This window comes from Passer montanus, unplaced genomic scaffold, assembly GCF_014805655.1.
Source record: "Passer montanus isolate IOZ18808 unplaced genomic scaffold, ASM1480565v1 scaffold12, whole genome shotgun sequence".
NCBI classification, from domain to species: domain Eukaryota; kingdom Metazoa; phylum Chordata; class Aves; order Passeriformes; family Passeridae; genus Passer; species Passer montanus.
In genome coordinates, this window is record NW_024358722.1 from 6,659,031 (window position 1) to 6,902,823 (window position 243,793).

General features: G+C 41.8%; 5 protein-coding genes across 11 annotated transcripts in view; 4 read left to right on the forward strand and 1 right to left on the reverse strand.

Annotated features, from left to right (window-relative positions):
* BABAM2 (BRISC and BRCA1 A complex member 2) overlaps positions 1–33,416 on the forward strand; it is a 161,748-nt gene extending 128,332 nt beyond the window's left edge. For both annotated transcript variants that reach the window (XM_039697666.1, XM_039697664.1), the window contains exons 11-12: positions 13,689–13,842; positions 32,132–33,416. In XM_039697666.1, the coding sequence (XP_039553600.1) occupies positions 13,689–13,842; positions 32,132–32,195 (218 nt within the window). In that variant the 3' untranslated portion in view covers positions 32,196–33,416. The remainder of the gene's footprint in view (positions 1–13,688; positions 13,843–32,131) is intronic.
* Positions 33,417–61,177: 27,761 nt separating this feature from the next.
* FOSL2 (FOS like 2, AP-1 transcription factor subunit) lies at positions 61,178–77,500 on the forward strand. The gene is made up of 4 exons (XM_039697884.1): positions 61,178–61,984; positions 67,924–68,178; positions 71,848–71,955; positions 73,416–77,500. The coding sequence occupies exons 1-4, from the start codon at positions 61,886–61,888 to the stop codon at positions 73,923–73,925; spliced, it is 972 nt and encodes a 323-aa protein (XP_039553818.1). The 5' UTR covers positions 61,178–61,885; the 3' UTR covers positions 73,926–77,500.
* MISP3 (MISP family member 3) lies at positions 62,002–67,551 on the reverse strand. Its single transcript, XM_039697885.1, has one exon. It carries the CDS (start codon positions 62,595–62,597, stop codon positions 62,055–62,057), a length of 543 nt encoding a protein of 180 aa, XP_039553819.1. The 5' UTR covers positions 62,598–67,551; the 3' UTR covers positions 62,002–62,054.
* A 17,993-nt stretch (positions 77,501–95,493) lies between the features above and the next one.
* Positions 95,494–214,414, forward strand: PLB1 (phospholipase B1). Of its 5 annotated transcripts, XM_039697805.1 has the most exons (59): positions 95,494–95,598; positions 95,685–95,787; positions 99,567–99,604; positions 100,705–100,768; positions 101,245–101,303; positions 102,728–102,759; positions 103,633–103,676; positions 104,640–104,724; positions 105,211–105,262; positions 106,409–106,495; positions 107,020–107,082; positions 108,361–108,443; positions 110,820–110,883; positions 111,522–111,626; positions 113,085–113,174; positions 116,928–116,990; positions 117,786–117,866; positions 119,315–119,381; positions 120,081–120,139; positions 121,223–121,296; positions 122,800–122,843; positions 123,675–123,783; positions 124,689–124,740; positions 126,697–126,777; positions 128,288–128,353; positions 129,044–129,144; positions 131,938–132,019; positions 132,628–132,732; positions 133,395–133,490; positions 133,955–134,026; positions 134,653–134,712; positions 135,116–135,176; positions 135,982–136,040; positions 137,906–137,973; positions 138,941–138,984; positions 140,200–140,308; positions 144,060–144,111; positions 144,256–144,336; positions 145,432–145,497; positions 145,905–146,005; positions 146,822–146,903; positions 147,326–147,430; positions 149,090–149,185; positions 150,274–150,345; positions 151,926–151,997; positions 154,191–154,251; positions 154,935–154,993; positions 157,505–157,563; positions 158,727–158,770; positions 159,994–160,093; positions 161,478–161,529; positions 163,274–163,354; positions 164,388–164,453; positions 165,009–165,103; positions 166,262–166,343; positions 167,612–167,716; positions 168,797–168,892; positions 172,374–172,448; positions 172,932–173,245. In XM_039697805.1, exons 2-59 carry the CDS (start codon positions 95,739–95,741, stop codon positions 173,151–173,153), a joined length of 4,392 nt encoding a protein of 1,463 aa, XP_039553739.1. In that variant the 5' UTR covers positions 95,494–95,598; positions 95,685–95,738; the 3' UTR covers positions 173,154–173,245. The 5 variants fall into 5 exon arrangements, with proteins under 5 accessions (XP_039553739.1, XP_039553743.1, XP_039553742.1 ...); XM_039697809.1 differs by lacking the exons at positions 172,374–172,448; positions 172,932–173,245 and adding exons at positions 189,508–189,573; positions 212,464–214,414 and having other exon boundaries at positions 95,500–95,787; XM_039697808.1 differs by lacking the exons at positions 172,374–172,448; positions 172,932–173,245 and adding exons at positions 189,508–189,573; positions 190,053–193,371 and having other exon boundaries at positions 95,500–95,787.
* A 48-nt stretch (positions 214,415–214,462) lies between these two features.
* Positions 214,463–243,508, forward strand: PPP1CB (protein phosphatase 1 catalytic subunit beta). 2 transcript variants are annotated; one of them, XM_039697810.1, is made up of 8 exons: positions 214,463–214,766; positions 226,640–226,771; positions 230,083–230,313; positions 230,664–230,768; positions 235,541–235,612; positions 238,705–238,856; positions 240,398–240,532; positions 241,160–243,508. In XM_039697810.1, exons 1-8 carry the CDS (start codon positions 214,715–214,717, stop codon positions 241,262–241,264), a joined length of 984 nt encoding a protein of 327 aa, XP_039553744.1. In that variant the 5' UTR covers positions 214,463–214,714; the 3' UTR covers positions 241,265–243,508. The 2 variants fall into 2 exon arrangements, with proteins under 2 accessions (XP_039553744.1, XP_039553745.1); XM_039697811.1 differs by lacking the exon at positions 214,463–214,766 and adding an exon at positions 215,382–215,418.
* The last annotated feature ends 285 nt before the right edge of the window (positions 243,509–243,793 follow it).

Consider the following 243,793-nt stretch of genomic DNA (forward strand, 5'->3'; position numbering starts at 1 on the left):
TTAAAAAAATTTAAAATTATTACACTGGAATGTGGGCAGCTGCAGCACTGGTGTTTGATAGCATTCTAGCACTGGAGTCTTTCATATTACATCATTTTTATTGTGGATTAGCTTTTCATGTGGAAGAGTCATGCTGTCTTGATGACATCATAGAAACTTGTCCCAGAGTTCTTAATGCAGGAAGTCAGGATTGCCATTGTTCAGAGAAGTCCTTCACTCTGTGTTATACTGCAGATCATAAAAAATGGTCTTACTAACCCCTTTCCTTCTATGCCTTAAGATTAACTTACCACACACTAATGATACTAAGAATCATTAATGATCTTAGAAAACTCAAACCTGAAATTAAAGCTCTTCCATCATGTTATTATAATTTATGTTGGGGGAAAAAATAGAATTGAAGTGGTATCTTTGGGAAAATTATCCTCATTAAGTCTTTACTTACATTTCAACTACAATGGAGAACTGGTCCCTGGACAATTGTCTTCCATGAGACAACACTTCTTTATGTACAGCCTTCCTGAACATTTCCCACCTTTCTTACTCCCCAACATATTTGGGTTAATTTAATCAATGTTAAAATTCCTGTGGATTTGATTTGTGCTGTGAGACAATATACCTTAATATATGTTGAATGTCTTAGATTTCAGGGGAATCAAAATTCAAATTTCTGCTAAATAACAGAGCGAGTTGTAACTGTGTAATATTCATGGTATTCAATTAAACTGGCATGAAAGCTACAATTATAACCGAATAGTTTATCACTATGTATTAACCCTGTGGCCTTAGAAATCATACAGTGGCTTAGCTGTGTAAGCCATTGCATCACTCACTTGTTGAACAATTCAGTGCAAAAGCATTTCTGGTCCATGCACTGAAGGATATTGCAATGAAAGGACTGAAACCTGCACTTCATTTCCTGAGTGAAGTAATGTAGGCTTTCATCTCTTAACCACTGACATAACTATGTATGTTATGGTTGAATATTTAGCAAGCGTCTAATAAAATGTCTGGGAGAGATAGCAATAAGTTGAAAACTGTTCTACTTTATATATTTACTATAGTATGTAGATAAAGTATTTAGAGGAAAGTAAATAGGTCAGTATACAGCAAGCACTGTGGCACATTAAATGAAAGGCACTGTAGTACATTTTATTGGAATCTAAATTTTGGCATCTAAATTTTAGGTTTGAGATTGCAATTTAGGTGAGATTTATAAACACTAACATGAGTCATATTTCCTTTAGAAGATGGATTCAGAGGTTGCCAAAATAACTTTGGAATTGTTTTGCAACTGTTTGCATTGAGAGTTACAGACTTGTTTGGACACTAGGAAACAAAAAACATTAAAAGTAAGTTGAAATTATTCAGAATAGTTTTACTGAGTAAAGTGTGTTAAAGAGGAGAGAAATAGAAAAATAGTTCTGAATTGCTGAAGCCAAATGACCTCAGAACAACATCATATGCTAAAAAAAAAAAAAGACTGATGCTGTAGTTATAGGATGAAGATTAGAGTCTACACATTCTATCTTAAAATACCAAGGAGCTACCTAGTTGCAAACTTAATCATTAGACTAATGAAGCTGCTGGAGTTATTATATTAGATCAAAGACTAGTCAAAGGAACTGTTTCTTTAGTGGTTTAGTTTTAAGAATTAATCAAGTGCTTTCAAATATAAGACAGAAGAAATAAACATTTAGAGAAGTTCATGCATCCACGTGGGAAAGGAAATCGTTAATCAGACTTACTGCTTTTGATACTGATAATGTTTATGAGTAAGTCCCACTATGAAGCTTTGTAAGTAAACTTCAATAGACTGCTCACTTTTCAATAGACTTTCTCTTCTTGTTTATAAATCAGCTATGATTAGATTTTGGAGACAGATATTTCCTTGTATTCTTGTTCTTGTATACAGTTTATGTATTTATACCATATATAAATTATGGTATCATTTAGGTTGGAGAAGACCTTTAAGATCAAGTCCAGCCATTGATGCAATAACCAATCAACATTAGATGAAAACACAAGTTACATTATCTGCGTATAATTAAGAATTAAGTAGCATTATTGTTATAAACACAAGAATAGAACTCTGAAGCAACCTGTATTTGGGATTTTCAAATCTTAATTTTTATCTTGCAAGATCTTCAGGTTATCAGCACTAAAGACATGGACAGAAGCTGGACCAGTATGCAGTAGCTTGTGTTAGTGGCTGTTTAAGATGTATTGAAGAGGACAAACATTAAACTAAAAAGTGTTTGTTTCACTGAACAGTATTTTAGGGGGTGGAGAATCTTGAAGGCTGCCAGCATTTATATTTCTAGTTTGTTTGGGATCTCAGTCAAGGTGAAGTTGGTTGGGAACATTTGCTGAAAATGACCTTGTCTGACTGTAAGGGGTTTCAGTTTCTGTGTGGAAAATGCCACTGACCCAGGAGTTCCAAAGTGCTGGTCATGTAAAAGCTCGAATTTCATGATGATCATTTGATGATCATTCTTGCTATGTGAATTCCACTGTAGTAGCTTTTTGTCTACCCTTTTACTTGTCTGTGCACTTAGGTGGTTGTCTCTGGTAGAGGATAGATCAGAAACAGAGAGCATCCCAGCAAGAACAAAGTTTTGAAACAAGAGGGAAGCAAGCAAGCAAGGGACCTAAAGCATTAGTTGGCTGAAAGGATACTATACCTTATGAGTGTCAGGCTTTGGGTAGGGACCTGCTTCTGGATTCAGGGTTTTTGGTGGACGTTACCAAGACCAGCTTCTAATGCGTTCTTGGTTGAATATTGCTGTCTGCACACATTTGTCAGTCTTTTCAAGAAAAGTTATGAGAAAAAAACCTTGTCCGCCTGAGTCGTGTCCTAAAAAAATAGGCCAAGTATTGAGTGGAATATTCACGTTAGATTATTTCTGTGTGTTTTTATCTAATGAGGTGTTTTAACTTTCTTATATAATGCTGTTATTTTATTCTTCTCATTGTTCCCTAAATGAAAGCAGGAATTTGTGACTCTGAAAACTAAAGGTAAAAAGAGAACATGACCATGTGAATAACAAGGTGGTATCTGGTCCTGTGAGGAAAGCAGGATAGTTCAGCAGAAATGCCAAGCATAACAAAATAAATGTTTCCAGAATCTAGAATGAGAAGTTCAGTGCTGACCAAACAATCTGTAAATATTGTATAAGACTGTCATTTCATTCTTAAATGAGAAACTGTAGATTAACAAAGCCACAGTGATGTAAAAGTGTCTATAGAAAATCAAATTTATATCTTATGCTTGGGAATAAGTGTCTTTCTTTTTGGCGGTCTTCTCCTCTGACTCAGTACTTTTAGTTGGTTCCATATATTTCTTTGAATTTGGTCTTGAGAGTTTCTGAAAGCATGTTCTGCCTACAGCAAAATACACCCTGAACTAACCAGGTTTCTTCAAAATTTTGTTCATTGTTTCAATCACTCAGAACAAAGCATTCTCTCGGCCATCTCCTGTGTAGTGAAGTGTCTCTTGCTTGCTGAAGTCAATGAAAACTGCAAATACACTGCAGTGCTGAGGGTCAGGCAGTGTGATGGAAAAGTAGCCTGAGTCACAAGCACACAGGCCTGAAACTAGGCATGGGCTTAGGCAGGGACTAATCACAGGACTGAATAGTAGCATTTGGAAAATTAATGAGTCTTTTGCTGATCATTTTTCTCCATGGTGTATTTTTTTCCTTTTTTTCTAAGGGATACTGCCAAGTAGATTTAGTTTGAAATTTTTATTGAAAGCTGGTAATTTTATTTTTGACATTAAGAGTGCTTTAAACATTTTGTTCCTTTGATTCCACCTTGGCTCTTTACATGTATGTGAGCTAAATGAGACTTTTTTTTATATAGGTATTCATAATGGATGCAAGTGAATCTGAACAGTGGTTTTCTTTTCCTCTTTTTCTGTTTCTCTAGGTTCATTTTGTTTTCATGTCACTCAGGATAAGCTAGTTGTTGGTTCATATTTGTAATTGCAGAAAAAGGAAGAATGGATAGCAGAAACCTCATAAAACTTGGTATGGACAGCAACAAACAGGAAGCAACAGCTGTGATACTAATTAGGCTTTATAAGACTCTTATAGATGGCCTGATGTGGGTGGACTGGCAAGGTATTTTAAAATGTCATTTTGGTGTGGATATTACTTTTTTAATTTCTGAGAAACACGTGTGTTTGCCACACTTTTAAAACAGTAGTGTATTGCTGCAGACATTAATTGATGTTCTTCCAGCAACTACAAGCACTTTAACAAATGGACTGAAAGGTTTTGTAATAACTTCTTACAAAATTGCACTTTTCAGAAAAGTGAACTGTTGATTTTTTTTTTTTGTTTTGTTTTATATATATATATATCTAGAGTATAACTACTATGTGCCCAAGTATATGACAGGTAACTAAAATTCTCAGAAAAGGTACCCAACATGGAAAAAGGATATAATCATATTTTATCCACTCAGTTTTTGAAAATAAATAATTAGGTCACAAAAAGTAATTGACAGGGGCAGAACTTGAGTACAGGTTGTGGTGTATTATTCTTCTTAGTCCCTGTCTGGTTTGTGTTTACATGCTTTGGTAACTCACAGATAGTTTTTTTCTAAGATGAGAACTGCTTTAAAGGTGTGAAATACTCCAAGTTTGAAATTGCTCATAATAGCATGTAGAAAGCAAATATCTTGTTTTCAGTCCAGAAAGAGTTGATGAGCAGGGGTTTCATGGATGAGTCCTGGGTTCAATACCAGGTAATGCTTTCAGAAAAGAAACAGGATGATACACAGCACCACAGGATTATTAGAGATATGAAATTTCTATAAATAAGAGCTGCATCAAGATCAGAAACATTTTCTGAAACATTTTTCACTCCCTTTCCTCCTTCTATGCAATGACACCAAAATAATTTTTTTCTAAGAATCTGTATGAGACAGCAATAGTACATAGAGGCAAGTGCTGAATACCTTTTATGAAATAGATAAATATAATTCATTTTGGAATAATAAGGAATACACCTTCATTTAGAGATGGAACTGGTCACAAAGATGCATAAATTTCAACATGGGAGAAGGAGGGAGTGCTTAAGCTGCTTTTCTGTCTCCTTTGTCAGCAGTCCCCCTGCCTCGTTCAGCAGCAGTCCTATCTTTTCCCAAGTCATACTTTTGCAGTTCCTGTAGCACCTCATCTTGTTGTCCTTAACTCACATTGCCAGATTCAATTCTAGGTCAGTTTTGATGTTCCCAGTCCTGTCTCTGCATGCTCAGGGAGTGTCCACATCTCCCGTGATCCCTTTTTATGCTTGAGTTTTATCAGTTCCTTGCTCATCCATGTAGGCCTCCTGCTGGTAGTGTTTGCCTTCCTGCTCAGTAGGATGGACTGTTCTTGAGCTTGGAGGAGGTCATCATGGACCCATCTTCTCACTAGAACCATTATCCCATGGGAGGAGCAAGATTCCCTGAACAGCCTGAAGTCTGATCCCTGAAGCTTAGGGGTATGATCCTAATGTTTATCTTGCGTCATCCTCAAATGGTGATTCACAAAATGCACCAAAAATGGCTGGTGGTCTAGAAAGCATGTCATAAAAGAGTATGTTCCACGAAGTAGTTCTTTAGTTCAAAAAGCAATAGAGGGATAAGCTTTTAGTACTGTGTAAGGTGGTAATTGTGATGTTCAGGAGTGGGAAGATACAGTGGGCCTGTACTGCAGTTAAAAGTACCTGGAGTGGCTTAGTTGGCTGTGTGGGCCAGAAGGGATTACACTGGATTGGGTTTTGAAAGCTGCAAGCCTGCAAGAAGCAAAGGTTGGAAGAACAGAATAGCAGGTGTGGCAGCACAGGGTCCTCTTGACCTGCAGGATAATGTCACACTGACCACAGATGAGAGTGAAGTAAAATAATTTTCTTTCAAATCCCAGGAAGCATTTAAAACAGAAAAAACCAACTTATTTGCAAGCCTCATAATCTTAATAAAATATTTGTGAGAGAAGACAATGGTTTTGCAATCTACTTTTCAAGTAAAAACATGGCTTAGAAGTCTTCCTGTCCAGTTGGAAAGTAACATAAGCATCTATCAATGTATCTCTGCTCAAAAAGCAGAGGGGTATTTTTTGCAGTGATCGATGCCTGTGCCAAGAAAGGGCATGGCTTGCTTTTTGCACCCATAACAACTGCAACTGTGTTTATGTTTCAAGCTTCAAACAATTCAGATGGAGAAGAGACAGCTTTTAGTCACATCAATCTCATCAGCACTTCAAGAAGTTACTATAGAAACTGTAACAGCAGAAACAATAAAAGGAAATAAAAACGGAAGGAGAAGGGAATGAAGATCTTTGAGAATTTGAAGTAAAAATAAAACAAACTACAAGTAAGTAGCTGAAGCTGGTAATAAGCCCTTTTCTTAATTAAGATAAATATGATTACAGAAATTAGAGAAGGAAAAGACCTGTATGGACCATTATGCCATTTCTTTGGGGTCAATACAGGATTGTGAGATATTCCACAGGATATTTTTAGGAGGTAGTCCAGACTTGCTGTCCAATTAGAGAAGTCCAATAAGAGTATGACGTAGGTGGGGCGGGCGATGACACTCAAAAGCAAGAAGATCTTATAAAGCTGTTTTCAGATTAAGTTATAGCTCTATAGCATAGTCTTGGACCACATAGCTGGAAACTGTTTGAAGAATATCTTGATTTGATCTGTTACTTAGTTCCTCTGTAAAACTAAACCAATAGTTAGGTACTCTGTCTGCAACACTGTAACTTCAGTCATTCAAAATATTTTTATCACTTTTTAAAAAAATACTGGTTTGTATGATGGATGGAGTACTTAAAGTTGCAGGCTACAATAAAGACATGGGATATTTTTACAACCATATAACATGCCTATGTTGAAAGAAAATCAAAACAACTGTAATTGTAAATCAAGTTGCCACTGGTGCCTAGATTGTATTATTGTTCCCATTGTCAGTGGAAGGAGAACCACAAGGTGGATACACAAATGTCATGCAGCCCTCCTCAAATAAAAAAGGGTTACATTATATTTAAAGAGACCCAAACAGACAAAACCAACTTACAAACCAAAACAAAGAAAGCTAATTAAACAAATCTACTCTGTAATGTGTCAGAATAGTTTAATCCATCACAATTCATTGTTTCCATTTTGCCTACAGTGGTTTGTCTTTTATTGTTTAGTATTGTATATTCTGTTAATAAAATAGTAATTATCTTTTTTTGGAATATTTACTTGTATTTCTATATTATTTATTTGAAATTACTTTGTACATAAGTCATCTTACTCATTTACTATACGAGGGTTGACTTTGCCAGTGGGGTGGATATTTCCCGTAGCAAAGGCAGACCTAATTATTTCAAAACCAGCTGTGATTACCAACACACCCAGAATGCCATAAGTGTCTCAGCTAAAATTCCATAAACAGCTTTTCCTTTCAGATTTGAAATTTTGAAATGTTGATTTCAAAATAGCATCTTCCTGCAAAAAACCTGTTTTTCTCCAGAAGGGATGTCAACCCTAATAATATTTAACAAATTCATATTCCTGTGACTGCACTCTATTAACCTAAAGTCCCACACTAATGCCATTGATATGTTATTTGTCATCCTTGCTTTCTCATTCCTGCAAGAATAAATCATCACACACCAAAGGAGGATAGCTGTGGCATTCAGTAATTTTTGTGTATTTTAAGCCAAGTTTCCCCTTTCATTTTTTGCCAGTAGAATGTAGGCCAAAGGTCTTCAGCACACACGAGTCCAGGAAAGATTCACTCGCAAAGTAGCCTGAAATCCTGCCCTGAGGACCTTTGTGCTAGACAGTACAGCCCTCAAAATGCTTGTGGCTAAATCTATTCAGGCTTCTCTGTAGGAGCCATGATCAATATTAATCCTGAAAGGCCTTCTGCATTGGAATTTTTATCTAAAAACTGAAGAAAGCTCTTTTTCCCAGAAGTTAGGTAAAGATTTTTCACCTATTGTACAGTCTGTCTGAATCACCTGTCTCATAGGAGAAGTCATGTCAAAAAAATCTAGTATAAATTTTCTTTTAAAATAGGGCTTGGGAGATGTGTATGGAGAAGTGATATGGTATATGTATTGCCATGGAATTGCACTGAAAATTCACATGGGTCTCATCCACATCCTCACTACTGCAGAGCTTCAAATCCAAGGAGCTTTTCAGTTTGAGGCCATGCATTCAAATCCACTGTTTTTCCCGGCAGTGTGAGTTTAAGCTCTGCAAGTAAGGCAGAGAGAATGTGAAATTCAGTGAACCAAAAAAAGAACATGCAGAAAGATGATGAATATGTACTAATAAGAGACAGAAATGCAGTTCTGGAGCCTGGAATATGTGTTTCCTGTTTCCATTACTTACTTCATCAGAAGTACTTAGTGCAGAGGCAGTCTCTCGCCAAAGCTGGATGTAAGTAAGGAGTGAGTCAGGGAAGTTTGGGAAGAGAACAGCTAGTATCAGGCTCAGATTCTTCAGTGTTCTCTGGAGATTTGAGTTTGGCATATTCTTCTTGGTTTTCTGGTGAAATAATTGTAACAAAACACCTCACGTGTCCACTAATCATGGATTCTGAAGTATGTACTATGACAGTCAGCATTGGAAAGATTTGTGTTTGGCTATCTAAAGTATTTTCTATTAGTCTCAGAAGAATTGCATCCCACAGGCTGGTACTTAGCATCAGCAGGCAGGTTGACTGTTCTTTCCTTGTTCCTTCATTCCTGATCTGGAATCACTAAAGAACCTCTCAACTCATGAATGTTCTGTGAAACCATTTTTAAACTATTTTACGTAGCTAACATTATTCTTATGATTGTTAGAACCATCACATTGAAAAGCTCATGCATAAATGAACACATTTAATTGGAACAAGATTCAGTGTTGTGCAGTAAATAAATGCAGAGGGGGAGGGTCTGTCAGGTGGAAGCAGCCAGAACAGTGTCTCCTTTGGCCAACTCTGTGCAGCCTAGGACCATTCAGAACTGCAAACAACACTGTGTTGTCCTCTGATTGAAGGCAGCTCCATAACGCAAGTATGGATTGAACTAAGGTTGTGCAGGCCATAAAATCTTGTCAAAGTAGAAATCTCAACAGTAAAATATCCAGATCACTCAGTGTTCATGAGTGCAAAACAAATTTCAGGTGCAATAAATTGCTGCAGAAACAAGCATCCCAAAGGTTAGTAAGATAACTAGTATGGCAGCATCCAAGGATTCAAATGATGAATTCAGTGAGTAAATGTTGGCTTTTGTGGAAACAACTATGTGGATTTATCCAGTGCTATACAAAGGATAAATAAACCTTTTATGTAGAACAGGTGAATGGTATATCTGGAAAAATTTTTATGTTACCATCTAAGTACTTTGAAATATATTTATGGTCACCATGCATTTCAAGCATGGTTTTGTTTTCCCATCTCTTTTCTCCAGTGTTTAAAGGTGGAAAGGAGGGCACTGTGGTAAACCCTTTCTTCTGTCCTTTTCTTCTGAGCATTTTTCCTTCAGAAAACCTGTAGCAGCACTGGTACATGCTTTTTCTGAGACATTCCTTCCGTATTTCATATCCTGTTGAACGAGTCATAAAATTAGATGCTAAAGATACTATGTTAAAGCTAATAGGATAGTCAAAATCCACTCTGTAGTTGTTGACATAAGCTTAACAAACTAGGTAACCTGTTGAGGCCTCAGATTGCTGTTTTTTAAGAAAATAAACAATTCAACCTTACAGATGCATTGCTCAGTTTGTTAGTTATTAATAAACCAAGATTTTGGCTTTAAGATAACTATGTTTTGAATATATGTACGCATTAAATACTAAGTCAAGAGAAGCAAATTTGCGTGCTACTTCTAGATAGTTTCTTACGTTTCAAAAAGAGAGCAACTTCAACTATTTATAAACTGTAATTAAGTTTCTTTACAACATGACTCATTCTCAACAAGCAAGTCCTTTTTCTTTTGCTTTCTTATGAACTGTGTGGGAAAATTAGGGTTCAATCAGTGAAGAATTTACTCAATGCTTAATTACCCATAAACAGCCCTCCAAGTTCTGTTCATGTAGTGCCTCCATAAAGACATTATTTTCCCCACTCTGTGGCTGTCTAAAAGTTGACTTTTAAAAAATGATCTGTAAATTGTAATGTAGGAGAAAGCAACATTTTACTGGATTCCTTCTGCAGTCTGCTTCTTTAAGTTCCTCTTACATTAACAGTATGATGCTTAGGAGAGCCAAAGTAAGAAATCATCAGATTTAAATGACTTTGAGCATGGAACTAAATTAGAAAGCTTTACTTTCCTGAATGAGCTAATTGTTTAAATTTTCCAAAGGAAATGTTTCTATTTCTGCGAGAGAAGGGGTAAATGGGACTTCCTCTGACATAATTTTCATTTTAAATCTTGAGTTTGACAGCAGCATTTTTACCTTCATAACCAAATATTACTGCTTAACTGCATGACTTGTATAAGCTTGCTAGTTGAAGTGACTCACTTACGCAGATGAAGTTATTTTTAGGGAGATAATTTGCACTGTTTAGAAGAGAGGAAAAAAGGGAGAGAGAGTCCTACTAAGAGCTAGATCTCTCATTATAGTTTACAGAGCTCATGAACCCAGCATCCAAGCAAAAGATGACTAAGCAAGGGGTCTATTGGTACTTTCAGGAATTTACAGACATGAGTCATCTGCTTATTTTCTGCAGACATATCACCAGGGTACTTTGTGAGTCAGCTGTTATTTGGGAATAGTACTTGTATTCAACATGAATACGTTTTTGTAGTTCTTAGGTAACTAGCATGCCAAACCAACACAGGCTTTTACAGTTTGCCTAGTTCAGGTGTTAATTTACAAAACCAATCTGTTGTTCTTAACTGTGATGCATTTTTCATGGCAAAGTGTGAATGTTGTCTTGCATGTAATTACAGTAACACCTTTGTCATCTCAGATATTGCATGAAGGCAAATCTGATTTTGTTTTAATGTACAGATTGAGAGTCAGACTGCCTACACATGACCAGGTAAAAAGAAAAATTTTCTTTAGCAAGCCATGTGTGATTATGAGCAGAATTTGACCTTTCATGTCCAACACACCTTGCCAGCATTAATTACCAGTGGTATTTGCTTATTTTTTTCATTCTGTGTGCCAACAGTGTCAATGCATGGGCATCCACTGGGACGGAAGCAAGTTCTTGCCTTCCTTTCCTATTGCTGAAATAATAGCTGGCTACCTTGAGATATGTATAACACTTTAAACTCAAGGCTATTTCCTGTTTACTGGCCTTTTAGGTGTGGTTGTGTTCCAGAATTAGGGACAGGTTTTTTTACTTGGTCTGGACTCATCCACACCTTGTATTAAGGAAACACTTGGGTTAGAAAACTGGAGGTTTGGCAATTTCAGGTGAAGGCTATTATTATAAATCAAAGGCAGTTTAAATTTTTCAAAACTCTACTTGCAGTTCAGGGTAACACTGCTGCTGTCCAGATGTGGGATGCACAATTTTGAATCTAGTTTGATTATCTTATTTATGTGATCAGTTTATAATGTAAGTAATTCCTGAAAATTCTTTTACAAATTTTGCTTAATAGAATATATTTTTGTGGTACCTTCTCATAACAAATGTAGGTGTCACTGTAGTGAGAGCACTGCCTCAATTATCCATTTTAAACAGCATTTCCAGTGCTAGGTACTTTGTCCTGAGAGCCCACCTTTAGTTGTAGGTAACTGGAAAAAAACCATTGCTGCTTGTGTGTGTTATGTAGATGGCAGTTTTGAAGGGAAAATTAATGGAAGTTAGAAATTCTCAGCTAAAAAGTTGAGTACAAGGACTAAATTATTATTTGAATGCTTTGCTAAAGTTTGTTATTCCTCTCACACAAATAAAATAAGTGATAAAATACAGAAGTATACAGACTTGGTTTCTCTTAAGGAGTTGGTACTTAAGAATGAAAAAGATACACTAGAGAAACAGTTTAAGCACTCAGAGCTGAAGTATTATATTTATAAGATTAAAACAGAGAATCAGTCTTCTTGATTTTTTACCCTTTTCCATGGTGGAGTCCTTCAGAGACCGAGGTGCACACATTATTTGTGAGGGGAGGAGACAGCGTGCTGATAAATGGCCAGGTTACACCAAAGTTTTTCAGGGTTGTTATTTAGTAATCACATTATAAAGAGGAATTTGGCAGAGCAATCTTTGAATCTAACCTTTGTTAAAGCAGTGATCTGCCCTCAAATTAGCAGAACTCTGCCCATGTCATTAGTGCTTAAATATCTGCTGGAAGCTGCTGTGTGGGCTGAGTCACCCGGACTGCGGGAGCTGTCACGTGTGGCTCAGACACTGGGTCATGAACTGAGCCAGTGCTGTCCTCCATGGCAGGATTTGTTGTATTTTGGGACTGTGGCTGGAATAGCACATTTGATTTAGTGTGCTTCATGGCTATAAATGCTTCTACTCCTAGAGCTTGGAGTCCCTTTAGAGCAAAGGGAGATACGGTGTAGCTGATGCACATCTCAGTACTTAGATGTGCTTAGATAAACTGAAAAATGAAGGAACTAGCAGCATGATAGAATGGAATTTGGAAAATAAAACTTGTCTTACACTGATTCCTCAGTCTGTTAGCAGAGATTTCACAGGAAGTGCTGGAATCTCTGGAAGTATTTAAAATACAATTCCATTGCAGTGTTCTTTCACTGTACAGAATTTTAAAAATGTGATTTGGAGAATATCAAAAAGTATGGGTTTAGGTACTTTATAAATGAAGCCTACACCTTTAAAAGAAATTACAATTTTTCTGTTAATTTGGGTGTTAGATTAGACATTTAATATTAGTAATTCAAGTCTGTTGTCATAATTCAGTTTAACTACAGATTTCTGAAGCCTCCTGAAATAAGAAGTAGACCAAGAAAATACAAACTATAATTCTAGCAATGAAAAAGTTAAAAACTAGTTCTGACCATGAAAGCATACACAGTTTCTAACTGTTGTAGATTATTTTATTGTTCACCAGACCTAGCTGATCATGAGACAGTGATAAGCAAAGGGAACTAAGAGGTTCTGATTTTTATTTTTAGTGGGATATTTTGGGTAATAATGGCTTTTCGGTGTGTTTTTAGTTTTGTGGGTGTTTTCTTGTCTAGCAAATGACAGCAAGTTGAAATCTTTTCCAGCTGATATGACTGAATCTTTCTACATTCTATATCAACTCATTTGGCTGCTTTAGGACACAGACAGCTGTAAAATGAGGATGATAAAGCTTTTGATGCCCATGAGGACACTAAAATATATTGGTTAAAACAGATAAAGATAAATTGGTTTTTTAATGTAAAGCAAAACAGAATGTATTTTGTGAATTTTTGAAAGGGAAGATTTCACTATAAAAGTAATTTTTTTAATAACTAAATAATCCTGGTGGAGATTTTATGATTAACATAGTTATACACTAGCTAAATTATTTTTAAAATCGTGTACTTTACAAAAGTTTTTGGTAAAGCAAAGTGTCCCATAGAAGTAAGTTGGAATCATTACTTATAATAAATGCAGAACGATGTTTTTGAACTAGCCATCACTTTCTCCTTTTCTGACACTTCTAACCAATAGAATGATCTGATATATTCCCAATAAGAAAAAAGGAAAAAATACATTGGCATATTTTTATAACTCTTTTTTTTCCTTTTGAATTGCAGTTGACCTACCCCTCTACTTTCCTCGAGACCAACCAACCCTAACATTTCAGTCTGTCTACCACTTCACTAACAGTGGCCAGCTGTACTCCCAGGCCCAGAAGAATTACCCATACAGCCCCCGATGGGATGGCAATGAAATGGCCAAGAGAGCAAAGTAAGTCAGATTGCTGTTTCCTACTAAGCATTCCATTTGTTTCATGGTCTTTGGTGGGTAGAAATTTCATGGATATAGGTATACATTTTCATCGTTACAAAAGCTGAACCTGTTCTTATTCTTATACAGTCCTGGTGTTCTTATAGATGAATGTAGACAGATACTTACTAATCATGCTTATTGCATTAGTGCCGAAGGACTGAACAAAAGAAGGCTCTTTCTGCTAGGCTTTGTATGGCATGGAGTGGTGACAGTCTCTGCTTCAGAGAACTTCCAGCCTAAGTAGATGAGATAGCTCCCAGCAGGAGTAACCTGCATGGTAGCAGTCAGTCAAGGTAACTCCCTGGGGTTGTGTGAGTGTTGAGGGGACCCTGAAGGGAAGCATGTGAGATGGAGAGAGCAAAGAAGAAAAACCTGAAAGATCTGGAATTAGGCTGTAATGAAAAGGCAGAGAAGAACAGGAGGAGGTAGAGCAAACCACCATTCCAGCACAGGAGGCAGCCCTATCAGATCTTGAGAAAGTTATCTGAAAATCTGAATATCTCTTGCTTTATTGCTTTTTTGTTGGATGGAAACAGAGAATCCCTGTCTCCTTCCTCTGCATTTTTTTCTGCAAGCCCTTGTTTTGGGCTGAGGAGAGATCACTTCAGTCTGTGTATCCTTTTAGTTCATGATGACATGGCAGCCACACAGAGAGGTTCTGTTGGAAGGGCAAGCTGCCATAGGCAGTGGTGTCCCCAAAGCTAGCTATTGTCCCTGTCTTCTCATGAAGCAGAGCAGATTTTACCTGAATGGGGAGAGTCAGGCAGCAGGCTTGCTGCAGTGTTTTAATTTTGCAAAGTGTAAAAATGTTAGAACAGCGAGAGATTTAAGCAGGCTGATTATCAGTTGTTCAGCAAGTAAAAGCATCAAACTGCATAAATCACAAAGCATATTGGGATGAACATTTTGAATGACAGTCAGAAGATTAAATTAAATCAGCAAATATGCATAAATAAGAGTTGAAACAAAAATAGTTCAAGCTGAGTAAATCAAATGAGTGGCATGGTCAGAGAATATAATTTGGAAATAATGGAAGCAAACAACAATTGACTGATGCGTTTGTAGATTTTTGTACTAATTTAAATTCTATTGAAAGCATCAAGTAACATTTGATTTGGGATTTTAATATGCATTTTAATAAAAAAGTTTTGGGTAGCATTTGGTTTTGCCACCATACTGTTTATAGGAGCACCATTTCTCAATCAGCTACGATTTTTTTGTGTGTATGGACTTTCTTCTTTTCTCTAGAAGGATATTATGGGTATTTTGTTTACTAAAAAAACAAAACAAAACAATCAAGAAGAACAATAACTGGAAGCATTACTGTGGCTTTTTTATGACCATACTACAAAATGCATTTCTTTTGTAGCTGAAAGCTTACAAGTACCTATGTGCTGTCTGCTAAGTGCATTTGCTTATGAGTGGGTGTATACAAATGGACTTCACTGCCCTGCACTTGAAATTTAGAAGTATTACAACAGTTTTCTTTAAAAGCACTAAATGTGTACACTTACTATCACATGTACGTTTGCTGAGGTTATTCACTCTTACGTTCGAGCCTGTGCATTGAAGTTTTGCACTGGTACGTAATATGAGAAGGATGATGAGAAGCGGGGGAAGACAGTGTGCTGAGATGTCTGAAATAGCAATCACTGAGCTGCAGAGAGACAGAAACTGCTCCAGTTAAAAGCGCTTCGCTTGCAGGAACAGCTAGTGATTCCTGAGTAGGTACCATAAATAAATCTGGATCAAGAAAAAATATGATGTTATGATACATGTGAGCATATTTTAAGAAAGATTTTTAACACAATGGAGCATCTTATATAAACAGTGTTTAAAATATTTGCTAGGGCTTCTTAGAATAGGTTAGTGTGTTTTAACATAACCAAATAACTTCTTATTCTACTTAATTTTTACCACAGACATGTTATGGACCAAGTTATGGGAATATATGTTGATATGTGGGAGAGCATTCTAATGAGACGTATTAGTTCAAACAACACATGAAAACTTCTGAAAAAAAACCCAGAAAAAAAGTGAATACATTATTTACCCTCTAGAAACAATGTCATTCTACTCTGCTGAAGTAAATTTAGCCCTAGTTAAATCAGAGACAATTTGTTTGTGTTTCTAAATACTGTCAATTAGGTTTTGCTTATATATAGTCTTTTTCCCTCTTAGCAAAATTTTCTCCCAAGTGCTCAGCATTCTTTGAGACAAAACATCTCTGTTTATCTTCCTGGCCATTGCTCTAGGGCCACAGGATCTCCCACTTGACATTCCAGTATCTGACCAAGTTCTCCATCCTTCTCGTGTCAGACTTCAGGGATCAGTGTACTATATCTTCCTCAGTGGGGCTAAAAACACCATCAAGGATAGTTTTTACTTGCTCTTGAACCAACTGTTAGAAGCATCATCAAGTTTGAAATGGCATCAGTCACAGCTTTCCTCATCCTCAAGTTTGGCAAGCCCTGCCTCTGTTTTCAGCAAATCAACACAGCCTGTTTATTCATGGGCAGAGCTGTCATAAGTTCATTCCAAAGGGACTTTGATTCTGTGCCCAGCCTTCTCCCAAAGTTGTTTTGGTGTGGGTTGTTGGTTTTTTTCCCAAACAGATGAGCCCATCCAGTTCCTTCAGTGTAGGGACTAAACCTGAAAGTCTTGGTATCCTTGCTTATCTTTGTGGCCCCCAGCAGAAGAAGGCATCTCTTTGAAGTTAGGACTTAACCCTTTGCTGTAGCCTTGAGACAATCAGTAGTAACTATAGGCAGGAGCAAAATTAGTTCCCTAAGATGCATACATATGAAAGTAGATTGTATGCATTCACACCTAGAGACATATCACTTAAATCTAAAAGGCAAATTCTCATACCAGAATATTACTTTAGCTGGATCTTTTTTATTCAGAGAGAAAAACTGCCCATGTTCTTCCTGAAGTTATTGGACCAATTTATATCTGTCTGATAAAGTCCATGAAGTCAAGCCTCTTTTCTGTGTCCTCTTAGGCAGATTTTAAAATCACTGGTCTCCATTGCAGCCCACTGATTTAGATTCCTCACTGAGAGATAGCATCTGGTAACTGAAGCTTGCTATTGTCTTAGCCCAGGGGTTGCCCTCTGGCTTTGTTTAATTCTGAAGGATGAATCAAGTCCTGATTTAATAATGTGATTTCAATTGCCTCCAGACTGCTTGTTTCTCAGCTAACACAAAAATTTAACCTGTTCCTCCAGCTAGAAACAGGGAAACCAACAACATTCCAATTTTTTACAAGCTGCTGAGATGCCATTTCCTCTCAGTTGGTATCTCAGGCTTTGCCTCTTGTAGGTCATTTATTTATATGTCTGTGGCCTCCTGCGTAAGCAGCTTCTCCAAAAGTTTTGGTCCTAAAATACAATGGCAAGCCTAAGAAAATACAGTAAATTATGGAAAGTTAGCAGCCTTGTTTGTGGTGTACGTGTGAAGTAAAACATCTCTGTGCAGTTTCCATGGGAAAGCTTTCTTGTCTTTTTGCTTAAATAGGCATTCAAGTGTACATAAATGGAGTCTTTAAAGAACATGCTGACTTGAAGCCTGGGATTTTATGAAGGAATACTGTAAATAAAGCTTGTTTGTTTATACAAATGAAATCAGTTCTTAGATGCACTCTGGCCCAATTTCTCTCTGACCCATTGCTGCTCTGTAGACTTAGATTATACTTCAGGGGAGAGCAAGTTAAAACTCAGTTTATTCTTTTATCCTACATAAATCCACCTACTCATCATTAAAAATAGCAGGAGCATGGAAAACTGGTATCACAATAAGAAATTGTTCCAAGGCTTCATATTCCCTTTTTTTTCCCCAAGTTGGCTGACAAAACAGGTTTCTGAATGACAATGTTATCCCTGACCATTCATGGTGTTTGCTGAATGTGGTGTAAATGTTATATATCCCTCAGGACACTCAGAGGGTGAAAGCTTCAAAGGGCTTGAGTGCTCTCAACTTTATATTGGCTGTTGCTCTGCCATGGGGTCAAGTGCATCTTGTGCAAGCCACAGCTGCAGCTTCAGTCTGTGCTCACCACAAGAGAGCCATGGTTAGGAAGTGCCAGGCTGGTGACCTGGGCTGTAGCATTTTCAGCCTCAGCCATACCTTCACCTTGAGTATCAGCAATTTGGATGTCTGTCATGTGTATAATTGAGGCCCCCATACAAGAAAGACCTTGAGGTGCTGGAGCATGTGCAGAGAAGGACAATGGAGCTGGTGAAGGGTCTGGAGCACAAGTGCTATGAGGCACGCCTGAGGGAGCTGGGAGTGTTAGGTTGGAGAAAAGGAGGCTGAAGGGTGACATTTTCACTCTCTACCGCTGCCTGAAAGGAGGGTGTAGCCAGGTGGGGATTGGCCTCTTCTCCCAGATAACAAGTGATAGGACAAGAGGAAATGGCTGCAAATTGCACCAGGAGGGGTCTAGTTTGGATATTTAGAAAAATTTCTTCCCCAAAAGGGTTGTCAAGCCAGGCTGCCCAGGAGGTAATGAAGTCACCACCCCTACAGGTATTTCAAAGGCACGTGGGTGTGGCACTTAGGACATGGTTAGTGGTGGGCTTGGCAGTGATGGGTTAATGCTTGGACTCAATGGACTTAGAGGTCTTTTCCAACCTTATCAGTTCTGTGATTCTATGATTACATTTACAGATTAAAATATTGCATTTCTTATTCTAATAAAAGAATATTTGAACAAAAAAGGGACAGTTGTGTTGCTGTTTAGACATATCAATTGTACTATGTCAAAGACTTGGTGTTCTATTCAGGAAATTTTGTGTGCCCTAATGATTCTCTTTTTTGGTTATTTTGACATTAGCCAGTTTCAACTCACCCATTTTGTTATTATTATTCAGATTTCTTTCACATTTTAGGCAGAATATCTATTACTATATTTCAAATTATTTAACAACTTTCACAATTTTCATGAAACTTTTGAGTTCCAGCTATGCTACCATGAATCTCATTATAAAATTTACGTGTAAATGTTGCACCCTTTTTATATATTTTCTTCTTGGTATGTATAATTAAGGTAATAATTTTTTTTATTCTTTGGGTTGTATTTAAGTATTTTTTGCTTATTTGTAAAAGTATCAAGTTGTATTTGCCTATATTATATGATTTTTCATGCACATTAGTAATCTTAAAAGAGCAGTTTTCCAAAAACTAACTTATTTGCATTACATATACTCACCTCACAAAGCTTTTTGCATAACTGTCTTTGTCCCTGTCACATGTTATCTTAAATTTGAAATTAAATTCATAAAAATGAACAGGAAAAACATAAAAAGGAACAGAAGTATAAATGCCAGGGACATCATTCTTCTCTAGGTGTGTGTGCATGTGTTCAGACATTTGCAAGGCTCAGAGGATTCTTTCTGAGGAGGAACGTCAGCATAGGTACAACTAAAGGCTGAGGTGGTGAGCTGGGTCGCTTGTTTAGCTCTGGTTTTTAATAGTTTTGCATCAGAAACTGAACAGAAGTGATTTCCTTGCCTGAAATGGAGTAAAGCTGACATTTTGTTGCCGCTGGTGGGCTGCTCCTCAGAACAGAAAAGAGGCAATACGCTGTGACAGCTGTAACGAGAAGAGATGTGGCGACCCAGACGTGTGAAGCTTACGAAGAAGTTAATTTGATTTTATACACCATTAAATCAAAACTGATTTTCTGTGGGAGTGTCAGCTGATCAGAATTATATGGGAACAATAGAAAGGAAAATGGAAAAAGCTACATTTTGTTAAAGTGCTTAGTGATTGCACTTGTCCTTGTAGTGTGTTCTGCAGTTGATTTACCAGCAAAACTTAATAACAAAATTATTTTGATTGTAAGATATAACAGGTGAAGTAGATAGGACTTTTAATTAGACTTTTCCCAGTACATTCCTTTATTTTTACATAGTTTTTCTGCATGCAGTGCAGAATACAGTACATATCATGATAGTTGCACTTCTTAAGTCATATTTTTCACATAGTTTTCTTTAAATGTCTCCCTGGATAATTAAGTCTGACTCTTAAGTTATGGTATGTTAGTTTCTGACAGGTGCCTGCCAGGGATCTTCAGTGCTGTCATGCATTATGTGGATTTCAGCCAAGACAGAAGGGCCTGGGTATTTGTTTCTGGTCACTTCTCATTAAAGCTTTGACTGTAGGAAAGAAAAACAACTATTTAAAGATGAGGAGTATAGGTGCTATAGGAAGTGCATAGAAATAAAATCTGTTAGGCAATTAGTTTTTCTGTGATTTTGTATAGATACTCTGTGTATGTGTGAACTGTACATATGTGCGTTTTGATATATAGTAAATATTCTTTCTGCAAAAAGTATTATCATATATTGACAGGAGAAATGCACAGAAGAGATTGGAGAAGTTGGCTTGGTATAAACGGAGTATAATAGCACTTTTCTGGAAGACAACTGCTTTGTAGGAATGAAAGGTTAGAATTTAATGTAGGTGGTTCTTGGATAACTGGGATTAAGTGATGTTCTAGAAATACTATGAAACACAGTCACTGTCTGATTTGGCTTTATTAGAGAACTCCATTATACATTTATGAAAGCTGCTAGCTCTATATTAGCGCATGAAATTACAGTTAGGAACTTGAGCAAAAAAAATATCCTGCCTTTCTCAAGAGAAAAAAGTAGAGAGAAATACATGGGTTTGGAAGGAGCTGAGATTTAATCGACCAGATAAATACTATTGCTGGCTCAGTTACAAAATAAACAGTTAAATAATAATAATAAGTGAGCTCCAGAGTCTTGTCTTTTGAGTAATACTCATAATTGTTCCATTAAGCTAGGTAAAACTATGCATTCATTTAGCCCACTGTCATGTCTGTATCAATAGGTAGTAGTGGATGCCTGTAGAAAAGCATGGCAGACCATGTAGTCATATTTCCATTGTATGTTCCACCATCCTCAAGAATTTCTTTATCCAGCACTGGTACATTTCTGTTAAGTAATCTTACCTGGCTTTCCTTCTATTCACTTGCTTTTTGAACCAACAGCATAACATCATAAAATTCTGTGGCAAGGGATCACACAGGTGTGGTATGAATAACAAACTCTGTTGGCTTTTTGCATTCCTGCCTCCTCACAGCTCAAGTTGTTGTTACCTTCTACCACTTGTATGAAGAGAGGCAGCGAATAGTTAATCTACTGATCCTCTCCATAACCTTTGTTTTATGAGCCTCTTCATGTCTCCTTTGTCAGCTGTTCTCTTGCTCTGCTCACTCCTTCCTTCTCCAGAACCTCTCCATCTTTCTGATCAGCCTTGTCCCGCTTCTTTCTCCCTTTACTGTTTCTGTGATTGTCCTTCTGTTTCCTTTTCTATTACTCATGATGCATTCACTGTGAATTTATATGGTGGTGTAGTGATATTGTCTGATTTATTCTGCTTCTAACAGCATCTGATTTTGTTTTTTGCATACTGATGAAGGCTAGTTTCAGTGTCATTTTAGCACCAACATCTCCTTTCTATCTGTTTTTCAGTACCTGTGTTTTCTGTCGTAGTAAAATTATGTCTTTTTCCTCACATATTTCTCCTTTCATATTTGTCAATACTGACTTTTCACATGGTATATTATTTCCCAATCTCGTAGCACTGTAAGAACTATCTGCAGTTCCTCATAATTGTGCCTTATTTTTCCTTTCCTGACTAAATTGTTAACATTAACACACATTTCCATCTTCCTTTGCTCACTTTCACATGTCACGTAGGCATATGAACAACACAGATCAGAACACCCATTTCTGTGCACTTCTCAGTGCACTTCTCCCTAATGATATTCATAATTTATTCCTGTTCTTTTCTTTGTATCTTGGCCTGCTGTTTATCCACTCCCGGATCTTTTCTCCTTCTGTGGTAATTCAGGGGGTTTTCTGCCTTTGAAAAACCTTCCCAAATACCTGTAGGCAAGTTGAGCGGTGTGTGTCACTTGAATTTTTCTTGTCGATATGGTTTTGATACCTTAAGAAAATAGAAGACTTGAGGAACACAAGTTTGCCTCCTACCCAGTATACCATATTTACTCAAATCCACTAATTTTGGACTATATATGAATTTTTATAATAATTTCTATGAACAGTTTCTACCAATTTGTAATGTATGGACATGAGATTCATTGAGTCATAGCTCCTTCTATCCTCCCAGACCTCCAGACCTTTTTTTAATTGCCATCACACTTCTCTAGTACCAAGCTGTTTTAAGCAGGAGGTTACAAGCTATTTAAGAGTTTAACTTTCTCACACTTGAGTTTCTCTGGAACTTGGGTGTCAGTGTAATCTGGGGCTGCTGATTTGGTTGTGTTTTGTTCATTTGTTCATTTCCTTTTTGGCTGACGTATATGCATGAGTTGAATCTCTTGGAAGGCCGGATTCTGGTATGGCAACATCTTTAAGCACCTCCATTTCATTTATTCTTTGTAACTTTATTTCTTCTGAGTATTCTTTTTACTTTTTGATCATATTTTGCATTGTTTGACAAGTGTTTATTTCAGGGGTCACAGCTAATTTGTTCCTCAAATTAATTTTGTATTTGTTTTATTCAGTTTTTATCTGTTAGTATTAAGGTTTATTTCTGTCTGGTTTTCCCCTTTGGATGAATCTCCAGTCTTTTGAACATTCACTTTTACTTCTGGTAGCAAATATATATTCCTTGAATAGCAAGGAGAAACATCTGCTTTAATATGTTTTATATAATCACAGATGCGCGGCGTCTCATCCATTTCCTTCTGACTGGTTTGTCCTAATGAATATCCAGGGAGGTTTCTTTTATGGTTTGGTATGTTGCCTTTGGCCTGTTGATAAGCAATCTGGCAAAGCAAAGCGGATGGCATGATGAAATCAGTACCTTCACCTGCAAGCAAACTTTATTTTCAGGGATGCTGGTTGTCAGAGTGGTTATGGATGCATCTGTGGTGTAACTCTTCACTTCTGCCTCTGAACTACAATTAAGGGATTCAATAATCTCTTAAAGATCATTCAAATTCTATTATTCCTGTGAGCTCCTCTCTTCTTGAATCACTACACTTGTCTTTTCTTACAAGCTTCACTCCTGAACATATGCTTGCCCAGTCTTTTCTGCTTTCTCTTGCTATTTATCCCATCACTACTTTCACACGTTCTTTACCCTGCCTTTTAAGCTTTGAAGAGGTTCCTAGCTGCATCTCATGTCACATTGACTCTCTCCTTCAAATCTAATAAAAAGTTTGTTAAATAATTGCTCTCCAACAGCAGAGCTCATTGAGCATTTACATAGCCTAGATAAGAGGAAATAATACGTGCCTTGAATAAATACTATCTCTTTAAGAAGTTGACCTTTACCTGGAGTGGGAAAATATGGCTGTGGCACTTCAGCAGCTAGGAAAAATAGAGCAGACTTGTCATGCTGTAGCTCACAGGACTGGAAATTTCCTGCAAGTTAACAATGTATTTAAAAAGACTCTATGAAGATTGACTTTTTCCATGATGGCCTTGGAATATCATTCTCATGATCCACTGATAAGGAAACAGAGTGGCCGTGCTGTGACCGAGATATTCCAATGCACCCTTCAGAGACACCCACTACCCTGTGGGGAAAATGGAAGTTAAGAAAGCAGAAGCAAAATTTGCTATGATCTAAGACCACAAACCTTCATCTGACTGAAGTACATCTATTTATGTACATTGTGGAGAAGGTGAAGGAAGTGAAGTGTTTTATCTCTTGAACTGACTGACAAGCAGAAGGCATTGATGAAACTGTTTCAAAATGAGAAGTTAATTTTCTGTGTATGCTTTGGAACACTTAGATTCACTGTGTCTGTGCAATACACCTTTGTAAATTTTTAAATATCTGTATCAGGAATCTGTGAGATATTAAATACCAGTCTTGAGTTCTAGATGGTTTTTAAAAGTTGCTTTCATAGTTTCTGGCCTTGGTCTGTATAAATTGATTAGATCCAGTAGCTGTAATTTTATCTGTTATTGTCAGTAAAGGTCCATGCATTTGGGAGGACATACATTCTTGGAATCAAAATTAGCATTTTTACAAAGTGATAACCCTACTTATGCTGCTGCTTTAAAATAAACATTAATTGCCAGCCTACATGATGATCTGCAATCTTGGCTCCACAGCAGTTCCCTAGAACTCCCTTCCTTTATATTTTGCTTTTAGTCGGGTTGTTATATTTATGGTTGTTTCGTGCTTTGAACAGATTGTCAAAATTCATTTTGCTTTATGGTAAGTTGGGCAGCAAAGTCATCTTAATTTTTACAGGAGAACAATGTTGAATTCTTCAGTTTATTTATAAAATCAGTTGATACCACAGGTTTTTGGAAATGAAATGAAAATTTAATTTTTATTTCTGTTTGCTTCATATGGATTAAAGCTACCTCTTAATTCTGCAATCAGCAAACTGTTGAAAAACATGTCTAAATATAACAATTATTTGTACCTTTCTGTGTGACTTGAATCAGAAATGACAGTAACTCCAGAAAGAACTTCTGGAGGAAAAAGATATTGTTAGTAAAATACAGAAAACAGCTTTTGGAAGTGAGTGAATATTAATGTTTGAACTTCTGATAGGTACTTGGTTTCACTAGTTCTGCCACTTCTATTTCCTGTTATATTTTTGGTTTGTTTGTGATTTTGGAGACAGGTTTCTGTAGTGCAGTATAATAAACTGAGCTGAAAACAACTGTATTTCTTAGAAATTTGCCATTGATGGCTGCCCACTGCAGATCTCCAGATCTCTTGATGCTTGATTACTGTTCTGTCTGTCCATCAGCCTGGCTGCACAGTCAGTGCCTTGCATGGACTGGCAGGTAGAAACAGGCAAAAAAAGTTTACTAATCTCCTTGTGGGTAATTCACAATAAAAGGAGGTAGAGAGAGAAATATTAGAAGAGGAAGAGGGATTGTGATGCTTTTTTTTTTTTGACACACAGGAAAAAAAAATTGCTAGCAGCTTAATGGCATTGTGCACTTCCTCCTTAGTACATTTGTGTGTTTAGCCAGTTACAGTAGCAGTAATTTAAGAACTATTGTCTTGATGTTGTATAAACACTTCAGATGTTTCTTGGCATCACCAGTTCTGGAGATGCATAAAATGGAGAACTGTGTAGACATTGTGTTTCACATAAAAGCAAAATATTTGCTATAGATAAAGCTGCCTAGTAAGGAAATTCTAAACCACATCTCGAAGAGCATACCATCAAGAAGCTTAGTTTAGAATCATGACTACATGCCAAGTATCGTTATGTATATTTGAAGTGAGAAAGAAATCCTGGAAGGTACCTATTTCATTCTGCTGCTGTGCTTGGATAAGTTGTTGTGATGTTGAGATTTAAATGGTGATTTAGAAATGCTGCTGTCTCCTGAGTGCCTTGTGCATTCCATAATAGTCCTGATTTTCATTAGCTCCTGAGCCTTTGCCACTTGGCACCTGGCCCTGTTGTGGGCCTGTGTGCTACAGCCCAGTTCCAGCTAGGCAATCAAAAGTTAGAGTGCTGAGAACTATTTATCACTTCAGCTTTTGTAGCATCTTAGATGTGGAGACAATGATACAACCATCATTTCTGCTAACAGAGGTGTTGCAAAATGTCTGCTGTGGAGTTACACTCCTCTTACCCCATAGTTATGCCAAAGCAGGAGATGGGCTGATCCAGCTTTGCTGTGAGTGCTCATGTATCTTTAGCCTGGTGAGGAATGCTGTGGAAGTGCCTATGAATAAATAGACAACATGGTTCACCCAATGGAAATATGTTTTTAATGTATTATATATGGTAAAAATAGCAAAGAGGTTCAAATGTCTCGTGTCTGTGTTTAAAAGGAAAAAGCTATGCCTCAAACGTTGGCATGAGGCCTCTTAAAAGAATGGGCTCTCAGTCAGTAGATATCCACACTTTGGTATTCAGCCCTTGTTCAGTGCAAGGCAGAGAGATGCTGGAGGAGGGCATGAGCATGGGTTAAGGAGATAATCAGCAGTCATATGGAACATGACCTAAATACATACCCACTATTGGAATTAATGCACCAATTTATTAATTTAAGTTCCTTTTGTTAATTAATGGTAATCATGTTGAATTAGGTAGCTCCTGACAAAAGGAATCTAGAAAGAAAACTTATATCTGTAAAAAGAGACTGATTTTGTTCTGTCAGAAACAAACAGGAAATCTTAGAAAGTTTTGAAAGTTGTGGTAAATACCTTCTGTACAGGAGATGAATTTTTAGGGATTACATGAACCAAATCAGCTGGATGTGCCTGTGTGGTCACGGGAGGACAAATCCTCTCCTCTGGCATCCAGAAGGTATTGTTGTAGGTGTTCAGTATTTTCAAAACAAGTTTTGACAAAACAAGTTTCAACAGGAACACAAAAATACAAAGGCACACTACATATGTATGTATGATCCATGCAAAAATACTTTGTACTTCAGAAAGTGAGTAATCAGGTGACGTTGATAAAGCCTGGAGAAGCTCTTTTATAATTCTAATATGTCTATAGTGTTGAAATAGTTTGTATAACAAGATTTTATTGCAAAGTGTCAGCATAATACTACTAGTCTGGAAGGAATAGATCAAAAACCTCAAGAAGCCTCAGTCTGTCCTTCACTCTGACCTACACCCTTCTTAATTCCTGTTTTCACCAAATTTAATTGAAAGAGGGGAGAACATTGCTGTTCTAGCTAATTTATGAAGATCAGTCATCTATAGAGTTGATGTTTTTCTATCAGGATTCAGTGGATTTGAAGAAACTTGTAGATGTCTTGAACCAGTTCTTCTAGGGTACAGCAGGAGAGAAATATGGGATGCAAAATGATGTAAATCCTAGAGGTACAGTTCCTTTAAAAAAGTGGACAGCAGTTGGAACAAATGTCTGGGATTCTTGGTTGTATCTCATACAGGTGGACACGATACAATTCAGTCCTTACCTCAGTACTAGGATTATTCAAACAAATTCAATTTACCTGCTGGACAATTCAGACAATAGAGAACTACTGAGGAGAATGGGCTACTAAATACAGACCTTACTCCAGAACACTTGGAAGGATTAAGTAGGACTATTCAGAGATGACCATGACTACAGGTGTGCCTGCCCAAGTCAGATGTATGAACTTGAAAAAGTTTTAGAAAAGAACTCATACTCATATTATGTATGCCTTGCCTAGAATAGGAGAAAATTTATGTATTTGTTAAATACACTGGCTGCTATGCTTTTGAATACACTAAGGATCTATAATTAGAGCCATATATTTACAGAATTAAGTATCTGTTGCAGTACTTACTAAAATATTTTACAAGAATTAGCTAAAATATTGAAATAATGGGTACTATTTACAAATAAAGTTCGCTCTCAAAGCCAGTAGTAGGAAAAAAACCCAAATGCAAGTCTGCCTTCAGATGAGAAGGAACACAATATGTGTGCCTGATGCAGTGAGAGAAGGTCTCTATGTCTTTGTGAAAAGAAGAAGATTGTGGCTCAAGGGCTTTAATTTGCCAATAAGGACACTGCTGGTAGTAGAAATGTTGCTGTACTACTAAGTCTGTTCTTCATGTGGACCATCATGATGATTTCATCCCCTTTATTTTCCTCAAATCGTCTCCTGATGGAAAAAGTCCCACATGTTGAGCTGAAACAAAACATGAGTGCAAATAGGGCTAGCATGGGTGAATTTAAGATCAGCATGCTGGAAATCTTGGCAGTTATAAACTGAGGAGTTTAAGGGGCATATGTTTTGTGAATGACTTGGGAAGGTGATTCATCACCCCATGATGATTCCTTGTCCCAGACATAAAAAGCAGAAATCTCATTGATACAACATGTTGCATGCTTTTTTACTTACAGAATTTGAGTCTTGATCCTCTGCTCTGAATTTACCACATGAAGATTTTAAGAGAAACAGAAATACCTAAACAACCCTTTTAACTTTATTACACCAGCAGCAGTAACTAGAACACAATTGTATAACTGGCTATAGTACCAGTCCAGCAAAAGCAACAGCAGAAACTGAGTGTATTGGTGTTGGAATGCTATCACCATAAATAAATGGGAAGTGTTGTTTGATGAGAGATTGCAGCTACATTTAAAATCTTTGCAGATTTTCAGCATAGATATGTAAAGGCAAAAGGTATTATCAAGTGGTCAATGCAGATTTTCTACCAACTGCATTTTAAAAACCCAGCACTAAGTTACCCTGGGGAAAAAACAGTACAATTAGAATGAAATTTCACAAAACCATGTGAATTCTCAGTCAAGTATGTTTTAAGCACGGCAAACTGACTCCCTGGGATTTAGACATGTATGGGCTTCTGGGGACCTTGTACCACACTCAGTGTTTCATATCACTGGAAAATATGTAAACAGCAGGTGAGCCAATTCTACCTCCTTTTAGATACTTACACTTGCAATTATAGCAAGACTTTCTTTCCACTGGATAATAAAGTGAAGGAAGGAGAAGTGCTTTACTCTCAACAGACGTCCTTGAGTGTAGCACCTGGAATTTATTGTACTGTGTCAAGTATATATAGTGGTTAACTGCAGCAAAATGTGTTGTTTTGTGGAGTGATGAAGAAACATTTCCATAGAAACCTCATAACTTACTACCTTGAACTTGGAAAATGACCATTTGAGAGAAGAAAAATGAATAGACAAAAAACAATGGAGTCTTATAAGAAGCTCAGCAAAGTATTAGACATGTGCCATTAAGCGTATGGAGATTGGCACCCACTCTAGGCTGAAAAGAAAGCAACTTTTTAAACACTGTTTAAGCTGGAATTTAAACCATTGTGAGAAGGATGCAACACTCAACATGTGTTTTACTTTCTTTACATGAGTGTTGATTGTACTCAACACTCACATGAAGAATATCTGTGTACTTTGTACAAATGAGTTTCGCTGTACTTACAGGAGAATTTATGCAGGACTTCTGAGCTTGGTATAAGGTCTGTGTGATACAGACCCACCAAGAACATGGTAGATGAAAGCTGGAGAAAGGAGGACCTCCATCTCTCCCAGAAAGGAGAAAAGGCATTGATCAAAAGCTGATTTCTGCCATTTGACAGAACCCTGAGAGACTATAGGTCAAGTTAACTTTCTTCATTTTCAGTGCAATTCAGCAAGGACCTAAATTACTGTTGTTGGGGTTCTTTTAATAACAGTTCTCCAGAGCTGAAAAACATATCTAGTGTATATAAAAGTAATAATTTCAAAATAGTTTGGAGATAACTTGAAAATATCATGTGGCAAAGTTTCTGAAAAAAAACCTTTCAGGTACTTTTATATTAATCTCTATGGTATAGCACAGATCATAGTTATTGACGGTGTAAATAACACATTCATGTGAATGGAAAAAAAAACCTTTCATGTACTTTTATATTAATATCTATGGTATAGCACAGATCATAGTTATTGACGGAACACATTCATGTGAATGTGTTAATATGAATAGAGTATGAAGAATGTATCTTTTTCCAAAATTCATGTTTATATTCACTGTTTCTCTATGCCTGTATGTAGAGGATGCTGGAGCATGAGTGTTGTTTCTTGATTTAAAATCTTTCTATATGGAATAGCATTCATGTGAAAGATGCCTTTACCATCCAGTCTATAGCAGAGTATTGTCCTTCAAAAAATCTTATATTTCTCTCAAAATTATTTCATGTCATCTGTCGTGACCCAATATTTTGTGTCATGGTTCTATTTGGGCAGAAATGTGTACTTTCACTTCAATGCCAGATGGTCAATAGATGAAACTTACTCAGAAGGTGATTGCTGCTTCTTTTCCTCCTTACTGGTGACCTCTGCAGAGATTGTTGTAATTAAAATGTTGTCATTTCCATTTCACAGGAAATTCAGGTATTTTAACACATGGTTTTGTCCCAAACCTTGGATGAAAAGAAAAAATTTAGAAAAAATTTTCCAGTGTTCATTAAGGAGTTTCACTTACCTTCTTCTACTTCCCATCTTTCCTCCTCAATGTACTAAATGTGCTGTAGCTGAGACAGTCCTATCAGGCATACTGGGCTTTTGGATCTCTTAGCAGGACCTATTTTGGTTTGGTTTGGGGGGGCTTAAGGGCAGTGTTAATTTGTTTGTTTTTTTTTTTGGTATGTGTGATGAACCATCATTATCTCTGTTTTATCTGAGATACTTAAGGTATACAGGAGAGGGACAGAAATGGAGGAACATAACCTGAGTACACTTGTGGTACTGCATTTGCTTCAGTCTGGAGAAGACCAAAATGATAAGGGCAACTTTAAGCATGTACTTTAAGGTATAAAAGGAAAAAAAACAGACATTTAAAATTATGAAGTACTGAAGGAATTTCTGTAGAGTAGGGAACATAGCCAAGAGGTTCATATGAACTACCAGTGAAATAAACTCCTCTTTGAAACAGCACATCTGATCAGAATGTAGGGAAGTGTTAGACTTAGTTTTGCAGCAAAGGATACAAGCTATCCTGCAGGAATCAGTGAAAAGAAAGGATGCAAATGTAGATAAAGGTGGTGTGGGAGGGTGTTTGTGGTATCATAAGCATTCATTCTGGAATTTACCTAACAGAAAAGGCATATATAATTACTGCATATAATGCACTAAGTGTGGGTTTAATACAAAGCACAGAAATGCTATAAAGAAAAAGAAATAAAATGTAGGAAAAATGACTCTGATTGTATCCCATTTAATGATTAAGAATTTCTACAGTTTTGGAAGAGGGAAGTTTTAAGTAATATTTATCAAGTCAATTCAGATCACATGCATGGAAGAGAGTCTGCTGAGAAGCTGTCAAAGAGGATGAGGGAAGCTATTTAAAATAAGCAAGCAGAGAAGCATAATTAAATGTTAGGACAGATAAAGCAAGGACAAGTAAAAGGGATAGATCCTGACACTCACAACAAGCAAGTGGTACTCCATGAGCTAGCAAAACATGTCGAATTAAACACAACTTACAGAAGCTACAATTTCAAAGGTATGGTAGAAAAAACACAGATACAGAAATGGCACTCAGCTGTTGAGATCAGGAGACCTTCTCAGCTGGTTTATGTTCGTGTGTGTGCCAGCGTGAACAATCGCTTTTGCAGGCATGATTGTGAGGGTTGTTTTCTGAACTTTGCTTCAATAAACCAAAGTGTGTTCTGTAAATACACAGCACAATCTGTATATGCTATAAAATGTGTGTGCTGGTTGTCCTCTTTATTACAGTTGTTTCCATTTCTGGGATCAGCTCCTCAGTCCAGAAATGCTTTTACTTTCCATTGCTCTTTTAACCTTTGGACAGCACCTCATATGTATTTACATCTTGTGCACAAAAGCTGACTGCAGCTATCTGTTAATTAATTTGCCAGGAACAACCTCACAAAGAGAGAGGAGCATTCTCTTTGTGGTCTTGCAACGTTTTTAGGTGTGAGGAAGTATGGTTCCTGTCCAGTGATTGCCAAAGCTTCTACTGCAGTTATGAAACACATCATGATTGTGAAGCTGATCAGTGTGTGTTTGCTTCAGGAGGTAAACCAGCAGAGAGATCAGGAATATAATAAATGACATTGCAGCCATTCTCACTTTATATTTCTTCTTGGTAAGAACAGGAGAGAAATTTATAGAGACCAGTGAAAAAAATAGAAAACAAAATTTAAAAAAAATAGAGAAATTTAAAGTTAGGTGCAAAACACTGTAGGCAGAAACCAAAGGCAGAATGATAAAGCAACTTCTAATATAACTGGCAAGTAAAGGGCATCCCTGGGACATGTAAAATACCATTATTACATGGTTGATTATCTCAGCAAAAAAATCTCAAAGGTACAGTTCTAACTCAATTTTGGATATGTAGGGTTAGCTCATTTTATGGATTTGTGAGTCACTTGATCCTTTGCAAAGAAGATACACTAAGATCCAAAATATACAAAGCACACTTTAAAAAAGAGCATTATCCTATAAATTTTCAAGTCGAATAAAAGGACATATGGTTCATACAATGTTGTTAGTATTTATTTGCTGCATTTTATGTAAACTGCTGCCATCAGCAGTGACAGTAATGTGTCAAGGTTTCTGAGACAGATAAAGAGCTTATCTCCTACACGTATTCTGACTTCTCTTCACTGTTTTCCTGCTCCATTGCTTTGTCTGTTTTTGGGCCTTTTGTAACATATGTGAAGCCTTATCCGCATAGGGGAAATAGGAAACATGGGAAACATCAAGTGCTTCAATTCATGCTTTTAAGATTACTCTTTCTTAATCATATATTTTCTGTTCTTTTCACTAGGACATATTTCAAGACATTTGTCCCTCAGTTCCAGGAGGCAGCATTTGCTAATGGGAAGCTCTAGACAGCTTTGGGCATGGAAACTATACTGGAGAGATCCTTCAGTCTGCACATGTCAGCCCAGAAGAAGGATGCCTGGAAATGGGTTGGACTGTCTTGATAGGTGCTTTCTTGCCTCTGAACTGGTTTTGGTAGCTTCAGTTTTGAAACAAAGACCTCACTAGCATGCTTAGAACTGAATATTTGATATTAGTCCTGCCCCTTTGCCTCTGCCACCACCAATCCTTTATATATCTATTGGATTAAATTTAAAAGGGCGTGCATTGATATGATAACACTTTCTTGTGCCAACAATGTCCTGTATGTTATGCCTTGCTTCCTTGTCTTCAGATGGTCTAAACTGGATTGTTCTTCCCTATGGAAATATGATGTAATGTGTACATTTAGTTAACATTTTCAGCTTATCCTAAGAAAACATAAATCTGCCGTGTGTACCAGGAATGCCTAATGGACTGTACAGTGCCATATTCTGCCTTGGAGGTTTGCGTCTCACTGTGCTCGTTACTCTCACAGGTATGGATATGAGTTGCACACTGCAATTCTCAGTGCCTTTCCAGTTGGTCTGGAGTTAGTATGGCAACGTGTTTGAGGTTTGGTGGTTTTTCTAATACTTCTGTTGAAAGCTCATCTTATGTGAAATGTTAGGCCTTTATGCTTTGTTTTCATTTCCAACAATTTCAAATTGTTGTACAATTTTGTTGTTTTCCTAATGAGTGCCCCTTGCCATTACAAAAAAGTTCTACCAACATGCAAGTAAATAGTTGTATTGACCAGTATAACAAAATAAAGCCCTTTCATAGACCTGTAATTTTTCCAAGTAAGATAAATACTGCTAAGAAGCAAACTTTCAATAAAGGAATTAATGATGTCTTGGAAAATAGCTGATGAAATAATGTAGGGCTGTAGGTATTTAGCTTAGTGCTTAAGTTCAGCATATCTTCTCAGAAAATATTTTTAAGTGTATATAACTGGAAACATTACCTCCCCTAATTCTGAAATGCCAAGTGCAAAATCCTGCCTATTCATCCTTTCTTTCCTGCTTTTGTCAGGCACACCAGTTGGGACTAATGGTCACAATGTCACTTCCCCAATTAATTTGTGACTAGACCAAGGTACTTTCCAGTAAGGAATAAAATTAACAGAGTATGTTGCCTATAAATGGTATCTGGAAAATATGCCCTACTTCTGCTAAATACATGGAACTAAATGAATAGTATGCAGATGATACAGTGGAACTGGAAAACATTTTATTTTAAATTATGCACTATGGCATCACAGGCAAGGAAGTCTCGTCAAGTTACTTGATTGGCAGTATTCTCCTACCCTTTCTACAACTTGTTATTTCACATGAAAAGTAGTGCTTTTCAGGGTTTATATTCACCTAGGAAATACAGATGGGTTTTGCGTAGTGAAGCTTAATAATTAAGAATTATGCAAATAATTCGCCTCTAGAAACTACAAGTATTTTTAGCTAGTTTGTGGGCAAAATTTAATTTATGTTTAATACTGAAGTTCTTGGCTGAAAATTAAGCTGCAAATAAAATCTTTACTGTAAGAATAAATATAATAAGAAGAAGTTTTATTGTAAGTCTGCAGAGAAGGTATATTCTGTCCTGTGACCCACCCCTTTGTGATTCTCAGTGCATTATCTGAGGACTGTCAACAGTTTCAAAGGTCTGAGCCTGAACTCCCTCTGTGGTGACATAGCATGAGGCTTTTGCATGCTAAGAGCAGATGTGAAAGGTGATGGTTTTATGTGAATAGCAAAATCATAACTGAACAACCTCAAGTGACTAAGAAAATATTGTTTAGTATACTGGGATGATCTCACGTCCACATGTCTCAGGTAAAAGCCACAGACACAGACACAAGCTCAAGAATAAGCCAACCTTGTGAATGGGGTGGGAGAGGAAGGGCAGCTAATGGAAAACATTTGTTCTCATAGTGTTCAAAATCTGATAGAAACAATCTCTAGACATCTTCAAAAGGTATAAACCAAACCCTTAGGTTGCATCAGTACATTCCTGGAATCTTACATTTTACAGCTTTGTCTTTGATTCAATGTTGTATGATTGCTCCACGAACACAGTGTGTGCTTTATATACCTGATTGCCCAAGCGGTGCCAGTTATTTATTTTTTTATCTTTTCAGAAGTTACCATACTTCAAGGCTACCAATTGCAAAACAGTTTGAAAAGAGGTTCACTCTTCAGAATTTAGATTTATTCTCAACCAAAAATGCATCCTTCACCTCAGTCCTAGTCATTTTGGACAATGAACTGCTTTATTATTAAAGAGCTTTACAAGCCACATAAGAAAATATTTTGAGGGTACAAAAAGCCTAAAACAGTAATTCATTATGTTGCATTCAACAGTTTCACCAACTTTTCACAACATACGTAGAAACAAACCAATAGATTCAGTCTAATTTTAATGTCATGCTACAATTGCTAGTATTTTGAGGAAAAAAGGTAGAAAGGACAAAAAACTACTGTTTGCATTTAAGGTAAGCCTATCAAATTTCAGATTAGAAGGAAAGGCATTTTGTTACACTAAATGAACATTTTCTTTATTTCAAGGTCACCCTTCATTCTTTGACTTACATGGATCCCTTTCTAATAGTTGTCAGATGTAGAGCTATTTTATGGATATTTTGTTTTCTTTCTAATAGTTCTCAGGAGTATTGGGAGGGTTAGCTCTCCGAATGAGGTATTGAGAGGAGACACACTGAAATGGATAGAAGCTTCTCTCCAGGAGAATTACCATATAAATACTATACCAGAAGAGAGGGTTCATTTAAATAATTTTATATCAAACGAGGTGTCCATTGAAAGCATTTAAGTTAGCCACAAAACTTGGGTTCTGATGAATTGGAGTTATTCCTGTTATCTCCTGTTTTATTATAATTTCCATTGTGGCCAGTTTAACGGCGCTGAGACTCTCAGCGCTTCCTTCCCTATTACGTGATATGTGCAGTTGAAGGGAGCACTCCTGGGCTATTTTTCTTGGCTTGTGAGAACCACAAAACATAGGGGAAAAATAGAAATGTTGCAAATGTATTGAAAAGCCTAAACGCTACACTGTCCTAGTTTTGACTGAAAGAATGCAGTAAGTCTTGAGTTACTAAGCCCTGCTAATGCATGGTTTTCCAAAGGTCCTTAAATCACAAACTTAGAGTCAAGCCTTCATTCATCTGCATAAATAATCTGCTGTCCTAGAAGTAATACCAAATCTTATGCATTCAAACTCAGACTTTTTGTGAACTTGCTGGAAAGACTGGACAAACAGCTGGAAGAATAAATTAAAGGTAACTATACCATTTTGGCCTTCATTGATCTTTCCATTGTGATGGCCACTGCTTTGCTGACTGACACTTTTCATTTGCTGAATCAGCACATTTTGGTATTGTCATTGTCCTTGAACATCCTCCCATTCACAGAGAGAGTAGACTTGAGTCAGTTCTTGAGAAGAGATCATTGCTGAAGTTAGCACGTATCTCCTGTGCACTGTTAAACCATCCCTAGGGATATTTCTCTGTAGGTTCCCTTTCTCTCATCCTGTCTGGAACCTACAGCAATAATTCCTCTTCGGTGAATCAGTCGGTGGATGAGATTTAGCCATGAAGTGCAGTATTTTAAGTCTCACTTCAGGTGGTTTTACACAGAGACTTCTTACCTAGGAAAGAGAATATTAGATCTAGAGTACTCTCCATTGAGCAGTGCCCCCTAATACAAGGCTGGGGGTTTAGCAGAACTCAGAAACCTGTGCAAGTGATGAGTAGGCACTGCAGCTTAGACATCCTTCTGGTCAGTACCCTTAACCAGGGAAGCAGCAGGCAATAGAAACCTGTAGCAGCACGAGAGGGTCACCAGGGCAGGTCTGAAACATTTCTAGTGCCGAGTCTGTGCAGCAGTGACATGGAGATGAAGGGGAGAGTCCTTTGTCAGTGCAGAAGGGGAGTTTCTCACCTTTCCAGCTTTGTGAGAAGATGTGCTGCAAGGAGTTAGCAAACTTTGGACACAACTTATGGCCACAATTGTTAATTATGGGGTGCTGTTCCTTGCCCTGCAAAGCAAATGAAGTCTGTGACCAAGCTGAACTGCTAGGGAACACTCTTCCCTTAAATTATTTATTTCTCTGTAATTGATGTATTGTAACTCTCATTGAACCTAAAAGTTACTCTTACATCTTAAATGTTACTGAAAATCCCTTATCTTCCTCTCAGTTTTTATTTTCAGGTCTCTGTCCTCTTCTTGGACAATTTTGCTTCATCCTTACTAGTTACTGCTATTTTTAGCAAGCTTGAGTTCTTTCTTTTAACAAGGCAACAAGGTGTATGCCAACATGTTGTGGGCCTACATTAAATATAGAATTATTTGCTGTAAAAATAAGTAGAAGCTGGTGTTTATTTACCAAGCCAAGTCTTGTGTTCTCCACAACAGAAGAATTCTGAGGAAAGGCTATTACCAGATCAGAGAGAATAATCATGCTGATGGCACTGGGTATATTTTTTTACCAACTCTTCATTTAATTTCCATGTTAGCAAATTAGCAGAGGCAAAGTGAATTGTCCTTTCCTGAAAGAAGCCTGCACTAAATAAAGCATTGATCAGACACTATCTTTTCCTGTTTATACTTTGCATCAATAGGTTTACCCCTACAGGGAAAGCCAGTAAGTCTGAAAAATGTCTATAAACAGTGCAGGGTTTTTTTAATATTTTAATTTACTGATTTCTGTAGATTCAGAGAATAATTTCAATCTTTGTTCTGGGGGATGGTGAACAACACAAATATCAGAAACATGCAAGTAATTTTAGCTATGTAGGAAATAAAAATCTAGCAGTCAAATTATTATTCTGCAAGAACTCAAGGGTTCTGCCATATATTTCTAAGCATGTGTCTTGAAAGGCACATGGTATACAGGTGATTTTAGTCCTGCTTTTCTTATTCTGTTCACTGTCTGATGTTACAAAGCTCAATTCTTCATTCCAAGGCACTGCACAAACACCATTTTGTTGAAGTGGTAGTTACCAAGCAAAAAGGCAAGAGGGGAAACTAGTATCAGCTGCTGAAAATGGGTCTTAAATCATCAAGAAATCAGAAAGGAAGCAAGGTTTCCATCTGCCCTGCCACTTGCTGAGTTACAATGTATGGACCTTTAAATGTGCACCAAGTACAAAATACAGGAGGTTTTTCTTGCAGTGCTAAAGAATAAATGCAGTTCTAAACAACAGGAAGTAAAGCAAGCATTTCATTGCAAAATACATATTACAAGTCTAACATTATTTGTGTCTACAGCTCCCCACGTTTCTCCTGTCACCAGAAAGGGTGAAGAATTAATGCTTCGTGCTGCAGCTGCCCACTGTGAAAATTGATCCTTGGGGTACTCCATGTTTTCATCCAACTCTAGTTAAACCCTAATGATGCTTTTTCTGTCCCTGAGGATGGCAAATCAGTACTAGGGAGCAGCAAATCTTACACTGTCAGGGGTTTCTGTTCCACTGCTGCTCCATTTCAAGCCCTTGATTTGGGTGGGGCGAGTACTTTGTAAGCCTTCAAGCCTGCCAGCAATCAGGGTACATTTTATTTCCTCGTTGTTTATTTGACATGGTTCAAGCTGATCCTAATTTGGCATCCTGTTTCCCTTATTCCACTGTCCCTTTCAGCAAAATTTTTTCAGTACTTGTTTAAAAACCAGAGCCGTCGAGGTTATATGTGTCTTTCGAAGGGGATGTAGCAGTGGTGCCAGAGTAGCAGCTCGAGGTTGGAGCCGTGCAATTCTTCTCTGAACTGCAGCGTCAGCAGCAGCCCAAGCGTCGCACACCCCTCCAGCAACCCTCGCCTGAACTGCGTGTGACAGGCTGGCAACCTGCGGTGACAAGAGGCCAGACCCGCTCTTTGCTTTTCCTCAGGGAACCAGCAAAAGGGCCTCTGCTGGCTCAGGCGCTGTGTGTAGCCTGGGGGGTGCTGGCTGCAGGAGGTAGCGGGCTTTGGTTGCTCCTCAGCAGGGACAAGGTTTGTTTTTGTGGGAGCATCCCCCCCATCACAGGGGGGATGCCACCCTGCTGATGCTGCTGAAGCCGGGCGTTTCCTCTTACTGCCTCGATAGGAAAGGGCAGCTGCAAAATCCAGCTGCAATTCAAGTACAGCCCTGCCAGCTGGGGGTGATTTCTTGTGTGTTTTGGCCAACTGAGCCTGCTCTCTGATGAAATAGACACTATTGGCATGCTGTGTTTCCTAGACTTCCTGCACTCATCTCCCTGTGCCTCGTATCCAGTGGTTGCTGTGTCTCAAGGCACCCATTTTCCGCTTGCCTATAGGGGAGCTCTCAGGCAGCTCACAGGTGAACCAGGAAAGAGAATGGCATCTGCTGGTTTCAGCAAGAAAGAGGTGAGTTTGGGTGAATGAGTTTGAACTGTGAGAATTTGGCTTGAGTTCCTCGGAGCTCCCACAGCCCTGGTAGCCAAGAAGAAATGACAGCTTCTGTCTAATGGGGTCAGATAGTAAATGGAGCCGTTTCCACACGGTGGTGGCTGGTGTATAATTATACACTGGGCCATGGCGTGTCTGGTCCTAATAGCACCCAGGACTCTTGGAGTGACTCAGCCACTGCTTGGGGCTAATTATGGGCAGGTTGCACGAAAAACCCCCGCAAATTGATCCTGCCTTCCTCTCCTTCAGTGGATGGGCGTTCAGCAACAACCTGGATTGCTCATACAAAGCTCATACAAAAAGGGTAAATGCCTGCTTGTGAGGAAAAGGCTTTTCAAAGCAAGGCTGCAAAGAGCACTCAGAGGTGCCTGTTTGAAGAGGAGGTGGTGTCTGTCAGGACATTGCTCGGGCAAATCCAATTCCCTCTCTGGCATTACCCATTGCTGGAATACTTTAGAAGAGGGATTCAAAAATACCCTAATCACTCAGTTTGTCATGCTTGTGGGTGGCAGGACTATTTCTTCTGCATTTGTCATGGCCATTTTGTTGAATTGGGCATTATTTTTATTGTGGTGCTTTAGAAATGGATCATGGGTCATGGCTCTTTTCAGAAATGAACCGTGTATTCATGTGGCATTCCCTCCTGTGACACACTGTTGCAAAAGGGTCCCCACATCAGCTATACCGTGTGAAGTGTTTGTTATGTTCTCTGCTCCTGAGATACTCTGGAGCAGGCTCAAGAATCAGGGAATTTAATTCAGGGCAAACACTTGGAAGATGATGGAGGTTACCAGCATAACTTTGTATAGACCCCCATGTTTGCTAAGACCTTGTACTGATTTTAAAGCATATACCTTAAAGAAACATCAGAAGTATCTCCCTGTGACTAGTGTTACATACACAAAATTAGGGAAGTTACAAGAAGCTGTTGAAATGGATTTGCAGGCAGTTTCATGACTGCTTCCTGCCAGGTCTGTTGGATTGTGTTTATGGGGAAGAGTTACCAAAAATTCTGCCTCAAGAAGTGACACCATCAAATGCACAAATCTCCAGGACACCAAGCCGTCTGCAGAGAGCATTTCCACAAGAACTTGCAGTCCCACAGTGGAAGTGGTGCCCCTCAGAGGCTGGGGCTTTTTCCTGGAGACTGGTGAGCCAGAAGTAGGCAAAGCCACGGTGGTCCTATCCAGCAACTGGAGATAGTCCTGCTTCAAGCAAAATGTGGGACTAAAGGACCTGAAGACAAACCTTTCACGCAACTTGGATGTGATTTTATTAATATTTTAATGTCTGAATTATACAGATCTAAGCACAAACTATCTCTTTAAAGATTGTTCAGAGGCAATAGCACTTGGAAAAAAATGACGAGCGTAAGTGGTGAGATTTCATAAGTTTATTGTTTCTAACCATTTTTAGATCTTAGAAGGGCAAACCATAAAATTTAAATTAATTCAGTACTTTTTCAATCATTCACTTGTGTTAGTAGGCAGGGCTGCAAAAATGTGGCTGATATTTGTCCAACACAATGCTCTTAAGTAACTGCCTAAGCTAATTCTGAGCAGAGCAGCTCAGGTACTTGTTGATGCACTGTATATGTATTGCATCATCCCTTCGTTTTTATGAAAGGTACCTTGATGTTGCTTTGAAGAAAAACTGTGTTTGGATTGAAAGTAGGCTGGGCTCTGATGCCAGCTCTGGTGCCAGTGCTCCGTGTGTACAAACAAGATGCTTCTTCAGGGAGGAGCTAGTGCTGGAAACTGGTCCAACCTGCGTTGAATTCTGGTTGTTTAGACCACTTAAAGAGCAGTTCACAAACAGGAAAGAGTTAAAACCGAGTGAAATGAGCTGCTCTGTGGGCAAGGGTATCCGGCCGACTGGCAATTGTGGCAAGAAGCCCTGTGCATGCCAACTGAGGGGCCTGTTTGCAGGGTAGTTAGCTTTTACATACTGACATCTTGCTATAGAAAAATAAGAATTGTTTTGAGGTTTGTCTTTGCACCTTGTCCTGCCACTCAAGATTAAATCTCTCAGACAAAACAAGCTGTTTGGGAGGCGGACCAAGAATGCCTTTACAGTGAAGAAAAATAAAAACACTCAGCCAACTGTGATTAACTATTGAATGCAAAACACTCCCTGGGTTTTGTTTATTTGTAGACTGTAGAAAAAGCTCACAAACTATGCCATGCTTTCAGTGTGAAAACACTTCAGCCTCTGCGTCCCTCTGTTGCTGGGGGAAGGAAAGGATTTTGCCCAAGCCGGTTCAGGAGGGAGCTTTTTTTTTTTTTTATTTCTCTAAGTGTTGTTTATTTGTTTTTGCAAAGGCGATGTACCCAGCTTCCTCCCATTGTGCATATTCCTGCCTCCAGCTGTTCGAACCTGAGCTGGACTTTGGCTCCCTCCCCTCTCACTCCACTGGGCAGGACAGGCTGAGAGCACCCAGCTCAGGCACAGTGCTGCCAGACACACAGAATCCCTCTGTCTTCCAAATGCTGTCCACATGAGCAGAGGGAGAAGTTGTCATTAAAATAAATTTAAAAAAAAAAAGCCAAGAAAGTGCCTGTGAGCAATTGCTTATTGCTTGCAGGCAGCTGTGAGCATCCACAAACTTTGAGGCAATCTCTGGAAATGACAGTGAAGGAGCCCAAGCCCTTTGCAAAGTCCTTCGTGTGTGTATTTACCTGTTCATCTTAGCAAATGACAACGTGCAGGTGTACAGCCAAGTTTTAGGTTTCAGGGAAGGGACAGAAAGTGGGTGCTGGCAGCCAGAGAGGGAGGGAGCAGAGGCTTACTGGCACTGTGCTGCTGTGGGCCTGAACAGCACTGCTGGGAATTGTGTTTTTGCTGGAAGGGCTGAAGGTGGAGGTGAGTACGTGGAATTGTGCAGGATTGCTCTTCAAGGTCAAGGAAATGCAGAAAGTAAACAGTGTTAATTGGGAAAGAAAAACAGGATTATTAAGACTCCTTTGGCTCCAGTTTTCTAAATTGCAGGAGTCAAGGCGTTTGTATTTTGTCATTAACTTATTAGTGCATCTTTAAATGCAGTGCAGGACAGGTCTGTTGGGAATTTTAACACTTAAAGCTGCACTTTCATCCCTCCACTGTACACAGACATAACTGAGCTCTCTAAGGGAAGGACCATACTGTGCAGATTCTTAACATTGGTTATCAATGGCAGATTAAAGCACAAGCTCTGCAGTGGTGCCTTCTGCCATCCCAGTACCACGCATTTCATGATGAAAGCAGAATCAGGGCTCCTCAGTCCCAGCTGCCCAGGCTGAGCCCCCATCACTTAAGTAGCAAAACTGTAAAGGGGACTGTCTTAACAGCAGAACAGTCAGAAAGAGGCAATGAGATTTGGCCCAAACAGACTCTGACTTGGAAGCCAGCTGCCTTCTATGAAAGGTGAGCAGTATGCAGTTTTTCAATGCAGGATAAGGTGCTCCTCGGTACAGCTTTTTTCTCAGGCTTGGGCTAGAAAGCCTTTTGGTCCAGTTACTGCAGGTGTGATCAAGTGATCAGGACACACTTGCATGCACAGATATGTCAGAGTTTGGCAGTCTTTTTGTTTTGTTTTGGGGTTTTGGGGTTTTTTTTCTTTTTTTACTTCTAGGGCTATTTAGCTTATTTTGTTGTCAGAAAATATAAAGCCAGTTCTGGCCACTCCCTGAAGTCCCAGGGAACAGACTGCCAAATTAACTCTTCCCATCATTTTACAGTGTGACTCTTTAAAGACAAACCAGGATCCAAACCCCACTGCAGCAGTTTCTGTGTATGTGAGCAGCAGAACTGATAACATCTAATCAGCCTCTTTGCCAAGGCAAGACAGCAAGAAGTTCTTGCTTTATAACATTAAAAATGCTTTGTAGTTATATAGGACTTTTCATGTGAGGACATCAAAGTGCAGTACAGGTATTAATTAATTAATTAGGTTTCACAACACCCTTGTGAAGTATTTGTGTCCATTTTACAAACAAGGGACTGAGGCAGAAAGCAAGGATGTGATTTGTCCAGGGTGCTCCGTGGCAGGACAGGAGCCAGGCCCAGCTGTGGTTCAGCCAGCAGCACTGCTCCCACCCTGTCTGGAGCAGGGGGAAGCTGTGTCCAGTCTCACTGTGAGAGTGGGAAATGGCTCCATCCTCAGCCTGAGCCTCTCCTGCCAGGTCCCACTGGCATTGCCTGGGAGCAGAGTGCCGAGAAGGGCACTGCAGAGGCTCCTGCAGCCCCCTGGCCTGTGCAGCCCGAGCTGCACATCCCGTCCCGCAGCCCAGCACCACGGGCCCAGGAGGGCAGAGTGGGAATGGCACAAGGCTGAAGGCAGTGCCCTCCCTGAGAGACTCAGGGCTCTTCATCCTGCTCCATCACCAGCAAAGCCATGCCCGGAGTCACCAGGTATGAGATTTCAGTCCTTTAGATTATTGCTGAGAGCTGGAAGGCTCTTGACACTGGTTGGGAACAGGCAGGGTTTTCCCCTGGAGCTCACTGCCAACATGCAGGCATCACCCACCTTGGCGGGCATCACCCAGGGCCAGGATGCTTCTTCACCTGCCTCTTGGGAGGCTCCAGCTGGTGCCAGTTGTGCTCAGCCCCCATCCCTTGTTCACCTGCAGGAACGGGCCCTGCAGGAGGAGGCAGTCCATGCCAGTCTTGTCAAAAACAAGGAAGCAAAGAAGAAGCTGCTACCATGACTCTCACATGGCTGAGAGGAGCCACCATGCAGACAGAACTCCTAAATATTCCCTTCAGCTCCAAGCAAGGTGCCCAAACCCAGTGGGAAAAGGACAGTGCTCAATAGCCCTACCTCCTACAAAACCTCTTGGTGGGCAGCACAAGCATGCCTGGGAGAAACAGGTTTGGGCAAGGGCAGCACATGGGGCTGGGGCTGAGGGCAAGTGGCCAGACTGGAGGCCTCTCTCCCAATAGGAGCAAGGTGGGGGAGAACTTGCATGCTGCTGCTCAGCCGGCCTGCTCCAGCAGCAAGGTATTCTGGCCTCTCAGGAAATGGCCCAGAGCTCTTTGATCATCAGAGAGAATAATGGAAAAAATTTGATTTAATAGAGGTCAAATTAACATAGATTCCATTGGCTAAATGGGAAAAATCTTAAAATAGAAGATGTTCCTTAAAAAAAATTAAGACCAGATGAGCCTTGTCCAACTGAGAAGCATAAAATGTTCTTTGTAGCATGTTGTGGTTATTTTGTAATAACCATGCATTACACTGATATGTAATTGCATGCAGGGAGAACAGGAGTAGTGTGTAATGTAGAATTGCCAGACACCATCAGCTACTATGAAGTAAAGCCTACTCACAGTAGTCCATGTTTTTTTGATACATCAGTAATTCCCTTCCTTGTGTCATTTTCTGAGCAAGACCCCTTTTTTCCTCCCTCCAAATTTTGAGCCCATAACTTTGAAGGCATCTCATTTTTCATTCACTCTGCTTGAATCCTTAGTGAATAAGGGACTACAGTTTGTAAATGAACTATGCCAGAAGACAACATAGTATCAACTTTCAGCTCTCCTTAACCTCATCCAAATTTTTGATGTTTTGACTGAACTGAAATGTGGAAAATCCTCTAAAAGCATCTAGAAAAAAAAAAAAAAGACAACAAATCCAGTTGGCCAAGGTATGGTCTTCAGGCCCCAGATGAAATACAGCATTTAAGCACTTGCTTAACTTACTAATTGAAGTCAATGAGATTTCAAGCACTTTGCTGAAATAGGAGATTCCATGGACAAGGTTTGTGCCAGTACATTTGTAATACAGAAATAAAGTGGTGCCGGGTTTATTTTGGCTCTGGGTTTCTTTGTGGTGGTGATTGACAAATCCACAGAATTGGACTAACACCAGAAAGGTTATGACTATAAGAGAAGTGATGACAAGAAATAATAAATTTTGAACTGGCAAACACTTTAACTTGGGCAGAGTGTAAACCTCTACGTAAGGAAAGAAACAGGTCAGTTTATGCTGATAAATGCACTCTTTTCAGGAAGACCTCCAGTTAACCAGCAACTAATGTGCTGGGACAGCTAAAAATTTTGAAGCAAATCCTGTTGTAAGTGGTGTAACTACACAAAGCTTTTGGAAACAGACAGGTTTACATCACACGATAGTCTAGTCATATAATCTTATAATCATTTTGAAAAAGAATCATTTCCTGGAGAAAAAGCTTTGTGCCTTTGCAATGCAGGCAATAGGACAGAGCTCAGCATGGTAAGGGATTTCATGTCTGTTGCTGGAGGATGTCCAAACCCACCCCACTAACCAATAAATCACTAGCTAATTGAAAAGATTCACAGAAACAGATTACAACATCAAGGATGGAACCAGTACGGTAGGAATTAGACTGACAGTGTCCATACGTAGGGTGTGGTATCAAAAGATGATCTTACAGCCTGCCCCCACTTGCCCTTCTCCCTCCTCTTCCTCCTCCTGCCACTCCTTGCTGCCTGATCGCTCCCTTCATCGTCCTGCTGGCTCTAGTGCATACCTGGTCACATGGAGTTAGTTCAACTCACTAAACCAGAAAAAAAATTAACAACAAAAAAAGCTCAGCATTTTTGGGTGGGTTCTTTTTTTTCTCATTTTAGTGAGTTGACTCATTATAGCTCCATCAGCCAATTCCAGCAGGGAGAGCGTGGCTGGGGAACCTTGGTCCTACTGTGGATAGAGGCAGTTATTCTGGCTTTGGCCACCTCGTGATACCTTGACTGTGGCATGGCAATTTCCACTTTACTGACACAGGACAACATGGACAAGTTATTGCCGGTACATCAAAGACCTGGAAAAAATTAATCAACAGCACCTCCGAGCTATTAGGCATAGACTGTAGTTAGATAAAATCATAAATAATGAAATCCCATAAAGTTGTTGCATAACAAGTATTGAAGCAAAGCTCATAAAACTCTTTTCCTGCTGCATTTGAGCCTTTTCCTTCCACAGAAGACATCGTTTTCTAAAAGTGATTTTTTGGGTTTTTTTTATTAGCAAACTCCTGCTGGGCAGAGGCGGGAAGGGCCCCAGCCCATGTGATGTCAGGATAAATATGTGGGAAGCCAATGCAGCAGAAAATCCAGCCAGAGGAATGTCTGGTGCAGAGCGAGTGGTGCAGGAGCAGGCTGGCTGCCTCCCCCCGTCCACAGCGCCTGTGAGGTGCTTGGGCTTGGGCTGGCTGGGAGGGCAGCACAGGTGAGCTGCACGGGCTCAACCCCAGCTGTGGCTCCAGCTCTCCCTCCTCTAGGGGAATGCATCCCAAAATGTGTGTTCCCTTCCCACGGGCACACTGAGCAAGGTGAAATGGATGGGCCTGTCTATCTGATGCAGAAGCAATTAGCCTGGGCTTTAATGAAGGATTTTAGCATCTGAGTGTAGGAAACCTTAACAAAAGACCTTTGCATTAGACTCTGCAAATTTGTTGTAAGCAACAAGTAACAAGAGCAGATTTAGAGATAAAGATAATGAAAAACACTGCATTCTCTTGCCCAAAAGCCTATAAATCAAGACCTTGGCTCTTCTCTGCAGAAATGTGCTCAGATGTAATTGGAAACAGGCAACGCTGATCTGAAACACGCGATCGAGCTCAGTTTGCAATGGCTTGGGTGCTGAGGCTTCCAGAAGTAAAGAAGAGGCTCTCCCTTCCTGATTAAGTGGTCAATAACTGTGCCACCATCCTGCCTGGCCATTTTATCTGAGGCTGCCCAGGGATTCCTCAGCAATGGAAGGTGGCCTCGAGTCCTGTGGGTGAGGAGGCCCCTGCAGGGCCTCCACCATTGCACGTGGGACAGGCAAGGGGGCCTGGCAGGGACCTGGGCTGGCAGAGCCACGGGGCAGAGGGCCCTCTGCACGGGGAGGAAGAGGAGGGGCTCCTCCGGCCTGGAGCCTGGAGCAGAGGCTGCGCAGTGCCACCACCATGCTAAGGGTGTTTCCTCCCCACGTGCAGCACACCCACGTCGGCTCCCCTTCTGGGAGACCACCCCCGGCCTTGCTTCTTGGGGGGAGATGTTCCCCTCACCTCCAGCATGGCCATGATGAGGATCCTCCGTGATGAAGAAGAGTCACCCACTCAGTTTCTTCACTCTGGGCAGTGTTCATGGCACAGAGCCTCAGCTGTGGTGGCTCTGTTTGCACTCAGAGGCCAATTGGCTGTCCAAAAGACAATTGCATGGGAAAGTTGTGCCGGCACAAGACAAATCGTCAGTTTACCACCATCACACACCTCGTATAGATATTCTTCAGTTTAACTGCCACTGCTGTGTAAAGTGCTTATTTCAAAGTGAAAAGGCTGTTTTTATCCAGAACTGTCCAGAAGACGTCATAGTGCTGTAATTATATCAGTAATAAACAGTGAAGCTGCCATGGAAAGAGGAGCAAGCACAGCAAGGAGTTCTGCAGGGTGCTGGTGCCAAGCCATATCAAGGCAATAGAATTTATAGCCACTATTATCTGCGTGAGGTATATTTATGACTCCCCTCCCTGTTGCTCTGCTATCTTCAAATCTCACAATATTTGTATATTAATTCCCACAACATTCCTGTAGGTAAAGAAATTACAAACAAGAAGCCCAGTATTGGAGCCTCTTCATGCAACACGAAGTAGGGTTTGGAAGGTGGGGAAACATGAGACATTTTCAGCAGTTACAGGTACATCCATGAAAATTAACCTAATAATGTGATCTAAGTAGTTGGGTTATCTACAAGGTAAACAGCTAAATTCCTCTGGGTTGGGCTGTGCAAGAGTTCAGACTAGATGATGACAGTGAGTCTTTATCACTTTAAAAATATACCTGAACTTGCTACCAACACAACACGCATCTGAGACTGCTTAATACCGGATGGTTGGAGGCATAGGAAAAGGAAAGTGTTCCAAGCACTGAGATTCATAACAGGAAGGGGAAATAATAAGCATATTTTTTAAAATGAAGGTTTGATCATTTGAGGTTTCAAATAGTATTTAAGTTCTGTCCCTAATTCCTCAACATGTGGTTTGTTATGCATTACTTTCAGAAACTACTAGTCTCACACAAAACAGCAGCAGGTACTGCTACAGGACACTGGATAAATGAAACAGCATTCCTTTTCTGGTACTTAGAAAGCCTTCACACTGATACATTGAGTTTATACTTTCATGTCATTTTTGCCTAAATTTTTTGCTGTGATGTAGATTGCATTGTATTCCAAAATAAAAATAACTGTTTTTTTCCCCTGTTCATCAAATGTGATCTTCTAGGGGAGGACACCCTTGAACATAGTCCAGCAGGCTCAGCCAGTGTGCAGTCTGAGGCTGTTCTCTGCAGGAGGATTTGCAGTCTGGCAACTGAGCTGAGAATTCCTCCTTCTGTGCCCGTCCCTGAGTCCTGACACTTGCTCTTGGGCAAGTCTGGCCTCAGTTCTCCACACTGTTCAATGACAATAATTATTCATACTTACTTTGGTGAGTTTAATTAATACTTTAAGATCCTTGGATGAAAGAGTCTGTTGACAGGCAAAATGCTTTTATGGTGACTGTCAAATTAAGGTCCTCTGAGCTTCCTCAGCAATTGAAGAGTTAATTAGCTCATGCCAGGAACCTGCCGGCCTCAGCAGAGACAGGGCGCTGGGTTTGAAGGTGCCCATCCCTGGCCTTTGCTCACTGGGGCAGCTTTGTTGAAGGAACTCCTGCCCTATTCATACTTCTCAGGAGATAATGACCTTGTAATGTACACATGCATGTTGCATCTTCCACCTGGTTGTGTTGTAACCATTTTCCTCTCTGTGGTGTGTATCCCACATCCCAGCTGGTGGGGAGGTTGGTGTCAAGTTCCTGCTGCCAGACTTAGGCCGGGTCACTTTTCCTCCATGCTTGAGGGACACAGCTCATCCCCTAGACAAGTACTTTTATCCACAGGTGAGAACCTTCCCAGAGAAGCCCAAGAGGCTGGTGCTGGAGTGACAGGCAGAGAGACAAGCTGAGCTCTTCAGTGAAGGAGGTGCTGCCCAACTGCCAGCAGGAAACCAGCTGTGTTTCCTGGGCAGGTCCCAGCGTGGCAAGGCACACACGAAGGAGGCACCCATGAGTAAACCCTGCATTCATCAGGCATGGTGTCGAGTCTCTGTGTAAAAGATAAGGGAACTCTGTGCCTCCCTTGGGGACCCCATCCTTGAGCACAACACGGGAAATCAGAAATTATTTTAGCAAAGGGGAACTTAGTCATGGTTTTGGTCAGACACCACAGTTGTACTATCAAAGCTGAGACGAGCAAAAGGCCACGACGTAGTTTCCCTTTGCAACCTTTGCCCTTCCCCACATCATCACAGCTTCAGGTGGGCAGCACTCGGGAGTGATGCCTGCAGACCCCACTCACTGTGGCTCACACAAGGCTGAAAAAGCTCATCATAAGCTGCTGTATGGGCAAAACCTCACACCCAGAGGAGTCACAGCATTGTGCTGGTGCTAGTTCAGCTCAACAAGGGTCTGCAGAGGGAGAAAGTTATTAAAGTCTTGGGATGACTTGTGAGAAAAGAGGAGCTGTCCTTGCCAGGACAACCACAGAGAGGACAAAATCCAGGGTGGGTAGCAGCAGCTGGGCTCCCTGATTTCACAGTTCACCTCCATGTCAGCATCAGCCCTGGCAGCCTGGCTGGACTGCATTGCCCCATTCCCCACCGCCTGTGTGAAGGGGATGAGAGTGGCTGTGTTTGCACAGGTGATGGCAGTTGTTTACCTTCTGCGTCATTCTTTCTCTGGGCTGGTTGCTGGTTTCCTTTCTCTGCTCCTTCAGTGTGCACTAACGCAGCCTTGCACTGCCTGTGTCCGGCACGACCAAGCCTGCCTGCCTCTTGGTTCACGGCTTTCCTGTCACACAGCTTTTGCTGGGCTGGTGTTTGCCATGGCAGAGCATGGTGCCTGCTTTTCCTGCACAGACCATGGATGTCCCCAGCAATGTGTCCTCAGGGACATCTTCCAGCTGAGCACAGAAAGAGGCACTAAAAGACACACCAGATATTTCCTTCCTGTTGCTCTCCAAAAGTATTTAAGAACATAAAGTGCAAATCTGGTACTCAAAGTCCTTCTTTCTGACCAGCCCTCACCTGGGAAAAATCCCCAAACAAAATCAATCGTTCCTTTCCCTGGGTAGGAAATACTGCAGTCTGACTCATGGGATTTTAGACAGCCCTTCAAATGCGTATGTTTACCAAAAGGCAGCATCTTTTGCCCCAGCTCTTTGCCCTTTGAAGCAGCCTGGGGAAGGGAATGTGAAGGTTTCTTAGAACATTAAAAGTAGTAGTGAAAGTCACAGGGCCTTTTTCCTTTATAGAATTGAAGCTGAATTTGAGCAATAACCCTTCTGATGTCTCCAGGGGGAGGAGATGTGACGTCTTGAGGTAAACCACACATCCCGTAACTACCACTGTGCCATTCGTGAGCGCTGCCTCGCTACAGAAGTGGCAGAATTGCTTTTCAGCAAAAGTCACCACGTTTTTTGAGGGGAACAGTTCCAGTCAGAGAAAGACCGGGTGGCGGGGAGAAAGAAAACCCGACCGCAATAAAGCAGCCATTGAACCTGAAAGGAAAAAGACGTCAGCATCTCCGGCAGGGGCTCTCCTTTTTTCCTGGTATATCCGTGAACCATAATTATGTGGAAAGAAGTCGTGGGTGGGATTGGCTTACTTACCGACGATGAACTTTATAACTTAATGCCGTTACGTTGTGAGGGAAGAAGGTTGGGCTCACCCACCTCGTGGGACCTGCAAACTCAAGGAGGTGGCTCAGAGATGAGCACACACCTGCACGTGCTCATTAGCTTTCATCCAAGAGATGGGGTTGAGGCAGAACCGAGAGTGAGGGTGCTGCCTCCCAGCTGGCTGAGCCAAGGCGTGGTGAAAATTCAGGAGCAGATGGTCAAGGAGAGCAGAGGAAAAACCTAGGTGCTGTGTGAGTTGAGCTGCATCCCATTTACTTAAGCAAGAGAGATCATGGAAGGGTGCACAGCTCCGGCAGAGGACAATTTGGAGCTCCTGAGCTCTCAGTGATTCAAAGGTCTGCAAGGACCTAAGGAGGAGAGCCTGAGGGAATGCTGGTGCTGAGGGCTGCAGGTGAAGACTGGAGGACTCTTTCTGTAGAGTTTGTGCTCTGCAGAATTTGAGGTGAACAGTGCAGTTTGTTGAAATCCTAAATCCCTCTGAAGTTACCTGGTTGGAACACACAAGAAGGAAACTGGAGCCAGCAGAATGGAGTTGGAAGATCTTGAGCACCTTGGGGTTGAGCCTGGGGGCAGATGCAGTGCTGCCCCAGACCTCCCAGGTTCAAATGTCAGAAGGTGGCTGCTGGGAGCCCATCTGAGGGATGGACCTTAGGAGGGCTTCTCAACCCCTTGCTAGGTCATCTCCAGCCCCACCAGTCTAAACAAACATTACCATAAAAGTGAGGTGGCCAAGGAATGACTGTAGGCAAGGTCTCAGGTGTGACCTGGTCTCTCTCCAAGTCTGCGACTTAAGTAGAAGTCTTGGTATATCTGCAGCTGAGGACTGAGGTGGGCTGTCCAAGTTAAGGAACAATATACAGCTCTGGAATGGCATGTGTTAGGGCTTTGCTGAGGAAGATTTTATCACCACTGGCTGCACTAGAGGTTGCTTTTTTGTTCTTTAAGGGTTACATTTTGCTGATTATCTCTTCTGATCTACAAGTTTTGGTACGTTGCTGTCCCTTCTCATCACTGTTCTTCAAACAAACTGGCAGGGGAAAAATGTGACCATTCATTACACTGATACAAATCCAATTCTTGTCACTGGTGGAGCATTTACCTGTCTCTAACATCTAGGATAACCATACTTCTAACATTACAGCACTCAGTGGTGTTCCCTGACACTTTTCTCCTGTCTGCAATCACCAAGCACTGCAGGGACATGCCAGGAGGGATACACCATTGGCACTGCCAGATGCTCCTGCTACTTCTTGACCCACAGCCACTCAGCCACCAGCAGTGGGACTGCCTGCTCTGCTGGCAAAACACATCCATGTGTCTGATATGCCCATGTTTACAGGCTCCCTGAGCCAGCAAGTCCAGGGATTTTTAGGTGGCTGAACCTCCTCCTGTTTTTTTCAGTGATTCTGGCAAACAGTCAAGGAACAAAAGCTAAGACAGCCAGTTCCCGTTTGCGGGCACGTCCCTACATTTCAGTGTGGCAAACCTTGTGATTTAGCAAGCAAGAGCCTTCTGCCCCAGGGCTGTTAAAAGCTGTGCTTTTTAAAAGAAAAAAAAATAAAACAAACCTGTCAAGACTTCCAAGAATATTAGAAAAACACCAGCATAGATGGGCTGCAAGACTGGGATCAGGCTTTCATCAAGATGCCTCTACAGAGGCATTTGCAGGCTGTAAGGCTTTTTAAAAAGCTCCCATGAGCTTTCTGCTCAGTCCTTAGACAAGTTTGTCCTTAAGGAGAAAGGAAGAAAACACCAGAGGCTTTTGCTACCCTCCTGAATAATGCTTCTTTCTGATACCATTTGCTGCTTTTCTCCCCAGAAGTGAGTACCCCAGTGTCTGAAGTGGAAAATGTTGGCTCACAGGACAGAGTTCACTGGTGGAAAAGGACACGTTTAATCAATTTAGTGTAATACTTTCCACTCCTGCAAGCAGTGGCCATGGCTGGTGGGAGCCTGAGCCTGATGTGCTGTGCCTCTTAGCCAGGACTGGCTCCTGGCATGGACTAAGCAAATTCTCAAACACCAGGTCCCCGTGGGCTCACAGGTGGGCACATGTGCATGCATATGTGCATGCAGGTGTGCACATGCGTGTGTGTGCATGTGCATGCCCTGCACAGAGTCCCACAAGGTGTTTGTGCCAAGGCAGATCCACTGTTCAGCTGGTTACTTGGTTCCAGGGCTGCACCAGGCTGGCAAGGGGCAGCAATGGGGAAAATTATGGTAGTTCTGCAGTGGTCCCAAGCTGCCTCAGAAGGAAGCAGCTGGTAAGGACCAAACCTCCATGGTTACTACAGTTTCCCACACAGGGTCACAAGCCCAAAGGCAATGTCATGAGTGGTGGCATCCTTGTGTGGACGGAGGGAAACCTACCACTTCTCTGGGGTGCTGGATGCAGCAGAGATGTGGCTGGTGGTGGTCTTGGACACCTGACCCTCACAATGTCACGGTTAGCTGTCCTTGGATACAGCCTGGTGGCCCTTGCACCCACCTGGGAGATCTCTGCCTGTCCTTTTCCTGCAGCTGCTGGGTCTGTCCGCTTCCTCCTGCCAGCCCCAGCCTCGGGCATCGCGGCTTGTCGCAGCCTGTGCCCGCGCTGCTGCTGGCGGCCGAGGGCAGCAGCGACTGAGCACTGAGCAGAGGGGACTGGCCCCTTACACCTCCTTCTTGGCTGACATTTTACGTGCAGCCAACACTGGGGCCAGCTCTGGCAGCGAAGTGAGAGATTGGCGCTGAGTACCCGGTTGTGCGTGTCAAACCAGGCACCTTAAAATAAGAATCCATTTCTAAAAACCCAAACACGGCGTCTCCCTGAATCGGTGCACGATGGTGCTGGTAGGAGAGATCTGTGGCACGGCACCCGCTGCAGGGCTGGTACCCAGAAAGCCAGGGAGCAATCTCCTTCTCTGTTATACAAACAGGTATTGCCTTTGGGAGCAGGATCCGTTTTAACATACTTATTGCGAGAATGAAAGACAAAAAAGCAGAGTCCTCTGCCAAGAGCAAGCGAAATGGGCATGCTTTTTAAAGAACTACCACAAGACTGATTACCTTTCCAAGTAATTAAACGTTGTGAAAGGTTGTTAACGTGCCGATAACAGACAGCTTTGCAAACCGCCGGCACAGCACGATCTGACGGGACAGCAGCGGGCGGAGCGCGGGGCTGCCCCGCCTGCGGGCCCTGCAGGCCGCACGGGCCCGCGGGGACCGGCCTGCACCAGCCAGCCCGGGTCCCCCAGCTTCTGCCTGGGCCTGAAAGGCTGCAGGGCTGATTCTGGCTGCCAGAGGGGCTGCCAGGCCACGGCTGCCCGCCCCAGCTCGGCCGGGGGCACGGGGCCCGTCCCTGGCTGACCCGTGGTGCTTCTCTGGCATCTCGGCAGCACCTCTGCTCCGGAGCTGCTGGTGTTGTAACGCGTGCCATGAGGCCCGCTGGGGAAGCAGGATTACTGAGGGGTGGGATGCCTTTTCCTGAAGCCATATGGGCACGGATGCATCAAAACTGGACCCACCAAGCCCTCAGCCACTGCTGACGCCCACCCTTTTGATGGCTCCTGGGAGTTTCCCCTGTGTGTTTACCCCAGCTTCACCCTACAGCTCTTCTCTTGTATCGCATCCCTCTCTAAACACCCTTTCCCTGCAGCCTGGGACAGCACTTGCTGGTCCCAGCTCCTGAGGAGCTCCTGAATTTCTGTCATGACCCCAGGATCACATCTTAGGCAGAGGGATGGTTGGTGGGCACTTGTTCAGAGCAAGCACCTCCTGGTCCTGCCCTGAGACCTCAGGTGGAACAATTCTGCTTTTTCCTTGTCTTTCTGTACACAGTAGCAGGCGGAAAAATGCACAGGAAAGAAAAGTGCAGGGCATGGTGGAAAGATTCAATAACATCCTGGGTGGGAGCATCCTTGTAATGCTACAACAGCTAGCCCAGCATTAAAAATACTCTGTAGCTTTTCCTGGACGTGGTGTTGATGTAATATCACGCATTGCTTTAAAATAACTTAGAATGCCTTTGACATAGACTGTGTGTAACTCAAGCTTCTGGGTCACTCTTGAGAGGAAAGATGCGTGCTAACGTCCTTAGAAATAATTTGATGGGCGAAGGTGTGGGTGTGAATGTCTTTGAAATGGGTCTTAATGTCTCTACTGACTTTGGGCAGCAGGGTTGTTGCAGAGCCCAGACAGCTTGGCTGGACCCTGAACAAGGGTCTGCACAAGGCTGAACTCCTGAATTTTGGAGTAAAAGAGTAGTTCAAGAGCGCAATAATGGCAGGCAGTTTGGGAAGGCTGTACCTTCCTAGTACCTCGGCCAATGGGGGAAGGAAGAGGGCAACATGCGGCCGGGAGTGAGGGTAAAAGGAGGCTGAGCCCTCCGAAACCTCGAGCGTGTACCCCGGTGGCCTCTCCCTTTATTCGAATAAAGTTGAAGGACTCCTCTGTCTCCTTTTTGGACATAAACCTCTGGCGTTTGTGGACTTTCCTGACATTCTGGTGCTTTCAAAAACCCCATTCTGCATTCCTGATCAAGTCAGGAGTTGATTACAGGAGATGTTTAGACTAGGACTTTAAGGTAACAGTACATAATAGCAATCTCCACCTCACATCACATCACACACTGGCGAGTGCTGCTGTTACTTAAATGTTACTTAAGGCAGCCACTTTCTGCAGCGTGAGCACCGTTTCAGCTTCGTGATGTCAACAACAAAATGTCCAAAGCAGCAAGAAGCTGAAATCCAACCACTCCATGCTCCATAGTGGCTTATAATATTGTAGCTAGTTTGGAATCAACAGGTTCACAGAGACCCGTGACCCCAGGTCTGCAGGGGATGGGGACCTCAGCCAAAAGGAATGCCACCACACTGTTTCCCAGAGTGAGGCTGCACACGTCTGGGTTTGGTGTCATGTACTGGCACAGTGCTGTGCCACCCTTTACAGATGGATTGCTGGAGCAGAGCCTCTCCTGGATGGCAAGAAAAAAAGAAGCCCCTCCCAGGTGATCAGATGCATCCTTGGTCCGTTTTCAGTTCAAAATGCCCACATTCTCAGAAACCATCAGTGCTCCTAACGGATGTTTCTTTTCCAGGCATGCCAGAGGACCAAGTGGCTCAGGAAGATGGAAGGAGGCACTGGATTGCACAGACACCCACGGAATGGAGACGAGCCAGGCCATGCAGGGACACCAGCCAGCTCCAGTGCCGCTGCCCAGACTGGAAAGACTCTCCCTCCTTCCAAGGTTTTCAGCAGTGCACAGGTCGCTATGATAGGAGACAGAAAGGACACTTTGCAGGTTCAGTCAACAAATCATTTTACCTTTGCATTTCAGCTGTCTCTTCTGCTCCCTCCCTGAAACCCCGCCACTGCCTTGAGCCATGTCTGCAGGCGCTGTGCTAATCAATATTACTTGGTGGGGAAAGTAAGTCTCACTTATTGGCCACAAATTCCCCTGAGTGCTTGTGTCAAAGTCTGTCATGTCAGCTGAAGGCAGGCTTACCAGCAGAAAGGTCAAACTGCCTCAGCTAGATCTGAGCTCAGCCATTAACTCCTGTGTGCTTATCTGCCTCCCACTATCAAGAGAACTATCCTTGTGCACTGCACACCTCCCTCCTTCTCCTCCTCATCCTCCTCCTGGGTGCTGTGCTGCCAGGGAGCACTTTGGTGGGGCTGAATCACTCAGGCAGGAACAATGAGCTGTCTGATAAGCCCAGCTGGGTGATCCACTTGGCCTGCACCACGTTTCAGGGAATAACCTCAGAACCCCTCAGAGCATGGATACGGGCTGGAGCCCATCCCACCATCCCAGGCTGCAGTTGCACGGGGCTCGGTGCCCCTCACCAGCATGGCTGTGGTTTGGTCGTGTTTGCCCCTGAGCAGGAGCACTTCAGGTAAGAAGTCCTCAGCATCTGTTCAGCTGAGCTATGGGGGCACTGGCAGGAGTGGGATTTTCTACTCCTAAGGTAGTTTTTCAGTCCTTTCCACTGCTCTGACACGAGAAAATATGATTGTGAAGCCCTGTTCACAAAATACAGCAAGAAAATATTCAAGTCTCTTACCAGACGGGGCAATGGGGAAGGATCCAGGTTCAAGCTCAACAGGGCAGGGCACCCACCCCATAAAAAACTTTCTGCTGGGACTGTGCTGGCAGCACTGCCTGGGATCTTTTGGGGAAGTCCCTGGGCTGCAGAGTGGATGAGCCTCGTTTGGCCGTTTGGCTTCTGATACCAGAGGTGGTGTCTCTGCAGGAGGCAGGAGCGGGGCAAGGCAGGCTCTCACGGTGCTGAAACAGGTTTGGAGCTGGGCAAACAAACACAAGTATCAAGATAAGACTGTTCATCTTGTGCCAAGAGGTGTCTTAGAGGGATCTCTGTTCCCATCTCTCACATCCCGCGTACTCTGGGGCTAGGAGAGAGCTTGTTCGTCCCTAGGCAGGCATCTCCTGAAGCTGTTTTCTGCTTCCCTACACCAGCAAAATGCCTTAAAGTGTGCGTTGTGGTCACCCCTAATAAGCCCTTGTTCCCAATCCATGTCTTGCACCTGCTGCTCTGTGGGTTGGTAGGATCTTTGTCCTGGAATGTGTTAAGAAGGCTGAAGCCATTTCTGCTTTGAAGTAGTTTGGCCTTGTTGGTGTCTGGGATCTCTGCAGAGCTGACCCTGTGGGAGCCAGCAGGACATCTGGCTGCTGCTCCCAGACCATGGCCATGTCACCAGCCTGACTAAGCAGTGCCCATCCTGCTGCAGGACTGCCTTGCTGCTTCCCCACCTGTATCCCAGGCCCTTGGCATCACCCAACCCTGCTTCAGAAAAGGGAAGAGCATCACAGCTTCTGGCTTTGTCCTGGGCTTTTATTTGCACCAGGACTGGAAAAGAGTTAAATTATGTCCACTACATCACCTGGCAGCAGTAAGAGTGGCAGCACTGGTGTCATTACCCTAAACTGGACAGTATGGCAGCACTCATCCTGCTGGGAATGTGGGGCAGAGCCTGCTGTATGCTTGAACACGGGGACAGTGTGGCTGCATTCAGCTGAGAACAATTGAGGGGAGTGCCTCCCTGCCCTAAAGATACACTGTGCTGCTGGAGGGAGGCCCCATGGCCCCATGCCTTGGGGTTATCAGCAGGGGAGAGGACTCCGTGGTCCAAGAGGACATGGGTAGGAAAAGCTCTGTGCTTGACAAAAAGTATCTGAGGAACCACATCCAGAGGCCCTTTGAAGGAGAAAACCTCCGTTCTCCCTTGGATATGCTGGAGTACTTAATAAATAACTGTAATTAAGCGTGAGGTGGTAGCTTAAGAGCTCGTTCCCAGGAGTTAACATCAAAACACTTGCTCTTAGCACTTAAAGAGACAATATGAAAGCAGACTTCACGCACAGATGAAAGCAGAATTGTCAGGAAGGGCTGGAGAGCCCTGGATATGTGTTTCTCCAGAGAGTTCAAGGAAAAGGTCTCAGGAAACAAAAGAGTCACTTGTGTAATAATGAACGGTGACAGAGAAAGCACCAATTTGCAGGGAGGTGGGAGTGAATTTTAAAACAGGACATGAGGAATTGTATGGGGAAGAGTTTGATTTGTCTTGATTGTCCTGCAGCTCCCCACACCCTACCAGCGTGCTTCAGTCTCACCTCTCCTGCAGCCACCCCTTGGTCCAGGAGCTTCCCTGCCCCACTGCAGGAACAGCCACAGCACATCTGAGCTCTCTGACACTGGTGGCAATACACGTTTAAGGTGTTTACTGCAGGCTTCTTCACAGGAGATGTCGGAAGGGTTGCAACAAGAGCAAGGAGAAGGAGAATCATGACTGCAAATATTTTAAATTGAAAATCAATGATCTTGCCCTCAGGCAGGCGGCACGGTGCGGCTGGTGCAGCCCAGCCCTGCTGGGGATGCTGGAGAAGAGGTGCATATGGCCACGTGCTTGCCGAGGGCCAAGCCTAAGCTGCTGCGAAGTGCCCTTATCCACTGTTCCCGTAAAAACACCGTGAAAAGCATTCCCAGGTCTGGGTTTCAGGCTCCTAATTGCTGCCGAAATCGAGAAGCATGAGGAGCCAAAGTCTCATTTGCCTTACAATGATCCTCTCCTGCCCTGGAACCTGGGCTGGTCTTAATTTGTCTTTGGTTCAGGCAAGAATGGACTAGGCAGGCGTACATGTTATCTCTTGTTTTTTTGGAAGCAGGGAGCCTATTGCACAATGCAGCTTGGTCTGGATGACTATTAAAAATGCATGTGTCTGGGGTACTGAGAGCCAGGCTAGTCTGAGTTCCTTCAATCCAAAACAATAAGAAGTATTACGAAGGGACTGATACGGGAATGAGGAGACTCAATCGGACGGAATATTTTTTCCCAATGGGATGTACCAATCCCTTTTGTACGTGTGAGGCTGTCTTAGCCAGCAGGGTTTTGTGCTCCCAGGGCAAAAGGAGCTGCAGTGAAGTCAATGTAAATACACAGTAAAGCTTCAGCATCACGTCTGATGGGTGTGGGTCAGGAGCTGTCGGAGGGCAAGGTGGTGCCGGTCCAGCTGTGGCAGGGAGGTTCCTCACCCCGCAGGAGCTGAGGGCTTGGCCTCAGGTGTGCGTTCAGCTTCCTGCATTTCTTACAGGGCTTTTAACCTGAGGATTTACAAGTGTCAACTAATTGCATCCACATTAGCTGCAGCCAAATATTAAAACAGCCCTCGAATGTAATTTCAAATTAGCTGTTCCCATACTAGGTCTCATGCAAATTCGGCAGGACAGGATAGATGTGCCAAAATTATGTTGGGATAAGGTTTGAAAACAACATTCAAAATGAGCATGAGCTGAAACATGAGGAGGGCAGGTAGTTTAGGTTAATGAACTGCTGAAGATAAAGTATAGAAACAATTCTAGGAGGAGGGATGAAAAACACCTCTCTTTTCCTCTTGCAGAATGCTCCAACACTAATGCTCCAGCACCCCCATCTTGCTTCTCTGTTTCTGGCTGTCACTCTTTCCCTGCATACTTTTTTGCATTTTTCTTGCTGCTCAGCAGACTGGATTGTACAAGCCCACCAGCCTGATGTGAAACAGGACCAGAGCCAGGGTTGATGAGCTCAGGTGATGGCAGTGGTTCCTAACATTTGTATGCCTCGGAGCCAGCGGCATCCTTCACCTGAGGGGGAGGCAGAGCAGGGGGTGGTGACCAGCCAAAACCCAGCCACGACTTTTGTTAAGTTTATTTATTTTGGTGCTTGTTTTACCCTTTCTCTCTTCATTTCTTGACAGCTGCAGCCTGAGTCCTCTCACATCTTGAACTAATTATCTTTCCAGCAGAAAGCAGCATGTGCTGATCACCTGCCACCCAAAGGGAAAAACACATCACGGCCTCACTGTGCCTGCTAGAGCACCTCTCCCCCTCCCACCCCTCACTCCTAGTGCACTTCGAGTTGGAAACATGGGTATATTTTTACAGCCCTTTCCCCACCTCCCCCAAAGTCAGGTGCTGCCTGAAATAAGCCAGCTAACTTGGAGGGAGAATTTCAATTGCGTGAATAATGAAGGTGCTGAAAACTAAACTGCATCAGCAAGAATTTTAGTCCCAAATTCCTGGGTCAGTGCTAAAAAATAACTGAGTTCTGAAGACTTAGCCCCCATGGGTGCCTCATTTCAGAGTTCCCCGAAGGCTCCAGGGTTGAGATGGGTGCTGCTTCTGCCTTCCAAGGAGCTCAGTGTGAGTGGAGGAAAGCCCACTGCTTTCAGATGGGCTCCTGTGGGAAAATACTTTGTCCGTGAGACAGCTTAAATGGGATTTTATAGCTTGAACTTAGATGACTTCTCCCTCCCTACCAGCAAAAAGGACTTGCCCAACGCTGGGCAAATCCTCCAGGGAGGGTGGAAACGAGACACTTGGTGTCTAGGAGCAGGACTGAAACAGTCTGTGAAGCAGCATCGCTGCTGTATTGGCTGCAGATCACCTCGGAGCCCGCGTTCTGTGTGTGCACGGCTCTGCTCTATCTGCTTCTGCCACCTTCCAGCCTGTGCTAGTCAGTGACCTGGCAATGCCAGAGCCTCCCGCGGCGGGCTGGCACACTCCTTGTCCCACGAGTCCCAGGGCTGTCACCTGATGTTCCTGTGACATACTCTGGTTTGGAGACCTAGAGTGGCTCTGCAGATCCCAGGAAGATGGAGGAGTCCACTTAAAAAGTAAAAATAAATGTAAAGATTAAATAATTAAAAATTAAAATAAGGGGGGAAAGTAATAATAGTTTTCCAATTTGAATAAGAATTAAAATAATAAAAAAATTACATGAGAAATAAATAGGAAAAATATTTTAAAATTAAAAAGAAATAATAAGATAATAGCACACAGTATTAGTAAATCAAAGAAAAACGTAGTTAATGAAAATAAATTAAAATTATAGAAGTAATAACCACCAAAATACAAAATAATAGAAATATAAAATAATAAAAATAAAATAAATAAAATAAAACAAATTTAATAATGCTATAAAATCTAGACGAGTCCAACGCTTGGTTTATTGATGTGCTGAAAAACGGACCGAGCCCTGGGGCAACCCTGGTGCCAACCACCCTTCTGCAGGGAGAAGGGCTGGATCAAACCCCCGGGGCCCCGCGGCGGGGCAGGCCGGTCTGCGGGGCCAGATCTGCGCTGTTTCCCGCAGCCCCCGCGCTGCCCCGTGCCGGCGGTGCGCCTGTCCCTTTAAATCCCGGCGGCCGGGCAGGGAATCCCTCTCGCAGCGCGTCATCCGCGGCAAGGAAACCCGCGCTCGCGTCGTGCGACGCAAATGACCATTTTTGGCAACGTGCGACAGCGGACGGCACCAAGCGGGGCGGGGGGAGGCGGGGCCTGCCGGGAACAGGGCGCCGCGCTGCCCCCGCCGCCGCCGGCGGCAGGTGGGAGGCTCCGCACTGCCAAGGTGGGGCCGGTGCGCCGCGGGTTTGACGTGTGCGAGTGCACATGGTGCGGCGGCGGCGGCGGGCGGATAATAAGCGAGCGCGGCCGGGGCGATGCCATTGCTCTGAGTCACCGCGGGCGCGCGGAGCTCCCGCTCGCAGCGCCGCCGAGCCGCGGGGCGCAAGACCCGGCTGAGTCACCCCGCGCGGGGAAAAGGGGCGGCCGGTGTGTGGTGGTGGTGGAGGAGGAGGTTGGGGGGGCGGAGGAGATCCGCTCCGCCTGCAGCCCCCGGGCCCGGAGCCGCTCCGCCGGCGGGGCGAGTTTCGCCGGGCAGCGCGGAGAGAGGACATCGGCGAGCGCCCGCTTGCGCGCACGGCTCTGCTCCCGCCGCGCCGCCGAGTCCCGCCGTCCCGTCCCGTCCCGCAGGCGCTCGGCTGCTAACTGAGCCACTTTTATCATCATTGTTATTATTTTTATTTTTGTTATCCCTTTATTTTTATTTTTTCTTTTTTTAAATTTTTTTTTTACCTTTTTCTCCCCGCTTTCTTCCTCGTCTCCAAAGCCGTTTTTATTTTTTTTTTTTCCCTCTCCGCGGCGAGCGTTGGGAGGCGAAAGGCAAGAGCCGAAGAGGTCGGGAGGAGAAGGGGGCGGGGAGACGACGAGGGAGCGGCGGGTGTCGGTGTGGGAAGGCGGGGACGCGGCTCCCCCGGCCCGACCTCGGACCATGTACCAGGACTACCCCGGGAACTTCGACACCTCCTCCAGAGGCAGCAGCGGCTCCCCGGGACACCCCGAGACCTACTCGAGCGGCGCAGCCCAGCAGGTAGGGCCGGGCGCTGCCCCTCTCCCCCGGTCCCTCCGGGGGCTGCTCCGAGCGCTCCCGGGACGGGAGTTCACCGCCACGCCCGGGGAGCGGCCGGCGCTTCCTCCGCGCTGGAGGCGCGGGCGCCCGGCGGAGAGGCGCCGGTGGCGGGGGCGCAGGCGGTGCCGGGGCGCGGGGCTGTCCGCAGCCGCCGCTCCGTCCCGCCGCCCGCCCTGAGCGGGGCGCCGCCGTTTTCCTTCGCTCGCTGTCCGCCCGCCCCGGAGCGGGTGCCGCGACGCGTCCGGAGGGACGCTGACCGGAGCTCCCCGCCTGTCGGGCCGGGGCTGTTGTGGGAGGCACGGCCTGCCCCGAGCGGGGACAGCGGCGAGGCAGCGCCCGGCGGGCGGTCTCCGCTGGGCCGGCCCCAGGTGGAGCGGGGTGCCGGCTGTCGGTGCCGAGCCCCCGCCTGTCGGCCGGGCAGCCGCCGCAGCGCCGGGCCGGGACCCGCTCGGCAGCCAAAGGGCTCTACGGGCGACTTCTCTGCGAGGCCGGTAACGCGAATATAGGGGCGCACCGAACTCTTCCTCCTTCCTGCTTTTGTTCTCATTGGGAGCTTCTCGCTGTCCACGTTCATCGCGCCTGCCCGGGTGGTGCCCGGGGCTCGCCCGCAGCACTTTGGGCGGCTTCGCTGGGACTTTGGGAGGTGCCGCCCGAGTTATTCACGGAGCTGTCGCAGCCGCCGTGGAACACGGAGGGATGGCTGGAAGCGGGCTCTGGGTCTTTCCAGCGCCTGCGGTTGTCTGCCCGATTCTCCCCCGTTAAACTTCGTCTCCGAGACGCTGACACTCTCTTTGCCTTTGCCTCGGGGCCCACGCTGGCACCCCGGGGCCGGCGGCGTGCCGCTGTGCTCAGCCCCCTGCCCGCCCGCTCCTTGGCTCCGCCGGCCGCTCCCCGGCAGGCCGTGCCTTTTTCCGAGCGGGAGTTCCCTGGGGCTCGCCGGAGCGTTCCCCGCGCTCCCCGGCCCCGCTCCCCGCTCAAGCCCCACTACCGGGCGGCGCTTCGAGAATGGGGAATATTTCCTGTGGAAGCGGCGTGAATTGACGGACCTGAAAGCCCAGTCTTGTGGTTTGTCTTTTTTCCCCTTTCATTTTCCCAAGAAAATACCTCGAAATGACTTATATGCCTAGATCGACTAAATCTACCACTTCTGGGGAAGGCATTACACAATCGGGCCAGTTATACAAACCTGAGTTATTTCATAACTTGTTTACATCAGCTGGCCCAGCCTCACTCTTTTTTTGCCTTTTCAGAGTTGGGCTTCTCACCCCCCCACACCCCCTTTTTCTCACAATATTATTTCTTGTGTGGCTTGTATGAGCGAACTGGCAGTGTGAGCACAGTGTAGCCTTCGCATCAAGGAGTCATAGGATAATTAAAAGATAAAAAAACTTAAAAAGGAAAAAAGTCCAGTCTAAAACTCTGCCAGCCGTACCAGCCCGTGACATTCCTCACATTAAAGAAGTTTTACCAGAAATGACTCGCTGCCGCTCCCCGCCTGCTCCAAACGCATCTCGCTGGTGCCCTCTGCGGGCTGCGGACTGGGGTTTCCAGGGATTCTAGCTCTGATAAAGCTTATTCCCTGCTTTACAGTAAACGCTAGGGCAGGGTGGGGGAGCGGGAAAGGGGGCTGAGAAGCTGGAAACGCCCGGCAAACTGCAAATTCTCACTCTCCCTTTCCTGCTGTGATTTAACAGCTGCTCTGGATTCAAGCACTTGCTGCAGGAGGTCGAGAAACTCCGTCACTGCTTCACATTTGAGCTGTCACAGTCTGAGCAATAACTGGGTTTTCCCCCTTTTCTGGGGCTCCACGTCTTCCCCAGGCAGCTGGTGTGCGTGCCGTCTGATACGGGGACCAGAGCCCAGTTTCTAGGGTTACTATCTGAGACAGGGCTTTGAGCAGGACGTTGGCTTAGTGAGAATATAAATGTTTTCTTTAAGAATCCGGGAGATTTCTCAAGGCCTTGTGCTCTGTCTTTCCCTTGATCCTTACAGATGTTGTAGATTAGGATCAAATGTAAGCGTTGCCTTTACCCTAGCAGTTGGACTGTTCTGCTGATTCTGGTCTATGGAGAGCTGCAGTTTTATCACTACAGAAAATATGCATTGCTGAAATTTTTTCTTTATTGTGTTCTTTTTTTTCCCCCAAAAAGCAAGAAAAGATGCATCAGTCACATATTTAAATGGAAACTGTGTCTCTGAGCCAAAACTTTGATCCTTTTTAATTATTTTTTCCCATACAGCACAGCACTGGAACATTTTTCTTTTAAGTTGCATGTCATGCTATTTTCCTAATCACTGACTTGCCATGTGGTAAACATAGACTTTAATGAGAAGAGTTTGTGTACTCTTTCAGAGTGGTCAAGCTTCCCCTGAGATATTATAGCATTGTGTCCAGTTTTCCTTCAAGGAGATGTTCAACATAGGAGAGCTGTCAAGGGTCTTGTATTTGTTGCAAGATCTATCACATATGCCCTATATTTGGTAACTGAGTAGTGTTGAAGATGCTCTAGGATTTTTCTCAGTCGCTTTGCTGTTGGATTTCATTTTTTTTTCCCCAGCCATTATACTGATTTCTCGCCTGGTGCTCAGCACTTAGTTACAGATGTCAGTGAAGGTCCAGAGTGGACCAAAGATGACAGTGGGGTGCTCTACAGAAACCTTAAGGTGGAGAAAGGAAACACACAGCCAAAGCTTGAAATGTCCCCGTGCTGTCTGTGCTGCTAAGTTGTGAGCTGCTAACGTAGTCTGTTCCTGCTTGTGGCAGGACTCACTGGAGCCTCCCCCGACTGTGGATCTGAGAAGGCTCTCATCCAACCCCATATTTTTAAGGCAGAGCAGAGACTGACCTCAGTTCTTGGCACACTTAATAACAGGACTCTTTCTGTTTGCTGTTTAGTTGTTGGGGTTTTTTAATGATACCTTCATCTGCGTTTGCTTGGGTCAGGAGGAGAGCGGTGGGTTCGTGGCTGAGCGCGTGCTGCGTGTGTAGCCCTGCAATCTGCCTATCGCCTCATCTTTCTGTAGTGCACTGAATTCCTTGCAGAGAGGAAGAACTGAAAGCTGGCGGAGAGCTGCTTCCAGGAGCCTCTCGTGGGTCAGGAGAGGAGAGCTGTGCATGTCCTGCGAGAGGAAAAGGCAGGAAGGGGGTCTGGAAAGAGGAGAAGTGGGTGAGGGTGGGAAGTGCTGTTAGGCTTTCAGGGACATTGAAGCTGTGTGAGAGGAAGAGGGATGAGGAGAGCAAAGATGGGGCTGTAGTTTGGGGGGAAAGTTCTGGCACTTCTATGTGAGGAAGGTGGTGCTCAAAGGGGCTGTGCAGGGGAGGTGACAGGGAATTCAGGACCTGCCACTGCAACCAGCAGCATCCCAGGGGTTAGAGCTGCTGGCCACTGGGCAGAATGTGGTGCCCAGCAGCATTTTGGCACGGCAGAGCTGATCTCGTGCAGCGTCCTAGCAAGAAAAGCAAGGTATGTGGGGAAAGCCTGATCAGTCAGGAAGCAATGCTTGTAAAACCTGGCGTTAGACTGAGCACACTGTGTCTGAAGACTCAGCCTGCCACAGCAGTGTGTCCCTTAATTAGTTATCCAGGAAAAATACTGCCTTTGGAAAGTACAGAATACAGGTTTGGGGGATTTTTATTTTTATTTCTAAGGTATTTTTGAGTTCTTAGAAGGGAAGCTGGTGACAGAGATGGAGCATGGCACAGAGAGGAACTGGTCTCTTCTCCCCAGGTCTGCAAGCAAGCATTGTGGAGCTGCAAGGGATATGCCTGAACTGAGCAACTCCTGTTTGCTGTGCGGGAGACCTCTACTAGTGTTACAAAAGGGTCCTAGGTTGAATACAGGTGTGATTAGAAATGGAGTACTTGCTAAGTCGATACTTGGAGCCTGATTTTTGTGTCAGATGCTGGTATTTTATGTGGTTGATTCAGTGGTGGAACGGACTTTCACAACCTCTATTGGGAGTTTTTAGCGCGTTATTAGCGTGTAGGCAAAGGTTAGCACTGGAATGCCAGTGGTGTCCCTATGGCAAAGCACCAGAAGCTCTCTGGATGTTTTACAGTCATAGCTTTGTAGTGTCCCTGCAGGGAAGACAGGACCTTTCTTCTCTGGTTTTTGGTTGTGAAAGGGAGGGTGGTGGCACAGATAGGTAATGGTCGTGGTAGAAGCCACTTGCGGATCTGGAAGTAGGGCTCACATCCCTTGAGTTGAGCTCGTGGTTCAACTGGTCTCGCACTTCCTCCCTTCTGTGAGGTTAAGGTCCTCTTGTGTTCTGGTTATGGAGGCACCAATGCATCCTCTTCTGTGCCTGTGGTCACAGCCTGCACCATGCAGAGCAAAGGAGGGGATTTGCACCCATAAATTCTGATGCAGCGTTGACAGTTTGTGGCTCAGTGCCTCTTTAACTAATTGGGGGAGGTGACATGGACTCTGAAATGAGCTGAGGCTGTGTTGGACTCAAGCTCCAAGTGAATCTCTGAGGTGCTGTTGGGGGTTTTGCCAAGGTCTTAGTACCAGTGTCATCCTCTCTCTGTAATTTCCCCGCCTGCTTAACTTGACTCACTCCTTCCTTCTCTCATCCTTCCTTGCTCGATTTTGAGCTGTTCAGAGGTGTAAGTCAGCAGCTCTCAGTATTCAGACTGGCTCTCCTGGTCTTCACAGGTGTTGGCAGCTCGCTAATGCTGGCCTGAAGTGCTGTAGCTATCAGCATGTGAAATACTATTTGCAGTAGCCTTGGTTTAACAAAGCTCTTAAGGTGCTTGACTGGGCACACCCTGAAAAGGAAATCTGTGTTGTGTCCCTTATCTGGGACGCTTACCTGAGCTGAGGTCAGGCTGATGCAAGGGCTCTTGCTTCTCTGGGAAGCTAGGTTGTTGACCCTGGAATGTGCATTTTTCATGGAGTCATTTCAAGGCTTACAGACCAGTGTTGGTGACAGCTGTGTGTCTTACAAGCCCTGTCCCTTGCTCAGTGATTGCTGGAGCAAGGCCTGTCTGCGAGTTAATTCCAGTCTAACCATTGAAAGCCTCCTGAAGGAGCTCAGCATAGACAAAAACATTCTTTCTCTCCTGCTTCCCCCTCCGGGGACAAGCGATTGTTTTCCTTGCAATTTAGTGCCAGCATATTATCCAGATGGATTTACCTCTGTCTGAAAGAAGGTGTACATGTATTTTGGAGGCGATCATTACCTGCTGCCTTGGTTTTACTGCTGCCTTGTTTTGTCTAGACAGTGCAGAGAGCTGCAGGGAACTTGTCCGATCTGAATCCTAAGACCTACTTTATAGGCTGCTATTAAAATACATATCCTTGCACGTAACCATCTCAGGGCTGGGTTTCTCAGTGAGCACAGAGCTACTGAAGGAGAAGCAGACTGCTGTTCTTGCCATACCAAGCTCTACGTGGACCAAGCCCAAATTTCAGGGCAATCCTTTGGTGAAAGGAAGCTTTGCTCTGCTTGGTAGTGGCATTTCAGAACTGAAGTTTCTCTTCCTTTTCTTTGGGTTAAAGAGAAGTGTTTCTCTAGAAACTCCTTAATTCCCCTTTTGCTCCATGCCGGAAGGAGTGGTGGGCACTGGCAGGAGGTGGCAGCAGTGGGGACGGTGCCTGGGAGGGGAGGTTGGGTTAGGGTGTGCTGGGGAGCTGTGTGGGGGAAGAGGAAAGGGGTTGGGAGAGGGCAGGGCTGCTCTGGAAGGGAAGTGCCTGAGCCCAGTGCCTTCCTCAGGGCTGTGGCAGGCAGGGGCAGCAGCACCAGCTACTGGTGTTCTTGCTTCAGGTGCTGCTTTGATCCTCACTGGTGCCGCTCCTGAGGGCCTAGCTGGTTTTGGAATAACCACTTATGTTCTGCTCTCATTGATGGTTTCTTCTCTGCTCTCTGTCCCTCTTCTCCTTTGTCTTTCTTCCTAGAAATTTCGAGTAGATATGCCAGGATCAGGCAGTGCTTTTATCCCTACGATCAACGCCATCACAACCAGCCAAGACCTGCAGTGGATGGTCCAGCCCACCGTCATCACCTCCATGTCGAGCCCTTACTCCCGTTCGCACCCCTACAGCCACCCGCTGCCCCCGCTGTCCTCAGTGGCCGGACACACGGCTCTGCAGCGTCCTGGTGTCATCAAAACCATCGGGACCACAGTGGGACGGAGACGGAGAGATGAGCAGGTAACTGCAGAGGGGACAGCAGCTGGGAGTGCCTTGAAAACAGATGTACAGAGATTTTTTTTGCCCCCCCCCATGAGATCTCCCAGCACCACAGGGGAGCACTGAGGTCCATCCCTGGTACTGTTCACGTGCTGGGGCTTCTTAGGGTGGTGTAGGGTGTAAGCTGGAGGGTGACTTTTATTGCTGCCTCCTCATCATATGGTGAGATTTACCCAGTCTTCATCCAACACTTCACACCACCAGCCCGCATTGCGGCTTGGTTTCAAAAGCAGGTGAAACTCTGAAGTTGAGCCTTGGGTTTCAGTTTGAGTGTTTCTGCCGCTCTAGGCAGAAGGAAACCTCCAAGAAAGCAGAGCAGCTTTCATGTAGGTCCTTTACAAATCTGACACCAAATTACATCAGCTTGTGTTTTCTGTCAGCTCTGTAGCTGCTAGCACTGCTCCAAAATCCACTTGTGTGATACCCCTAGTAGCAGCCAGCAGCATGCAGGGAGGAACAGCTTCCCTAGAGCCCCTCAACTCCAGTTGGAAGAGCCTTCTGGAGGACTGGGGTCTAAACCCACCTTCCCACTACAAACCTGTAATTGCTTGATCTTTTTGCAGTAGTTTGGTGGGGATCCCATAAGAGATTTTTCTGCTCCAAACCCAGAGGTATTTTTCTAACTGGCATGAGGTGGCTTGTACCACTGTTGCCCTGTGCTCTCAACCTCCTAATGGGTTTATCAAACTGGGACCCTGGATCTGGTGGACTAGGTGCAGGCATCTTATCTTCTGGAAATCGGCACTGTTCTCCTCTTCGTAAGAATCAGCCTTCTCCAGGGCTGTCTGGTCAACAACTATTCACAATGCTAGGCTGATTTCTCTTTTAACAAAAAAACTAGGTCTGACTAAACTCGATCTCCCCAAGTTGTTCCCAAGCAGCATTTGTGTGGGTCGCTGCAGAGCAGTGCAGTGAGACACGCTGCACACCCTCCAGACACGAGCGCATGCTGTTGCGTGAGGTCTGTTTCTAATAAGACTCACCAGCCCTACTTTTACTTCTACGTCATCTGTTTTGATTCACAGTCCGATTATTTTGTGGGGAGTTGCTGTCTGGTTTAGACCCAAGAGGTTAAAGATAGAGTTTAGCAGTACCTCTGTGTGGGGAGCTGGTATGGCTGCAGTGAGGACTCATTTTTGGGAGGAAGGATGGAGTAGCCGTGGTGGTTCGGGTACGTGCCAGCCTTTTCCACCAGCTGGAGCTACTTCCCTGTTCCCTGCATGCAGGGCTGGTGTCCAAAGGCAAAGAAAGTCTCACAGAGCTGGAGGAATAATTAGCAACAACTAATTTGTTTGACAAATGCTGCCTCTGTGTTCACAAATTGGCCGTGAAGAGATCACCATATTCTCTGCTTTATTTGTTGTTCAGAGTTATTTGCTGAAGGATGCCTGCCAAGCAATTCCTGGCCTGTGGCTTGTTTGCAAGCCGTTCATTGTGGGTCATTCAAAGCCAAGTCCTTTTGATTAGACACGTGCTAAGGCAGTACCCGGGCTCTTTACTGTGGCCCTTTGGCTCAGGCTTCCACGGCTGGTGCTTTGAACGCCACATCGGAGTGCCTTTTTGGAAAACCTTGTGTAACACTTTATGAAAAGAGCCTGTTTTGATGAACGTTCCCGACAGTGAATGCACGTATTGGGCTTGGACAAGCTACGAATAACGCGTACAGCAGGGGCACAAAGAGTGCCAAATCCAACCACTTTCAAACAAATCCAGCAACCACTGATGGAATATTCCTTTTTAGACCTGGTAAAATGTTAAGAACATCCAGATTAGGGGCTTCTGCCCTGTTTCTGCAATTTTTGCAAAGCAGTCTTTGAAACAGATAATTTTTAAATTATTGAAGGCCTTTGGAGCAGAAATTTTACTCCAAACATATTTCAATGAGATCTGTGCTTCCAAAGCATAAAAAGGCTCTCAAACTCTACACAGGGGCCCCAAGTCAGCATAGCTTCTGTGTGCATGCTCAGTGCTTTGCCATACTGTAGATACTTGTGTGCAACTACATTTTTACCCTGCACTCGTATGGGGTGGGAAGAGAGTGGGAGCAGGGAGAGCAGTGCCTGCAGGGGCTCCTTACTGGGGGAAATATGCTGCCCAGCAGAATGGAGGTACACCCTCACCCTAGGATGGACATTGTGAGCTGCTGATGGAAAAAGATTTTGGGCCTAAATTCTATGTCCTGCTGTTCTAGAATTGCTTGTGGTGCTCACTGAGCATCCAGGGGCTCATGTTACATACAGGTGAAATCACAGGCACAGATCAGATCCTGAAAAAAGCAGAAATGAGCGAGCTGAATGCCCAGAGGCTGAAGTTAACTTACTGAAACTGCAAACATCAACATTGGGGAGATAGAGCAAGCCAAAACAAACTAGGCTGAAGTTGGAGTAAAACTAACACTAAAAAGAAAAGATAGTAGAACTGTGAATGGCTCATTTGTGATATTGACAGTCCGTGAAAATATTAAAACTGGGCCTTCTCTGAAGAGAAGTGTTTTTTACCATTCTGTGCTGGCACTCTGTGAGATCTGACATGGGCTTTGCCAGGTGTCAGGGTTTTGCTTTCGTTTACAATCACCAGGCCAGAGTCCCTGCAGCACACGGGCGGGGTGAGGCTGAAGAGTAGGGCACAAGGTTGGAATGAAGGGCTGGGCACGTGTCCTGGATCCCCGTGCTGCTCTGTCTGCTTGGATCCTGCTGGATCCCCGTGCTGCTCTGTCTGGATGGCTCCTGCTGGATCCCCGTGCTGCTCTGTCTGCTTGGATCCTGCTGGATCCCCTAGCTGGGCTGTCTGCAGGGCTCCTGCACCGTGGGTGCCACAGTGGAGAGCGGGGTCACATCTGCCCACTCTGTGCCCTGCTGTACTGCTCCTTGGCTTTGGCCATGGCACAAACCTATCTGCGGCTGCTGCGGTTTGTAAAACTTGTCTCAAACCCCCAAAACTAGGCATAGCTTTGGCCAGGTCTTGTGAGCTCCTGCTCACTTCCTCTGGTTTCGCAAGAGTGTAGCTGGATGGGTTTCTATGGAATTGCTCCTGATTTACATCAGTGAGGATGTCAGCTGGCCTCAGGAAGCCCTTGATATCACTGGAGCCTTGCCCGCTGATGCAAGAAGCAGTGTGTTATCTCGCTGAGTGCTCAAAAATCTGAGGTCAGATTTTTGGGTGGTATAAATCATTGTTGCTTCATGGACTTCATGGGAGCTCTGCTGATTTCCCTGTCTCCCCCTATACACCATCCCGACCTTCAAGAGAACAACTATTTTTGTGTGGGAAGCAGCAGATATTTTCTTTCAAGAAAGAGGCACTTACAACATCGTGCTCTGGTTTTGCTTAACGTACCACCCAAGTTGTGAAACAATCAGAGCATCTTTTATCTGTTTGGCCTTGGTGCAGATTCACTGTCCTCTTACACAATCTTCTCCCTGTGCTCTGCTCCTTCTCTCCCTTCTGCTAAGACCTGGTGCAGGCAGAGATACTGTGTGCTTTCATCTTCTGCTGACATCAGTGACGAGGGGGAGTGCTCAGCATCCTGCTGGATCAGGCTTTTTTCCTTTGCATTGTGGTTAAATCCTCACAAACTTAAAGGAATGCCTTGCTCAGATCTGATTGGATTTTCTTGGCACTTGCCCACAGCTGTCGCCTGAGGAAGAAGAGAAGCGAAGGATCCGGAGAGAGAGGAACAAGCTGGCAGCTGCTAAGTGTCGTAACAGGCGTCGAGAGCTAACAGAGAAACTCCAGGCGGTACGTGCCCTGCATGCATTTCTCCTTCCTTACTGCCCACCCTTCCAACGAGCTCCAAGGGCATTGTTCTTCCTCCACCAGCATGTTCGAGGAAGATGCTTCAAACACTCTCTGCCTTCCTCATCCAATGCTGCCCAAGGGTACTGCTCCTACCTCAACAGTTGCTGATGAGGGGGACTTGGCCCTGGAGCTTAGGACCCTAAAATTCTCTTTGCTGAGTGCCCAAAATGTCCTAGGAGCTCTCTTCCCTTCTTGCCTCTCAAGTAGCACAAGTCTCTCTCTCCTTTCCACTTACGAAAGGTGACTCTGGTCACTGTCCATAAGTGGAAAGACACTGTGTGCCTCAAAGGCAGGTTTTAAGGACAAAAACACTGAAGAGGTAGGATCACCTGAAAGCCATAGAAAGCAAGGGAGACGTACTCCTCCTTTGGAGGTGGGGTGGTAACTGACTTCCTTCAAAAAGGAAGCACCACAGAGATGTGTGCCCTGATGCTGTATGAGTAATAATTAGTAAAGCTGGAGAAGGTAGAGCTGAGCATAAAAACCAAGGGGTGGGTAAGGTTGAAGAGAAGACACGATTGGGTTGTGTGTGAAATAAGCTGAAGGAAAGGCTCCAGTGCTCCTGGTCAAGAACCAGCCTGGTTTTATCTAATGGTCTTGTTAACAAGCACAGCAGCAGTGAAACCACACCTGTGAAACGTGCTGCTGCCTCAAATTAGGAGGTGTTCTCAGTGGAGGGGAGGCAGGACATCATATAGAAATGTTGTGACTGAAGTGATAGAAGTGAGAGGAGTGTGCAAAATGGGAAGTCATACCCCAAAGAGCCGAGTGTGAGTTTTGTGAAGCTACAAGCTCCTTGCATGAAAAAGTACTAACTGCTCTCAGACTGACTGTGATCCATCTGCATGATATGACCACGGGAAGGATAAATGTATTAATCATAGGATGCATCAGGGGTGGTCCAGTGTTGGTCCTTTGGGCAAGAGTTAGACAAGTGTCAGACCTAATCTGGAATATGCTCTACAGAAATAAAATGGAAAGAGTTTAGAGACTGCTATACACTACCTCTGTCAAAGTGAAAAGAATATTACTAGCCTAACATGAAAAAACAATGGGAGGAGATTTGGGTCCTCTGCTAAAGTGTCAGATATAGAGCAAGGGAGAAGACTTGAAGTCACAGGCCAAGACAGAGTGGCAAAAACTAGCCATCAGAAAATTAAGGCAAGTTCACAAGGTTCTTTATAACACTTAGATTGGTGATGTTTGGGAATAGCCTGCAAATAAGCACGTGAAGAACAAGATGCTTGACTGGCAATGACCTGGTGTCTTCTTGGCTCATGAAGAGTCTGGGGTGTATCTGCCTATGCCAGATGGGATCTGGACTTGGTGGCCCTGTTCTAGGTGAGGAGTAGTTCCAGAGCCTTTGCTATTTTATTTATTTATTCCCCTTTTGTCTGCAGGAAACTGAAGTACTGGAGGAGGAGAAGTCTGTGCTCCAAAAGGAGATCGCTGAGCTCCAGAAGGAAAAGGAGAAGCTGGAGTTTATGCTGGTGGCTCACAGCCCTGTGTGCAAAATCAGCCCCGAGGAACGTCGTAGCCCACCATCCAGCAGCCTCCAGAGCATTCGGACTGGAGCGAGTGGAGCAGTGGTGGTGAAGCAGGAGCCCGTGGAGGAAGAGATCCCATCTTCCTCTTTGGTCCTTGACAAAGCCCAGAGGTCTGTCATTAAGCCCATCAGCATTGCTGGAGGTTTTTATGGGGAGGAGGCACTCAACACTCCCATTGTGGTGACCTCAACACCAGCCATCACTCCTGGCTCTTCCAATTTGGTGTTCACCTACCCTAACGTGTTGGATCAGGAGTCTCCTCTCTCCCCTTCTGAGTCCTGCTCCAAAGCTCACCGGAGGAGCAGCAGCAGTGGGGACCAGTCCTCAGATTCCTTGAACTCTCCCACCTTGCTGGCGTTGTAATCCCCCTGCGGCCCCCCATTTTGCCAGTGTGTTACATCCCCCACAGCACCATGGGGGGAGCCCCCTCCGTGGGATTAGAGACAGGCACAGGATCGTTCAAGCACAAGGGCAGCAAGAACAAGGATGGGGAAGTGCTACAGCTCCAGGAAGGAGAGTGAGGACCAACGCCAGCTCCCTGGAGGCAGGAAACGGCAAGGGTGGGACTGACACGCCAGGGTTGTTTGCAGAGGGTGATGTCCCTCTGTAGGGACTGCCTGTGGAAACCTCTTTGTGGCCGTAGTGGACCTGGGGAGCGCTCCTGGCCAGGACTGAAGGCGAGCTGCAAACAGTTGCTAGTCGTCCCTTTCCTTTGTGGATTGACTTGATTGGTTGTGCTCTGTGCTTAAATCCTTCTGGTTAGTTGATCTTACAGCTTCTCTCTTGCGCGCTCACTCTCTCTCTTTGCATATAATTTCCAATGTTGTCAATCCCATTACATTTCACTCAGTTGCTCTGAACTCTAAAGTCTAATTAGGATCTTTCCTCTTGGGAATAGCTGTGGGAAACACGTAGGGTTGCCCAGACAGGAGGATGACAGCTGGGAGGACCAGGAGATAAGGGGGACCAAGAGGAGCCCAAGAGCTCAGCAGCAAGGGCAGAGCTTGTAGTCTCTACCCTGAGGCACAGAGACAGCAGAAGTCTCATGTGGAAGCCTTTCTTTTTAAAAATGTGGATATATTTATCCCCTTGGGCTCCTCGAAAAACGAAGTTAGCATCTCAGGGCCAGAGTAGCATCAGAAAAGCTGCTGGGCTGGCACTTACCAGTCACTGGCAGGGTTTTACCCTGGTTTGCTGGATATCAAGTCTGCTGCTTGTTGTTTACTTTTCCTGGGCTGCCTGCTGTCTAGGGAGTATTACATCTTCCTTCCCATCAGGGCTTCTGACTCAGATGCTGATCTCTTCCTGTTAGTAAATCTTCCCCTCCCCTTGGCCATATTTGCAGAACATGGTACAAAAAAAAAGAGGTGGCACCACATGCCTATAAATCTAGGATGGAGACTGGCAGCAGCTGAGACGGTGAAATTAGCTGGCTGTACCCTTGCTGATATTTTCATTGTTGGGAAACAAAGCAGTACATATCTACCAGCACAGCACAGGCCACAAGGCCCCAGCTCCTGACCAGGCAGGAATGGCATGGATAAAGTTTTGACCTGTTTGAACTAAAACAGAGCTTCTGACAGCTCTGGCAAATGACAGATTGACAGCTGAGGAAAATCAATTAGCATTATTTGCACCTTGGTCTTTTGGCCTCTGGTTTTTCTCTAGGCTTTCTTTGCAGATTGATCTTTTGTTGTGGTTGATTGGCCTGAAGACAAAGAATCAAACCAAAGGGCTCTTTCCCTAGTCTAGAGTCCTTCTCTAGCCTGTGGGCTTGACTGCTACTACTAAGTGCTCAGAGAGGACACAGTGCTCATGTTCACTACTGAAAACAGTAATGTGTGTAATCTATTTCCACTTGGAGCCAAGCTCAATTCCTATTGATGTCAAAGCTCTAGCAAACCATGACCCTGTGCACACTAGGATTGCCCAGCTTGCCAGCTAAACCACTTAGGAGATAGCTCTTTGGTCCTGCCTATTGAAGCTGTGGTGACAGCTATTTATTTTGGTGTGAGTTTGTCTTTTTCTTTCATACACACACTTTTTTTTTTCTTTTTTTTTTTTTTTAATCAGCCGAAACTGTGGTGTTTCTTGTTCAGGCTGGACCTGGAGAAATGCAACATACAATTATAGGGCTAGTCATATGAGATGCAAAACTGCTGCAGTCCCCACCAACTCCACTGGGAATTAATAGGTTTCAGTCTTGTGGAACTGGAACTTTACTCAGCAGGGCTAACTTCCCTCAAACTCTGGCCACTGCCCATTCCTTGAATCCATTCAATGGGACACTATTCTGGCTTAAAGGTGGACTTTGGCTTTTTTATTATAACTATTATTTTTAACCCAAGTATTTACCAAACCTGCCAGAAATATGTGCGGGATCCTTTTGCTTCATAACGCTGATTGGATTCAGGCTTTTTTTATATTGCTTAAACACTTCCATTTTGATATTGGTGCTAGAGGGTTCAAATAGAGCTCACACAGTAAATAAAATTAGTAAAGGAGCTGTACTGTCCTTACATGTACATGAAAACTTGCTTTCTAATAAAGTAGATCTTAAATTTCCCATAGTTAGCACAAAGGATCCACTTTTTGTAGGGTTTTACACAGATGATACCACTTTAGGTGAAACTGCAGTTTCTCTGTTTCCATTTTGCCAAATGCTTGTTTGGGCCACTCTGGACTGAGAATCTGAAACTGTTAATAAAACATCTCTGCATGTCATTTCCACACATTTTTGAGGGGAACAACACTGACGTGTTCTGGGTCAGTGGTGGGTGAGTTTTAAAATGATGCAGCTACTTTTGAGGCTAGCTGACCAGGATTGCTGTCTCCTGTCAGATTAGGAACATCCACCCCTTGTAGGGGTTTCAAGAAGTCAGATGTCTCTGCAGATGTAACTGGTGAAACAACAAAAACCTACCTTTGCTTCTGGTCACTGAATCATTGCCAAAAGGAGCTGCAGCTGGTCCTTGTCCACTGCCCTCCTGCCTGGTCATTGACCTGCTCAGAGACAGAACAAGATGCTTCCCTTTCCTGACCTGTGATACTGATGGGAGCCAAGTGAAACTCCTCAAAAAAGAGGATTATTTTCTACTGTTTGGAAAAAGCCCCAGATACCTTGTGCCTGTTCGTTTTCTCCCTCAAGTCTCTCAAAGAATGTCTGTGTTGGGATTGCTGGTCTCCAGCCTTTTGTGTTTTGTGGATCAGCCTTACTTTTGTTTAGTTTCTGACAGGCAGGTACAACTTCACTCCCATTTTGGTCTGGCCCTACGTCTTTTGATGTTTTCTAATGTGCTCTTTGGAAACTGATTGTCCTTCCAATGCCCAAAATGGTTTTTTTTCCATGAGTACCTTCCCTGCTGATTCCTAAATGTAGTGTCTCCATGTTCTGCATGTAATGGGGATGTGGGAGCTGTTGTACCTACTGCTGACAGAGTTGCTGAAGTCAATAGAAAAAGGCCCAGGGAATTTCAGCTGGTGTTGGGTCAGCCCCCTGGTGACTGTCCCAACAAAGCCTCTCCTAACATCCTAAATTCATCAGTGCCAAACTGGGAGGAGTAGTAACAGCTGCATTGAAGGAAACATTCAGCTTCTAGGTGATGTTTGCCATTCCAGTTTTGCCCTCATTCCTCCTTCTCCTTTCCCAGTTGTGGCATTGCCTTCATATATTCCTTTCTTATAGATGTGGAGACTGGGTAAGTCTCAATCCACTTGTGGTGTGATGGGATTTGGGACCAACATGCTGGGGACAGCAGCTCTCTGTTGTGTTTTTATAATTATTATTTAAATGATCTATTTAGTTCATCTGAACCTTTAATTTTGCTGCTTACTGTATGTAGGATCCACCTGGCCTTCATCCTAAATGAAAAGAAAAAAAAAAGAAAACAAACCTAAGACACCTCCCTTCTCCCTGGTCTCTTATTATTTATTGGCAGGCAGCCGTCTTGTGCCTGCTCCAGCAGATCTGCCCGCCATTAATTTAACATCCACCCAAATCACATTCCTGGTGTTTGGTTGTTGCTTTTTTTTTTTTTTTCCCTTTTGGTTGTTGCTTTTTTCATTTTAAAACAGACTTCTGAAATGTAAGAAATCTTATTATCATGACACAAGATCATTTTCGTTAGGAAGGCCAAGTCAAACATTTTAAGAGGTGGGGGGAACAATATACATTTATTTCTTATTTATTTATCATGTTTACATCTTTTGTTTTTCTGTTCAAGACTTGGATATAATAAAGAAAGCATTAAAAATTCTACAATCTTCTTTTTTTTTTTTAGGCTAATAATTTTTTTGATTCCTTAAATAAAATAATCTGAGTTTTGTTGTTGTCTGTATAAAATGTAAAAAGAGATATGTTTTTAAAGATGCATTATCATTCCTCTGTGAACAGTAGGTGGAGTTCAGGACAAATCTCAGAGTACAAGATAATAATAAAACCCAATCCTGTTTTACTTAATTGTTCCCCTCCTATCCTGTATGATTAAAGGGTTATTCCACTTTCTTGTTTGTGGTTACTTGATGTTAAAACCATATTAAAATGTGTAGGAAATAGGTATCCAATTGTTTTTGCTCAGTGAGAGGATAAACTGTTGTATATATCTTGATATACTGTGTAGTTCAAAGTAACATCAGTAAGGGATAGTGCATCTTTATTAGAGAGATAAGTTACTAGTGTCACTAAAGTCTGCTTTAAGATCCTCAGATACAGAAAGAGCCTGGTTCTGCTTCCATTCACGTGGGACAGATGGAAAGCATCAGTAGCCTTTTGCTGCTGTGAAGCAGGTGTCAGTAGTGAAATGAAGTCTCAGTGACTAATAGGTGACCATGAGGATTGTTGAAGGTTTGGGGGCGCCATTATCTTTTTTTCTCAAAAGTTTAGATCATGGGTTTTCTTTTTTACTGTCTGTCTTCAGTGAAATAGTTTCTGCCGCAGAGGTTCTTAAAGATGACTGCTGAAGTGGGACCTTTCTTTGCTCGTAGTGGTCTTGATGTCGTTCTTGCAGTCCTGGGGAATTTCAGCCCTGAGGCATTCTCTCTGGTGTTGTCTCTTTTCTGTTCTTGTTATTTTACTGAATTACAGGCCTACAGTATTTGCACTAAAACAAAAAGCTTGTTTAGAGAAAGCTTGCTGCTACAAAAGAAAGAACGTATTAAAATGGTTTTGCTTTTACAATTTTAACTGAGTAGCATTTTGTAGAATAAAATCAATCTGGACTGAAAAGAAAAAATGACTTTTCTTTTTTCCTCTGCACCTTCTCCCCCATACTCCTTTCTTTTCATCCAGTTCCTCAGTGGTATGATGTTCCCCCCTTCTCTTTTGGTGCTCAGTTGTAATGATTGGCTGTATTGTTGACTATGCTGCTGAGAGTTATGACACTTGTAAATCTCGTTTTAATGACATTGTGGACACTTTTGTATAGCAAGAACTAACTGGAGTTCTCTCTGTTAACTGAAGTCATTAAAAAGCTCCCTTTGCCATGAACAATTAAAAGCTCGCATGTTCCTTCACTGTGAACAAATGGGTCCAGCGTTGCCAGGTGCCTGTTTCAGCACAGGTCAAGGCTTCTTTCACAGGAGCAGCTGCAGTCCCGGCAGCTGTTACCTGCAGCAATGGCAGATGGGGCACAGGCTACCACAGCAGCCCATCTGGGCTAAAAGGCAAATAAAGCACTAATCCTTTCATCTTAGCTTCAAAAAGGAAAGGGATAGAGGTAAAAAATGTGTGCTGACTTTTTTTGTTGTTTGTTTGTTTTAAATCTCAACCAGAAGGAGTCAAAGCTTCTGCTCTGAAAACTTGGGGTGGGGAGTGTGGTTGCTTCACTGGCAGCAAGGAGGAGGCTAAGATGGAATTCCCTTGCATGCCTAGGGAAAGCTTCAGCCTCTGGAGTGGAATGAACTTAAATACATTAGGTTAGGAGTGGAGGATGTCATATTCAAGTTCAAAATGAAACATCAGTAGGGAGGAGATAGGTGAATCATGGCCTGCCAAGCTGGCACCAGACCAAGCTTCTCCTTACTCATGGACTTCCTTAGGAGTAATGTCTGCTCTGGTTTCCTGCTGGTCCCTTGGTTTTTTACCCTCTTTTTCACTTTTTTTTTTTTTTTTTTAACCCCTGTGTCCTCACAGTACTATGGGGAAGGAGATGAGAGATGTTGGACTAAGTTATAAAGTGTATGGAAACTATTTGTGAAGTTATAGGGAATGCTGGAGGTATCAGTCACCAGAAGAGGGAATACATGCACATGCCTGTGTGAAATGAGCTCAGCTCTCAGGAATCCATACTGTAGGAAAGTTGACATGAAATCAGCGTAGGAGGGTTTGAGCTTTAGACAGGACCCAGCCTTAGGGTTTCTGCAGGGTCAAGGATGACAGAAGGGTGAGGGAGAGCCTATGGGAAGCTTTTTCTAAATGCTCTTGTCCTGGTGTGGCTAAAGGAAAAAGCAGATATTGGTGGGGGGGAATGGCAACTACAAGCAAATATGCCAAAGGAGCATCATCTCTTAATATCTATGTGCATTGGGCCTCGGGCATGGGGGAGTCCCCATTTGATCTCCTACTGCATACAAGCCTTCTCCAACGGGAGTGCTTCCAGGATTTCCTGCCTCTCCAAGGGCTTTCCCATTACGCTGCTGCACAGAGGCATCCAGCCTCGATTCTGTCAGACCAGCTCCTTTGGCAGACCAGACCTCCTCCTCCTCTGCCCCCTCCCAAAAAAAGACTAACAGGAGGATGTGCTCTTGCTCCCTAAGCTGCTGTTTGCTGACAGTGCCCTTCAGAAAGGCCTAATGTTGCTTGGCTGTAAATGTGAGGCCTGGCCTCTCACCTGATTTTCTCCCAGCAGTGGCTGGCTGTGACTGCCTTTGATCATCTTCAGCTGTGGACCCTGGAATGTCCACAGCAGTTGCTGTAACTTGGTTCTGAAGGATGAAATTGCACAGCAGAGCAAACTCTTTTCCACCCCTCTTCTAGCTGTGGGAGGCCAAATTCTACCACCTTGACATGGAAATTATGTTTTTCCCAACATCCTCATCTTGGTTTAGATCACTTTACATAGGGAATTTCCCCTCCTTCTGAAACAGGCTCATCCTCCCTCTGCCCTAACCCTGTGATGAGAGGGAGTGATCTGTATCTTACCACAGGGTAGGGAGAGTTGTACTGGAAGAGAGATCACCCATTTCTTTTGCAGGAAAGGTTGTGAGGGACATCTGCATGAAAAACTCTTCCATCAGGATCAGCATACATCCCAATGATGTCTTCAGTGCATACAAGAATGAAAGGAGGCTCCCTGTTCTCTTTTGCCTTCCCTGTGATCATATTTTTTTTGACCAAAGCACTGGCTTCTGTCTCCAAGCAGCATGTGTGGGTAGCCTGGTCTTTTTACATGGAGTGTTCCCCACCTGGAACAGAGCTTTTGTGGCAAGAGAAAGCCGAGAGGAGTTGCCTGAACATATCATGTCAGAGGATCTCAAGTTGTCAGATGAAGGCTTTTGGTGATTTTTTTTCCTTATTTTCCACTTTAAAAATTTTATCTAGAACCTGCAGGAGCAGCTATAGGAACACAGCAGAAATTCTGCAGCCAATGGAAAGAATAAGCATGTGTTAAGTCTGAAGAAAGCTTAATGGCAAGCAGAGCTGGAGTGGGAGTGTGGGGGAAAGGAGGGCATCCAGAATACTGGTTTGAAGTGATGTTTCCACTGCCATGTGGGAAGGATGTGACAGAGAAAAACGGTGACATGGTTATTACATCAGATACCCCAAAGTGGAAAAAATGATGCATTAAAAAAAAAACCAAAACCAAACCACAACACTATATGGTCCTGTTCTGCTGATGTCTCCATGTCCTGAAATTTCATACCATCATACCAAGTGTTTTCAGCTCAGTCTCACATGGCACTGGTGAGGGCCCCATTCAGCAGTGCCTGGCCAGTGTCAGGACAATGAACAGTGCAGATGGATTATCAGATGGGTGGAAGTTGCTGGCACCCTCTCATAGGGCTGAGGTTTACATGAAAGGTTTTCATGTGTGTTCCAGTGTAGTGAGATCCAGTGCACTTCAGGAGGATACTCCTTGGTGAAGACAGGACAAGGCTGAGAGGAGAGGCCAAGACGGCTGGAAATATTTGGCTATGAAGAAAAGAAGGCTAAGGGAGGATCTTACCAAAGTGAGTCAATACCTGATGGGGGTAGGGAGCACAGGAGATGCAATCACACTCTTCCCAGTAGTGTCAAGTGACAGGATGAGAGGCAGTGGTCACAATTTGTAACAGAGGGCATGAAAGTAACTTTTACTGTGAAGGTGGTCAAACACTGGCATAGGCTGACCAGTGAAGTTTGTGGAGTCTCCATCCTTGGAGACATTCAAAACTAGACTGGACATTGCTCTCAGCAATCAAAGTAACTGACCCTGCTTGAGCAAAAGGGTGGACTGGACACTCCTGTGATGCCTTCTAACCTCAACCATTCTGTGTTTCTGCTTTTCATTCCACGTGGTCCTGAAGTAACATATTGTGAGCATATTTCTTTCCCCTTCACAGTGCTATCTCAGCTGAACCCCAGAATTCCTCTGTACTAAATATCACCCTTTTGATGCTGCCTATGCAAGGTCAAACAGATAAAGACTAAGCTGGGAGGAGGCTATCATGGCAGACAAGAATGTAAACTGTTCAGCTTGTTGCAGTGCGAGTGTCAGATTTCCTTTTTAATTTTGCATGCTCCATTCCACAGACTAGCGTGGGGGAAGAGAGGGAGACAGGCCTTACATGGCTGTGATCTACATCCTGCATCCCACAAATTACTCTCTGCGAGTCCACAGGCAGTGCCAGGAACTGTTGCCTATCTGCCTTTTGCAGGCTCTCCTACTGTTTTTCTCCTCTCAGTCAAAAGTAGTTTTTCAAGTTCCCTGGAAAGGTAAATAAGAATCTACAGCTGATGATCCTAGGTGAGCTCATGGGTCAGGCATAATCCATTTAGTGAGCAAAAAGTTCCTCTGGCCCCCACCCCATTTCTGTAATCCTGGTTGGGGTCCCAGACTCAGAGAAATTCATCAGTGGTTTCTAATGATGAAACACACTCGCCCTGGTGATTACTGATGAGAGCCACCACAGCAGGAGATGCTGAGTTTGGGCAAGGGAGGAAATAGGTCAGTTCTTTTCCTTTGGGCAGCTCAAGCTATTCAAGCACTGGGTGCTCTAATTCACTAATTCCTGTTTGAGTTGTTTATATCATATTACCGCTCTGAAATGTACTTCATTTAGTTTTGAAACTCTTTGTTTCATTTAATGAGGGTAGAACAACAGACACCAGCCTGTGGGCTTTAAAGGCCCACATGCCAGAGGCCCATGAATAATCTAGGGGAAAGGTGAGCTCATGAGCCCTTCACATTCAAGACTGCCCTATGGTCCAGTGAGGCACAGCCCTGCTCTGGCCCCTCAAAGGCAGAGCTTTGGGCAGGCCATCGGGGCCAGCAGTGAGCTGCACCACAGTGCCATGCCTCAGGAACTGGTTGCCACAGCCTTTGTTCTAGGCTGATGCTGACTTGAGAGGCTGCAACCCTTCACTCCTCCTTGGCTGCTACAGGTCACGGGGGTGATGGGAGACGTTGGCTGCCTTTTGTGGCCTCCGATTGAACACGTGTTTGTGAGCCACAGGGACTGAGATTAAATCTCTGCTCTGAGCACTGTTCTGAGGCCATACTGGTATCTAATTACGTTCTCCGCTTCTGGCAGCTGAGGAAATGAAGATCTGCCTGTGACACTGCCTGTGGTAAAAGGGAGGGAATAGGAAAGTAGAGTGATGCCTTCAAAACATCAGCTTCAGGTGTTTCCCTTGACCTCAGGTGTCCTCTTCTGTCAGCACCTGCAGCTGGGATGGGTGCTCATCCTAGAGTGATGATCTTCCCTCACCCTCTTGTTATCCTGGTGGAGGTGAGGGGTTTGCTACAGCTGTATTCACCTGGGCCTGGCTGTTCCCAGGCAGCTACAAGGAGCAAGGTTGTCCCATGGTGGCACAGAGCAGGCGCTGTACAGTCAAGGTCTTGGCTACTCAAGGTCCTCCAAGATGCACCAGGCTGGAGGAGATCCCTGACTGCATAGGGCTGCCTGTCCTAGAGGACTGAAGGAAGGACCTCCTGAGAGTATGGCTGGCTGCTTAGCAGGGTAGGTCTATCCCCCACACCTGGTGACTGGTTCCAGTTCTGGTTTTATTTTGTCACATGGCTACAACTCTTAATTTTTTTGTGCAGCTGTTGCCATTTCTCTGTTCCCCAGGACCAGTGGCAGCTCCACGGGCACGTTTCTGGTGGCAGGGAGGGAGGCAGGCTGTTTCTACTGTGGGGCTGTACAAAGGGCTAAATGCTGTGACCCAGTGCCATGGGGGAAGAAAGCCATTACTAATGCCTACCATATAGCGGCTCCGCCTGCCCAGCAGGATCAATGGCGCCATCTCAGCCCCATTATGTTGACTCTGAATCAGCAAGGAACGCCTAGGAGCCGGGAGGAGAGGGCTCCTCCCTGTGTGGGGTACTGCTGCCTGCCTGTGGGACACTCGGGGCCTCCTTTCCTCCCCCCTGATTTTGGAAGCGGTGATGAAGCGCTCAGTGGTGGCTTATGCCCACAGGCTAGCCCGGACCCCAGCAGGAGGGACGGGCAGGACACAGACCTGCCAGGATCAGGTGTGCCAGGCTCTGGAGCCCCAGGAGCACGGGAGCTGCGCAGCCTTCGGGCTGAGGCCAACCAGTTCTTCTGGCCGGTAGAGGCAGGGCTGGATCTTGGAGCCATTTCCAGGCAGCAGGCTGGCACTGGGAAAAGCAGGGAGCAGCTGCCTCTTTGCCCCCACACTCACACAAGGCTGGGAATCCAGGATTTGGGAAACGGTCGCCCATCTCTCCCCGTGCTGCTTGCGAAAACAAAGGGCGACGGCTTTTCAGACGATACCATTTAAGGAGTTCCCCAGCTTAGTGAACCTCGGCTGACCTCAGGGGATACCGAGTTTCCAGCTGAGCAGAGCAGCGTTTCAGCTGAAAGCACGCAGCCCAGAGCTTCCCTCCTTGCGCTGGGGAAGGGGGGCTGCCGGAGCGCGGGCACAGAACGACAGCACACACAAAAAAGGTGTCACTGACTCTCGGATGCAGCCAGACCCCTTCCTAGGAAGGATGCTGCAGTCCAACAGGATCAGCTTGAATGCGAAGCAGCTTCAGCAGCTTTGGGCAGGCCCTGGGTCAAAGCAGGATGGGAGGGTGCCAGGCCCACAGCGCCACTGGGCGCTGCATGTCGGGGCGCAGGAGCAGCGCCCCAGCAATGCAATGTTTACAGAGGTGAAAAACATTAATAACGTGCAGTATGCTCCTCCTGTTATTTCAACAAGATCAAGGTGTGTACAGGAGAGCAAACGTGTGTATCTACCTGCGCACACACATGCACTCTCTGCGGCTGGTGCGGGATATCGCTCGGTGCAGGATTATTCCAGCCAGGCTGCAGTCAATACTGACAAATACAGAATACGTCCCGTCTTGCCCACAGCAGTGAAGGAGCTGCGGCAGGCTCACTGCTTCCCTCTCTCTTGTGAAAGACCTGGGGTGTTTTCAGCAGCGTGGGGAGCTCGGGTCCCGATCGCCCCGGGTCCCAACAGTGCATGGTCTTGCTGCTGCACCAAGAGAATTGGAGAGGAGTGATTCCCAGCCCGGCGCCTTCCTCACCGCCAATTCACCCCTCTGTGCTCTGCCCGCTCGGCGTGCTGCAGGAGACAGGGGTTCAGGGTAAGAAGAAGAAAAAAAAGAAGAAGAAAAAGGAGAAAAAAAAATAGCATGTGAGATCATATAATTAAAGATGGTATCAGAATGTCTAATTAGGATGACTGAGAGAACTTGGCTGGGAGACGCAGCCAAGAGCTGAGTTAGTGTGTTTGCCAGTCCAAAGCTCCTTAACAGTAATTAATCCTTAAATGTCCAATTGTTCAGAGTTCAAGGAAACACCTCCTACTACTGTACTTTGTGTTCCTGTTAAGCAAGGAGACACAGCAGGGCGTGTGCCCTTATTCTGTAAGAGCGACACGCCTAGGGGTGTTGTTAGGAACTAGACCGAAGGTTGAGTATAATTATTAACTACCTAAGAGTTCCCAGCATTGCACAATTACCCAAGCCGCCTTGCAGCTGTGCACTCGCCCTGTTTGGGTTTTTCTTTTTTTTTTTTTTTTAATTTTTAAAATAGAAATGCTGAGCTTTAGCAGCGATATGTACAAATCCTACTGAAGCGTCATCTGCTTCCCTTCCAGTGTCCATTGTGCCACTGAGTGAGGGGAATGATGGCAGCAGATATACCTATATACACATATACCTATATACATAGTGTATGGCAGTCTGTTTCAGCTCCTCACTGAAACTCAACAGGCTTATTTACATCATTTGCAAATTTAACCCAGAGATTTTCCCTTTGTTTTGATGCTGTCAATGACTCTTGCATTAACATAAAAGCCTTGGCTGTTTACTCTGGGGGTTTTCATTCTGTTTGCATTTTTGAGGTGAGCTGTGTTGGGTTTTTCTCCCTTTGCTAATATTAAGCGAGGGGAAAACCTGGAGGAAAGAAGTAGGTTTGGTGCGGTAGGTGAACTGATCTGTTTGTCCTGCTGCAGGGCTTCTGCTGCTGTGGGACCCTGGCTGGGGCTGTCCCTGGGGTGGTGGAGAAAGGGCGCTGAGGTGTGGGCAGCCGGCAGGTGGGTTTGAGGAGCAGAGGGCACCTCTGCTTCAGGAAAACCCAGCTCAGCAGCGGCATCGCGGCTCGCTGGCAGACAGGAGGGGAGATGTGTCATTTCCTCAGGTGCATCATCATCTTTTAAGTCGTGTTTCTGTGTTTTTATCCTCTCCCATCTTTTCTTAATTGAACCTTTCTGGTGGGCGTGGTGAGGGCCCAGCTGGGAGCCGGCCGGCCAAAGTCGCTTCTGGAGGGGATCATTAACTCGGGCGTCAGCCAAGGCCGTTTAGTGTTTATAAAACGCAGACAATTAAACACAGTGGCAGCCCTGCAATGCTATAATTGGAAAGCAGACTGGGACGATGTCCACCAAGAGGGACCGGCTCCCCGGCACCGAGGAGGGCTGGGCAGGCAGGGCTGTGCCAGCCCCACCAGACTCGGACAGGGCCGCTCCGCAAACGCCCAGCCGGCAGGGTCCCGGCCCTGCCGAGCCTACAAGCCATGGATGTGAAACAAAGGCTTGGGAGGGGAACAAAGGAGAAAAGAAGGGACTTGCCCAAGGCCAGCTGACAGCCAGGAGCTGGCTAGGTGCCTGCCTGGCTCCCTGGGTGCAGACTGCACTGTGTCCCTGTGGGTCCATGGTGGGGATAATAGCATTGCTTCTACTGGCATATGTCAGGACATGAAGGCCCTTCTCCTGCCAGGACACCATATGGACAGGGTGAAGGGACTGGTTGCCCCCTAGGGATTTGGAAATAGCCATGAAGTGAGCCCTGGGCTCCAGGCTGGCTTCAGGGTCACAATCGGTGGGGAGTGGGGTGGTTGGGGCTGTTCCCAGATAATACAGTACTCCTGCAACCCAGCCGCCGCCCTTAGCCAGTCTGGAGCCGCAGCACCAAACGCCACTACTGATGGCTGTTCCCCACCAGTGGCTGAATGGCCACTGGGAGCTGCATCAGGCAGCTGTTGGACTCACTCTCCAAGTCTTCTGTGAAGTCTGGCAAGCGAGGAAGATGCTGAGTACTGAAATGGGATCGCCATAGCCCTGCTCCAAGCTCTGCAACTGACTCACTGTTTCACCATGAGCACATCACTTCACCTTTTTGTGACTCAGAATTTTCATCTATCAATTAGGGATTTATGAGGTTTAATTAAGGTCTGTGAAGCCCTTTGAGATCCTCACTTGAAAGATGCTGTGCAGGCATAAAGTGCTGTACGCAATGAAGAAAACAAGAGAAATTAAAAGCTCCAGACGAGAGAGAAGAGAGGGCAGGTTTCCCACTGCTTGGTCTCCCAATTACATGCTGCTTGTTAGGATGGCAACCTCACTTTAACCTGTGGACAAACGAACTTGTTCACCCCTTCTTGCAGCAGACAGGCGATGACGTGCAGCAGTGCCTTACTCATTGGTTAGCCCTCAGTCATCTTTCCAGAAGTATGAGCAAACAGGGAAGGGGGAAGGGAGCAAGGGCGGGTGAGGAGTATGAATTCCAGAGAAAAGGGAAGTATCAGAAAGCAAGCTAGGATGTGCAAGGGCCTTTATCACTGCTGTTGAGATCTAGCTTTGCACAGTAACAAACAGGAACAGATTTCATCTGTCCCTAGAGGTACGTGCCCTGGAGCAGGGAAGAGCTGGTGAATTACAGCAGAGAGGAAGCAAGGGAGTCTTCTTATGCAAGGCATCTCTTTCAGTGTCAGAGAGGAGGTAGATTCAAGGAGTTTGAGGAAAGCATTTGAGCTTAGCTAAATGAAAAGTTGTTTTATCTATGTTTTTTTAAGGTAGAGGCCTTGTTTGCAGAAGCCATGGAACAAACGCTCTGAAGCTTGTGCTTAAATGTAGGCATAAGCTTAAGGCCTTTGCTGAATGGGGACATGCCCAAATTTATTTAGGTGCTTGGTGGAAACCAGGTGTAAGGGCTGGGAATCTTACAGCAGTGATATCAGCAGGACCTCGAAGGTCCCCAGGAGCCATAGGAAGCAGTAATGTGTGAACAACCTTGCTATGCTATTCATGGGGACAGATTGGCCAGGGCAGGGGTGGGGGGGAGGAATGGGCAAAAAGCAAGCTCCGACTCCAATCTTTATTTTCTCCTTTGCTTGCAGTACAAACAACCCTGTGGCAGCAGGCTCCAGTAGGTGTGGTCTGTGTATGCACTCGTGGGTGTGCCGCTTTGTTGTGTTAAAAGGACCATTCCTCACCTGAAAGCAAGTTTCCAGGTTGTCACTGACAGTCACATCAAAACTCGTGACCCCTCCCATCCCCCACCTGCATGCCTTCCCTCTTATGTAAGAAAAACAGAGATGCCTGTTGAGATGAAACCCAAACTAGTCCCAGGTTTGGTGTCTGCCTTCATTCCACACTGATCTGGGACCACTCTGCCCATCTTTCTCCTGAGCTGCCAGGGAAAACAGATGCATGGTAATTGCTGCTGGCTGGAACAGCGATCAGAGCAGCCATCCTCACTTTCTCTCCCAAGAAAACTTCCCCCAGTCCATCCAGCTCTCCTTAAGGTTTCTTAAGCTCTCTGTTGGGCTGGCTGGTCTGCTCTAATTCCATCTTTCTGAAACTGCTAGTGCCCCAAATTTGGCATAAAGCTTAGCATTAGTGAGCACTGTTTTGGAGTAAAACAGAATAATGACTTTCTGTGGCATACTTATGACACTCCATTAATATTTCCCAAAAGAAATGTTTTTGTTGCAACTGCAGTATACTGTTGACTCATTACATGATCCACTCTAATGCCTCCAGATCCTTTTGTGTAGTACTGCTGCCTAACCAATTATTCCAAGTCATCCATTTGTGCACTTAATTTCTCCTTCCCAATCGTAGTACTTTGCTGTGTTTTTATTGAATTTTATCCAGTTGATTCTGAGCAGCTTTTGCACTTTATTGAGATCACTCGAAACAATAATGTGCACATTAATTGTTCAGAAAATCCTATGGACAGGCCCATGCCTGCACCCATAGGTGGTTCCAGAGCCCAGCCTTTCCATCTTAAAAACAAAGGCCTCTAGCACTTGATGGCATTCTTGCAATATTCTGCTGAAATGTCAGGATGAAGCCTGGCAGAGCTGTGAATTTTGGAAGACTCTTTCAATGGAAATATGGCATAAGAGCATCTGTTCAGCTGGCAGTGGCTTTTGGTCTCCAATCATCTAGCGTTGGTTTGAATCACTGTTATTTTCTGCATTATTTCTGGTCTTCAAAGCATGCAGTCACTGAAAACATGCAAGCTTGGAGTTGGCTTCTGTCTGTGAGGGAGGATGTGGTGGTATACCTGGACAAAGACAGGTCACATCAAGAATCCCTGGCCTGGACTTCTCCTCCTAAGGGCTGGAGGTACAGCTCCTCCCCACTCTCAGCTGAAGGGTCAGGATACTTGTTGTGTTCAGGAATGGAAATGTAGGAATTTGGTGTCCTCTGGTGGCAACTGCGAGAGATGCAGCTGGCTAAAGCAGGCGTGACTCTCCTCACGCAGTTTGGCCATGTGCTCCAGCCGGAGCAGTGATACTCTTTCTGCCCTGCACTGTAAATATTTCTGGTCCAGTCTGGCTCTGGTAGTTTCTGTATGCTCACCCCTCCTATTTATTTTATGCCCATTTACTTGCTTCCCTTTCTGGAGTGCTGAGCTCTGGGTGACTTTGGGTTTAAAATCGACTTGATGGTGTTTGCTTCCTGTTCTCCTGTGATTTCTTTGCCTCACAAAAGGAAATTTAGTTTCTCTTAGCTCCTCTTCACACTTACAGAAGGCTTCAGCTGCTTGGCCTTGCATGGTCCCTTGGTAAAATAAGTGTGTCTGTGTCCAAAGGCCTTTCAGCCCACTTCTCTAAGCACTGACTCTGCTAGCCCCACGCTTGCCTCAACGAAGTTCCACTCATCGGGTGAAAGAAAGACACAGAGCACCTGACAGCCCATGTTTGGCTCTTTTGGCCACAAAACAGGTGAGAGCAGATCAGAGCATTGCACAGATGGTCAACACTATGATGGGAGGACGTGTTTGCCACAATTTGTATTGTGTGAAGTACGTGAAGGGAGCACACCAAGCCATATGCTCCTGGGTCCAGGAGCTGCTCATGGACAAAAACTGAGCAACCCTGAGGGCTGTGCAGTGTAAAAGTCTCTAAGAGTTTGGTGCAAATGCAGTCAGAAAAGTCTAACAGTCTTATCCCATATGAGGAAAAGCAGCCTTACCTCCTCTCCCTGTCTCAATCGCTATGCTACCACTTGACAGTCTTCTCTTTTTCCTTTTCCAAGAGCAGCACAAGTACTAATGATGCAAAAGGAATACAGCACATCTGGGGCTGGCTCACTGGGGTCAAAGTAATATGTTTTTGACACATAAAGACAGGCTGAGAAACAAACTTCTGCGGGGGAGTCAGGTAAACAGAGCATTATGAGCATGTGCATAGATGGACTGGCACGTCTGGGACCCCCTGGCACCTAGACAGGATGACCCCACAGAATCTATATGTTGCAGCTTCATGTGGGAAGAGCTTCAGAGAGCACAGGAGAGTCAGGAGCTTCCCACACTGGCTGCTGCAATTACAGCTCTGGCTGACAACAGAGTCCCTTTGTGGCGTGAATACAAACAGCCAAAAGCTGGCACTGCTTTGGGAATTTTATAGCTTAATGGAAAATAATGGAAGAAAGGGAATACTCATGTTTTCATTTTACAGAGAAACACAGCACTTTGAGACTTCTTCAACTCATAGCAGTGTTTATTTAGGTGCCTGATTTCCATGCAAATGTTTGAGAATTAGGTTCTTTGCATGCGAGCAGCAACAAGCTCACCCAGAGACACGGGAAGGGAGCACATATTTTCTGGTGCCTGCCCTCGAATGCCATCACTGCCTATCAGAGGCAGGCAGACTGCTTCCCTTTTCTATCTGCCTTCCTGCCAGCACTGCTTTCTCAAGGCTGTGGTAGCACTGGTGAACCCTTTCGAGTCTGTGGCTGTAAACAGGGCTCCCCAGAAATGAGCTTTATCTCCTGATTTGATAACCAAGGGGCCAACTGAGGCGGCCACAGGAAGTATCTGGTCCCCAACTTCTTGCTGCTTACAGACTCAAACGAATCTTCACAATACAGAAAAGTCAGTAAAAAGAGTCTTTAGCAGAGGATCTTTAAATCTTGGCTTCTGCTGTTCTTTGGCTGTTCGGAGTCCTCAGCAGCCTTGCAGTTACCATTAGGCTTCAGGGGCTCCTGCCCCAAGGAGCTGGGAGGATTTCAGCATGACCTGCAGCTCGCCTGTATCAAAGGCCCAGCAGCTGCTAGAACAGGCAGTGAGGAGCAGTTCCAGCTTTTGAGGTGGTAGCAGCCTCCTTCAGTGCTGCAGAGGGCACACCGTGTTTTTGTGACAGTGGGTGGGGATTGAGGGACCTGTGGCAGATACACAAGCTGCAAAGGCAGGCTGGACCCCACCAGCCTCTCTGCAGCACTGAGCAGTCTGTGGAGATGGACTTTAGGCTGTACTTTGGTGCCAGCCACAGATGAGTGGCTAAAGGGCTTGTGCCCTCAGCAAGGAGCCATACAATCTGTGTGGGAGGTTGTGCCCTGCTTAAGGCAAAAGGAAGAAATTTCAAGTTTCATTCAATTATTAACATTGGATCAGAGGTTTTGTTGTTATGTTTCTGCCTTCAGCTGCTGGTAGGTGCTTGCAGGAGAGCACTGCTTCATAGCCCATCCAAAACATGGGTATAGTTGCAGTGGTGACCTTATTTATTTATGTACTGTTTATTTACTGCCATATAGAGCAGTGTCCTAGACTTACTGCCATATCTGCTGTAGCAGCTATGCAGATCCTAACTATAAAAGTCAGAGTACAACATGCACTGAGCTTAGAAAAATTTAGGGAAGTGTATTTGAGGCCTTGTGTTTGCATTTTTTTTAAACCAAGATTTCTTTTCTAAAGCCATTTTAGAAATAATGTATATCCTTCTCACCTGCCAACTCTCCAAAAGCCTGAGTTTTTAGAGGCATGCACCAAGCATTACAAGGCCTTTTGCCCACTCTCGGTAACCTGACCGTATGCAGATCAGCGCTTTCCAGTTCCGCATTCCCGTCTGTGTTCTTCGTTCCTTGGAGGATTTGCGCTCCCTCCAGCAGGTGGTAGCAGCCTCCTTCAAGCTGTGCAGCTCTGCTGCCTGCTGCCGCAGAACTGCTGCCCGGTGATTCATGTCCCTGCCTGCCCCTGGCCTCACTTGATCTCCTCACCCTCTACTGCATGTCTGAACTCCCCTGAGGAGGAACATCTTCTGTTTAGGTCCAGACTATGCACTAAATTTACCAGTGGTGTGAATCACAGCAGGAGGAGTCAACGGCGCAACATCACAAGGACACATGACATGTCTTGCTTTTGTATATGATTTATTCCTGACGTTTTAGTAAGCACTGTCATGTTCTGCCCATCACAGATGGGTGCTTCGTAGATGAAATAATTCAGGGATATGCTTCCTAAATACAAAATTCGGGATGTAGTGCTTTGTCAAGGCAATAGGATTAGCTGAAGCAGTAACAGGTCACAAACAGGCTGTATCTTCAAATGAAATGGAAACTCGGTCTGCTTTGTATTTTCACAAGAAGTCCTCTGCTATGCCAGTGTAACATGATAGTTTTGTGGCTGCAATAAGATTATCTGCTGACATATGACTTTTGCTTATTAGCAGTTGAGTAAGCTACCTCCCTAACTTAGTACAAGTACAAACATCTTGTAATTATGAGTGGTTAAGTGCTATGGAGCTTTTTGGCTGTTTATTTTTATTGTTGAGGATTTTCATCTTTTAATATGTAGCCATACTTTCATTATTTGTATTTTAAAACTGTGGTCTTATAGGTGAGGACTTAGATTGAAAGAGTTTTTGGGGTTTGGTACTCTGTATGAATAAAAGAAATGCCGGGAAAAACTCTGTTTAATAGAGGAGGTAAGGAAAAGCTTAAAGACAAGCTAAAAAAAAATCCCATGGCTTTCCCAACTGTGGCTCCCATACCAGGTATGAAAGGTAAAGCTTTAGACATATTATAAGCCACCTAAAAATGTAGCAATGAACCAAAGAGTTTGGCTAATATGCTTTAGCACCTGTGTTTGAGTATCTGTTTGGGCGTTGCTGGCTTTAAAACTGTAACTGGACTTGACAATTTTTTTTTGTGGTGTTTTGCATGGTTGGGTGTGGACCTGTGAAACAGGTCCTTTGCTTGAGAACATGGCAAGGCAGAAAAATTCTGCTTTTCACCAACAAATCTCGCTCAAAACTCTTCTGTGCCAGCTGTGTTAAGAGCCCTCTCCATCCAGGGCAAGCAGCAAGAAGACTCACACCATTCAGGCAGGGTTAACTACCAGGCCTAGCTAGCTCCTTGTCCCACCTGAGCAGCAGCAGGCGCTTTAGGGAAGACACAAGATATTCTGTGTTGATCATTAGATGCTCTGTGTTGATCAACTGCACCCAGCTACATGGGTGCAGTTCCCTAGGGTATTCCTAAATACCATCATGGTCTGAAATTCTCCTTGCCTTCTGTAGTTGCATCTAGCTTTCCCCTTGCAGTAATGTAAAAGCCTTAATTTCTCTCTGACACCTTCTATATCTAATAGAAAATTTTCTCTTCTTCCTTTTGCAAACTTTTTTGATCTTTGCTGCCACTTGTTATTTGCTATTCAGTCTAGGAGTTATTTTGATCCTTTGGTGGTGGGAAGGAGTGTTTACAAGAGATTTACAAGCCTTGAAGTTAATGCTGTTTTGCTTCTGGAGCATGTCACAGCATTTAAAGGCTAAACTTACTCTTGCATCTGTGGTTTATGGCAAATGAATGAATTATTGCAACCTTCCTTTTTGTTTTTTTCTTGGTGTACAATGAGGAAGAGGCTTTCTGGGGTTTTAAACACTTCCAGGTCTTCAAGTCTGTTTCTCAGACTTTTGATAGTGAGAGCTTTCCCTTGAGGAGTGAAGCAGCCACAAACCCTTGGATGTAATGACAAAACCCACGAAAGGTAACTCCCATCCACGCTGAGACTGTGCACTGCCTCCTTGACTGAGAGGTGACGATGGTCCTGACCAGCCTCACCTGCACCCCCTCATTCTGACCAGGTGCCTGGGACTGCCCCTGCAGCTCAGCCCAGGCTTGCTGGGGTGGTGCTGTGCCCTGACACTGAGTAAGGCTTTAACTTTTCGTTACCTTACTGGTTAAAGGAGTTTGGGTTTGGTCAGACTGTTTCAGGTGTGAGTCCCCCAAGCAGAATGAGCTCATCCTTCTCAGACTTGAACATGCTGCTGTGTCTGAGGTGAGAAGCCCCTTGTGCTGGTATGCTTTTGCTGAGTTGAGGGTGCAGGTTCAGGGGGTGAAGGAATGCTTTCCCCTGTCTATGTACATTCCTCCTTGCATGTTGCTCTGAACGACAGCTGTTCATGTTCAGAATTAATATAGCATTCCTGGTTTTTGAAAAGAAATGATCACAAGATCTACCTCCAACATGTTCCTTCAAGGAATGACAAATTTCTATCATGAAAGAACAGAAAGCCCAAATAAACAAAAACCCCTTTGAAGGATGGGTTAGACTGCCTGAGTTGGGTGTGTTAGTGGCTTATTTAAGCATTTAAAGCTCTTTACTTAAGCAGACTCCCATTATTCATGTAGGAGCTCTCTCTGGTGGGCTTGAAGAGGCCAAAGGTCACTCTGGTGTTGTGTGTGAGGACAGCAGGCTGCTCTTCAGAGGTTTGACCCTGCTGCTGTAGCTGAGGCATGGTGGTAGTCTCACTGGGGGGTGTTGTATCACAGTCTAGCTGGCATTTCTGCATGCTCTCTGACTCTGCTGAAGTGACTGCTGCTGTAATAGTGTCACAGCAAGGGGTTTGGGGACCTGTGCAGTGTGAGGGCAGAGTTACTGATCCTGCTTGTCTGGCACTGCTCTGTCATGGCAAATACTGGTGAGGCACAACCCAGCGAAGGAAAATCTGCCAGAAGAGGAGCTAGCAGAAGAGAAACAGACACAGCATGAGTCTGGTTGAAGGCAAGAAAGGAGCACAGGTAGGGAAAGAGACAAAAAGAAGAGCACAACCTTCCTCTCTGGGTCGGTGTGGGCTGCTGCATAGGGTTCAAGTTGTCCTTGTCACCTCAGGAGCAGAGGCTCCTTCCCTGACTGGCAGAGGCAGGCTAATGCCAAACTAATATGTTATGTATTGCCTGAAAGAGCCTTGACCCTGCTGGAAGCTGACTCATGTGATCTTGGTCCTTAGATTTGCTGAGAATTCTCCTGAAAAATGGCCAGCTCTGTCTGAACAAAGTGAGAGAAGCTGTGCCCTTCTCTGACCCTTGGATGGGCAATGAAATGAGATATCATCGTCACTTTGCTTTCCAAAGGTAGAAGCTAATAAGTTTTATGGCTGCTGAGTTATCAACTTTCAAGGTATAAAGGAGAAAAAGGAAGAGAATTTCTTTCTTTTCAGCCTTAACATCTAAAACACAGCACTCCAGGATTATCATTCATAGAGGTGGTTACCATGAAGCTATTGTTAGGTGTGCTGTTCCTTTGGTTGCTCTCCTCAGAAGGTAAGTTTTGGAAGGCCCTTTGAAAATTTGCATTGCACAGTATTTGGGAATATCTATTTTTAGTTGCAAGGTGGGTGTATAGCAGGAGTTTTAGAAGCGGGATGAAGAAAATCTGTGAGTAAAACTGTGATCTTAAATGCAGTTTTGGCTATGTTTGATCATTTTTTGATGAAGATGTATTCATTGGTTTGCACTGTTCTGGGGATAGACTGTGCTAGGGCACTGAAGCATTCTGGTGAGACAAACATCACCAAACAATTAGACTAGCAGTGAGATCTGTGCCAAAATGGTGCAGAAATTCAAGCAAGGAACAGAGGTTTTCTCTGAATTCATAACTGTGATCATCTTCTTTTCAGTGATAAAAGATTAAGTGAAGGGTTACTCAGCATTCTGGAATTCCAGGCATTGTTCAGATTTCTGTAATATTCATGGTAGGGGAGTCCTTATTCCCTATACTGGGTCTCTGAAGTCCATGTTTGGTGCCAATGATATTTTTGTAGGTGCTCAAGACTGAAAATGCTGTGTATGCTTTGGCTTTATTGGCTCTGTGCTTCAGGTCTCTGCCTGTAAGAAAATAATGAATAAAGTAATAGTGCTTTACCTTAGCAGTAGGCTGTGATGATCACTATCTTCAGAGGATTATAAGGTGCTGTGATAAATAATAAACTGTTAGAAGGTTTTGGTTCCTGAAGTAATTAGAAGAAATTATAACATCTGAGCTTTTTAATTTAGTGAAAGATATGCACAGTGGCTGTAGTTCCTCTGAAAACTTTATTCAGGAAAAAGGATGTTGATTGATAGCAGCCTATAAGAATTGTTTGCTGAAACATATTAACTGTAAGAGCAAGGGAGGAAGGAGTTAGAATCTTTCTCCCAAATTTTGGGAGAATTGTCTGAAAAATACTTTCTTTTTTATGTCAAGAAAATTGAAAATGCAAGTTAGAATTATTCAATGGTATAGTAAGGGAGTAACTATAATACTGGGAGTAGCAGGAGTTAAAGTTTTCCTATGGAAAGTGTAAATCCAAAACAAACTAAGAAAACTGAAGAGGTTAAAATTTAATCAGCCAAGACAAAAATTAATCTGAAGATAAACAATGAATTATTGCTAAAGGAATGAAAACCAATAAATTATTTTCCAAATTCTTCTGAAAGATGGAGTCTGTAGGACTGACTGATGTATAAAAGAAGGCTGAAGCCTGACAAATTCTTTTTGTCTCTGGTGTCCTTGCATAACAGCTTAAAAAAGGCCTTGCCCTCCAAGCCTTTCAGCACAGGCAACAAGAGGAGTAATGACCAAATCCTTGAACAAACTGATGACAAATAGTAAAAGAACTGCCAGGATTAGATGATATCCACCCAAGGGAGTGAGCCAAGTAGAAATATGAATGTGTCTATTTTATTAACTGTGATGCTCATATTGATCTGTGTTGGGATGTGGGCTCTGCACATGTTCAGAAGTGATCTGGATAAGGGTGGATTTTAACTTGTTGGTGCAAAGCTATTCAGGATGATTAGAATGAAATTTAGATTAAGTTTTCCCCTTATATATTACTCTTATCTATGTGTGTGCTATGGTGAATTCTGAGTAGATACTGCTTGGCCCCAGAACACAACTGTCTGAAGACATCAGTGCTAGTGATAGTCAGGAGAAATTATTTCAGGAGTTAGCAAGAGCACAGCATAAAAACCACATTGCTGCTGCTGTGTACAGGACCATGGTTCACCTGCATCTTGACAGTGGTCTGGATTTTTCATCTCAAAAAAGATGTGGTAAAACCTAGGAGGAGGATAAAGGGGAGAGTGGTCAGATTTAGGAAAAAAACTTCAACATGAGATCAGAGAAACTGTCTCTTCAGCCTAGAGAAGAAGGGATAGGTATATGACAAAAAACATACAGGCACATGCAAAATGGCAAATTTTGCAGAAACTAGGGAATGACTACTCTTTACAAGAGCAACAAGGAAACAATCAGGTTATTAACAAATGAGAAGTAGTTTTTCCAACATTTAATTGAGTGATGAAGCATCTTTTGCCACAATTCTTGGGGAAACCAAAAGTGTGAAAGTATTAGAAAAACAAACAGGCAAATTTGTGGAAGAAAGATGAGAAAGGAATTCACCAACATTAAGTAATTGCTTGCTTGGGGAGCACAATAGTATGGATAATTGGGAGGTTAGAAAATGGAAATATAACTGTATTTTCCTTATTCTTTGCCTAAACATCTGCATTTGGATATTGTCAGAGGCAAAATCCCAGACTAGACAGTCTTTAAGTTTGACACATTAAAACTGTTCCTCCAACTCCCTGAGTCCTGGAAGTTGGGACTGGATCCTCTTTCTCTCTCAATGTAATCTAAGCAACTATTCTCAAAGGTAGTTGACATTAGTGTTAAAATTCTCAGATACGGAGTTCCTGCAGTAGATTTGTGTGATGCAGACAAGTCCCTCATTGCTTTTGCCTCCAGTATCCCAAACAGAGTTGGGTTTGTGCTTATTGTCCTGAGTAAAGCATCATCAAAACCCACAGACTGAACAGGCAGAAATGTTAAAAATATGTCACACAACAGCCAGGAAACTGTCTCAACCTTCTACAAAGTAGTGCAAAAATAATGTAAATGGGCAAATAGCTCATGGCTGAAACCCAAGTAGGGAAAAAACTCCACATATAGAATTTGCTGCCATTCATTGAATATGGTCATGTAGTGTGGCACAGGTGACAGGCTGAGGCGGTCGTGGGGAGCAGTAGTGGCGTGTGTCACCACACTGACAGTGTGCACAGGTACCCATGTCCCCAGAGGCTGCCAGAGCCCCCTGCCCATGCCAGGCACATCTTCCTGCAGCGTGAGCACCTCTGGCTGCCCTGCACCCGAGGATGTCTCACCTGCTGGACTGAGCTGGCTCAGCTCTTACTCTGTCATTGACACAGAAAGTAAGGTGTACAAGCCAAAAGTACTCAGCAGGGCTAAATATTCCAAAAATAGCTCCTGACTGTTAAAGGACAATTATTCTAATTCTGTATAAGACTTGCTGGATGTTGATGGCTTCAGTGGGGCAAGCAAGAACAGCTGAGAGCATGCTTTGAAGTTCAGCTAACCTGGGCTTTGTGGCTAGCTTTGTGGAAATTCTAGAATAAACCAAAATCTATTTGTATAAATCCAAGTGTATGCTCAAGGAAAGAGAGTAATGTTTACTGAAACATCTGCAGGCCTAACTCCTGGCTCCACAGGCTCTTTTGTCTGCCAACACTCTACTAAGAGAATAAATTGCAGCTGTTTCTGTATCACTATGGCAAACTCACAACAGTATTATGCTGCTCCCTGACTGTGGGAGATGTAGATTAATGTGAATTGCTCCTTTCTAAGGTATTCACCTTGTACATGTTCAAACTACTCTAAATTTGGATAAAATGAGACTATAGCAGTGTATGAAATATGCTGAAGAGGAAAGCAGGTAGAGAAGGTCTGTGAAGGATGGGGTTATTTGAGGGGATCCACAAGCAGTTCATCACCTGTTGCTATAAATTCATCACATTCCGCTAATTTCAAGAGATATCACCTGCTTATAATAACTAAAAGCTTTTTCTAGTATACAAAATCAAAGAAAATATGTTTTCTTATTGGGATGAGCCTCATCTTTGGAAAGGAGGGCAGATAAGAAAGGCGCCTTCTCTCCAGATTATGTGCTTTTAGGTATATTAAGTCTTATGGAGCTTTTTTTTTTTTCCCCTAATGTAAAAAAAAAAATATATAGCATAACCCTTTATTTAATGTTTTTAAGGTAATGCAGATGATCAGGAAGAATATGAGAAACTAGAGGTAAAGTATGAATACAACTTTCTTTTTTTTTATGTTTTCAATACCTATCATTACCTGTCAAGCTGTTGCTTCCTCTGAGGCAGGCAGAAGAAGAAAGAATGCAGCTTGTTGCTCCAAACTGCTTCTGCAAAGAAGAAATGCAAAGCCAGTGAGTCAGCAATGTGATAGTGCAGCTGCAAGATTACAGAACGTAATCAGGAAATGAGGTTTTCTCCGAGCAATGTTTGTTATTAGGTTGCATATCCTGTATGTAGGTCGTTTGTGGTTAGCACTTGTTCCTAGATGCTCTGTTGCTCTTTTAGAAACACAGAATTAAACTCTTATTTGCTTTATAACAGTGCAAATTGTCTGCATCCTTAAAGTCCTCCAGCTGGGCATTAGGGAATGTGTGGGGACCCTGGTGGCCTGTGTCACTATATAGATTTAACCTTTGGATATTAGGAATTGTCAGACAGCTACTCATGGTCATTGTGATGAGGGAATCCCTTGCCAAGTCACCTGGGGAGGCAAGGATTGCCTTTCATGTCCCTTTAAAGAACTTGATGTTGGGCTGTGCCTACCATAAGGATGTAGGATGGCATTGAACAATGTTCCTGCTGGTACTGAGCTGTCTCTCATGCTGACTGAATATCACTCACATCCTTGCCTTCTCTGATCACCTGGCCAGGTGTTGTTAAGGAGCCAGAATTGGTTCATTCTGCCTTTCCTGTTGCATATTGGAGGTGTTTTGTTGTGTCAGTTGGGTGCCCCTTGGCACGCAGAGATGCCTGCAGTAGCTGTCCTTATGACCTCTTCCAGATTCAGCAGTCACTGCAGCAGGATGTGTTCAGCACATTTCATTGTTTGTTCAGACCCAGTGCTGTGGCAGCCAATAAGAAAACTAAGCAGAAAGTGTCAAGTTCTAGAAGAGTTAACTGAAGATGCAGCTGTCCAGATCTGTGTTCCCATGTATTTCTAACAGATGTGTAATTGTTCTTTGAAGTTGTTTACATGAGTAAAATCTTGGTTGCATGTGAGAATGGGGCCTGTAGGACCCCTCATTCAACAAATTTCCGTGTTAGATCTAAGCAATCAACCATATTTATTTGTTTATGTCTAAGGCTCTAAGAAGCTTGCAGTTTTCATGTGAGCAGGCGACATTCCCTGAGACCCCTTCATCTTCAGGTTTGTGTTTGATATTTTCTCTGCAGAGGCTTTCCCTCACAAAATTATTTGAGAATGGGCTGGGGCAGAAATCAGCTGTTTGTGGGGATGCCTATGTATGGGATTGACTGAAGTGGAGCTAGGCTCTATAAACTCCTTAGATTTTTGTTCCACTTGTGATTACTTTTCTACCTTTGTTTCTTCAGCTGATGATTAGGGGTGCCACTATTACTTCAGTCATTCTCAGAAGTGTTTTTTGATCTTTTGTTGCTTGATGGTTGAGCACTTCAGTGCCTCTAAACATCCAGAGTATTTGCTGAACACCTGAGTAAAGTTTTTCATGCTTTCTGACTAGTTTAAAACCTCCAATCAAAGTGGTCAGTATAGACTTCTTACCATTTTAGCCAAATTTGTTTTAATATACTGCTGAATGTAACCTTCTTTTGGAGTTTCTGTGTTGGGGTTTTTTTGTAACCTGAAGTCTTGCTTTTCTGCAGTTCATGCTCTAAGGCCAGCTGACATTAAAGCAGTCACTGCAATAGGAAGTTTTCAAAGAGTAAGTACAAGCAGGAAATGTGCTGAATGTGACCCATTTCCTCTGCTGTGATGCTGAAGTCAGCTGATGATGTAGTTTGGGGTCTCAGGGTGTTCAGAACTTCAATCTTTCCACAAGCATCAAAGACTTCTGGTGAAAAAATGGCTGGAAATACCTGCTGTTCAGTGTTCCAATATGCCCTGAGTCTAAAAATAGCCAGCTGACTTAGTGCAGGAGGAAATGTGATCACAGTGTTCTTGCAGAGAACCATGATATTTGATTAGAGTGCATGGATTTTCCTAACAATGAGCATAACAGACTGAATAACTGGAAGAAGATGCTGGGAAAATTCAAACTGGAACAAACACAAATTGTTGAGAAATCCAGTAGATTTTCCACCTCATCAAGTGTTTTCTGTAGAAACAGGTTTCCTACCTGGAAGGCAGAAGGTCTACAAGAATCACAAATATATGTTTCTGCTTTATAGATCAGTAGGTAAAGTTCTCCTGCCTGTAATAATATAGTTAGATTTGGATGATCTTTATTTGTCTTAATAGTTGGAAGTGAATATCTGAAGCTGATTTGAGGTCCAATTAAAAGCATTTAAGTACAATTCTCATGCTTTGAGGAAGTGTAGAAATGCCTGTAGAGCAAAAATTGATAGCCATTGGAGAGGCTGTGACTGTGAAAAATGGGGGACAGTCTCCCTTATTACAAAACAACTTTCAAATTTGAGATGGTATCCATGAATATATAATACTTTTCCTTTACAAAATCAACACTTCTGGACTCCTTGTGAGTACCTCTCTCTTTTGAAAAAAATGATTGTCCTGAATGCAAGGGTGCTTCACCCAGGTGCACGGCCCTTTGGACCAAGTCTTCTTTGTGCTGGTGTCCTTGTTCTTGTGCGGGTGTCATAGAAAAACATGTAAATGATCTTCTTTTAGGGAATGTTTGCTTTCCTAGAGTAAACATCTCTGTTTTCTCATGAAACTCTCTGAATTCAGTGAAGTTCCTCTGTTGATGTAGTTTCTTTTTAACAGACTCTCTTCTGTCTGAGTGCCATCTATGTAAATTATCTAAATGACTTCAGGTCATGTCCCTGGTTGAAAAGGAGTGGGAGTAGATCCAGAGATATTTGGCCCAGAATGGCATTTCATTTTATGGAATTTGATTTCAACAAATCAAATTCTATTTTAAGCCATATATTAAAAAATTATTAATGAAAGCAGTAACTAAGAAAGGGTTACCAGATTATGAAAATACACTGCAATAGGGAAGTTCTGGAAAATAATCTAAATCTGTGAGTGATTACAACATAATGGAAAGGAGTATATAGAAAACAATACTATGTCTAACAGGACTAAAATATGGTAGGAGAACAGCATACCTAGGTCTAGTTTACACTTTAGTTAATATTATTCTTATTGCTTCTTTGTTCACAGACACCAGGATCTGGTGAGGACTTACTCCAAAGGTAAGAATTAATAGTTAGCTTTTGTAAGTTTCATTATCCTAATCTCTGTAGTGTCTTAGTGCGGGAGTTAGGCCCAAGCATTTTTTTTGTTTTGTTTTGTTTTATAGAGAGGATTTTGAGACACTGAAATTTTCCCTGTCCTTTGGTAACATATTTTTTGTACTTATGCAGGATATAGAATTATCTACGGGTTGCAATACCCTTGATTAAGAATCATTGCTGTGTGATAAATCCTAGGCAATAAATATAATAATTCACTAGTTGGAGATAAGAAAGCAGGGATTTATCAGAGCTAAGAAAGAACTCAGTAATCCAGATACCCTGGACTACTGATACCCAATCTGCTTGGCTTATTCCCAGTGCTTCATGGACAAGTTTTACACCATTTCCTTCTCCCATGCCCCTTCAGCAGCTCCAAATCAGTGAAAGAACGTATGGCTAAACCTTGTAGTTGCAGGTCTGTGCAGATCTTTTGAGTCACAGCCTTGCAGATGAGGATTTAGTGCTGCACAGATAAATTTTAAAGATTAAGTTTTTTTAATGGTTGCAAAAACATGTGTCCACTTGTATGTGGGTATACACGGAGGGGCCCCTGCATCACTTATACCTACGTGTAAGCAAGCACAAGTACTGCAACATGAAGAGGGTAAAGAGACAAAAATTTGAGATCTGAGACTGTGTTCTTACTCAGCAGTAGCTGATGACATGACAGTTTTGGGGAAAGAAAGGCCCCATTCTTACTTGCAACAGCTGCCATGAATTTCACTCTGAGATGCAGCATAACTAATAAGAAATTAAGGCTGTGCTGTAATATAATTTTTCTTTGAGAAATGGAATAACAGGAACTTCCTGTTTTCTCTTCCCTTTCTATAGCTCAGGAAAGAACTTCCTTGAAATAAGCATGGCAACTTTAGCAGGTGCGTCTTGCTGTCACACTAAAACTTCATCAAATTAATTTAACAGCTTGCTGGCAGGAGCTTCAGGGCTCTGCTGGGCTGCAGAGCATGTGCAGCACAGGCACACAGCAGGGGTGTAAGGGAAGCCTGAAGGGTGGTGTACCTGGGGACATGAGTACAGCCAGCTTGGGTTGTCCGTGATGGCTTTAAAGAGACTGTGTAGACAAACAGCAGTGAGGAGGGGGTGTGGCAGATTGCTGCAAGATGCTTAAATGCCCAGCAGGGTTTTTTGGCCTCTTATTTCTACCCACTACACAGTCTCTGCTGGTGTGTTCTTGTGGCCCATGCTGGCCCAGTGAAATCTTGTATGGATTTGCCTGCCCAGAACTGCCATGTGCTTAGAATTTATACTGGGACTGCCATAGATGCTCCACATATGGGAATTTGTTGCCTGTCTCTGAAGTCAGCCTTTACTTTCTTAAAGGGTATTGCAAGTAGAAGTTTCATGCCCACTGAAATGCTGTGGGCATGAAATACATGGCTCCAGGGTCCTGCCTTCCACATCATCTTCCTTGTATCTTAACTCCTTGTTGTGGTGTCTATTTCCCTGTGAAAGGGGTTTAAAACATGGCAACTCACTGGTGTTTTATGAGTCTCCCTGGGTAACCTTTCCCAGTAGCTTCATTTCTACAGCTGCCCTATATTTAAGCCCCCCTACAATACTTGTGGCTGACATGAGATGGGGACAGAGGTTTTTGACCTGAGTCTGAAGGCAAACGCAGACATCAAGCCTTCACTTCACAAGGTGAGGAACAGAACCAAGGAAAACAGCTGCAGAGGGGCTTAACCATACCTCTCATGCTTGCCAAGGGATCCTCAGACTTTACATGCCCTGGTGCTGTTTTAGTCCAGCTGTGTTTAATGAATCAGCAGAGTAGCAGTCTGTTGGATGCAGCAATCTCCTAACCTGTGTGTGTCATTCAGCTCTCATTAGCACCTTCAACCCCTCGGTCCTACATCTGTCCCCTCCACCTGGCACAGCAGGAGAGATGCCAGACAGTCAAGCCAGGTGAGTCTGAGGGACTTTTGGCTGGGCAGTTGGTGTAGAAGGGGAAGGATGCAAATCTTTGCTACACTGTGCAAAGTATCTACACTGTGCTCAGTACTGGCAGAGGCTGTCATTGTGGCTCAGTTGGCACCTGTCAGAATCAGGAGGAACAAAGCCCCACTTTGGGGTCTGTTCTATCACCAGAGTTAAAAATCAGGTCTCTTTTATAGCTGCAAAACAAATTTTTGGCTCAAATAGAAGTTGAGGTGTGCCTACTAAGCTGCTGTTTTTATCTAAGTGCACATGTCTGGAAGTCAGGTAGCTGAATATGAACTAATCATCCAAAGCTCTCTGGGTAGCACAGTCAATTGTTTAATCATAACACATTTAGGAAAAGATTAATCCAACCTGAATCCTCAAAAGGTGTTTGATTCAATGGTAAAAATCAGCCAAAGCTTTAACCTTACTGATGCCTTCATAATTTCTCTCTTCCTTTCTTCTTTTCAGAGACCTCCTGCATCAAGCTGAAGAAATAGTGAAGCTCATGAAAGTGGATCAGGTTTGTTTAAAGCACAGGACAATTCAGAAAGCATGGTGTTGAAGCAGAAAAAGGTAGAAAAGTGGTTTAATACTTAAACAGCGCTCAAAAAACTTTCAAAGCAAAAAATGCCATTTCTTGGGGTTAATGGACTTCAGGCTTTCTGTTGTAATTAAGAATCAATCCCGTGCTTTTCAAGTAGAGAGTTTTTTTCTGAAAGTATCCCACCTTTTTTGCTTTTGTCAAAGCAGCTGAAGAGCTTGGTAGGGAAGACAGCATGTTTGCTTTCTGTTGGCTAAAAATGTGAGACTTCTGCTAGCTACACTCTGTAACTCTGTACCAGTATTTCTTAGAAGTCAACCCAAAATAATAATTCTCAGTATTTGTCTCTTCAGTTCCTTTTTGGTCTTTTAGGAACATGTTTTCCAAAAGGCCAATAAAGACCTAAATATGCTTTGGTGATGCTGGTGAGAGCTTGAATTATCCCTTGTGGCTGAGTGCTTTTTAGGTCCTATCCTGCAGCTTTAAGCATTCATTTCTCCTTTATTCTTAACCATGAGGTTATTTCATAAAATAGTCTTGAAATAATGGGAAAATGTAATTGCTAAGGCCATTTTGCTATTGCCTCTTTGCTCTACAGGGATTTAGCATGCATTTTTGTAGAACTGTGTGGTTCTAACCAAGGCTCTTCAGGATTGTACAGCATTGCCTAATAAACAGAGCACATCTGAGCAGCTCTCAGAATTTTTTATTCCAGTCTTTGTCCCACTAGTATGACCCCTCTCAGCAGTTCATATACAGTAATCCTCTTGGCAAGATGCAACAGTGATGGAAATAGACAATATCAAGTTCTGTGCTAAGCTGCCCATACCCATCTTTTCCAGTAGTGGCATCCTATGGCAGCAGCAATTTCAGGCTCTATCCTGAGCTTCTTGTAGGTGTGTGTTCAGCTTTAATTGCAGCACTTGATGCCTAACTATCCATTTGCTGTGTCCTCTAAGAAAAAGCTGGATGGTTTGTCAAAATGGAAGGGACCAAGACAGTGAGGAACGGGCCGTGGACTACTGCTTGATCTTGCTGGTTTTGAACCCACAGCAAATTTTGTGTGAGAGAGGAAAATAGCAAATAGATCACCTGTAATACCATTCCTTTATTTTTTTCTCCCAGATGATAGACTTCCAAAATGACTGGAAACTGATCACAGTGTTTTTTAGTGCTGAAACCTCATGTTCCTCCTATGCTTCCACACAACTGGTAAGTGCTTTGTGAGGTGGTTTAGCAGTCAAGGCAGGTAGTTAAGACACTTTCCCATACTCTACTCTCTGCCACAGGGAACCAAAGGGGTAGTTAGGTGTGGGATGTTGAGATGCCTTGATCCAGTGATCGAGGCATTGCACATAATTGTGTGCATTAAGTACAGATGTCTATAAATACAAAACACATTGTTTTGTATTTATAGACATCTGTACTTAATTTGCCATCCCTATTCTGAGATGTCTTAGTAGAACAACTGGTTTCCACCTTCAAGTATAAAGATACTTTTCTTCTCTATCCCTGTCTTTTTTTTTTTTTTACTATATGTCAAGTTCTCTATTTATAGGCAGTTAAATTACAAGTCTAATTCCCATGTTATTTACTTGTGGCTGGCTGAGGCTGAATTTAGAATGGAGTGATTCTTAATAACCCTTCACAGCTCAACACACAGAGTTTGTGACTTTTAGGAAATGGATAACTGTTTCTTCTACTAGTTTTGATGCCCTTTCTCATCTCATTTACAGCAGAGCTGCATACAGGAAAACTTGGAAAAACTTACAGCTGTCTTGGATTTTTTGTATAAGAAGGTAAGACGTATTCATCAACCCTGAATAGCTGAATAATTTGTGTATTTTTCCAGTCTCCCCTACTAGACTAGAGCTTGTATCACTCTTCACATGACTTAGAACACCAGTCTCATTAACATCAACCCACTGGCTCTGTTTTCACTAAGTGTTTTACTCCTGTTTTTAAAAAGCTGACGCATGCAAACTGAAAGGATGGATGGGTAACTGCTCTGTTTTGCAACACAAGCTAATGTACCACTCAATCTTTGGGTATTTTAAAGATGATTTATGTGAAAGTTGGAATTAATCTGTCTAGGTGGGAAAGTTATGTTTAACAGGGCTGTTGGTGAAAGTAACTGGTATGTAATTACTGATGCTGAAGTGTACAGGCTGCTAACTCCCTGGTGATGACTTTTACAGACCAGGGAAAATATCCATTAAAATACATATAATAGACCTTTTTTCCTATTTTGTGATAGTTTAAAAATCTCAGCCTTTCTGAAGGTTTTCTAGCTGGCTGAGCTAAGAATTATCTGCTTATCTAGGATGGTTTCTGGGAAGCATTCTGTGCTGTGTCTTGATCTACTAATGATAGTAGATTAGATGAGGATAGATTTCTACTAAAGCAGACTATAAACTGTTTAACTGAATTATTTCAATAGCATCTTCCATTAATTTTCTTTTGCTGCATTGAAGGTCTACAGCATGTTCTAAACCTGCTACAGTTGGTTGCATCAGACCCCAACCACTCGTTTTTCTCCAACTGACTTCAGCAAGTGTTGTGTATGGGGGAAATTCCACCCACACATTCTCTTCAGATTCTCTCCACTATTATTTCCAGAATCTGTTTATGTGCACTTATGAATGTGAAAGATCATTATGTAAATGAAAAGCTGCTTTCTGCACAGGGGAGAGGTGTGGTGGGTTGCATGAGTGCTTGTGCTATTATGCAGGATGTTTCGTCCCAAGCTTTGCATTGCTATGTTGCCACAAAAATGGTAGTCCCAAGTTCATTTGAGTTCAGTTTAGTTGGCTGGTGGCCATTTTGGTTATGTAAAATGACTTGCTGTGTCTCAGTCAAAAAACATGGCCACAAGTACTTTAAAAATGATGATCCTAGATTGCAGGCATAGGATCAGGGTTCAGGACAGAATTGGCAAAGACTTAGGTCATTGATTTTACGTAGGCAGAATCTCAGAGGTAATACATGTGAAGTTCTAGACGTAATTTACCATAATTGCTGCTTGCTGATCTTTAATTGCAAATCTAGCATGAATAATTTTTACTTTATAACTGCAGGTTCCCAAGGCCTTCGTAAATCTAGTGGATTCCACTGAGCTCACAACTGCCTCTCTTGTGTGCCAAGATTACAGTAATGCCAGGTAACAGGTTTCCTTAACTTCTTGTCACTGTCTCCTGCTGGTGTTCAACAAATACCTATATACATGTACATATATACCTATGTTTATGACTGAGATGCAATCTATTGAGCTGTTTTTCTGCCCTTAATACAAAAGTATGTAAAAGATTTTAAGTCTTCACTTTGTTTCTGATATGCTCTCTCTGAAAGATATATTTTTATTAGGAAGCTAGTGCTTTTTATCCTATCAAATTGGACAGCATATTTAAATATTGGGTCAGAGTTATGGAAAAAGAGAAAGCCTCGATGTTCAAGCACTGTTCACCAAGAGCCAAAGCACTGGTTTGTTATCAATGGTTTTAGCCACAAATCCAAAACACAGCACCATATGGGCTGTTTTGCAGAAAGTTAACTCTATCCCAGCCAGACCTAGCACTTAGACAGATTATGGTCACAAAACTGCATCATCTAGCTACCCCCAGTTTTTTGTTCAGTGATACTTTTGTTCTGCAACTCTCAAGTCAGAAGCTCTGTAGGGGCTTCGAAAGTTTGAATTTCTACATATCAGTGTTCACAAAATGAGCAGCTGATTTTAAAGAACATTTTTGATTTTAAAGAACATTTTTAGGCTATTGGAAAAATTCCACTTAGGCTTAGGGTATGCTAGGGTACAACATCCAAGTTGTTAGTTCCTTATGGTAACTGCATCTATTTATCTGTCTTGCTCAGTACTTTGTAACAAAAGCATGAGTAGTTTGTGTCCCGATTTAGTATGGAGTAGGAGTGTGCACATGAGCAGTTATGATGGAGTAGTTTACAGCTGGTGAGATTACACTTTGTCTTACTCCATAGTAATTTTTTTCCCCGTGCTCGTGGCATAGGGCACCATATGTACTAATATAGTCATCCTGAAGTGTTTCACAAGCTTTGCAGAGATGTTCTGATGGAACAGGGGAAGAGTTCTGGCTGCTGTGTAACCATGTACTTGACAAATACAGGGAGAGGAGAAGCATTCCTTGTCAGAAGAGACTGAATGGGGCACTCTAGCTTATTTCTCCTGCACAAACATGAAGGGGTAAAATGTGAGAAATGTGGAAAAGCTGTGTTCAGGAATATGGGCCTTGCCACATATTGAAGGCCTTAAAAATAAAATGAAATGGATCTAATTTTTTTTTCCTGTGAGGTATTGCTATATTTGCTTTTGTACTTAAGGCAATTTTCTTTCTTATTGTCAGCATGCTCTCATAGCTGTGTTTATCTGGTTGATAAACACAGCTCCCACTAGTTTGTTAGACGGCCTCAGTCCCAGATCCTGTCCCAGATTAGGACCTCCAGCATTTGGTTGCTAAGTTGTCATTATGAACTGTGCTTTGAGAGAAAAATATAAATCCATACCAAAATGTGAAATTTCAAGAGTCAAAGAGGATAATAGTGGTTGACACTTTCAGTCCTGTGCCTTAACTTTAGGCACTGAAGTTTGGGACATAATGGGGTTTAAAGTTCCCTCCTTTACGAATTTCTTACTAAACAGAAGCATCTGCCCTGAAAGTAGTACATGAACCCCATTTTTAGGCATGCAACTTTCTTTTTATGAGATTCCTCTCTTAGGCTTGGGTAAGATTCTGGTCTTGATTTTATATTTCTTTCACTCACCAGCAGTGATAATACCACTTTATCAGAAAACACTCATTTTATGGCTTTAGCTAAGCTCTGTGAAAAGGATCCTGACAGATACTTATTGCTTATATCTGCAAACCCCCCAGAAATTTTTTCAGATTCCAGTCCATCCAGGAAATTTCAAGGGAGTATATTTTGCTGGAACCTGACTAACCTTATGTGTATCTTATATTGTTCCCATCTACACCTTTAGGAACTTTCAGAATTCTCCAGCTAGCTTCAAAAATATGCACCTTGCAGGTCAGAAATCTGACAGTGCCAGTCATCCTTTAGCATGTATAAACTTATGTAACTTCCATCCACATTTCTAGATGCAGGTCTTCAAGTCAAATACTAAAGAAAATGTTCCTGTGGAAATATTTTGAGTTTGTTCAATTTTCCTGTGTGAGTACAGGGAGGGAAATGTTTGAAAACCAATGCAGCTGTTATTTTAAGCTTGAGCATGTTGCTAGCTTGTGAGATCCTGTGCTAATCTAAGTCTGGCATACTTGTCAACTGACTAGGCTTTTAAATCAAAAAGAGATACAAAGCTCTGGATATATGAATATATGTAATTCTATGTTTATATCAAAAATTAGCGTGTTCCATGTAGCCTTTTCTACAAATACAACAATTTAGTCTTTAGTATGTTCTTGTCAGTGGCATAAAAGAATTCATGCTATCCACCTTGTTTATCAAAAATTCATAATGTCTTTCATGTTTTTTTAATTCTTTTCTGCAGGAATCAGTGCAATTATGTTGAACACTCCACATTACATGATAACATACTGAGGTGGTCCTATCAGGTATGGCATCTTCTCTGTTGTTTGGCTCTCATATTGCTAGACATGTCTATTCATTTGCCAGATCTGCCTGAAGCAAGGAGGTAAGGGAGGAGTAGCAGTGAGGAAGTTTCTATCACACATCCATAGCAATTCCAATCCCATAATTCTCAGGAATATTGACAAGAAATTCTCTCTATACCTGAGTGATCTTAGTATCTCTTTAAGTTTTAAATGTCTGTATAACTTTTGGCAGCCTAGGATTTTTCATATCCGATCCCAGAAATGATCCATCTTGTCCAGTAAAATGCCACATGATTTAGAGAAGAAAAATTTTCGGTTAAGACAAAGACAGTTGTGCTAGAGTTTCTTTTAAACATGCCAAGGTGGCAATAAACATGACATTTCATTGCCTTGCTAAGCTTACTGCACTGTCAAAGAAAATGAAGGTAAACCATCTTTCTTATAGCTACAAGGATTTTCAAGTTGTTGTATAACAAGATTTCATTAAATTACTGTGTTTGTTCTGGATTACACAATTTTATTTCTGTGGTTTATTAGGGATGGGGATAATTTAAATGTACTTTAAGTCCTGATGAATCACACATACATTGTACTCTCTACCCAATAATACTTATCTCATTAAATGGTTGTCTATTTAGGATGCTTTGGAAAAACTACTGGAGTCTGAGAGGTTTGATCAAAAGGATGACTTCACTGTTGTTCTTCAGCCTTCTCTCCAAGGAAGAAATCTGCTGCTCGGACTGGTGAGTAAACGCAAGCTGCTCCATTCTTTCTGATTTGTGTCTGTTGAGACTGATTGCAGTGTTCAGCAGGCTTTCCTGTCCTAGGCTGTGTAATTCTGGAAGATAAGGGTAGTCAAGCTCAGGAAGAACATACCTCAGGACCAGACACAGAAGTCCTGAGAGTGGAACTTGATTTAAACAGCATGAGTCAGAGATCCTGTGTTTTTTGAATGTTATGCTCCAGGATAAATCAAGCTATGGCATCTCTGCACCTAAAATCACAAGTGTCTGGAAGCTGTCAGTGCCACTGATTTTTCCATATCTTTGTAGTCACCACCATATTCATCCCTGTTTATGCTCAGGTGTTTGACAACAAAGGCAAAAACGTCGGTAATGTGAAGTATTTAGAAGGGTTAGAGGGACAAAAGGTAAAGGTGTTTGTAAACTATTGGAAAGTACAGTTATGTCCGTGCAATGAGTGTGGAAACTCAGACTGTTTTTCTGGTGTAGGCAGTAGGGAATGAATATGGGATTGTCTAGGATGTCAGGCATGCTTGTGTTATAAGTGGTCTTTAAAGGGAAGTTGAAAGGTCAGGGTTGTCTAATATCTGGCAATGAAGAGGGAGAATATTACTTTCTGGAGAATGGCTTACTTGGAGTGAGGTAGCAAAACCCATCACATTAGGTGGTTTTTTTCGTAAAATGGGTTGATAATGACTCATGGTCTGGGCTTTTGAGAATCATGATAATAGCTCCATGAATCTGAGGTAATTCCATTGCTCCCCTCAGATCAGTATCAGAACAAAGTGAATTCAGAGAAGAAATTCTTTTTCCAGGAAAACAAAGGATTTACTATGTTGCAAAATCTTGTTGGTGCTGGGGTTGTCTTTTGCCAGGCTTTTTTTGTAGATGGTTGCTCTGTATGCAAATAGCAGACTTCTAACTTTCATGGCATTACTTTTTCTGTCAGTGATTTGCTCTTTGAATGCCATCATGTGTCATAGGTGGAGTCTTTATTTCTTCTGATTTGTGGTACGCCTGCAGGCCACCATATGTAACCTTCCAAACTCTTCCAGCAGTTACATTTCATTTAAAATTCATCATGCTCGCTTAAGACAAATTCTGTATATTTCTAATGTTTAAAGACAGGTATAAACTAGCAGTGTTGTTTATTCAAATGATTCATGTGTTCACATCTGAGTCTTCCTGCTCTACTTTGAGCATGTGATCATGCTGTGTTATTGCTCTGCTCTTCTTGTCCTGTTGATGTGCAACAATCATTTACTAAAATAACATCTTTCTATCTTGACACACCAGTAGTAACTGGCATCAGTGGCAAGTGGCTTAATGAGAATACCAAAGATTGATTTTCTTGTGGATATGAATATTGTTTTATGGATTGAGGACATCTGTCACTGAATAACTAATCTTTTCATACTCTTAATTATTTTATGATGCTCAAGGTACTTTCTCTTTCAGGGCGAGGATGATTTGGTTACCACATCAAAGACAAAAGTAGAAATTCTGGAAGATTGCATTTTCATGGCTGTGGGCCTCTGGAATAACATGGTAAGCAGTACCACAGAGACTGTTTCTTGCTGAACTTGGTCCAGATGAGTAGTAGCAATCCTGCACGAGCCAGGCTTTGAGTAGCAAAGAGGCAGGGGAAGGAAGAATACAAAAATTATCCCATGACTTCTATCCTCAGCTGTGCAGGGAGGCTACTCCTGAATAATGCTAAATGCCCTACACTTCCAAGACAAATCTCACTCTGCTGCTACTTTCTACTAAGGACTTTTTAGAAAGGTTTTCAAAGTAGCTCTTTGGGAAGCCTCATGGACTAAATGAGCTGTGACATATCCTGGTTTTGCTAATCTTACTTCTTTGACAGCACAGCACAGGATGACTGAGGCTTGTCCTAACCTGAGATTATAGCAATTATAGTCCTGTCCACTCTGTCCTCTAACCTGCATCCCCCACCATGCTGTACTAATGAGTCCTGTGCCTCTGTCTTCTCCTTAACCATCATCTTTATGCTGCTGTTGCTCATGGTGAAAAGGTGATAGACAACCTTGAGGAGCTCTTGTTATGTCCTCTAGAGCTGGATGTCCTATCCAGCTGTTTTCTTTAATGCTACTTCAAGCAGTAATAACGCTGTTGTAGCCCATATCATTTAAAGAAGCAGAATTTGCAGGAAGAGGCATCTATAGGCTTCTACCATCACCAGACGATGTATCTAGAAGAATAGTACAGTCACTTTATTAAAATATGTTATCTTTTAGTTAAAGTTAGTAGGAGCCAAGGAGTTAAAAATTGATAACCCATTGCAGTGGTAACCTTGGAACAGCTGTGCTGGGTCTGTTTATCTCCTTTGCTGTTATCTGTGATATTCCTTGTGATGACGTCATGGTTCCTACCTCAGCTCTTCCATCATGAAATAGATGCCCTCTGTTTCGTTTCTCTGTCTCTAATAGTTTTCTGCACAGACTTTATTTGTCCTCCTCTGCTCTGTCCTTGAACAACCTATTCTGTGACATGCTTCTCTATTCTTGTCATTCTGATTGCCCAGCAGCATTCATTTTGTGAAAATAGTAGAAATGAAAAACCATAAGCAAAACGAAGCTGTGCTTTTAGGGCTGGCTGCATCAGGGCCAGTTACCCAGACTTGGGCAGTGAGCATGCTGTGGAGCCACCAGAATCAAAACACTGTCATAAGGGAGACAGATACCTGCTTTGCTTTATTTCAGTGTTTTTTCTCAGTGTGAGGTGATTCCTCTAGTGAGGAGGCAGCCTAGGTGAGCTGGAGGAGGAGCAAAATGTGGCAAACCCACATCTTGCCACAGGTTTGAAGGAAGACTGTGTGGTAACAATTCCCCCAACTCATTTTGCCCTCTCTTTTCCTGACTTTGATTAGGTGGATTTTTCAGAGTACAGCAGCAATCATCAGAAGGGAGCCTTTCAGGGTTGCTTCTTTGTCTGCCTGTGATTGCCTTGTCTGCCTTTATTCTGCTGTGATGTAAAAGAAGATATGAAAGATGCGTTCAGCATAAAAAGCACTAGCAGGTGTCCTCGCTTGATAAAGGTCTCTCCAGTTCTGCTGGAAAATCTAGACAGTTTAGGCTGACTTCTTTTAAAAATTAAAAAAAACCCCATAACACAGTCTTGGGAGGTGATAGGAAATCAAGATCGTGACTTGTGGACCTGGAAACAGCAGAATGAAATTGCATTCGGAGGTTTACCTTCTCCTGCTCTCTGTCAGGACCTTGTTTTGAGGCTTGGTACCAGCCTCTTTCCTGGTATCATTACCTGCTTATTGGCCAAAGGGCAAAACCTTGAAAATCTAGTGGCAATTTGCCTTAGGGCTGCACTTCAGCCTGACTGAGAAGGAGCTGAGCCATCATGTCCTAAGGGCTTGTCCTAGGCAGGGCTAGATATTTGACCATAACCTTTCTGACTCTCTAGGACCAATGCAAATCATATGCTAAGCACACCAGAGAACAGTCAGATAAATGACATTGGAAAAGCGGAGACAGGTTGGCTGTGTAGCCAGAGAACAGTCAGATAAATGACATTGGAAAAGCTGTGTAATTGCACAGCTCTGATGTTTACCACAGAGAGCCTGATCATAGGCATTTGCCAGAATTATTCCATTTTACCTCTGGATATATATATGAGGGCAAAGCTCCATTCATGTATGTAAAGAACTTCATAGGACTAAGAGCTTCTTGTCTTTTGGCACTTTTTTTGTATTACAGAAACAAAACCCAACCCTATCCTGCAGCCAAAAGAGAAACTAAAACCAGGCAAAAGCCCAAAAGTGAACAGCATGGCAGGAGGCTGCCCATGCCTCTCTCTTGTTCAGGGGTTTGTGCTGCCTCAGAACCTGCTGAGTACCAGAGCAGACCGGCTGCCCATGCCTCTCTCTTCTGTGTTCAGGGGTTTGTGCTGCCTCAGAACCTGCTGAGTACCAGAGCAGACCCACACACTGTGCCTGCGTGACAGATGTGCTAGAATTTGGGGGAGGGTTGGTGGCCACAGCACAGCCCTGGTGCCCCATTCCCTGACCAGGACCGTGCAGCTGAGCTGCATGGGACCTGCCAGTCTTTGCTGGGAGAGCAGAGTGTCTGAGCCAGCTGGGACTTACTGCCTTCTGGAGAAATTTGTTCTTGTCACCCCACTGCCAACACATGCAAGTGTCTAATACTTGTTTGAACTTAATTTCTAGTCAAGAAATACTGTATTGTATGTATCCCATATTTTTTGGGATGAGTCTGTGTTGGAAGTGTATTTTCTTTTAAGAATGGGATTAAATAGCTACTTTTTTTCTTCCTAGGAGGATGGGAAAGTATCCCAATGTACCTTTTCTCTGAGCGTCATTATTTTACACATTTTGGGGAAATTAGTTTTATTCTCCCCTACCCCCCTACAAAAAAGCAGACTGTTTCTTCAAATGTTTCTCTCAAAGAACATAAACTCTGTAAGCCTCGTCTCTATTTCTCTGAATTTTCCCATTATTTTCATTGATGGAAGAATCAAAATAGAATATAGCATTCCTGCACAGAGTGTATTGGTGACATCAAGCCTGCTGCTGTTGTGTTTTCCAGTCCCTTACATCCTGCTTCTTGTGCAGGCTGCTGGTCCTGGCAGCTGCTGGTGCCAAGCTGAGCAGGCATGCACTGAGGGATCTAAACCCTCAGCCAATTCCTCTGTGTGTGATTGCAATTTAATTAGCACTCAGCAAGCTGCCTGAACAGGTGAAGTGATTATTTTTGGTATTTGCCCCTTTGTACTGCCACTATTTTCTGAATAATTCCATAATTTTTTGTTACAATAATCCCCTCTCCATCTTGCTTCAAGAAGGCCAACAAGCATAATTGTTATTAAGTCTCTGTATGGAATAGGAAAACTCCTTTTGGTGCTGCCTAACATGTGTGAGAGTGTAGATAATGAAACAGTTCTGAAAGGTAGGATGTTGTATTGCACTAAATTCTTACTGTAGGATAAACAATCGACACTTACAGAGTCAGCAGTCTCAAAAGCCAAATTAATGTTTGGATGAAAGTTTTAGTCATGATGGGAAGACAGTCTGCTCACATGAGAGGGCTTGTTTTCAGTTGCTTGCTTTTGTAGGTATATATGTGGTATATTATGCATAGATAAATATTTATCATAAGCAAAAGAAATTTTTAAGTGTGTATATTTAGATATATGTTTATGATCCCAATGGAAAACTTCAGGCACTAGAGCCTTTGCATTGCTGCTGCTCTCCCTTCCTTCCCACACGCAGCATGTGTACAATTCCTCTGTTCTCTCCCTTTCCAGATGCAGCCAGTTGGACAGAAGCAGCCTTATGGTGGCACAAAAATTGTCCAGTGTCCATCTCAGGTAAAAGGGCTTCCTTGTTATTCTGTGATTTTATTTATTCTTTGCAGAATTTCCTAGTTTTCAAATACTGTTGTTGTTTTCTGAAGTTTTCGGGAATGTGTGTTTGCCCATGTTACTGTGCTGTGTTCCTAAAGTTAATTGACACAAAGTCTATATTTTCTATAGATGAAACTCTGACAAAAAGAACTTTTGACAAAATTTAGTTAAATAATTTCTGTAAAATTTTTTTCAGTCCAAAAATATATCTAGCTAATCTGAATTTATTAATTGCAGGTATGAGGTGCATTATCAATATTCAAATTTGTTCGCCAATAAAATTGAATCCATATATTTGATATAATTTAGCTTTTTGGTGATTTGCCTCTGTTGCCATGTTTTGCTCATTTAGTCCCTGGAGATGTCAGTAGTCAGGATTGGAGCATCTCATGTTCAAAGAACAGGTTCTTGTATGCTTTTGCATTTGAGCTCTGACTTCAATAATTTGACAGTGATAAAATATTACTGGCATCCAAAAGCTTCTGAACAGCAATTAAAATATCAAAGACATAGAATTTTATATTTTGTTTGATGTTTAAGGCAGGAGGTGGTGCTGTGCCTAGAGCATACCTAGTACAGGCCTTTAGACCAGGGCTTCACTTTCAAGTCTAACCTGGTTTACTTCACTAATGCAATGTTCATTCAGAAATTAATACTGTAAAGGTTTTTTTCTCTCAGAAAATGTAGCCAGAAGAAAATGTTAACGTCAGCTGATATGCTTCCACTAGCAGTGGTAAATATACTCTCTTCACTCTGCAGGAAAATCCATACTTGTTTACGTACAGAAATAGTAACTACTCATCTTCCCTGAGGCCATCAAACCGCAGAGAAACACCTCAGGTATAGTAGGACTGTTTGCATCAATGGGCTGGGTGTATTCCAGGGGGTGGGGCAGCTGGGTAAGAGCATGTTGTAGCCTAAATAAACAATGCTACCTGGGAAAACTAAATGCAGAACTCCAGCTTTTTACTTCTGTGTGGGACTAAATAGTCGGATGTTTAATAGCACATTCTCTCCTTGGTGCATTCTGTAGAGTGTGAGTAAGGTAGGTGTGTTCATCTAGCCTAAAGTGAGTCTTGCCTTCAATGGTAAGAGCCTATGTTAAACATCTGGATAAAAATGTTATTTTCCCTGGGATAAGAAGAAAGTGAAAATGGGGCTATTTAGTCCTACTATGGAAGAAACTAGATCAGATCCAACTACTCTGTGGGTCTGATTTAGTCTTGTTTATTGCCGTAATAAAAAAAGAATATGGATTTTTAAATTTTTTTTGTGAGATAGTTTCAGACTAGATGTGTGGAGAAAAAGACCCATGGTTGTGGTTTTTTAAAGTCAGAGTACTCTGATTTTGAGAAGAACTTGGTGTTCCCAAGCAGGAACAGAGTGAGTTGATAATGTTCATTTTCATGCCTCAGAACACAATGCCTAGACCATCTAGACAAAATGGCCCATTTGTAACGAGTTGTAAGATGCATTTCTGTTCACATTTTAATATAGTTCCATCTGTTCTGTTGGTCACTTGGAGTGTACAGACCTTGCCATAAGGCAATGGTACCTACCACTCTGATTTTTGGAAATAGCTGTAGTGTAGGCGGTGTTGAGGATGTAAGGGGCAATATTATGTTATGTTTGTAGTTGTTTTGTTGGGATTTTTAATTAAAAATTTAAAACTTCATCCAGAAAAATGGGACAAGACATACAAGTATCTTTTCCTTAGGCAAGTTATCCTACTGAAGGAATACTGCAGAAAGATTTGGAGCCAAAGCACATCTTTGAGTCTTGTGCGATGGTTTGCTCTGGTGTATTGATGGTCAGCCCTTCACTAACAGTAGACTTTGGGAGTATTTCTGTCAGTAGGCTGCAACCCAAAAGAGCCAGGAGGGCAAACCCTTGGCTGCACATGCAGGACTGCATATGCAGAAGGCAGGCTCATGGCCTGCTGACAGAGGTATGGTTTTGTGCTAGGATATTTCAGGGACATTCAAACAGTTTCTTGCAAAAGATGTTCAGGGTATGGGCACACCAAATGTTGCGTAGCTGAGCATAACATGGCTCAGACATGGCCCCACTGGTAGGCAAGAGTTGTGCTGCACTTGTAAGGCTGCACAACTTCTGAGCAGGCTGAGTTTGTGTCTGCCTCCAAAAGGCACAGACTGAGGGCAGGCTGAGCTGAGTAGTTGTATACAAAGTACATGGGGATTCCATTAATCTAATGCTCTGAGATGTAAATAGTTTACCATGACTAGAGTAGAGTGAGACTGATGTGGAGTCTTGCCCTGTCTTTGCAGGAGAGGAGCTATGGAACAAATATGCCCTGTCCTGACCGGGCTCCCTCTAATACAGTTCCAGTTTCAGGTATAGTACTATGCCTTTTTGTCATAGAGCTACTTCCTTTGATGACAGAAGTAGAATGGACACGGGTTTACTCAGGAGAAGTGCTCTTTTCTTTGCAGAAGTGCACTTTGTTGACTGTGGTTTTTAAGTGTCTTTTTGGAACAATGTGAGTGGTTGTACAGGAAGATGTGAGTTCACTACCTCAAGGATGATGAAAGTTTATGCAGCTGCGTCTTCCATGTACAAACAAAGAAGTGACAATGGAAAAGATAGGGGGCAGTCAGGTCCTTAATTTCCAGGGGAAAAAAACTGTAGGGGGTTCTTGTTAATGCAGTCTGAGGTGCAAAAACCCATATGGAGTTCCTTGGGTGGGTTTTGTCATTCCTCAGAATCTCTGCTGACCCCAGAGCTGTGCCTGCTTTTCAGTAATTTTCATCAGTTAAATTAAATTTGAGGAAGAACAAATGCAAGACTGGAATCTTGCTGCCTCCTTTGTCACTGTACCTACTGCCCAGCTATCGTACCAAGAAAAATTTGTGATTTGATGCCTATCAGTCTCCATCATTTTCAACTGATGCTCTCATGAATATTAAAAATACTGTCTTTTTACAATGATTTATTATGTTTATTCTGAGAAAAACTTTTAGTAACCATCACAATTTGTAGTTTTCTTTTGTTCTTTGCCTTACACTACCTTTGGTTTTGGTTTTTTTTTTTTAGTTCATAATTTGAAACCAGCAGATATTCGGGTGATTGCTGCCGTGGGAGATTCACTCACAGTAAGTAAAGATCACTAGATAGCCATTGATAAAGTTAGCAATGAAACACTTGCAATGAAATTTCTGATTTTTTAACCTGGGAAATTGTATACATTCACTTATGCTGCATTGAGCTAAACACGTTTTTCACATTTTTTTCCATACTCCGCCTTGGCTGATTGATAATCAGATCATGAGTCTAATCTGAGTGCAAAGTTCCCATTTGAAGTCCACAAGAGTGCCACACAAGGAAGAAGTATATGATTAGATTGTGTAGCAGCAAAACTATTCTGCAGGAAAGGACTTGCAACAATTGCTTTTCTTTACAATTTCTTTCAATTTTTGGCAGCTCTCAAGGTATTGGCCCTGAAAGCTATTAGTGAGCAGCTTGAAGAACAAAAAGTTCTGTATCTGTTTGATTGTGTATATCTATATAATATGAACAATATATATATGATAATACCAAAGCCTATAAAGCCATAGTGATTAATACTAACTAAATATATTATTAAAATTGCAATAGAACATCAGGTGTGTCAAGTGGACCTTGCCTTGAGATTTTTTTTTATTTTAACACTATTCCTTGTACTATGTAAGTTCATTACCTCTAGACTGGTTGTGATTCTCCCATCAGTGGTGACTGCTTTACTGCTCATATAATAATTCATGTTTCCTACATGTTCTGTGCTAATTATCACATTAAATCCTTGTAGTCTTTTTTCCTTGGAGGAACTGGGAAAGACATAAAATCACTGTACAACTTTTTAATGTGAGCAACATTATAATAAATTATTAATTCAGAACCACTGCTGTCATATTTATTCCTTATGTAAATTTAGAGTTATATGAATATTTTGAACATTCTCAAGTAATTTTCCCCCACTTGGTCTAATCATGAAGTTGATAGAAGAGAGTAATTCACTGGAGTGGAGTTAAAATACCTTCAGCCTTTGAACTTCTTGAGAACAGGAATCTGTTCTATTTTGGGAAGACGACATAGCTTGCTTCATTAATATGCTTTTAAATTATTCTCACTAGGATCAGTCAGAGAACTAGTTACTGTAGCAATGCTTATTTTCTGAAGGTGAACTCTTCTTCCTTCAGGCAGCTAATGGGGCAGGATCCAGACCCCATGATGTTCTGGATGTCCTGACTCAGTACCGAGGTCTTTCATGGAGGTGAGTCCCAGAAATTTTCCCCTCAGTGGGAGGGAATCCATTTTCTTCAGTTTTGATCAATATAGTTGTTTTTTGTAGCAAATGAAGGCTTGTGGAAACTGGATCATTTTGCATGACAGCACATGGCTGGACTATTACTCATGATAAAGAAAATACTCCAACTAGTGGTAATCTAGAGTACAATGTAGCATGGCTGGAACAGACCTGGGTACACAGAAAAATGGGGTCCTTGTTAAGAAGTCCTTTTTCAATCTCACGGTTGTAGAAGACCCTGGAACAGGGTCTTCTAAACTCCATTGCCATTGCATCACTTGCCCTGTCTGCATTTCTGTCCCTGCTCTTTCTGTACCCTGTCTGCTCTTGTCCAGTGTGGCCCACATCACCCATTTGTCTCATTTAAAACTGGTAGTCTACAAAAAATATTTTCTACTGTTATTTCATATGCAGTATCTCTTTCCTTGATCCTTTCCTAGTATTGCTTCATCATGAAGAACAGTTTATCAATTATGTGTCAGTATGGACTTTTACATATGCAGAATGTTGTTAGACACATCAAAAAGACTGTGGAGAAAGGCAGCCATGCTCACTTGTGAATCTGCAACTGTATGATTTAACACAACTTGTCGGACTGATCTTCTGTTAATAATTTTTTACCAGTCTAAGTCACTGCAACTTTAGAAGAAGCTTAAACACCTTCATAGAATCATAGGATGGCCTGGGTTAGAAGGTATCTTAAAGATTATCTGGTTCCAACCCCCATGCCATGGGCAGGGACACTTTTCACTAGATCAGGGTGTTCACTCACTAGCCCAGGGTGGCACCATGCAGCTTGGCCTCAAGCACCTCCATTTGCACTTCAAATCTGTTCCAGATTAAAGAGACGCTATGGAAGTGTTCTAAGTCAACACATTTTATATTTTGATCTTTAATAGTAATCCATTGAGATTTTTTTGCAACAAGTATGCTAGTATTTTTTTCAGCATGAAGGAGAATAAAGAGCACACAGACATAATGGTGAATTTCACCAGTCTAGTAGTATTCTTCCAGTTGAGTGAAATGTGAGTGTGAGGAAGGTAAAGGTATTGATTTTACTTATCACTCTGAAATATATGCTTTTAGAACTTTCTGTTTTGGTTAGATTTGTTAACTAAAAATGGAAGCTATAAGTATTTTAATAGATACAACTGTAGCAAATGTGGCAGCCTTGAAAAAAAATCTCATTTCTCTCAGCTGGGTTTAAACATATGCCAAAACACGTGAAGGACCTGAAAGGACAGCTACTGTACAGGGCTTCTAATATGATTGTTCTGCTGGAGCCGAGTGTCTGTGATGTGGTGACCCCCTGGGACAGGCACCCAGAGTGTGGCTGGGCTCAGCACAGCCAGCAGCGTGCTCTGTGCCTGTGCAGTAACCCCAAAAGGGGGCACTCTCCTACCTTGTCCATTGCCTTCCGAGTCCAGCGTACCTTACCAACACTTTTTTTCTGTTCTTTCTTCTTAACAGTGTTGGAGGAAATGAAAACATAAGCACAGTTACGACACTACCAAGTAAGTGTCTTTTTATGTATATTTGATAAATATGTGGTGCCTGCTATTATAAAAGGAGACAGAAGAAAAGGGTTAAAATTTGTAGTGTGACACAAGCAATCCCTTTGTGTTTAATATCCACTGCTGAGTAAAAGTTGCTTAACAACCAGGCTGTAATATGCTGTGCATGACTTAACTATGTGGTTTGTAATTCCTAGGTTTTGGTTTTTTCAGTATTTTCTGTTGGTTATAGTTCTGTCTAAAATGTGTTTGGTCACAGATTAATCAAAGGTCTTAGCTCATAGCCTAAAGAAACTATTTTGACTATATGGGAAAGTTGTTTTAGGCAGGGACAGAATCACATTACAAGATCAGATTTTACATGCTTTTTAAAGGTCAGGACATTTTAGATCTGAGGTGTTTGTAAGGCTGGTTTGTAACCTAAGATGTAGAAGGGAATCTGGGGTCTTTGGGGTTAATACATCTGGGGCCATCAGGCTAAAGGATTTGATCCCAACCTGTCTGCAGTTAGAGCATGATGGCATGAGATTCTCCTGCCTGAGTATATGATTACCCAGCCTTGCTTACCAGGCAAAAAGGCATTGCTAGCCAAGATGGTTGTGTTAGGTCATGACCTATCTGAATTCATGAAATTCAGAAATTTTGAGGGCAGGGAAATGGCTGTATGGTGATGAATCTCCATGTTTATTATACTTAATTAAAAAAAAATCAACCTTTAATAGCTCTCTCCTAAAGTTTTAATGGTCTTTACTAAAGTCTAACCTTTATTTGTTACCTCATTTGTTACCTGCTGCAGGAAACAATATTTCAGGGTGCTGTCTCTTTCTGCAGATATTCTTCGTGAGTTCAACCCATTCTTGGTAGGGTATTCCATTGGCACTGGAACACAGAATTCACACAATGCTTCATTAAACCAAGCTGTGGCTGGAGCTCGTGCAGAGTAAGAGGAAAACATTTCATTTTAATAGGAATTTGATTTTTTTTCTATAAAATTCCTTGTGAATAAAAAATATTTGCCTATTAGACTTAGTGTGCTTCTGCCCAAACCCTGGATTTTGGCAGGAGCACAGTAAGTCTAATAGGTAAATATTTTTTATCCTAACTGTAGCATGAAGGCAAAGAAATGTGATGAGGACTTTGACAAGGATTAGAAACACTGCAAATAAATTAGCAACAAAAGCAATACTTTCTCTGACATTTTCAGCCAAGAAAGCCACAGCATTTTACAGGCACCACTCAGAAAGCTGTCCTGTTGTGAATCAGACAAAAGATATCTCTACTTTTTAGGAGATATATTCAAACTCTCTTGTCATCAGGGCCAAGAGTTTGTATAGAGACTGAGAAAGTTGTGGGTTGTTTAATTCCTGGTCTGCCAGAGCTGGGAATTAGCTAGAGATCACTATGCACCCTCTTCAGTGCAATTCATATCCTATTTTTTGTCCACTGGCAGCTGTTCTTATAAGACCTACTTCAGTGCCTTGAAGCTGTATAATAACATTGGTGTGAGCACAGACACTTCAGAGATATGTCTATTGATATCATCTGTCTGATGGTGGGAAAAGTGCATTTTGTAGTTGGTAAAAGATAAACTATTTGCAAAGTAGCCCAATGCCTGTTGGATGCTAATTATTTTGTCTTTTTTCTTTTTCCATCACTGTCTCAAAACATAGCCTTTGTTGGCTATATCATATATTCCATTCAATGAAAATTGGATATTGCTTGGGGTTTTTTGGTTCTTGATGTCCATTCATGTCAGCTTTCCTCTTTGCTTTGTCATCTATGCAGGATTCTTTCTTTAAATTTTTATTAATGTATTTTATGGTTTTATTTTTCTTTTATTTTTAGGGATGTTCCTCAACAGGTTAGGAAACTGGTGGACCGCATGAAGAATGACACTGTGAGTTCAACATGTCATTAATATCTTTAGAATGAAGTGACAGAGCATCATTAGTTTCTAACAGACCAAGAGCAGATCTCAAGAGTGAATGCCAAACTTTAAAGTTGTAGGTACAGCAGGGTACAGCATAAAACTTCCCAGTACAAAGTGTGAGTTCAGTACAAAATAATCTATAGCTTAATCTTAAATGAATTTGTACCAGCATATGATAGCTGCTATCAAACCCAGGTAATTGTAACCTTTTCATCATTTTTAGTGCAAGTGGCTGTAAATGCAGTACTGTTGCTTCTGCTTCCAACCTGTGTCACTCTGTAAGATAATAGAATCCTTTCTCTGTGAGGATTTTGCTGCGGTGCTATTAATTGTCTTGTAAGCAGGTAGTTTTTCCAGCAAAAATGATACATGCTAGGATGTTGAGGGCAAGCTTTTCAAGTAGCAAGTTGTATGGAGTGAACATGTGAAGTGAGGAAGGGACTTGTTTTCTAAAAAAATTAATTAGTCCCTTCTTTCATCTAGTCATCAGCTGTTTTTTGACTTAGACATTTATTGTTATGAATTATTTGATTAATGGTCTGTAAAATATACGTTAGGTTGAGGATTGCTTACATATTTCTCACCTCAGCTCGTGCTTTGAATGTTTGCTATTTGTAATTTGACAAATATGCTATGCAATCAGTGACCTAAGTTGCACTATAATGGTTTGGTTTTCCAATGATTCAGCTGGAAAGCAGCCAAAAAGCCTTCAAGTTATCTGTGTGCATGTTTAGTGTAAATACTCTGGTGTGTACATATTGGCAAAAATATTTGCAGTACCTTCCTTCTCGATTCCTTGTCTTGTAAACAAGATTTCCATCTGATGGATGCATCTGAAATGAGATAAGGAGCAGCAACTAACAATGAATGGTTGTATGGTTTTCATTTAAATTTTCTAAGCCCTACTCTGCCAAATTTATTGGCCTGAGAATGTTAACAGAAATTTATGGAAATATCTTTTATTTAGGTAATAAATGTTTTTATACAACTCGTGAAGTTCCTTCTGAATAGAAAGCATGCAGTAGTAGATATATGACCTCATAGTAGAGGTCATATATCTCTGATTTAAGAGGTCATTTTTACCCCCACTTTTTAAAGCACTTGTTGAGTGCAGGAGGAAGTTTCTTCTTCTTTTTTGATTGTTTTACATTTTGAGACCAAACTACTGAACAGTGTGTTTACTAGTGGGGATATATTGCCTCCAGCCTTTGAAGAAAGATGTTTTTAAATCACTGGAGGTTGATGCACAATTGGTGCTTTTCTTGCTTGTGTTTTGCACTGAAATTAAAGCATTAGAATATTGAATACAACATCCACAACATGCTACTAAGCATATCTGAATCTTTGCTCAAAGCTAGGAAGGTATTTATTTACTGTAGCATAATGACCTCGATTTAGCTAGCTATCCTTTTGCAAAATCCTTGCAGAAACAAAAAGTGCTGCAATATTTTACCATTATTGTTAGATAGAGTTAATATTGCCCCACTGTTCTTTGCAGTTTGTCTCACAGCAAGTCTGAAATATATTGTCCCCCAGGGTTTACCAGCAGGATAGCTGTGTTATTTATCACACAGTAAAACACATACCATAATTTTTGCTATGAAGATGTATTTCAAGGACTGCAGAAGAGTCACTCTGTATGCACAAGATATTACTAAGAAAAGCATACAGATAGATTTTGAGCAATATTTTTCTGAAGCAAATAGTTTTCCATGATGCCATTGGTATTGTAATTCTGGTTTAGATCACAGCAGTTTCTGCATCTTCAGTCATGACTACAAACTTGGTTTTGTTGTGGATGCCTAGGGAATGATAGCCATGTACTCTGAGAAATGGGAAATTTGTATTTAGTATGTTGCTGGTATCTCCCTCCTTTTCTTTTTTTTAATTAAAAACTTCTATTCCATCTCCTTCTCTGTGCAGAGAATAGATTTCCAGAATGACTGGAAGCTCATAACACTTTTCATAGGAGGAAATGACCTCTGCAAAGTCTGTGAGAATCCAGTAAGTTCCCTGCAGCATGAACTGGGCCAGTCAATCCACAGGGCCTTTATGCACTGCAGGGGGTAAGAGGGAGGAACTCGGTGGGTGAGACCAAAATAACATAGATCTTAATTGTGCAGCTCTGGAATTTAACTGCACTGAGACCTTCTGGTTGCTCAGCATAATGTTTCAATAATGTTAGGATACCTTTAGAACACCTGTAAATTACATAATTGTTGCGACTTTGTTTTGCTGCCAGCTAGGATAACATTTTGTTGCACGGTCCCTTTACCTCCTGTAGATAAAATGCCAAGTGTTTTTACTCCTCTTTGCATTGTCCCATCCCTTAGTCTTACGTGGTACTCTCAATACTTTCAGTGTTGTGGGAAAAGTTCTAAGCACTAGCTCATGCTAATTCAATTATATGTAATGTAGTATATATTATGTATGTATAACATGCATACAGTATCTAGCCTTTGGTATGTATGATTGTAGAGGAGGTGAGAGGCTGTGGCAGACTCCTCACTTAGTGATGAGGGTTACCTACTCACAGGCAGTTAAGCACGTGCATGTCATCCTTCATGATTAATTTTGGATCAGGAAGAACAGCAAAGCAGCACAGTAAGATGGTTATAAATCAAGGAAGGAGCAAATTAACCATTCCTACCTTCTGCTGTCAACCCAAACACAAAGTGCCTGTTCACATGACAGGGGTGAGTGGCAAGGAGAGTGTGTGCATCCAAGATCACAGTCGTCTTTGTGTGGCACAAGTACAAATAGTGCCAACCACAGCATTCCTGGTGAGCTGTGTCTTAGGAAATGAATAAGGGATCTGAGCTGTCTGCTTCTATAGAGTAGGCGAGTGGGGCTCTCAGTCATCTTCTGCATGATATTAAATGAGAGAGAAAAAAGGCTGAAAATATGACAGGCATTTCTCGTAAGAAAGTTTATGTGACTGTTGTAGTCCTACAAATGAAAAAATAAGTATTGGATTACTTGAGACAATAAAATTAGAGTGTTTAAAGCATTAAAATGGAACAAGGAAACATTAGCACTGAAAGACAAGTATATGAAGTGATTTCATTCCCAGCTAAACACGTAAGTTTTGCCAGTTATTATTTGTGGCAGGCAAGGAGCACATGGGAGGCATGTTCTAATATTCCATACAGCAGAAATAAACTTACTTTTACACAAACTGTTCTCCCCCATATCTGACCCTTCTTAATGAGTTGTTAGTTGTGCTTTTAAGACCAGCCCAAGCAAGCCTAGGAATTGAGGATGTTGTGATGTCTGATAATACCCTGTGAATTTTCACCCTTACTGGTATCCAATGGCTGCTGGATCTTTTCTTGCCAGTGAGATAGCTGTGATGGAAGGAAGAAAATCAGAGACAGGACCATTTTGCCTATGATTCTGTTACCTTTGACCCAAGAGTTAGAAACATAAACACTACTGTGAGAGACTCCAGCTAGTCATTCTTGTCCCTGCCTGAGTAAATTAATAACAAAATTCAACCATCTTGTTTTAACAGGTGCACTATTCTCCTGAAAACTACACCTACAATATACAAATAGCTTTGGACATACTTCACAAAGAGGTAAAGCAAACTTTTCTAGTATGTGGGAGCAGAGATTTTGTTCTGTTTTCAAAGCAGTCACTGATTATTGATTAAGGATTTATTTCCTTGCTTTCATCTGCAGAGTACTACTGTATCCAGAGGTGTTTGCTCACAGGAAAATCTTTGTGAAAGGCAAAAAGGGCTGGTGAAGCTTTTTACCAAAGGAATAAGGATGTTCTTAGTTCTAGCTGATGTGCTGTGGGCAAATAATATCAAAAACATTATAGCAATGTGGAACAAACATTATTTACTGACTGGAAAATGCGTTGGTTGTTCTTTAAACTGTGAATAAGTATATTTTTGTGCTCATTAAGAGAGAGATTCTGATATTCAACATGAAGAATGATGAGAATACTTGAAGAGTTAGCAGATGTTTGGGTCTTGTTGAGACCTATAACAACTTGTTTGGACCTTTTTGAAGCCATCATTTTGAAGTGACCAGCTATCAACATTTAGAACAGAACTAGGCAGTGCAGGCAGGGGCTGTAATTTAGTATTGCTTGTGTGGGGAATTAATTATTGAGAAAGTACTTTGAACACCTCTGTTATAAATAATACACAATGCTTGAATCAGCAGGCTGCTACCAGGGTCGGCTGTGGCTGTGCAGGGACAAAACCAGCCCTCTGTGCTCCAGGAGTTTGCTAAGGATTAGTGTGTTCTCTTGGCAGGTTCCACGGGCATATGTGAACCTGGTGACGATGCTTTACATAGTGAGGCTGCGGGAGCTGCATCAATCGAAAAACAATAACTGCCCAAAACTGCTTATGAGGTTTGCAGATGATTTATGTTACAGCTCTCATTGTTGTTCACAGAGGCTGCAACGTCTTTGTGGGAAGTTTTTTCTTAAAGGGAAAAGGATCTAGTATTTCAGACTACCAAAAATCTTTCTCTGTGCATGTCCCTACATTTTGGTTCAACACAGCATTTAGGAGAAGCTGTCTCTGCCTCTGTATCTGAGCCCTGCTGTTATTGCTTCTTATGAAGGTGCCACTTTTGACTCCACACTTACCCTGCAAGTGACTTTAAGCCAGAGCAGAGAAAGCTCAGCTGGGCATTCTTTAGTGAAAATAGAGAAGACACTAAGACACGAGGTTTTCTGGTTGTATTTACAGATCTATTTTTCTGCACTTAAAACTCTCCCTCTTGCTTCTGCAATTTTCAGTCTCTGTAATCTCATTGCTGATTATTAGTTTTATCTCAAATTAGTGTCAAGTAGATGTTTTGGATGCTTCATTGTGCCACCTGCTTTATGCCTCAACAATCCTTTCCAGATCAGTGTTAGTCCACTACTGAGGTGGCAGGCTGCACCCTGAGTGGACTTATGGTGATTCAGATAGGATACAGCATTGTCCCCTGGAGTTGCTTCTGGCAGGAGTTGCTTTCTTTCAGAAAAGCAAGTCTCTGTCTTGCTGGACAGATGGGGAGAATAACTTTGTCCTGTGAATGTAGGCAGCCACTGGTTTTACAGGAGAGACAGAGATGCAACCCTCTTACTGTGATTTCCCTGTGGCTGTCAGTGGAAAATTGGTTTTGAAACTCAGGGTGCTGGTACTCCCAATAGCCAGTAGTAGTTCTTTTAAAATTTTTATTTATTTATTTTTACAAAGGTTACTGGCTAGTGTACACAGGTATCTCAAGGCCCTAATCATTGGACAAGGATAGTTAGCAAAGCCTTTAAGATTAGATTGTCTCACAGTAGCTGTGACATAGTAGCTTTCCACATAATTTAAGGTGCCATGCTGAGTTTAATGTTTGCCTGTCTGGCAACAAGCCAAGTATACAGGGTGATAAGCAGTGCCCATGTGGGACAATAAATGCCATTCTACTGAGTAGAAGAACCACCTGAAGGAGGATTTTGATCTTGAAAGACTTCTCTTTTTATTCTGAGAGTAGCAAACAACTTAAAGAGAAGATGTGTCTACTAATGTTGCCTAACATATGTTTCTGAAACTTCTGGAAACATAATTTAAATTTGTATTGTTCTCATATAGATGTACTGTGGAAGTAAAAGCTTTTCTTAGTTGGTCTCCATTAAGACAAGTTTGGACACAGTAGGGATCTGTGTATATTTCACATATATCAACTGCATCTCTATAGGAGGTATTTCTCTAAGAGCTCTCTCAGGGATGCTTTGCTGTGGTTACACTGTCAGGATATTTGAAAGGAGTCCTTCTAATTTGGATTTCTGAAATAGTGATGGGGCATGCCCAGGAAGATGGAACATCCCAAAAATATCCATGTGCTAGAAAGATCAGAACCTCAGGGGAGGGATAAAAGTGGCCAACATGAGTTCACAGAATCTTAAAATGTCTCAGGTTATAATGACTCCCTAAGGATGGAGAATTCTGCATCAGTCCTGGTGATTGTTTTGGTGCTATACGAGCCTTGCTGTGATATGCACTGTAACCTCTGACTCTCTGAGCTGACTAGAAGGAATTTGTGGCAACTCCATCTTGGAGGATGCTTGCACAGTTCTGCTGAAGCAAAGCATGTTGCACAAGTGTACTTGTCAACAGTTTTTTGGGGTGGGTTGGCCCCAGATGCCAGCCAAGAACTCCCACAGCTCCTCATTCACCCTACCCCAGCAATGGGGAGAAAACAAGGACTGTGAGCAAGAAAATTCATGGGTCAAGATAAAGACTGGGAAGTCACCTAGCAAGTATCATTGCAGGCAAAACAGACCTTTGATTGGGGGAATGTAACTGTATTTGTTGTCCATGAGCATAAACATTTATTTCTGATTCTGGTATGGAAAATGAACAAAGAAAGAAGTTGAACAGTTAAAGCACCTGTCCTCCCTCCTTCTCAGGTTCAACTTTTCTCCAAGCATCTCCCCCCCACCCTTGTTACTGTCACAGGGTACCCTCAGCCCCTTCAGTGAGGCATGGCTTGGGTTCTGGATCTGGTATCTCTCTGCCACTCCTTCCTGCTCATTCTTGTCCTGTGCTCCAGCATGAGTCCTACACTCGTGTGCATCCACAGACTGTGGTCCTTTCCAGGAATGCCTGTTCTGCCATGGAACACCTCTTCCTTGTTCCTGCCTTGTTCTCTCCTCTCTCTCTCTGGTGTTTTCTGCCCGTTCTTAGGTAGGTTTTCACAGACACCATCAGCCATACCCTGTGGTTGGTTTGCTGGAGCACTGTCCAGAACAGGCAGCTCTCTTCTGCCTGTTCTTAGGTAGGTTTTCACAGACACCACCAGCCTGGCTGAGAGGCTCAGCCATACCCTGTGGTTGGTTTGCTGGAGCACTGTCCAGAACAGGCAGCTCTGGCCCCTCCTCACAGAGATCACTCCTGCTGCTAAAACCTTGCCATGGGCACACAGTGTGGTTTTGGTTGCATGGAAGCTTTTGCTCACTTTTTGTTCATTAATTTATCCTTAATAAATGTGTTTCTGCTCAAGAATTAGGGCTATGAAGAAACTCAGGGGTGAGACATAATGCTCTCATTCAATGGTCTTTCAAATAAATTCCTCTCAGAGCTTTTAATCCTGCAGCTTATCAGCTTGGAAGCAAGGGGGGAAAAGGAAGAGCAAATCTCAGTGCCATGCTCTTATCCCACAGGATCCTGTGCCCTTGTGTCATAAACCCTAAGAACGATTCCAATGAGTTAAAGGAGTTGATCTATTTTAACAGAAGGTATCAGGTAAGGCACATTGCATTTGTTAGGAGTTTGATGTTATCCTTCTGCTGATCAAGGGACCACAGATGGGCTAATTTGAAAACAGGGGACAGTTTCCATTCATTCTAATGACGTATTTGTAGTTGTGGTTAAAAAAAAAAGTAGGATCTTTACAATTCTGTTTCACTAAATCAACAAAACAGATGAGAAGAATAATTGTCACAGAGCCATAGAAAGTAGAGTATGTCAGAGAGTCAGCAGTTTTTTGATCAGTATGTTATTGAAAATCAGGCTAAGTCAAACAACATGTCAACTCAGGAACAAGTTTTCAGGCACAGTGTGTCAGCCAAACCAGAAACGCTTTGATGGAAGATGTTCTGGAAGGACATATTTTTGACAGAAAACCTAATTCCTGAGCAGGCTGGCAGTCCTTGTCAGTCAGGCAGCCATCCCCAGGCTGCCTCTCTGCAAAGGAGCCCGGGATGGGTGTCTCAAAAAGGCAGCTGCATTGGCTGCCTGGCACAAGCTGAAAACCTTCTGCATGAGGGAGGGGCAACCCCTGGGTGAGGTGTTCAGCTTGATGAGCTGAACGTAGAAGAAGGAACAATGACAACTTTTCTTTGACTCTTTAGGAGAGAACCCGCCAGTTGGTGGAGAGTGGAAGGTATGACACGAAGGATGATTTCACAGTGGTTATGCAGCCATTTATGACTAATATAGAAATGCCAAAAACACAGGTAAAACTAACAAGAAAACCACACCTACATTAAATCCTGGTGAAATGCCACTGACTTGTCAAAATTGTTTCAGCTGTAAATGTAGCTAGCAGTTTCCTGACATAGTAATTAATTATTATATTCAGTAACCATCCAAAATTGCATGAAATGTTTTTACTGAATATGAGATACTGGGCAACAGGAATACAGGAATCAAGTGCCCCTTGATTTGGGGCACTGCAATTGGACAGCCATGAAGTAGATATTTTAGGTCAAAATCTTCATCAGGAAGCACTTGCTTTACATTCCCTATACATCAAGTCCTTTACAGTACTTTGGTAAATGACCTTTAGTATGAAAACCCATATGTTTCAAAGGACTGCAATATGTAAATCTCAGGGGAAATAAAGAAATTGATATCTCTGCCCAGGTATTCTGTACTCAGAGTCATAGTGGTTTGTATTCCTTATTACTTTGGGAATAGTGTATTAAAGAGTTTTAAAAGGCTTCTTAGTTCTGAGTTACTAACTTTCCCTGGCCTGGTTTAATTCTGTTTGCCTGAGAGGCCTTTGCAATACTTTGTTTAGAAGTCTGCTGGGTTATCTCACTGGAAAAGAGAAGACAGAATACACAGCTCGTTGCTTATTTGCTGTCTCAGTGACAGCACCTATCTTGTTTTCTAGGAGGGGTGGCCAGATGAATCATATTTTGCCCCAGATTGTTTCCACTTCAGCCAAAAGGCTCATTCCCAGGCTGCACGTGCTTTGTGGAACAACATGGTAAGATTTGTAAAGGTTGTGTTGCTCTCTCCTTGTTCACTTCATCCTGCCCTTGGCAGCAAACCCCCCGCCCCCCAAGATCTACTAGGCAGCCATATCTCTTCTGAATTGTGTTACAAAGGGAAAGAGTGCTCATATGAAGAAAGGTCACCTGAATTGTTAGCCCAGTCATATCAAACCAGTAAATCTCGGGGTGTGTTAAAGCTGGGTGTGTTCAGGCTGTGTCTCAGGAAGATGACACCTGCCGGCACATTGACCAGCAGGCCACATTCCAGGTGTATGGGAATTAGCCTCTTCAGCACACACAAAAACAGTGCAGGGGGGCAGCTGCCAGCACTGGTGCAGTGCCCTGAAGTTGTCTTGCTGTGCTGCAGAGGTGGTTTCCAATGACTGGCAGCACAGCATCACCCATTGCTGTCTGGTACTCATCTGCTTTTCCTCTGCACATCCCCTTTTCCCCCCAGCTGGAGCCTGTAGGGGAGAAGACAGATAGTCAGAAGATGGATGATGAGCTTGTCCTCAAATGTCCATCTGAGGTAAGTTACAAGGGTGTCTGTGTTTATGTGGAGGTGCTGGGAGTGGCTGGGGCTCTGTAGGAGCCTTTATGCAGTGCCTGGAGCTCTGGCTCTCTGAGGGTGATCTGCTCCTCCCCACACAGTTTGTGCCACTGCCACCAAGAACAGCATAAGCACTCACCCAGGAGAGGATGGAGGGCAAGCAGAGTCAACTTCCTCACAGTCACACATCACTGGCAGCCAAAACAGAAGGGAAGGGTGTTTGGCCTACCTAACCAAGATCGTCAAGTATCCACACTGAATGACAGAGCTTCAGTGGGGGGAAACAGAGCAGTGATGGTACCAGTCAGGATAGCTCTGCAGAGTTCACTGGGAGTAACTTGCAGTGGGGCCACAAGCTTCTTGTAAGCCACACACAGCAGGGTCCTGAGGGAATTCTCTAAAAAATATAACCCAGATTTACACTGTTGCTACACAGGTTTTAAAAAGGCCTTTTATTTATTTATTTAGTTATTTTTAATCCCTGTGTTTTATTTGCATCAAGCTGCTAATCATCTACAGACATCTGAGAACCAAAGTTTGGGGAATGGAAATCTCCATGTGTTCCTCTGTTGCTTTGCATTAATTCAGATTGCCTTGTTTTGTAGGCTGAGCCATTCCTGAGGACATATAAGAACAGTAATTACACATACCCTAACCAAACTCCAGTAAGTGTCAACATCACCATCCCACTGTTACTCTGCTGCATCTGTTCCTGTATGGTAACCAAATGAGTTATGTTCTGCAGCACAGGGGAAATCAGTCTTTGGCCAGAGGGGCTTGGGAGGCTGAGTGCATGGCACAGGTAGGGAGGTACTCCTTGAGTTAGACAAAATGCATCAAAAAACACCTGTAAGAACACGTGCTCAGACAGCACTGTTATCAGTACAGGACACTACACTCTTCTGAGCAATACTTAATGTTACTATTGAATTGAGCAACCAAGACCTGTCTGTTAATTACATGCTGAAGAGGCTCCGGTTTATCCACCTGGCCTCTGCTGGGAAGATCCTAGTTTCTACTGACTGTATTTGCTAGCCAAATGCTCTTCAGCTTTCTTTTTCTCTTTAGAATTATGGAAGCCAGCTGCCATGTGAGGACAGGTCTCCATCCTCCCCTCCTGCAACTTCAGGTAGTCTTGCCTACTTTATGTTAAGAAGTTGAATTACCTTCAGCTGTCCTCCAAGATGAATGTTAATTTTGCTGAAATGGTTGCTGGGCTGTGAAAAACATTGCTCAGAAAGGATGTCATGTTAAATTACCTTCAGCTGTCCTTCAAGATGAATGTTAATTTTTTGCTGAAATGGTTGCTGGGCTGTGAAAAACATTGCTCAGAAAGGATGTCATGTTTTTCAGCAGATGTTTAACAGATACAATGCCACACTGTCACTCAAGGTAGCATCCTGACTAAGTAGCTTCACTGAACTCACTGCCGGTGGAGAACTTCAAAATAACTTGTGATGAAATCCAGATTTGTGTGCTGACATAGCTTATAAGCTATTCCACCTAAATGTCGTGGAAAGAAACTGGAAATACAGCTTCATTCATGTTAGTCTGGAATTTAGCAGTATTCAGTTTTTCAAATAACTTTACATTGTCTTTTGAAGTCTTTAATGTGCTGTTCCTGCTTTGTGTAATTCTGCATTGTTTTACCTTCACTTTGGTGCTGGATATTTTTTGCCACTTATTGTTTTTTGCTCCTTGCTCTCCTGCCTTTTCGGTAGCGACATTAACCATTGAAATACTGAATAATATGCATATGTTGGCGCTACCATCACAGGAGATGAGCTGGAAAGAACTTCTGATTTATCACTTGGGTGTTGCAAAAAACAATGTGACAGAGTATCACAATGACAATGGCGTATTTCACATACACAGTAGAGGAAAAAAAATAGCTATTTCCTAACCAGGTTCGACTGTATCTCTTTCCATTGCAGTGCATTCCTTAAAGCCAGCTGATGTGAAAGTTGTAGCAGCCCTTGGGGATTCTTTGACGGTAAGAAGATGGTGGTTTTACTCCTGGTACAACTGCAAACATGTGCCTGCTCTAGTGGAGGGGAAATAGCTATTGTACCCAGAAGCAGAGATCTGTTCATTCATGGATTATAATAGATCTAGCAGCTAGATTCAGAAAGAAGGTGTCAGTCTTCCAACGCTCCATTCCCCCCACACATGTATTCACATGCTTTTGAACTCCTGCAAAAACACAGGCAAATCCTTTAAAGAGGTGCCTAGGTAGTTTGCTGGACAAGAAGTAGAAGAGATTAGATGTTGTTGAAATGAGTGAGACCTAGTACAAGGCTTAGGTTATTTTTTAAAGTAACCTTAACCTTAATCTTTTTAAAGTTAGGTGCATTTTAAAATTTTTGTTTCTGCATAGGAATGGACTAATGAGCCTGTTTTTCAGCCTCAGTTCTTTCAGGAACTGAATGCAGCTAAGTGGTTTTGGATAATAGCATTTTAATAATTTTAGCATTAATGAGATAAGGAAATATGGAGTGAGAGCCCTCTGACTCAATGCACTTCAGAAGATATTCAGTCATTTTATTGTGCCTGTTTTAACTCTTAGCTGATTTCTTGATCACGATACAGTTCTTGCTGCTGATCATTATCTTTGGTAGTCAAGAAAGAATATGTTTCAAAATCCAGACATCCTATATTCCAGTTATGCCTTTCTGCCTTATGTTTTCATACTGGTCAAAGATTGAAATTCTACAGCCAGTCAAAGGAAACATTGGACACAAAGATGTAACTGGATCATAGGTTTCTCAGAATCTGAGCCTTAACAACAAACACATTGTGTGTACAAACTGTGAGCCCTTTACAACTCTCTGGCAGACTTGGTGCTACAGCTCCCACACACAGGAGGCTACTGAAATAAACAGAAGCATTTTGATGTAAACCTTCAGTATTAATAAACTAAATATATTCTGTACGTGGTTGTGGTTGCTGTATTGTAATATCTAGGGCCCTGCAGTGTTTCTGCTTCTAAGTATAGTCTGTAGGAGCTGGGAATAAAATCTTTCATAGAACATGCAGTGGTGTATTGCTGTCTTAGAACTGCACTTGTCCTGTACATAGTTATTCTGAGCACCAATCTTCTGTTATTTCAATAAAGTTTATGCACAGAAGAAAATGTAGTATTCTGGTTTAATCGAAGGAAGCAGCAAATAGGCTGCCTAGTTCTGTACTCAAGTACTAACATGCACCTAGATTTAGAATGAAACTATACAGTCACAGCTGTCAGGAACTCTGCTGCTGAATTCTGGAGGTGTTTCAGGAGGAGTGTAGTTGCTAGCTTGCCTCTTTCTTCAGTATGGAGAGTGCTTCCTCCTTGCTCCAGTTCTGTTATAAATCCTTCAATTTAGCACAATGGTTTTCAAACTGGTATATATGAGTTATGGTGCTTCTTTCTGATACATGCTTATTTTCTCTGCTGAGCTCATGTAGTGCTTCATATCATTAGCCATTTTGTATGTTTGATTGAGATGTTTTCTTCACTGTTGACTAATGCAACACTAAAAGAGTAATTTTGCTCATCTAGACCTACTCTTTGTTCTACAGCTCCATCATAAATTTTGTGTGTCATATATACAATATGATGCTTTTAAATAATTATTAAAGGTATTGTTGTATGCTTCAGGAGAAAGGTTTGGGAAAAGTCAGATGCCTTTTAAAACTTTGGAAAACATCCACTCGATTAAAAAGTAAATAAAACAACTATGTCATTCTATTTAAATTAGTAAATTTAAATTAGTAAATTAGTAAATTACATATTTGCTTATGTATTTGTATTACTAGGTACTATTGCATTAGTAATTGTGCTTTAATTTCATTTGGTTAATGAAAAACAATGTCCAGGCTGGTTCAGGAATTGCCTCAGATACCCTCCAGGATGTGATCACTCAGTACCGGGGACTGTCTTGGAGGTAAGTCTTCAGCCAAGGTGATGAAGAGATGTGTTTTGGGTCTTTCAACTGTCAGAAAGCTGAAAAAAGGTTACTTCCCAGGCTAGTACTTCTTGAAGGTGTATCAAGATTTTTTCATAAGGGTAGCTTTACAGAAAGCATTTTCAGTAGTGGATTTTAAGCAAGATTTTTGATCTCGCTCATGCTTTCATTTTTGGCTGCCTGCAACAGTTTGTATTTTTATGTTGGGATGTCAGGTTGAAAATCTACAAAACAAGTCAGAACTGGTTGGTTTTAGGACTTCTTCTCAAAGTTTTCTATTTCTGAACTTTTTGTAGTGTCATGGAAAATAGTTTGGCCAGAGGACTTTTGCCACTTATAGCAACACACAGTCATAAGAGACTAAATTGTTTTGCTGTTGTGATGTAGCTCTATTGATACTGACTGAAGCAGATCTGTGCTGTATTCATACCTCTATGTAAGCTGGACTGTGGCCTTAGTATGTCCTGTCAACAAAAAGCTGGAGAAATCTGTCCCTATGCAGAAAGCAGGAGGAGTGAGCAGCTACTGCTGAAGTTCTCTTGTCACTCAAGAGCTGTCTGTGTTTGGTGTTTCCTTAGAGGGGCTTCATGAGGCTGGAATGGGCCTCAAAGTTGGCCTTCTAATCTGCAGTACTTAAGTATGAATTAAGTATTTGAGTATGAGTCTGTGTCAGGCATTTTTCTGACACTTGATAAATGATTGACCGTACCCCTGTACATCTGCAAGAGCATTAAATCTTTCTGACAAGCATCTTCAGCACTGAAACCTCACCTGTTCTCCCCAACAGCACTTCCACTTCTGTCATCTCCATGGATTCTGATAAAATGATAGTTACCAAATTAATAATCCTTTGCTGTTCCCCAAGATGTGTAGCAAATTTTCTCTTTGTTTATTGCCTGTGTCCAAATAAGAGGTCAGTGACTGGGATTTTTCTTTCTCATTTTAGTATTGGAGGAGATGAGTCGTTGGAGAATGTGACAACTCTACCTAGTAAGTGAATGCTTTGCTAGATATGAATGGCAAGATTGAGGAGATGCAGTGGACAAGTTTCTGGTAGATTTATAGAGAGTTTTTAAGTATCTCAAAGCTGCTTTAGTGTAATTAACAAGAACTACATTTAAAAGAAAGAGTATACTATGATTAAAAAATAAAAAGTTGCCTGCATTAGTGAAGATGAGAACAGATAGAAATTGCCTGCTTTCTTTTCCCTCTCCCTTTTCAACACTTTGGTGAGTATTATTCAAATTTCTCAATAACCTTGCTATGTCCGTGCTCATGATGTACTCAACATTTGCTTTTAATAAATATTCCATCACAATTTTTCCAAAAGAAATATTTGCATAGAGTAGGCCTCTTTGGTAAATAAAGCTGCCTTACTCATACATGTAACCTGAAGGGAATAATTTTTATTTTCTCTTAACTGAAACCTGCAACTTCACATAGCTCAGTCTATCGTTAATGTAGAGCCACTCGACTTTCAGTTTGGATCAGCTGTAGTAATAAACTTCCATTCAAAGAGGCTAGTAAACTGTTCCTTTGTGTGTTGGCCATTATTTTAAGCCAAATGTAACAGGAGTATAAATTGAATAAGCAATTAATTGATTACTTGAGTCCTATTACATTTGCTAAAGCCCTCGCTGAAATGTGGTTAAACTCGGTCTTTGAGACTGAAGTAGATTTTATAGTTTACAGTGTGGCCATGTTCACTCACAGCTGTAAGTTACTCTGCCAACTTCCTTTTGGAAACTACTATGGAGAACATGGTGTAACTTCATCAGAACCATGCACCTGAGGCTTTGTTCCTCACCTTTGTCAGTAGTATGAGATTTTGCACGGCAGTGAAGAAGATCCAGCTACTTCAGCTGAAAACCAGCTCCGGCTGGGCTGAAGGACCCTTCATACTCACTTCACAAAGTCAACATTGTGTGTTTGATAATTTTGTTTTAGGCTTTAACCACTACAAATTGAGAGAGAACTGCACACAGTAGGCCCCAGTTTTGCTCATATTATCTGCTGGTCCCAGTGCAGGGCACGGCAAGCACACTGCTGTCTGAGTCACTGCAGCTGGTGAATCCACCATGGTTGACCAGCAGCAGCTGTGCTATCAGAGAGCAAAACTGTGGCAGTGCTGGTGTGTTCTTCTAGTCCCTACAGGCAGGGAGCAGCTGGAGTCTTTTTGCCTTCATTTCCACCTCTGTTTTTCAGACATCTTTCGGGAGTTCAGTGTCACGATCACGGGCTACTCAACTGGTATCGGGAATGAGAATTATTCCAATGCATTCCTTAACCAGGCAGTTCCTGGAGCACTGGCTGAGTATGTAGCTTTTTGTTTTACATTTGTAGGTGATGGATGCTTCATTTAATTGCCTTTCAACTGTCTCATGTGCTGTCACAACTTGCTCAGAAGAGCAAGCAGAACCAGTTGAGTTAGAGTGGAAATTGGCTCAAAACATGTTAAACGTATGGGTTTATTTCATAGCTGAACTTTCAAATGAAACTAACAGTCCTCGTTATGAAATCTACAAACAAGAAACTGGCAGAAACAGTTGGGAGGTTTCTACTCTTCCTGTTCAACATCTATTCATTTATCTATTTATCAGTCAGTAAATCTTTGAGAATGTGAATGTTTTTAAAATAGAACATGTAATGAATTGATAAGAGAAACTAGGAGTAAAACAGGATGAAGTCTTACACAATGGATTTCTGGATAAGCAAGCAGAAAAGGACAGGAGAGAGATGGGGGAAAAGCCAGTCTAGAATCTTAAGAAAAGATAATTACTAATCGTCATCCATGGGTTTTGGTGCATTGCAGACCTGGTACAGTTGGAGCAAGTTCTGCCAGCATAATAGGGATTGTAATGTCTTGCAGTCACCTGAATTTGGCTCTTTGCTTTTAGTCACACCTGGGAAGCTGCATGAGTTAAGCTTTTCTATATTGCTTATCCTAGAAATCCCTGGATACTTATTCAAAGTCAGTGCTGTTTAATTAACAAAACAGATGGCTGCTTGAATTCAGTCATAGTTTGGGCACAGAATCTGGCAGACCATGCCTAGATTTGACATTGTGAGTTGCTGTTACCCAGACCTTAATTTGTTTGTTTAAAGAAAAATTCATCTTGCTTCCCAAAGGAGTCTTGGAAGTGAAGTTCAGAAGCCAAGAGAGGTGTTTGTGTTTGCTGTATCTAAGCAAAGATTATTAGGATTTATCAGGGTTTTTTTTATTGCTCTCCTGTAGGCCCTGTGTAACTTCTGACTCATTCTGGTAATCTCAGTAAATACTTGGATTTCCTGACAGAAATAGGGTGCTAGGTCCCCTGCTATATCCTTCAGCCCCCACAGAACTGAAAGAATGCATTTTTCTATTTGGTGATGACCGAAGGTAACTGTGTATGTCAGTGAAATGTGAGTCAGCCATCAGTGAGAATTTATTAACATATACTGTATGCAGCATATATCCAGATTACCTCCAGCTTTTGCTTGTTGCATGAAAGAATGAGAGAGGTGCCTGTCTCATATTCTTTATCAGCTAAATCCTAAAAAGGCTTTTTGGTCTGGTGGGAGGACTTGAAGCAGGATACACAACTCTCAAGTCACCACTATGACTTAGGGCAGCTTCTAGCAGCAACTGAGGCATTGCTATTAAATAGCTATTTGTTAGCTCTTTGAAATGAGCTGATGGATGCTAGTCTAATGAAAACTGCCTATTTCATCAATACCAATTAGTTTTCTCACTTCCCCTGCAAGTGACTGGACTGGATAAACATGATGAAATTGAGCTGTCTTTGTTTTGTAACCATGTTTTGTAAATGTTCAGCAAGGAGACACAGACAACAATTATGCCAGATTTCTGCTTGTCTTCTGTTGTTTCTCTGTCTCATAACTCTCTGCAGAAAGTTGTGCAAAAGTAAAGTGCTGTAAAATACTATTTTTTAGCTCTCAAATACTTCTTTTGGGGTTCTGTCCTATAATGTTTTGGTTCTTGTTGTACCTGAGAAGATGAATTCATCCTAGTCAAGTACTGAAATGTATTGCAACATAAGGAAACGTTTCTCCTGCTTTAGGTATTTAACCCTGGATGAATGATGGTGCAATTCAGCATTTATTCTTCATCAGCCAAAACCATCCATTTTCCAGTGATTCACAGGGCAAAAAAAGTCCACCAGCTAATGCTGGTATTTAAGAATTGTTACCTGGTGTGTCTTGCTTTATGGTTATCAGGAAAGTGCTTTCCAGAGGTTTTGGGACATTTCTGAAATCAGATAATTTTGCAGCCTTACCAGCTTATAGAAACCAGGTGTAAGGGTTTCTTAAAATTAAATCCATGACTGCTTTGAAGAGCCCTTTATTGAACTAGATGAAAATGTAGTAATGCAGGTTTCATACAGCAAAATATTTCTAAGCCTTATCTGCATGCATTGCCAAAGTGCTTAAGTACATGATAGAGTTAAGGATAGGTCTGAATAATGTTGCTGAAGCAGAGCTGAGGTCTCTGATTTCATGTGGGAAAAAAAAGAAAGGAAGAGGAGGTTAAGAATTTAAGAGTGAGAGGAGAAAACAGGTGACAGGAATTGTGAATATCTGTATTTCCCATTAGCAAACTGTTTCCATTGGTTAAGATCTAAATTTGGTTGAAATTGCAGTTCAAGGATGGATCATTACTGGCACTACTTCATTCAAGATGTCATTGGATCTTGCTGACTGCATTGGCTTAAGATGCATCAGCATCTCACTGATTGAATGAGAAATCAAATATGTTGTGGACTGTCAGATCAATAAGTGGTGTTTTCCTCTGTGTCAGTACTGCAGACAATGCCCAGCTTAGGGGTTTCCACAGTAAGAGCAGAAGGAAATTGTGACCACTTGTGGCTTGTGATAGCTTTGGAATATAAATAAGTAGGTTATGACATTGGACGAAGGTGATGGTGATAAGAACTACTATGTGCACACAGTGTCACAAGTAGTTGTATGACAGGGCTCATTCCTCAGTAGATGCTCCCGTGCCAGTGTTAGATCAGTATTTTCAGCTGGACAAGGGTGGTGAGAGACCTCTCTTTTTCCTACAGTAAGGAAAGCATTGCAAAGGGGAGCTAAACTCTGGTTGCCGTACAAAACAAGTGTACATGCTTATTAATGTCAGCTGATAGGCTCCCAGAACTGATAGCCAGTGTCTTTAACAAGAGCCTGGAGGGAGATGCAACTCATTCTGAACCACAGACCTGCCTGGAAGGTCAATGCTTTCTGACCCCATTCTCTTCTCTTCCCTATGCATATTTGAAGAGCAATCTGTCAGGGCAGTCAAACAAAGCTGAAGCACCCAGTCTAAGTAACTCAAAACTCATTGCACTTTAGATATCTATCTATCTATCTATCTATCTATCTATCTATCTATCTATCTATCTATCTATCTATCCTAATTGTCTATCTGTGTATGAATATATATATATGTACAGAAAAAGAGAGAGTGCTTACCTGGCTGTAGGAAAACAGCTGTCATCTTAATTTGTCTGGGTAACCTTGAAGGCTTCTTGGATTTTTGATTACTCTGGAAAATTGTGTACACGTAGTGTGCAGTTACGTACCGTAGGTGCAGGCTACAAAGATGAGGAGGGTGTGTACAGCGAGCTTTGAAACCTTGTTTTTCAGGGACATGTTGCTCAAGTGGTCAGCTAAGTATTGGGACTGGGGATTCCTGTGTTTTAGTCTATAAGGAATAGATTGATAGCTCTACAGAGGCCCTCTGCTTACAACTGTTGCCATATCTGGCTTTTCAGCTGTTTTAGGTGCTAAGCACTGCAATAGGAGCTGAACTTATGGTTCCAAATTAACTACGAACTTGAGTAAAATCTGTATTCACCAATAATATAATATAATCAAGTTTGATTTAATGTTTACTTTATTACCAAGATGTGAACCTGTAATTTGACCACAGCAACATGAGTATTGTACTTTGTCCTCACTCAACCCTTCTGATATCTGTCAACTTGATTTAAGACGTCTGAAGCCTGGTAATGTTGATCTCTCAATACGGGTGTTACTTTCACTCACTAGGTTCTCCTTCTTTCCAGGCACTTGCCAGCCCAAGCAAGAAGTCTTGTGAGTCTTATGAAAACTGACCAGGTAAGTTTTCTGGGACTCCTTCAAACTTACAGAATGAATAGAAATAGGCATTACTTCACACAGCAGATCCACCTGCAATGACACCATGTGTATATCACAAAGGTAAAGAAATTCAGACTTGTTATTTTCTTCTTTATTGCACAGAGGATTGACTTCAGTGCTGACTGGAAGCTCATAACTGTGCATATTGGAGCCAATGATCTGTGCATCTATTGCAAAGACCCCGTGAGTAGTGAGACTGGTTATCCCAAACTGTGGTTCAGTGTAGAAACACCTCAAGGGAAATCATAAAGCCTTCACAGAGATAAAATGAGTTATATGTGGGCTGCTGTATGTTTTGACAGGGGTTCTTGGTGGCAATACCCTGATATAAAAAGTTACCAGCAGCAGAGTAAGATGGTTTTGTTTTGTCTGGCTTACTCCAGGATAAGAACCACTGCTTTGACTACTGTTTTTTGACTGTAAGCAAAAAATGGAAGGGAAGAGATGCCTCACTCCTCTGATGTGGTAACTGCTGTGCTCTAGCTTGGCCTCTTTAGACATCCAAGAATGACAGCGGTAGTTCAAAGCAGTGCAACCCTGCAATTGTCATCACACCATAACTCACAGTGTGGGGAGGTGCTAGGAACTGGTGAGGTGTATATATGAGGGAAGTTGCTGCAGTGCTCAGTCTTATTTGAATGCTATGCTTCTCTGGATTGTGGAGAAGCCTTTAGGGCTGCCATAAGGAGGTCATGGGAGTTGAGTGGGCAGGCGACAGGGAGAGGCCACCTTTCACTGCCAGCTCTCACTCTCTTGCCTTTAATCTGCTCACTTCTTATGAGAATTTTCAATTCTCCTGCAACCCCTTGTGCTTGAGAAATGTGCTTCTTCTGCAGGAGCCTTGGTAGGCATCTTTGCTGCTGCTGCCAAGTTTTATAGCCTTATTTATAGCTATGACCTTGACTGGCAATGATTTCACATAATTTTATGAGAGCTTATCAGCTAGCTGTGAGCATGCTTGTGGCTGCTTGGTTTCCTGCTCAGCATGCATTCAGATTGGGTTCCTTCTTGCATTTTTACATGAAGGGCCCAGTGGATTTGGGTTAAATATGCTGCTACTCAACAAGGTTTATTTTAAATCCAAAATTTCACCGAGTCTCCCTGTGTTTTGGATTAATTGCTATGTTTAAAATCCCCAGCCTCTAGAAAGAAGCAAGAACATTCTACTGACCACAGTGTTGTAGGGCAGAAAAGGAAGTGAAGTAATGTGATTCTCCAGCCTCCCAACCTAAATTCCTTGTGTCTCCATTTGACAGTAATCTCTTCTTTTTCTCTCAGAATCACTACTCAGCTGGGAATTACATCAAAAGGATTCAAGAAACTCTTGATATTCTGCACAAGGAGGCAAGTACTGTGAAATTACCCCAGCATTCTAGCTCACAGTGAGACATGACTAACTGATGCTAGCTCTTCTGTTTGTTTGATTTTTTTTTTTTTTTTGCGTTCTGGTACCGGACATATGCTGTTGACTTGTAAAAAAAACATTTTCTTTTGTCTTGTCTATCTGCGGTAGTGAGATGCAGTCTGAAATGACAGATAATAATATTGAGCTATGGTGTGGGGAAAAAAATCAAAGCTGAGTTGGGGGAATTTGGTGGAGGACTTGTTGTTTTTTCTATCTTTTTAATTTTTTATCCTTCCAGTGGTGGAGAAAGGGAAGCGGTGTCAAATGACTGGACTTGGGGTAAAATAAATGCACTGTGGGCTGTGTAACCAGTTTCTCCTAAACCGAAGTCTGACTTACCTTTCAGGTTCCAAAAGCTCTGGTGAGTCTGGTTGATGTGGGGGACATCACTGCTCTGAGACAGTTATTTGTGGACCCTTCAGATCAGTGCCCCACTTACTTGGCAGAGTAAGACTTGTTTGACTTCCTTTTGTCCTCTTTGTGTTCTTATTTTGTGCTTCTCTCATAATTTGAACTGATGTCTAAAGGTAGCAGCACAGTCCTGTGGACTTCCTTCCCACACAGTGCTGACATCACCCTGCCTGATGACATTTCCTTCTCTTGGCTTTGACCTGTTTTCCATATCTAGAACTGTACATAATGTACACCTCAAAGGCTAGGGTTAAAGTTACTGGCACAGGGTTTTTCAAGATGGGGTTGAAATGCACAAACATTTAGATTTGCAGGCTTTTTTTTTCAGGAACATGAGGTTTTGAGTAGATAGGTCTCCCCTGTTTCAGAGGCTTTAGTGCAATGGGTAATTTGCATTCTTTACTGACCTTTCAGACAGAAACAAATTCTCTGTCTTGGGAATGCAAAAGGAATTGATGATTGGAAAGGTGTCAGCTCAGAAGTAAAACAGGCAGTACATTTCAAAATACTGTTTTTAGTTCCCCAGGGGCTCTGGTGTGTGCCTCTGTCAGTCTGCAGGGCCTTTGGATGCCAAGGTGAAATCAATGAAACAATCTACACAGTGTGCACTACTTTGATATATCTGAGTGTGAAACCAAAATTACTTAAAGTAGTATCATCCATGTGAGGCAGAAAATAACATTGAAGTTTGAAATTACAATAGCAAGGACAATAAGATGTTTTCACAAAAGTGTGATTGTACAGATTCCTTTGTTACATCCATGTTGTGAGGGCATTGCATGACAAAGGGTGGTATCTGCATTATCAGATGTTTAACTCTGTTCCTGTTTTCCCCTCTAATCTCCCCCACAGTTATCTGTGTAGCTGTGTTCTCACAGGAGAAGAAAACTCAGAAAATTTAACAATGGTGAGGGACGCCATCAAAGCTTACCAGGTATGACTACTTAGAGTGGTACAGTTACTTTATTTCCAGTAGAAGTGAGCTCTTGATTGACTAGCAACATATTTACCCAAACTAGGAATTCAGCAGGAGCTCATTTGATGCTATCCAAACCTATCATGTGACCAAAACTAGCAGCAGAGGTCTTCAGAAAAATTATGTTTCCTAGTAGAGGTTAATTGGTGGGAGTTTAGTCATCAAAACCCTGTCCCTGACAAACAGTTTCAGCATTGTGTTCCAGCCTTCTCAGCTCCTTTGCAGCATCTCAGCCTTCTTTTGCCAATGGCTGTGGCTATTTAAGTTCACAACTAAAACTTCCTTTTGATTCCAGCACTTTCAGAAAACCCAAACAAAGAGAATAGTTATGATGCAGAGATGTTATTGAAGTATTGCTGGTGGTTTTTTGTGTCTTGCAGCTTGGCATTCAGAGTCTGATAGAGTCTGGCAGATATGACACTCATGAAAATTTCACAGTCGTCATCCAGCCTTTCCTCCAAAATCTGAAGGTTCCTCTTGATCAGGTATGATGTAAAGGTGATTTCTGCATTTAAAGGATAAGGATGGGTATCTTACCTATAGAGACTATATTCGAAATAGTTTCACTTTTTTCTGTGCTTTTCTTATGAGAAGTTGCTGTTTTTTGGTATAGTACAGCAGATTTCTTCATATAGTAAGCAGTTTTTAGTTTTAAGTATTGTTCTGTCAATATCAGTTGCTGTTTTGGAAAATGAGTCAAAACTTGATTTAAGAGATGTGTTTGTGTATGTTCTTTGAAGTACATAAATATTTTTCTTCCTGAAAACACAACATGATTAATAAAAGACCAAGTTATTAAGTTGCACTTCTTAAAGCAACATAGCTGCATTGCTCAGTGAAGACTATGGCATCTGCTCTCCTTTATGCCCATAACTTATTTTTCTGTGTCTGACAAAAAGGGAATTTTACCTATGATATTGTGAAAGTAGTTTTATGTACTTCATGTGTGTATGTTGATGTATATCTCAGTTCCTTGAATGGCAAGTTCCAGTAAGCTGTAAATCTAGGAAAATACTCAAACTTTTGCTAAAGCTGAAACTATTTTCATAGGTACCTGGAGCTAAGAGGAGATGGAGCAAAATATTGAGTAGGGATTGTTCTGGCATAATTGAACTGGACTGATTCTGAAAATGTTTGCAATAGCTGGTGAAAGTTTGAAAAGTTAAGGTGCTGCTACAGACAAATTTGTTTCACAGGCCTCCTTTGTTTTGTTTGCATGAAGCTTTTTTTTGTGCATGAAGCTGGTGACCCTGAGAAGTCTTCTCTAAGGATTTTGGTACTGAGGGTGGGGAGCACAGAAATAAAACCAGAAGAAGCAAAATATTTCTGAACTTTTTTTTGTAGTCTCACAAGCATTAGTTCAGATTTTAAGAAGCTCAGGATGCTCTTTCAATTTCTTATCTCAACATTCAGATGTTCTTGAACTGAAAACTCTGTCTCTAAACATGGCAAAAAATACGCAAATTTTGGTAGTAGTCCTCTAAAAAGCAAGCCCCACCACACTGAAAAAACCTGTTCAAGTTTGGAGGAAGAGCTGCTCTGACCAAAAAAAGTTGTTTCAGTCATGTGTGACCCTAACCTCAGTATTCATGTGACAGACAAGATACTGAAATTTCCAAACTCCATTTTCTTCACATCCTCCAGTACCTGTATTAACCCTGTATTAAAGTACAGTTTTGTTTAGAAAGCAGACTGCTCTGGTGGGCTTGCTCAGACTGGCTGCTTTCCACCAAATACTTGCTTCTTGATCCTTTCAAAACTCCAGCTGTGCAGAAGTACTGCACAGCATAATGGTGCCTGTGGTTCCAGTTCTAATGATAACTGGAAACAGGGAGAGGAACTCATCCTTACTTCAGAACCAGAAGAGGATCTGTACCCATAATAGAAAATTGTGGTCTTACTGCTTCTGGATGGATCTGCCCATGGAGGCACATAGTCATCTCTAGCTACATGTTTCTGGTAGTTCATGGGTCTGCTGAAGTACAGTTTGTATTGCCAAATAATTGGGAGCCTTTCTGCAATGGAGCAGGGAGAACAAGTAACATGGATCTCTCTTTACTGGTTCTGATTTGGCCTCAGCAACTCCAAATTGGAAGTGTGGGGATTTTTCTACACTAATATGTCCTTTATGCTTTTATTTGTAGGATAAGAAGCCAGACATCTCCTACTTTGCACCTGACTGCTTCCATCCGAGCCAGAAAGGCCATTCTCAGCTTGCCAGGGCTCTGTGGAATACTGTGGTAAGCTGACAGGCTCTGCATACAGTGAGATCTTCACCTAGACCTGACTGCCATTAAGATATCTCTGTAATAAGCATTGCAATTAAGGCCTGAATAGTGCTGGACCTTGTATTTGTCTCTCCTTAACTAGTTAAATACCCTCTGGCTTTGGCTCTACTCTCTGCCTAGAATCTCTTGGTTCTTTAAATGTGTGGCAAGGAGAGGGGTTCTCTAAGTGCATGATCACAGTCATTTTGTGACTTCAAGTCTTCTTCATCCATTTTTATACAAGGCAGAATAGCATTTAATAAGGATGATGTTTCTATGGGCTGCTATGGGAAACCACCAAATAAAGAATTGTAACTGCATCTGTAAATTTAAAACTGAGTACTTAGACATTTGTTTTAAATCCCTGTGTTGTTAATGTCTCATTAGGAATTAAAGTGGCTTTAATTCAGTTCAGTTTTACTACTTTTGGAAATGAGTTAAGCTCAATAAAGATGAGTCACTAAAGATTGCTTAAACAAACCCATTTTACTTAGCATGGCAGTGCAGGAGTACCCAGCAGTCAGAGGCAGTCTTGGATCCTGAATAGTAACTTCCATATACTTTGGATTAATATTTTAACAGCTAACATGATTGCTTGCAATCATCAAGCAGTACCTCTAATTAGATTTGGTATTATCTTGTACACAAAAACAACGTTTTGTTGGAGATGCCATCATGAAGCTTAGCTATAAAAAATTGAGGGACTCTTAATGTCTTTTGTGCAAGAGAAGAAAGTTTATGACCTTGCCTTCTGGCAAAATTCCAAGGTACTTCATGTGCCTGCCAAAATCCTCCAGGAGTTTAAACTGATCCACTGTAGCTTTCCACTTCCCATTTTAAGCTTCTTTCTAGAGCTGCTCTTTTGTTTTGCGGTTGCCATGTTCTTTCTGAGAAGTAGATGCCTTTCATCCTTGGCTGTAAATCTAGGTCTGTAAATACAGGCACATTTGTATAGATTTGAAAGGTATCTTTATGTTGGAGTTTTTTTAATTAGAATTGTTTTACAAATTTAAGATGAGCTGACATGGTTAAAAAATGGGTTCTTTTGTCTTTGTTTCCAGTTACAGCCTGTGGGCCAGAAAGCTGACTCATTTGATTTCTCAGCTGACATCGTCCTTGGCTGTCCAGCTCAGGTAAACATACCCACAATTTGGAAGCTGGCTGTCAGGAGGCTGTACTGCCTGTGTGTGCTGCAGAGAGCAGGGATGTGGTCTGTCTGGAATAAGCTTACTTTGTTCTGTTTACTTCTGAGTGAGCAGGTGTTCTCATATACCTGCACTGGTGTCCCATGGCCACTTTGCAGTGCCATGAATACTGATTCACAACATGCTGATTTGTGTGTTAGCAGTTGCAGCAGAGGTTGTTTTTTGTTGTTTGTGAAGTACAGAGGCAGCACAAGCAGCAAACAACAGAACATGCTGCATTAACTTTCCCATCAGAATCAATGAGATTTGGGCACCACAGGAGCTTTGAAAACCCAGAATCTGTCATCTCTTGGATTAGTGTCAGGATGGCTTTCCTGGCCTGATCTGTAAGAGGAATACTTCAGACTCTTTGGAAGCTACTTCTGCAGTTACAAAACAAGCTGCTGAACTTGCAGGACAGTTGCTAGGTACCAGCACGTGGAAATGACTGCTGCAGGCAGCAATAACTGGCTGCCTTTCTTCAGCAGTTTCAGCCAGAAGACCAAAGAACTGAACAGACTGGGGAGCTGAGTTCTGAGTTCTCTTAGGTCTGGAGGCAGGCATTCAAGTTGTGCACAAGGCTTTTGTCCATATTGTGTCCATCCTGTCAGACAAGGAAAATCTCCTGAGTTATTAACCAGCATATTTCAGAAGTCCTCTGATTTGCTCAAATTGATCCTACTTCATTTACCTAGCATTCTTTCCAAGCAGCTTAAATGAACTCAGCATTTTCTTCAGTGCCAAAAAATGTGGGTTTTATGCTTCTTTCCTTTAACTCTTATTCAAAGATGTTGCTTTTCAGAAGTAGGCAAAGAAAAGTTTTATATCCCTTGAGCAGGTATATGGCCTTTTTTTTGCGGAAATGGTAAGCCTTTAGTAAGCCTAAATGCAATGAATAGGTCATTGATAAAAGTGCCAGTAGCCATGGAAAATTATTTGTTTTGAGGCAACCTTAAGTACCATAAAAACCTGCTTTCTAATTTTAGTGCTTTTAAAGACTTCTTTATGCAGATGCTGGAGTTTGTCTTCATTGAGGTAAGTGAGCCTCCAGGTGAATTTTTTTAGCCTGTATGATGTGCATGACTTCCTGAATGCATGCTGCATCAGTAGGGGACAAAAATAACAGTGAAATTTCTATAGCCTCCCTTGGAGGAAAGAATGATCTTTTCAGTAAGCAATCTTTCATCTCCCTGCTGTGACACAGAAGATCTGCCCAGTTTGTCTAGATTCTACATCAGCACTTTTGAAAGGACTAAACTTCTAATAAAGTCTAATTTGGAATGTTAGGAGAGGAAAATATTGAACTGCAATTGGCATCTGGCATATGTAATTTTTGTCCTAAGGTACTAAACACAAATTTTATTCCTTTTAAGGAAGAAGCCTGGTTTCAAAGTCCAGATTCCCATTTTATAGTTTAGGTGATTACTTTCTTGGTTATATGATACCTTGATATCACTTGCTATGGTTTGTGTCATGTGCTCATTGCCTGGTTTCTCTTATTTATCTTATTTTGTTTCCTCTTTCTCCAGAACAGTCCCTTCCTGGGAACGTACAGGAATAGCAACTACACACCTGTGGAGCCCACTAGAGAGCCAATAGAGGTAATTGTTGCATCTTTTGCTTCATTTAAGGCAAACTATGTAAAGTTGTGTCTCATCTCTTAACACATCATCCTGAATTAATAGATTATATAAACTATTACCAGTTTTTGGAAAGAGAATTCTGCCTTGCACTGCACTTTTCATTGCGTAAACAAATGCTTTCCTAAAAGCCAAACAAAATTAATTATATTAATGGTGCAATTGTATTAAAACTGTAACAAAAGTAAGTAACCTGGAATGCGTGATTAATTCAGATAGCAAGCTCCTCACAGTATGGAGAAGCTGTCTTAGAATTCTGACCCCCAAATAACGTGAGGAAAGTTTAGATATTCTCCTCTGGAGGCACTGTTCTTCCTTACACTCAAATAAACTTATCCTGAAGAGGGCAGTCACCTTTACATGTTGGATGTGTGACCCTATACAAAGGTGATAGGAATCCCATTTTTCAAAGGGACTTAATTTCCACCATGACTGAGCAACTATCATGAGGCATGCTCAATAAACTGCAGAAACAGATATTGTGCATAGGACTTGAAGAAATGGAGCAGTTATTTGCTTGGCAGTCAAAATGGACTGGGCTAGTTTGACATACTGGGGGTGCTCATGACTAACCCAATTACCAAAGTGTTTATGTGCCATGATGGTCACAAAGAACAGCAGTCATTGTCTTAGCAAGTCATAGTTTGCAGGACTGACGTGAGATTTTTATCAGTAGAGCTAGAGTTATGCTTTAATAGGTAATTCCACTGAATCTCAGCAGCAGCAGCTTTTGAAGTGATAAAGGAAAGAAGAAGAGAGAGGGTGAAGCAATGCTTTCTGATCTAAAAATAAGCCTATCTGTCCTTTCTAGCCTCTGCAACCAGACTTTAGTGGTTGATAGTGGAGCATACTACAACATCTTTTTACAGGAACAGATGAATTTGTCGTGATGTTTTTTAACAGCAACCGTGATTTCTGAAGACCACTGGTCTATGCAGTTTTACTCTGGTGGAATTGTGCAGTCACAGAATAATTCAGCTTGGAAGGTCCTCAGGACATCCCTAGCCTGATCTCCTGCTTCTAGCAGGGCTGGCCTTTTGGTCTGTGTACACAGCTATCATAGTTCCTGCAAGGACTGGCCACTGTAACATTTCCAGTTTTTCCCTTGCTGCCTTCTTGGCTAATATGGTTGCTTGTTACCAAAAAGCACGTGGAGACATTAATCAGCTGTCTCTGCTGGTGAACTAAGGTGTTATGCAATGTGTGTTTGACTCAATATCTTCAATTGGTGGAATATACATAATAAGTATACGTGACATTATGTCACCTAAAAATGTATGGTAAAGTACAATTATTTAGAGCCCAACAATTTTCTGTGCTGGAACTTTTAAAGCTTTGAGTTTTATTCACATTTTATATTCAGTAAAAGCAAGCCATTTTTGAAAGTTTCTAGGGAAAGAATAGGTTCTTGGCAAAGTACATGGGGAACGATAATATAATAATAGAATATATAAGGTTCTTCCAATGACTGACCACTCTTTGAGTGAAGAATTTTTTTTCTAATATCCAACCTGAACCTTCCCTCGTTCATTTGCCCTTGTTCCTTCACTGGTTGCCTGGGAGAAGAGACAGACTCCTGCATCATCACGCCTCCTTTCGCACAGTGGTAGAGTGATAAGTTCACCCCTGAGCCTTCTTTTTTCCAGGCTAAACAACCTCAATTCCCTCAACTCCTCCTCTTAGGAATTATGTTCAAACCCTTTACCAGCTAATATAATAATACATTACATTAGTGTAACATAATAACTTTGCAGGGGATTTTATTGTTCACCTTTATTTGCTTTTACATCTGATATCTTTTGGGACAGAGCAAGACTTCAAACCTGGAGACCCCACCTTGTAGGTCATGGACAGTGGCAGTGGAGAGGGAGATATAGTCATCTTTATGGAATTTTGTCATAAGCAGTATTTCAAGATGAAATGTTTTGCCTTTGGTAGAGTTTTATGCTTTGGCTAGAAAATGTCACCAGAAGTAATGATTGTTTGGATAGTGTTCCACAAAGAGATGTAAAAAGACTGTTGAGCTACATAGGTACCAAACTAGGATCTATGTTTTAACTTGGTTTTGCCCTACACTGTACAACTAAACTATATATGAATTCCACATTATCTTTAAGCTACAAGATGAAACAATTTTGTAACTTCTCATTTCAGAATTGGGGCAGTGAACTGTCATGTCCTGGTCACACTCCATCCACTAGTGTCCCAACATCAGGTGAGAAGGAACACCCAACCTAAAATCATACATAGGAAAAACTTCATCTTTTGTTTCTAAAAGCAATAAGATGTTGAAATTGCACAACCTAGATGGAAAGTAAACAATAAAAGCTGATATATTTAGCAGCAAAGGTAAGAAGTCTGTCTTGCCATTCACAGTAAGTTCTGCATGACAGCAGGTATGTAATAAATGTGTGATCACATTTATTGTATGCATGTATCTTATACGTTATTCATCATACAGCAACATGGCAGATTAAAATTACCCAGGAGGGTCAGTGACTTAGCAAGCTGGAATGTGCTGTGATAAGCAGTGTAGTGCAAGTGCTGTGTGCAGTTTGAAGGTTTTACAGGGAGATATTTAATAGGAAATCTTGATCTATGACCCAAACCTGTAAGTCAATTAAAAGAGATTGAATGTATGCATCTAGTCTGTTTTCATTTTTAACCTAGGCTGTTTTAAGTTCAATTTCTTTCCATATTAATGTAATGTATTGTTGCAACCAAAGGCAGGAAGTTATGCATTTTGCCTAGGTGACACACAGAACCTGAAGCTTTTTCTACCTTAGAAGTCTGCAAAAATGCCATCAGATTGGAACCTAAGGCTTGCATGTTTACTCTATTAAACAGTATTTTGTCAGTTGTCGGTAATCCTGCTTTTATTCTCCTACTGCTTTTTAGTCCATGAGCTACGGCCTGCTGACATCAAAGTCATAGGAGCACTTGGAGATTCCTTGACTGTGAGTACTGCTGCATTCCCATGTTTGCAATGAGAAGAGCAGTTGTTGATTTCTACCCAGATGTTGTCACGTCAGGCATCATCAGATAGAAAGCAAATTGCTTTGGCTTGGCAAAGCAAAACTCATCTACCTGGTTCCCTTTGCAAAGAAATAGCCTGAAGGGATATGAGTGACATTGGCAATTGAGTAATTCAGTAATGAATAGTTCAGGCCAGGACAGAAATAGGATCCCTTTCTCTATTGCATACAGTTTATCCAAGTGTTTTTGAAAAGGGAAGTGTCTGTCTTATAGGATTAGTCTCATCCGACATGAAAAAAAAAAGAAGTGAAAGCAGTTGATATTTTTGATGCAAGAAGACATTTTGCTGAAAAGTCCCATGGAAATAATTGATTGCAAAATGAAGTGCTTCCCACTTGACAGAATTCTGATACTTCTGTATTTCAGAGTTTTGCTTTCAGATTTTGCTTCCTGGGTTGCATTCCTAGATGTCTTCCAGTTACAGCTCTGATGTATTTCAAGTACTAAGAAATGGAGGTTTAAAACAAAAAGTAGGCACAAAAAACCCCAGAAAGACCCCAGAAAAAAAATAGCAGGGAATACTGCAGATCTGCACTGAAGTTTTCTGAGAAAAAGTTCTAGAATTACACAGCCCTGCAGAATTGTTCTGGCACGGGATGAAAGCAAACATTTGCGTCAACAGTTTCCATGAATTTTAGCTCCTGAACTAAACCAGTGCTCATTCCAGCAGATTATCTTCCTGTTGAGTTCAGAGGGACTTGAAGGGTCTGAATCCCTTAAATGATCAGGCTTATCTTACAGGCAGGTGTGCATGTCTTCATTATGCATCATGCATCTTCTCATTAGCTCTGAACCTGATTTTGCTTGACCTGATATAATCCTGGCTTTTCCCCTGCTGCAAAGTTTTGAGCTTTTTTTAGAAGAAAGCAGTAAAGCCCTACAAGTCTCCCTCTTATCCATTGCCATGACTCTTAAAATGAACTGCTTTATTTCCTCCCCCACATCAAATGCTAGGTATGTGCACTAGCACATCTCTCCTGTTTTAAAAATATTAGTTCTTTTCATATATGAAATATCTCAGAAAACCATAGTCATAGGGGCCAGATTATGGTGCTTGAGATCTCTGTCTCAAGGGCTGAGCAAGGCAGGTTCTTATAATGCCATTATTCATGCAGTTCCTACCAGTTGCCACTGCCACAGCAAGGTGTGTTTGGGGGCTTTATTAAGTGATTTATTTGGGGGCAGGCATAAAAAGTGTCAGAGTGTTTTCCACACGTGTGCACATACTCACACCTCCCACAGCAGCCGCATGCACATTGTGTGGGGTGACCATCCTTGGCACAGGGGCACTGCAGCAGCAAAGTCCACCAAGGCATGGATTGTCCTCCTGGTACTCCTCACAAGATCCCTGAATGCAGTCAGTGTTTGTGGCTGAATTGGTGCCATGGCTTTTTGAAGAATACAAAAGTAGGTGAGACCACTAAAAAACTGTAAAGCTGCAGAAGAACTCCTCCTCATGTTTGCTGTCCTGAATGTGAGTCAGGGTGCTGACCTTGCTAGAGGTCTGTCCCCGTCCTGTGAGCCACCCAAATTCAGCACAGAGGTCTTTGTTCGGATGGCTTTATGTATTTATTTAATTTTGAAGGAAATGAAAGTTCACAGTGCAGGAAGAAAGGCTGTCTCAATCTAGATACAGTTGGAGATTAATGAAAAATTGAGCAATTTAGTCATGTCACTGGTTAGAATTCATTTATCTGGCTTCTCTAGCACTGATGCATAGTGAAAGCAATAGACACATCAACATGCTTATCTATACTGGCAAAAAAAATCCTGTCTACACCTCATCAAGTCTGTGTGCTAAGTAGTAGACTGGATCCAGGAGAGGAAAAATGGATTGTACCCCAAAGATTTGGTTTTTTGGCAGATTAAAAAGCAGCTTCTCTGATTTATGTACAGCTAAAACTGGATGGGGATTTTTCATCAGTGTTTGGGGCTTTTTTTCCTGGTTATTAAGTCTCTCAAATCATCTGTCTTTGGGAGATGCCAGCATGAAGCATTTTCCATCAGAAAAAATCCAAACAAATACAAACCCATTGATGTTAATCTGGGTCCCATTGGGTTGCTAAAACAGTATGAGTAGCAACTTTAAACTCTTATGTCCTTGACCTTACAATCTGATGTCCTCTGGCTGGACTACATCTCCTCTGATGCTCCATGGTCTGCTATCTAGATGAATTCCTTTTGCATGTGAGGAGAAGCACAGAAAATTGAAGTATGGGAGATGCAGGGCTGCCCACAGGCCAGTGTGTGGTGGTGAATAAGGACACAGACCACTTATGCTAAAGTTGGGATATTGCAAAGTCTTGGCTGGCTGCAGAGTAATGTTAGAAGAATGTTTCAGCACTTTCAAAACATGATGTCTATCTTTCCTAAATTCATAGGGCTTTTTTACCTTTCAGTATTTTATCAGTTGTTATTTCCATCTTTTCCAGACTGCAGTAGGAGCCAAAGTACCAGACCTACAAACAGACTGGAGGGGACTTTCCTGGAGGTGAGTGAAAGTGCTCTTTTTCTTTTTTCTCTGTTTTTGTGCACACAGTTAAAAGTGTGGGTCACCTGGTTGTGTAATTACATCTTTGTATATGTAAATTCAGGGGAAGGGTGCTGACAGCAAGTATTGCTTGGTAAGGATTGGAGGAGTCGGGACTGGAAGAGAAAAGGAGTGGGGGTCTGGGTGGGTAGGTTATGTTTGTTTTTGTGGGCTTTTTCTTTCTTCTTTTTTCTTTTTTTTTTTTTTCTTTTGTGTGTGTATGTGTTATCCTAACCTGATTGCTACAAGCATGGTTCTGTGTCCCAATACCTTTTAGAGTTTTGCTAGTCTCTCTGGAGCTTATTCAAAATGTTGCTGTGATTATCTATGCAGTATGTAATGCTGGAAGGTCTCAGTGAGTGTGGGTTGGCATGAACATGGAAGAGCACTGCATACATACTCAGTAAAGATGTTCCAAACACCTTTGCTATTGCAAAGTGGGCAAATAATGCACATCAGAGGGTGTGAAGCTCAATATCCATGCTAGAGTGGAAGGAAACTGCCTGCTCCCTATGGCCACACGTATGGTTGATAAGTGTGTGCATGTATACATTGTCCTCTTTGCTCTTTCTTCATCCCTTTGCACATGTCAGCAGGCATGGATATTTTCAGGAGGGGCAGCTACAAGTGGTGTAAGTGTGTATTGGCTCTGCACACAGACAAGTTTGGAAAGGTGTGGCAGAGGCTCTATGTCATTGGCATTGCAGCATTGCAAATAGGTTGTTAATGAATATTTAATGCAGTCTCTGCTATGCATAACTGCGTGCAAATGGAGCTTCAGCAAGGTGACATGGAGCAGCTTTAGTGAGGAAATATGCCTTTCTGTGGTAGGTATCCCAGCATGTCCAGATGAAAAATCAGTTCTCCCAATATGGTCTGTTCCCAGCACGAAGGATAGCTTCTATCTTAGTGCTGCCTTGCTTTATTTAATGTGAGTTATCCTTTCACTACTTTCCTTGAATTCCTGTGGTTTATCTCCTTAGTCCTGTTTGAAGCAAGTATTTTGCGGGGGGGAAGGGAGATTGTTTTTTCCTTCTTGGGCTGCTATAACAACATGTGGTGACAATAAGACAGATGGCTGCAGGATTAACCCTACTGGCTGATTTTGTTCTTTCCCTTTGTAGTATTGGGGGTGATGACACTCTGGAGATCCAGGCTACTTTACCCAGTGAGTATCCTAGAAAAGCAGAAGTTAGGTATTACACTGAAAGTGATTTAAGTACATGCTAGGAAACATCTGGAAATGGTCATTCCTTGAAAACAGTGGGGATGTCCATCTGTTGTGGGTATAAGCAGTTCATGTGAGTGAGCTGAGATCCAGACTGACCTGATTAGCTGTAAAGTTGATTCAGCCCCTCCACATCACAGGACCTGCATGTGAGTGTATCGTCCTTTTGGCCAAAAGAATTAGTAGTAAATGTGCTGAAGGTGACAGAAGTTTGTGGCAAACCTCTTCTTCCCTTATTTTGTTTTGTGCTTTCCAGTGACTGACTGTAATGTCTGTGGACAAATGAAGGGTTATGAAACAACTACCAGTCCATCTAGCCAGGATTGTTGGCAAAGCTGTAGTTCTTCCAGATGATTTCAAGTTGCTTCATAGCAATGAGGAAAAAAAATCTAAAAGTACTATAAATTTTTGCCCTAGTGTTCTGTGTAATTTGGTCTGTAGTTGCCATAGAAACTATTAAGTGGTCAATATGACAATAAATTGGAAGGCACTTGGTTTACAATGGCTGCTCTATTTGCATGTGATCCATGCTGTGGAGCAGCTTGACAATATCTGACATTGTCAGTAAAAAATCTGATGTGCTTTGCCTTGTACCAGGCATATCACTGTGTTTGAAGAAAAATAGAAGGCACAATTCATTTATGCATTATGAATGAGGTTGTATGGAAAGGTTTCAGACAGCAGTACTACAGACACAGTAACAATAACAGTTTTCAGACGTCATGCTTCCCCACTAAAAGTTTCAGTGAAATCCAGAAAAATTTAAAAAATTCCCTTCTCTGCCACAAGTATTATTATCTAGCTGGAGGAGTTGAGAGGTAGAGGGCCATATTCAGGGAATCTGCTTCTGGTACATGAAAGAAAGCAACCACGAATATTCTGACAAATGCAAGACTAGTGATTTGCCCAGGATCCATCTATGCATCTCCTGGGCCACCAGGCCTTGGTTCCTCAGGCCCACTGAGAGAAATAATGGCAGTGATGAAATTTGGACAGTAACTAGAGTCTCCAAAGCAGGTGTGTCTCTAGCTCCTGTAAGTCATAGTGAATGAGGAGAAAACACAGGTCAGTATTCTCACCTCTCAACTGGCTCCTGCTCTGCAGGGAGGCAACGCTGCTGGCTGTACTGTGGATGGTTAAACACTGTGGTTTATCTTTTTAAGACATCTTGAAGAAATTCAATCCAAACATCTTTGGCTTCTCCACTGGCAGTTCTAAGGAAACAGCTGGATTCAACGTTGCAGAGAGAAATGCTGCAGCAGGGTAAGGACAATCCCAAAGGAGTGAGAAGTGATGGACTGGCAGGTTACCTTTGTGATGCATGTCAGGGCAGGGGTAATGCTGGTGACCTGCTGGTACTCAGCATGTTTCTGTCATCTGATGTTTTTAATTGTGCGTTTCAGGTTTTTGGTTTTTTTAATCAATTCAGTATTTGGGGGATTTATTTGTTATCTTTTTCTAAATTAGACACAAGCCTCCTTTATTTATTCTATTTCTGCCCATAATTTTTGAGCCAATGCCTTAGTTATGCTTGTAATTCAACTGGTACCTTTTTTGGCCCAGTCTTCAGTGTACAGATCCCTAATTCACTGTCAGACAATATCTGTAATGGGGAAAAAATTCATGAGCATCTCTTTTATTCCTTGATTTCTGGAGAATGTGCCTGAAACTAACAAATAGAAGCCCACTTCTACCCTAATGCCATTAAAAATTATCCCTGTTTGCAGAGCAAAGGGAAAAAAAAAACCCAAAACAGCTGGGAGATAACTCCTTTCTCTTCCTGAAGAAAAGATCTACTAGTCTGTTAACAACTAAAACATATCAGAATTTGTATGGCTTACACTGTACTTGCTCCATGAATACTCACAGAATTTGTTTCCAAAGCTTTTTGTGACACCTTTAACAGCCATTAAATCTGCTGGAAGAGAGATTTAGGATAACTATCAAAGCCTGTATAGCTACTAAATATTTCATAGGTTCCCTGAGCAAAGCTGACTCAGCGTGATCAATATGGTTCTAGGAATCCAAATAATGTAACTGCACTTGTGTAGTTGCTGGAGACAGGCAGGGCTTATTAGCTCAAGCACAGTCTTTTTCTAGTATACCAGGAGCTCATTTCCAGCTGGTGTCTCAGCATGGTTTGTGCTTTGGCCCGTGGATGTTGCATCCTGTCCAGAGCTGGACTGGGACTCTCGAGCCTGGCAGTCTCACAATGTAAGCACTTTCTTCCAGCCATAAGACAAGCCATAGGAATTTAAGGCCAGATCAGGAAGGCTGGTTAGGTGCCCAGCTTCTGTGTCAGCACCAAACTGCCCCGCTAGATTTTTGAAGCGAGTTATGCAACTCAATGTCTCTGTGCATCTGGGCATTAGTTTTTTCCCCAAACAAAATGTACTAAGGCCAAGTCAAAGATGGGAAGAACTCATACCAGTTGCCTGCCACTTGGCAGCCATCCCAGCTGAAGCCTTTTCGGATCAGGTTATTCACTTGTGCAACTTGGTCCTTCAGTGTTTGTTCAGCCTTTTGAGGCATCACTTTCCTTATTCTGATTTCTGCTGATGCTGAGATCCCCTGCGATGAGGAGTGGGGATCAAGAAGGTGACGTGCTTTTGGAAACACATCTGGAATCTTCTGTTCTCTCTCCTAGTGATATGCCAGCCCAAGCACGTGCATTGGTGGAGCTGATGAGAAGCAGCTCGGTGAGTGGGATTTGAGCCACACCTCTGTGCTGCCAGTGTCTCTGGGAGATGACTGTAGTTAATGGGATGCTTGAGTCGTGAAGAGTGCTCTACTGATGAAAGAAAAGCCCTTTGCTGTGCTTTCCAAGTTGAATGTGCCAGATGAATTACGCCTAATGTAGGCTGCAGTGCAGCCAGGAGATGTAAGGATGGTAGTGAGGAAGAGGAGAAATCTGAAGGCTCTGGCAAGATCACAGGAATGCTTTGTTGAGCAGCAGCCTTCAAAGTGAAGGTCATAAAGACTGAATGTAAAATTGATGAAGCAGGTAGGTCTGCAGACCAACCTGAGTCACAGTAATGGGAAGAGGGACTATGAAGTCTTTGCAGGAGAAAAAGCCCTCTCAAAGTCTGGTTTTGAGCAGGCAAATAATTAATTAGTGACCAGAAAGTTCAGAAATGGAATAATCTCTGTCGCACCATAATCTTTTAGGGAATTAGTAGGGGATCTAGCATTGTGGACCAGTCTGCTGTCCAGCTCCACTGAGGGCAACAAAGGGCATCAAAAGCAGGGAAGGGAAGAAATCTGGGTTACCAAGGCTGCCTTGCTCTGAGTGCTGGCTGGATTTGAGTGGAAGACTGTCTGGGTGTAAGTTATTGGTTCAGGGAGAGCATTCCCTCTAAGGGAATGGGAGTGCCTGGTGCTCCTTGGCTCAGACTGAATGGGAAAGGAAGGCACTGAATAAGCAGGATTTGTCAAAGCATGTGGTTCTCCATGCCAGAACTCTTGATGGATGCTGCATGCTCACCCCACTGTCAGTTACTCTGCATTGCCAATTGTTTGGCAGGGTGGAGAGAGCTGGCATGGCTTTTCAATAGAATAGAAGAGGAGAGGCTGTCATGCTTTAGTTTATTCACAGCTTTTTATGCATTTTTAAAAAAAAAAGGGAGAGGGGTGTATCCCTGCCATAACATTGCCTCTTCATGAAAGTCTTTCTGAGCAAATTGCTGGTTAAAGAGGAGAATTCAGACCTGGGTGATTCCCAGGCCCTCCCTCTATTTGTGGGATCCTTTCGCAGATGTTTGTTATGTAAATGGATTACACTAAAAATAGTTGCCTTTGATTCCTTTCTTTGTACTGAATGTTACAAAATGTTTTGATGAGATCCAGCTCTCAGCAGCGCCTATTGTTAGCTTGTGGTGACGTGGATGCTGCAGCTGCCCTTATATGAGCTCAGTGAAGTCAGCAGCCTCCTGGACTCTTCTATTTTAATCCAGCTGTCTGTTCCCTGGGGCACCCCTTGCCCCTCCTGGCCACGGGGTAATTCTTGCCCAGCTGGCAGGGATCCCCAGCAGCTCCAGTTCCACAGCCACATGAGTCACTCCAGCCTCCATTCCCACACGGCTTTATCCCCACGCTGCCTGCAGTGTGCAGCCATGGCTGGCAAATCTCTCCTGTCCACCCCTGTTCTGAAGGTGACATTCATTTAGGGATGCTTGCTGCCACAGACACATTTCCGTGCTTGGTTACCCTGACAGAGCTTGTCTGCTGAAGGGAATTTCCTTACAGGAGCCAAGGTGAATTGCAGCAGACTAGCAAACAGTTCAGATTTTCCCCCTGGAGAGATGCTTTTCTTTTGCCAGCTTAACTCAGCATACCTCCTTTGTTCTGCCCTACTGTCTGCGCCCATTTAGCCCCATTTGTGAATGTTACCTCTGCATGCCTAAGCAATGGATGCTGCAATCTGTTTATTTTATTTGCCACTAGAAAATTAACTTCAAAGAAGACTGGAAGCTGATTACCATCCTTGTTGGAGGCAGTGACCTATGCCAGTACTGCTTGGACAAGGTTTGTATCTCTGAATTAGGCATGCTCATCCAGGCATTTGGCAGGTGACCAGCCTTGGAAACATAGCCTTTCTCTCTCTCATGGAGCCAAAGTTCCTCTTTGTTTAAAAAGCACTTAGAAATCCTGCCCCTTTCATCTTTATTGTTTCGGAAACAAGAGCACAGCTTTTAATACAGAGGCACTGCAGCTCTGGAGAAATGCATTATTTGAGTACTAGGAACCTGCTAATATTGAACAAAACGCAAAGATTAAGCTGAAGAGCTCTCCCTGCTTATAACTGGACAAAGTAATCAGTGTGGTGTCTCAGGCATGTGAGGGGACACAACTGAAAACATGTGGAAAACATTTCCACACAATAATTACTGAGGATGCCCAATTCTTGCTTCAGAATGACACCCAAAATAGTAACATCAGCTTATAGGGAAAAACGTGTCTTTTCTTCAGCTGTCAGTGGTCATGCCCTCTGAAACTGGTTGTGTGGCACAGACTGGTGGTCTGTACCCCAGCTTGTTGAAATGACCAGTCACTGTTCTCTGTTTTGCTCTTTCCTTTACAGGCTGCTGCCTGGAGCCTTTGTCCCCACAGCTGCACCTCTATAACTACAGTCACAAAGTTGTTTTGCTTATGGGCTTTGTGGGGTCTGACTGCCTTCATATCAGTTTCTTTTTCTTTAGATGGGCAGTTTGAAAAAAAAATATTGTTCTGTTCATAAGGCAAATCAGTCTGCTCTGGGTCCCATAAAAGACAGCCCAAAATCCAAAAATATGATCAATATAGTCATTATCAGGGAAAGGCATCCCAAGATACCTCAGGATTTTCTACAGAGATTAGAGGAATATATTAATGGTATAAAAACATAAGCACTATATAACCTCTGTACATGTGCCAGTAAACTTCTTGATCTGGAAATAGATCTGCCAGCAAAAGAAAAAAGGAGCACCGAGTTCGTGTATCTTCTCACAGATCACCTTGTTGGCTCCTGAAAAAGACTGACTCAATTTTTTGATTTTTCTTTTAAAATTATTTTTAATAGGAGACCTATTCAGTGCAAAAGTATGTAAAGCACCTTCAGGACACTCTGGATATTTTCTATAAGGAGGTAAGCTTTTAAGATACCCTAGCAAGCTATGTTCCTGGCAAGTACACTGATGTTTTTCTCACCTCTGATAGACTGTCAGTGATTATGTTTCATGCAAGGTCATCTTTCAAATAGCTGGAGTCAGACTGTTCTTCAGTGCTGCATTTCAATGACTGTACTAGCTAATTCCCTGAGAAAGAAGCTGCAGTTTCAGAAAAACGGTGTGTTTGACAATATTTATGCTGTGGACCAAACATACCATGACCCTACAGCCAGTTTTCGTGGCTAAACCAGCCATGAAGAGTTTCATTTACCCTACAGCAAATGGAAATGTCCCAGGGAGCAGAACAGCATTTCAGTTAGTTTGTACTAGCTGCTGGAATTTTTTGGCTGACATCCACTCTATGTCTCCCTCCCCCTCTTTTTATACATCATCCTTGCTCATGCCATTGGCTACAGGCTGTGCAGTTTGCACTGACTCCCTGACCTATGGATGGCACTTCTTGCTCTTTGTAGTGGTATCATGTTCTGTTATTTGTAACATGTCTGTGTGTCTGGTTATTATAATGCTCGCAGCTCCCAAGAGTCTTTATCAACGTGGTGGAGATGCCGGAGTTCTCTGGGCTGCGTCAAATCACAGCAAGCTCTTCAGAGTGTGCCTTGACAGCAAAGTAAGTGAGCAAAACAGCTCTTTGCCTATGAAGTGATATTTTTTTGGCTCAGTCTCAATTTCTGCAGGAGGACATGCACACTGAGCTTTCCAAGCTATGTGCATTGCTGCCTTTACCTGATCCACTAGTTCCCATCAGCTCACTATTGCTTTTTGCAATACTTCAGCTAAAAAGCCTGCACCTGTAGATAGCAGAGTTCTCACTTCTCAGCTGTAAGGCAGCATGACACAGCACAAGTCAACATATGATTGCTGAACTTCAAAGGCTTTTTTGCCCAGCCATCTGCTGGTCAGCAGCACAGGCTGACATCCCTGATTCCTCTCTTTGTATCCAGGGTTGCATTACCTCTGATGCAGGCTGGGCTGCATGCAGCAGAGCACAGCCAGGAGCTGCTCCTCACACCTAAAGAAGGAGACCAAAATCTTAACTCATAAAGGTTGAGAGACTTGTTTTAGAAAGCAGCAGTGTCTTTAAAGGCATCAGAATGGATGTGAAAAGGCTCTTTAGTCTTGCAGAGAAAGGTATAACAAAGACCAGTAGATGCAAGGTGATGCCAAATGAATTCCAATTAAGTTAGGCACAGATTTTTAAAAATACAAGTGATTGACTACAGGAACACACTGGAAGGGAAAATAATGAATTGATGGTCTTGTTCAATGTCTTCATATTCATTCCAAGCACATTCTTAGAAGATGAATTTCAGTGGAGCACAAGTTATTACCTCTTGTTATGAAGGTAACATAATAAAACTGAGTGGTGCAAGGACTCCGACTACAAGAAAAATTTGTCTTTTCTAACTTTACACTCCCAGACGTCTGAAAGCCCATTCATGGGGTGGGTTTTCTTGTTATTCTAACACGTGTAATTTCCTGCTGATGTGTGGCACACTAAACACTGTTTTGCATTTGACTCAAGCAAGAGTTGCGGATCCTGCAGCTCTTTCTGCCTGTGGTAGGTGTTAATTTTGAAAAGTAAGTCAGTAGAGATTTTTCTTTTGTGAAGTATCTGTCCATTCCTAAGTCACCAAGATGGCTCTCTCTTCTGCATGTGAGTTTTGAGCACCTGTCCTGAGCTTCTTGAAGCAGACATGCAGTGCTGAAGAACTGTGAATAAACTATTCTAGACTGGCTTTTAACTCTAGTATTTCTTTCATTGAAGGAAGGTTTGCCCATGTTTCTTAAACCCAGAGGAAAATTCTTCTGAATTTCAAGAGATGAAGAGAGTTAACAGAGATTTTCAGGTAATGCATTGATTCTGTAACTGGCCATCTTTATATTGCTTCCCTCATTGCCTTTCCTATTGTGCATATTCTCAGCAGTACAGAGAGGGATAACTGGAAAACAACTTGGTTACAGCCTAATCAAAACCCTACTCAGCTAACCAATTAGCTGAGTGCAGTGCAAGACTTTCCACATTGCCTTCTGATTTGACCTCAGATCTGAGCTGGATGCAGATGGAGACCAGTTCTGTTTCCAGCTGCTTTTTCAACAGCCAAAAAGGATTTAGCAATGATGGCTGCTTTGTTGATATGTGTTTGTCTGTTATGAGTCCAATGAGTAGCTGACATGAATTAACATGTCACTGCAAGAGTGACAAATGACCTTGCATCAGCTGTTTTGTGGTTACTCTTAGCAGAAGAAATTAACTAAACCAACCATGGGCCAGCTTGCTATTTGAGAGTAACTTTTCATAGCCTCAGGCGTAAGATTCACTCAAAATTAACAGAGGCTATAAATAGTATTGGAGCAGAAGCTTTTTCCATCGATGTTCTTATGAATACAGGAATCACTGTATCAGATCACATCATGTTCTCCATTCTGGCTCTGGCAGTGGCTGTTGTCCAATGAATCTGACAAAGCTTGAGAAATTACCCTGGGTAATGCTTGTATAAGCCTACTAGAGGGGTAATTTTCCTTAACTAAGGAAGAGGGATTAGGAATGTTTTGAGATATGACCAGGAGCATTTATACCCATAAGATGGCAAGTAACGATGAGATGGGGCTTTTTTATTTGTATGAATGTCTGTGACCATAATTTTTGAAAGTGGCAGGTAGTTTTTCAATGTTTAAGTATTATTTTAATTTAAGCACACCTTCTAAAAAGGTGTTGGCATTCTGGACTCATTTGTCACTTCTAAAAATGCTGACCTTGTTCTTTTATTTTATAATTTTCTGCAAATTTTAATCTCATTGCAATTGTGCAGTTTTGGTTTCTATAAGTAAGGATTTAAATTTTTTTTTGTTTTTTTAAATTAAGCAACTTTGTATTTTTTACCTTTTTTTCTTTGAAATAATCCAGCTTCTGTACATTTTCCTCATGAAAATCTCCTTGCGAACCAAATTATTTTCTTAGCCATTTTCTTGACTGCTTTATAATATTGAGCTGGATTTACACGTTACGATTTAGGGCTTCCTACAATGAAAGATGTTTAATCTGTATGTTTCTGCTAGCTGACAATGTTGGATGAGCCTTGCAAGTAACTCCTCTGTTTTCACTGACTGCACGCAGGCTGAAGCCCTGAGCCTGATCAACAGCGGTCGGTACGAACAGCGGCAGGACTTTGCTGCTGTCATCCAGCCATTCTTCCGGAACACCTTGTTGCCCCTCGATAGTGTGAGTCCTGTTTTCCTTCCCCGTTATGCAGAGGCCAGTATCTTGATTTCTCTTAATCCAGTAAGGTCCATGCCACAAGGACTGTGTTTTCGTCTCTCTGCACAGTCTAGAGGCACAGCGTGGAATCCGTGGTAAGAGGAGAGATCAGGAAGTCTTGCAAGAAGATTCACAGTGCTGCCTGTGAATCAAAATGGCTTTAGGAAACATTCATAGCATGCACCCATAAACAAGGCACCCTCTGACTTCCCCTGAACTGCATGTTGCTTCCCTTGTTGAGGAGGTTGGTTAGTGTTCACCACAGTTTCCCGATTTAGGTTATGGAATGTGTTCAGGTTTTCTTCAAATGGAGACCAGCACTTGAATCTCTGACTCATCCAAGCATGGAAACAGGAAGTAGCCTTTGAAACCAAACACTGATTCTCCTTCTTTTCTCCAGCCTTAGCATTATGTATGCTGTGTAGTTAAGGATACAAATATCCAGCATGAATCCTAATCAAAACAACCCAGTTTTGCTTAGTACTGATACTTTTTTCATACCATCCCCATTTTTTTTTTCTGTCAGCCTAAAAGGTCGACCAATGGTCACTGTACAGGTAGTGATGAGGCAAATTCCTCCTAAGAGAGACATTTACCACAGCTGAATAAACCCACCATTTTTATTGTTGTCTGAAATTCAGCAGAAATTTCAACACTTGAAATGTTGTAAGTCTGAGTCACAGACGTTTAAAAAGCAATAATAAGCACTTTTCTATCAGTTCTGTACAAAATGGAATGTGGGTCAATGGCAGGGTCCATGTAACAGCTGTGACTGTTGGCTTAATGATAAGTTTAGCGTTGTTATGAAAATTTTTGTGTGAAGTTGAGCAGGCTGCATTACACAGAAGGTCTCAGGGTGCAGTAATCAGCCCATAGTTAGGAGCACCCAAGTTTATTTCCAGTGTGAAATCATGAGCATATTGCCTTTAAGAAGGTACCAAAATTGTGAAGTGGGTATATCAAGTACGGTACACTATTAGATATAATATATCAGATCTCAGATATTGAAATTTGCTGAGAAAAAAAATTTTGCTTTTATTGCAGACCAGCAAGCCAGATATGAGTTTCTTTGCTGCAGACTGCTTTCATTTCAGCGTAAGAGGCTATGCTGAGATGGCCATGGCTCTCTGGAACAATATGGTAAGGGATTACAACTTAGATCCCTATGTGTTTGTGGTAGTAGTATCTACAAAAGATCATGAGAAAGGTGTCTGAAACAAAAGAGTAAGCAAGATATAAAATTGATATCCTAACAAGAGGGGGTTGCTCAACTCTGAGGTTCTTCTCCCTCTGCATTGCTTAGGAATATAATCCAAAGTGATCATATTGCATAAAACATGGTAAGTCTTTGCTCATTCAAAATGGGAAGTCTCAAGAGTCTTAATGTAATGAAAAATTCCTTTCTGATTTGGTAAATAACTTGCATTTAAACAAAAAGCCAGCCTAGTTAAACATTAAGTTCTGTAGGTTTGCTGAAAATGTCTGTTCAACGATCTTGCTCTTCTTCAGTGAATCCTGTTATATTTATTAGGAAAACATATATGTGACTGAATTTTTGCTGCCATTAATAGTGTGGACATGTTGCACCACCCACTCTTGTATCTGATGAGGCAGTTTTAGTAGAGTCACTGAAACTAATGGGGGGCTGAAATCAAACTTAAGATGCTTGTAATCACATTCCATCTGTCATTTTGGGGCAAATTAATAGCTTTCAAATAGTGTTAGAAGAAGGTGTCAGAGGTACATGCCAGACTCGATAACTCCAAAGTCACAGTTGCTTTCAGAAATGTTTCCCCACATTGGAAGGAAGACTATGACATTTTTATGCCACAGCAGCATTTTCTCCCCTTGTCTGGTAAACACCAGTAGCCAAATACATTGTGCTAGCAGAAATCCTGCATCCTGGTTTGCACAAGAAACAAACATAAACGGAGGGGAATTTCTTTTCTGTCCACGTAAAAGTTTCAGCGAGATAAGAAACTTACAGGATACCCCAGAATGAGCTGGAGAGTAAAGACTGGAAAATGCAAGGCAGGAATCTGTGCAGCTGCCCAGCACAGCATGTGAGCTGTAGGTCCAGGACTATAGAATGTACGATGCAAGCACATGCTCAGAGTAATTGATTTGTGCACGCACAGCAAATCTGCCTGTTTTCCATCAGGTTTCCCTGTCTGGGACTCCAGATGACAGCAGGCTGGTAGGCTTCACTCTGCTTCTTAGCTTAAACCGCTAGTGGTGGGCCAGAAACCCCAGGCAAATGTAGAAAAATTCAAATGGAGCATGGCTGAGAGTTTCAAGAAAAAAAGAAAATGGACAATACCTGGGCATATGGCGGTCTTAAATTGGGTTTCTGTTGCCATGTGGTATTCCTATTGGCCATTACTCATTCCTGAATCACCATCAGTCTTTTTTCCTATGCCACAAGAGTTGATTTTTTTTTCTGTCCAGACTGCCACTCATTTCCTACGCATATAAAGATATTGACACAAAGCTTTCTACTGGAGTGGCAGGGATCAGGTTCTTACTGATGCAAAGCACAACTATTCCCTCCCATAGAGATCTGTCGGTCTGTGGCAACTGCAGATATTACTGTTTACTATTTAAATGTAGTTCTTGTAACACATCCCTGCTTTTCCCTTGCAGTCCTTGTACGGCAAGGCTGTGCAAGCTTACTGTAAGGCTGTATTGTTTCCCTGTTCCCTGAAAAGCTCGGCAGGCTGCAGGCTTATGGCCAAATGACACGGATTCTTGTCAGTGCACATAAAGGGCCAGACTGTGCCTGGCCACTGTGTGGGTATGCAGGGACTGGGATGGCTTGCAGAGTCTCTCCCTCGCCATAATGTTCTTTGCCCTTTTGGCTTCATGCAAAACAAAGTGTTCCTGCTCTCTGAGGTCAGAGGACTCTCAGAGGTCAGAGGTAGTTTTAAGGGGTTTCCACTGGTCCCAAACCCACCTTGTCAGGTGTTTGGCCGAGGTGAAGAGATACATGGACAGAGTGTTTGGTTTGTGTTCTGCCTCCGTGCTTGCCACATGCTCTAGAGGAGCTGTGAGTTTCTTCCAGAACTTGTCCTGTATGCTCATGGACTTGGGGATACTGTCATCTTTAAAGCCCAGAAGCTAATGCTGCTGAAGAACAGATTGCATAGAGATGAAGTCAGCATGGGTGGCTAGAGAATTTTGCATTTTATCATCTTTTTTCTGGGCTCTGTGCCAGAATCCTTACCAAGTGCCCTGGCATGGGAAGAATTACAATTATCTACAAATAACCAGTTGCCCCTCAGGCAGAATGCTGCAAGATATGAGCCACACATTGTACAAATAACAGAGCTGTTCCCTTTAAGGTACAAAAAACTACCAAATTCAGTCTTTGCTGCATTAGTTGGTGGGTGGGCCAAGTGATTAGGAGTCATAAAAGAGTCCATCGGGACCCTACAACAATCAGCAAAACTTGGCATCCTGTTTTGCTTCTAATCTTCTGTTCACTTGTTAGCTTTCTTCTCTTCCCTCATTATATTTTCTGTGGTTCATATATTTTTATTTTTCGGTCTTTGCTAGCTTCTTTCTGTTTTTTATTTTTTTAAATTAAAAACAAGAACAAGAAAGAGAAAGTATTCTCAGTCTTTCCATATGAGAATCTTATGCATGTTGTGCTGGTCTTGTTGCTCTATTGTTTCTCTTCAGCTGACACTTTAATCCCTTGAGGACAGTAAATGCCTGTATGGACAATAGCAGAAGCAACAGCCATCCTCTGTAATGCATTCCCAGAAGTGCTGGATGACAACTTTGCAGTTCTCTATGGACCAGTCTTGTAGTCATTACTTCAGGCATGTCCATACAACAGTTGTAAACACTTCAGTTAATATGACTGAGCAAGCCTCTACTTGTTAGCTTAACTATGGCAACCAGTGTTATGTGCACTCCTAGCCAAGCACAACTGCCTGCTATTAGCCTGGGCATATTTTACGTTGGGCTGGAAATGGGCTCAGGGTGAGCCTACGGTCAGCTATTGCAACTTAGCTGCCAACTGATAACATAAAAGGCTCTGTGTAACTCACTTCTTGCAAGATTGTGAACCCAGCCTCAGCTAAAATTCCCAGGGAATTTCTTGTCTGAGTGAAGACTGTAAAGGTTGGCATTGTCCCATCCTCTCTCTGTAACTCTGCATTTCTGAACTCACATCACCATGACACCTAGGCACCTTTCTTTAACTAATGTGTTAAGCAATATGTCTAACATCCATCATATGGGTTTTTTTCCTTTGTGGTTTACACAGCCATTTGAGATGAGTACATGGCGGAACTGGATGTATTAGTGAACCACTTTGCTTTAGCTGAACATTTAGAATGCATTGTATTCAGAGCAATGCAAAAGGAGAAAACGTTTATCCTTGCTCTCTTCCTTGCTCCGAGGGAGTTACTCTGCAGCCAGTACATCAGATTCTCAATGTCTTCAGTTCACAAGTGTTAAAATGTTTGCAAACTTTCCTCTGCTCCTTCTACCACACTTCTTCATTACTGCAAGCAGCAAAAGATTGGATAAGAAGTTGTAACTGTCTGAATCAAGAGAGTCTGAGAAGCAAAAGATTCATCATTAAGTTTAACACTGCTTTTCTCTTCTTCAGCTGGAGCCAGTTGGTGAAAAGCAGACTTACAACAACTTTACCTATGACAGATCAAAACTCAGGTGTCCAAACCCTGTAAGTAAAGGTGAAGGTGCTCTCTCCATTAATCACCTCTATTTTTTCTCCTTTATTCACACTGGTAGAGCTCTTTAAAAGAGTATCTTTGTGAAGGTTTTAAATAGCTAAAATATACCCTGTTTTATTACAGACAAGGAAATCTACTTAAGATTTAAGACAAAAAGCTTTATCCTCCTGCAATGGAAAGCCTTTCATTAAAGTTAGTTCTAATGAGTCTGTGTATTTCCATTTGCTTGTTTGCAGCAAGCAAATTAGGAAGTGATGCCATCACTCATGGTTCTGAGGTGGCTTCTTTTTTGTGTTCTCGGAATTTTCAGGCAATAGAGCAGGACAATGTTTGGGCTAAGATAGAGAGAAGGCAAAACCAGCTGATTGTCTAAAGGTCTACCATTTCTCTCTGAGAAGGGGCAGTGTCATATTGTTGGAATACCGCCCGTTGAGTGATCTGTGGTCAATAAAGCCTTTGCTCTCCCTTTGTAGGAGAAACCTTTTCTTTCCACGCGAAGAAATAGTGGATTTGGAAATCCAGATCTCAGCTTGGAGAAAACAGAATCTTCAGTCCCCTACTGGGCTGTCATTGTGACTGCAGTAGCCGGGGTCCTGGTGGGTTCTTTACTTGGCTGGGTTGTGTCACGAAGAAGAACTAAGAAGCACCAACGTAAGGCTGACACAGAAAATAACATTAAAACAACCCCTCTGTAACACAAGTGGAACAAACATCTTTCTCTGATGTGGCTGCTCTCTGCTGTGACACAAAGAGTAGCAGAACAATAAACCTGTTGGATATGAATGAAGCTTCTTTGTTGCTCAGGGATTTTTGTGCCAAATAATATTGATCAGTAATATATTTGAGTTATCTTGTGCAGACCGTCAGGTGGAAGATGAAGTTTAAAGTAATGCTGTGGTTTCATGCCAACAGGCAACTAAATACCACACACCTGCTCACTCAGTCCCCCTCAGTGGGATGAGGAGGAGAACTGGAAGAAGGTAAAACCCATTGTTGAGATAGGAACAGTTTTAATAACTGAAATAAAGTAAAATGTAATAATTGTAATGAAATGGGAAGTAACAAGAAAGAGAGAGGAATAAAACTCAAGAAAAAATAGTGCTGCACACTACAATTGCTCATTTACTTCTGACTGATGCCCAGCCTGTCCTTGAAGAGCAATCAGCCCCTCCTGGACTTCTTCTCCCACTCTATATAGTAAACATGATGTTCTATGGCATGGAATGTCCCTTTGGCCAGCTCAGGAACTGGAAGAAGGGAAAACCCATTGTTGAGATAGGAACAGTTTTAATAACTGAAATAAAGTAAAATGTAATAATTGTAATGAAATGGGAAGTAACAAGAAAGAGAGAGGAATAAAACTCAAGAAAAAATAGTGCTGCACACTACAATTGCTCATTTACTTCTGACTGATGCCCAGCCTGTCCTTGAAGAGCAATCAGCCCCTCCTGGACTTCTTCTCCCACTCTATATAGTAAACATGATGTTCTATGGCATGGAATGTCCCTTTGGCCAGCTCAGGTCAGCTATCTTGGCCATGTTCACTCCCAGCTTCTTGTGCTGCAGAGCATGGAAACCTGAAAGTCCTTGGTTTAGAGTAAGCACTACTTAGTAACAACTAAAATATTGATTTGTTATCAACATTATTCTCATACAAAATCATAAACACAGCACTGAGCAAGATATTATGATAAATATTAACTCTATCCCAGCTGAAACCAGGACAAAGTGTGAAAAGCTTTTTTCATTGTGAGGTCCAATTCTCTGTGGAACCCAGAATGAAAAAGTAATGAATATTACTCAATTGCACAAAGCAAGAACACCTGTTCATGCATCTTGGCTTCTTAATTGTGCATCTGTCCTTTTATTTTATAAACCCTCCATTTAAAATGTTACAAACAAGTCCATGATTGCAACCTGGTATTCTCCAAGAGTAAGGTGTGAGATAAACAGCAATTTCTCATTTTATATTCCAGCAAGACCATTGTGTTGAAGGTGCTAAGATGATTCTGCATGAACAAGTACAATGCCATGGAAGCATCTTTAAACAGGTTTCTGAACAGCTTGGATCCACATGGTATCCCTGGTGCAGTACTGGGCAGCACAGATAGAATAACTCTGCCCTGCCTTGGACTCCAGGCTCCTTCCATCCGGGACTGGGTGTGGAGCTGGGCTGTATCTGTCACTTCTCCTCCAGGGCTAAACAGCCCAGGGACATCCTTTATCCTCCTACCCTCCCTTGTATGGGAGCTGGTTCCAGAATGAGTCTTCTTGGGATGAATTTCTTTACTAGCATCTAGTAAGGGGTCTAAACAAAAATGCAGTTCCTGCAAGCTAGCTTGGCTTAACCTTCCTCATAGGACCTCTGCTGTGTTCAGGTGTCCCTGGCTATTGTCTACAGAAGAGCTTGCAAAGTTGTTTTTCACTTTTTGTTTTGTTTTTTTTTAGAATTCTAATTGGGAGTTCAGACACCATCCTTTTTGGAAATTAGACTTTCCTTGTTTTTAACCTGCAGGCCAATTCATGTGATCTATTAGTACAGAAGGTTCTTCACAAGATCTGCATGATCTTGTTTCCCAATATTGTTCTTATTTCCTATGTTAAATACATAACCTTTTAATTTTATTGAAGCCAAAGTGAGGTTTGCACTGGTGCAATTTTTTGTGATGTGTACTACATTTCCACTCCAGAAATGCAAATTAGTAGAAAATTATAGTGCTTCCCAGAAGAAAGTGTTCTGGGTTTCCTAAATGTATTATTATGAATGAAGAAGGTGTTCAGACTTCTCCTTTTTCCATTTAACTTCTGACAGTGTCCTTGCTAAGGTAAAAAGAGGTGGGCACGGTACAACTTGCACAGTCAGGTTTCAGGGGCTGTGGTTGCACTCACCTCTTCTTTGATCTGCTCTCAAAGGTAGGGGCTCTTAATAGTAGGACTTTTATTTACCTGCATCTTACCCTGCAGCTCACAATGTGTGTCTGTGAGCTCTACATGCAGCACAAAATGGGGATATATTTAGAATATATAATATATATAGCAGGAGCAGTTGCATCTTGTTCCAGTGCAGCACAGACTGCTCTTCCTGTCCCTGTCTTAGCTGTGGCTCATTAAGTATCTACCTGGTATTGAGCTTGGGAAATAGAAGCAAGCACAACCTCCAACCAAGAGAAAATATTTCAGTCTATTCCATAGCACATATGCTTCAGACACATTGGAAAAATATAAGCCTGATCTGTGAGGAAGCTGAACAAATATCCAAAGGCTGCTACCTCCTCTCATCCCTAAATGTTGTTCTTGTGAGTTGTCTTCCCTACTGGGAACTTTGATAGCTACTGCTCATACAACTCTTGGCTTGGGAAGAAGTAAAAAGAAAATGCTTCTCTACAGAACTTTTCATCAGTACTAGGTATTTCAAAGGAAACTCAAGAACAGTAGTTCAGTACTGATTTACCTTTCCAAATTATGTATGCATGCAGGAAGTGGGGTGGGAGTCCTGGAGCATGAGTTAAAATTACAGAATTCTGCAGGCTTTCACATCAGGCTTGTCCTGCCTCCAGATGGGTACAAGTGCTTCTTGGGTTTCATGTTTGTGCCCCCTGCTACAATAACTAAGCATCCCTTTTTCTCACCTAGAAAGCTAAATTTTGTTCTGAGCTGCTACAACCTAAATTGTAAGAAATGCAGCCCATTGGGAAGTGAGAGGAAAGATGGCTCTTAGCTCATTCACTATCCTGAAGGATTCTGGAGTGGAAATAATTCTTGTGCAGGAGCCTAGGTGATTTTGCTTTTGAATGGTGAACTGCAGTTCCTACAGCATTTAGCCCTGTAAGGAATGCTGCCTTTACTGATGCTTTTGGGAACTTAATGGATGCTTAAATTATATTGATTATGTTCTGGTAATGCAACAGGAGAATTTCCATACTTTCTATAGCTTGGGTGTAGCTTTAATGCACGAATACAGTAGGAGCTGGACCAGGAACTAGCAGGTTTTTATTTAGTCTAGGGAAGTATCTTCTAGCATCTTTCTTCTGTAGACTCAAGTATGTGGTGAGATGCACTGGCATTAAAAAAAAATAAATCAGGAACCATGCAATTTGCAGCTGTTCCACAAGCAAAATCATTTAAGTGGAGATGTTACTGCTGAATAATCCCTCCATGCTTATTAAGGTAACATGAATCTGGAATGAATGACATCTGATTAGGTCTGGGTACTTTGCATTCAATGTCACATTAAATCAGGAAGTAATCTTACCTGTCAGTTGTCCATTCCTCCTGTTTTCTGTAAGGACATGCCCTTGGTTTCAAATGCTCTTATGGCGTTTTGCCTCAGTGGATGATGAATAGACAGACTGCCAACTGAAGCACAAAAGGAGAGACTTAGAAAGAACTTCGAGTCTTGTATGGAAAAATGCATCAGTTGGATGCCATTTTAGCCAAGGGTTTTGCTTTGGCCAGTGGTGGTCTTGCCACCAGTAAAAAGCACCTCTTCTGTGATTTTCTAACACCCTGAGAAAACAGGCTTTATGAATGCTTCCTCTGGAGAAGAGCCACAGCTCAGCCCACATGAGTGGTCACTATCCAAAGGACCTTTGTGGGTACTGGCCAACTGCTCAGGTTGTTGAGAAGGACACTTGGAGTAAATATTACTCTGTTCCCTGGTCCTGTGAAATAATCTGTTCTTCAAACAGGGAAGAGATGAAGCCTGACAAGTGCTGGCAAACATTTGCCTGCAGCTTCAGCAGTTCTGGAGTTTAAATTCTGTCCTTCTTTTTTACTGCTGATGGACCTTCCTCTCATCATGGTACATTGCCTGCATTCTGCTTTGTACAGGTCTAGGGTCAGTTTGCCCCAAAATCCAGTCTAGGTGCTCAGTGAACTTAGGGAAGAGAGGGAAAGTTCAGAAAAAACATCTGCAGAGAATTCTGCACAGCTTTGGAGATTGCTAAATGTTTCCTCCCACCACCTTCTAGGTGGTGACATGTGCAAATGGCAAATTATGTCATTTTAACAGCTAGGCAGAATGTGATAGCCTGAGACATCTGGGCAAGAGTTTTGTTACTTTGAGGGTTATTTTGCTAAAACATTGAGGTGAAACAACCCCACCTAAAGAAAGGAAAAGCTCTGGAGTTTTACAGCTCTTCATATTTGTGATTTACGCTTCCTGGAATATTTAAAGAATTTGCTATTGGAGGATCATAGGTTTGCAATGCTTGCTCTTCTCCCCCTACAAGCACCCCCCTTTTGTTTTTAGAAAGAAGGTATCTGGGATTTTGGGACCAGCAGGACAAAAAAAATCTATCCATAAAGTAGTTCATATATTATTTAAATAAAACAAATTTTCTGGGTATCACAGATCTTTGGGCACAACAGGGAGGGATGCTTCTGTGAATTATTGTGTTAAAACTAATTCTGTTCCAAGTACCTGGTTTGCTCAACCAGGGACCTTAGAAGCATCTCTAGCAGGAGTCTAGGAGTTTGTATTTAAAAAGGGGTGCTGGAAGAAGGAGGAAGAAAGACTGGCAGATTTTAACTTAGCACATGCTGAGTATCTTCCATTTAAGTGTCCTTGCCACCTCTTAACTTTGGTGGATATCAGATATTACACCATCTCTTTGAGAATGGTAGATTTCTCATACTTGTTTTGAAAATTATCTTCAGATGCTTTTGATGACCATTCTAGCAGAAACAAAAAATATTTCTGGTGGTGACCATTGGAGAGAACAGTACCCCAAGGGAAAAGACAGAAAAACCACATGACTTGAGCAGTTTTAGAAAATAAATCCTATTAAACCTAGGTGAGCTTATTTAAGGGGTGGTTGGAACTATTCACTGGCTATAGGAAGTTTCCTTATGTCTTTCCATTTCTGTGATCCATGAAATTGTCACACATGATGAAGTCATAACTGCATTAAGTTCACTGAGAAAACATCACTTGATGAACTCTATGGGTTTTCCCTAATTGCAGGCCTTCAGCAGGATTTGTAGAAGCTGGGTATGAAAGTGTGCTAATGTTCTCTGTTGGATGAAGCATGGGATCCATGAATGTGTTTCTGTAGTAGGGTGCTTTTACTTTCCAGGCCTTCTGCTTCCCTACAAGAAGGATTTAGTAGTCCCTTTGGACTAGGGGTGCTGCAGGGACATGGTTCTGTGAGAGGCAGGAATTCCTGCCACTGATCCATGGGCTGGCCCTGGAGTGAGCTATTTCAGCTGGAGAAGCCAGCTGCTTCCAGACGTCTAAGAGTGCTTTCTCATTGGTGTAAAATTATTATGGCTGTAAAGAAAGGGAGCATGATACCTTCAAAGTATCTCTATCTTAAACATCAAAGATTTTATAAAAATTCCTTTTGGTGTTAAAAACTAGCCATGGAGGAAGGCCCTTTAGCTACCCTTTGTGTTGCTTAGGTGATGGAAAGCACCACCTGAGGGCCCCAATGGGCTTAGGTAGTGATGGGAGAGAATCCCCAAAGTGAAACAGCAGCCAGGGCTGCTCAGCTGTGGTTCAGTTCAACAGCAGCAGGGAAGTTGGGCCTTGTGTAAGGGCTTCACAGTGGGTGGATGAGGCAGAAGATATGTTCTGTGTTCTTGCACTGGTTAAAGACACAGGAATTGCCTGGTTCAGCAGCTCTCCTCCACCCACGAGGGATTTACCTGCACTTGCCAGGCTGCCCACAGGTATCCTCTGAATCAGTTTTCAGATCAAAGGAAAACACAGGAGTAAGTGGGGAGGACACAGCTGGGATAGATTAGACAACAAAAATCAAGAGCGCATCTTTTGAAAGTTTCCAGGTTGTCTCTCTCCTTAGCTCTCTCAGCAACCATCTTCTATTACTTCAGCACAGATTTTGGAGCCCTGGGAAACTTTGCCTGTCTGCAGGTACAGCCCCTAGGGCCTGGCTTACAGCAGCTTCTAAACATCGCACAGCCAAACTGAGTGACTGCATGAATCATCCTGTGTCCCTGAGGATTCATCCCAGACCCTCTGGGGAGCAGGGGTGCTGACATACCCAGGCTGTGCTTCCCAGACAGCCCCAGGTGGAGGACAGACATGAGATCCTCACTGTAGGCAGGAAAAATGGCACCTGTGAGAAGGTGCAAAAGCAGAACTTCAGGTATCTAAATGCTTCTAAAGTCCAAAACCAGAGTTCAGCATGTACTCTGGAGAAATGACATGGCACTGTGTGGAACATTGATAACAGGATTAGACATACCTATTGCATCACTGTGTCATCTACATAAGCTGCTTGTGCATCTGAGCTGAAAATGCCACAAATGCCACTTAGCCTTTGACATAACATTTATCTATCACGTACTTGTTTTTGTGGCTTGAGCTGACCTTTTCCTGCTGCTGCTCCTACTTGCAGTAGTCAAACAATCTCTTCACCCTTTCCCCTACCTGAGACATCCTTTTGTTACAGCTGCCAGAAATCTCTGGTACAAGGAAGTAAATAAGCCAGCCTGACAATTAGGACATTCCCCTCGCTGTTACTTCTTCAACAACAAAAAACTTATTGCCTTTGTCGAAGCATCATCTGGAGAATTTTACAAATATTCATGAGGGTAATTTGTGTGTCTTAACATTCCTGTGAGATAGCCTTATTACCCCCCCAAGTAAAGATGATGAAATTTATGTGCAGAGAGGTGAAATGATGTTCTCCAGGCTACGTGATGAGTCAGTGACTGAGCAGGAGATTAAACCCAGCAGTCCTGGCTGCACAGACACAGCCCGGTTTTGTAACCACTGCACAACTTATCACTCGATCACTAACAGGGAGAGACTGGCGGCTGTGCCAGTTTAACGCCTATATTTCGCCTTAGATTGAATGCAAATACGGCAAAATATTGGCAGTCTGTTCCAGGGGGGAGAGAGGGGTGGGGAGCAGCGATCCGCACCGGGGACCAGCTCCGCCCCGGTGCTCCATGGACACACAGGCACCGGGCAGCGCTGCGGGGGAAACCGCGGAGCGGGTGTTGTGGGGTGGGGAAGGGAGGCGACAGGGAAGGTCACTGCCCTCCCATCTGCGTTCCCACACCCAGAGATTAGCTGCAGGTTCCACCTCCAGCCTGCCAGGTGCAAGGCTGCAGGTAGCACCAAGCTCTGAAGGGATCCTTGCACACTGAGTAGGAACAGTCAGGATTTTTAGGGGTCCGGTCTCAGATCTGTTTGCATGGTTGATGGTATGTCCTCCAGAACAGAAAAAAGTGGATCCTATTGAGAAGTAATTAGGCTGATGAAATGGAGATTTTTTTTTCCTTGTTTGTCTGTCTTTCATTTTTTACTTGATGAAAGAAAAATTATGGGGAAAAGTGAACCTAAAAGTTTTGAAAGTTTTCATTTCAGAATGTTATTTCAAAGGCTATTTATTTTCAGAATATTCAGCAATGTAGGATGTCTGCCTTTTAACTTTACTTTTCAGCTGAAAAATATTACTGGTTTGGAACCTTTTGATTTTTTTATATTGCCATCCTGACTTTTGAATGTGAACTAACACTAAATCACCAGCATGTCTGAGGAGAAAGAAAAGTTATTTCTTTTGAATAGTTCCAGTAAATGCAAAGCTGTTATTCAAAGTATTTAAGAGGCAGCTTTACTGCCAAGCTAACTCCTGTATTTATCAACATGATCTGTCTGTACCAAGTAATTTTGCTAGCTATGAGAGTGACCACAGACCAAAACCACTGTTGTGCACAAACATCATCCCTGCTGCCCGACAGTACCAGTGTGTAGCTCTAAAACCAAATTATCAGGAGCCATCTTCAGCAAGAAACCCTGCAGTGTAATTGTTGGAGCAGTTGCAGCATGTGTGTGACCATAGTGATTGGGTAAGCCTTTCCCACTGACTCCAATAGCAGCTCAGAAATTTAAAAAAAAAAAAAAAGTTATGGAAAGAGGAGTTTGTGGCAATCCCTGTGATGCTCTGTCCTGGGGAGGAAAAATCTGCTTCAGTAGGAAGCCTAGTACTGGCTGTGCTTATCCTGTCTCCCAGCCATGGAGATGGGGAACTGCTCCTGGGTGTCTTCCCACCAGACCATATTTAGCAGAAACTTGGAGCTTACTTGTGTAGCTTTTTTGAGTTTCAAAATTTCAAAACTTTGTATGAAAGCAGTTGTGAGTTGGGATGAATCTTCTTGATGGGAAACAGGGTTGTCCCTGCAAGTTATCAAATCCTAATAAGATGTTATTTACCCATGTGCTCTCCTTTGGTCTTCCTTTGAGCTGCCCCAGCTGACTGTTTGCTATGACAATCTAATTATGACTTTGTTTGGCTCGAGCACCGGCTGCCTTCATTTTCTTTTATCTCACTGAACTGGGCAAGCAGAATCTAGATGTTTGAGAGCCTGCTCCCTGTGTGAAACCAGAGGAATTCAGAACTGTATTAGAAAGGCATTAGCTTCTCTTTTTCCCTCTGTTTTTCTTTTTCCATTGGAGCCCATCCAGATGGAGCACAAACAAGGAAAGGATAAATGCAAAGTGCTCTGCCACCCTGAAAGCATGCGCTGACGTCAGCTTTCATGAACTGGCACTTTAATCATCGCATGGGGAATGTTTCTCTCTCCCTCTGCAGCCTCCCTTTGGATTTCTCAGTGCACCAACATTAGCATTTATGGCAAGGAAGATTTATTTTCTTTGCTGGTTAAGAGGGCAGTAAATTCAGAATGTTTTCACAAGCTACTAGACTGAGAGCTCTTGAGACCCAAAATGCTGTAGGCTCAGTCTTAGGTGCATCAAGGGCAGCAAAAGGACAAACTTCTTCCTGGATATATTTCCACTTGCATTAACAGCTGAGCTGAAAAGCAGGGGGCTAGTCCATCAGCATACACAGAGAAGCTGTCAGTTTCTCCAAGCCAAACTGCACAAAATACTCTCAGGGAGGAAAAGAGTATGGGGTACCAGATGCGAGGGACAGATTAGTCAGGGATTTCCAAAGGTCTTTTTGAGGCATATAAGCTAAATTTTTCAGAATGAAGCACTGAAAGTCAGCAGACTCATTTTCTATTCCTGTGTCAGGCCTCAAAGAAACACCTTGCTCTCTCTCTCTGCCCCAGTCTTCCTGAGAGGACAACGGGTCACTGGACTTTGACCTCCTCTGAGAAGAGCCAGGAGTGATGAATTCAGTAAAGTGTGTGAGGAACATTTTAAGTTTGCTGAGGAAGAGCTCTGTGGAAGTGCCTTGCATTTGTTGTTATCTTTCTGCTGGGATTGAGCATAGTCTACTCCTCTGCATCTATCACTGCCTAGTTGTATTTCCTGTATCTGCTCCATGTCCTTCACACATGAGGGAGCATGTGTGAAGCAGGAGTAGGATGCACCCATCCTTTCTTGGCTGTTTGCCATTGGTGAGCCCAGAGATGAAATTCTCCTCCCCATACCCAACATAGTGGCCATCACAACACAGAAATTCAGGCCAGTTCTCAGCAAAGCAGTTCTGAGGATTTTGGTCATTGTGGTGTGGGGAGGTTACCTCATTTTATGCACTCAGAGATGAGCTAGGGGTGGGGGGGAAAACAATGACATGTTAATGATGCTAGCAGGCTATTGTCAATAGAGATGCAGTCAGCTGGTCTCATCAGCTGCTTTCATTGGGCTGCCTGCTTCACAATAAAATGGTTTCCTAATTACAGCCTTCACTTCACACTGTCCTGCATCATCAGGTGCTGCTGCTTCCTTTACACTTGCTGGAGCTCTCTGCGGCACGGCGCTGTCTCAGCGTTAATGCCCCACTGGCCCGTGTAATTAAAGGAGGATTAAAGATGGATTTGTGGCAGCTACATTCTTATTTTGGTACCTCTTGCATGTTGTGACTCTTGCTTCTTACAAAGCCCAAGGTGACTAAAGGGTTGCCAATATTTAAAATACACATATACAGATATATATGAATATATACACACATGTATACGTGTATATATATATATCCCAGTTAGTGATGCATTTCCCAGGTGTCCAAAAACTTCTGCAGTGCTATGTAAGAAATATATGAAAGAGATGGGGAGCAAGTAAAGATTGCCATGAAAGCTAGGATCCACTTTTAGTCTTTCTCCTAGCTCTGTCTCTCACACAGACAAAAAAGACACATGAAACCTACAGCTATTCCTTCCTACCAACCACACTGCCACTGTATTTTAGCCTCTTATCTTTAAAAACAGATACCTCCTCTTAGTTACCTTCCCCTCAAGAAAATCAAATTTTCTCCAGTTGAGCAGCCAGCACTATCAGCTCAACTCAGACCATCACAGAGCATGAGCTGTCTGCTGGAAAACTCTGGGACTTTGGGGCAGTTTAATAACTAGTTTGATGTATTTTTTTATTTACTTTTTTGGTTTGAAGTGCTTGGTTAATACTTTCTAAACTTTCAAGGCTGGAAACAGTTGCAGGAACAAGAGCTGTAGGAAACTGCGCCAAATATTGTGAAATTCATGACATCATCATCACCACGTTCCTGACATCAGTTCACAATTTGACTTGCTAATAACCTGGAACCCAGGTTTTGTGTTCCTGGTCTCTCTCAACCTTCTGCTTTCTTGGCAATTTTAAATGCAAAGTTGCTCAAAATGACCACTTCGCCCCTGATCTAATATCTTCATATTGTCTACTGCTCCTGAGGAGAGATTTGATGGTACAGCTCTTCCTGCAGTTCTTTTAGCACAGGCTCACCTGGGTCCCACCTTTTGCAGATCTGTCATACCACCCCGCTGGAGTGAAATAAATTACATTTATCAAATTCATTCTTTTGTCATTACAAATACATTATAAGTACATTTTTGCCCATATAATGTGATATAATTTTTCAGCACACCTTGTTGGATACTGCTATACTGATTAGAATTGGACAGAAAACCAATATGCAATTACAGCTGTTGCAGGCCAGTAAAAAACTACAGTTCTACAGAAATTAATGTTTTGCAATGTTTGGATGGTAGTGAAGTGTCTTACTTTCACTTTTGGAGACTTTTAAAAATAAATTTCCTTCTTCCATATAAAATGTTTATTTTCATAATGACACAAAAACTCCACAGGCATACTCTAAAAAAATTGTTTCTCCATTGTGATCAATCCTAAACAATTATTTTCCAGGGGGTTGCGACATTCAGATTTATTACTATGCAAAAAGAAAATTCATTTCCAACTCAACATTCACAGAAGACAGCTCTTAGCCTCTAATAAGCTCTGTTGGTGGCAGATATTCTTGATAAACTGGCAGCTTTCTGCTCAGAGGTGGTAGCAGCAGAAGTAGAAAGTGCAGCAGTACCTTTCTGATGAGAGCAGAATGAATGGCTGGTGCAATTGAGATCATAGAATATTTGGGCTGGATGGAACCTTTAAAGGTCATCTAGTCCTTGCAATGATCAGAAACATCTTCATGCAGATCAGGCTGTACAGAGCCCTGTCCAACCCAGCCTTGGAAGTGTCCAGGGGTGTGGCATCTACCATTTCTTTAGGCAAACTGCTCCAGTGTTTAATCACCCTCATCATAAAAGAGGCTTCTGCAGTGTTAGGATTCTCCCCCAATATTCGAGCTGGTTAGATCAAAGACTGCCAAAATTTGGGTTGCTAGCACCCAGAGCAACTTCTGCTGCAGTGCTGAGCCCTTGCCACTTTCATGGGTTTTGTAGCACCCTTTGGGACACAGGCCATATTTAAGGAGCTCAGACAGATTCTTGTTTGATTTTTCTGCAGTACTAAGTAACCTCAGAAACACTAGATGACTTCATTGCAGCCAGCTGTTACTGTATAAACAGTTATTTAAAATACCGTGTCCTGAAATACCCATGTCTTGGTCCAGGGAAATAGACAGGTCCTATTGCTGCATAGCACCATATAATCAATAGGAACTGCCCAGCAGGTGACAAGCAAAGTGCCTCCTTGGAGTCACGTGGATCTAAACAGCCTTCACTAGAGAGCAGTGGAGAAGTGACTGTCAGCCTTCTACCCTTAGAGGCTCCCACTGGGTAGCTGCTCCTCCAGCATTCTCTCATGCAATCAGCTTTAGCTGACCATGAGGACTTTATTGGCATCCACATGCTGGCAACTTTTATTTCCAAGAGCAGTAGTAGCTATTCAGCCAGAGCTGCAGATTAGTTGGTGGCTCACCCTGCTGAAGCTGGATTCAGATCTCTCCTAACCCATTCCCAGAAAATGAATGGCTGAAACCTTTGTATTAGTCCTGCCATCTGCCTCATTTGCGTTCTATGCCTTAGGAGAGAAATCTTTGTTCCTTTCTCCTCACTGACAGTTTTTCTGGATGAAAGAAGTCCAGGAAGAGTGGGATCAAGCAGAAGTCATTCATGCTGTACATGCAGCTGTCTGCATACTCCCTGCACCTGTTTGCCCTCCCTATTTCTGGGCCTAAAAAATCCTAGGAATTCTTAATCAAAGGTTTATTTCTTTTATCAACTATCTCCTGACAGCAGCCAAGATGATAATTTGTCTTTCCAGAGGGAGAAGAGAGCTGGGTATGGTGTTTTCCTTTGTTCTGCTGTTCCCTGATCCATGGGCAGAGCTCTGTGTGAAGGTGTCCCCAAATTCTTCTTTGATCTGGGCCACTGTGCAGGCTGCTGCTCGGGTTCTGCTCTGCGTCTTTCCATGAGACACAGTGACCTACATACCTGTCCTTGCCGGTAATGGGTCATATCCTGCCTTATCTGACCCTCCCTTTTCAAGGGTGATAAAGAGAGATCTTTAATTATCTGGTGGTTTCCACCCACCAGTCCCCAAGTTAAATGTGGTGCTGCCCTCCATCCTTGTTTGTTTTTGAATAAGAACTAGCTAACGTAAAGGGTTCCCATCCAGGCTTCTCTGTGGAGTCTTAAATCTTAATCCATCCACAATCTTAACTAATTGGATTTGTTTGTAGAAGAAAGCTGCCTGTGGTTTGACTTTCTGCAGAAGAATAACAACAACAACAACAACAAAAAACAAAAAACAAAAAAAAAAAAAGGAGCTGAGGAAGAATTTCTTTTTTGCATGAAAAAGAAAATCAGTGGCCTACATGGTACTTAATATTCCTCTGCCCTTGTAGGTTAGTTATGCAGGGAATAAGCAGCATTACTGCAATGAGACACACTAATTTATTCCTTATTTCTGCTTCTAGTACCATTGCTCTAGTAAAACTTGGAATGTAAAATGCTTCTTCTCTTGAGAATAGCTTGTAAGTGCTATCTTATTTTTGCAAGCAGCGCTGATGAATTGGTAAACATAAATAAAAACACAAGTAGCCAGGAAAATCCAAACTCAAGAGAGTAACTCATTTTAGACCAAAGAGTCAAACTCAGGATAGCAATATATGTGTCCACTGATGACTGAGGAACTGTGCCCATCATACTGCTGGTATACTGGTACTGCCTGCTGCTATGCCTGTGTCCTTGGCTATGGCACATCTGCTATAGCTGCAAAAATTAGGTTCAGATGGCCAAAAAGCAGGCTTTAGCCAAAGAAACTGCACCCCTGTGAGCACTCCAACACTGCCCAAAATGCCACCACATCAGGAATGAAAAATGCTGCATACAGTTAATTTAGCAAGGTCTGTAGTTCACATATGTTTTCTGTTTGCTGCCTCAACCTCCCCCCAGCTGGAGTCGAGCAGCAGGCACCCAGCTGTGCCCAGTTATGGTCAGGGACAGGGAGGAGAGGGTTGGAGTTTAAAAACAGAGCAAGAGGTCAGCTGTTTGCCTTGGCTTAGAGATAGGGCTCTGCTTTTGTGCTCTCTTTTGGGTGGTTTCTGTTTGTTTTTTGTTTTGGTGGTTTTTGTTTTTTTTTTACTAATTCTGAAGGTTGTGAGACTGATTCTAGCTTATTCTACACTAAACGTGTACTGATGTTACATCACTGACTCTTGTTTCGTTAAGGTAAGGGAGCTGTGAGTCCTGTAACAGAAAGGGTCAGTCTGAGTTTGCTTCATGCTGTCTCTGTTCCCCTTTTTGATGGATACCAGTGTCAGGCACTGAGCCTCAGAGTAAATGAAGCCCTGCTGAGCATCAGAGACCTATTTGAAACCATGAAATTTAGGAGAGGGCTATAATGACATCATTTTTTGAGCTGTTTTTAGGAGTCTTGAAGATCACTGGTTTTTAAATTAATTTTGATTTAATGTGTTTAGGACCTCTGTGATTGATGGTGTCTATAAATATCATTTAAGCACACAATAGAATTTTTAGCATGCCATTTTCAGGAGGTGGTGAGCCAGGGTTGCTGCCTCTCTCCTGCAGCATCTTCTCTTGGCTGTGGGGTGACCCTCTGGGTGGCTTGTCCTTGGCACTGGTGATGTGATTGGGGGGCTCCTCAACATCCTTCCCCCCTTGTTTTGGCAAAGTTGTCCAGGGAGCATGCTGGGAAACTGAGGTACACAGGGGTACTGGGGAGGGTATCAGGGGATTTCTGTGCTCAGAGGACAGCTCCAAGTCATGGAGAAGGGCAGCAAACAGAAAACATTTGCTCAGAGGACAGCTCCAAGTCATGGAGAAAATAACCCAGAGGGCAGCACAGGCAAATGGGACAAGTGCCTATAAGCAAATAGCCATGGAAGGCACAAAATAGGATAGGGATAGGGAGGAAGAGGTAAAATCTGCCCCCATCCTCTGTGCCCCTTTCTCAGAGATCTTGATGGTGTTATTAATAATATTAATATTATTTTTAATATTAATATTTTTCTAAATATTATTTTCTTGGGGAAGGAGAGGGCAAGCATTTGGTAAGAATCTGATTATATGTTTCTATATTTAAGAAGGGAAGCTTTTTGATGCTGAAGTAGGAAAAAATAGTGGTTTACTGTATTAAATTTGGCAAGTACTTAGCGTAATCTAGTGATTAAAACAGTCTTTTCCTGGTATGCTTGTAAATCATAAATTCCCACTGCAGAATGGCTCCTGTGGCATTTTGCCCATTAACCTTTATGTGCTTTGATCTTGCTTTGACTCCAGGAGTTCAGGCTGTTCCCTGGCTTGTTTAGCTGTTGCTGTTAACAAAACGCTTGCCGCTTGAAATACACAGTGCTTAGCATCCATGTATTTCTGAGCCTTCAGGTCTCTGAGCACATGCAATATTGATGCCTTGTGGATCATAGAAAAAACCTGACTCATTAGTGAGGAGATATTAAATAAACATCCCCAAAGAAAGCAAACAAGCTTGGGCATTACAAAGACTATTTTTCAGCCTGCACTGCGCTAGCAGAGGCATAGGAAATGGGAGCTCAGTGAACTGCATGGAGGAAAGAGGAATCATGCAATATTCACGTGGAGCCAAGCTTGCAGACTGGCACAGCAGTCAGCCCTGGGGTGCAGCTGGGAGGCTTGGGGACCTGCTCTGCCTCCTGTCCTGCCTTTCCCAGAGGCCAGATGCTGAGGATGGGGCTTGCAGAAAATCCTCCTGCCTGGTGTCTGGCAACAAGCAGGCACAAAGCACAGCCTTTCTGCAAAGCACTGCAACCATGATGGCTAATGCATGCACAAGTCCATCCTCATTCCTCCTGGGTCTCATCCAAGTTCTGTCTTTGGCTTACCCCTTCTCTTTTCTTCACCTTGTAAGAGTGTAATATATGATATTTACCTTTCTCTTTCCTTCCTATAGGCAGTTCTGAGGCCAATGGCCAAAACCACTAGTTAAGATAAAAATACTTGGAGATAAAAAACTTACCACAAGCATTAAGCATTCTTAAATAAGCTGGATATGTATTTTGCAAGCTATGTGACATTTATTATTTATAACTAATGACTATCTGATAGTTTAGAAATATGAAAGACAATTTGCTATCCGTGTTCAGAGACTCTGAGTTCACATGAGTCAATCTCAGTCTGAAGTCTAAAAAAGGTCACTTTGCAATCTGTAAGCAGCTTTAAAGTCTTCATGGGCCTTAAAGCATCAGGCTTAGCCAGTGTGGAAAAAGCTCTCTGGAGCAAGGTAGCTCAGACAGCAGAGAGCTAGAAAAGGGAAAAAGCTGATAAAAGCCAGCTCCTGCTCTTGATGCAGGTAGAGGAAGAAGAGCAGTTTTTCTAGAGGCAAAGCATGCATGTCTATTTGTTACTGCTTCAGCTAGTGATTCTCACATTTATTTGTTCCAGGCTCACCTTCACTTGGTCAAATGGAATGCGTGACTTTGCCTCATGGCTATTGAAACAATCAAACCTGTGAGTAGTACTAACTCCACAGAACCTTGTTCTGTGTCCTGTCTCTGTCATTGTGGCCTACATTTCCTACCATTCAGCCACCAGCACCTGTTTGCTGCTGCTTTTCACTTAGCCAAAACATGCTACAGGAGTCCTTTAAATTTGGGGTTTCTTTCCATTCAAAACTCCAGTACTCACCCATGCAAAAATGTGAGAGCCCAGATCTCTCCTGTAACCCAGAAAATGCCAGAAACACATTGAGATGTCTCTCAACACACATTAACTCCCTTTCCCTTCCCCATACTGAAAGGTGCAAGCATTTCACATTTGTACAGAAGGTGCCTGAAAACACAGTCCCTCCCCAGGACCAGTTGCCCTGTGGAGAATGTAGGCAGAAACCTCTTTTGCAAACAATGCAAAAAGTTACTGTCTGCTGACTCCCCACAGCAGCACCTGCTCGTGTGTGAATTTGCAAAGTAAGCTTCCCCTTGCTCCATTAGGGTTGAGGCAGCAGGAGTGTTTCCATGAGAGATGGAAGATGAGCCACGACTGGGGTGAATGGCAAGTCACGAAGCTGGAGCTGGGGCAAAGCTGGAGGCAGGTCAGTCTCCCTAGACCAGCACATGGATCCAGGGTGGAAAAGCTCATCCCTGCTCATTTGACACAACCACCTTTGCTTATACATCTACTAGCTCCCTTCAAGTGCAGTTTCCCCCATGCTGCCTTGCATATATAAGATGATTTGGGACAAAATGCCACCTTGCCACCTCCCTCCTGGCTGCCCATCCTTTCTTTAAATGCCTTGCCTGGTTGCAAAGCTGGTGTCAGCTGTCAGCATTGTACTGTGACTAATGTTCATTTTTTTGCACAATAGAATGTTTGACTTCTTATTACCTAACTTTGGCCTTTTTGCTGTCTTCTAATTTTCCTATTTATTTCATACATCCATTGCAAGTGATTAGCTCTTAGAAGTAGGAATTGCTAGTCTGGTTTCCTCAGGAAATAGGGTGATCATGTTCTGCACATCCTCAGATAAATGTTGAACACACCAGTTGATTTAATTTGGCTGCTGGAGAGTGGGCTTAAAGCTAATTGAATTCCTGTAAGTTTTGTATGAGCAGGCAGCCAGCTGGAGCAGAGAGGAACCCTAGAGTCACATGCCAGAAAGAAAAGTAGCAGATACATTCTATCTTAGAAGATACCAAAAAATTCATAAGGGAGATACAGTAGTTAGGCACCAAAAAAAGTGCCTCTGTTTGTACCTCTAAATAATCATGAGAAACAAACCCATAAGAAACCTGGACTCTTCTAGCATTTATTAAGTTAATTTTAGGTTGTTTGCACTGTGATTGGGACATCTAAAACAATAGTTTTAGATTCCTGAAAGGGATTTTTAATGTGTTGCTATAGACCATGAAAAAACTAACTGTAATAATACTGATAAAGGCCGACAAAGGAAATCTAATCACCAAAAGTTCATCTGGCAACTGGAGGGCACAAAATCTCACCCCACAATTTTGGGGTGCTTTTGCTGGCAGCAGATTCTCAGCCCTCACCCACTCCATTCCCCTTCCACAGACAACTTAAAATTAGTCAGATGATGTGTAATCCCACAAGAAATGAGCTGGCTTGGAAATGGCAAGTGCTGCATGGAAGCCTGGCTCCAGGTTTCCAGCTCCTGACTGCTTACACAGCAAAGTTGATAAGGACAGTTCTGAAATCAGTGGGATGTTTTGCATGGCAACAAATGCCTGCCCAGAACGGGACAAAAGGGAGGATTTAACCACAGATTGTCTCTTTTATTCTGTAAATAGGCATTTTTCCATGGTTAGGCAATTCCATAAAAAATAAAAGTTAATAAAAATGAAAAGGCTTGTGCAGCAGTTGGCTGACAGGTTTCATGCAGTAGTGCCGTGTTACAGAGATAAACATCAGTGCTTAGCTTACAGATTGTCTCAACACCTGGAAGGCTGTTATAGAGACAGGTTTAATAATTAATTGCTATTTCTCTGAGACAATGTACCCTGGATCTCTTAAGGTGCATATTGCACACCAGGTAACAGGAGGAGTAGGCAAAAGAGACAAAAGCATTAGAAAAGATAAAAAGACTGAGATCAAATGACATTATTCTTCATGTCATGGTGGAAATGAGTCTATACTCAGCTGATCCTGCATGGAGGTTGCCTGGAGGTGTTTTGATATACTTGAGGTCAAAATACTTGTGTTCCAAAGTTGCTTTTAAGTAAATGATTCTCATACAGCTGGTGGCAGGAAAGAAGATGGAAACAGATAAATTCCTTCATGTTAGGTTTGTGTCATGTCACCGTGCACGGCTGAAGATAGTGAGGTGTTGTTTTATAACCAGAAAAATATGATATCTGCAAGTGATGTTAGTAGGTCCCTACAGGATAAGTTTTCTGTATGTAATATATATTTTTCTCATCTATGTTTAGCAGTACATTTTTTTTGTGCAAGATATAAACCTAGCAAAATTGAATGCTATAGTGAAGGAGGAAATAAGAAAAAATATTAATCTGCTAGGCTCCTTAATGACCACAACCCAAACCACAAACCTGGACTGTATCCTAGCAGCAGAGAAGCACTAACATCAATTTCTTTCTGTGCCCCAGGCACCTCCCATGTCAGTTGCCATCACTTACTATGACTGGGGGCCTGTTTGCTAACATAGGGGTACTGAGAACAAAGGTAGTGGCAGCTGATGGCACAGAGCTGCACGTTCTGGTAGCAGTGAAACTCCAGCACTGAGTGTAATCTTATCATGCAAGCTTGTTTCACCAAATGTATATGTTTACTGATGTGAGCATTCTCATCTTAATGAAATTGATTAAATGAGGGGAATTATGAGCACATCTACAAGGACAGGACTAACTGCTGATGCCTGCTGTGCTGGGTTTAGGCTGCTGGTGATCAGTGTATCTCTTGTCATTGAGCAAATCCTGTTGACATCCTGGGCAAGATGCAAATCCTCTCTTTCCCCAGGTTTTTATTGCTGAGGAGGATCTTGATTTCAGTGAGTCAGATAGTGTTCTTTTGTGAACATGTCGGCTCAGATGGCTTTGAAAAATATGTTTCCTTATGAATTGAAGCTGGCTCTCAAGCTTCTTTGGTAAGCACAGTGCACAAATTAAAATACTAATCATGGATCTGTGTAGTTAAACTACTTGTACAGATGGATCTGATGCTGTTGGTTGCATTTTCCTATTGCTACAGCAAAAGGAAGGAACTCCTGAGCTGGAACAGGGGTTTAATAGAGGAAATTATTTGGGAATGCAACGGCCTCTCTAAGAGACAGTTGCTGAGGAAAAGCTCTGTTGGCAAGCTTCCTCTTGGTTCTTGTCCAGATCCTCAAGGTATAAGTCATCCTGAGCCAACTGAAGAGTACTTTTATACTACCTGAGTTTCTTACCCTGTGCTTTATCATCATTTCTGGTAGCTTTCATCTGTTAATGTGCAAAGAAAAACCATCCTAGGCTGAAACACTGCATTTATCAAACAAGTCTATAAACCTGTTTTCCATAAGACTTTTGAACTAATTAATTTTGCCTGCCATGGAGATTTTAAAATATATAATGGAAAGTTGTATGTGAAGAAGCAGTAGAAGCAAGACTGAAATGGGTTTGTGGAGATGAGGGAGTCACTCTCCTGGTTTCGAAAAGCAGCAAATAGGTTGTGTGGTTTCATAATGTCTGGGGTTTTAAGCAAGCTCTGGAATGTGAAATTGTGAAAATTTGTAAAAATTGAACCCATTTCAATTTTGGTTCCATCTCAATAAACAGATTTTTTTCTATGTCTCCCTCAGCTAAAAGGGCTGGCATTCTTACTATCCACCACTGTTCCTGCACTAGCCACAACATTCAGCATTTGCTGAGTTCTTTACATATTTCCCCTGTTGCAAAAATATTATCTAATTAAATCTTCCAGTTCTTCTACCGTAAGAGCAGTCATTAGAATTGGCTTTACTTTATGGGCAAGAATAAGGGAGAAGTGAGAGTTTAAGTGACTGAGCCATAGCAAATTAGTGGCAAAATTTGGATGGTGCTCTAGATTTCTGTATATCTTCTAAAGACTCATGAAAATTATATCCCTTAATCATAATCTTGAGCTTTCTCTCTAATAAAAAAAAAAGAGGACTGGTGTGCACTTGGATCTCATAGGTAGTGAGATTGCAAGTTTCTGAAACTGATTTTTTTTCTTCAAAACTCTGGCATTAACTGTGAGGCACTGGAAGAATGTTAAGACTGTTGAGTTTTCATGCATAACTTCGCTGACTTTGGAGTAGTCAATCCATAGCAGAAGGAGTTCTGGGTCTTTGCAGGTCAGTGTTTGCCAAGCACACCACTCCTGATGGAGCAGTGGGGGCAGCCGCTCCGTGGTGTGGCTGCTTTCCCTTCGAGGCACACGGTGTGTGTGCTGTGCCCCATGAGCAGCATGGGAAGGGGAGGATGGACCTCCTCGGTCCTGGCAAACCTACCCCTCTACACTGAGCCTCCAGGATGGGAGGGCTTAGGAGAAACCAGCTTTGTGTTCATTCACGGCTCTCACCATTCCTACCAGATCGTGGCTTTGTGTCACACGTGTCCTTGGGAGGTGGCTTTTAATGGGTGCCAGACTCAAAGCAAAGGCTGGGTTGGATTTTCTGTGTTGTCACTCATCTGACTCAGCCATTGGCATGAGACTCTGCATCTCCCTTATCTGAATCACAGCTGCCCTGTGTGGAGGTTGGGCTCCTCCTTGCATCCTGAAACAACTGGTAACTACATTAAAACAAAAAATGCTTCAATGTGTGAGGGCAACCTTTTCCAAGAACCCAGTTCTGTGAAACATGAACTTTTAAAGTTTGATTGCCACTCTAAGGCCATCTGTATTTCACATGGAGTCTTGTGCAATGATTCACTTTTTACTTGGTTGTTACTGATAAGAAAGGGCCCTCTTTACAATGTGATTTTCTCTGTGGAGTTTTCTAGGAACTGGAGGCTAGGTGAATAATTTTATTGGGACAGTAAATTCTAAAGTAAAGACTATGTCATTCTTCAACAAGACTGCTTTCTGAGATGACAGCACAATAAATTACAGGTGTACAGCAAATTCCTAAATGCAATCAGTTGACTCATTGTGCTGGGTGGATGGAATAAAAGCAGTGGCAAAGGGTTGGGTCACTAAAATCATGTGGAAGTTTTACCAGTGCCTTAAGTCAGCGGTGGATGATCCACTTTTGAAGAACAGTTGAAGCTAAAAGCTCACATTGAAAAAACTTTCTTTCGTCAAAGACAGCTTCTCTGTATGCTTTTGACAAAAAACTCTTCCAATCTACTCTATTTTAAAAAGTTTACCTTGCAGGATGAAGCCATTCACCTATTAAGATTTTCATCATTTTAGTCATAGGGCAAGGGGGAATGGTTTTAAACTGAAAGAGGACAGAGATTTAGATTTTAGGACGAATTATTTACTGTGAGGGTGGGGAGGCACTGGAACAGGTTGCCTGGAGAAGCTGTGGATGCCCAACCCCTGAAGTGCTTAAGGTAAGGTAGGATGAGGCTCTGAGTAATTTGGTTTAGTGGAAGGTGTCCCTGGCAGGGGGTCTGGAACTCAATGATTTTTAAGGTCCCTCCCAAACCAAACCATTCTGTGATTCAGACTTGAATAATGGTCAGTGTCTGAGGCTTCAAACAAAAGAAAGGAAAAAGGTTTTTTAAAAGCCAAAAAAAGATAGCACAAGAGATCCCAAATGTTTGCTACCTACGTAATGATAGGGACAGGAAAATTCTGCTCTGACCCTTGATCTTCTGCTTCCATCTTGAAGATTTGCTTATCCCTACATTTGTGACCAAAATGGATGCATTCTTGCATAATAAAAGTACGTGGCCTCTTCCATTGCTTTTCAGTGCCCTGAACCCCAGCAGGAATGATATAGTTCATTAGGGATGCAGTGGGAGTTGTAAACTGCTAGGCTTGGAGGGAGAGTTGGAGTCAGTAATCACACCATGTCCCACTGCATTTATCCCCTGTCATACATTAAATCATGGATATAAGTCCAGCAGGGACTGTTGTGATCATCCACACTGAACTTCTGCTTATGTTGTATAATTTAACCTTCTCTCCTGCATCGGACCCAACAACCTGTGACTGCACAAGTATGTATTTTAAGAAACACCATTAATCCCGATTTAATCATGTCACATCATCAAGAATTCTGAAAAAAAAGCCAGCTTTGGAAAGCTATTCATGGGATTTTTCTAAATGTAACCAGGAGTTAATTAGTATGCCCAGAGTGAGGATGGAATTTATTAGCTAAGGCCAGGGAACAGAACCAGGTGAGCACTCTCCCAGCCTATGCCATCAGTATAAAAAATCCTTCCACTCCAATGTCCATAGGACGTTCTCAAGCAAATTGAAATGCACAATTTGTCTTTCTTAAACTAGTGGATGTTAGTTTCATCAAGTGCTCCTGTAGGTGGGGCTTCACTGTGGGGTCTCTCACTGCTCTGGACTATGTTCTAAGGTGGAAAGATGCTCTTTAGGGAACTGACAGCCAATGTAAGACTAGGGTTCAGAAATGCTTAACTGAACTTTTATTGTCCTTTAAGTGCCTGAACAATTAAGCAGCTGTGCTGCAGTCTTCTTTAACATGAAGCATTTTGGATATGAAGAGGCAGGGGACACAGCTGCTGGCTTCTAGGTTTGACTCCCTAGTTTGTAATATTTATACTTTTGACAGAATTAACCATCATAAGGCAAGTTGAATGCAGGGCAGGTACTGACCAGAAAACAGAAATCTATTGGAACTCTTTCTCTTAATCAAGCAAATTTCCACTGTTTCTTTGTAAATGTGTCATAATTTAACTCATTGACTTTCTAATCAAATGTAAACAGACACACTCCTCTCTGTCCTTTTAAGGGGATATAATGTATGTTCTTAAGAATTTGGGCCACAGGTTTTGAAAATAAAATCTGCTTAGTGGCCTAGATATTAATAAATCTGCTAGCAAATATAAAGAGAGAGAGACGAATGACAGATGTGCAGATGCAGTTAGGAGGAATTGTTACAGGCATGAGAGTTGTTTGTCGCTGAGTGTGCTCCCCTGCTCACTCAACGCACGTGCAGTGTGCTCTCTGTAGGGTTTCATGGGCACTGAGTGCATTTATTCTGAAGTCCAAGTAACAAGTGTTGAAGATCTTTGATACCAAAGCTAATAAGAAAAGAAAGGGGGAAGGAAAGCAGGAAACAGCTATCAAAGTCACCATGTATTTATTATAATCCTAGCTTGAGAAGCACTGAGCTTGCCCTAACCCTGCCACTGAGGTCTCCTTGACAAACCTGCAGAAGCAGCCAGTGTGTTATGCTTGTGGGCACTTAGTTTCTCAGACATGGAGGCAGTTTTAGTGTCTTAAGGCAGGTACAGTATTTTAGAAATTTAACAAAACCAAAAAAACCCCCAACCCAAACCAACTAACCAAAAAAATCTCCCCACAACCTAAAGCAAACTAGCAAAACCCCAGCCAACCAAAAGAACCAAAACCCATAAACCAAAAACAAAACAAAAAAAAGCCCCAAAGAACCTCAAAAACCCCCCCCCAAACAACTCATGATTTTACTAATTTAATTATTGGTTAAAGGTCTTTGTCCAAAGCAGCAGCTGAGGCACTCATTTTAAACCCCAAATGTTTTTCACACTCGTGGGTTTGAGATTAGATTAGCCCACCGTCTTTAATATATGGGCAAGGGTTTTTAATTAATTTTTTTACCTCACTGTTCACAACACTGAAATATGTATTATTCCTCTATGCCAGCTTTAGCTTCTGGTAATGATACTGGCATAGTCTTTTCACAGTCTTTGAGTGTTTACTGCAGAGAAACCTATTCTGAACCATTTTTTCTACTTCTTGGTTTCTTTATGGTTACTGATTAGGTTAAATCAGAAGAGAAAAAACCTTTCCCATACTTCATGGGCTTTGATGAGCCATAAATTTAGACTCGCATCATACTTGGAATGTACTGGGAGTGAGGACTGATACGGGCAAGGGACTGTGAGCCACAAGTTTCCTTTCCTTGGATTAATAGTGATAGTAACATAGCGATCACTATTGAAAAAATAAACACCCTTAAAAGTAAGCCGTCATACAAAATGCATGTATCCCTACAAAATAACACTAACTCAGTCACATCAGGCTGTATGAAATGGGGTTTTGTTCAGAGACTGCCTCCAGACAGTATAAGGAATTCACTGTATTTATCTGATTACAATTCACTCCAGGAGCAAGTAATTTATTGTATTGTAAATCTGGCCACCTCCCAGCAGTGAAAGCCTGTGCTTAGAGGAGCCCAGCTTTCCAAAGGACTAAAAACCTGAGCTGGCATGCTAGTTCTGACTAGGGTAGAGTATTTGCCTTCCTTGGAATTAGACTCTATGATCAAATTTTATCATTGTTTCATCTGATGAAGCAATATATAGCACAAAGATTGTGAAATAAACATGTTTAGTAATTTAACAAGCTGCAAACGTATTGTAAGATTTGAGCCAAAGCCCACTATAGTCCATGGAGAGGAATGGTTTCTGAAACACAGCTTGAATCAGAAAGGGAGTGCAAAACAGCGGAAAACTTTAGGAAAAGAAGAGCAAAGCAAAAAAAGCAGAATAAAGTCATGGGCTAATCAGCACTATGTCACAGCTCTCCCTCTTTAATCCCAATGTATGGTGGACACTATTTGTGTTATTTTTTCATGTATTCTGCATGGCAAGGCCACAGCTAGGAGCTTACCTGTTTCTGGAAGGGAAGCCCCTGCACTAAGAGCTTGACAAGCTGGGTGTAAGGTTCTCCTGTCTGCACCAGACCTCGAAGAAAGATTTGCCTTTGCCCTACTTCAGACTGCCCTTGATAGGCAAAGGGAGGTGATGCCTCTGCCTCTCTTTGGGTTTGCCCCTATCAGTCCCCTCCCAGGACTGTAGGCTCTTCATTTGTCTGCTGTTGTGCCACAAAACCTCTCTTTTGTCTTCTATTCATTGAGGATTCAGTGATGGCTCAGAAACAGAGACCAACCACTTTCTCTAGGAGTTCAAAACTAATCTTAACATGATCTGTTTGTACAAAAAAACCCCAGCTTCCTTGAATGAGATTGAATAAAAATTAATGTGAATGCTTATCTGATAAAGTACCTTTTTTGTTTATGGAACTGTTCTTCAAGTCTTTGCATGTTCTCAATTTGCCCTTCTTACAAGCTCAAATTCAACCCTGGTCAAATAACTTTAGCCTCTGTTGTAATCACCAAACTTTTACTTCACTGAACTTTCTTCCTTGAAGCCAAAGGAAGAAAGTTCAGTCTGCTTTATTTGCAGCTCCAGTCAAATGCACCAGATCTTCTTCAAGTACACAAAGCATTTATTTGGTCCAGTGTGAAGCCAAAGTCACTAATGGTCATGGAATTGCTTGTTGAAAAGATGGGTGTAGGCAAGAGAAAATGCTATTGGGAAAAGCAGCATGTTACTTGAGAAAATCCCCCTTCAGGAGGTTAGGTTGCTAAGCCATGGAAAAGTGGGGTCTCAGCAACAGAGAAGCTTTGGGAGACAATGTGTAGTCTGCCAATTTGACATTGAAGTCAGGAGATCAACAGGTCCCTGTGCCTCTCCCCCAACGAAATATTTCTTTGCCGAAAAAAGAACCAAGTAAATGATGAAAAACTCCATATTGCTGTGGCTGGGATGAGATGCTTTGGGGTTTTACTTTATGTTTTGGTGAGTAAAAGGCTCTTGGCAGGTGAGAAGATGTGTGGCACCACATAAATATGAAATGGCAGCTGCAGAGATGAAAAAGGGACATTGGAACATCTCATTTAGGAACACCAAAGGGTAAACATGGTGCTGTTTTGCCAGGCTGACCTGTGCTGCTCAGGTTGATAACAGTGCAGACCACAAGCCAGCCATGAGACACGGCTCCCACGTCGGGTCTGTCATCACCCTGCTGATGGGCTCTCCATCAGGAGATGCAAATCTTCCACTTGCCCAGGCTCTTTCCCCAGCTTATCTCTGGCTGCCCTACAGCACTGAAAACACAGCCACACCTCTGTGGGCGTGTGTGCCTCAGAGGTGTGCCACAAACAGGGAGTTTGGTAAAAGGGACATTGGAACATCACATTTAGGAGCACCAAAGGGTAAACATTGGTGCTGTTTTGCCAGGCTGACCTGTGCTGCTCAGGTTGATAACAGTGCAGACCACGAGCCAGCCATGAGACACGGCTCCCACGTCGGGTCTGTCATCACCCTGCTGATGGGCTCTCCATCAGGAGATGCAAATCTTCCACTTGCCCAGGCTCTTTCCCCAGCTTATCTCTGGCTGCCCTACAGCACTGAAAACACAGCCACACCTCTGTGGGCGTGTGTGCCTCAGAGGTGTGCCACAAACAGGGAGTTTGGCCAGTGGCCTCATTCACGTGGGTTTGTGTCCCCTCCTCTCGCCCACACCGGAGCAGAGCTGAGCCACTGGGGCGTTACAGCTCACATCCAGAAACTCAGGGCAGGGAAACATGGGATTGTATAGTCATGTTTGGAGGAGTTTGGGGTTTTTTTAATCTGTTCTTCAAACATTCAGTAAACATTCATAAAGCTCATATTTTCAGAACTATTTATTATTGCTATTTTATTAATTATAGGAATGGCTGTTGCTTTGTCATATGGGAAGTAAAGAACTGCTTTGACTAACTAAATACTCAAATCAGGTTGGAGAAGGTTGTGGTTCATTTCATTAATCACACCAGCTGTTTATTGCTGTTCATGTGACGAGAAGAAGCAGAAATGGCTGTTCTTAAGCATGAGACTGCACCCATGCTGCTTCCTTCAGGACAGTTTAAAAAAGTGTTCTTCCCATGTCTTGAAACATGTAATGACAGGTGTACTTCTTATAAGTTAGAGTTCTTAGAGTTTAACACCACTAATACCTGGTATGTCATTTGTTGGGGACATAAACCTTCCACTAGCAGCAGAATGAGTTATGTGATTTATAGAGCAAGTTAAAAATTTGCAATGAAATGGGAATTCTGAATGTACTATGGTATGTCCTGTTCTTATCTATCAAATGTTGAAAAGGACAGAAATATCAGAATTTGAGACTGGATTAATGAATGCATAGAAACAAAAGAAAATATGAAAACCCTTACCCAACTTTGAAAGTAGTTTCCCAGCAAAAATACCATAAGGCACTCTCAAAAATGTAAACCTGTGTGTTTTACTCCAATGTGCTGTAAAATTAATGAAACCTGGTATAGCAAGAGGGTGGAAAAGAATCCAGTGCATTGGATATTGATTGATGGCAAGTAAGTTGAGAAACATGTTTTATAACTTTAAAAGATGGGAGAATTAATCTGTGGTAGACATATATAAGAAGTATATGTAATGCTCACAAAAAATCTGGCTTCCATCAATGTATATAAACCCTGTTGGGCCAGCTCCTCAGCAGCATAAGCAATGGTAATCACTCTGAAATCAATGACACAAACTCTGACAGTTTGGACTGGCTACAGGTCTGCCTGTATTCATTTTTCATATGATAAATACAGAAAGGGCTGTGGTAAGACTGCTTGCCATGCAGGACAATTGCTTATCTACCCTGATCAAAAGGGATAATTCCCAGATCAGAGTCAGATGATTAATCTGTGCACATTGTTCAGTCCAGGGTCTTTGTATTGTGGTCAGCAGCCCATGAAAAACCTGAGTGGGATGAAACACCACCTCTTGTCCCCTTGGCTGTCAGGCAGTAACAACTTTCTGTCACTACTCATGTGGTCCAGATTCACTCAGTGGCCTGGAGCTAAAAGATACATAACAACTAATGAATCTTTGGAATTGTGTAGTTCCCACTTCTACACTTGAATTATGCATTTAAGACTATTTACCAAAATTGTACAGTATTCTCTGAAGACGAAGTTTCTGCTTTTCACAGGCATAATTTTTTATGTCCTCTCTTGGAAAATTGTGGGTGGGTTATGTAACAGTTATGGGTGTTTATTATTATCTGTACTGGGAAATCAATTGGTGCTGCAGAGGATAACAGCAAACACTTAGAGCAAAGAGGAGATGGTACTCTCCTGTGGTGATACAGATGACAGTGATGGATGGTAAATAGATGGTCAGAGAAAGCCCTACTGTTAGCCTGGCAGGATTGACCTTAAACAGCTATCTAGGCTTATATATATTTTGTTTTCAGCCTGCCGCCAAAGCAAAAGTAATGGGTGCAATACACATGGAGGCTGCGTGCCAGCAGCAAAATTGCATTTGCATCACTTTTGTTTGTGTTTAGAAAAAATGCTCTTGGGTCTGTTTGCTTGAGTAGTGAAGCAAGGATTTCATTATTTCAATGTGAGGCTCTGGCCTGAAGTGGAATATCAGCCACTAGTCCTTTGCTATTTTTGCAGGCAAAAAACAATACAAAAATATATCCAAGTGTTTGACTTTCTCATGGTCCTCTGAAAACCGCTGTGTCTATTTAGTATCCCATGATTGAAAGCATGTGCCAGAGCTCTACTGCACTCCTGGTTCAGCCTTTCAGTTTGTCCTTTCTGTAGCTTTAAGTGCTGGTGGCAGGGATCTCTCCAAGCATTATGGTCACACTAAGTCTTACAGAGGTCACAGTGACACGACAGGCGCAGTACCAATGTATCATGAGCCACAATACCTGCCTGGAGTGAGGCACAAACCCTATCTGTGGCAAGCAGGAAACCCCCAGTGCTTTCTGCAATAAAGATACAATGCCTAGTTTAATTCCAGCTTGGCTATTTATGAGGTCCAGTCACATTTGCCAGTGGTATCACCGGGATATAGCATTGTGCATTTCCTGCTTTGACTGTGGCTTAACAAACTCTTCAGCTGTCACACTGTTAGCTGGTACTCACAGCATGTTCATGGGCATTCTCACGGCTGGGAAATAAGCAGAGCTGATTGAAATGGTCCACATCACACTGCAGAGTTAATTGCACCTCAGAGAAAAATTAGGTTTCTCTTTTATTTAGTATAGGCCTACGTCTACCTCCTCTGTATTCACTAACAAACTGTGACTGGTTCTGGGGCAAATCTGGCTCTAGTCCTTCATTAGCAGATGGACTTTGGATATCAATGAGTGAAACTTGCTCTCTATGTGTAAGATAGTATTGATTTTCTATGGGGCCTAATAAATAAATTTCTGTTACTTCTTCAGGTCCTAGCCTTGCCAGTTATAATAGCTTGTAGTTGTTTTCTGAAGGGCAACATTAGCATTGTTGGAGAAAGCTAACAACATTCATGTGAAAGGAATATAATTAAAATGTGGTAGACTATTAGAAATGAAAGACCAAATTAGTGTCTACTGGGGAAAGTGGATCTGAGTGTGCCTAATGACATCCTTTAGAAAGTGGTACTCAGCTAAGAAGATATATTGTCATTTGTATTGATGATCTGCTATATTAATGCTTGAAAATAGTTTAACTTAGGCAATTAAAAAATTTTAGGGGGTCTGCATTTAAAGATCCAATGGAGTATCAAAGTGACAGACATTTCTTTCCCATTGGGATCTCAGATTTGCTTAGAGTTCATGGTATCAAAAAAATGGCAAATGAATTTGAAAGCCTAAAAGGAAGAATGCTTAACACACTTAATTGAGATGACAACCAAAGTAACAGATGTCAGAATAAATATGTTAAAATGCTAGTGAAAAATAAACTGAAATAAAGCAGAATTCATTCTGGCCTATTAAAATTTGATGTAGTTTAAGGCAAGTTGAACAGTCCCTGTCCAACCACAGCTATGAAAAAGTCAAATTAGATTATACCACTCTGGATATAGGGTTAGCTCATATAGTGATGAATGGGATTTAACTTCATCTCTGATGACTCTTCTGTTGTGGTCAGCATGTTCCAAGAAATTTACCTTGATTTTCCATAACTGGATTTAAAGCACGGTAACATCTGGCTGGGTAGACAGGGTTTTAGTTTGTACTTGAAGGCTACTTCAACTACTTCAACAAAAGCTCTTACATAGACACAATAACACCAGGAAAAAAAAAAAGAAAAAGAAAAGAAATCAAAAAGAAGTGGTGGTTTTGATGTTATGGCTTATGTTGCTTGCCAGACTGGAATGCATCTTATAGGCAAAAAGCCTGTAATTATGTAGGAGGAGTTTACTGGCAGAACTCTACCAGCACGACAAAACTTTCAAGTGTAAATGGGAGCTAAGTGCTTATTTAAGTCAGCGTGCCTTCTGACCACTTAACAAAGCATAATTTGTTTTCCAAAACCTCCCCTTCCCCAGCCACACAGTGCATCTGACTCTCACCCAGTTCAGAAGTCAACAGAAGGATGCCAGCCCACCTGAGAGGGAGAATGAGGCCTGATCCTTTAGAGAAGGGCTGCATTAATGGGATTCTCCCACTAGCAGAGGGTGGTATAATGAGAAAAGGAACACCCTGGGAAGTACAAAAACATGCAAAAAATTACTCCTGCTTGTCCTACTCCTACTTACTGACACATTTCTATGACTTTTCACCCTCCTGTGTAACTCATGCTAGCTCTGACTTCCTTACTAATGGGTGCACGGGTGCAGCTGGGACAAAAAGCATTTAGAGATGTTAGGGGACACCAGGCAGGCTGTGCCCTGCATGGAACAGGCTCTCCCTCTCCCCATCCAGCTGCTGGCTCTGGCTGCCTTAACCAGCTGCAGGAGACTCTTTTCTTCTCTGTGGATGGGTTGGTGTGGCTAGACTGCATCTGTGTGACGCTGTGTGAGGAAGTCTTACCAGCTCAAGTTGTCAATAGTTTGGCTCATTCTTCCAATTCACAGAGCAGATGGACCCAGGAAGGCTGGGCAGGAGGTCAGATTTCAAGGATTACAGCAACTGAGCAGTACTGTACCTGCCTGTTGTATTTCTGACTGTTGACATCACTAATTCAGTAAGCTCTGTCTGTATCCTTTCCACTCTTCCCCCATCCAAGAAACCTCAACATCAAAGTTAGACATGGAAACACCTATTTTGTACTTTTTCTTGCATTTGGGTTGAAAAGGGCAAAGGGAAAAAAGAAAAAGCGAGAGAGGGAGAGAAAACTGCAAGATTGCGTTCCAGAAATATTTTGAAAATCCACAGGCTTAATGAGAGAAAAGAACTAAATGCATGAATGTTGTCACTGGCAAGCCATCTGGAGCATGCAAGTGAAAAATGCTTTCAAAATCTTAAAAGTAAATGATCACGTCAAAGCACAAATAGTCTGCACTGGAGGCAAAAGGTGTTTAATTAGAATGGGAAAAGTCTTTGTTCTAAGTAATTAAAGGTAAAATTCCAGAGTAGATGAGAGAAATCCAAACTCCTTACACATTTGACAGTTTTAAAGAGAAATCTGCAAGGGTTCAGGCATAAACACAAGGAGAGGCAGACGAGGAGGCCAGACTGCCTAGGCAGCTCTACTGAGACATTGCAAAGGCTGAGAAGTCAGTCTCTGTCCATGTAGGGTGATTCAAAGCACTCAAGTCAGGCATACAGGCATTCCCAGCAACCACAGAGTAGAATAAGCAGCCTCCAAAGGGTGATGAAAAATCCCATGTGCTCATCAGTGAGCTGCCTTGAATTAGTCAGGCACCTCAGCTTTGGTCCTTACTGTCAGAGCTGTTACTGGATTTTATACTAGATGGCATCTGCTTTACACGGGACACAAATAATGCTGGCATGAGGGACAAGCAATACAGCCAAAGGAATGAAAAGTTGAAGGAGCCTCCCGAAACAGAGGCGTTGGAGTACCAGTACTGCCTGTGCTCGGACCGCACCTGGTTGCTCAGAAACAGGACTGCAGGCACATGGAGGATGTCACAAATCTGAGCTTCATCAACCAAAGCCCTCATTTGGAGGCTGGTAGGACAGCTATGGGCATTATGGTTTTGGAATTTGGCATGGCCAGGAGGAACCGTCTAAGGAGTGAGGCACCCCCATAATTTTGGAGGTCTAGCTAAAAAGATGCACATACTACAGTGACTCTTAGCATGACAAAAGGTTTTATATTACACAGTCCAATTTCCTAAGTGAAAGAAAAAAACCCTGAGGAAAAATCCTCAGTGTGCTGCGAGCTGAAAATGTTCTTTTTTCTTTTTCATTTGCTCTGGATACACCATAGTTAGGTATTAGTAGTATAATCTTTTGATTCCAATTGTTTCCAATAAAATCCACGATTTGCAAGAAGTTTTACTGAATGAATGTAATGACTAATCTTTGAATAATTTGGGTCCTATTACATTTTTAATAGCATTTTCCAGTTTAGTGCTTTCTCCCTTCTCTGTAATGTTTGCCATTATAAGTTTATAAGCAGATTTCCCAGCAAGAGGATTTGTTATCACCCAGAGCTTTCCTGTGGAGACACTCATCAATATTAGCAACCATTTTTTGAATTATACTTTTGACACAATTATACAGCTACCAAGTGGACTGCATTTCTCCTCATTAACAAGATCACTCATGTTTACTGAAATTTATTTTATTAAATTTATGGATATAAGAGATGACACTGTCAAAAGCTGTATTTTTTTCTCAGTGTTGGCCAAGACAAAAGCTTTAAGATTCTACTCCAACTTCTGACCAGCACATGTGAAGAGACTCATCATCTGCTTTGAAGCCTAAATAATTTTCTAGCTACATCTTTTAAAAGGGCTTTCCAGAAGTGGAAGTGTGATTACCTAGGACTATGTACTGCGAGCAAATCATCTAAAGCAGGGATCAAATGATATGAAAAATACATAGATGGTTACCAGGAATCTTTTCTTGCTGGTGGAACAGAAGAGTTAATTTATACACTAGCAAACAGAAAGCCATCTCATTGCTCTCAGAAGAAAAAATACAAATATTGAGTGTTATCAAAGATACTGCAGCTGAGTTTCTTACCCTCAAGAAGGAGTTAAAACTACCCAGTGGTAGCTGAAATCCTGTTATTAAGATCCCTAACCAGACAATTACAGTTTACTCTGATCAGAAAGCACCCTGGTAATTTAATCAGAAAGAAGATGTTGAAGATTCCTGGGGACAATCCCAAAAAAGGATCTCTGCTTTGAATGAGGGATTTACACTGCTTAACTCCAACACTCAGCTTGTGCAGTGTTGTTTTTAGAGCACCAAACTCTGTGAGAACCACACATTGCACAGGTGCCACATCTGCCTGCGCTGTAGTACATACCTAACATGTTCAGTACACAAACAGAAGTGTCCTATTCAGCCCTGATGTGTTAAACTTTCTTGGGGAAAGGTAACAACTTTTTGCTGGTTTGTTGTTTACTATGTTGGTTTGATTTGGGGTTTTTTTGCTAACAATGTCAGTGCTCTCCCTTTTTCTCTATGTATCTCAATGCTTTCTTGTTGCCTCAGACTAAGTGTTTTGCTTTCTGAAGGTCCTCTTTCAATGACCCAACTGCCTCTGTCCCAGGTACAAACTTTTTTGGGATCCCTACAGGGGCAGGGGACTGCAATGCTTGTCACACTTTTGGCTTTGGATCTTACATAAAATGCAGCTTCGTCCTTTATTCTTTTACCCCTGTGAAAGTCACGGAAGTGTTTGTAAGAAAATGTTTTCTCTTCCACTTGTGATAGAGACTTAGTAGATCAGCTGAAATTGCCTGGATGTTCTAAACTTAAAAGCATCATCCCACCAGAGATGTGTTCTTGAATGTTAAATTTAGGCTAATTGGAGGCATATCCTTTAATTTAGCAAGCTGAGGTTACTAATACAGATCAAGAGCTAAAAATTAACAGTGGAGCTGATGTATGCTAAATGCCTAAGTGATATCTTAACCTATAATTATACAAGTTCTGTTAATAGTGAATAATTCAAATCTTCAGGGATTTCAATAGTCTAATGGGCTGTAGTTATTTCCAATTTACATTATGGTTGCTAGGTTTCATTAAAATGAGCAAAAGGCTGCATAGCATAGCAGAAGAAAATTGGTGTTTGAAATTATCACCCAGAAATCAAAACATGAAATTTAAATTAGAAGGTGTCCAAGCAACACAATGACACCAAAGCCTAGCACTGCTAATGAGAGTAGGAAGACAGGGAGTTTGCAGGGATTATTAAAGGAAGACAGCACTACTAGCAACACGCTCCGGAACAGCGATACCTTAAATTCCACACTACTGTATGTAAAGAGTTCAAAACATATTACAAACCTCCATTAAGCCTTGCTACGTTCTACTGAATTATTTAAATGTTGTTATCACTGATTTGCAGGCGGCAGGCTGAGGCACGATAAGGCACAAGGCTTATCTGGAGTCATGGGATGACTCAGGAGGCTGGAGCCTCCCTGCTAGCCCGCTGATGGCACAGCTACCCCACTGCTCTGGGGCTGCTCAGCCAGCTCCTCCACCAGCCACTGCCAGTTCCAGCCTCAAACCACAGAGTTCAGTCCTCAGCTGGGTGAGACACGTGTCTGTGGGAGGTTGCTGTGCACCAGGTCACCCAGAGCAACGTGGGTTAAAGCTGCTGCTTTCCAGAGAGCCAGAGGGAGTTGTTATTCATCAGGATCACTGCAGACACATGACTTGCAGTGCAGGCCCAGAAACACATCAGCACAGTGGCAAGGATGGCAAATCACAGTGGGGAGGGACAGCAGGAGCTTGGAATGACCAACGCCAGCCAAAGCTGGCACCAGGGAAAGAGCAGCATGGCCAGCCATGGCCACGTGTGTTTCTGCAGATCTGGGATACACTTTTGGGAGAGCAAGTGTACAGTCCCAAACCCAAATGACAGCTATGGCCTCCCCTGAATCAAGCCCACCCAGGTTTGAGAGTAAGGCCAGGTTTTGCTGACTCAAGGCTTAAACCTGTCAGTGTGACTCATTGCTGTGGTCTCACCCACCTCCTGCTCTTCTGGGCCATACTGAATGTGAGTGAACTATTTTTGGAACAACAGGGTTAAGTTAGATTACTTAACAGGTAATAGAAATGCCACATAATTTAATAGGAATGAGAAGTGTTTGTTACAATTTGGTAGAAGTCAAGCTGTCTGACACATTTTGATATGTAAATTTGACTTTAAATTTCTTTATAAGTTCTTCTGGAGCATACTTTAAATATAGAGCGTCTCTGTTTCTTATGAGCAGATTAACAACTAAAATAAGTGTTCTTTTCTACCTAAAGATTAGCTATTTCTTTAATGTTTAGTTAGTTGTTCATGCTGCTTTTTCAAAATTCAGGCTCAAATCCCCATTTGTATATAATTTCAGTTTATGAACCTACATTTAAATATCTGAATTTCTCTACAGAGACAGAAGTACAGAGGGGTTTTGTTTAGTCTTCTTTTAAAATTTAAACACTTTGAACCTCTGCATTTTCTACCTTAGTGAATAAGCCATGGGATAAAGAGTTATAATTAAATAGTTATTTCTTTATAAAATAGGTCTTTCCAACAGATTCTTTTTATTTTATTCTGAATCAAAGTAACCTCTTACATCTCAGTCTGAAATAGACATATCCATTTTGCAACATATTGCTAAATATCTCTAATTTACATAAGAAGCAACAGCAAAACTCCATGTATATTATGTTAGCTAAATTATTATTATTGTGTAATTACATAATGGAGAAATAGCAAATTCAAACTCTTAAAATGCTGATCACAAAGTATATTAAATTATAGCATTGCCTCAACTGCAGGGCAGGTGTGCTCGGTGGCACACCCTCCATCATGCAGACGATGGGATAAACTGGAGCACAACACAGCTCTTCTCCAGGAGACTGAAGGAGATATTGTAGGCCTTTTCTGTGTTCTGAAGCAGGACTTATACCCCTTTAGGGCTCATGGCTGTAGCTCTAAGGAGAAGCAATACATACCTAGTGATTCACTGCAAATACATATTTCACTAAGTTGTGAATTAATGTGCTTTTGTGGGAAGGTTCCCCCTGAAACTGCAGGTAAAAAAAGATCCTTCCCATGCCTGCAGAGAGTCAGCAGGGGCAGATTTGGCTCAGGAACATGTGGTGCATCCATCAGTGACTGCGAGCCCAAAGCTCCCCTGTAGCCTTGCCCTGCAAGCTATGAGTATTCTTGAGCAAACCACATCAGCCTCCCAGCAGTCCAACAGAATGGTAAGAACCTATAAGAATCACACATTTTAATAAGTCACTGGCTGGAAAACACTCTCAGATTGACAGATGCCTTGTTAGTACAGAGTCATGTTAAGCAATAACAACACAAATCAATAAAAATCATCAAATAATTAAGAATCTCCAGTCACTTAACACCCACTGCAACCGCCATTAGCAAGAGGTTTGAGGGCTGTTCATAAACCTCTTTAGCATGTTATAAATTCCCCACAGAGCACTCAGATGCCCCAGCTATGGTGATTTATGCTGCAAACACTGCAGCCCTGTCCCTGTGCTATTAACTGTAATAGTTTCACATTTAAAAATTGTGTCCTGGGAATATGGCTGAGGACACAGCACACTGGAGACACATTAGTGAGAGGAGATGTAGACAGAGCATGCAGGAGACCAGACTGACTCACCACATAACCCTGAGGAACTTCTTTACCTTCTCATTTTGAGTGTAACCCTCAGTGTAAGAAATGCGTGTCAAAATTTAATCACTTTGTGGACTGTTATGTAGTCTGATTAATGATATTTAGAGAGCACTCGGAGATCCCTGGATAAAGGTTGGGTTTTTAGTCAATCTGTTATTTCTGCCTTCAGAGCTTTCATTTCTTGTGTCAGGTCCCAGAGTTTAAAGGAGTTCTTTCCCACTCTCTGCATGCACTTTGTGAAACTGGCTGCTGGTGTCAAATGCCAGCATATTCACAGGGCGTAAACCATCTGGTTTTGCTGAAACTAAATATTCCCATGTTTACTGAGGAAAATAGATGCAGACACTTTCAGTTTTGCAGCTGTTCCTTCCTGGGAAACAGTAGGAGAAGACTTTTTCTCTCCAAAGCAGACAAATAGTAAGCTTGATTGACATCCTGCAAACTGCAGATCTTGCAGGCCCAAATTATTTTCCTTGTTTTGCTTCAAAAGTCCTTCCCCCTCCCTCACTTGGGGAGTAACACCTCAGCAAGTGTTGTGTATTTCTCACAGTTTGTGGGCAGTAGGACAGGCTGTTGGGGGAGCCGAGATTGTATCACATGCTAATAAACATAATTTAAGGAAAATAAAACAAAACAATGCTTCTCACACTTTTAAATAGTTCTGACACAGAGAGATGAAGTAACCTGTGATACATAACCCTGGTGATGCTTCACCTTGTCCTTATTTTGCATGCAGCTCCTGGCAGGCTCTCTCCTGCCTTTCAGACTCTAACCCACCTGGGAGCTGTCAGGATAGGGCAGGGGGAGCTGCTCTTTTTTAAAAAATAAGATTTTCAATATAGGTCTTACTTAATACATCTATTCTAATTTTTTTTTACTGTTTCAGCATTTGGTTTTGACATGACCAATCTTTTTTCTGGGAACATCTAGACCTGCCCTGCCCTGCCTTTTAAATATGCATAAATCTATTCTCATTTTCTTTTACTGTTTCAGCATTTGTTTTTGACATGACCAATCTGTTTTCTGGGAACATCTAGACCTGCCCTGCCCTGCCTTTTAAATATGCATAAAAGGCAATGATGGCATAACTACATTCACAGGAATTAAGGATCAGTATTAATCTACAAAACAATCTTGTTCTTCAAAAAATACTATTGCCTTGATGAGTATAGCACTCGTGTCTCAATCAAAGATCTCATGATATGTTTCCAACAAAAACTATATTAAGAGAGACAGAACAGCAGTACCAGTGGATGATTGGGGCATTCATTGGACACTGACTCAGACTGGAGTGCCTGGGCCAGTGGGTGTTTAATTGTTTATACAAAGTGCTGCAGTTCCAAGCAGGGCTATCAAGAGAACCAGTATGGATGCAGGAGTTCAGAGAATAGTTTTCCACATCCTTGCTACCTGCCTCCAAATGCAAACTGCTGGCTAGTTTGGGACTCTCCTCCTTAATTTGTTTGAAGAAGGTTGAGAAAATCTTGGTTTTAGCTCAGTGTAGAAGAATAATTTTTTTTATTTTTATATCTTAAAAAGTTATAACCAAACCCAACTATTTACCCAGTTTTAGTGCAAATACTGAGAAACAAAAAAGGGTCAAAAAGTACTACAGAGTGGTATCTGTTGGCTTTTCTTCTTCTATCTCTTAATCTAAGCTTTTGGACAAAACAGTGATAAGTTATCTGCAGATTTTGTTTATTTTGAGATTACCTTAATACAGTTTCTTATAATTTCTGACTAAAAAGATCTGTAAATATTTTTGTAAAGAAACTCTCCTAAGGAAATTCACTGTCAATTGGATCACTAATTTCTATTTCAAGTAAGAAACTGGAAAAGGGCACTGAGGAGACAGCAGTGGTTTAGCTATTGCCACTTAGGGAGGATATGCTCCTAATTACACCCTGGAAAACTAACCACATGGCTCCTTACTGGCCTCTCCCTCCCGTCCACATAAGAGCTGCAGTCAGCCCTGAGTTACAGTTTGCCAAGGTGATAAAGTACATTAGAAACGAGCTACAGTGATGGGATAATGCTGTAAAATACTGCCATGTAGTGTCTACCAGGTAACCGATGCCAGACCTAGGAGGGCGACGGTTTTTGAAAGTCACAATGCCACAGTAAATAACACAAACGTGTACGTAGTGCACCAACTTTAATGAGCAGCGAGTAGCAGAAGTTCTCTCTGAACCAGCCCAAGGTCATCAGGAAAGAGCAGGTAACAGCTGAGATGCTGAGTCAGTGCTCTGTAGCTGGGGAAGCAACTCTCTCAAATTCCCAGCAACAGCAGCCTGAAGTGAGAACACGTCTACACAGTCACAGGTGAGGGAATGACATTTACTAACACAAAGCTGTTTTGCCAATTTCTTTGGAAATTTCTGTCTTTCAGATGTGACAAACTGAGCAGAAGAGCAGTGCAAATTGGAGGACACCTTGAGACAGCATGTGGATAAGGGAAGGAAGGTTGACAGATGAGGTATTTGGGGTAAATGGCACTTAGAGCAAGTATGGGAAAGTAAGGAGCAAAGCCATCTTGGTGGACATGAGAGGAATTTCAAAATAACTGAAAGACAATTTAGAAAGGTGAGCATTATGAATGAGATTTTACCAAGGCATCAGTCCAGTTTCCCCTTGTACTTGAATCACCAGTTAGCTGTCTTTGGCCTGTATCTGTGCATGGTATAACGCCAAAAATTACCGACCATCTACCCCTGATCACAGAAAATGCTTTCGTTGACTATTGCTTTCTGTGTCGCAGACGACAATGAGCCTCAGTCTCTGATCTTTTAATTCTGTTTACTGTATTTGGATTATGTCAATGGGACATGCTAAGTTTTAACCCACTGAGGGAGAAACCCACATATTTGTGTCCCTGCTCAAGCTACAAAGAAAGGGGGGCTGCAAACTTTCCAGGGTCACGCAGCACAGTGGGGACCTTCCACCCAGCTGACAGCCCAGGCACAGCTGGGCATAGCTGTCACCCAGCCACGCTCCCCATAAAACAAGACACTGGCACAGAATCTACAAGGAAAGAAATGAGCTATTTTTTGCAGCTTGTTCTTTTTCACAGCATCTCTGCTTATATTAAATTATTTTGTTGTTATGATATGCTGCTGGTTTCTGGAACATGCTGACAGGCCTAGTAAAAACAGTTGTTAGGGGACTGTTTTGCTCAGTGTACCTGAAAGTTTATCATCCAATGGAGTTCGGGAAAGTGTCTTAATTATATTTTTATGCCACGGTGAAAGATAATTTCATATCCCCATTTAATTATCAATGCAGAATGTTCTGTGATAATATATTATTATGTCTGAACTGTCTGAACCTGATGTTGTGATGGCTTAAAATAGCCTCCAGGGCAGCTCAGTTGTGTGAAATGAAACTGGGACAATTCCTAAAAGCTCAAGAGGGACTGCAGATCTATTAGTCTTGGCAGCAATAAAGTAGTTGGGATAAGGATGAACTTTCAAAAAGTGGAATAATTCTTTTTCCTAGTTTAATGAAAAATGAAAGAAAAACATTTTAGGATTTTTTTTTTAAATTTAGATTCCCAATACTAGCAGATTTTGAAAACCAAGAATGATAGATGTACATCCTATAAAGAGCAGATGAGCTGAAATTTTACTTCTGTGTATCCTGCCCACCTGTGTAGGCATTTCCAAAGAGTGTTCTTTCACCTGACTGTCCAGACACTTAGCATCATCTGACACCTGATCATGGCCCCACCTTGTCCTAATTGCTTTTGTTTTGCTCATACTCATTTTCTTCTAATCAAGAGATAAAAAAATGGGTTTCAACATTTTATAAGGTGGAAGCATTTTGCAGGCTTGTAGGGACTGATGGAAAAATTCAAGTTCAAGTTTCTACATCAACATCTATATTTAGGCATATAAAGGAGAGATCTGTTTTTCCTAGAACATCTGCACTTTGTTACTTTGTCAACATACATGTATTTATCTGCTCTCCCAGTTCACAGAGGGTTTTCACCACCTACATTTTAAAGCACTTCTCTGTCCATCCAAGGCAAGCATCTGCTGACAGAAGTATGTAAACATGTCTTTAGAGAGCTCATCTCAAAAAAAAAAAAAAAAAGTTCCAGAAATCACCAAAAAAGTACTCTTAGCAGCTCCAGCCGCAGAGAACCACGAACGACAGAATTTTCTCTGACAACCGAAGAGCGATGCAAAAGGGCACAACTCGTCATTCCAGTTATGACAGATTTTTAAGCGTTAATAAACTGCGAGGTGGCACGGCAGGCGGAGGGGTGCTCTCGGCCGGCACGGGGGCTGCCGGGGCTCCTTTCCCTGCCTCCTTCCCCTGCCTCCCGCCCGAGCCGGGGCTCCTTTCCCCGAGCCCGCCGCGCCTGCGCGCTGCCGGGGCGCGGAGCGGCCGCGGCGGGCGAGGCGGCTCATGCGCCCTGGCGGCTCCTGAGGAGGGGAGGAGGCGCGGGGAGGAGCGGTGGCCGCGTTCTCCCATTTAGCTGCGAGGGAGCGGGAGAAGCCGGGCGGCCGCCGGGGACCGCCGGAGGGGGGTGGGGGGAGCCACTGTCGCTGCGGCCGCCGCTCCCTGCTCCTCCTCCTCCGTGGAGCGCCCTCCACCCCGCCCTCTCCCCGCCCGGGACCGAGTCTGGTGGCCACAAAATGGCGGACGGGGAGCTGAACGTGGACAGCCTCATCACCCGGCTGCTGGAAGGTGAGCGGGGCGCCGCGGGGAGCCAGAGGGCACGGCCGCCGCTCCCCGCGGGAACATAGTGATTTTGCCCTTTAAAGTAAGCTCGCTTATTGCCTGCCTTTGGAGAAGCTGAGGAGTTACTGCTAGCATTTTCTTTTTATTTAAGTTATGTCGTGAGTGTTTAGTCTTCTTAGGCCTCTTCTTCCATTAATCTTTCATTCCACATTCAACAAATACCTGGTATGCTGGAGATGAGATGAGAGGACTTGCATGGGTATGCGCCGTTCACTTACTTGGTTGCTGTACTCCTTAGATAGTTGGATCATATTGCAGAAGGCTTATAGAAAGGAATTTATGGAGCATGTATAGTTTGGGAAGTAAAACAAGTTTTGTAAGGCTGAGTTTTGCGTAGTCCAGTTACTACAAAGCAGGGGGTTTAGGGCTTTAAGGACTTCTCAGTAGCTGCTATCTCATCTTTTTCTATGTGAAAATGAAGAGCAGCAAAAACAATATTTAAAAATACATAAAGTCTTTGAACAGCTGTGCTTAGGTTTGTGATTTAAGGTGTGCAATGTAGTGTGGTATGAAGAAACAAGTATCAGTTGAAGTTTCTCTTAGATTGTTAATGCAGATAAAACTCCCTTTTTCTGGATGTTGAAACACAGATTAATAGGTAGGTTTTTAACAAACTAAAAAATAGTCTAGTAAATGTTGACATTTTAGAGCAGATTTTTGGGAGGGACATTGTATTTGTGGTTCTGGGGTTTTTGAGAAACTTTAAGTAATATATTTGAGAGATACTTGTTCCACAGTTGTGTAGTAATTTAAATATAGAGTGCTTTAGGAGGAGAGGATTCTGCAATGTTTTGGTGAGCAACTTGTTGGATCATTCTGTTCCCTCTTAAGTATTGCTCTGCCTTTTTTTTTTTTTTCTGTAGACTTTTAAAAGATGTCTTCCATACAGTTTACATACACTATAAACACTTGTGTTACAACTTCATAGCTTTTTGGGTTATGGTTCTTACCTTGTGTTTCAGCGGCCTACCCCATGCTTTTGTCTTCCATAGTACTTTAACCTTTAGGGGTATGTGTATGTACAACTTCTGAACTAAGCCTTGCTTGTAATTTTTCTTTTCTGTTTCTGAGACCGTTTTTAACTCTGAGCAGAGATTGTGAAGATTTTTAGGGGGAATGGGGTGTTTTCTTTCTGCTTGTCATCTGCTAGCATTAGAGGAGTGCCTTGTACAACATCTTGTGTCTGAAACATAATAGGTAATTCTTACAGGTTTTGTTTGGGAAAAATGGCAGCAGTTAAAGGAATGCCTTGTGTGTCAATTATTTTTGCTTGCTTTTTAACATGTTTTACTTGTTGCCCTGCTAGCATGTAGCATTTTAACCTGTTGTTCAAACAGCAGTGTTCCACAATGAAGGTTGGTTTTTTTTTTTTCCTTTGGTTGGGTTTTTGTTCAATTGGCAGCTCACATTCTGGAGCTCATGCTGTTGCTTAGCTGACCTGTTCTGGTAAAGTGAGTATGAATCCCTCCCCACGCCGGTTGCGCAGAAAAATTTCTGTTGACTCTTATCTCCAGTTAAATTGTTCAAAGCAAGTTGTTTGGCTCCATTACTCACACTTCAACTTTGACTTAAAAGGATAATTTAACATGGCTTTTGTGGTGTAAGTGTAAGCACAGTGAAATAATAAAAAGACATTTTCCTTAAATGTTGTCATGCAACATATATTTAGTCCTTTTGGTTGCTTTAAGTGAAATGTATGGCTTTAAGTTTGAATAACAAGCTGCAGTTGTCTCGCAGTGGCTGCTACAAGTAATTTTTCAAGGGTAGCAAAGGCATATCAAAAGAAGCCACAGCAGCAGGAAACTTCACTGCTGTCACTGGGTTGCTGGGTGGTGACACCTGTTTCTAGGCTGTGATATTTACTGTCAGGAGTTCTTGCTCCTACTTTAATTAGGTTGCTCTAACTGTTTCTGTCCTTCTGGGTTGTCTGACACATTAACTTGCCTTTTGATTGGAATTACCTACTTAGATTGGCTTACTTTCTTTGTGTTTAATTGTGATTTTGGTTTCTTCTTGAGATGTCAATGTGAAGTGGCCTATAGCTGGTCTACTTGGGAGAATTCAAGAACATCTTCCCAGTCCTCAAGGAGTGTGTCCATATGCTTGTCTTGAATGTGTACTTATTTACTTTGTAGCTCTTTTGAGTGCTGAAAGCCAGATCTATTAACTGTTGAGTTGAATATAGTGAGAGTTTTCATAGACTCACCTGAACCAGGGTGTAATGAATGTTAATAGTCTTCTATGACATCAGCTTTTAATTTCCATGTTCTTTTGCATATACCAAGTTCTCCTCCTCTAGTCACTGGTTAAGTGGTGAATTTAGGAATGGTAAGATCTCATTTTGAATTGACTTTCTCTTGCAGTGTGTCTAGTACTTGGCCATTAGATACTGATACCTTATAAATAGCTACTGTTTGGAAATGGTAGGAAGGTAAAATCTCAAATGTGTACATGAAGTCTGAACATAGCAGTGTTTTCTTTTATCTCTGTCTACCAAGTACCATCTGCCAGATTTAAATTATCATTCCTGTTGCTTTACTAGAAAAATGAGGGAGATGCTGGTGCTCTGACATGTGCGCCTCACTATCTTGGAGACACTTTGAGTTTTACTGTCTGTCATGAGTGAATCTGCAAAGATTTGCAGGTCATTTAAATACAGAATTCCATAGCTTTGCTAAAAGACTCTTAGAGTGGTATGTGACCATGAAAATGAATAAGCCAAATTCATTGAAATAGTGTTTCCTTCTTGTACTGGTATGCAGAATCACAGATCAGGCTTAGCTGTGTGCATGAAGATAGTGGTTTTATTTTTGCTTCAGTGTGTGTACTTATTACATGTTATTTTTTTTTTCCTTCCTACTATCCCAGCTATGCCATCTGGTGGATAGATTTTTTTTTTCCCAGTCTGTTCTAGCTGTGGACAGCACAGGAATATGCACACATGATGCTGTCATGAGCACATCAGATGTTGAATACAGAATAATACCATGGTTTGGGGTTGGGGTGGAAGGAGCTTGTAAAGGTCATCTGGTACAGCCCCTCTCCAGTGGAGGGACAGCTTCATCTAGATCAGGTTGCTCAGAGCCCTGTCCAGTGTGGTCTTGAATGTTTCCAGGAATGAAGCCTCTACCACCTCTCTGGGCAGCCTGTTCAGTGTTCCATCACTGTCACCATAAAAGAATTTCATCCATATAGCTAGACTTAACCTACCTTTTAAAAAAATTTATTTCATATAAATCCATTCCCCTCATCTGATTGCAACAAGCCCTATTAAAAAGTCTGTCCCCATCTTTCTTATAATCCCTCTCTAAGTAGTGGAAGGCTGTGATCCAAGTCTCTCCTTGAATCCTACTCCCCAATGTGAACAGAGAAGTTTGTCCTCAATGTAGTTTTTTCTCTTGGGCTCTGCAGCTGAAATTGCTACTTGTGTTTTGCCTCATCTAGGAATACTATGTATCCCTGTCTGGGGAAATGCCCTGAAATTTGTAACAATACTGAGCTAAATGGGTGCACCAGGTCTACAGTTAAGCCAGATTCTAAGCTAATTCAAATGTAGTGATGTGTGTAAAAGGTTGCCCCTACATCAAAGCAAAGATACTGGAATAGGTGTGACCTTGACTTGTAAAGAGTGCTGTGAGTGGTGTTAAGCAAGATTTCCATATTTCTGTCAGGGTGTTGGGCTTCCTGTTTCTGTGGTGTCTGTTAAGATTTCTGGATATAAGGCATCCCAGCTGGAATGAATCTCTGTTCTTTTAAATGTATAGGTGTCTCTAAGTAAACACTAGGGAGTTTACCATATGGAAAAGAGGGTGCTTAGGGAAACCCAGACACAGTAACCTTAGGTACAAGTTGGGTTTCTGTAAAGGGGCTTCATTTATGTTGCTGTACAAACAAATTTGCCTTGTTTGCGGGCAAGACACATTGCTTGCCTAAATCTAGCTGTCCTAATTAACAAAAAATTAACAATTTGAATTTGTCTGTCTGACCTTAATGTGGATCTTTTCTAAATAAATTTATTTTTGGTGAAGCTGAGGGCTACTAGTTCTGGTAGTATCAGTGCACCAAGGAAGCTGGGAAATACTTATCCCAGAAGAGACTTGTTGGACTACCAGTAGGTGTAGGGAATGGTTGTTGCTTCAATTCAGCTAAAAAGGTGATTTTTATGATTGCCTTAATAAAGCTGATTGCATGGTATTCTTACCATGTCATGTGATGTCTTCTAAGAAAGCTGCAAGCTTCATTTTCTTATGATTTTGGGGGTCTTCTAGATTGTGATAAACATAGAAATTGGAATATTACTCAATTTTAATTAATAGGGTTGGATTTTAAATTCTTATGAAATAATTGAGATTTTTTTTCTTATTACTTTTAAATTGTATAGAGCATACTGGTCAAATGTGCTATGGTCAATAACATTTCTTATTTTGTTACTGTCTTAACTAATTAATATATCCAGCCAGCCTGGTGGTGTGGTATTATGATATGGTAGTAGTAGTAGTGCTTGCAGTTCTAGGCTCTGTAACTGATGCTGAAAAAGAGAGGCAGTTGTAGAGGAATAAAATAGACCTTAATGATCTGTTGCAAAACAATATAAACCAATCGTGGAAATGAATCCTGAATAAACAAGAGTTATTACCTGGCTTGGTATGAAATCACTGGATGATTTTGCTACTGGAAAAATAAACAAGAATAACTCTAAAAGGACTTGCTTGCAAAAGACTTTTAAAAAATAGTCTTTAAAAAGAGGAATAGGCAGTTTTGGTATGTTTCTAGGAGGGTAGAGAGGAGGGATAGAAGATTGAAGTTTGTTTCTGGGTTTGTACAGCAGTGCAGATATCAGCCACTTCATCTTTAGCTTTATAAGTGCATGACGAATGGAATGGTTGGCTTGAAAAACTGCGCTGAAGGCCACGAGCCAGCAGCAGGCAGTGTGCTGGGCTTCTTTATTCTGTTGCTGTTTGGCCACTTGAAGGCTCCAAGATTCAATAATTGTTCCATTTAGATACTCTGCAGCACAGGTTTTACTTGTGTCATTCCATGACTTTCTCACTGCTCAGCTACATCATAGTATAAAAGGAGAGAAACACTGTTCTTATATAAGATAACTGCAACAGTAAAGTATTAAAATTTCTCTTAAATGCTCATTAGTTACCTCCAAAGGTAGGAATGTAACTTTTTTTAGAAAGGAAGAACCCACACTGCTAAACCCCAGACTGTGGTGAAGGCAGCGTGCTGTATTTGGCTGGTGCTCACTGAGGTCAGATGCAGTGAAGGGGCTGGATAGGGGAATCCACTCTTAACCAGAGCCTCAGGTGCCTCTGAGGGTATTGGGTGTCTGGTTTATAATTTGAAACATTGAAAGGAACCTTCTGTTGTGTGATTAGTCTTAGTACATTCACTGGGACATTTCACTTTCACAGTGCCATCTTTTCTGGGTTATGAGGGAGTGTTTTGTGTTTGTTTTTTGGTAATTTTATAGCAAGCTTGATACAAAGCTTTTTGTGGGTATATTCCATGTAATTGTATTGGTTAAGTACCAGTGACATCAATGTGCAGAAATTACACCCAGCTTCTTGTATCATAACTTCAGTAACTTCTTTCCTTGGTACTTCAGTAGTTACTTCATAACTTCTGTAATTTACCTCCACCTTCCCTGAATTTTAGGAATTTCATTAGCATTGCTTTAGGGGAGAACAAAGTCATCCTTTGAGAAATAAGCTGAAATTCTTCGTTTAACGAAATTTTTATGCTAGGTCAGCTTTCCAAGTAGACTACAACAGGAACTGCTATCACAACGTTGTGAGAGGCTTCTACCTTTGGTTTTGCTAGTTGCTTGAATTTTAGGTTCAAGTGTACTTAAGCAAACAGTAAGTGTAGAACATGTGATCATGTCCTTCAGCACTGAATTTGGCAGTTCTTGGAACGATGTGTGATACAGAATGACTGAGACATCGGTTAGTTTATGGAACTTCTGTTTAAGGAAGCAGGTGGTCCATGAAAAGCTAAAGGAATGGGTGAAGGTTTCATGTTTTCATGGGCTTACTGGAGCACCCCCTGAAGCAATTTTACGTAGTCATTTCTAAGTCATTTCAAAGCCTCTTCTCCGTGAGTATTAATTTTGCTGGATAGTGTGTATCCAAAGAATGTAAATTCAAGTTTGGGTAGAACAACACCACTTCATTGTTAGTTCTTTTCCCCATTAAAGGCTTATGCAGTCTCTTACTCTTCAGTGAACTTGTGCTTGATATTAAATAAGCCTGCTAAAATGAGTTCACAAGCAATCACTCTTCTTCAGCAAAATACTGAATATCAAGGTCATCTAGTGAAGGCAATTTTAGAAAGACTTTAAGGTTACTTGGATGTAAAAGCACAGTTTTTCAAGAAAAAAAGCTCCCAGGAGACTGATTATTCTATTTTTAGTGAAAAATTTGGGTGATGTACCCTAGGAAAGGTACAGGGCTGCTGGGTACGCTGCAGAAGAGCTGTATGTTCAGCAATATGTTCTTGCTGAATTGAGCAAAGTTCTAAAGGGTTCATTTATATTATTGTTGTTCACCAGTGTAACTCGTGAATGAGAGCTATTCTAAGCTTAGTTCTGTCACAGCACTTCTGAAAATTTAAAACTTGTGTTGCTGACTTAACTCTGTTTTGCTGCAAGGTAGGGTGTGGTTGCTTCTGGATGGCAGCTGAACAAGTTAAATAACAGGAGATGTTCTGAGGGAGCAGAAGTTTTGCTTTTAAAATTGAGAGTTGCTTTTAAAATCCAGTAGAGGATTCTTGACTTACTTAAACTCATGAAAGTATATAATTTGGAGAGAGCAGATAACTTCAGAATAGATTTCCAAAATCAGTGTGAGTACTGCTTGTTTTTTTCCCAAGTCATAGGTAATGCCGCCTTAAGCTTTAAAATCTGTTCTGCTCCTACTATTGACAGGCTGTTCAACATTTTCCAAATACTCCAAAGTATTTTTAAGTACAAAAAAAAAAAAGTTTAATGTCAGAGTTGTTAATCACCAATGATTAAACATCCCACAGAATGTGAGGGGAGTGTAAGCACATGGGAGTTGCTTGTGTGCCGTTTGTAAAATTGCATGCTTGCAATCTTGTGTTGTAGTTTGCGGGGTTTTTTTAGATCTGCTCTGGCAAAATTGACTTCTAAAGCCATAATTTCAGACATAAGCTTGGCTGGAGCTGCTGTGGAAAGAAGCAGAACCAGCTCCTTACTCTTTCACTGGCCCTGTCTCAAGTTCACAGAGGATATGTTCATCACCTTGGGGAACTATTTACGTTACATTTTTGATTTGTTGTATCTTCGTTCTAGGAAGAAAATATCAGTTCACTGCAGTTTACTGTGTGGTTGCTGTGTGGCCACATAAGTGCATGTCTGCAAAAAAAGCAGAGTGCATGGAAAGGAGAGTGCTTATTAGCAATAATGCTGACCCAATTTTTTATGATACTAGGGAGAAGTCTCTGGGTTTTGATGTTATGATAAAACTGTGAGTTACATCCAGTTAACTGGACACTGTCATCTTGGAAAGCAACACCAGGTAAATGCTTAGGGTGGCTGTGCATACCATAGCTGACTTAGTCATTGAAGAAACTATAGTGATGGCACAAAATGAGCAGCTTAATTGCTTGGAGGGAGGCACACCAGAAGCAGTGTGACAGAACAGGTTAAATACATTTTTTCCATTTCATGAAAGGCTATGGAAAAAAACTATGCAAGTGGAATTTGGAGCAGCCAATTCTTGACCCACTTTCCTTTTCCTTGCCAGTATTGCATTACATAATCTACTACACTCTGGCATAAATTTAGAGGGATTAAAAAAAAAATTACTATTTTTTGCTGAAGTTTTTCTTACCTGCCACTGTGCAGCTCATGTCTTGGATTGCTAATTACTGTTACTGAACTTCTTAAGGTTGTTTACCAATGATTGTGTAGATGCAGAGATTATTCCAATATTAATTAGAGTGGCTTTTAGGTAACTGTAGGATCTGTTGTGCTAAAATAAGTCTCAGTGTTCACAGCATATATTTGCTTTTATTCCTTTTTTTCTCCTATGCCGTGTCACTCTGCTTAAAGCTCACTGGAGGAACGGCTTGTTCTCTCAGAGTACTGTGCATGTGAGTTTGTGTATTACAACAGGAAGTGCTGTCCCTATCAAAAGGCTAATTTCCGTAAATCAAAGCTTGTTTACAGCATTTTAGATTAAAGAGAATAAATTTACCTTTAATGTTGATATATTTCTGCCCTGGGTAAGTAACTGACAGCTGTTAAAAATTATGTTTTCCCCAATGCTGTTAAAGGCTCTTTTAGCTACAGATTTTGCAGTGTGTGAAGCTGTGACTTGAGTGGTTAGCTGTAGTAATTCGTAAATGAGTCTGAAAAACATCTCTGATGCTCTCGATCTGGTTCTTAGAACCTCCTCTTCAATCCGTTCTTGGGGATTTGGCTTTTGAAAAACTAAATGCAGCGTTGTTTACAATCTATACAAAGCTCAGCTGAGTCAAGGGAACTTGAACAAAATTCTAGTTGTAATGTAAGCTGCTGAAATAAGTGCTTGGCCTTACTTGTGTGCTTGCACCACAGCTGTAGCATGTGTGTTCCGGATGACTGCTTGGCAAACCTTTCGGTGTCTTTGTGAATCCAGCAAAGTGCTGAGCCTTTCAGGGTCACAGGAGCCTCTCATTTCTCAATATGTAGTACCCTTGTTGCTGATCTGGCAGCTGTGGGAGAAAACTGCTTGTATCTTAACTGTTATTGGTAATTATTCCTCATGAAACTCCAGGTTTTGTATTACTTCAGACTTTACTAAACCTACATGTTTACTCTGGAGCTGCAGACTGTTTGGGTGGAAGGTGCCTTTGCAAAGGTACAGTGGCTCAGATCTTCCACCCTTCCCAAAGGATGGAAGTGACTGATCATCACGTGCATGCTGTCTCCTCTTCTGAGAGTGATAGACCTGTCAGAGTTGTAGAAGTGTCTCCTAACTTGGAAAATCTGAAGTGAGATTATAAATTGCTTAGTTGATTTGTCTCTTAAGGACTTGCAGCATTTATGGTTCTACGTTGGAAGTAAAGAAATACCATTGAGGCACTGACTGGCAATTGATGATGAAATCAGGGACTGCATGTTCTGTATCTTGCTTCTCATGGAAAAATCCAGCACCACACAAAGCATCAATCCTATAAAGCAAATGTTCCAAGTTGAAACCTCTTTGTGTGACTTTTGAAGGGAGCTAAAGGTTAGTGTTGTAAGAAAAACTGATTGGGTGGAAGTTATTTAAAGTATTATGGACACCCTACTTGAACTGTTATCTCAGTTTTGATTTCAGTGCTTGGTCTGATGCTGCTTCTGGTAATGCTAATGTGGTGTATACTGGGCTTTCCTGGGTTTGAGTTCCAAAACTAGAGTGGATATAAGTGTGCAGTTCTACTTCTTGGTTTTGATCTGTATGAAATTACATCAGTCTGGTACTGCAAAACATCATGAAAGTTAAATACAGAAGAGAATGCCATTTCTTATGGTTAAAAGAATGCACTGTCTGTAGTGGGAAGACATGACTGGAAAGCTGATTGTGGTGCATGGTGCTTTGGTGTGACTTTGTTGCAAGCTATGGGTCTAAAATAGATCAATTGTTTAATTAAAATGATAGCCATTGTAATATGAAGACTCTGCTTGTGTATGATGGCAGTTTATTGTGCCTATCAGAAGGAGTCCCAGGTCTCTAAAGGGGATCATTATAAACTATTGGAACACAAGCATTTGAAATTAAGATTATCAGAACGTTTTGGTACCCCACAAAGTGGATAGTCAAAGCAAAAGTGCAAAGCTGTCAAGCCTGAGTTTGTTTGTTTGTTTGTGGGTTTTTTGCTAATAATGGGGCTGAAGATATATCTGTAAGAAAATTGCTCAGTTGTTTAAAATGTGATGAAATGGAAGCCTGTAGGCATATATTGTTTCCGAGTCACATTGATTGTTTCTGATGTCTACCTTTGTATTCTTCTAATATGTAAGCGAACATCTTAATTCATGAGGAATAATAACACAAAAAGTGTTGCTAAAACGCTTTCTCAAGTGTAGTTGAAATCTTAATTAGCAAGAGGAATGTGACTTACCCTGTCATAAATATCACCTGGTAGTGATTCACTGGGTGTCACTAAAAGAAGTCCTGTATGACACAGCCTTTTTCTTGTGAGGTTCTAATGAGCTAAGTATTTCCAATATTTCCTCAACTTCAGATGTATTATTCCTCCTGCTCTTTTGCCACTCAAACTAGCTGTCCCAGGATCTAATTTTACATCTCTGCCCTGTTTTTGAAAACCGTTCTTCAGTTCTGCCTTTTCAGGTATTCCTGTGACTGCTTCCTAATCTCTGTTTACCAAGTGTCTGGTGTTTATTAAACATAAATATTTATAGCACAGTGTTGGCACGGTCAGATGTGCAGTTACACTGGGACAAGTATGCAGTGATAGCCAGAGCAGAGTATTTTGAGTTTAACACTGGGTGACCTAGGACAAACTGTTTTCCCTCATATCCTTTCTTCCCCATTGCACAATGTAGATAATGCTAGATGTAATTATACTGACCTCCTCTCTATAGTGGGTTTTCTAGGAACTAAGCAGAAATAAAAGGAAAAGGGAGGTTATGTTAGTGTAAAAAAAAAATTACAAGTTTACTCTTCTGTTTTGAAGAGGGAAAGCAGGTGACATGGGAATTTGCTATGTGTGAACTACTTTTTGCTCTTCTGTTCACAAATTTATTAGACTAAATGAAATTGCAGCTAAATTTTTTATGAAGTCTTATTATACATGAATTTGAAAACATTTGGGTTTGAAGTGCAAAAGTTGAGTATTACTTTCCCTTGAAGTTACTGCTGTGGTTTAATGTTGAATGTTAGTTTCATCTAAAACATGGCAGGGCAGGATGTTCACCTGTTGTAGACACTGATAGATTCTGGCTTACTCATTTGAACTCTGAAGTTGGGTTTGTGCTGAGATGCAAGACTGATCTGGATTGGCCAAAGTGACAACACAATTGTTCTATTTTGCTGCCTCATTAAAGACACACTACAGCCTCTGACAGGAATCTTATAGGTACTTGTAGAAAGAAGCAGCTGCAATAAACTTGCCAGAGGATATTGCTTGGAGTGCAGTGACATGCAAATGATTTTGATTTTATGCTAAATATAGGTCTGAGTGCCTGACTTACAGGTTTTGTGAATTCAGTTTCATTTCTAATTAGAATGTTCTTGGCTGTAAATGTTTCAGTAATTTAGAAGTCATTATATATGGAAGTTTCATCATTCATAGTATGATGTTCCTAATATGGCAGTTTCAGTTTATTTAAACATAATAACATATGTGATTTTTTTTTTCTTTGTGTTTAACTGCTGCTGTTGAACTTAACAGTCCTAAAGAAGTTTACCTTGTGCTAATGTGGAAGTGTTTTCATGTTTTCTGTTCTCAAGATTTTTCTTGTCTTTTATGACTACTCTAGCATAAAGGAATTGTTAAATTAAACACTTTTTTAAATTGTTATTTATTGAGATATGGACCAAAGCAGAGCTTAAATTGTTCTCTTTTGAGACCTGATTCAACAGGAGTGCATACAGATCTTTAAGCACAGATTACCACAGTTTCAGAGATTAATTTTACAATTCGTTGGACAGCATAATTCCAAGGTATTTGGTACACATATATAGAATGTGATGCTGGCTTTTTGTCAAATATAGGTTTTAAATACAGATAATCTGCATTTAGCTGTTGCATTATGTCTGTGTGGTAGTTACCTTCAACTGTTAAATATCTCATTGCAGTACGAGGATGTCGTCCCGGGAAGATTGTTCAGATGACCGAAGCAGAAGTTCGGGGCTTGTGCATAAAATCACGGGAAATATTTCTTAGCCAGCCTATTCTTCTGGAATTAGAGGCACCTCTGAAAATTTGTGGTATGTAAGCTTGATATATACGTTATTTCAATCTAGTTCTATGCTAGGGGGATTGGAAGAATAACAAGTCAGGCAAATGAGGTTGAGTTGGGATTGGAGAGAGGTCTTCAAAATCTTGAATGTAGTTTTCAGTTTTGGTTGGATTAAGTGAAGAAGAAGCAGCTAGCACTTGGTACATTGCTGATGCTGCTCACGCTATTTTGGAGTAAGTTTCCTTGGCAATAAGGGCTGCTTGTGCCCTCATCTAGTGCAAATTTTGCAACCTGTTCCTTGCCTGCACAGAGCTGGTGCTCTTCTGATCACTATTTCAGAAAGCAGTTAGCTGCTTTTAAAAAACCCACATGTTGCATGTTGAAGTTGCTCACTTCAAAGCATAAATGAAACAAAGACCTCACGGAGTGAAACACTTGAAAAATTGAAGACATTGTTAGTCTTTCAGTTGAGAAAGTAAAACTGGATGCAGACTTAAGTTAGGCTTAGTTACCGTGTAACAAATTCCTTGAGCTTTACAGAATGTTTTAGCAAACATCAGTATTACTGTGAAATACAAATAAATGTTTTTACCTTGCTAAGCATTTATAAGATGCTAGACTTTTTCCAAAGTACACTGTAACTACAAGCTTGTAAAAAAGTGTTTTAAAAGTTTTGTAAATATTGGATTATAATCATCCTTCAACTTTCTTATTAACAACAAACAATGCCTTTGAAAGCATAAAATTCCTTGAATTAGATTAGTTGAAGTGTCATAATTTTAAAGGGGAAACAATCTTTGTATTCATTACTACTTATATCCTCAAACATAGATTAGCTTCTTCCTGGCAGATGCAATGTCTGCAATGTTTCTTACATTGAGAGGATATTACCAATTAAAAAAAAACCAACCAAACCCCCAAATAAAACAGCCAAACCCACAAACCAACCACTAATGGCAAAGTCATTTTTAAATGACTAATTGCTTGGTAGGGTGGGGAGGAAAAACCAGCCCAGCTTGCTTAATGACATAAAGTTGAAGGCAAAATGCAACTTTATCATAATGTGGTTTCTTTAGACTTTTCATTGTAGTGTAATCTTATTCTGTTCCTAGATGAAGAAAACATGGAAAAAAACGTGGGTAGATTATATATATGTAAAGGTCTGCAAAGAATAATCAGCCTACTTCCAAGTGAGGCCTTCCTCATCTGTTCAGATCGAGGCAGTTGAATGGACTGTTAGGTGTGCAGTAATAGGTGTAGCTAATGCACAGCTAAATAAGGCATTTGTTATCCTAAATTGGGTTCCAAACACAGTGAAAGCACCAGGAAGTGTCAGGTGCATCTGAATTTAATATTGGAACAATTGTCAAAGCTGCATTTAGATAAAAGTGAAAGAAAGATGATTGCTTTCACCAAAAGTAAAATATGCAGCTGGTATTGCTTTGAACTATTACTTTTGTGTGTTCAGGCAATACCTGAGGAACCATAATAGGATTATCTTGTCTTACAATCAAGTCAGTTCAAAATAAGCTCTACATCTCAAATGGCTGTATTTTAATGTAAGATGAAAGATGCTCTTATGTAAATGTCCATTTTAAAATAGATGTGGTTTTTAATGTAAGTCTTTATATCTGGTAAACTTCAACTTGTGCTCAGATGAAGCTGTGTTTTAAAATGCTAAGTGCCCTGAACGGAATGGTAAATGCCTTGGTACCTTTGTAAAATTGTTTCTGCAAAATATTTTTACCCATTAAGTGCATTTGTCCCTCTGTGTACATGTGTAAATGAAAGTAGTTATAGACAACATAATAATAATATTTTCTGTGCTGTGTTTACTTGGTAGTTCATTTTGTTGGTGCTGAAGTCTGGGGATTTGATAACATCGTTCTGGAGTACTAGACTCAGCATAGAAACAATTTGTTGAGGACTCCTCTGCTTCTTCAGGTTATGACCTGGAGACTTCTAAGTATCAATTAGAATACAAATCATTCTTGTTGCAACATGTGCAAAAGAGATTTTAGCCAGTGGAGCTTCAGATTGTGACTGAAGTTGGGTAGTAGATACTGACCACCTCTACTAGAAGAAAACTGGAAACGTGATTCTTCTCCCCAAGTGAGAAATAGTTATGGGAGAATGCTGCCTAAAGGAGAAAGTTTTGCATTTTTCATGGAAAGCTTAAAGGAGTATAATACAGTATGTACTCTTCTTACCACTGTATCCTTTAAGAGTTGAACCAGAGAGCATACAGGTTTGGGAACCTTTTTTCAGATGAAAAAAGTTATGTGAGTTGTTCTTTCTCTTTTGAGGCTGTAGTAGCTCGTGCTGTACTGGAGAATAACTCCAGTCATTTTGCTAGCAAATTCAGGATTTTGTCACTGAACAAGCACCTTTAGTGAAAATACATTGTGTGATGCTTAGTGTACCAGACCAGGAGGTACTGAATCTAAATAGCATACAGCTTGTGCTGAAGGCTTCTGGCATATCTGTTTTGCATCCAGTCACTGGTAATAAGTTTTCCAGTCAGCTGGAGTACATTGCATGTATGCTGGAAGTTACTGTAGAGAAGCTTTCGCATCTTCACCCATGTGGACAGCTCAGAGATAGTTTAGCTTTGGCTGCTGTGATGTGATACACTGGGGTGGTGTAAATGCCACACAGAGCTGTTCATGGAAAGCCTAGTTTTAAAGCTGGCAGTGTGAAAAGTAACATGACAGGTATTTTTCCTAACAGCAAGTTGCAGGGTTGAGTATCTTGTAAGGGACGGAGTCTTTGAACCTCTGTCTTGCTTGTTACATGCATCAAAGGAGGAGTCAGTCTAAATGCTGGGGGATGGGATTCTGAGTACAGCAATGTTATGGAAATTGACCTTTGAAGTAAGTGTACTTTGCCAGCACAGTGTTCAGTTTCTCTCCAGTCTGAATTCTTCACTGATCTGTTTTTGCAGTAGATAATGTGACTTTTTTGAGGTACATTTTCTTCCTGGTCATATACCTGTTCAGTTAGAGGTTTTCTTTCTGATGGTGTTTCAATTTAAGTGAATTAAAGCTTGGTTAGAAAGCTTATGCTTTATTGTGAAGATTATTGTAGCTTTTGGGTTTCAGATTGGCTGCATACCTGACATAGCAATTCTGCAGATACGATGAGTTATTTATATCCTGTGAGTACTTCAGCTTTAATATTAGCATGGTTCTTACCTCTGTAATGCATATTGCCAGTTCTTAAAGGCAATATTAATGCCTTTTTTAATATCACTGAATAAAAACTAATTAGCCAGCTTAAGTTCTTGACTTGTGTATGTCTTTGTTGTTGCACTAATTCTTGGTAAACTTTTTTTTTCAGGTGATATCCATGGTCAGTATACAGACTTGCTTCGATTATTTGAATATGGAGGATTCCCACCAGAAGCTAATTATCTTTTCCTTGGAGATTATGTAGACAGAGGCAAACAGTCTCTGGAAACAATTTGCCTATTACTGGCATATAAAATCAAGTACCCGGAAAACTTCTTTCTCCTAAGAGGAAATCATGAGTGTGCTAGCATCAATCGAATCTATGGATTTTATGATGAATGTAAGCAAAATCTATTACTTTTGGAAGACTACAACAGACTAATACTTTGTTTTGGAAACACTTGTAGTAGCAAGTGTTTTAATGCAAGGGTTTCAATATGCTGTGAACCTGCTTTGAAACTTTCTCAAGTTCCAAGCCAAGGTTAAAGTCACTCTGGAGCATTACTGTTTTTTTCTTCTGCTGTCCTTGAAATGCTGTTGTAAGAGATTGAGGCATAAGTGTGAAATAAAGAAATAAGAAACAAAACCCTAAGACAGTTTGCTAACATTTTTGCTTAGGCTCTGGTATGTATTACAGGTTGTCTTTAAAAACCAGCTTCCTCTTCCTAATATCACGCACTGTTTTTGTAGGCAAGCGGAGATTTAACATTAAGCTGTGGAAGACCTTCACAGATTGTTTTAACTGTCTGCCTATTGCAGCCATTGTGGATGAGAAGATCTTCTGTTGTCACGGAGGTAAGCTGATGGCTACTTTTAAAGGCTGTATCTGAACTGATTTGGGGTTACTGCTATACCAGATGGAGTGTGGCGGTGTGTACCTGATATTTAGCTGGAGATATTTAACCTTGTGTTGTCTATAAAGGTCATGCTTTTCTGTGCACTGGTCAGTAGACTGTCATTCTTACCTGGTACACTTGGTCTTTTTGTGCCTAAGAGGGAAGTGTATCTGTAAGTATTCCCATCAGTGTATCCCTCTCTGAAGGTTACTTAATGCTAGAATTGTTGCCTACTTTGCCACCTTACTTGTTACTGTATATCAGTAACATACTCAGGCTGGCATCCCTAGCTGTGAAGAGCATCTTTCACTAGTAACCTTGGCTCTGTACTCTCAGCCTCTTTAACTGTTTCACAGCACTTTGGTGGGCAGGACCGCTGAGGTCACACAGTCGAGCCTGGCTTGAGACTTTTGTTAACACTGTACAGGTTAGATGTGACTCGCATGGACTCCACGAAGCCTTTGCTGCTAGATAGTCTGCACTCTGTGGGTACCTGTCCCAGTGCTGCCCTGTTGGTGTACTAAAATAAGTGTTTGGAATTGAGCTGACTGAAGGCTGTGACTTGTCTGAATCTTGGAATGTACTTGGGTTCTCTTTGTAGAATAGTTCTTGCCATGATTTTACAGGCAATGATGTTTAACAGGTTTTCAGAAACTTGCAGTGTCAAACAGTTGACAAGAATTTCAATTACTGGTAGAAAGAGCCATCCTGCCTTTTGCAGCTGTGTTTGCAACTGCCTCCATTAATAAGCAACTTTAATGCCTTTCTCTGAGTGATCTAGAAATGATTTGGTAGATGTCACACCTGTGTTGCCAGTGAGATGCAAATTAGTGGAAATGAAGGCAATGCAGAGACATCTAGTTTGAACATCTCCGTTTGGAAGTAGAAACAGTGTGTAGCCCAGAGTTCCCGAGATGACTCTTCCAGACTTCATGAGGTTCTATTGATGGCTGCCATCCTGCCTTTATTAATTACAGGTATCAATTCAAGAGCTGTGCCTGTATGGAATGTGCTTTAAAAATGGTCTGGAGTATTGTGTCTTGTATTGAAAGCTTCTGCCTTCAGTGCCTGCTAGAATAAGCTAACAGGGTGTTACACATAACATGCTCTGAGATATTGTTAAGTCCCTATAAAAACATACTTAATGCAGTAATACACTTGGGTCTGCCAGTCTCTGGGTAGCACTGATATGTCAGAATACCTGTTTGTTTACAGCTCATCTTTTAATCTTATTCTCAAGCCATGTGGTGTTTTCTTCTTTTTAAGAACTGATATCTGTCTTACAGGCTAGATCTCATAGTTTTAAGAACATGAGATAGAGTCGCTTCTGCGCCTCGGTAGCCAAATACCAGTGGCTAAAAACCCATGTAATAAATTTGTTTCCAAAACAGCTTATGAAAGAATTACTGTTTTACTATCAATATATGTTTTAGAATTTTGGTTTTTTGGAAAACAGAGAATGAATAGTAACAAAATGCTGGGGTGTTTCAGGCAAACAATGAAATTTAGGCAGAAGATAATGAAAGCAGCTTAGCAGGTAGAGCAGAGTGCTATGACAAAACCAGTAGCTTTGTGTGTACACATTTGAGACCTGAACCATGAGAAAGAAGCCTTGAGAGCTATTTTTTCAAGAAAAAAGACTCAATGTTCCATTGTAAAGGGGGGGGGGGGGGGGTGGGCAGGCACATGTGAATTAAGTTTTCCTATTTGACTAAACAAGAGGTTATGTTGTGCATAGTATGCTTTAAGGATCTTTTTTATGAAAAGCAGTATTTACTTTGTTATTCATTGCTAATTGCCCCTTAAATTGAACAGGCTTAGTCTGTAACTGAAATTATTCTGAAATTATTGCCACACTGAACTGATCTGCAGCTGTGAAACAAAGTGAAAAGATTACTAATGTGCTGTGTGTTCCTTATAAATGGAAGTGGACGTTCAGCACAGAAATAAGTTTTGCCCTTTTTCCACTTTTCTCCAGTCCTATCCAAACTGCATTCCAGATCCAATGAAGTAATGGACTGTCAACGCCTTTTCATGATGTTACTACTCTAATAGTCACTGAGGCAGCAACACAAACCATTCAACTCTGCTGGAGGTTGAAGCTAGCATGTAGCATAAGGTAGGTGCCTTTTTTACTATATTGCGCATTTTTGCATAGTTTATTTTAAAAATATTGTCCTCTGGGATATAATAAAACTTTGCAAAACCGCATAACATAGTAAAACAAAAGGCACCTAACTTCAACCCCAGTAGGTCATCTACAATAGCTTAATATATTGAGTCATCTCTTGTACCTAAACTTTTCTGGGCATCTGTTTTGAGTTAGCTATCTTGCAATATAACTGAAACCTCTCTTGCTACCCTTGTCTTTAAATGTTCATGCTAGTGAGAGGATCTTTCATTGTATCTTTTCCATCAGCTCCCTCTCTTCCCACATTCTTCACACATGTAATAATTTGTCCTTTTTTTAAGCCTGTCCTCTCAACTAACTTCTGACTTTGCTCTTTATCTCACTTCATTAAAGCTTATTCCATAACCATTCCCGACTTCTCCCTTTCTCTCTGCATTGTATTCTGTACAGCATTGGTCCTCTTATCTATGACAGCACTCTCTAGCTCTAATCTTTGGAGAACTTACATTATTAGTTTCAAGTTTCTATAAATGAAGTTGATATTGTAGTGTCTGATTGGTGGAATACATTGGTCTTACCACACTGGATTGAAGCTCTGAGATGGGAGTTCTGCTTGTACAGTAAAGTACTACATTTTATGTAGTATTTTTAGGCTCTGGAATCCTGTTTTTCTTGTGATATTAATGACAACGAACTGGATATTGATGTTTATCTCTACTTAATTTACATAGTATTCAAAGATTACACTATAGAAATTAGTGCCTCTCACACTTAATTTACCAAGTCCACACAGTCAGAGTGGCTCAAATCAAATTTCATGAGTCTGCCAGGAATAATGAGAACTCTTTGTTTTCCCTTAGGGAAGAGGTGGTCATATGCTTCAAAAATACAGTAAATAAGTATACTTAAAGGTATTTTTTCTGTGCTTAACTGTTGTGACAAGACAACTTAAGTGTGTACTTTTAGTACGCTGTAAGTTTCAGCAATCATTTTACTGGAAGCAGCTTTACACAAGCTTTAGCATTCTTATATCCTCCATTTAACACTGACCAGGTAGGACTTTTCTCTGTAGGTATGAATTTGAGACGTTAGCTATTTCTTTGTGTGCAAGGGGAGTTAGGAAAATACTTTGGGAAAGAAATGGTTGCAAAGAAGTCTGCAAACCTGTAGGCAATTCCGTAGGGTTTTGCTGGTTTCCAGTAATGTAAAACAGCACAAAAATGGACAGCCACACAGTTGAGACATGGTTTGTAGTAATGTTTCCTTTTAAAGAACCATAGAGTGCTTTGAGTTGGAAGGAACATTAAAAGTCACCTAGTTCCCAAAGACCCTGCTGTCAGCAGGGAATCTCCCACTAGACCAGGATGCTCAGTCCCATCCAGTCTGGCTTGAACACTTCCAGGGATTAAAGATTTCTTTTGGGTGCAACCTGAAATGCTGAAAGCTGTAACTTCATAGAAAGTCACAGATTAGTAATGTTTATTTCACTGAGACTGCCCATTACAATCTGTGGGTGTGGTGCCGTGTGCTAATGGAATGTGTGTCCAAATAGATCAGATCTGGGGAAGGGCAAGTGGTAGATTTGTCCAAGTTTAAAAGGTGATTTCATACTAGAATTTATATTATTATTCCTGTATTGTTGTGTTTACAGACTTGGTTAATACTCCCTTTTAGTAGTTTACTGTTAGATTTCTGCCATCCTTTACAACCTCAAGGCAAGAGCATGAAAAGAGCTTTTGCAAGCTGATGGTGATAGAAGGCTTTTACCATAAGACTGCTTAAAGAAAAATAATCTAAAAGCTTCATACTTGAAGAAGTGTTCTTCAAGTCTGTATCAAATGCTTTGATTCCTGTCAAATATCATTGTTCATGTAACATATACATTGCCACTGTGCAAAATCCAATGTTAGCTGAAATTATTTTACACGGTGAAATGACCTTTCCAATGACAGCTTTCTTCTGTCCTGTTCAGAGTTCTGGACTGAGTCAAATTGATATGGTTTATTAACATGAAATGTGTTTCATCACAGATTAGGTCTTCATGTTCGATTTTCAAATTTGCAGCTTTCTTAATTAGATACCTTGGCCTAAGTCATTTAAATGCTTAGGACCCTCATTTAAGGACACATTAAGATGCTGTAGCATCTGGCAGGCTCTTCCATGCCTGAATGCCCCAAGTAGAGAAGCTTTAGGGAGTGTAAACTCCTCAAAGGGTGGCTTTGGAATTCCATGCTTTAATTGTAGTTGCATGTTAATGGCTAAACTGTTGACAGATAGCTGTGTCTGTACCTATGTGTTTTGGGGTTTTTTTTGAGTAATCAAAGTACTGTGATTTTATAATTGACTTCAGCAGCTGAGCTACAGTAGATGACAACCTCCATGGCTAAAAGGATGGTGATGAGAACCCCTTGCTAATTTCACTTGCATTATTCTGTCCTCTATTCAGCAACTTAATTGTCTTATAGCAAACTGCCTTTTGTTTATGTTGCAGTGGAAACAATGGATGCTGTGTGCCTTTGAACCTCAAATCTTGTGTTCTCTGGAACCCTTTCCGCAGGTAAAATGCGTATATGAGTCACTTGTTTTTTGTACTTTTACAGGACTGTCTCCAGATCTCCAGTCAATGGAACAGATCCGGAGAATTATGAGACCTACAGATGTTCCCGACACAGGTGAGTGACATGGAATTTACTGTAAATAAGTCTTAATGATGAAACAGGTTTAATCAATTTCTGTGCAAGTGATGTAGTGACTTAATGCAGCCTCTGTTCACAGTACAGTATTCCTTGGTGCCTGTGTAGGATGTGAGCCCTGTTCCTCATGATGGCTATGTTATCTGATATGTTAAAGGTTGTTGTATGTGTTGTTGTTGTTGTTTGTCACAGCAAAGTGCAGTATGTTTTTGAATATATGTTTTTGGATACGTTATTCACAAGTTTCCCTTGAAACATCTTAGAAATGTAATGAAAGATAAAGGAAACTGAAGAGGTAGTTCCCCTTGCCTTGGTTAGGGACACACAAACCTTTTAGTCCATCAAAGAGCATAACTGTTCAAAGTTAAACAGTACAATAAAGTTAAATTTCCTGGGTGTTTAAGTATTTGGGCTTCTCTCTTTATCTCTCTCCTCATGAAATTTGAAAAATACAGCTCTTACTTCACTGTAGTTGGGATTTCAATTTCATCTATCAATGTATTAGTTGTGAAATTTTCTTCTACTAGGTTATTGTTCTGTTTATGAATGTCGGATACAAATTGCTGGTGCTTTCTGTACAATGTTTTTTTGAATGGTTTAATCAGTCTTTCTCAGTGTCTCATTACAGATTTTTTTACTAGCGGATTGAAAAAACTGTTGAGCAGTACAATGGGATGGTTTTTAAAGTGTTGATTTCAACAGTGGTCTGAAATTAACTTTCAGAGGAGATATAAGCTCTGAACCTTTTTTCGAACATAGGTTGCAATTAAACTTTGAAGTAGAAGAGTTGTTTCCTGTAATGTTCCTTAATGCATGGGAGTAATTCAGGGACTAATGTTAATATATCTACTGTCCCTTAAACAACATCACTTCTGTGCAAGCCAGTATATACACTCCTGACACTAAGATGCATTATGGACTGGTGAGTGATTGTTTCTGTAGTATAAATTACTACAGTGTTTGTCCTTTTATGCTACTTATTCAGTCAATGCATAACCAAATAAATGTTAGCACAAATGAGTCCATCTTTGCATATATCAGTGTTCCCAGAAAAGATGGTTTTATTCAGCAGGCAAATAATATTGTTTGAGGCACCCCCACTTCAGGAATGCCCTTACAGAACATAGTTCTCGTTTCCATGGACACTCCACTGAAATATTCTCTCTTCTTAGTATCTCCTAAAAATAAGTATGGAGATTTTTTTGTAGAAGGCTGTTGTTTTGTGTAGTGTTTTGTAGTGTTATCTTTGCTTTCAGAAGCAATAGCTGTATGTATACTGTCAGAGCTAAAATGAAATGTCCCATCAGAGGCATGTGTGCAGTGGTACAGTGACCAAGGTAGATCCATCTTTTGGATCTATTTAAGGAAACCGGTTTTACATATTGAAAGTAAATCTTGTGGAAAATTAAAAATAAACTGAAGTAGTCTCACTTCCATGGAGGTTTCAAGCCCTTCAAAGCTACCTGTTTGTGGAGGGGTGTCACTCAGGGAAAGTTTGTGTTGATACAGAAGTTTTGGTAGGTGATCATGTGGCTGTGCTAGGATTAGATCATTATGGTGGTGGCTTCTAGCCTGATGAAAAAAGGCTTTGGAACTTCAACTACAGTTTAAAGACCCCTTTAGGACAGATGAGCCTGTTGTTCTGTATGACCCTAAAGATTATTTGATTTTGGGGAAAGAATAGAAGAGGAAGCACTTGCTAAATAGCTGAGACAAGCAGCTTCTATCATTGCTGGAAACTCAAGGTAAGAAGCCATTAGGGATTGCAGGGCAATTATTGTTTTGAAAAACAAAGTTAATCATTATGGAACTAAATTTCAGTAAAGTTTTTGTCATGCACTGTCTGTGTTTAGGAGTTTATTTCTAGATGGAAATATTATCTAAAATGCAGTTATACTTGTTCTGTTCTTTCTCTTCTAAAAACAAATCAAATTTTAGCCTGTTATTAGAGAGGAGATGTGTCTGGCCCCGAAGACCATTTGATAAATGTATGTAAATATTAAATGGTGTAGTTGCACAATAGGTTTCAAACATTGGTTTGCTTGATTACAGCTTGAAGCATCTTTTGGTTAAGAAATAACATCTTCAATATTTTCTTTAGCAAGTAACCAAATGTAAATGTCAATCAAACTTCTGAATGGCAGATGAATGAGCCTACTGGCTTATCCTTCAGATTGTGAGACAGTGCTGTTAAATATTTATATGCCTATGGGTCATCACAGGTAAAGAAAGTACAATTGCATGGAAAGCTATGCTTTTCAAACCTTTGGGGGTTTGTTTGTGTTGCAGTTGGATTGGCCTGGTTCTTTCTCTTGCTAATATTAATGGGAAGTTCTATATGTATAAAGGCATTGCAGTTGATCTAGAGGAATCTTTTTTAATATCTGGTGTTAACTCCAGAGCTGGCTGACCTTTTGTTGGCAGCAAAAAAAAAAAATCTTGACCAGTGCTGAAATGCCGGGGAGGCTTATTGTTTTCGCTTAGCTTCCAGACTGGCTGTCACCAGGCTTTCCGAAACAGTCAACAGGGGTCCCAGCAAATTGACCGTGCTACGTGAGACAATGTATCAGTGTTTTGCTGTGTTACATTTTGATTTAGTCACCTAAGGTTCTTCTTGAATGGTAGGAATCGTGTTCAGAAACTTAAGGTGAAAAATTACTTGCTGCCTTTATAACTGGCCATGCATAGGACTTTTAAATTTACTGCAGCTTTCAAATTAACCTTTCTCGGTGAGCTGTGAAATTAATGGTTGCCTTTTAATACCCATGCACTTTAATATTTTTAAACTCCTTTAATGCTCACTGTAAACACGCTGAATATTGCAATAAAAGATTATTTCAGAGAATTATTCGAATCTGACTTTTTTCATCTCAAGGCATTTTCAGTGGTGAGCGGGTAAACAATCTAGAGATTTGCAGACTGTACTCTTTGAGTTGCAGTTTAAGTATTGTTGCATTTGTTGTTAAGGCTTATTTTCTTTAGGAGCGTTGCTCTGGTAATTACAGTAGAACTGGTTTGCATTATAAAATACCTCCTAAGACTGGCATTTTCACTTTCATTATCTTTCAAAGGTTTGCTCTGTGACCTGCTGTGGTCTGACCCAGACAAAGATGTGCAAGGTTGGGGTGAAAATGATCGTGGGGTCTCTTTCACTTTTGGTGCTGATGTGGTCAGTAAATTTCTGAATCGTCATGATCTGGATTTGATCTGTCGAGCTCATCAGGTATGAATGTTGTTGCTCTTGCTTCTTAAAACCTCTCCTGCTCCTTGTCAGGAGTGTATGTTTGGAACTTAATTTGCACTGTGTTATTTCTAGAGAAAACCTCTTTCTAGTAAAGGGCCTGTAAGGACTGTGTCCTTCTGTTGGCTCATGATGAACTGTGTTGTCTAATGCCGGTTGAGTAGAATACTAATACTGGGTTTCTCCATTGATGTCTTCCTTTCATACTGCCTGTTAAATGTTAGACTGATGTATGTGAACTTCACAGGTAAAGTCTCCAGATTTACAGGGGCAGAGTGACTTGAATTTCAGATTTACACTGAGGTTTGAGTTCTTCAGTTTCAGCAGTAGACAATTCCCTGGTAGTTCTGGCGTGAATTGCCTCTACTTTGCTTCATGGAAATAGTCAAAATGCATTTAATATCTCTACAAAGAAGTCTATACATAAAAACTTTCACTGTTGCTAGTATTTTGATTCAGCTATTCTGAGTATTTTGGCTTAGATTATTTTTATTTCCTCACATTTCAGTCAGGCGTTTTTGCATTGTCAATCCTCAGCACACTTTTTTATTAGGTTACTTCAAGCAAGAGTGCTAGTTAGATGGACATCAGGTTCCAGTTTCCTGTATAACATTTCAGTGTCATTATTTAATCTATTTTAGAAGCTCCCTCCTGCTGTGAAACAAAAATAAGCTCTTTATTTTGTGTCACTATTAGGCTTGGGTACACTCTTAGAACACTTAAAGTTTTTTCTTTGTAATTTTACTGCAAAAACATTAGAGAAAATTTAGTATCAATTCCTCATGCTGACTGGATTTCTTAACTGCTGATCAAGATTACTGCCAGTTTTCTACAGTCGTATAGTTGATTGAGTTCTTTATAAGAGGAGGATGATATCTTACAGAAGATCATGATGATTGCACCAAAGTAAGCAGTTGGTTGTACTCAAGTTGTACTACGTTGTAACATGAAGCTTTTATCTTGGAAAAAACGGAACTTCCTTAGCTGGTGCATCATACTACTTGCATGATTGTAAAGGTGTATTATGCTCTTAGACAAGATCTGGCAGAATCACTCTTTTTTAATAATTTTGATACTCTAAAATCCCCTACACTTGAGGTGGGTGCAGTCAACACCAATTTAAGCAAAACTTAATTGTTTCAAGTTGCAGTGAAGGTGGTATTCAGACCTTGTGTGCTCCAAACTAATTAGGTCAAACATCCACATTCTGTGTATAAAGCATTAAATGCTGGGAATTCTTACACTGGCAGTGTATAATTGGAGTTAAACTATGAAAATATTAAACAGTCAAGCTGATGTGTGCTTAACATTTGAAGTGTCAGACATAGGATATGCTATCTGGCCTGGCATTCAGTGTCAGATAAGATAAAATGAGTGAACTTGTCCCCTCTGAAAGTCAAGACGTAAAATAGCTTTTTGATGAGTTCCTTTATCTTTCTAATATAAAGTCCAGTTTGCTTCAAGATACTTTTTTTCTTCAGAATTTCATATGTAAGCTGTATTGATTTCTCTGGTGTTGACAGGTGGTTGAAGATGGATACGAGTTCTTTGCTAAACGGCAGTTGGTCACCCTATTCTCAGCTCCAAATTATTGTGGAGAGTTTGACAATGCAGGAGGCATGATGAGTGTGGATGAAACTCTGATGTGTTCCTTCCAGGTATGGTATATTTATTTGTGCATTAAGGTGACTCTTTGTGTTGGGCTGTATGGACCGAGTTAGTGTGCTCGTTGATGTGCTGGTGGTTAGTGTAAACCAATATTCTTGGGCTACAGAGAGCACTGCACAGGAGGCTGGCATTTGTGAACAACTGGAACTGCAAACCAACTGCTCTCCAGAAAACTGGAATTTGATGTTTTCCAAACTATTGCATATTAAATTGTTCATTCCATTCAAATGCTCATTTCAAAATTTAAAGTTTAATTGGGCGATTTTTTTTTTTTGGTCACACCTAGTGACTGGAGTACACGATTATGCAAACTAATGGTTATAGGGACCCTTCTAATATGGCTTCTTTGGATTTTAGTCCCTATTCCTTCCTGGATGTGTTTTCAGCCCCTTTTCTTTCCCCTTTCCACTTCATAGTGGTAGAACTAGAAGGATTTAGAGTTACTGTTACATGTAGAACTAAGAAATTTGTGTGGTTGTGATATGATTTCCACCCCCCCACCCCCCCACCATCCTCATCCCTCTTGTTCCTGCTGAACAAGGTTTCATGTGGGCTTAACAGTATTTGAATGTTTTTAGTTACTGCTGACTCAAAGGAACTTCTTTATTTTCTCTAAGATATTGAAACCATCTGAAAAGAAAGCCAAGTACCAGTATGGTGGACTGAATTCTGGGCGTCCAGTCACTCCACCTCGCACAGCTAATCCACCGAAGAAGAGGTGAAGAAAGGAAATAATGTAGAAAACACCATCAGATCTGTCAAGGACAAAACTCCATATTACAGTATATAATAAGTGTGCACTGTAAAACCATCCAGCCATTTGACACCCTTTATGATGTCACACGTTTAACTTAAAGAGACGGGTAAAGGATCTTTATTAATTTTTTCTAGTAGAAAGATGTGCGACACTGTATTGTAACAAGTATAGCTCCAAGTTCTAATATCCAGCATAGAGAGGAAAAAAAATTAGGAAAAACTATTTCAACTACATATTCACATTTACCACGGTTTTTGAAGTTGACCAACATCCCAGTTAAAACTTGGTGTAATAGTTAAACCAGATGAGAGCATGATGTTCCATTTGTGTAATGTGGTCTTATTGTTGCTTAATTGCTTTTACTTTGGTTATTTTGTAGCTAGAATGATGCGGAATATGGTATCTAGTCTTATTTCCTGGCTCTTTGAAATTGATACGAGGAAGGGGCTTTCTAGAACACTCATTGATCTCTTATCCTCCCCCTCATCTCCTGTTTTTTCATTATAATGCCGTGTGCCCCATTATAATGCAAAGTTTATAGTACAGTAGTGATTAAAAGGCAAACTGAGTCCCAAATGCCCAGACTGGACAGCTTGGCAGCCAACATAATTAAGACAGAAAAACCTGTCCTGACCTTTAACTTAAACTGCCACACAATGAAATTGTGCACTACACTATTTTAAATTATTGACATTACACTGTGCGATGGCACTTCATTTAACTTAGATAGGACAAAAATGGTATTGCCTATTAGTTGGTAACTTGATTTAGTGGTACCTTGGCTTTAGTTTTATTAGCATGAAACACCTTTGGCATGCTTAGCTTCCAGGTAACTTCCTACCTGCATCAGAATTCATCTTACATAGTTCCACAGAACATGAAGATCCGTATTTGCTAAGCCTTTGGAAGCTGACATTCTTTTTCAGAAGAGGGTGTGTTTAAATGGATGTTCTTCAACATACAATAGGCTAGACGATGGATGGTGAGCTGAAAATGCTACAGGAATGTCCAATTTCATAGTAAGGCTTACATCACTAAATATTCTATCCATTTGGATTTTCATGATCAAATTTCATATACAATTGTATAGACTTCTGCTTTGTAGTGTACTATAGTAGCAATAATTTCTGTATGTGATCAAGAGTTATGCAGTATTTCTTTTCAGTTCTCTCCTTTATCAAAAGAGTTAACATTGGCAAACAGCAAGATATAGAGAAGATACAAAATATATAGTAGGATAAATGAAAGGCACAGATTTGTGATGCTTTAGGATGCAATACTTATTGGACACAACTACAAAAGCTTTTACTGAATACAGTCAAATTTGTTAGATTCTTTGGGGGAAGGCTGCAGATTTATACCATTCTAAATGTGCATCAGTAGATGTAAAACTCTTGACTTCAGTATTGTCTTTGAAAATGTTAAACTGAGGATTCTAGTAACTTATGTTTTATGAACTGGCACATTATATAATGCAAGAGATATATTGATTTCTGACACAGTGAGCAAGTTCTTTAAAATGGATTTAAGTCTCTTTTCTAATTCCATTTTATTTTAAATGCATCTTTTAAATGTAGGTTTTTTCATTTAGTAAAAGTTGTCTAATTCATTTGAATGAAGTCTGACTGGTTATTTTAACATACCTGACTTACTCAAAATGTGTGGAGTTGATTGTTTTGAAGGAAAAGGAAATCTTACAATATATCTATCTGTTACTGATTTATACTGGGTTGGTCTGTGGTTTTGAATAATGATTTATTCTACCCCACTTCAAAGCAAACACCAGTTTCAATGCTTAAAATAAAATGAAGTAGATGTTTTTGAGGTTGTTCAAAGACACTTGTTCTTAAAAGTCAACAATAAGAGCTGTGTGAGGGTAACTGCAGTTTGGGACAAGGTAATCAATGAAATCTAATCTGTAAGCATTGACATGGTAACTTCCTGCTCTAAGTCACTGCTTACTTGAGATTTATTTTTGCAAGTTTTGAAAATGCTGGGTTTTACCAAGTGCCAGCCTCTGTGTTACCAAACATCTGGATTAACCCTTTTCTATTTTTTCTTTTGTTTCTGGAACAATGTCTTCTGTATCATAAAATGTCCAGGTGTAAAGCTGTATGTTATGTGAGTACCTAACATGCTCGCTTGTGTTACAGATGCTGTGTCAAAAGAAAAATAAAGTCTTCGGGCCCTCTTCTGTGTCCTAAAGAAATAGGAAATTTTTAGTTTGTTTAATGGCATTAGTTGGCCACATCGGGTGCTGGTATTCTGAAGAATTGCTCTTTTTACATAGCAGCAGTCACTTGGAAATTATTTGAATGTTGTTTTGATTTCTGGAGAGTTGGGATGTCTGCTAACATCCCTCATTATCTATATGGTAACAAAACACACAAGATGTAGTAATCTTACCCCTACAGATAGGATTGATATTTCGTATTAAAAGCAACTCTGGTACATAACAGAACTCACCACTTCAGCTTCCATTTACAGGATTAGT

What these genes read in the sequence shown, in the direction of transcription:
- MISP3 (XM_039697885.1), bottom strand. Translation starts at nt 62,597, where the DNA reads ATGAACGTGGACAGCGAGAAGCTCCCAATGAGAACAAAAGCAGGAAGG.
- PLB1 (XM_039697805.1), top strand. Translation starts at nt 95,739, where the DNA reads ATGAAGCTATTGTTAGGTGTGCTGTTCCTTTGGTTGCTCTCCTCAGAA. An exon ending in ATTTTAACAGAAGGTATCAG is followed by an intron (nt 132,020 to 132,627) that starts GTAAGGCACATT and finishes TTGACTCTTTAG; the next exon opens with GAGAGAACCCGCCAGTTGGT. An exon ending in CACTAGTGTCCCAACATCAG is followed by an intron (nt 154,252 to 154,934) that starts GTGAGAAGGAAC and finishes ACTGCTTTTTAG; the next exon opens with TCCATGAGCTACGGCCTGCT.
- PPP1CB (XM_039697810.1), top strand. Translation starts at nt 214,715, where the DNA reads ATGGCGGACGGGGAGCTGAACGTGGACAGCCTCATCACCCGGCTGCTG. An exon ending in GATCTTCTGTTGTCACGGAG is followed by an intron (nt 230,769 to 235,540) that starts GTAAGCTGATGG and finishes GTACTTTTACAG; the next exon opens with GACTGTCTCCAGATCTCCAG. An exon ending in TACAGATGTTCCCGACACAG is followed by an intron (nt 235,613 to 238,704) that starts GTGAGTGACATG and finishes TATCTTTCAAAG; the next exon opens with GTTTGCTCTGTGACCTGCTG.
- FOSL2 (XM_039697884.1), top strand. Translation starts at nt 61,886, where the DNA reads ATGTACCAGGACTACCCCGGGAACTTCGACACCTCCTCCAGAGGCAGC. An exon ending in CGAGCGGCGCAGCCCAGCAG is followed by an intron (nt 61,985 to 67,923) that starts GTAGGGCCGGGC and finishes CTTTCTTCCTAG; the next exon opens with AAATTTCGAGTAGATATGCC. An exon ending in TAACAGAGAAACTCCAGGCG is followed by an intron (nt 71,956 to 73,415) that starts GTACGTGCCCTG and finishes TTTTGTCTGCAG; the next exon opens with GAAACTGAAGTACTGGAGGA.